Genomic DNA, 234,271 nt, shown 5'->3' on the forward strand with positions numbered 1-234,271 from the left:
TTACTGGAATCATACAAGTTACAGTATACAGTATACAGCATACAGTAATAGAAAATCTGAACAGACCAATAACAAATAAGGAAATGGAATCAGTAATTGAAAATCTCTCAATGATAAAAGCCCAGATGGCTTCACTGGTGAATTCTACCAAATATGTAAAGAAGAATTAATATCAATCCTTCTCAAATTCTCCTCATAACCAGCACTACCCTGACACCAATCTAGACAAGGACACCATAAGACAAAAAAATGATAAGTCAACATCCCTGATTAACAAAGATGTAAAAATCCTCAAAGAAATGTTAGCAAACCAAATTAAAGAGCACACTGAAAGGATTATACACCATGATCAAGTGCGATTTATCCTTGGGATGTAAGGATGGTTTAACATATAGAAATCAATCAGTGTTAATCTATTAACAAAACGAAGGCTAAAAATCACATGATCATCTCAATAGAAGCAGAAAAAGCAATTTGACAAAATTCAACATTCTTTCATGATACAAACTCTCAACAAATTAGGTATAGAAGGAATGTATTTCAACATAATAAAGGTCATTTATCACAAACCCACAGCTAACATCATGCTCAATGGTAAAAAGTTAAAAACCTTTCCTCTAAAATCAGAGATAAAACATCGAAAACATTATTGTCAAGTCAATAAAGTACTGGAAGTCTTAGCCACAGCAATTAGTAAAGAGAAAAAAATAAAGACATCCAAATCAGAAAAGAAATAAAATTACCTGTTTGTAGATGACATAATCTAATATATAGAAAATCACAACACACACAAGTCACTTGCATTTCTATACACTAATAATAAACTCTCTGAAAAAAAAATTAAGAAAGCAATTCCATTTAAAATAGCATCAAAAAATAACAGAATACTTAGGAATAAATTCAAACATGGAGGTGAAAGACCTATATGCTAGAAACTATAAGACACTGATGAAAGCAAATGAAGAAGTCACAAATTAATGGAACAATCTTGTGTTCATGGGTTAGAAGAAATAATGGTGTTAAAATGTCCATTTACCCAAATTATTCTATAAAATCAATGCAATCTGTGTCAAAATTCCAATGGCACTTTTCACAGAAATAGAAATGATTCTAAAATTTGTACAAAACCACAAAAAACTGAAACACTAAAGCAACTTTGAGAAAGAGAAACAAAGCTATAGGCATCACACATATTGATTTCAAACTATATTACAAAGATACAGTAATCAAAACAATATGATACAGATATTTTTTAAAAAGCACATATAACAGTGGAACAGAACAGGGAGCCCAGAAATAAACCCATGTGTATATGGTCAACTAATCCTTGACAAGGAGGCAAGAACACACAATAGAAAAAGGATAGTCTCTTGAATAAATGATACTGAAAAAAATAGGATAGCCACATACAAAGAAATGAAGATGGATCATATCTTATACTATTCAAAAAAATTAAATCAGAATGGATTAAAATTTTACATTTTACAATCTTACATTTTAAATGTAAGACCTGGAACTAGAATTCATGGAAGAAAAGATAGGAAAAAGCTCTTTGATACATGTCTTAGCTATGATCTTTTGGCTCTGACTCCAAAAGCATAGGTAACAAAAGCTGAACTAAATAAGTAGGACTCTACCAAATTTTTAAAACTTCTGCAAAGTAAATGAAACAGTCAATAAATTGAAAAGGGAACCTACAGAATGGGAGAAAATATTTGCAACCCAGGTATCTGTTAAGGAGGTAATATCCAATGTATATATAAACTCATACAACTAAATAGCAAAAAGCAAATAATATAATTTAAAAATAGACAAATGACCTGAATAGACATTTTTCCAAAGAGGGCATACAGATGACCACCAATAGGTACATGAAAATGTACCCAATATCACTAATCATTAGGAAATGCAAATCAAAACTGTGAGATATCACTCTATACCTGTAAGAAGAGCTATCGCATCCAAAAGACAAGAGATATAAAATGTTAGCAAGGATGAAGAAGAATAAATCCTTAAATATTGTTAGAATATAGATGGGTGTAACCACTATGGAAAACAGAATGGTGGTTTATTAGAAAGTTAAAAGTAGAACTAGCGTATGATACATTAATCCTAGTTCTGGATATAAATCCAAAGGAAATGAAATCAGTACCTCAAAGAAATATCTATACTTCCATGTTCAGGGAAGTATTATTCACAATAGCCAAGATATAAAAACAACCTAGGTATTTGTCAACATATAACAGATTAAGGAGATGTGGTGTATATATATGCAGTAGAATATTATTCAGCCATAAAATAGAGGAAAATCCTGTCGTTTTAACAATATGGATGAACCTAGAAGATCTTATGCTAAGTGAAATAAGCCAGACAAAGACAAATCCTGTATGGTATCACTTATACGTGGAATCTAAAAAGAAAAAAGAAGCCAATTTCATAGAAATAGAATAAAATGGTGGTTTCCAGGAGCTGAGGATAGAGAGAAATGGGGATATGTAGGTCAAAGTGTATGAAGTTTCAATTATAAGAAGAATAATTTCTGAGGGTCTCCATTACAGCATAATGGGTATAGCTAATAATACAGTATTGTAAATACTTGAAAGTTGCTGATAGTGGGTGTTAAGAATTCTCAATACATAATTAAAAAAAAAGACTTAACTATGTTAGATGATGGTTGTATTAATTATCTGGATCTTGGTAATTATTCCACAATATGTGTGTGTGAGTGTGTGTGTGTGTGTGTGTGTGTAAGATCATCATGTTGTATAATTTTAACATATACAATTATTTTTTCAATTATTCTTCAATATATAAAGTTAGGGAAAAGATACTATAACTAATTTCCATATATTCAAGTAGTTAGAGGAAAGATTAAGCATATAGAAACATGGAGATATAAAAGACCCAAACTGAACTTTTAAAAATGAAAACAATGGTTGTGATGGAAAATACATTTAAATAAGTTGACAGAAGAGGAGACATTGCTAAGAACAAAATTAGTAAAGCTAAAGACATAGCAATTCAAACTCTTCTAAATAAAATACACAGAGAAAAAAAAATGAACAGAAAAGATTCAGTTGTGGAACAACTTCAAGATCCCCAAAATATATATAGTTGGACTCCTAAAGGGATACAGAAAAAAAAAACCCACAAAATTTGAAGATATTATGGCCAAAAAAGTTTACAAACATGATCGAAACTATAAATCTACAGATTCAAAAAAGACCAGTGAGCCCTAAAAATTAAAAATGTGAAGAAAATCAAACCAAGACACATTGTAATTAAATTGCTTAAAGCCAGTAAAAAAGAGAAAAATCTTAAAAACATCTAGAGAAAAAGACACATAATGCAGAGTAGAACAAAGATAGTGACAGGAGATTTCTCACTGAAACAATCAACTCAAACTAAAAGGCAGTGGGCCATCATCTTTAAAGTACTGAAAGAAAAAGAAAAAAAACTATAAACACAGAATTCTTAAGTCAGCAAAAATATCTCTCAGAAATGAATGGAAAATAGACACTTTCCCAGACATACACAATCACAATCTGAAAGAGTTTATCACCAACAGATCTGCAACATAAGCAGAAGGAAATGATACCAGATGGAAACCTAGACAAAAGAATAAAGAGCACTGGAAATGGTAATTACATGGGTAAAAGATTTTTGTATCATTATTTACATTTCTTTAAAAGATAATTGAATGCTTATGGAAAAAATAACAATACTATAGGGGTCATAATATATGAAAAAGTAAATTACATAATAATAATAGCACAATGGCCAAGAGGCAAAAGTGTTGTAATGTTCTTATAACCCATGTAAAATGATATAATATCACCTGAAGGTAGGCTAAGATTAAGTTAAAGATCAATGAAGACTTGGGGCGCCTGGGTGGCTCAGTGGATTAAGCCGCTGCCTTCGGCTCAGGTCATGATCTCAGGGTCCTGGGATCGAGTCCCACATCGGGCTCTCTGCTTGGCAGGGAGCCTGCTTCCCTCTCTCTCTGCCTGCCTCTCTGCCTACTTGTGATCTCTGTCTGTCAAATAAATAAAATCTTTAAAAAAAAAAAAAAGATCAATGAAGACTTAATACTTAAACTATTAAAATAACAAAGAATTATAAGTATTAAGCCAACAAAGTAAATAAAATTGAATTATAAAACATGCTCAATCCAAAAGAAGTCATAAAAAGAAGGAAAAGGTAACAACAACAACAAATAAACAATAAAATGATGGGTCAACAATAAAAACAACAATAAATAGATGGGTCAAATAGAAAACAAGATGATAAATTTAAATCCAACCATATCAATAACTGCATTAATTTAAATAGTCTGTGGTAGGCAGAATTTCAGAAAGCCTCTAAGATTCATGACTCCTATTATGTACACTTTGTATAATTCCCTCCCCTTGAATATGGGTAGACTCTTTTAAAAGATCAGAAACTGAAAAAGAAAGACTCAAAGAGATAGCAGATGCTCTCCTCTTACACTTGAAGAAGCAAACTGCCATGTTGAGGAGAGGGCCAAATGACAAGGATCTCAGAGTGGCCTCAAGGAGCTGGGAGTGACCCCTGATCATAAGCCAGAAAAAGAGAACTTAACTGATACAGTTGCTAGGAACTGAATTATACCTACAACTTGAGGGAGTTTGGAAGCAGATCTTTCCATAATCAAGCCTCCAGGTGAATGATGCAGCCTACTGGCAACTTGACGTCAGCTTTGTGAAGCCCTGAGCATAGAGCCCAGGTAGGATGCACCAGACAAGTGATCCATGTAAACTATGAGATTATAAATTTGTTTTAAATTGCTATTTGTGGTAATTTCTCACTCAGCAAATTAACACATGTTATAAACACACCAATTAAAAGGCATAGACTGTCAGAGTGGAGGGGAAAAAAACCCTACTCAATTACATGCCACCTGTAACAAAATTACTTTAAATGAATAAACAAGGCGCGCCTGGGTGGCTCAGTGGGTTAAGCCGCTGCCTTCGGCTCAGGTCATGATCTCAGGGTCCAGGGATCGAGTCCCGCATCGGGCTCTCTGCTAAGCGGGGAGCCTGCTTCCCTCTCTCTCTCTCTGCCTGCCTCTCTGTCTACTTGTGATTTCTCTCTGTCAAATAAATAAATAAAATCTTAAAAAAATAATAAAAAAATAAATGAATAAACAAGGTTACAAGTTAAAAGAATATAAAATGATATACTATACTAGCATCAATCAAAAGAAAGCTGGAGTAACTATATTAATATATAGTAATATTTTAATATATATTATATAATATTAATACAATATTTCAAAGACTATTACCAGGGTTAAAAGGGTCATTTGAAAATGATAAAGAAGCTAATCTATGTAGAGGGCATGTAGTAACAAACCTTCAAATTATGTGAAACACTGATAGCACTTCAAAGAGAAATTTGCAAATCCATAATTGTAAACGGAAATTTCAACACTCCTCTCTCAATAGTTGATAGATAAGAACAGTTGATAGATAAGATAGATAGAAATTTACTAAAGATAGAGAAGATTTAGGCATGCCTGGGTGGTTCAGTGATTAAACATCTGCATTAAGCTCAGGTCATGGTCAGCCCAGAGTCCTGGGATTGAGCCCTGCATCAGACTCCCTGCCCTGCGAGGAGCCTGATTCTCCCTCTCCCTCTGCCTGCTGCTCCCTCTACTTGTGCTGCCTCTCTGTCAAATGAATAAATAAAATCCTTAGAAAAGGTAGAGACAAAGATTTAAACATTATCCAACATTTCCTAATTGATATTTGTAGAACATTCCATCCAAGAAAAAAAAAAAACCACATTCCTATAAAAGATTCAAGTCATACAAAGTATAATCTCTGACAAATTGGAATTAAATTACATATAAATAATAAAAAGTTATCAAGAATAACCTCAAATATTTAGAAACTAAATAACACACTCTATATAACCCCTGGGTTGCAAAAACATTTAAAGGGAAAATTAGAAAGTATTTTGAATAGAATGAAAATTAAACACAACACATAAAAATTTGGGATATGCAAGTAAAGCACTTAGAGGGAAATTTATACCACTGCATGCCTGGGAAGATAATGCCTTAGAAAAGATAATGTTCTCAAATCAATGACTTTAGCTTCCATCTTAAGAATTATAAGAACAAAATAAGCAAAGGAAAGGAAATAAAGGTTAAAAAGAAAAATCCATTAAATAAAAAAACAAGAGTAGAAAAACATCAGTGAAACTAAAAGTTAATTACTTGAGAAGACCAATAAGATCAATAATCTTCTAGCCATACTGAAAAGGAAAAAGATAAACACCTATTACTAGGATTAGAAATGAGAGAGGTGACATCACTACAGACTCTACAGGTATTAAAATCATAAGTGGCAGGGGGCTGGCTGCCTCAGTCATAAGAACATGCAATTCTTGATCTCAGGGTCATGAGTTTGAGCCCCATGTTGGATGTAGAGATTAGGTAAATAAAACTTAAAAAATTTTAACAAATGATAATAAGGGAGTATTATGAAGAAAAAAAATCAACAATTCAGATAAAACTGACAGATTCTATGAAAGACACAAACTACCAAAGGTAATGCTAATAAATAAATAAATAAATAAATAAATATATTAACTTGAATAACCCTTTATCTATTAAAGAAATTGAATTTGTAGTTAAAAACATTCCCACAAATACTATTCCAGGCTCAAGTGACTTCACTAGGGAAACTCCACAAAACTTTTAAAAAAGAAATACAACCAAATTTACAGAAATACAGAAGGTAACAGACAATGGAACATTTCTCAACTCATGTGATGAGAACTACATTACCAATTGTATACAAACTCATATTCTTCAAAAATGTGAAGAGAAGGAAGTACATCACAATACATTATATGAAGCCAAGATTATCCTGATACCAAAGCTAGACAAAGACATTACAAGGAAAAGATAGACAGTAGCCTTCATGAAATTCTTCATAAAATTTTAACAAATCAAATCAAATAATATGTAAAAGGATAAAGCATGACCAAATAGAGTTTATTCCAGGAATTCAGGTTTAATTTGTATTTAATCAATGTAATTCACTATACTAACAGACTAAACAATAAAAACAATGCACTGTGAAAAACAATAAAGAGGTTCTTCAAAAAATTAAAAATTGATATACCACATGATTCAGTAATTCCATTACTATTTACCTAAAGGAAAAGGAAAAAACACTAATTTGAAAAGATACATGCACCCCATCTTTATTGCAACATTATTTATAATAGCCAAGATATGGAAACAACCCAAGTGTCCACTGATAGATAAATGGGTAAAGAAGATATGGTATATATGTACAATGGAATACTCAGCCATTAAAAAGAAAGAGATCTTGCCATTTGCAACGTTGGTAGACTTTGAGGTTATTATGCGAAGTGACCTAAGTCAGACAGAAAAAGACAAATACCATATAACTTCACTTACATGTGGAGTATAAAAAATAAAACAAATGGCGCCTGAAAAAAGAATAAATAAAACAAATGAATAGACAGACAAACAAACAAACAAACAAACAAACAGAAAAAGACCCTTAAATACAGAGAACAAACTGATGGTTGCCAGGGAGTAGGGGGTGTGAGGCAGAATGAGTGAAGGGAAGTGGAAGATACAAGCTTCCAGTTATAGAATAAGTCACAAGAATACAATGTATAACAAAAAGATAATAATCAATGGTATCATAATAGCATTGTATGGTGACAAATAATAGCTATACTTGTGGTGAGGATAGCATACTTATAAATCACTTTGTATATCTGAAACTAATGTTGCATTGTATGTCAATAAATAAATAAATAAATGTTCGTCATGAGTCTTAGGAATATACAAATTAAAACTTAAGTGATGTGCTACCACACAATTCTTGGGATGTCTAAAATTTTTTAAATGACATATCAAGTGTTAGCAAGGATGTGTAACAACTGAAATTCTCACACACTGCTGGTGGAAATATGAAATGGTATCATTTGTCAAATAGGCAATTTCTTTTTTTTTTAATTTTTAATTTTTAATTTTTTATAAACATATATTTTTATCCCCAGGGGTACAGGTCTGTGAATCGCCAGGTTTATACACTTCACAGCACTTACCAAAGCACATACCCTCGCCAATGTCCATAACCCCACCCCCCTTCTCCCAACCCCCTTCCCCCCAGCAACTCTGGGGGGTTTGTTTTGTGAGATCAAATAGGCAATTTCTTTTTTTTTAATTTTTAATTTTTTATTTTTTATAAACATATATTTTTATCCCCAGGGGTACAGGTCTGTGAATCGCCAGGTTTACACACTTCACAGCACTCACCAAAGCACATACCCTCCCCAATGTCCATAACCCCACCCCCCTTCTCCCAACCCCCCTCCCCCCAGCAACCTTCAGTTTGTTTTGTGAGATCAAATAGGCAATTTCTTAAAAAGTTGAACATTCACCTATATGATGACCCAGCCATTATACTCTTAGCTACTTACCCAAGAGAAGTGAAAGGACATATTCCTACGAAGACTTGTATACATTCACAACATCTTTATTTGTAAAAGCCAAAAACTAGAAACAACCCTAATGTCCATCCAAAGAGGATAAAAAATAATGACATATACATACAATGGAATATTTTTTCAATAAATAGGAATAAACTATTGATACAGTAATAACGTGAATGAATCTCAAAAAATAATTATGTGAAAAAACCAGACCCAAAAGAAAAAAAAGTATGTCTCCATATGACTCTGTTTAGAGGAAATTCTAGAAAATACAATAATAAAAGACAAAGCAAATTAGTGAGTGCCTAATATGGGGAACAGGAAGGAAGAGCAGAAAAGAGAGGTTGCAAAGGAGCAAAGGAAACTTTGAGGGGGGATGAATATATTTATTATATTGATTGTGATGTTATCTTGATTGTGATAGCATATACATATGTCAAAACCCATCAAATTGTGTCCTTTAAATATACGCAGTGTTATGGTTTGAATTGTGTACCCCAAATTTCACATGCTAAAGTCCTAACCCCTAATATCTCTGAATGTGACCATATTTGGGAAACAGGAGCATTACAAATGTAATTAGATGTCATTCTGGAGTAGGGTAGTCCCCTAATCCAATATGATTGGTACCCTTATAAAAATGGGAAATCTGGACACAGACACAGGGAGAATGCCATGTGATGATCGGAATTATGCTGCCACAAGGCAAAGAACTATCAGAAACTAGGACACAGACCTGGAACAGATCCCTTCCCAGTACCTTCAGAGGGAGCCTGGCCCTACTCACATCTTTTCTCAGACTTTTAGCCTCTATGACTGTGAGACAATCAAGTTCCATTGTGTAAGCCACTCAGTTTGTGGTACTTTATTATGGCAGCCCTAGGGAAAAAATACATGCAGTTTATTGTACGTCAGCTATTCCTCAACAAACCCATTTTTTTTTTTATTTCCAGCATAACAGTATTCATTATTTTTGCACCACACCCCGTGCTCCATGCAATCCGTGCCCTCTATAATACCCACCACCAACGAACCCATTTTTAAAAATCCAGTCTGTAGGCATGCCTGGGTGGCTCAGTGGGTTAAGCCCCTGCCTTTGGCTCAGGTCATGATCCCAGGGTCCTGGGATCCAGCCCCGCATCGGGCTCTCTGCTCCGTGGAGAGCCTGCTTCCTCTTCTCACTCTGCCTGCCTCTCTGCCTACTTGTGATCTCTGTCTGTCAAATAAATAAATAAATAAATAAATAAATAAAATCTTAAAAAAAAAAATCCAGTCTGTATAAAAGGTCTGTGCCCACTTCTCTGGCTTCATGTCATACAACTCACACTCTACCCATTAACACAATGTTCCCTTGAACATTCTAAATTTGTTCTTGCAACAGGACTTTTTCATTTGCTATTGTTCCTTATGAAGAGCTTTTCCACGTTATCCAAATGGCTTCCTCATCAGGTCAGTTTAAAAACTACTTCCTCAGGGCACGTATTGCATGGAGCACTGGGTGTGGTGCATAAACAATTAATCTTGGAACACTGAAAAAATAAAATAAAACAAAATAAAATAAAATAACTACTTCCTCAGAAAAGCCTTCCTTCACCAACTCTACTATAGTACCTTGGACTTGTCATTTATTTTTTTAAAGATTTTATTTATTTATTTATTTATTTATTTATTTTTAAAAGAAGAAGGCATGAGCAGAGGGAGGTGGAGGGGCAGAGGGAGCAGGACAAAGAGATTCCCTGCTGAGCAGGGAGCCTGACACCAGGCTCAATCCCAGGACCCTGAGATCATGACCTGAGCTGAATTCAGATGATCAACCAACTGAGCCACCCTGAGTGCCAACCCTGTCATTTTTTAATTCATTATCTCACACTTTCTTTATAGAACTTAAAACTTTGATGTTTTGTTATTTGTTTACAGGTTTATTTTCTATTTCTCCCCTTCCAAATAGGATGCTAGCACCCTACATGGAGGGGATTATCTGTCCTGGTCATCACTGTATCCTTAGATTTCAAACTAGCCTATTATATATACTAGATGTTCAATTAATATTTATTGAATGCATAAATAAATGGAAATAGATAGCTTTCCCAGAGTTTATAATTAGAAACATAGAGATGTTATTAATTACTCGAATGTTCTGGATTTTTTTTTTTTGCATTTTTTTTCTTTTAAGTAGTCTCTGCCCAACATGGGTCTTTAACTCACCACCCTGAGATCAAGAGTCACATGCTTTACCAACTGAGCCAGCCAGGCACCCCAACTTCTCTGATGTTCTATAGATAGTTACAGGCAAAGGCAAGCTAAAAAGTTTCCTGATGTCCTTATATTGCATTCAAATTTTAACTCATTTTCAAAGAAAAAAAAAAAAAGCCACCCACAATCTTCAATTAGCTAAAGAGAGGAGCGACATTGGAATATGAATCAGACTTACTGATTTTCTAGTTTGCTCTACTTCCATAAAGTTCTAAAAATCCTGTGCAACAGTTTTTTAAAAATCAGTTTATCTATCTGAATTCTGAGTTATCAGTAAGAGTCATGTTAGAATAGTCTGCCATTTGAAGCAAAACCTGTTTATTAAACTCTTTCTAATGCTTTCTTTTAAAACAATACAGATAAATGATAGCAAGTAGAGCTGGACCTAATGTGCATGTTGATCATTTCATTATCATGAAACTCCCAAGTAGAGAGACAAAATTGATTTAATATGTATAAAAACTATATCAATTTGCTTCTCTTTTCTGGGAACATATTAAAGCCCCTAAAATGTCAGATTTATATGAATTTACATAAGCTTCTTCCATCCATTTGAAAGCATTTTTGAAATTAAGGTTATATATAAATGTTAATAGGAATTGCTAGCATCTTCAGTAATAATATTCATAGTGTTATAAAGTCAGATCAGTATCAAGTTTTCTTTCCTGTAAATAAAAACTTATCCGTTGATCCCTTAGTATAATATCATTCACTCTATTTTTGTTACTTTATATAAACTCTTGGTAATTAGATATTATTTCTCTGGCTGAATAATATGAGCAGTATTAACTGTACTCATAATAACATGTGCAGCCATTTCCTAGCAGCTAATCAACAATATTAATCAACAATGTTAACACTAATTTTGGGTTATTAACATTGCCAAAAATTATTTCAACTTTCCTCATCTTTGTTTAGTACACCTTTTATTTTAAAAGAAGTTCATGATATTTTATATGCAAAAATCAATAAGATTCTATTAGCAAATTAATCTACAGTAGCCAAGAAATAATAAATAGTGCAGTTAACTTTCTTCACTACATGTGTGTATAAAACAACTGAAGTGAGAGAAGCTAGACACAAAAGATCACATATGGTGCAACTCCATTTATCTAAAATATACAAAATAGGTAAGTCCATAAAGACAGGGCACTCTGGCAGTTACCAAGAGCTTTAGGGAGTGGGAATGGGGAATAACAGCAAGTGGGTATAGCAAATGGATATTCTTTTGGGGTTATGAAAATAATTTGGAACTAGATAAAGGTAGTGATTGCACAACATTTTTTACAGAACAAAAACAAGCAGTCCTAAAATTTGTATGGAACCACAAAAGACCCTGAATAACTAAAGCATTCTTGAAAAAGAAAAGCAGACCTGGAGGCATCATAATTCTGAACTTCGTTATATTAAAAAAGCTATAGTGACTGGAAGACAGTATGGAGGTTCCTCAAAAAGTTGAAAATGGAGCTACCCTATGACCCAGCAACTGCACACTGGGTGTTTTCCCTAAAGATACAAATGTAGTGATCTGAAGGGGCATGTGTACCCAAATGTTTATAGCAGCAATGTCCACAATACTCAAACTATGGAAAGAACCTAGATGACTATCAACAGATGAATGGATAAAGATTATACACACACACACACACACACACACACACACAAACACACACACAAATACTAGGCAGCCATCAATAAGCCCCAAATCCTGCCATTTGGAATGACGTGGATGGAACTAGAGGGTATTATGCTGAGTGAAATAAGTCAATCAGAGAAAGACAATTATCATATGATCTCTCTGATATGAGGAATTTGAGAGGCAGGGCAGGGGCTCATGGGGAGTAGGGAGGGGAAAAAATGAAACAAGATAGGATCTGGAGGGAGACAAACCATAAGAGACTCTAAATCTCATGAAACAAACAGGGTTGCTGGGGGATAGGGGTAGGGATGGGGTGGCTGGGTTATGGACATTGGGGATGGTATGTGCTATGGAGTGCTGTGAAATGTGTAAGCCTGATAATTGAAGACCTGTACCCCTGGGACAAATAATATATTGTATGTTAATTTTTTAAAAAGCCATAGTGATCAAAACAATATGGTACTATCCAAAAAAATAGACACATAGATCATGAAACAGAATAGAAAACCCAAAATAAATCTAAAACTATATGGTCAATTAAACCTCAACACAGCAGGAAATATCCAGTGGGGAAAAGACAGTCTCTTCAACATGTGGTACTGAGAAAACTGGACAGAAACATGCAAAAGAATGAAACTGGACCATTTTCTTAAACCATACACAAAAATAAATTCAAAATAGACTAAAAGCCTAAATGTGAGACCTATAATCCTAGAAGAGAGCACCAGGCAACTTTGACATTGGCCCTTGCAACTTTTTTCTAAATAGTTTTCCTGAGGCAAGGGAAACAAAAGCAAAAATAAACTATTGGGATTTAATCAAAATAAAAATCTTCTGCACAGTGAAGGAAACAGTCAATAAAATTAAAATGTAGCCCAAAGAATGGGAGAAGATATTTGCAAATGACATATTTGATAAAGCATTAATATTCAAAATATATGAAGAACTTATAAGACTCAACACCCAAAAAATAAATAATGCAGTGAAAAAATGGGCAGAAGACATGAACAGACATTCCTCCAAAGAAGAACATACAGGTGGGTAACAGACACATGAAAAGACACTCAACATCACTCATCATCAGGGAAATGCAAATCAAAACTACAATGATATTACCTCACACCTCACATCTTGTCAGAATGGCTAAAATCAACAACACAAGAAACAAGAAATATTGGCAAAAATGTGGAAATTTTTTGTCATCTCATGGTGATAGATGGTTATCACAGTGATCACTTTGCAATGCGTATAAATATTGAATCTCTATTTTGTATACCTCAAACTAATATTATATGTCAACAACACTTTGATTTAAAAATACACTTAAGTGGTTATCATGGATTGAGGGAAGGGAGGAATGAATGGGCAGAGCACAGAGAATTTTTAGGACGGTGAAAATATTTTGTATGATACAAAATGGTGGGTACCTGTCATTACACACTTGTGAAGACCCATAAAATATACATCAAGAGTTAATCTGAATGTAAACTATGGACTTCAGGTAATAATATTGTATTGATATAGGTTGATCAGTTATAACAAATGTATTACTTTGAATAGGATATTGATAGAGAGAATGACTATGCTTGCACAGGGAAATGTGTATATGGGAAAATTCTGTACTTTCCACCAATTTTGCTGTGCACTTAAAATTACTTTAAAAAATAAAACCTATTAATTTATGCAGAGGATTGGAAATTCCAAGAAAGAACTAAAAAGAAATGCAAGAGATCAAAAATACCATAACAAAAATAAAGAATGCCTTTGATGGGCTCATTAAAAATTTTTTTTGAATAAACTAATTTGTAAATTTGATTATTTTTTCTAGCCTTGAAACTTGAATTCTATAAAAGCTTTCCTCAAAGCCCTCATTGAGTATCTGGCTGCCCTCCTCTCTGAAGCAAGCCCTCAAAGCCCTCATTTTAATGCTTTGCTAATTTTAAATATTTGGAAGTGACTTCAGCACCGTGGACTTAAATTCAACTGAAGTACTTAGATGTTTTTCTTCATGAAGTGACTGCAACAGAAGAAAGGATGAAAAATTGCGGTTCACCTGGCTTCAATCTTTTATCCTTTTCCTTACATTTGACAGGCATTCTCTTCCTATAATCTCTGTGAAAATTAGGAATGATCAGATTCAGAATGATTTAGAGGTTCCAAAAATAGTACTGTATCTCTTGGTTAATATGAAGTTAACTTCTAATGAGAGACTACTTACAGGTTTTTATGTAAACAGTGTTTCCTGAGTTATTGAAAATAAAGGACCAAAAATATTTTTCTTCAAAAAAAAAAAAAAGTCAATGATGAAGATAAAATGAAATCATGACAATACTGGGGCGCCTGGGTGGCTCAGTCTGTGAAGCATCTGCCATCAGCTCAGGTCATGATCCTGGGGTCCTGGGATCAAACCCCACATCAGGTTCCCTGCACAGTGGGGAGTCTGCTTCTCCCTCTCCCTCTGCCTGCTGCTACCTCTTCTTGTGTTCTCTCTGTTAAATAATTAAATAAAATCTTTTTAAAAATGACAATACTAATATAAACCAATTGAAAATTGAAGCAAGGGGAAAAGAATAATGAATAAAACAAATAGAAAACAAATGACAATATGATAAACTTAAACCCAATCTCAGTAATTACATTAAATGTAAATGGTTTAAACATTCAAAATTACAAAGCAAAGATGCTCAGATTAGATGGAAAAAAATCAAGACTGACTCTATTCCATCTACAACACAGTTTACCTGTAGAGATACACATAGGTTGGAAACAGAAACCAGAGAAGGAGACAAACCATAAGAGGCTCTTAATCATAGGAAACAAACTGTGGGTTGCTGGAGGGGAAGGGGTTAGGGAGATGGGTAATTGGGGATGGACACTGGGGAGGATAATGTGTTGTAACGAGCACTGGGTATTAAATAAGACTGACGAATCACAGACCTGTAACAAATAAAACAATATATGTTAATTAATTGAATTTAAATTTTTAAAAAAGGATAGAAAAAAGAAACACTATGCAGACATTAATTAAAAGTTAAATGCTACATGAATCTCAAAGTAAACTGCAGAACAAAGAACATGCCATATAATCAATATAATAAAGGGCCAAATTCATCAAGAACAGAAAAGCAATCCTAAATGTGTATGTAACTAAAAACAATCTTCAAAATATATGAAATAAAAACAGATAGAATTGAAAAGGACAAATAATCTACAATTATAGTTGAAAATTTCAACAGTTTACTCTCAAGAATTGAAATAAGTACACAAAATATCAGAAAGGATATAGAAAATTTGAACAATCCTATAAACCAACTTGTCCTAATTGATATAAACAGAACATTCCATTCATCAAGAGCAGTACATTCTTTATGCACCTGAGTGTATACAGGACATTCACGAAGAGAGACTATATCCTGGGCCACAAAACAAGTATCAAAAATTTTTTAAAAACTATAATGATACTGAGTATATATTCTGACCAAAGTGAAATTAAACTAAATATCAACAAAATATATCTGGAAAATTCCCACATATTTGGAAATTAAACAACATACTTCCAATATTCAATGGTTCAAAGCAAAAAAATCACAAAGTACATTAGAAAATAGTTAAAACTGAATTGAAATAAAAACACAACATATCAAAATCTGTAGGATGCAGCTAATATAGTGCTTAGAGAAAAACTTAAGTGTACATATTAAAAGAAGACTGGTCAAAAATCAAGTATTTAAGCTTCCACCTTGGAAGTAAAGCAAAGCAAGCCCAAAGTAAGCAAAATAAAGGAGAAAAAATTAAGATGAGAATGAAATCAAAGAAATAGAAACAGATAAAAATCAATAGAAAAACCAATAAAACCAATTTTTTTTTCTGAAAAGATCAATAAGATCCATAAACATCTACGTAGACCGGTCAAGAGAAAAAAAAATAAGACACAAGTCACAAAATCAGATAAAAAAGATTTAAAAAGAGCTTACAAATCTTATAGACATAAGATGATAATGGGAGAATATTATGAACAACTCTATTGCCAACACATTCAACCACTTAGGAAAAAAAAAAAAGATGCATTTGATGAAAGATAGAAATTACCAAAATTGCCTCAGGAAGAAATAGTAACTCTAAAAAGATACATACTTGTCAAATAAAATTTTAAATTAAATATATTACTTCAAGGAAATTTCCATTTCCAGATTTTTTCACTGGTGAATTCTATCAAACATTTAAGAAGAAATAATACTGATTTGATATAGACTCTTTCCAAAATTTACAATGAGGGAATGCTTCTCAACTCATGTTATAAGACCAACTTACCTTGATAGCAAATCAGACAAAAATGTTACAAAAAAAGAACACTAGTCACCATTTTTCAGAAAAAATTTAGCAAACTGAATTCAAGAATACATAAAAAGAATAATAAGTCATGACCAAGGGAGGTTTATTTCAGAAAGTCAGAATTGGTTTAACATTCAGAAATCAGTGTAATTCAAATATTAACAAACTAAAAATAATATACCATATGATCACGTCAAAATGTACAGAAAAAGTGGTGCTTGGGTGGCTCAGTTTGTTAAGCATCTGCCTTTAGCTCAGGTCATGATCTCGAGATCCTGAGATCAAGCCTCACATTGGGCTCCCTGCTCAGTGCAGAGTCTGCTTCTCCCTCTCCCTATGCTCCTCCTCCCTGCTCATGCTTGCACTTGCTCTCTCTCAAATAAATAATCTTTTTTAAAATACACAGAAAAAGCCCAAGAAAATCCAACATTCATTCATGACACAATTTTCGACAGATTAGCAGTAGAATGAATTCCTTCAATCTGATAAAATATATCTAACATCATACTTAATATTCAATAATTGGGGGAAAGGCAAGGATGTCCACTCTCATCATATCTGTACAACATTGTACTGGAGGTACTAGCTGGTGCAGTAAGGCAATAAAAAGAAAAAGAATATAGATAGGAAGAAGTAAAAATGTCTTTAGCTACAGATCTACATAGAAAATCCTAGGGAATCTATAAAAATGCTAATGGAACAAATAAGTGAGTCTATCAAGGTTTGGGATACAAGTTCATTAGGCAAAAATCTCCATCATCATCTTCCCCCTGCCACACCATATATGGAGGGGCTGACCATACCACACTCACACCTTCTTTTTGGATCCTAGGCACTATAGATGGGTACTGCTAGGGGGCCATCCTTAGGCCCATCTACCTGCTGTCCTGCTAGGTAACCTGCCTTAGCTCCCATGCACCAAACACCATCTCCTCAGTCCTCTAAAGCAGATGCAGACCTCAGCAAAGCAGACTTCCTCAGTCAGTAGAGCTAACAACAGCAGACCAGTGCTCCATGCCAATCTGGCCTTTCATAGACAGTGGCCACTATTACTGGACAAAGCTGCCTGGGGTTAGCCTCTCATGTGTCCATTTTGTGGGAACTGTAACTGCCGAGTTAACTGTAAGTTTTCAAAAAACCTAGGAGAAGCAGGTGTGTGATAATAAGGGCTACTGCAGGCACCAGTCTAGCAATATGAGTTCTACTGATATTTCAGGTACTCCCAATACAGGAAAGAGCCTCCAATTTGGAGCTAGGGAACTTCTAGAGTACAGGTCCTCCTTTCCCAGTGTCCCTCTTGAATTTTCACCTTTATATGGTGAGTCAAATCCTTTAAAACCCACTGAAAGTCCTCTTATCTTGGGCATACATAAGACTTGTCTGATTACTGAAAATGAGAGCTAACCATGATTAACACTTGCTTTATGCTAGACACCTTTCAAAATGTCTATTAACTCATTTTCTCTAGTTTTAAGTATCATCATTTTATAGAGCTAAAGAAGTTCAGCCACACAAAGGTTATTATTCAGACCATGAACTGAGCAGCAATGCTGGGATTCCAAATTCAGTCGGCCCAAAAAGCAAAAATAAAAACACATACTTTAAACTGATACATACAACATGGCAATCTGGCCTGAAGAATTAGTTTTGACTTCAGTAAACATGATAATCTAATAAACTGTATTTGTAATTTAGCTGATAAACAGAATACGCAAAAGTCTCAGATATTATAAGGACTAGAAATTTTTTAATGTAATAGTTGTTAATGTTGGTGAAAAGAGAGATTCTCTACTTACTGAGACTAGGTCATTTAATGACTATAAATTTACTTGGAAAGTCATTGGGGAAAACATACATTTGATGAATCGTAAATCAGGGAGAGGCTTCTTTTAATAGCCACATCAAGGGATGCCTGGGTGGCTCAGTTGGTTAAGCGGCTGCCTCAGCTTGGGTCATGGTCCTGGCATCCTGGGATTGAGTCCCACATCAGGCTCCTTGCTCGGCAGGGAGCCTGCTTCTCCCTCTGCCTCTGCCTGCCTGTGTTCTCTCTCTCTCTGACAAATAAATAAATAAAATCTAAAAAAAAAAAAAGGCCACATCAAGCAAGTAACACAGCAATACTTTTTATAAATTAAAAAACAAAGGCACCTGGGTGATTCAGTCAGTTAAGTGTCTGTCTTCAGCTCAGGTCATGATCCCAGGGTCATGGGATCGAGCCCCATATCAGGCTCCCTGCTCAGCAAAGAGCCTTCTTCTCCCTCTCCCTCTGCTGCTCCCCTGCTTGTGCTCTCTGTTTCTTTGTCAAATAAATAAATTTAAAAATTAATTAATTAAAATTAAAAATAATTTGGAAACTATTAGAATTAAACAATTTGTATTACAGCTTATATCTCTTGGCTAGCACTAGAGAATAATGTTTACTTTGTAGAATACATTTTTGTCATAGACTGTATTTTCAACTTTTAATTATATAATGATTTATACATTTAATATATATTTCCACATGGGTGACTACATAGCATTACTACAATTCCTAGACAACATCAATTAAAATTTTTAATATACATAGCTATAGGCCCATCAATTCCAAAATTAATAATTTACAGAAATAAAGTTAGTAACATTAGCATTGTTCATAGTGCAGAAAACTGGAAACAAGGAGAATTCACATACCAGTTAAGATAGAGTAGGTTATGCCAACAATCATAGACAACCCCAAACTCTTAGGGGCTTAACACTACAAAGTCTTATTTCTTATACATACTACCTGACCATGATGGGGCAATTTTATTCTATGTAATTTTCATTCACAGACATAGAACGACGGGAGTTTCATGATCTGTAACATCACAAATTGCTGCAGCAGGACAAAGAGTGTGATAGAAGGTCTCACACTACTAATCAAATACTCTAGCACAAGAGTAATTAATGCACAACAGTTCTCCCTAAACTTATTGGGGGGTACTTACCATACAGGCTCACCATGATGGAAATGGAAATCTAATCTTTTCACATGCCCAGAAGAAGAGAAGAAAACAACTAGGTATATGTGATCATAAAAGTCTCTACTACATTTTAATAAGTTGCTAAATTATGATATATCCATGAAATATTACTACAGCCACTTAAAATAATGAATTGGAAGCATACCATATGTCATAGATTTTCATGAGATACTAAGTAAATTCTAAAGACTCTGAAAAGTATATACATCATCCCATTTTCATAAACTATGACCAAAGAACCCTGTGTGATATATGCATATGTAAAAAATACCTAATTAAATACATTATTATCTACATCCATCATTAAGAAAAATAGGAAAACTTTTTTCCACCCCAGGAGGAGGAGATTTGGCAGAAGGGTCCCTAATGTGTGTAGAAAGGGGAAGAAAGAGAGTGAGAATAAACAAAAGAAGGATAAAAAGAGGGCATTGAGATTTTATATGATTATATTTATGTACTGATGTAAATTATGTACATGCATTAGAAATCAAGTCATTTTTCAAAAACATCTTTTCCTTTTAATTTTGATTACTTTCATAGGCCTCAAATTACTGATCTGTTGAAATTAAATCTTTTCATTTCCCTCCAGCTCTAAACTCTACGATCTCATAACTTAAATAATGTTAAGTCTTATCTGTCTCCTGTTTGTTATTTCCTATTTCTAACTCAGAGCTGACCTTCCACTGATTAAAGTTCTGGATGTACTTCTCTAGCCTGCAGACTATTAATTATACTGAATTCAGGTTGCCTGAGTTATAAATAATTTATTTCTAACCTTTATATCAACCACAGCAAGTTGCTCTTTGACATCATAAATTTACATTTACATGAGTGGGAGATATTTTATTACTGTTAAAGTGACAAAATCATAGATATTTTTCTTAGGTTAGGTATAAAACAATCTAAAAGTCTGGAACTTAAATTTTTAGTCTAAGAAATCTTCCCATCTCCTACTTGGACTATTTCAATAGGTACAATATCTTTATCTTGTTCCAATTTACCTTTATTGAGCTTTCTAAAGACTTCTATTTATTCTGGCTTAATTTTCTCTTGTCCTTCTAATATACCTATAACATCTTTATTTATTTATTTATTTATTTTTAAGATAGTGAGCATGTGAGTGGGGTGGGGAAGGGTAGAAGGAGAGAGAAAATCTTAAGCAGGCTCCACTCAGGACAGAGACTGAGGCAGGGCTCACTCTCACAACCCTGAGATCATGACCTGAGCAGAAATCAAGAGTCAGTTGCCCAACTGACTGAACCCACCCAGGCACCTCTATAGTATTCTTATTTATGTCCAAAACTCACCTCTTCTAGAAGACCTTCTCAGAAGCCAAGACATGAAATTATCTTTCACTTCTCTGTATCTTATATTTACATACTGTTGAATTACTTACATTATAAGTGATTCATTTGTTTACACACTTATATTTCTTTTATCATGTTGTTAGCCACCATATAAACATCATTAGTTTTTGATGTAGTATTCAACGATTCATTAGTTGTATAGAACACCTAGTGCTTATCACAACACATGCCCTCCTTAATACCCCTCACCCAGCTATCCCATTCCCCCATACTTCTCCCCTCTGAAACCTCAGTTTGTTTCCCAGAGTCTATAGTCTCTCATGATTCGTCTCTATCAGTGATTCCCCCCTTCAGTTTTCCCTCCCTTCCCCTATCATCTTCTGTGCAATTCCTTATGTTCCACATATGAATGAAACCATATGATAATGGTCTTTCTCTGCTTGACTTATTTCACTTAGCATAACCCCTTCCAGTTTCATCTATGTCAATGCAAATGGTGGATATTCATCCTTTCTGATCACTGAGTAATATTCCCTTGTATATATGTGCCACATCTTCTTTATCCATTCATCTGTTGAAGGGCATCTCGGCTCCTTCCACAGTTTGGCTATGGTGGACATTGCTGCAAAGGGGTCTCTTTAAAAAATGGTGCTGGAAAATTGACAGCTACATACAGAAGAATGAAACTAGACCATTCTCTTACACCATACACAAAGATAAACTCAAAATGGATGAAAGACCTCAATGTCAAACAGGAATCCATCAAAAACCTAGAAGAGGGGTGCCTGGGCGGCTCAGGGAGTTAAGCCTCTGCCTTTGGCTCAGGTCATGATCTCAGGGTACTGGGATTGAGCCCCGCATCGGGATCTCCACTCATCAGGGAGCTTGCTTGCCCCCTTCTCTCTCTCTCTGCCTGCCTTTCTGCCTACTTGTGATCTTTGTTAAATAAATAATTAAAAAAAAAAACCTTAAAAAAAAAACCAAAACCTAGAGGAGAACATAGACAATAACCTCTTCAACACTGGCCCCAGCAACTTCTTTTTTTTTTTTTTTAAGATTTTATTTATTTATTTGACAGGCAGAGATCACAAGTAGGCAGAGAGGCAGGCAGAGAGAGAGGAGGAAGCAGGCTCCCTGCTGAGCAGAGAGCCTGATGTGGGGCTCGATCCCAGGACCCTGAGATCATGACCTGAGCCGAAGGCAGAGGCTTTAACCCACTGAGCCACCCAGGCACCCCCCCAGCAACTTCTTTAAAGACACACCTCCAAAGGCAAAGGAAACAAAAGCAAAATGAACTTTTGGGACATCATCAAGATAAAAAGCTTCTGCACAGCCAAGGAAACAGTCAACAAAACTAAGAGACAATCCACAGAGTGGGAAAAGATATTTGCAAGAGACAGTACAGATAAAGGGCTGGTATCCAAGATCTACAAAGAACTTCTCAAACCCAGCCCCCGAAAAAGAAATAATCCAGTCAAAAAATGGGCAGAAGACATGAACATGAACATGAACATGAACATGAACATGAACAGACACTTCTCCAAAGAAGACATACAAATGGTTAACAGGCACATGAAAAGATGTTCAACATCACTAGCCGTCAGGGAAATTCAAATTAAAACCACAATGAGATACCACATTACACAGTTAGAATGGCAAAAATTAAGAAGGCAGAACACAACAATGTTGGCAAGGATGTGGAGAGAGGGAAACCTCTTACACTGTTGGTGGGAATGCAAGCTGGTAGAGCCACTTTGGAAAACAGTTAAAAGATTCCTCAAAAAGTTAAAAATAAAACTACACTATGATTCAGCAATCATACTACTAGGTATTTACACAAAAGATACAGATGTAGTGAAAAGAAGGGGCACATTCACATTTATATTTGCTACTGGGCATCAAGTCATTGAAAGCAGAGATTGTATATCATACAGATAATCCCAAATCCAATGATTTATGCTTTCAGGTATTGACACCCAGAAGGATTTGACACAGGGGAATACTCCCTTCTTGAATCTGTAATTACACTTCACTTACCTGTCCTTAATCTTTGCAGCAACTCCTCTATTGCTTGACTTTTAAATGTTCCAGTATCCCAAGGCTCAATTTTTTTTTCTATTAACTATACATTCACTGTCATAAAGAGAGTGCATTCAGTCCCATGCTTTAAGTGACATGTATATGTCAATGACTAGTAAATAATGATCCTTCTGGAGAACTCCAGATTCATTTGTTCAATGACCTACCAACTGCTCCACTTAGATATCTAAGATATCTCAGCTATTATACAGCACCTCCCCCACAAAAAAAATTACATAGCTCAAAACAGAGCTTCAAGACCCAAATTTGCTCCTTGTCTTTCCTTCACCTCATCCTTATTTCAAGAAATATGTCAGCAAATCTTTTTGGTGCTTCCCCTTTTGCAGCAACCTTGGAAGCCAGTTGTTGAGCGAGGCAGAACTAAAAGCTGGAAGGAGCCAGGTTTCCTGAATCACTGCCTGGAGGAATGCTGCTTACTAAATAGGAACATTTATGTTGGACTTTAGAGAATTGAGAAGTTGATGAATGATTAGCCAGAGAAGCTAGCATTACCTCAACTAATACACTAGTCTTGTTTTATTTTAAAATGTTTGAAAATATATAGCTTTAAATATGAAATATCACATTATCCAGTCTAATAATACTCTAAAAAATACTTGCTCAGGAGACTCATCATAAATTTTCAATTAAGATATCAGAAGCCGGAAGTCCCCAAACCATATCCAGGTTCATTTATTTATTGTCTATTTCCCTCACTAAAATGTAAGCTCTAGAAGAACAAAGGGTTTATTTCTCTGTTCTGTTCATTGTCATATCTCCAGTATCTAGAACTGTATTTGACTCATAGAAGGCACTCAATAAATACTTGTTTAAATTAATGAGTGTTGAATAAATAATGTTAGGAAGCCATACTGGTATAGCCTTCTTTTCCTACAACTGAAGGGCACTTGTCAATTTTATAAACAGATAAAACTGCTTCAGAACTGTGAAACTTCACCATAATGACCTTAAGATTTAAAAAATATCAACATTATGATCAGCTGTCCAGATGACTTCACAGAAGCAATGAAAAGCATTTATTTGCATCCAAATATTTTAATAATAAAGAATAAAGAGTACATCTCAATGTGTTCCTAGCATTCAATAGATAACTTCACAAATTTGAAAAATTAAAACAATTTTTATGAATACAAGAAAGACGAAAACAAAATATAATCATCTTATCTGAATAGAATTACAAGGTTTCAGGTAATGTGGTAATTTAGGCCAAAACATAAAAATCATAAAAAACAAATTATGTAAATACAAAAAAGTCTCAATGTCAGAAAATGTTTGGCTCTTCAGAAAATAAAACATCTTTAAATTAACTATAAATCTCATGTTATTAGGCTCCTTAATCACACTGATTTTCTGAGATTAAACAAATAACTTCTCTGCATCCTTTAGTTTTTTTTTCCTATCCATTTTAGCAATTACAGCCCAACGATCTTCCCGCATTTTCCTCGTAGCTCCAAACTTCAGCGTAGATCCAGGGGTGGTTAGAGATGATGGGGTCTGAATACAAAATCAAATTAAATCAAATCAAAATATGTTTAATTTAAAAAGATAAAGTTCACCTTTTGAAATTTGATTTCTGAAGGAAAAATTCAAAACTACCTTAAAAAAAACACACTACCTTTTTTGGTGTTCTGACACAAAGATGAGAAGTTGTTGGATTATTATTCTTGTATAATTTCTTCAATGTCTCCTCCTCTGAAACCATGCTCTTAAAGAAAAATACAAAAAATATAATCTGGGGTCTGTTATCACTAATACTAAAATTTTGTCCATATATGACAGAGAGGAGGAGAAACACAAAGAAGGGAAGTGGGGGAAGGGAGAAAGAAAGGAGGTGAAAGAAGAGAGAGAAGAGAAAGAGGAGAGAAAAGAAGAAAAACTGAAGGCAATGACAAAAATACTCAATTTTCCAAACAAGGATAGAGATTTAGATTCTATTAACAATACTGCATTATATGAAATACTAATAACTATGTTGTAGTATATGAAATACAACATGTATATTAATAGTACTTTTATACTGATTTCTACTTCAGTTTCAGTTTCTACTTTTCCTTCCACTCCACTTCCCCCAGCCTACTTACTCAAACTCACTTTGGCCTTATAATAGCATGTATAATCCTATAAAAATTATTATGTTATCAACTATCAACTTATGAGTATTGTAATTCCCCCAAATAATAATAGCTAACACTAATTTAGTAATTTATGTTAGGAGCTGTTTTAAGCACTTTGCCTATTTTAATTAATTTTAATCCTCACAATAATTTTATAAAGTAGGTATACTATTATCATCCCCATTTTAATGGTGAAGAACTGAGACACAGAAATGTTAAGTACTTTGCCTAACATTATACAACTAGTTAAGAGGTGGAGCTGGGATTCAAATCCAGACAGGCTGGCTCTAGAAATCCACTCTCTTACTGAATATACTATACAGATTTCTTAGTCTGGTGAGCAATCAGTTCACAGTATCTTGTCCTGTTCACTAACGTCACATTTACAGAGGCTTCATGAATAAAAATATTCAGACAGATTTACATAGAGTTATATCTGCAACATTCATCTTTTCAGGTGCTTGTTGGCCATTTGTATATCCTCTTTGGAGAAATGTGTATTCAAGTCCTTTGCCCATTTTTTATCAGGTTATATGGTTTTTATTGTTATGGGAGTTCTTTATGTATTCCATTTATCCCTTTTCAGATATATGATTTAGAAATATTTTCTGCCATTCTTGAGCTTGTCTTTTCACTTTCTTAGTAGTGTCCTTTAAAGCACAAAAATTCTTAATTTTGAAGTCAAATTCATCAGTTTTCTCTTTTCTTGCCTGTACTTTTGGTGTCTTACTCATGAGGCCCTTGCTAAATTCGAAGTCATGAAAATTTCCCCAATATTTTCTTCTGTTTCATATCTCTAGCCCTTAAGTTTTGATTTTTGATCCATTTTCAGTCAATTTTTATATGTGGTATAAAAAGTCCAACTTCATTCTTTTGCATGTGGATTTCCAATATCCAGTTCTAACACCATTAGCTGGGGGGCGGGGGGAGTCCTTTCCCCCACGGAGTGGTCTTGGCACTCTTGCCAAAAATTAACTGGCTATATTTGTGAGAATTTATTTCTGGGCTCCTTTATTCCATTGATCTATAGATCTGCCCTTATACTAGTACTAATCTGTTTAAATTACTAGCTTTGTAGAAAGTTTCAAGGCTGAGAACTGTGAGTCCTCCAGCATTATTCTTCTTTTTCAAAATTATTTTAGCTATTTACCCTTGTAATTCTATATGAATTTGAGTATTAGATTTTCCAATTCTGCCAAAAAGCTGCTGGAATTTTGATTGAGATTGCACTGAATTTGTGGACTGCTTTCAGTAGTACTGACATTTTTTTGTTCAAATAGCCAGCGTTTAGGACATCTTCACAGGTTTAAGGCTTCACACCCATAAACACAATTTTTTTTTTCTAATTCTTTAGGTCTTCTTTAATTTCCTTCAGCAATGTTTTATAGTTTTCATTGTATTTCAGTATTTCACTTTCTTGGTTATGTTTGTTCCTAAATCTTCAATTTGTTTAGATGATAATGGATATGGATAATTTTCTTAATTTTCTTTAATTCTCTTTTGGATTAATCATTGTTGGTATATAAAAATATAACCGATGTCATGTGTTTTTATACCCTTCCACATTGCTGAATTCATTTCTTAGCTCTAGTAGCCTTCTTGTGGAGTCTTTGTGATTTTCAATGGATAAGATTATGGCATAAGCAAATAGTTTTACCTCATTCTCATTTGTATGCCTGCTTTTTCTCTCCCTCCATCTCCCTTTGTTTTTTGTCTAATAGCCTAATAGTTCTGGCTAGAACTTCCAGTACAATGTTAACTAGCAGTGGTGAAAGTGGACATCCTTGTCTCATATTTGCTTTTTTTTTTTAAGATTTTATTTATTTTTCAGAGAGAGACAAAGCAAGACCTGAGCTGAACACAGACACTTAATGACTGAGCCACCCAGGTGCCCCCCACCGCCCGTCTCGTTCTTAATTTAAGGGATAAGCTTTCAACTGAGTAGAATGTTAGCTCCAAGTTTTCATAAGTATTTTTTTTATCATGCTGAGGAATTATTCCTCTATTCCTACCTTTATAAGAGTTTCTATCATGAAAAAAATGGATTTTGTCCAATGCCTTTTCTGTACTAATTGAGATGATCATATGGGATTTTCCCTCCTTCATTCTATTAATGGTGATATACTACACTGATTTTCTTATATTGAACCATTCTGGCATTTCTTGGATAAATCCCACTTGGTCATGGTGAATACAACATTTTTTTTTAAGATTTTATTTATTTATTTGACAGACAGAGGTCACAAGCAGGCAGAGAGGCAGGCAAAAACAGAGAGGGGGAAGCTGTCTCCCTGCTGAGCAGAGAGCCCCATGAGATGTGGGCCTCGATCCCAGGACCCTGGGATCATGACCTGAGCCGAAGGCAGAGGCTTTAACCCACTAAGCCACCCAGGCACCTGGTGAATACAACTTTTAATATGATGTGAAATTTGACTTGCTAATATTTTGAGGATTTTTACACAGACATTCATAAAGGATAATGGCCTTCAACTTTCTTTTCTAGTAATGTCTTTAACTTACTTTAATATCAAGGTATTGCTGGCCTCATATAATGAGTTATCAAGAGTGCCTCCATCAGAAAAGATAAATACCCAACTTTGTATCAACATGTACCGGACTGAAGGAGATTATGCAGAGTGAAATAAGTCAAGCATAGAGTCAGTTATCATATGGCTTCACTTACTTGTAGAGCATAAGGAATAACATGGAAGACATTAGGAGGAGGAAAGGAAAAGTGAATTGGGGGAAATCTGAGGGAGAGACAAACCATGAGAGACTGTGGACTCTGAGAAACAGAGGGTTTTGAAGGGGAGAAGGATGGGGGGATGGGTGAGTCTGGTGGTGGGGACTGAGGAGGACACGTATTGCATGGAGCATTGAGTGTGGTACATAAACAGTGAATCTTGGAACATTGAAAAATAAAATTTTAAAAAAGAGTTCTCAAAAAAAAAAAAGTTCTCTCCAATTTTCTTAAGTCTGAGAAGGTTAAATCCCCAAATGTTTGATACAATCTATCAAGGAAGTCATCTGGTCCAGGACTTTTCTTTGTTGAGAGGTTTTTGATTACTAAGTCAAATTCTTTACTGACTAATAGATAGGCCTGTTGAGGTTTTCTATTTCTTCTTGGATCAGTTTAATTTGTGCATTTCAGCTGTTTTACCCATTTGTTCATTTCTTATAAGTTATAGAATTTGTTAGCATATATTCACAGTATTTTTTTATCTCTAATTAGTAATAATAAACCCACTTTCCTTTTCTGATTCTATTTATATCTTGTTAGTCTAGCTAAAGATTTGTCAACTTTTTTAATCTGAAAAGATTTGTATTTGAAAAATGTATTTGAAAAAATACATAAATTTTGGTTTTCTTTATTTTCTTTATTGTTTTCTATTCTCTAATTTGCTTATCTCCCCTTGAATCTTCATTTTTTCCTTCCTCCTGCTAGTTTTGGGTTTGGTTTGCTCTTCTTTTTCTAGTTCCATAAAGTGTAAAGTTATTGATTTGAGATCTTTCTTTTTTAATATAGGAATTTGGAGCTATACATTTCCCTCTGAATTTTTGCTGTAACACATAAGTTTTGGTATACTGTGTTTTCATTTTTATTCATATCTAAGTCTTAACTTCCCTTGTGATTTCTTCTTTGATCCACTGGCTGATTAAAAAGTGTGTTAATTTCAGGGCACCTCGGTGGTTCAGTCAGTTAGGCATCTGACTCTTGATTTTGATTCAGGTCATGATCTCAGAGCCCTGGGATGGAGCCCCACATCAGGCTCCGTGCTCAGCGGGGAGTCTGTTTCTCCCTCTTCCTCTGCCTCCTCCCTACACCCCCCCACCCATTCTCTCCTCCCCCCTCTCTATAATAAATAAAATTTTAAAAAAAGAAACTTAAATGTGTGAATCTTATAACTGAATATGTCTGCAAATCAGATTCTTCCCTTTCCCCAAGGTTTGCTATAGTGAGTTACTTTTGTCTTGCTTTATGCTGTACAAGTTTCTGTGCCAGGGATTAGCCTGGGTAAAAATTTGGGATCTTTTCACATATTTTTTTTTTTGAGCCTGTCTTTCCATGGGCATGTGCAGTGGTTTTAAATACCCCAGAAATGTGACTGCTCTTGATGTCCTAATTTTTTTAAATGTCTGATCCTCCAAAGAATAAAAGTGAAAAAAATAAGAAAAAGAAAACCAATTACAGTTCATTTAAATCCTCCAGCCAAGGGGAATTGAATGGCAGCCAGTTTCTGTGCCTGCACAGTGATGAGAAGCAGCAATGATAATCCAGAACACTGAATCTTGATATTCAGAGAAAAAGTCCTTATTGCTCACCTTGGCTACAGCAAGATATGAGCATTGTTGTCTGCCATAGGACAATGGATTGGATGATAGGTAGCCACTACCATTCTTAAGGATGAAACTGACCAAAATAAACTATAACTTACCAAGTTTCAACCCTGGAAGTTGCAAGCATTCAAATAGTCTACAGAGTTCCAAAATAGTTACTTCAGACAGTTTCTGCAAGTACAATTGCTGTCTAGGTAGAGAAATTTGTGGTATTTCCTACTTCACCACCTTCTGTAAGGTCACTCCAGACAATCCATTTTTAAATCTAACTTTTTATAATTATTTGAGTGTTCACCAAAATTTAAATGCAACAATAAGAAAATTGCAAAACAGTAATTTCGAGTGATAATTATAATCAAATAAACTGGACTATGAAATGTATTTTTAGGCAAGTATAAATAACTGTGCGTACTTCTAGAATACTGTAGTATGCCTATTGTGTTACAAAGCTGTGATGCTCCTTTTAAAAATGAAATCATGAATCATTCTGAATCTCAGTTAAGAAACTAGCTTAAATTCACACAGCTAGAAAAACAGTATGGGTTCCAATCCTGATTGTCTAATTCCAGATCTCATAATCTTTCTACTAATTCTCCTTACATTTTTATGTATCTGGACTTCAGTTTGCGTTGGCAGTTATTATGTATAACAACTTACATAGGCTATGGAGCTAAACTGTCTGTGTTCATATTTTGGCTACATGCCTTACTAGCTATGTAATCTTGGGCAAGGTACCTATATGATTCAGTTTTCTCATCTGTAAAATGAAAACAGCACTGTATATACTTCTAATATGGGATTATTCTAAGAAATACCTATATAATCTTTGGAATGGTGCTTGGTTCACAGTTTTTATCATTAAAATGTTAATCATCATCTATAAAACAAAGAGGCACTTAAGGATTCTATAAGTTAACTTCAATAATTAGGGTTTTAAGACTTCAAGTACTCATTATTCCAGAACAAATGAAGATAGAGGGTTCCAAAGCAGCTTCAAAAGCTTGAAGGATCTCAAAAGTTAAAAGTGGCAATAATGAAACAAACTAGCACCTTTCTTTTTTTTTTTTTTTTTTTTTTTCAAACTAGCACCTTTAACTGGAATTTTGTAATTAAGAATCTTTGGTATATTGCTTCATTTTGTGTGATGAGGTTTCTTTTTAAATTAAGTGATCTAAATTCATTCTCAATAAATATTATGACAAGAAAATACTGGTAAGTGTGGATACACTCACGGGAGGGAATAACTAGTAATACAAACTGCTACGGGTAATATCTTCTTTAAACAACTCATCTTTAATACATTAACTCTTTAAGAATGATAAAAATGCTATACTGGTCAACTAATACCTTTATACAGATTTCAACAAGTAAGTGGTATAAAATTAGGAAGAGGTATAATATGCAAAATCAAGAGGGGCCCTAAAATTTGGCCATCGCAAGATTTACCTAACCTTTCTTAAAAAAAAAAAAAAGAAAGAAAGAAAGAAGGAAAGAAAAAAGAAAAAGAAAGAAAGAAAAAAGAAAAGAGTATGTGGTAAAAAAGTCCTTTATAACAATCTGCTGGAAAACAAAATGGTTTAATTATCTCATGTGCCAACTACGTTACATGAAGTATTTGAAAATGCCATGGTTTCTGAAGTTAGATTATTTAAACCCTGTTTCTCCAAAATGCTGCAAAAGCATAGGGTTCTGTGTTATAGAGTTCTATATTTTAGTATTGCAATAGTAGATACTATGTGTATATATTATACATATACATCAAAAATGTGTAAAAATGATAATGTAAACAATAAATACTGATTTGTAGTATTTTTACCAAGAGATCAGTCGTTTCTGAGCTATCCGAATTCATATCAAACTCAAAGAACATTTTTCTCTTTTTATTACTTTCTTCCGTGGGTACATTCTTGTTTTCTCTTTGCTGAATTTTTAGTTTCGTTGGCGTCTTCACAGTATATGCCTATCCAAAAAGGAAAACAATGTATTATCTTATCAAAAAACCCTATACTGTTGGTAACTCAAGTTGAATCTTTAGTAATCAATAACTCTCCATTATCAGTGGGATGTACATAGAAATTTTTTATAAGAATTTCATTCAGATATTTTTGATACTAAAACTTCTAATTTCTTCAAACAATTTATTTTTTTAAAGATTTTATTTATTTATTTGACAGATAGAGATCGCAAGTAGGCAGAGAGGCGGGCAGAGAGAGAGGAGGAAGCAGGCTCCCTGCTGAGCAGAGAGCCTGATCCCAGGACCCTGAGATCATGACCTGAGCCGAAGGCAGAGACTTAACCCACTGAGCCACCCAGGTGCCCCTCTTCAAACAATTTATAACAGTAGACTTTTTTTTTCCCCCTTCCCTTCAACTTACTGAAGAAAATAATGGCAGGAGAGAGTGGGGAGAGAGATACTCTTTAGCATCAGCAGTCAACAATCTTAAGGAAAGAGGGACTTTAATTTTTCTACCAATAAACAAGATCAAAGAACTGAATGAGCTTTGCTCTTTCTAAAGAAATACTTACTGATTTATGAGAAAATAGGTATGCTTATATTTTGTTCATAAAGTAATTCACATTAGTCAATGTTTAGTATTCCATATTACCCCGTAAGCTTTATAATTTTTTAAAGTATCTTTAAAAAGTTAAGTCAGTAACATCCGCAAAAATGGCAAAGCAAGGTATTCCAAAAATCTGCTCTTCCATGAAGCAATAAAAATACTGTAAAATGGTCAAAGTCAGCTTTTTGAGAACTCCAGAAATTAACCAAAAGCTTGCCATAAACTGTAGTGCTTATCTTTTTTTAATGGCTGAACGTCTGTAACAATAGCAAGCTTTGTGGTTTTTAAACTTTTCTTCATCCCAGCCCCTGCCCTCTATGTTACCCTTAAAAAAATAATATCCCACACTCTTTATCTAGTCTGAGAGCCATTAGATAGCACAGAACAGAACTGAGAGCTCTTCCAAAGCTTTATTCCCCAAAAGCTGTCATTTTAACTTGTCTAGTGGTTCTCTGAAAGACCTCACTTACAAGGCTGATTGTATTTAACCTGACTTAGAGTTTATTATTACAAAAACTTTCTCCTTCTTATGAAGTACAGCATAGCATTTGTCAAAACAATCATAAGCAAGAATTTTAACTTTGCAGCTCCATGAGGCAATGGAGCTGGGCAAATGACAGGGCAAATGACAGACTAATGAAACAAGATGAGATCGGGAGGGAGAAAAACCGTAAGAGACTCTAAATCTCACAAAACAAACTGAGGGTTGCTGGGGGGAGGGGTTTGTGTGGAGAGGGTGGTTGGGTTATGGACATTGAGGAGGGTATGTGCTATGGTGAGTGCTATGAAGTGTGTAAGCCTGACAATTCACAAACCTGTATCCCTGAGGCAAATAATACATTATATGTTAATAAAAATAATTAATTTTTAAAAAAGAACTTCAAACAAACATGTAGGAAATGAGACATCCATAAGGGCTTTGAAAAGCTGACATTAATGGCAAAATAAAATAAAATCTAAAGTTAACAGTAATGTACCAATGTATGTTTCCTAGTTTTGACAAATGTACATGGTAATGTAAGATGTTAACAATGTAGAAAACGGGTGATAGACGTAAATGAATTCTATGTACTAACTTTGCGACTTTTCTATAAATCTAAAATTATGGTAAAAAAGAAGTTCTTTCTAAAAAAGTAAGGTCACCACACCTATGAGAATGGCTAAAATCAAAAAGATATAAAATACCATGTAATGGCAAGGATGTGGAGCAACTAGACTTCTCATTCACTGCCAGCTAGGATATAAATTTATGTAATGATTTTTTTGAAAAACATGATTGGCAGTGTGATACAATAAGAAATATATATTTAGTCTTTGTCCCTAGTTCCTGACACAGAACTTTTAAAACCCATGTAATTTCCTGAGTGACTGGGGTGATCAGAGCATCTTTTAGTACAATATTCAGTCTTTGTCCCCAGTAATGTGATAGGAGTCTTTCATTATTCAAAATAAGCTCCTTTCAACTGGACCAAAGTTAACACTAATGAAATAACTGACAGGAAGGGGCTCCTAGATAACTTGAGGATGGTGGCTAGTAACCAGAAAAACCAAGGCTTGATTAGAAGTTTGTAAATCAGCTACACCAGGATCCTGGGAGAGGAGAGGGGATGGAGAGTGAGTTAAACATCAATGACCAATGATGTAATCAGTCATGCTAGGTAATGAAACCTCCATAAAAACCCCTAACTGATGGGGTTCTGAGAGTTTCCATGTTGGCAAACACACAGAGGTACTGGAAGTGTGGCACTCTTGAAGAAGACATGGAAGTTCTGTACCCCTTCCCTCACACTTTGTCCTATTCATCTTTTGGCTGTTCTTGAGTTGTACCCTTTATAATAAACTGGTAATAGTAAGCAAAAGAATCTTCTAAGTTCTAAGAATCATTCTAGCAAATTAGCAAACATGAGGAGGGAGGTTATGAGGACCCCCAATTTAGAGCCAGTTGTTCAGTAGTACAAGGGGCAAACCAGGATTGTAACTAGTGTCTGCAGTGAAAGCAGTCTTGTGGGAGTGAGCCCTTAACCTGTGGGGTCTACATTAACTCCAGGTAGTGTCAGAATTTAATCAAGCCATAGGACAACTAACTGGCGTCTGAAGAATCAGAGAACGGGTATGGTGGGGGGAACCCCACATGTTTTGTATCACAGTAAAAAAAAAAAAAATACAAACTCAGTCAGTATCTATTAAGATGGAACATAGTATACATAACCCTGTAACCCAGCAATTTCATTCCCAAAGACATACCCAACCAAAATGCATACAGGTCAAATACCAGAATTTTTATAGCAAGACTATGCATGAAAGCATAGTCTGGAAACCACCCAAAAGTCAACTAATAATACAATAGATAAATAAACTGTGGTATATCACACAATGGAATACCATATAGAAATATAAACCGAAAATCTAAAACTTCAAGCAACAATATGGATGAGTCCCACAAACATAATATTAAGTAGGAAAAGTCAAAATAAAAATAATGATTCTATTTATAAAAAATGCGAGAACGGGGAAAAGAGAAAATACAAAAACAGGTACAGCTAATATTAGAGTTGGGACAATATATGGCCTTGGAGAAGAAGCCAGTGACTAAAAAGGGGGCAGGAAAATCTTCAGAGGTGATAGTAAGATTCTGTGCTTTAATCTGAGTGCTGGTTATAAAGTTATGTTTAGTGTGTAAAGAATCATCAAGTTGCATAATTAATATCTGTGCATTTTTCTTGCATATATTTCAATATAAAGTTTTTTTAATTAGGTTCATTCTATATGAAGATCACTTCACACTCTGAATAATACAAATACAACAAAATAATTTTATGTAAAAACCTCTCTAAGCTATGTAGTTTACTAATTTTCATAACTTCCATGGTGTGGATGATATTGCATATGTAGCAGGATGTGAGAGAGACTCTTCCTTTTGCTCTGGAATTGTCAACTGGGGCACAAAGCTGCAGAAAAAAAATGCTAGTAGCCCATATTCTAAAGAAAGCAACCTATGATTAAAGCCAGATCCTTCTCTAGGGCTTATTAAAAAGTGGTTAAACTGGCCCTACAATCACCAAACACCTCCTTTCTTCCCAGTTATTTTAAGGAAACTGGAAGGGGAAGGTATAAAATTTCAGCATAGAGAGAGGTCGAAATATTTTTTCTTTCAATTTCTAAGGCAGGTGAGCAGACAACTCAACAGTAGTCTAACAAAAAATAGGGGTGCCTTCAAGAAGGATTGGCATCTCATTCCCTTGCTAGATATAAACTTAGGAAGAGATTTCGTCTTTGTGTCTGACTGGAGAGTTTAGAGTAAAAAGAAATTAGAGAGAGATAGATGGTAGGATGTGGGGTCAGAAATGTAGCATTCTATACTGCTATTTAGCATGGAAAGGTTGAATGAATTCCCCATGGATTAAGTGAACATGTGAAAGATAGTAACTGAGCTATCTTGCTGTTGGCACCTGACACACTGAGGGCCGACTGCTAAGTAAAAGACCGGCAACAAGATGATGTAAAAGTATACAGCAAAAGGAAATAACTGGGGTGATACTGAAAAATGTTAAGTCAGAATCACATCACCCACATCAGGGAATGCCATCTGGTGAATGACAGAAAATTATGGAATCTGCCCCAAATATCATTAAGGTGTGGATAATGATATTTTTAAAAAACAACTATTTCATGCTGGTATCACAAAAATTGAATTTATTTTTTATTTCAATGTGTGATACCAGATATATATGATACCAGAAACTTCTTTTTTAACTAAAAAAATTATGACTGAGAAATTTTAGCAACCAACCTTTGGTAATGGTGTAGATAAAGTACTTTTGGCAGGTGTCCACAAACAGTCTCTTTTATCTTTGGATTTGCTATAGTCAGCTGATGTGAAGTTTCGAGATATATTTTGTGAAGGAGCAGTTTTAGAATCAAATTTCCAATAATGAATTTCAGGTGTTTCCAGTAAAGGTGTCTGTATTTTCTATATTGAACAACAAAAGGGAATAAAATCATCACTACATGTCATTTTAAAGTGCAGCAATTAGTAGAAATAACACTGGAATAAACTAGAATTTATCCTCAAATTTACTATTAATTGGATAACTTTGAATAAATTATCCTTATTTTGTCACTTTATTTTCCCATTGAAGATGAAAATGCTATCTGCCTGTCTTCAGAGAGCTGCTATGAAAAGAAATGAAATGTCTCAACTCTTTAAATGACCCAAAGTTGAGGATTTGCTGAAGAAAAAAAACTCTATTCCTGGTGGCAAAGAGCCTTTCTTTGTGGTTCATTACAATAGCCTAAAAGCCACAGGGCAGTTTATTCTCATTTCTATCCATTCTCTTTTTTGCTTTCATATTTCATCTCTTTCATCTATAAAAATATCAGCCTTTCCTATCCATGAGCCTTATTCCCCACAAAAAAAAAAAGAAAAGAAAGAAAGAAAAGAAAAGAAAGAAAGGAATATAGGGAAGAAAAATCACAAAAGTAGAGAACCAGAAAAAATTTCCAGGAGGAAAAAAATAACTATTTTCTTCAATTCTGAAGATAAATTACAAATTTACTCTAAATACTTAGAAGTTATTTCAACTTAATTTCTTCCATTTTCTTTCTCTCTACCTTAATATGTATCTTCCCTTTAGCACCTGACCTATCTTTCTAGTGAAAGTTCATAATAACTGCTTTAGTGGAATTGTATTAGGTGCTTTCTAATTTTATCACTTTCTTTGATCACCACCATCTTCATGAATACAATCACGCAATTACAAGAAAAAAATGGAGTGTGTACATGCACACACGCACACACACACACACAACAGAGCTATTCTCAAAAGTTCAGTGGTTAAATCTGCAGTAAATTTAAGTTAGGAGCATATAGGATGTGGTATTAAGATATGAGCACATGCGCTATAAAAACACTGGACTGATGGGTGAATAGATAAAGGTAGATGTGGTATACACACATACGGAAGAATATTACACAACTATAAAAAAGGCTGAGATTGTGCCATAACCATGGATGGACCTAGAAGGTATTATACTAAGTGAAATAAATTAGACTGAGAAAGACAAATACCATATGATTTCACTCACATGGAATAAAAAAATGATAAGTGAATAAACAAAAAAGCAGAATCAGACCTATAAATGCACAGAACTGATGGTTGTCAGATATGTGGAGGATGGGCAAAACAGATAAAGGCAAGTGGGAGATACAGTCAGGGAATGAATAAATCATGGGAATAAAAGGCAAGCATAAGGAAAACAGTCAATGATATTGTAATAGCAGTGTAACAGGACAGATGGTAGCTGTATTTGTGACGAACACAGCATAATGTACAAAATTGGTGAATCACTATGTTGCACACATGAACTTATGTAACATTGTGTGTTAAATACATATATATGTATATGTGTGTTAAATATATATGTATATATATATATTTATATATATAAATATATATCCATTGGACCAGGGGTCAAGTAATATGCTCTTTTCTCCTGAATCTTAAACTATCTTGGCTGGGAGACATTAAGTAATCTCTAAGTACCTCTAGGCTCAAATTTATCCATCTATATAATCAAGGGACTAAATGAGATATTTGTAGGTTTCTGCCCAGTTCTAGTGATCTCACTTCATAATCCTCTTTCCAGCAGACAGAAATTTTGGTAGCATTTTTTCACACAGTGGTATTTCTGTATCCTCATTCCTATATATTTCTGTCATAGGTGATAACACAGTTTTGATTAAAACAATTTTTTTCTCTCTCTCTCTGAATTCATCAGTCATTCTCAGAATCTCCAAAATGTAACTGTTTTCATGGAAAAATTTTTCCCTCCTGAAAGAACTCAGAATGACAACTATACCACCTTGTGGCCAAATCTGGGAATTTAACACTTCACTGATAGAATAGCAGCTTGAAAGAAAATGCACCCCCATTCTAGAATGCTGAAATAAACCTCTTCATGATAAGTCATGGAAATGTATGTACTTTCCTACCAGTCACATTCTTTCTGAATGTTACATTTCCAGTGATGCATATACAAGCAGATCTCATTTCATTGCACTTCACTTTGTTGCACTTCATAGATGCTGTGCTTTTGGTGTTTTTATTTTGTTTTTTTTTTTTTTGCAAAATGGAAGGTCTGTGGCAACTCTGACCCAGGCAAGTCTATCAGCACCATTTTTCCAACAGCATATGCTCACTTAGTGTCACTTGTGTCACTCTGTATCACATCTTGGTAATTCTAAATATTTCAGATTTCTTCATTATCATTATTTGTTACAGAAATCTGGGATTTGGTGATCTTCAATGTTACTATTATAATTGTTTGGGAACACCATGAACCACATCCATATAAGATGGAAAACTTAACTTAAAAGCTGTGTGTGCTGACTGCTCCACTGGCCTACTATTCCCCATCTCTCTCCCTGTCCTTGAGCCTCCCTATTCCCTGAAACAAAACAAAACTGAAATTAGGCTAGTCAAAAACTACAACGGCTTCTATGTGTCCAAGTGAAAAAGAGAGTCACCCATCTCTCACTTTAAATCAAAAGCTAGAAATGACTGAGGTTAGAGAAAGGAAGTCATATTGAAAGCCGAGATAGACCGAAAGTTAAGCCTCTTGCACCAACCACTTAGCCAAATTCTGAATGCAAAGGAAAAGTTCCTGAAGGATACTAAAAGTGATACTTCCAGTGAGCACACAAATGATAAGAAAGTGAAACAGCCTTTATGTATATGGAGAAAGTTTTAGTGGTCTGGATAAAAGCTCAAACCAGTCAAAATACTACCTTAAGCCAAAACCTAATCCAGAGCAAGGCCCTAACTCATCAATTCTATGAAGGTGAAGAGAGGTGAGGAAGCTACAGAAGAAAAGTCTGAAACTAGCAGAGGTTCATTCATGAGATTTAAGGAAAGAAGCCATCTCCATAACAAAAAAGTGCAAGATAAGGGGTACCTGGGTGTTAGTCATTATCCCACGATCCTAGGATCCAGCCCCTAGTCAGGCACCCTGCTCAGAAAGGAGTCTCCCCCTCCCCTACGACTCATGCTCTCTCACTCACTCACTCTCTCTCTCTCTCAAATATATAAAGTCTTCAAAAAAAAAAAAACAAAAAACAAAAACAAAAACACAAAGCAGGGGCGCCTGGGTGGCTCAGTGGGTTAAGCCTCTGCTTTCAGCTCAGTTCATGATCTCAGGGTCCTGGGATCGAGCCCCACATCGGGCTCTTTGCTCAGCAGGGAGCCTGCTTCCCCTTCTCTCTCTGCCTGCCTCTCTGCCTACTTGTGATCTCTCTGTCAAATAAATAAATAAAAATCTTTAAAAAAAAAAAAAAGGTACAAGTTAAAAGCAGCAAGTGTTAATGTAGAAGATACTGAAGTTATCCAGAAGATTTAGCTAATTAAGTACTGAAGGTGTCTACACTAAACAAGAGAGTTTCAAGCTAGGGAAAATAGCCATATATTGGAAGATGATGCCATCTAGGACCTTCGTATGTACAGAGAAGTCAATGCTTGCCTAAAATGTTTCAAAGGACAGGCTCACTCCCTTATTAGGGATTAATGCAGTTGGTGACTTAAGTTGAAGCCAATGCTCATTAATGATTGTGAAATTCCTAGGGCCCTTTAAGAATTATGCTAAATCTACTTGCCTATGCTCTATAAATAGAAAAACAAAACCTGGATGATAGTATATCTGATTACAGTATGGTTTAACTAAATATTTTAAGCCTACCATTAAGACCTACTGCTCAGACAAGATTCCTTTCAAGATATTGCTCATCTGGTTACCAATAGTTCTGATGGAGACATACAGGTTTAACGTTTTGATACCTGCTAACACAACATCATTCTGCACCCCATGGATCAAGGAATCATTCTGACTTTCAAGTCTTATTATTTAAGAAATACATTTTATAAGACTATAGATGCCATAGATAGTGATTCTATTGATGGATATGGGAAAAGTAAATTGAAAACCTTCTGGAATAGAGTTACCAATCTAGATGCCATTAAGAATATTTGTGATTCAGGCACCTGGGGGGCTCAGTTGTTAAGCATCTGCCTTCGGCTGGTCATGATCCCAGGGTCCTGGGATCAAGCCCCACATCGGGCTCCTGCTTGGCAGGGAGCCTACTTCTCCCTCTCCCACTCTCCCTGCTTGTGTTCCCTCTCACTGTGTCTCTCTCTAAAAAAATAAATAAAATCTTTAAAAAAAAAAGAATATTTGTGATTCATAGGAAGAGGTTAAATATCAATACTAACAGGAATTTGGCAGAAGCTGATTTCAGCCCTCATAGATGACTATATATAAGGGGTTCAAGAATTCCTGACAGAAATAACTGCAGATGTGGTGGGAACAGCAAGAAAACTGGAATTAAAAGTGGAGCCTGAAGATGTGACTTAATGGCTGCAATCTCATGATAAAATAAGTGAGGAGTTGCTTCCTAGGGATCAGCAAAAAGAAGTGGTTTCTTGAAATGAAACCTACTCCTGGTAAAGATGCTGTGAAGATTGCTGAAATGGCAGCAGAGGATTTAGAATATTATATAAATTTAATTGATCAATCAACAGCAGCATTTGAGAGGATTTACTCTGATTTTGAAAGAAGTTCTACTGTAGGTAAAATGCTATCAAACAGCAACCCCTGCTACAGAGGAATCTTTCTTGAAAGGAACAGTCAATGAAGCAAACTTCATGTTGTCTTATTTTACAAAATTGTCAAGGTCATCCCAACTTTCAGTAACCATCACCCTTGATCAGTCAATAGCTATTAATACGAAGGCAAGATGTTCCACCAACAAAAAGATTTCAACTTATAGAAAGCTCACATTATGGTCAGCATTTTTAAGTAATACAGTATTTTTATTTTAAGATTTTATTTCTTTTTCCATTTTTTTACTATGTTCAGTTTAGCCAGCATGATACTTTATATGGAAAACCAAGACTCCACCTCTAAACTACTAGAACTCACACAGCAATTCAGTAATGTGGCAGGATACAAAAATCAGTATACAGATATCAGTTGCTTTCTTATACACTAACAATGAAAATACAGAAAGGGAAATTAGAGAATCGATTCCATTTACTAGAGCACCAAGAACCGTAAGATACCTGGGAATGAACTTTACCAAAGAGGTAAAGGATCCATACTCAAGGAACTACAGAAAACTCATGAAAAATACTGAAGAAGACACAAAAAGAAGGAAAAGCATTCCATGCTCATGGATCGGAAGAATAAAGATTGTTAAAATGTTTATACTGCCTAGAGCAATCTATACTTTCAATGCCATCCCAATCAAAATTCTACCGGCATTTTTCAAAGTGCTGGAACAAACAATCCTAAAGTTTGCATGGAACCAGAAGAGACCCCGAATTGCTAAGGAAATGCTGAAAAAGAAAAACAAAACTGGGGGCATAATGTTGCCTGATTTTAAGCTTTACTACAAAGCTGTGATCACCAAAACAGCATGGTACTGGCACAAAAACAGACTACATAGACCAATGGAACAGAATAGAGAGCCCAGATATGGGCCCACAACTCTATGGTCAACTAATCTTTGACAAAGCAGGAAAAAATATACCATGGAAAAGAGACAGTCTCTTTAATAAATGGTGCTGGGAAAATTGGACAGCTATGTATAGAAGAATGAAACTCTACCATTCTCTTACACCATACACAAAGATAAACTCGAAATGAATAAAAGATCTCACCGTGAGGCAGGAATCTATCAAAAGCCTAGAGGAGAACATAGGCAATAACCTCCAACATCGGCCACAGCAACTTCTTTCAAGACATGTCTCCAAAGGCAAAGGAAACAAAAGTGAAAACGAACTTTGGGGACTTCATCAAGATCAAAAGCTTCTGCACAGCAAAGGAAACAGTCAACAAAACAAAGAGGCAACCCACGGAATGGGATAAGATATTTTCAAACAACAGTACAGACAAAGAGCTCATATCCAAGATCTATAAAGAACTCCTCAAACTCAACAATCAAAAAACAGAAAATCACATCCAAAAAATGGGCAGAAGACATGAACAGACACTTCTCCAGAAGACATACAAATGGCTAGCAGACACATGAAAAAATGTTCATCATCATTAGCCATCAGAGAAATTCAAATCAAAACCACATTAAGGTACCACCTTACATGAGTCAGAACAGCAAAAACTGACAAGACAGCAAACAACAAATGTTGGAGAGGTTGTGGAGAAAGGGGAACCCTCTTACACTATTGGTGGGAATGCAAGTTGATGCAGCCACTTTGGAAAACAGTGTGGAGATTCCTCAAAAAATTAAAAATAGAGCTACCCTATGACCCTGCAATTTCACTACTGTGCATTTACACCAAAGAGCAAGCATAGTGAAAAGAAGGGCCATCTGTACCCCAATGTTCACAACAGCAATGGCCACAGTCGCCAAACTGTGGAAAGAACCAAGATGCCCTTCAACAGAAGGATGGCAAAGAAGATATGGTGTATACTATGGAGTATTATGCCTCCATCAGAAAGGATGAGTACCCAACTTTTGCGTCAACATGGATGGGACTGGAAGAGATTATGCTGGGTGAAATAAATCAAGCAGAGAGAGTCAATTATCATATGGTTTCACTTACTTGTGGAGCATAAGGAATAACACAGAGGACATTGGGTGAAGGAGAGGAGAAGTGAGTTGGGGGAAATTGGAGGAGGAGACAAACCATGAGAGACTGTGGACTCTGAGAAATAAACTGAAGGTTTTGGAGGGGAGTGGGATGGGTGGGTTGGGAAAGCCTGGTGGTGGGTATTAAGGAGGGCATGGAGAACTGGGTGTGGTGCATAAAAAATGAATCTTGGAACACTGAAAAAATAAAAATTTTTTAAAAATATAGTATTTTTAAATTAAGGTATGAACATTATTTTTTAGACATAATGCTATTGCACACTCAACAACTACAATACAGTATACATATAACTTTTATATGCACTGGGAAACCAAAAATTAATTTGGCTTGCTTTATTGTGATATTCACTTTGCTGCATTGATCTGAAACTGAACCCACAATATCAAGGTAAGACTGTATACATAATATTCATGATTTTCTGTTGTACTTTTATTTTTTTAATTGAGGTAAAGTTGACATATAGTATTATATTTGTTTCAGGTGTACAATATAATGATTCAATAATTCTATACATTATTTAGTGCACATCATTGTATTGTTTAAAAAGTTATATGGCATTTCCTATGTGCCAAGCACTATTTATATATAAATGCCTTACAAATATTAGTTCATTTAATCCTTTTAACAACTATAAAAAACAGATACTATTCATTACCCCTTTACAGATGAGCAAGCTAAGGCATAAAGAAGTAACTTGCCCAGGCACCTAGGTGGCTCAGTGGGTTAAGCCTCTGCCTTCAGCTCAGGTTATGATCCCAGGTCCTGGGATCGAGTCTCACACATCAGGCTCTCTGCTCAGTGGGAGCTTGCTTCCCCACCCCCACCCCGCCCTCTGTCTGTCTGCCTACTTGTGATCTCTCTGTCAAATAAATAAATAAATCTTAAAAAAAATAAAGAAGTAAATTGCCCAAATCAGAAACATTTGATAAACCTAATAATTATGACATATAAGGCTTATGGTATTATTTCAATACTGTTGGAATAAAGTATAGAAAATAGAAGCCTATTTAAATTTATTATTTCTTTTATTGTTCCCTCATTAATTTATATATCCATAACCTCAGATAAAATATGTCATTTACTAATCTACTTGAAAACAAATAAATAATGGGCATATTTTGTTGGAATTATACATGACTCAAAACAACTCCATAAGAATATGGGATATCTATTTTCATAATATGAACACATTCTATATTTGGAAATGAATATCAGATGCTCCTTACTTATTTATGAACCAAAAAATTTTCCAGGTAGATGTCAGAAAACAAGTTTGGTTATAAAGAAAAACCAGGAGAATTATATAAATCTCTTACCTTATCTTTTTTTTCAGGAGTAACAATGTTTTCTTTTGCCTCTCTTTTGAGTTTTTCCTATTAAAAATGAATACACACAATGTAGTTACTATTATCAAAAATTAATGCTATTATCAAAATACTTCTAAGAAGTATTAACAAAGAATACTAAACTCTAAATCTTATAAAATAATGAAAAGAAAAAAAAGAAAAACAAATTAGTTTCTTTCTACAGAGCTTGTTATTTAGTTTTGATTATCTTTTTTAAAAATTTTGATCCGGGGGCACCTGGGTAGCTCAGGGGGTTAAGGCCTCTGCCTTTGGCTCGGGTCATGATCTTAGGGTCCTGGGATGGAACCCCACATTGGGTTTCTGCTCAGCGGGGAGCCTTCTTCCTCCTCTCTTTCTCTGCCTGCCTCTCTGCCTGCTTGTGATCTCTGTTGAATAAATAAATAAAATCTTAAAGAAAAATAAAATAAAATGCTGATCTGGCCAGTATATATCTGTGGAATCTTGGGTAAGTCTTTTAAAACTCTGAATCAACTTTCTCATTTGTAAAATGAAGTAGATGGATCAGATTATAAACTAAGGAATACACACAAGTAATTAACTGTGAAGAACCATAAAGAGATCCAGAATATTATGGGCTTTTAGAGGCAGATATTAATTTTTCTGTGCATTGAGAAAAGGTACATTTCAGTTGGACTTTGAATAATGAACTTTTAACATGAAATAAATAAGGATGGGGGAAAGAAAGTACAATAAGTACAAAATACTTAGGAAAGAAAACATCACTTTTGCTGGAGATGAGGGCATATATATCTTTAGTAGAGAAAAAAGAAAAATTAACTCTGGCCTGTAGAAAAGAATATGTACTTTGCCTTTAATATGAGAGTCACCTAGAGAACAGAATTGTTAGGGCCCCTAGAAGCCTTAAAGGACTCAGAGAAGGGGAAGTTCCAATACACAGAACTTTAAGCAGACTTGCCTTTCCTGTCTATGATGCCTATGCCAATATCAATCTTCCTGAATGCTTTGTGTACACCATGCTATCTGTCCCAGTGTTGCTCCTAACCAGACAACTCCCTTCACCATGAAGTTTATATAGTAAGCTAATGTAACAGTAGTCACTATTCTTATTCTGTATCTTATCAAAGACTAATAGTCTTGGATATTGGGGTCTACAATAAAGGGCTAGAAAGCTCTCTTCTAGGATAAATTATATCCTCAATACTAGCAAAACTGCACTGCCTCTCAGAGGACTTCTAGAAGCTTTCAGAAGGCAGAAGGGAGAAAGCACCTCCCATGACTGCACTGTCTTTATAAAATTCTGGAAACTTGCTGGTCTGGAGATCTTACTTACAGTCTGTTCTAGTACAACATGTGTTTCCAACATGTAAATTATATTAGCTCATGCACAAACATGCATCTTTGGTAATGTTTAATTAATTGTGAGTTCCCTAAGACCAAAGAGATAGGCAGTCCACTTATGGACCCTATTTAAATTGAATAACTCAAATATGTCTATAATATGGTCTCACAGACAACTGATTTCAGCCACAAGAATAGAGAATGATGGCCCTGTACCCAAATTTCATTCTTGAATAAATTTATAAACCTAGAAACATCCAAATTAAAAGAAATCCTGGTATGTTGTAGAAGGATTTTTCAATAATATCACAAATACATAAGGTATCCTTTCTACTATCACATCTCACACCTAGGCAGAGATTTAGGCCCATCAAACCATGAAAGATGTAGAGAAGGTGATTTATCACAGTCCCACAAAGCCAACTTAATTGGAAAATTAAATTGACTGTTATCCAGTTTTGTCATACCAATGGGCAAGTAACATAATAGGTCAAAATAGGGACTGTGTATTGACAATGATCAAAATTGAGAACTAAGAAAAAAGTTTCATATAAAAGATATATATGTATAAAATATATGTTAAATATAAAATTCAAATTAAACAAATACCAGAATTATGGTTAGAGAACTAAATAAATATCAAAATTGTATATGTGGAGGAAGAGGCAGTATGAGAAAGCATTAGATACATTGTTTAAAAACATAAAGGTAACCAGTAAAATAATTCAAAGTACTACATACACCTTTTAAATCAACCAGACATACATATACACTTAAGAGAAAAATACAATAAATATTACTATATAACATAAAGATAACAAAAACATGATTCAATTACATGTCATATCAATAAGGGGCTAATACCCATAAGGAATTCCTATAAGTCAGCAACAGGAACAACAACTAAAAAATGGGAAAAAGATTTGAATAGACAATTCTCCTAACAAGATATACAAATGGCCAACAAGGGAAGGAAGTAACTAAGAACTTCAAAAACAATTCAACAACAAAAACTTATAATCTTATGCCATAATTTGTGATTCTAGTAAGGCTCAGCATGAGAGCCACAGAGTGTACTTGTGCTGATTTGACTCTAGTCAATATAGTTCTTAACTATAATCACCACTTGCACAATATTGGTGAAAGTAGACACTTAAAACAATGAGAATAACTGTCAATAATATACCTGAAATGATAAAAAGTATCTGAGGGGTAAGTGGGCAGTCTATTAAAAAAAGAGGCCTAGAAAATGGATACAGAGTGAAAGTTTCAGAAAAAATGACTAAATTTTTTCATTTTGGTCTCTCTAGTCTGGACAAAGAAAGCATACAGTGAGGCCCATAAAGAACTAATTATCCTTGCCAATATATAGAACATATTAACAACAAAGTCAAAAACGAGTTTCAAAAAACAAACAAACAAATAAAGAAAAAAAAAAAACAAGAAAGAAAAGATTCCCCTGAAGGAGCAGAAAACACAAAAAGATTCACTGAAAACAACAACAACAAAAACCACACATATGAATTTTGTCCTTTTCCTTTGTACCCTCTTATCACCCTGTAATTAGGATATACCAAATCATAATAGTTTTATCTTTTCCCTCATAAAATTGGGTAAGGAAATATAGCTTGAAGAGATATTGGTAAAATGGCAAAAAGCAAGTAACAGCACACATATATACATATACAAACACACACACATGCACTACGATATTACTCAGCCATGAAAAAGAGATCTTGCCATTTGCAACACCATGAAGAGACCTAGAGAATATTATCCTAAATGAAATAACTCAGAAAGAGAAAGACACATGCCATATGATTTCACTTATCTGTGGAATCTAAAAAAACAAATGAACAAACAAAGCAGAAACAGACCCATAAATACAGAGAACAAATTGATGGTTACCCGAGGGGAGATAGGTGGGGGGCTGGCAAAATTGGTGATGGAAAATAGGAGATACAGACTTCCAGTTATGGAATGAATAAGTCACAGGGTGAAAGGTAAAGAATAGAAAATATAGTCAGTAATACTATAATAGCATTTTATGATGACAGATGGTAACTACACTTAGGGTAAGCATAACATAAACAGTTGTCTGAATTTCTATGCTATACACCTGAAACTAATGTAACATTGCATGTCAACTATACTTCAATTTTAAGAATAACCCAACTTATCCTCTCAGATAAATATATGGGTTTAAGGCTTCACATTGAATTGGTGAAAAGACCCAAAGCCTGAGGATAAATATATCACAAGAAAACTACAGACCAATATCTCTATGAATACAGATGCAAAAAAAGCCTCAAAAAATACTAGCAAACTGAATCTAGCAAAATATAATTATTATATATCATAACCAGGTAAGATTTTTCCCAAGAATGTAAGATTGGTTTAACATCTGAAAATCATCTATTATTGTAATATTGTGTATTAATACAAAAAAAAACACACACAATCACCTCAATATACACAGAAAAAGCATTTTGCAAATTCCAACACCCTTTTATAATAAAAACACTCAACAAATTAGGAATTGAGAAGAACTTTCCCAACTTGATAGAGGGGATCTAGGTAAACTGAGTTTCATCAAGATTAAAAAGTCTCTGCTACAAATAATACCATCAAGAAATAAAAAGACAGGGGCGCCTGGGTGGCTCAGTGGGTTAAGCCGCTGCCTTCGGCTCAGGTCATGATCTCAGGGTCCTGGGATCGAGTCCCGCATCGGGCTCTCTGCTCAGCAGGGAGCCTGCTTCCTCCTCTCTCTCTCTCTGCCTGCCTCTCTGCCTACTTGTGATCTCTCTCTGTCAAATAAATAAATAAAATCTTTAAAAAAAAAAAAAAAAAAAAAGAAATAAAAAGACAATCCATAGAATGAAAGAAAACATTTGCAAATCTTAGATAAGGGACTTATCAAGAATATATAAAGAATTCTTAAAACTCAAAAAAAACCAACCTAATTTTTAAATGGGCAAAAAACATCTGGATATACATTTCTCCAAAACAGATATACAAGTGGGCAATACCACATGAAAAGATAATCAACAATCATTAGGCATTAAAGAAATACAAATCAAAATAATGATATACCATGTCACACTGACTAGAATGACTATAATTCAAAAAAGTGTTTCTGAGGATGTGGAAGTTGGGACTTTCATGCATTGATAGTAGGAACCCAAAATGGTAAAATTGGCTTGAAAAACAGTCCGGTAGCACCTTAAAATGTTAAGCACAGAAATATTATATTATCCAGCAATTCTATTTCTATATATATAACCAAGAGAAATGAAAACATACCCACACAAAATTTGTACACAAATATTCACAATAGTCAAATTGGAAACAATCCAAATTTCCATTAACTGATCAATGGATAAATAAAACCTAGTATATCGATTTCAGGCTGAAGGATGGGTCATGGGATCAAGACTAAGCTCTGAGTCAGTTTCTGTGTCTATGAAATTGAGAGGATAACGGTCCCTTCTCACAGGCCCTGGCTGTCATGGGATTAAAGGAGTCAAGACATGGGAAATACTAAGCAGGGTGCTTGGCACACACAGAGAAAGTGCTGGATAAACTTTGGCAGTTAACTTCTGTCTTCATTGGGTTTCCTCAGAAGCAGACTCAGAATTTTTTTTTTAAAGATTTTATTTATTTATTTGATGGAGAGAGAGAGAGAGAGAGAGAGAGAGAGAAAGAAAAAACATAAGTAGGGGGAGTGGGAGAGGGAGAAGCAGGCTTTCCAGCAGAGCAGGGAGCCCAATATAGGGCTCGATCCCAGGATCCTGGGATCATGACCTGAGTGGAAGACAGGCACTTTACTGAGCCACCCAGGCGCCCTACAGACTCAGAATTCAAATATGCAAGATATTCTTTCAAGAAATGACCCTGGGAAGGACGGGAGGGTGAGGGGGTGGTTGTAGTGAGACAAGTAAGAAAGGAAGCCTCTGGAGGGTATGTTAATGAGCAGGCCGTCCCTGCAAGCACTGAAGGGTTAGGGGCTAGGGGATGGGCCCTCGGTATTGGGGGGGGCAAGGCTGCTCAGCCGTGGCCTTCTGGCCTACCCTGTGTGCAGGTAGAATGTGGGATTGTTGGGACTAAATGTAGTCATGACTTCATTCATGGTAAGCACTCACCCTGTTACCAGGTGACTGGGGATCGACTGGGCAACAGAACTGGCTCAGGCTAAAGGGGTGCAGGTGGGCCCCGGTGTAGTACAGACATCACACAAGGTAAAAAAAAAAAAAAAAAAAGAAAGAAAAGAAAAAACAAAAAACCCTAGTATATCCATACAATCCATACAATAGTATACTATTTAGCAATAAAAAGGAATAAAGTATTGATCTATGCTAGGATGTGAATGGACCTTGAAAACATAATGTCACGTGAAAGAAGCCAGTCACAAGACCATATATTATATGATTCCATTTAAGTGAAATATCCAGAATAGGTGAATCAATAGAGACAAAAATAGATTAGTGGTAGCCTGGAGCTGTTGAATCTGGTGATGGAAAAAAAAAGGGAAGGGATAACTGCTGACACATATGGGACTTCTTTGAGCAGGTAACACATGTATTCTAAATTACACAGCCTTGATGGTTTGCACAACTATATTAGAAACTGTTAAATTGTACACTTCAAATGGGTGATTGAAAAGTATATAAATTATGTCAGTGAAACGTGTTTTTAAATGACAGAGTTGAGGAGTGCCTGGGTGGTTCAGCAGGTTAAGCAAATGACTCTTGATTTTGCCTCAGGTCATGATCTCAGGGTAGTGAGATTAAGCCCTGCATGGGACTCTGTACTGGGCATGGAGCCTGCTTAAGATTCTCTCTCTCCCTCTGCCCCCATCCCTCTCTAAAAAAAGAAAATGAAAGAGCTGAGCAGGGACATGGACAAAGTTGGGGACATTAACACCTCCATTTCAATAAGTGAAATACTCTCTCACCAGAAAAATCAGCAGAAAGTATATATAATCTAAACAATACAACCAACTAAGTGGTTGTAACTGACATTTATAGAACACTCCAACAAATACTATTCTATCTATAGTAGAATATAAAATTGTTCCAAGCACTCATGGATCATCCACCAAGACAGATAATATGCTAGGCCATAAAGCAAATCTCAACAAATTTAAAAGAATGGACCGACCGTTTCTGTTCCCCCAAAATTCATACACTGGAGCCTTAATTCCTATTATGATATGGTGTTTGGAGATGGCGTCTTTAGGAAGTAACTGGTTTTGAATGAGGTCAGGGAGGTGGAGTCTCCACAATGGGATTAGTGTCCCTGTGAGGAGAGGAAGAAACTAGAGCTCTCTCTCTCTCAGCCATGTGAGGTCACAGCCAAAAGGCAGCTGTCTAGAAGTCAGGAAATGAACTCTGACCAGAACATGACCATGATGGCATTCTGATCTCAGATTTCCAGCCTCCAGAAGTGTGAGAAATAAATATTTGTTTAACCTATTGAATCTATAGTACTTTTGTTATAGTAACCCAAGCAGACTAATACAAAAATCATACACATTGTGTTCTCTGATCATAATGGAATCAAACTAAAAATCAGTAACAAAAAGACTACAGGAAAATCTTAGAATATGTGAAAATTTAAAAACATATTTCTAAATAATCTATGGGTCAAAGAAGTCACAAAGAAATTTAAAATTTTAGAGAACTGAATGAAAACATATCAAAACATGTGGGATGTAGCTAAAGCAGTACTGAGAGAAAATTTTATAGTACTAAATGCTTTCATTAGGAAAAGGGGAAAAGTGATGTCAGCAAAATGGAAGGAGTTTTCTACCATCCTCCCTACCAAGAAAACAGATTTTGACCATCATCCTCAAATGAGAATACCTTTATGGAAGTTCTAGCACACCACTGGAACAAAAAAATCATAGATTGAACACACTGTAGAGGATAACAGGAACTGTTTCACTTTACCCTTGTTACCCCCTCTCCTAAGTTCGGTGCCAAGAAAGATCTCTCAGCTAGCAATTTTTCCTTTGGGAAAAAGTGAGAGCAAAAGAGAGATCCCCAGCTTCCCCAGTTGTGCAGGATGCTGCCAAAGAGGCCCATTTCTTTCCCACTCCATCCAGAATACTAGAGTGAATTACATGACTGAGAGGTGAGAAGGGGTTGGAAATACAGTAACAAAAGCTCAGAATGTATTTAAGGTACACATATCCTCATCACTTCATGGACTCCATGGGAAGACTGCCCAAGAGCTTCTGGGGATACCTTGCCTGAAGATCAACTGGCCCAAGGGCACTCCCTCAATGCTTCAAACAGCTCACCCACACACGTAATACCCCATTGCCAACCTGCACATGCCCTTAAGGTGGCAAGCATAAGCCTTTGAAGATGGTTAGTGAACATGTGAAGAAAGCTGGCCCAATGCTTCAGAACTGATATGAAGTATACAAACCTGATCATTCAACAAAGACCAAGGGAGAACAAAGAGGAGGCTGCCAGCACCACCTGCAGCATCAAGAGAAAGCATACGGTCTTAAGAATTCCTCTTAAAGAGCAAACAAATGTAGAGCAGGCAGACAGAGATACAGAAATAGACATAGACATAAATAAATATAGATAGATATAGAAAAGATCCAAGAAAACCTCAGAATCCCTAGCAGAGTTGACAGAAGATACTTCTTCTCCTGAAGGTAACCAATTAAAAACTGGAAGAGATTACCATCCTTCAAATGTGAAGACAGTGATGCCAGACATGAAAAATCAAAGCAACATGACACCATAGAGAAATACAATAATTTTCAGTAACCAACTCCAAAGAAATGGAAATCTGCAATTTGCCTGATAAAGAATTCAAAATAGTTGTTTTAAGAAAGTTCAATGAGCTATAATAAAACACAGAAAGACAGTCTATGTAATGTACAGCTGGTGAGCGTGAGGACCAGCCCGGCCTCGTGATGGGCGGGAGTTAGCCTGGGGCTTGGGAATGGAGGGGGTGCCTAGCGGAGGAAGGCAGAACCCAGAGGAATGGGCTTTTTGAACTTCTCCTGTCAAACAGAGCACAGGGAACTGGTACAGGTGACCCAGGTAGAGGAGGACAAGGTGATGGTGTTGATGGATGGGTCTCTGAAGTTGGTGACCCCAGTCCGGGGGCTTCGAACTCCAGAGATCCCCATGACTGAGGCAGTGGAAGCCGTGGCTATGGTCGGGGGTCACCTCCAGGCCTTTTGGAAGCATGGAGTGCAGGTGTAGGCTCCAGGCTCAGACCAGCTGTTGTAGGAGCTGAGAGACCCCACTCTCACCTTCCATCTACTTGGCTCCCCGAGGCCTGTGGTGGTGGAGACACGCCCAGCAGATGACCCCACTACCCCCAGAAACCTCTATATCCAGGAATGAGTCCCTGGGGGGGGGGTACTGGGAACCACGCCCTGTGCCCCCATCCACAATGGACATACTTAGTGGTTGTGACACCCACTTGTCTCCCAATAAACATGACTCCAGCCAAAAAAAAACAAAAAACAAACAAAAAAAAAAACCAAAACAAAGAAAAAACACAGAAAGACAATTTAATAAAATCAAGACAACATAAATGAACAAAAGAACGTTAACAGAGACAAAAATCATTAAAAAGAACTAGACAAATTCTAGAGATGAAAAGTAGAATGAATAATGAAAAAATGCAATGGAGAGCATTAAAATGAGACTTTATCAAGCTGAAAAATGAAATGACTTATTGTCAAGTTCATAGAAATTATCTAATTGGGACAACAAAGATAAAAGAATGAAAAATGGTGAGGGAAGACTACATAAATTATGAGATACCACTGAATGAAACAATTTACACACTTTAGAACCCCAGAGGAACTAAGATGGAAGAGGGGGGCAAAAAAGTAATCTAAAGAAATGATGGCTAAGAACTTCCCAAATCTGAAGAAAAAGATAAAGAAAATGGAGCATAAAGTTCATTTCAGTAAATCATAACTGAAAACTTCCCTAATCTGGGGAAGGAAACAAACATCAAAATCCAAGAAGCACAGAGAGGTCCCATTAATTTCAAACAAAAGTGGGCCATCACCAAGACATATTACAGTCAACTTCACAGAATAAACAGAAAAGGAAAGCAGCAAGGGGAAAAAAGTCCTTAACTCACAAGGGAAGACATATCAGGTTTACAGATCTGTCCACAGAAACCTAGCAGGTCAGAAGAGAATGGCATGATATAGTCAATCTGCTCAATGGGAAAAATATGCAGCCAAAAGTACTCTATCTAGCAAGGCTGTCATTGAGAATAGAAGGAGACATAGTTTCCCACCCAAAACCTATAGAGTTCATGACCCCTAAACCAGCCCTGCAAGAAATATTAAAGGGGACTCCTGAGTGGGAAAGAAAGACTAAAAGTAACAAAGACTAGAAAGGAACAGAGAAGGAATGCCTAGGTGGCTCAGTCAGTTGACTGTCTGATAAGATTTTGATTTCGGCTTAGATCTCATGGTTGTGGGATCAAACCCTGCATCATGGTCCATAATTAGCATGAAGTCTGCTTGAGATGGTCTCTCTCCCTCTCTCTCTGTCCCCTCACCGGACAATCTCTCCCTCTCTCTCTCTCAAAATAAATACAATCTTAAAAAATATGGAATAAAGAAAATCTCCAGAAACAATGACTTAACAAGTAATACAATGGCACTAAATTCATATCTATCAATAATCACCCTGAATGTAAAGGGACTAAAGGCTCCAATCAAAAGACACAGGATATCAGAATGGATTTTAAAAACAGAATGGATTTTAAAAACAACAACAAAAAAGTTCATCTACATGCTGCCTACAAGAGACTCATTTTAGACCTAAAGACACTGCTAAATGGAAAGCAAGCAGATAGAGAACCATTTATCATGTTAATAAAGGTCAAAAGAAAGCCAAAATAGTTATACTTGTACCAGACAAAGTAGATTTTTTTTTTTTTAGATTTTAAACCAAAGACTGTAACAAAAGATGAAGAGTGCCACTATATCATAAAAAAGGGACAATCCAACAAAAAATTTAATAGTATTTTAAAATATTTTTATTTTGGTTTTCTTAAAGAGTTTATTTATTTATTTGACAGAGAGAGAGAGATCACAAATAGGCAGAGAGGGAAGCAGAGAGAGAGGAGGAAGCAGGCTCCCCACTGAGCAGAAAGCCTGATGTGAGGCTTGATCCTAGGACCCCAAGATCATGACCTGAGCCAAAGGCAGAGGCTTAACCCAGCCATGTGCCCCAAAATTTAACAACTGTAAATATTTATGTCCCCAAATTGGGAGCACCCAAATATATAAATCAATTAATAACAAACAAACATTGATAATAACGCAATAATAGTAGGAGACTTTAACCTATAGCAATGGACAGATCATTTAAGCAGAAAATCAACAAGGAAACAATGGTTTTGAATGACATATTGAATCAGATGGACTAAACCGATATTTAAAGAGAGGATTTGATCCTAAAGTGGCAGAATACACATTCTTTTTGAGTGCACATGGGATATTCTCCAGAAGAGATCACATACCGGTCACAAATCAGCCCTAAACAAGAAAGAAAGACTGAGGTCACCCTATGCATATTTTCTGATTACAACTCTATGAAACTTGAAGTCAACCACAAGAAAAAGTTTGGAATGGGGCGCCTGGGTGGCTCAGTGGGTTAAAGCCTCTGCCTTTGGCTCAGATCATGATCCCAGAGTCCTGGGATCGAGTCCCACATCGGGGTCTCTGCTCGGCAGGGAGCCTGCTTCCTCCTCTCTCTGCCTGCCTCTCTGTCTGCCTCTGATCTCTGTCTGTCAAATAAATAAATAAAATCTTTAAAAAAAAAAATGTTTGGAAAGACCACAAATACATGGAGGTTGAAAAACAACCTACTAAAGAAGGAATGGGTTAACCAAGAAATTAAGAAAAAAATTTAAAAAAATACATGGAAACAAATGAAAATGAAAACACAATAGTCCAAATCCTTTGGGATGCAGCAGAGTCGTCTTAAGATAGAAGTATATAGCAATACAGTCTCACCTCAAGAAGCAAGAAAATCTCAAAACAGCCTAACCTTACACCTCAAGGAGCTAAAAAAAAAAAAAAGACAACAAATGAACAAATGAAGCCCACAACCAGCAGAAGAAGAGAAATAATAAAGATCAGAGCTGAAATAAATGATACAGAAACAACAACAACAAAAACCCAGTAGAACAGATAATGAAACTAGGTGCTCGCTGCATGAAAGAATTCATAAAATTAATAAACCCTTACCCAGATCTAGCAAAAAGAAAAGAGAAAGGACCCAAATAAATAAAATCACCAATGAAAGAGGGGAGATCAAAACCAGCACCACAGAAATACAATTATAAGAGAATATTTTGAAAAACTGTATGCCAACAGATTGAGCAATCTGGAAAAAAGTGGATAAATTCCTAGAAATATATAAACTACCAAACCTGAAATAGGAATAACTAGAAAATTTGAACAAACTGATAACTAGCCAAGAAACTGAATCAGTAATCAAAAATCTCCCCAAACACGAAACATCCAAGGCTAGATGGCTTCCTAGGGAAATTCTACCAAACATTTAAAGAAAAGTTAATACCTAGTCTTCTCAATTTTTTAATTCTCAAAAAATTAAAAAGGAAGGAAAACTGTGGGGAGCCATGCAGCAGGAGCTGGGAGTCACGTAGATGGATATGCCTGAGGAGGAGGGGCTGTGAATGTTTAACCCAAAGATAATGGGTGCGCTCATGGACGACGCACGTTCAATGCCTGGAGTCACAAGGAGGGTATAGGATTAACTTGTAGTTTTGGGAAGGGCACAAGATCTGTAGAACAATAGAAACCTATGGAGTCACGTAGGTGCTCACGAGCATCTCACATGCTCATGGATAAGGTCACTAGTAATCCTTCTGATTGGTGTTTAGGTGAATCGCGTGATATGGTGATTGGGCATTTGTAACTACTGATACTATAATAAGGGGCTTAATTTGAGGAGCGGGGTTCCCGGATCAAGATATGTAGAAGAGTGACAATAAAGAAGTTTGCCACTCAACCTCGTCTGCGGGTCGTTCTTGCGGGTCGAGAACGACATCTGGTGCCGAAGCCCGGGAACCCGACTCTGGACGTGGACCGAGGATTGGGGTAAGAGCAACGAGAAAGTTTGCCCTAAGGGCCCTAGGGCAACGAGCAAAAGTGCGCGCCTATTTCCTGTCTTTAGACGGGGGTGAATTCTCTGAGGACGAGTTTAAAGTTCCCCAGAAGGGAGAAAAGTCTCCGGGGACGAGCGTAAAAGTTAAAGTTCCCCAGAAGGGAGGAAAGTCTCCGGGGACGAGTTTAAAAGGGCTAAAATAAAGTTCCTCAGAGGGGAGAAAGCTTTCCGGTATGGGAAACGAGCTAGCCCGGTATAAAATGGAAGGTCCATTGAGAGACCTTTTGAAAGCCCATGGCACTCCATTAAAGACTAAAACTGCTCGCGCCTTCTTAAAAGAGGCCGGCGAAATTGCCCCTTGGTTCATAGAGGAAGGGCTCTTAAGTGTACCGCAATGGGAACATCTTGGAGAAGAGTTACGGCGCAGTACTACTGTTACTCCCGGAACTCTTGCGGTATGGTCTTTGGTAAAAGTGTGCTTACAATCGTCACGAGAACGTTTAAAGCAGGTGGTACAGCAAGGGGGGCAAATTTTGGAAAAATTAAAGGAAGAATCCCTTAGAGGCTCCTCGAGAACCTCTGGTGCAGAAAGCGGCAGTTCTACGGACTCCTCCGATAGTTCACCTCCAGGCACAAAACAAACTGAAAAACCTAAGGAGAGGGTGGTCTTGAAGCCTCCTAGCGGAAAAAAGCCTAATACTGCCCACTTATCAAAGAAGGCCACTGGCCCAACAGCCCCACCGAGTGAGTGGCCGCCGCCTTATCGGCCTGGCTGCGCGAAGGTGTGCCATTGCTCTGATTGTGTGATAGCTAATTGGAGGGAAGTCCTCGGCCCAGAAAAGGGTTTTTTCCCGGTGCTGGAGGACCAACAACGGCAAAGATATCATCAGCCTTTAGATTTTAAGTTGGTAAAGCAGCTTAAGGAAGCAGTTAGTGCATATGGGCCCCAAGCGGCTTTTACAGTGTCCATTGTGGAGTCGCTAGGAGCCCTATTTCTGGTTCCCGAAGATTGGGCTAACCTAGCTAAGGCAGTTTTGAGTGGGGGACAATATCTAGAATGGAAGATCCAAAATCAAGATAACTGCCAGGATACTGCACGCAGAAATGCTGCCGCTGGGTGCCTCAGTGGCCGCTAACAAAAGAAAAGTTACAGGCGGCTAAGAACTTGGTTATGGAACAATTAAAGGCAGGTCACATTCAAGAATCTACTTCGCCTTGGAATACTCCCATATTTGTTATTAAGAAGAAATCAGGTAAATGGCGATTGTTACATGATCTCCGTCAAATTAATGAGCAAATGCAAATTATGGGCCCTATTCAGTTAGGGCTGCCAATTGTTACTGCATTACCTAAGAATTGGCCTTCTATTGCTATTGATATTCAAGATTGTTTCTTTTCTATTCCACTACATCCTGCGGATACTAAACGGTTTGCTTTCACTCTGCCAGCAATTAATCATAGCGAACCTGATCAAAGGTTTGAATGGAAGGTGTTACCTCAGGGAATGGCCAATAGCCCCACTTTATGTCAGCTGTATGTAAGTAAAGCTTTAGAGCCGTTTCGAAAAGAATTTCCAGATCTCCTTTGCTATCATTATATGGATGATATCTTGATTTGTGGACCAAATGAGAAAGTTCTTCCTTCGGCTCTCACTTTTTTACAAACACAGTTGGCAGCATTGGGACTGTTTGTATCCCCTGAAAAAATTCAGACAAGCAACCTGCAAAAATATCTTGGTATGCAACTCTCTAAAACAACAGTAAAGCCTCAGCTGGCACAAATTCGTAGAGATTGTTTGCATACTCTAAATGATTTTCAAAAACTTCTGGGGGACATTAATTGGATTCGGCCATATATAAAAGTTACTACTACAGAATTAAAACCTTTGTTTGATATTCTGCCTGGAGACTCTAAATTAGATTCTCCACGAACTCTTACTTCAGCTGCCATTAAATCTTTGCAATTGGTAGAAAATAGATTAGCCTTAACAGCAGCAGATAGATGTGACCCTCAAAAGCCTATACAAGCCATAGTCATCCCATCCCCTGGATCTCCTACAGGAGTCTTATGGCAGGGGGGACCTTTATTTTGGACTTATTTGCCCCATACCCTTACTCGAGTTATCACTCCTTATCCTATAGCGGTGGCTATGGTAGCAAGTAAAGTCCTTAAATCCAGTGTACAAGTCCTTGGTAGATTGCCAGATGTCTGCATAGTTCCATATGATAAAGCCCAGATACTCACATTAACAAATGAAAATGATAGTTGGGCTGTCTTAGTGACCGCCTACCCTGTTACCTTTGATAATCATTACCCTTCTCATCCTCTGATTGGATTTCATAAAACTACAGCTCTTATTTGGCCTAAATTTTGTCGATTAGAGCCATTGCCCAATGCCCAAACAATCTTTACGGATGGCAGTAAATCAGGAACTGGTGCCTACGTAATGGGAAATGAAGTGGTTCCAGTTGTAGTGCCATCCACTTCAGCACAGCGAACAGAGCTCTTAGTTATCATGTGTGTCTTACAAAGATTCCAAAATCAACCTATTAACATCATTTCAGATAGTATCTATGCAGTAGCAGCTACCAGAGCTGTTGAAACTGCTATTATTTCAGTCAGCCAATCAGAGATTTCTTCCCTGCTAACTGACCTAAAGGATCTTATACTCTCCCGTGGAGCTCCCTTTTATATTGGACATCTGAGGGCACATTCTGATCTCCCTGGACCCTTGGTGAAAGGGAATCGCTTAGCTGATGCTGCTGCACAGTTCCATATTTACTCTGTTTTAGAGGATGCTAAACAGTACCATAAAAAATGGCATGTGAATGCTCAGACATTAAAAATGCGCTTCAATATTTCCCGAGCTGATGCGCGAGACATAGTAAAATCTTGTAACAGTTGTGTGACATATTTACCATCCTCATCTCATGGAGTAAATCCCAAAGGCCTGTTGCCTAACCATCTTTGGCAAATGGATGTAACACATATTCCTTCTTTTGGACAGCAAAAATATGTCCACTTGAGTGTGGACACCTGCTCGGGGGTTATTAGTGCCACCCCCTTGCGGGGGGAAAATGCTAAAAATGTCATATCCCATTGCCTGCGCAGTTTTGCTTGTTGGGGTGTACCTAAACAATTGAAAACAGATAATGCCCCTGCTTATACTTCAGTCAGTTTTGCTAACTTTTTAGCATGCTATAATATTCAACATGTTACCGGTATTCCTTATAATCCTCAAGGCCAAGGCGTTGTGGAACGCGCTCATCTAACCTTTAAAATCACTCTACAAAAAATACAAAAAGGGGGAATTGGAGAGGAGTATCGTACTCCCACTGACCTTACCAATTTGGTCACTTTTATTTTAAATTTTCTCACGGTAGACAAGCATGGTGTCTCGGCTGCGGAGCGCCATTGGGGCCCTCAGAGGACACAACAGATGATGGTGAAATGGAAAGATGTGCTTACAGGGTTATGGAAGGGCCCTGACCCGGTGCTGCGATGGCACCGAGGTTCTCTTTGTGTTTTTCCGCAGGACGCGCCTGCTCCAATCTGGGTACCGGAACGCCTCACCAGGCTGGTCGCGGTAGAACCTGTGGAAGATGCTGCTGCTGACGGTGAGAATAATGATGACTGTCCTGCTGCCTGTCCTCCGGAAGATGGAGCCAATTCCACTGAGGCCGGAACAAGAGATGAATCTTCAAGGATCAAAGAGCCGCTGCCTTCGGCATAGATTAGCGTCTTTCTTAATAGTCTTAGTTATGTTTATAGTCCCCGGAGAAGCGGCTCCCTATTGGGCTTATCTGCCTGACCCTCCGGTAGTACAGCCAGTCACCTGGAATGATCCTACGCCTAGGGTATTCACCAATCTTGCTGATTTGCTTGGGGGATTGGCGGATAACGGGGTAGGGTCTACTTTTTCCAAAACCTTTTCGTGGGAAGCTACGTCGTCTATGCCTCCTATATGTTTTCAGTTCTTCACTAATGATTTCCCTCAATATGGTTGTGTTTATACTAATTGGTTTTATAGATATCTTTCCACTTATGCGGGTACTGATGGATATCGGCCCCCTGTGACTGATGTTCATCCTTGGGGTCTCCTGGAAGTATTTCCTTCGCCTTCGTCTTCTATTAATAGCTCTGCCATTGGAATGCGACCACCAGGACGCCTACCCTGTGCAGAGATAATCGTCAGAAAAGCGGAGGGTCCTTTGTGGACTGAATGTTATTTGCCAAGACCATTGGTCATCTCCCCGACGGGTATTGATTTTCCTATCACGGACTGGTCTAAGAATGATACACGAAGTTCTTACCATTATCAATATATTCCAGGAAGTATACTTACTACACAACAAGAAATGTTTCATCCTGACCTGTGGAAAGTGGTAGCCGCTATGGGACCTATTAATAATTCTAGAGCTATATCGGAATCGGGAAGTCTTACTTTTCGTACTTGTGTACCTAAACCATTTTTGCTTGTAATAGGGAGGGGGCAAGTGGTTAAGGATTATAGTCTCTATCACATAAGTTGTATTAATTGTAAGCTTTCTAATTGTGTGCCCGTTGATACGTATAATCCCAATGTACCTATTCATGTGTTTTTAGTTATGCAACCACCTTTTTTCTTGTTACCTGTTGAGGTGGAGGGACCGTGGTATGCTAATTATGGTTATCAATTTGCCTTAGAACTAGAAAATGCGCTGTCTAGAAAAAGGCGATTTATTGGAATGCTAATAACTGGAATAGGCGCTCTTATTACTTTAATAGCTAGTGCTACGGTATCCTCTTTCGCATTGGCACAGACCATACATACTGCTGATCATGTTAACGCGTTATCTCAAAATATTTCATTAGCATTACATATACAACAAGATGTTGATCAGAAATTGTTAGCACGCCTTGATGGAATAGAAGAGGCTGTAGAATATCTAGGCACACAACTCTCTGCTCTAAAAGCGCAAATGTCTTTCATGTGCCATGGTGCCTATCAACATATTTGTGTGACGCCCTTGTCAGCCAATAATATTTCTTGGGAAAAAGTACACAACCATTTGCGGGGAATTTGGCATGATACTAATGTTAGTCTAGATCTTTTACAGTTACAACGAGAAATCACTACCATTGGGCATGCGCGATTAGATATATCTGATCCAGCAAAAATGGCTGGTCGTATTTTGACTACTTTAAAAGATGCTTTACAGGGATTTAACCCAGGAAATATTTTACATTATACCTTCTGGATTCTAGTAGGAATTTTGGGAATCATCTTATGTCTATTGCTTATAGGAGGAGGATTTCTAAAGGTCTGGTCCAACTTCAAAAAGAAAACTTGTGCTCAGTTACATATGATACAATCAAAGCATAAGAAGAAAAATAATATAAAAGGTGCAGCATGAAGTAAAAATTATTAGAAGTATTGGAATAACCATGCTGCGATCTGTGCCTTACCTTCTTTGATCATTAGTATATTAATATTGCTCTATTGCCCTCTGACTCCTGTTCCCTCCTCAGGCTATATGTCTACCACACGCGTGACAATTTTAACTCACGTATGTATGTGGGCTCTGGAGCTGGTACCTCCCCCCAAATATGGCTTAGTATGCTGGATCGGTAGCCAAAGACGGGTAAGACTGATCCCTCACCATAGCAACCTAAGACAGGGGCTCCTCGGCCAGGGGGAGTACCCGATGACGGGTAAGCATGCGTGTTGAGGATTGGCAACCTAAGACAGGCACGATCCCTGCCATATAAATAATAAAAAAGGGGGAGATGTGGGGAGCCATGCAGCAGGAGCTGGGAGTCACGTAGATGGATATGCCTGAGGAGGAGGGGCTGTGAATGTTTAACCCAAAGATAATGGGTGCGCTCATGGACGACGCACGTTCAATGCCTGGAGTCACAAGGAGGGTATAGGATTAACTTGTAGTTTTGGGAAGGGCACAAGATCTGTAGAACAATAGAAACCTATGGAGTCACGTAGGTGCTCACGAGCATCTCACATGCTCATGGATAAGGTCACTAGTAATCCTTCTGATTGGTGTTTAGGTGAATCGCGTGATATGGTGATTGGGCATTTGTAACTACTGATACTATAATAAGGGGCTTAATTTGAGGAGCGGGGTTCCCGGATCAAGATATGTAGAAGACTGACAATAAAGAAGTTTTCCACTCAACCTCGTCTGCGGGTCGTTCTTGCGGGTCGAGAACGACAGAAAACTTCCAAACTCATTCTATGAGGTCAGCATTACCTTGATTCCAAAACCAGACAAAAACTCCACTAAAAAATTACATGCCAATATGGACGAACATGGATGCAAAAATTCTCAACAAGATAGTATCAAATCAAATCCAACAGTATATTAAGAGAATCATTCACCATGATGAAATGGGATTTACTTCTGGGCTGCAAGGGTGGTTCCATATTTGCAAATCAATATGATACACCACATTAATAAAAGAAAGGGTAAGAATCATAGGATCCTCTCAATAGATGTAGAAAAAGCATTTGACAAAGTACAGCATCCATTCTTGATTTTAAAAACCCTCAAAAAAGTAGGAGTAGAGGGAATATACCTCAACATCATAAAGGCTATATATGAAAAAACTACAGCTAATATAATCCTCAACGGGGGAAAACATAGAGCACTTCCTCTACAGTCAGGAACAAGAAAGGAAGTCTACTCTCACCACTGTTATTTAACATGGTACTAGAACGCCACAGTAATGAGACAACAAAATGAAATAAAAGGCATCCAAATTGGAAGTCAAACTTACACTATTCACAGAGGACGTGATATTCTGTGTAGAAAACCCAAAAGACTCCACCAAAAAATTGCTGGAATTGATACATGAATTCAGTAAAATCAAAGGATACAAAATCAATGTACAGAAATATGTTGAATTTCTACATGCCAATAATAAAGCAGCAAAAAGAGAACTCAAGGAATTGATCCCATTTACAACTGCACCAAAACAAGAAGATACCTAGGAATAAACCCAACCAGAGAGGTAAAAGATCTATACTCTCAAAAATATAGAACACTTATGAAAGGACCTGAAGATGACACAAAGTAATGGAAATACATTCTCTGTTCATGAATTGGAAGAAAAAATACTGTTAAAATACCTATACTATCCAGAGCAATCTATACATTTAATGCAATCTCTAGAAAACACCATTAGCATTTGTCACAGAGCTAGAATTATGCTGAGTGAAATAAGTCAAGCAAAGACAGTTAATTATCATATGGTTTCACTGACTTGTGGAACATAAGGAATAACATGAAGGTCATTAGGAGATGGGAAGGAAAAGTGAAGGGGAGGAAATGGAAGGGGAGATGAACCTTGAGAAACTGTGGACTCCAAGAAACAAACTGAGGGTTTTAGAGGGGAGGTGAACGGGGGATGGGTAAGCCTGGTGGTGGACATCAAGGAGGGCATGGATTGCATGGAGCACTGACTGTTATATGTAAACAATGAATCTTGGAACACTACATCGAAAACTAATGACACATTGCATGGTGACTAACATAACACAATTTAAAAAAAAATAAAAAAACTGAAAAAAAAAGAATAAACAATCCTAAAATTTGTATGGAACCATAAGACCCCAATGGCGAAAGCAATCTTGAAAAAGAAAGGCAAAGCTGGACGCATCACAATTTCAGACTTCTAGTTATATTAAAAAGCTGTAGTCATCAAAACAGTATGGTACTGGCACAAAAACAGATACATAGATCAATGGAACAGAATAGAAAACCCAGAATTGGACCCACAACCATATCATCAACTAATCTTTGACAAAGCCGTTAAGAATATCCAATGGAAAAAAGGACAATCTCTTCAACAAATGGTGTTGGGAAAGCTGGACAGCAATATGCAGTAGAATCAAATTGGACCATTTTATTACACTCTACACATAAATAAATTCAAAATGAATGAAAGACCTAAATTTGAGACAGGAAACTATCGGACTCTTAGAGAAGAATACAGGCAGCAACCTCTTTGACCTCAGTCATAGCAAGTTCTTACTAGACATGTTGCTGGAGGCAAGAGAAACAAAAATGAATCTAAATTACTGGGATTTCAGATATAAAGCTTCTGCACAGTGAAGGAAACAATTAACAAAACTAAAAGGCAGCCTGTGGAATGGAAGAAGATATTTGCAATTGACATATCCAATAAAGGGTTAGTATCCACTATCTATAAAGAACTTAACAAATTCAACACCCCAAAAACAAATAATCCAGTTTAAAAAAGGGCAGAAGACATGAATAAACATTTTTCCAAAGACATCCAGATGTTTAACAGACACATGAAAAGATGCTCAACGTCACTCATCATTAAGGAAAGGCAAATCAAAACTACAATAAGATATCACCTCACACCTTTCAGGATAGCTAAAATTAACACAGGAAACCTCAGATGATGGTGAGGATGCAGAGAAAAGGGAACCCTCTTACACTGTTGATAGGAATGCAAACTGGTATAGCCACTCAGGAAAACAGTATGGAGGGTCCCTCAAAAATTTAAAAATAGAACTATCCTATAATCCAGCAATTGCACTACTATATATTTGCCCAAAGGAAACAAAAATACAGATTTGAAGAGACACATGCACCCTGATGTTTATATTAATGTTATCAACAATAGTCAAATTATGAAAACAGTCCTAGTGTCCATCAACTGATGAATGGATAAAGATGTGGTGTATATAAACAATGGAATATTACTCAGCCATCAAAAAGATTGAAATCTTGCCATTTGCAATGACGTAGATGGAGCTAGAGTGTATTGTGCTAAGCAAAATAAGTCACTCAGAGAAAGACAAATACCGTATGATTTCACTCATATGTAGAATTTAGGAAATAAAACAGATTAACATTTGGGGAAAAAGAGAGAGCATAAAACAGACTTTTAACTACAGAAAACAAAATGGCAGTTGCTGGAGGGGAGGTGGGTTGGGGATGGGCTAAATGAATGATATGTATTAAGAAGGGCACTTGTTGTGATGAGCCCTGGGTGTAATACGTAAGTGATGAATCCCTAAATTCTACTCCTGAAACCCATATTATACTATGTGTTGACTAGAATATAAAAACTTTAAAAAAAAAAAAGAAATGGAAAAAGAAAAAGAAAAAAGAAGCCTCCTGTGCACTGTTGGTGGGATTATAAACAGGTATAGCCACTATAAACTGTAAGAAATTCTTCAAAGAATTAATGAAACTACCATATGATTCAGTAATTCCACTTCTGGGTATATATCCAAAACAAACAAAAACATCGTGCTGAAGAGATATCTGCACCCACATGTTCACTGCAGCATTATTTCTAGTATCCAAGATATAGAAACAACCTAAGTGATACCAACAGATTAATGGATAAGGTAAGTACGATACGCACACACACACAGAAATATTATTTAGCCATAAAGAAAGGAAATCCTGCCATTTGCAATAACATGAATGGATCTGGAGAGCATTTTGCTAAATGATTTAAGTCCAACAGAGAAAGCAATATTTGTATGTTATTTATATGTTGTCTAAAATTAAAGAACTCATAGAAAAAGAGATCAGATTTGTGGTTACCAGGGGCAGAGATGTTGGGGTTCAGAAATTAGATAAAGGTGGTCAAAGGTTTGTACCTTTGTATGAGTTAAAAGATAAATAAGTACTAAGGATGTAGTTTATAACACAATGATTATAGTTAACACTGCTATATGGTATATTTGAGAGTTAAGGGAGTAAATGCTGAGCATTCTCATCATGAGGAAAAGAACATTTTTTTTCCTTTTTTTGCATCTATATGAAATGATGGATAGTAACTAAATGTATTGTGGTAATCATTTCACAATATATACAGATCAAATCATGCTGCGTAACTTAAATTTGTACAGGACTGTATGTTATGTGTATCTCAATACATATGGAAAACATTTGGGAAAAAAGAACATTAAGAGTAGTTAAAGTGAAGGAGTCCTCTTCTTCCACTGCAACAGTAGGATAAAGTTAAGTATATTACTAGTATAGGTGAAGAGAGAGACATTTAGTCATTCCTTTGACAACATTCATTAAAAACAGAAAATTTTCAAAGAACTGTTCTCAGGTAAAGGGAAAACAAAAATAAATAAGATAGAATCCTCACCTCTGAAGAGCTTGAAATATAATGGAAATACAGACTGATATAACTACTTTGATATAAAAACAAAGTGCTATGAGAATACTTATATACAGTAAGTTCACCTTTGATGAAATAAAATTCATCAAATTTTAATATGAAAAATGTGTCAGATTTTCCATAGTGGAGAAAGGAAGAAAGGAATTAAGTATAGGAAACAAAGTGAACAGAAAGGATCTTGAAATTGAAAGTGCATGTTACTTAGGCTGTTGCTGAGTGATTAAGAGAACAGGTTTTAGAAACATGCAAGATCTAGACTGAATTCTAAGCCATTCTACTTTTTTACTATGTGATCATGAATAAATAATCTAACCTCTATAAAAATGAAGGTAATAAGTATTGCTTTTAGCACCGTTGTAAGAATTAAATAGATGTAAGTAGGATAGTGGGCATGGTATCTGTCCTATAGAAAGTAAAAGATAAATGGTATTTGTCATTTTAAAGTAAGTCAATTCATTTTGTAAACTGCAAAACACTACACTAATATAAGGCATTATTTTTTTCTGAAATGTAATGAATAGTTTAAAAACACATCTAAATATGTAAGCATTTTATAATATGAGGTATTTCCCAAGTACTAATATCTAAAAGCACTTCTACTCTTAAAGCATGCTTATATTTATATTTGTTCAATATTTAAACAAAGGAATACACTACATACTTCTGAAAAAAACTAGATGTTTTAATCATAATTACCAAAATATATTTCCTAATATTTATAAAAAGTTGCAGTTAGGGGTGCCTGGGTGGCTCAGTCAGTTAAGTGTCTGCCTTCACCTCAGGTCATGATCCCAGGGTCCTGGGATCAAGCCCCACATCAGGTTCCCTGCTCGGTGGGGAGTCTGCTTCTCCTCTCCCTTGGCCTGCTGCTCCCCCTGCTTGTGCTCCCCTCTTTCTGCCAAATAAATAAATAAAATCTTAAAAAAAAAAAGTTGCAGTTATACTTCAGTTAAAAAAATTAAACTAAGAAAACCCAGAAAGTTGCACCTAAATATTATTAGTTACTTTACCTATAATGCCACAAAACCTACCTTTTCTTCTCTTTCTATTTCAAGTTGTTTCTTAACAGACAAAAGTTCATTTTTGAGATTAGACAATTCAGACTCCTAAAGGAAAAAAAAAAACCATGAAATTTATAGTGTATCCATATATTTCTCAAAACAGTGAAAATGCTAATGTTTCATATATATTTAGTTTTACAGAGAAATAAATTCACTCATAAAATATATATACTTTTTTACTATGTTCAGTTAGCTAACATATCATACCTCATCAGTTATTTATGTAGTGTTCAAAGTTTCATTAGTTGTGCATAACACCTAGTGCTTACTTTACTGACTGATATGAAGGCTGCTAGTTGAACATGACTAAAGATTTCACTTAGACAAATTTTTATAGTTCTCTAAAGAAATATTTAACACTACGTATCTCTCCTTCTCACCTTCTCCCAATCTATCCCATTCTTCCTCTCCCCAATCTCTATCAAACTCCAAATTTATTTGTAACTGGAGTTTGCAGTTATTCATTTGAAAAGAAGAGTTTATCTTACATTTCAGAAAATAAAACTGGAAAACCATTTAACTATAACACCTGTAAGATCTTTTTTAAATCTAAGATTCTTTGATTCTACAGATCAAAAATTATGGTTTTATTTAATATTATTCTTTACCATCAGTCATGCTGATATGAAAATTGGCCTTATTGCTATTTGTTCTGTATCTCACCAAAGATGCTTTCACTGATGACTGTTCTTGTTCTTTGCTTTTATAAAGTCCTAGTTCTGAGTCTCTTTCTTCAACTATTTTATCATATTGGTGCTATATTAAACAGAGAAAATATTTTAAGTATATTAGAACACAAATAAATTATGGTTTTTTAAAAAAGATGTTTATTTATTTATTTAACAGAGATCACAAGTAGGCAGAGAGGCAGGCAGAGGGAGGGGTGGGGAAGCAGGCTCCCCGCTGAGCAGAGAGCCTGATGCGGGGCTCAATCCCAGGACCCCGGGATCATGACCTGAGCCAAAGGCAGAGGCTTTAACCCACTGAGCTACCCAGGTGCCCCATAAATTATGTTTTAATAATACTAGTATCCTTATACATTTTATATTCACAGAAAATGTCAATAAATTCCATTATTTATATATATATTTGACCTTTTCTCTAATTTTTAAGTCATTTTTATTCAAATAAACAATGAAAACATAGAAAACAGTCTTGAAAATAGTCAAACACAAGAACAACAAAAAAATTATTTTTAATTGGAAATGTTGAGTTGCATAATTTAAAAAAGGCTATAAACACCAACCTCTTAGAAGAGTAACTGATTCCAGACCCAAATCTGGGGCAGGAAATACAAGATGAGTCTTGAACATGTTGTTATAATAGAAAGCAAAAAAGCGGTCAAGTCAAAAGGACTGGCCAGCTAGTTTGAAGAGTCTCCCACTGGCCAAAAAGGGAACAATTTGGGTGTTAAGGATTAGACTGGATTGAGACCAGTCCAAATATGTTTAAATCTCTGAGTTCACAGTATTTTTATGAATTTTTAAAATACTATTAAAATATGTTTAATCCTCATTGGCTACCTCATATGTTATATCCCACCAACAATTTTAAGGATGAATAGGTAGGTATAGCCCACCTCTTATTCCAGATCTTGAAGGGAATAAAGCTGAATTCAGTAACAGAATGATTACTTTTATAACAACAACAACAAAAAAGGACAAACACAACAAACATGAAGTCTTTCATCTATTTATACCATTGATAAAAATGTGTTTAGCCTAATGTGTGTTAGACATACATAATGGATATATTTATATCCTTTACCAGATACATATTCTGGGGATGTACTTAAATAAATAAAAGGTGTAAAGTGCTATAAGAAGAGTATTAGGAAAATTCAGAAGAAAAGTGATTACTTCCATGCATAACAGATGACAAGGAGAGGGATTCTCAAGGAAGGAACACTCAAACTCAGCTTTGTGTGGTTAAGATCTAAACTTAGAGAAATGGAAAATCAAGAGTATTCTAGCTGTAATCAGTCATTATTGCAAATTTTCTGACAAATCGGACTGCTATCTTGATTTCACCATCTTTATGCATAAATATGGCTGCAATTAATAGTTCTCATTACACACACACATTACCTTATGTTTTTCCATAAGTGCTACCATTTCAGCTATTTTATGTTGACATCGTATATCAATTTCTTTCTGTAATTTTACTGCTTCATTGGCTATTACTTTTGCTTTCTCTACCTATCAAATAAAGTATTTCTTAAAATTAATGCACAGAAAACAAATTTAACTTAAATGCGAAGAACATATATACTACTTACATAAAATGCAGAAATCAAACACCAGGAAATTAGGAAAGCCAAGTAAAAGATGCATTACTGTTTGGGTTTATTTTAGGGTGTCCTATCAAGTGCGATGATAGTATAACACTATAATGACCACTTAATCTTTTCAAAATAATACATTACTTAATACACAAATACTTAGAATAACAAAGATACTTTTTAACTGTCACATATAAACTTATTAAATCTTTTAAAAATCATAACTTCAGAATTGCTTTTCTCTTAAAATGCTAATAAACAAATAGTTTTAATAAAACAAATTTTCAAACATATTTAGTTTTTCCTACCTCTTCTAAAAGATTTTCTTCTGATATCTTTTTGTCCTCAATTTTTTTTTGATAGCTGTCAGTCATTTCCTTAAATTTCTCTTTGGCACCTTCTAGTTCTAATTCTAATTTACTGACCTTTGAGTAAAGAAAATAGCATTAACATTAATAAATGTGCACTACTTGAAAATATTCTTTTTTTTTTTTACTTGAAAATATTCTATATTCACTTTGTGGTTTTGTGACTCTTAAAACATTACTTATTCATTGAAATTATGGCTGAATCATTTTCCTTACAGTTTTCATAGGGTGAGATGTGATTTTTCACAAAACCCCTAAAATACATATTTAGTCTGACAAGTAATATTTTTAAAGTAGCCATATTTTCATTTATGATCTATTATCTCAGCAATATTTAAATTATTTGTTCTGAGGTTCAGGTTTTGTTACAGTGACTATTCCATTTGGATAGAACACCCATGTGATTCAAAGTAAAAGCATGTTCTGGGCGCCTGGGTGGCTCAGTGGTTTAAGTCTCTGCCTTCGGTCAGGTCATGATTTCAGGGTCTTGGGATTGAGCCCCACATCAGGCTCTCTGCTCAGCAGGGAGCCTGCTTCCCCCTCTCTCTGTCTACTTGAGATCTCTGTCAAATAATAAAATAAAATCTTTTTTTAAAAAAAGCATAGTCTTTTTTAAAAACAGCTTTGTTGAGGTATAATGGATTTACACACAAAAAACTATGCATATTTAATGTTCACAATTTGATTAGTTTAGACATATGCATACACCATGAAACCATGACAATTAATATACATAATGTATCACCTCCAAAAGTTTCCTTCTAGCCCTTTGTTTTCTACCATAAAAACAATTTAACATAGGATCTATCCTCTTCACAAGTTTATAAGTTCACAATATAATATTGTTAACTACAGGTACTGTGCTATACAGCAGACATCTAGAACTAATTTATCTTACTTAACTGGAAACGTTATACAACGTTTCCCCTCCATTTCCCCCTGCCTTTTACCTATTTTAATCTCCATTCTAATCTCTGCTTCGTTTAATCCTTGCTCTTCTTTATAGCTCTACTGAATAATTATATATATTTTTTTAACTATTTTTATTGTTTTACGTTACTCACCATACAGTAAATCATTCGTTTTTGATATACTGTTCCATGATTGTTTGTGTACAACACCCAATGCTCCATGCAATCCATGCCCTCCTTAACACACATCACTGGGTTCAACCACGCCCCACCCTCCTCCCTTCTAAAACCCTCCATTTGTTTCCTGGAGTCTATAGTCTCTCATGGTTCATTTCCCCTTCTGATTCCCCCCCTTCATTTTTCCCTTCCTTCTTGTAATGTCCTCCATGCCATTCCTAATATTCCACAAATAAATGAAACCGTATGATAATTTAGACTTTCTGTGTTTGACTTATTTCACTCAGCATAATCTCCTCCAGTCCCATCCATGTTGTTGCAAAAGTTGGGTATTCATCCTTTCTGATGGCTGAGTAATATTCCATTGTATATATGGACCACACCTTCTTTATACATTCGTCTGTTGAAGGACATCTTGGTTCTTTCCACAGTTTGGCTATTGTGGACATTGCTGGTATGAAACTGGGGTGCATATGGCCTTTCTTTTTACTACACCTGCTTCACTACACCTGTTCACTTACCTGTATCTGGTAAATACCCAGTAGTGCAATCATAGAGTCAAAGGGTAGCTCCATTTTTAATTTTTTGAGGAATCTCCACAGTTTTCCAGAGTGGATGCACCACCTTGCATTCCCACCAACTGTGTAAGAAGGTTCCCCTTTCTTCACATCCTCACTAACATTTGTTGTTTCCTGTCTTGTCAATTTTTGCCACTTTGACTGGTGTAAGGTGGTACCTCAATGTGGTTTTGATTTGAATCTCTCTGATGGCTAATGATGATGAACATTTTTTCATGTGTCTTTTAGACATTTTTATGTCTTCTTTGGAGAAGTGTCTGTTCATGTCTTCTGCCCATTTTTGATGTGCCCATTTTTGATATTTTTTGAGTGTTGAGTTTGAGGAGTCTTTATAGATCTTGGATATGAGCCCTTGATCTGCAGTGTCATTTCCAAATATCTTCTCCCATTCCGTGGGTTGCCTCTTTGTTTTTGACTATTTCCTTTGCCATGCAGAATCTTCTGATCTTGATGAAGTCCCAAAAGTTCATTTTCGCTTTTGTTTCCTTTGCCTTTGGAGACATGTTTTGAAAGAAGTTGCTGTGGCCAATGTCAAAGAGGTTATTGCCTATGTTCTCCTCTAGGCTTTTGATGGATTCCTGCCTCACACTGAGGTTTTTCATTCATTTGAGTTTATCTTTGTGTATGGTATAAGGGAATGGTCGAGTTTCATTTTTCTCTATATAGCTGTCTAATTTCCCCAGCACCATTTATTGAAGAGACTGTCTTTTTTCCATTAGATATTTTTCCCTGCTTTGACCATAGAGTTGTAGGTCCATATCTGAGCTCTCTATTCTGTTCCATTGGTCTATGTATCTGTTTTTGTGCCAGTACCATGCTGTCTTGGTGATCACAGCTTTAGAATATAACTTGAAATCAGGCAATGTGAGGCCCCCAGCTTTGTTTTTCAACATTTCCTTGGCATTTCTAGCTAAACTCAGGGGACTGGTTGAAATGGAGTCCCCCACTTCTTCGCCATCTTGGGAATCTCTCTGATGCTTTTTTAAAGTTTCTATTTCTTCACTGAGATTCTCCATTTATTCATTATAAACATACCCTCCTTTTCATCTTTGAATATACTAATAAAAACTACATAAATGCTCTTATCTCCTAATTCCAACATCTGGTTTACCTTAGAGTGATTTCCTATTGACTTATTTTTCATACTACTAATGGTTATCTGTGTCATCTTCATTTTAGGGCTACCACAACTAATGCTGCTATGAATATTTTGTGTATTTCTCTTGATTCTACCTATAGTAGGCTGAATTACAGGATATATGTTAGTTACTTTTCTGTATGATTCCAGAAGTTTGAGAATTCTTTTCATTTTTAATGCAATGTTTATATATTTTTAATCTCAAATAGTATTAAAGGAAGGTATAAGATTTTTGTTTTCCTAGAAAATGAACATCCTTCAAATACTGGAACTACTGTTTTCCATTCAAGACTCAAAAACTATTTGAGTACTTACTTTCAGTTGCTATTCAAGGACTTAGGAATATGATAATAAACAAATTAGGGCTCTTGACATCATGAGCTGACATTCCTTAACTTTAATTTTTTTCTGTAAAATCAATGTAGCAGGATAACCATATATAGACCTTCTATAATATGTAGATTCCAAGGCTCTACTCCAAACCTACTCAATCTCAAATTTGAAAGTATGGGTAAGGAATATGAATATACACATATACCACACATATTCATATATTTAAGCTGCTTAGATTGCTCTGATACAGCTAAGTCACAGACAAGCATTCTATTAAAAAGAATGATTCCTACAATCTCAAAAAAAATTTTGAAAATAACTGCTACAATATAAGAGTATGAAATTCCTAAGTTTTCATCTACTTACTAGTATTTTAGAAACAAAAATAAATATTCCAAATACCTTTATCTCATAAATATTCAGTTGCTTGCTTTCTGCTGTGCCCCTTTTTTTTAAGGCCTTATTCTGTAAAAAATTAAAGAATTATGCTTAGTAACAACATGATTCCATTTTTGCATTGCCACTGACTTAGACTGAAATTACTAAAGGAAAAGAAAGCATTATTCTCTAAAAATGTAGTGAAAAAATTAGTTTTCTAATAGTTTAATTTGGAGAATCAGTACCTACCTCCTGCTGGAGTTCTTCAATACATTTGCTTTTATTTTCAACTTGTTTCCTTAAATTGTTACACTAAAAAATTATGAGAAATTATGATTATTTTATTCAATATTCCAGTCAAAATAAGTAACTTTAAACTAATAAAAATATTGCATAAAATAACATAAAGGTCACTTCAAAAATTATGTAGTTTAGTAATTCCATTAGTGTCTAAAATTATGGGATCAAGTAAATTTTAATAAAGATTTTTCTCAATAGAAATTTGAAATTCTCCACATTTCTTAACCTACTTAAAGAACACATGAATTCAATTACTTTAAGGAAAATGTGCCTTTTGCTCAATCCTATATAGAAGGCTTAATTGTATTATGAATTAGATTTTGAAAAGCTATAGCCAGAGGTAAGATTAACTGTAATTTGCCTTCATCTTTACTCATTATTCCTCATTTCTCATTTCTGAGTCTCTTTTACTTTTATATTTGGGGAAGGGGAATAATGTGATACTCTATCTCCTCATAACTGCATTCTAACTCCTCTTATAGAAATACCATCTAACACTTTTTTACATCACACTTTGGAAGACTATTTCACCTCAGTACACATGCATGATTGGACTAAGAGGCATTAGGCTAAGAAATAACTGGACTACCGTAAAAGCAGAACAGATTCCTAAAACAATACAGATAATGTAAGTTGTACAAATTTCCAAAGTAGAAAAAAATTCTAATGGAAAAAAAAATTTAATCTTTCAGCACAAAATACTCTATTAAATATTTTTACTGCAAAACCCATGTGTAGTCATAATCAGCTATTATTCTAAAACTGAGTAATACATGGCACAGCTGCTTAATAATCTTATTTTTAATATGCCCAACCCCTAAAGTCTATTTCAGAAAACTCAAGAAAACAAAGGAAGAAAAGCTACAGAAAAATGAGAGACATTTTGGTGATTTTCATGCCAATTTTACTGGTATAAATACATTAGTACGTGCTATTATTTGTATATACAGCTTTAACTTTTTTTAAAAAATCAAGGATTTCCAATTCTGGCCAAAATGCCACCTGTATATTCTGAACAACCTTCCTGATAAAAAATAATTTAAAAGGAAATGGCTACAAAATGAGGAACCCGCTTACTTGAAATTATAACTTTAAAGTAATAATAGCAAGTTTGGGGTAGCACCAAAGCCAGTTATGGACATCTGCTGAAACTACCTAGTGTAAGGGAGATAGAAGATAAAACTTAGAGCTCACTAAAGGTAAGGAATTCAATAAGACAACCCTGCATAAAGTCACAAACTCAAAAGACTACCTATTCAATGAAAATATTTTTAAAAAATAAATCTGACACACAGAAGGGTCACAATAAAACTTGTCTGTCTTGATGCTAGCACTGAGTGAAAGTTCTCAAAATCTTCCCTGAGAATTTGTAGCCATGAGGTAGCCTTATATGAGTTTATAGCCTAAATTCATGCTATCTCTATGATTTGGAAAAACCTAAAATGGAGAATTTAATTTAAAATGGTTCCTGGTGAACAGTGATCCCAAGACAATCTTTTTGGGAAGATACAAACTCCAACACAAGCCTCAAAGAATTCCCATAGATAAAACTCCAAAGAATTATAACAACAACAACAACAACAAAAAAAACCAAAATAACAAAGAATTGAGACTCAATGAGTAAACATCAACAGAAAGAACAAAAAGCAGAATCAGACCTGAAAGGACTTCAGACACTGGTATTCCTATAAAGCCATCTTTATAACTGGCATTACTACAATCCAAAAATAAGTGTATACCTTACTAAAATAATGATACCAAAACTATCAACTTTGAATGTAATTTGACTGCCCATCTCACTCTCCCTTCTTTAAAATAACTTGTCACACCTTTTAAATTTAAACAATCTCCAAATTTAGGGCTAATGAAGGTAAATATATTTGGTAGAATGTCCAAAATTCTTGAAAAGGATTTAAACTACCATAGTTTTGTGGTTTTTTCCCCCAATCACAGTTCATTTCTAAGTAAAACAATTCACATGCATAGAAACAAGGAATTTTACTCACAAGAATTCTAGGAAGAAGAAAATGGCATTATCAGAGGTCAGAACTTCAGAGAGTGAACTAAACTTTTCCAGAGGACTACTTACTATAGGTAAGAAGGTCAAGTTTAGGATAAATATGTGGAGACAAGAGAAGTGAATTGTGATGGACAGCCAGACAGTAAAAACACTTCACAACTTCACATAAAGGGAGCAGAAAATTTTCTGTAGCTCCTTGGATTATATGAATGAGAAATATGTCTAACAATAATCTTTAAAAGCATCTTGCCACTCTAAAGATTCTGCCAACAAATGCAGCTGCTGAGAATGTAAAATTTGGGGAAAGGAAGAGATAACTAAAGAGGAATTTCATGAAACTTTTGCTCTTTGAAGCACTGTACAAAGCTCCTAAACCCAGAGCTTCTTCAAAGAAACCTGCAGTAAAAATCCAAAATTATTCCTTAAAGTCTTCAAAGAGATTTGATATCTCTTTGTACAGGACAGTGTAAAGACTGGTCTTAAAGAACGTAGTCATACTTTTGCTACAAAGTCTCTTTTCTCAAAAATGCTTTTTGCAATTTGATAATACCTTGTTTTCTAAGATCTTCATTTGTTTTTCTTTTTTTAAAACTTCACATTCAATGTTGCGTGCCTAAAAAACATTATTTGCCATCATATTTAAAATGTTAACAGAATTTCTATTTTCTTCTGAGTATCTTTCAGAAATAGAATTATAAAACTTCGTCTTATATTTCTATTAAATATACATACTTCCAGTTTATTTCTGTATCCTTTTTTAAAAAAGAAATTGTCTTTTAATGCTTTTATGTTAATGCTTATCACTTTTAATTTTAGCCCAATATTATTTTGTGATTTTTATCAACTTTCTCAGTCTACCTTGAATTTTTTAAAGTTGTCAAATGTCTATAATCTTCTTGTCTTTAACAAACACTTGTTAATCTGAACCTCAGAACAACCCAATGATAAAGTCAGGTATTATTATCTCCATTTTAGGGATGAGAAAATAAGCTCAGAGAAAGCAAGTATGAAATAATATAAATGTCTGAACTAAGATAGTGGGTTGCAGGGGGAAAGGTATAATGAATGTCAGGTAAATTTCTGAGACTTACTTGCAAACTGGATTCTTTCTAGGAAACTGTTTCAGTAAGTAAATTGAAATCCAACCACGGAAAAAGATTAAATGTGCCAACTTGTCTTGCATTTTGAGCTTTTTTCCTAACTCATCACTAATATCTTGTACATTGGTAAAATACATTTAAATTCTTGATAAATGATTTTTACTTTAAACACCAAATTCATGTTTTTTCCCCATCACAAAATGATTGGTGTCTTGAAGCAGCCTCTGATGCAAATCTTAAAGTAGTAAATTACATAGCAAATCTTCAGGAGATTAAATTCTTTTTATAAATATGAAACTGAAAGGAAAAATACCTTTTTGATAGGAAAAAATTGTGGTATAGTTTAAAGAATGCCAGAAAGCCAGCACTACTACTTCTTAGTTATGTAGCCTTTCAAACTTTTTTACCTTTTGGAGGCCCAATTTCTTAATTCATAAAATGAGGACAAAAATAACTTGCAGTTAACTAAGAGAACATATACAAAGAACTAGAATGCTCCTGATACACTGTAAGCCCTTAAAAATACTAGCTCATCTCGTCCTTAGAATCTTAGTTGTAAGATAGTCTTACAGCTTTCTAAAAATAAATATGACACTCCTCATGTCAAAACTCTTCAATAATGTCAAATTCCTAAATATAGTTTATGGGGCCTTAAATAATATGCCCTTATATCTCCCAACGTTCATTTCTCCTATCCTTCATCTCCCTGTGCTTATCTCTACCTTCAGCTTTCCCTACTCCCTCCACTATTACTACTATTTTAAACTCCACCTTTCAGTCAAGATGAACTTTCCATGGTTTTTTAAATATGACATTCTCCAGGTACCTGGCTGGCTCAGTTGTTAAGCATCTGCCTTTGGCTCAGGTCATGGTCCCAGTGTCCTGGGATGGAGTCCCACATCGGGCTCCCTGCTTGGCGGGAAGCCTGCTTCTCCCTCTCCCACTCCTCCAGCTTGTGTTCCCTCTCTCACTGGGTCCCTCTCTGACAAATAAATAAATAAAATCTTTAAAAAATAAAAATTAAAAATGAACAAATATGACACTCTCTCATACTCTGTATGCAGTGTGTGTGTGCTTATAATTTATAATATTCCCTGATATATTTGAGTCCATCCCTCTGCCTTCCAGTAATTTCTATTAATCTTAGGTTTCAAAGTAAATGTCACTTCTTCCAGGAAGGTATCCTGACTCAACTTTTGATTAGATGCTCCTTGTATAGGCTCCAGGAGGAGCTACTTTGGTCTGGCCACCATTCTTTCCTGAGAAGACTCTGTTAGTGTAAATCCCATAGTAATCCTGTTAAATCCATGTAGTTTGATGGAAGCTGATCTGTCTCCAGGAATAGACAGGTACACAGCTCAGGCTTCACCAAATTACTCTATCTCTTAACCACAATGACTAACTTAGGAATAAGTAAGTAAAATTAAACTAGAGCAAAGTCCTCTCCAAGATGTTTTTTGGAGCTTTCAAGACACTAAAAAGCTTTCCAACTAATTCCAGTGCCTTTCACATCTTTTCCATTCCATTCTTAGAAATTAAAATGTGACTTCCCTAGTAATAATTTAAAAAAAAAAAAAAACACCTTAACTGAATCATACAGTATCCACCAGAAAAAATGAAGTCTAAACTGGGCACTGAGAACAGTGCCTGCACGGGTAGATAGCTAATAATACGTGTGAGTGAATGAAAAAACACAGTCAAGGCCTTCACAATCTAGCTTCATCTATTTTGGCAAATCTTTTCCCCCCATGTATACTATATACTATAATCATGTCACATACTTTGTACCATTTCACTTTTGTGACATTCTTTCCTAAAAACTTTCTTATCTCAACTTGTTGAAAACATATCCACCAAAGCACAACACAAACTTATCAATTTATCAGTATGTTCTTTACTACTAAAATATGAATGCTTTTAGCCTAAAAATGTATATAATCATTAAATATTAAGCATTTATGAAAGAAATTTGTAATTATGCCACCATTTCTTCTACATATAAACCATATAAGCAAAATAAACTAACGTTGCCTATTGCTTTAAGGTCAACTGCATACAATAGTCCCTATATCGATAGCATACTTTATTTTTTTTTAGACATGTGGTGTTGATTTTATGATTTGAAATTGGTATACAATTTATTAATATAACATACATTTTCTTCACTCTTGTCCAATTTACATTTAACTTCATCTCCTTTCTGTTTTAATTCTTCTCTCACAGATTCCAGTTCATTTCTTAAAGGAAATGGAAGAATGACATTATAAAAAAAAAATGTAGTATTTTTGTTTTATTGATTTTCTGGGATTTCTTAAAATGGTTGATTATTATATTTTTTGTTGGTTTAAATTATTTTGTTTAGTAATTTTTCATGTATTATTGTCAACAGGCATACTTCCCCTCCTACACTTAATTACCTTATACATTAATGTATAATTATATACATAATATAATGTATAATTACCTTATACATTATACATTTAATTTGAAACTAATTATCTAGATCCTTTAATCCATTAAAAAAGAAATACTTATTTCTTATTTAACTCAAGATTTCACTTTACTCTTTTCTTTAAGAAGTCATAAATTAGTCATCATCTAAAATGTAGTCATAATTTTATACAAATAAATTAGGGACATAAATGCAAGTGATTTTAATGAAGGACTACATGACTGAGATATTTACATAGACAAATATCCTTACATAGAGAGAGGGTATCTCTGGAAACACACACAAGAAACAGTGATACCCCTGTAAGACAAAGAGAAGGTAGTTTCCTTTCCCGTGTTCCCCCTTGTTGCTTTGAATTTTGTGCCATATGCATATATTGTCTTTTCAAAATTTTTTAAATTAAAAATCTGCCTGCTGCACATGAATGCAATGATATTTTTGTCTCAGATACTTGAAGCTATTTCTAATTATAGTCGCTCTGGCTAGCATTAATATGTTGCTGGGTTTAGGCTGTATGCACAGAATACTATTCAATCATATGGAATAATTGGCTTTGTAAAAACTGAATCCACGATATTTACCCTTTAACTGAGTATTAAATTTTTAATTGACATATTCTTACTTTTCCTATATATTTATATTTAGAGTTCTATAAGTCTATATACAAAAAGATATAATCAAAATAATCTGAATTCTCTTAAATAAAAAGCAGCTTTTCCCCAAATTAAGTCTTCACTTTTTATCCTCAAAATGTACAGTGCCTTAGTCACTGAGATCCAACCTAAAAACAACTTCTCAGCTACTTCTCAATGAGAAAATTGAGCAAAAACAACTAAAGAAATCAATATAGAAATACAATAAAAGATGATTTTCCAAACCTATATAGCACTTCATTCACATTATCTCAATCCTAAATGTTAACAAAATATAAAAAAACAAAACTTAATACTTCAGACTATAAGTACAAACAAGAGCCCCCAAATATTTGAAAATCATCTAAATTAGTAATGGATTAAAAGGAAACAAAATACAAAAACATGTTACTTAGAAAATAAACATGAAAACACTATATATAAAAACCCAAGTCATAGATCCATAGTTGTGTTAAGAAGTAAGCTATCTTGAAATGTTTTTATTATTTGAAAAAGAGAAAGAAAAACTGAATATCAATTTGAAAAGAACTAAAGAAAAGATTAATATTCGATTTCAAGCAAATTTCTAAGTAGAAAAGCAATAGGAAAAATTACCCTCCCCAAGAAAGACAATTAGATCTTATACAAAATGAAAAAACTCATGCACAACAAAAAATTACCCAAAGTGAAAGGAAAACAAGTTGGGGGAAATATGTACTGTAAATAAAGCAAGGTAAGGGATTACTATGATTACTATATTTTTTAAAGCTTAAGTAAATCAGTAAGAAAACAATTTAGACCTCAAAATATTAATGGGGAACAGATATAAGCAATGTTAGAAAAAAGAAATTTGAGCAAGTAAGCATAAAAAATTCCAAAGCTTAGCCAAAAAATAAAAATTACAAATCATAAGAACAATGAGTTGTTTTTATCTGTTATATTATCAAATAAATTAATGCTAATTCCCAAAACAATTAAAAGATTTTGGAACCATCATTTTCACACAATAGTGGTTGTACTATATGGTTTACAACCAGTATAACCTATTAAAAACCATTCGGATATCAAAAGTCATTGAAACAATTATTCCAGTAACTCAGTAAATTCTATTCCTTGAAACATATCCTATCAAATTCAAAATAAGAAAAAAATCTGTATGCACCAGGTTGTTAACTATAGTATTGTCGATGATAGTGAAAAATAAGAAAATATAAGTATCTAAAAACAAAAAGGATTAAAATAAATACGGTTATATCCACTTGACTTGAAGTGGATATATTGAAGTGGATATTTAAAAGATGATTTAAAACATGGACAATGCTTAAAAATATTAATTTTTTAAAAATTTCTCTTCTACGAGACCTGGTGATTCACAGACCTGTACCCCTGGGGATAAAAACATATGTGTATAAAAAATAAAAAATTAAAAAAAAAATTTCTCTTCTAGGCTCCATAGCTCTGGGGTTACAGCACTAGTCTTATAAAAATTTCTCTTCTAAATTTTCTTGTATACAATTACTTTCTTAAATATTAAATATAAGAAAGTTCAGGATGCTTTAAAATTAATCTCAAAGTCCAATCTTACTATTTCAACACAAAGAACAAAAGACATTACAATTTAATTTTAAGCAGAACGCTAACATAGTAATTCTAATTTTTTACTTTATACCATACTTAACATTAAGTATTATCTAAATTGACTCTAACAAATTAACAGAAAAGAAGTACTAAAATCTTTTGCCAAAAAAGTCAATTCATTAGTCTTGCCTTAACTGTGTTTCCGTTTCCTCCAGTTTTTCTATTTGTTTCAACATCCTTTCTTCTTGCTTTTTGCTATTCTAAGGAAATAATCAATGTTGTTTATATTATTTTGTTTCAACAAAAATAAAATTAAAACTATTATTTAAAAACCTTTAACCATCAGCATAAAATTTAGTTGTATGTAAAACAAGACAATGGGCTATTTACCTTGCATAGTTTCATACTATTTTTCCAGCCTTATTTTAATTATTACCCTAACAATCTCTACATAGCAGCTAAAAAATAAAACAACAACAACAAAAAAACCTACAAGTTTTACTTGCTGTTTCCCAGTGATAATTTAAGCCTTTTATCCTCTATTCATATTGTTGTGGCTTAAAGGAATGTTTTTCCATTCACTGATATCTACTGATCTCACAGCTGCTCATCTTTTAAGGCCAAAATCAACACTAGACTCCCTCTGAAGCCTGCTCTTTCACGAAGGCAGAAGAGCAATTCTGTCAATTCCAGTAACACTTGGTCCCCAAACAACACATATAATGTAGTATTTTGTTTAAGTTACTTGAGTATTTTTCTATTGAGCCATAAGAACTTAAAGAGGAAGATAGTCTATTCACCATTGTATCCTTCACATTTTTACATGATTACTTAATAAATACTTGTTGAATAAATACTTCATAAAAATCTTGATGCTTAAAATTAGATTAACTATATCAACAGATATAGTCTCTAATATTCTGTTCCCCATTATTCACCACCAAAATCAATATGCATCTTTTTCTTTTGAAACAAAGTATCAGCTCTAACATAATCAGATTTGTGAAGGTGAAAGAATCTTGAAAGGTTATCTATTCTAATACCCTAATTGTACAGGTTAGAAAACTAAGTCACTGGTACTTTATCAACTCACATCAATATCTTCTTGCTGTTTCTTGATTTCTAGGACCATATCACTTGTTTCTTGTGCTAGTTCTTTGTTCTCCAGTGAAAGCCTGTTGCAGCTTGCATTTAGTTCAGTAGTCTTAAGCCTATTTTTTAAAAACATGTCAGACCTAAATATTTACCTATTAAATTATATGATGTGGAATTTAATTCAAGATAATCTTAGGGTAAAGAGAGAAAGGGCTGGGAGTATAATAAGATTGGCCATTAGTTAATTTTTGAAGCTGAGTGATAAGTACATGCTGCTTCATTACATTTTTTCCTCCACTTTGTACATGTTTAAAATTTTCTCTGTTTTATGAGATGTCATATTTTCTTTTACAAGATGTCATATTTTCTTGAATATTCCCTATATAACCCATACTCTATATTTTTCCACAAATTTTGAAGTATATATTATTTTCTTCATATAATTTTTTTCTCTATAGTATACTGTCTCTTAGAAACTGTTCCAAACTTCTGGTGATTTGATTAAAGTAGTCATGAGGCATGAACTATCTTTAATAAAATATTTTCATTAAAATAAATAAAACTTGGTTTAACTTCTGTACACAACACTTGAACTGCTCTTTCAAGGTCCCAAATATTCTATACTGGAAGAGAAATTACTGCTATTACTGGTGGCAGTCAGGATCAATTTTAAATGAAAGAAGGGGACTGTGTGGCTCTATGAAATGATTTCAGCAGCATCTATTATTTTCTCCTAATTACCAGTACTGGAAATTCATCAAAGAGTAGATTCAAAAATGAAAGTGTGAAAAAGCAAACATATCAAAGATTATATAAATTTATACTAAGTATAAATAACTAACCAGTCCATTTATTAAAAGGAATTTTGGTTAATACATGAATTTTACCCATAATTCAATGACCTGTATTTTAGTCACTTCAACAAAACAATCTATGAAATAATTTAACAAAACAAGCAAAATAACTAGGTAGAACTGCAAATGATTATTTTTATCAGGAACTATCTCCAAGAAAAGTAATATAGTGATCTTCTAAATAAGTTTTCCACTTTGTGATGTACTTTTTATGTTTATGATATATACATATCACTGCTAATTTAATTAGCAATGAAATTAATAAATTATTTTTATCTCTAATTAGGAATAAAACACAAATTTAACTCCAAATAAATAGTGAATATAACTTACTAATTTATTATTAACTATCAGAAAGCTAAGAAATTTAATACATAACTTATTTATAGAGAAAAAACTTACTTCTCAATTTCAAGCTCAGTTTTCAGCTCTTTAACCTGTTTGGAATAATGCTGTTCACTTGTCACAATGGCAGTTAACCGTATTTCCAAATCATGTACTTTTTCCTGGAAAATGTGTAAAATCACAGCAAACAGTTTTTTTTTTTTTTTACAATTTTCTTGTTTAAAATGTGGCCACTTGTAATCAAGTCAAATATTTGACAATATTTTGGTTTAAAATGTCAACTTTTAAAATATAATAGATTTAATGCCAAAACCATTCTAATTATAGAAAAAAAAGCAATGACAAATGTAATTTAAGTGAATTCCATCTTGATATTTTAATGCTCAACCAGTAAGATTATATTTATATATTATAAAATACTTTCATCAGTTTTACTCTAGCAGGTAATTAATCTCAATTAAAATGTTCTATTAAGTAAAAGTATATTAGTTAATAATATCAGGTAAAATCTTAAAAACTAATCTGTTCTGGGGGCACCTGGCTGACCCAGTCAGCTAAGTGACTTCACCTCAGGTCATGATCTCGGGGTCATGATCGAGCCCCACATGCAGCTCCATGCTCAGCAGGGAGTCTGCTTGTCCCTCTCCCTGCTTATGCTCCCTGCTTATTTCTCTCTCAAATAAATAAAATCTTAAAAAAACCTATATTGTTGTTATTATTATAAAAATATAATTACAATGTAATGCTATTACGTACTGAAAAAATACCTTTTTAAAATAAAAATATATTCTAAAATTATAGTATGAGAACTGTAAAAATTATAAACAAAGAACTTAATAAAAGTAAAATATTCAATCTATAAATACTAAAGACATCAAAAATGCGATTGTTATAAACTACAGCATTATGTATACTATTGATATCATAATGTCAATCTTTATCTCCATTATAATATGAAGATTCTCTAGATTTGTTTCAAACCAATCACTAGTATATTAAATGTAGAAGGAACGCTTCCTTCGAAGGAATTGTGAGAAGAAATCCTACACAAAGCAAATCCTTCACAATACCACAATCTATTCTGTAAATCTGTATTCTCTAACAAAATGTTGGAAAGAAAATATCTTTTTTAAACAAACCTCTCTGGTTTGGAGAAGACCAGTTAGTTCTTGTTCTGCTCCTTTTAATTCTTCAGCTATCTTCTCAAATTGTTTCTTTTCATCTAAAAGCTTTTGGTTTTCTGCCTATTTAAGAACATTAACAAATCATGACAGCCAAAGCACATATATATGTAAAATAATAAAAATGCCTAACTAGAGCAAAGACAATTATGGCTAAATAAAAAATTAAAAAGAGAGAGAGAGAGAGAAAACAAGTCATAATTAAGTAAATTCCAAAACTATATATGATGACAGAAGATTCAATGGACAAAGTCCTGAAGTTTTCATTGAAAAAAAAAATCATGCTGGTCACTGAATTCAAAATTCATCTAATACATAAATCATTCCAATTTATTAGCATTTATTAGACACTCACTAGTCCATCAATCCTGTTTCCTTACATTGTACTAAAATGTGTTTCCGTATAACTTTCATGCAATGGTCATTGTTCTGCTTTCCTTAGTCATATAGAAATCTAGTTAGCAAAACAAATATTTGAAGAAAGTTATCAACATTCCCTAACTTTTCTCTTATTATCATTCTTCTGATGAAATGGTTTTGCTTTATTCTCTCAGGATATACTCATTTTGTCAATACATAGTTTTAAATAAGGTAGCAAGAATTAAATTCAATGTTCTAGACAAACAAGGTGAACAACTTACAGTCCACAGGCAAAATCCAGCCACTGCTTGTTTTTAATAAGGGTTTACTATAACACAGCTAATATGTTTATGTATTATATATTCCCATTTGCCTTATAACAAAGTTGAATAGTCACAACAGGGATTAATATGGCCCACAAAGCCTAAAACTTTGCTACTGGATGTATAGATAAAAATTTTGTCAACCTCCACTTTAGATGAGTCTTATAAAATTAGACTTTCTGGCAAAATAGGAACATATGGTAGTAACTAAGCACTTCAAATGTGGCTATTGGAGCTGAGGTACTGACTTTTAAATCTGGTCTACTTTAATTTAAATTTGCAAGACAGGAAATAATGTGTGTTGGAGAGGATGTGGAGAAAGGGGAACCCTCTCACACTGCTGGTGGGAATGCAAGTTGGTGCAGCCACTTTGGAGAACAGAGTGGATATTCCTTAAGAAATTAAAAATAGAGCTTCCCAATGACCCTGCAATTGCACTACTGGGTATATACCCCAAAGATACAGATGTAGTGAAAAGAAGGGCCATCTGTACCCCAATGTTTATAGCAGCAATGGCCACGGTCACCAAACTGTGGAAAGAACCAAGATGCCCTTCAACGGATGAATGGATAAGGAAGATGTGGTCCATATACACTATGGAGTATCGTGCCTCCATCAGAAAGGATGAATACCCAACTTTTGTAGCAACATGGACGGGACTGGAAGAGATTATGCTGAGTGAAATAAGTCAAGCAGAGAGAGTCAATTATCATATGGTTTCACTTATTTGTGGAGCATAGCAAATAACATGGAGGACATAGGGAGATGGAGAGGAGAAGGGAGTTGAGGGAAATTGTAAGGGGAGATGAACCATGAGACACTATGGACTCTGAAAAACAATCTGAGGGTTTTGAAGGGGTGGGGGGTGGGAGGTTGGGTGAGCCTGGTGGTACGTATTATGGAGGGCAAGTATGGCATGGAGCACTGGGTGTGGTGCATAAACAATGAATTCTGTTACGCTGAAAAGAAATTAATAAAAAAAAAAAAGACAAGACCCATTCATATGCTGTCTACAAGAGATTCATTTTGAACCTAAAGATACGTCCAGCCTGGAAGGAAGGGATGGAGGACGATATTTCATGCCAAGAGTCTTTAAAAGAAAGCTGGGGTAATGATTCTCATAACGGACAAATTAGATTTTAAGTGAGAAACAGAGATACAGAAGGACACTACATCATTCTGAAAGGGTCTATCCAACAAGAAAACCTAACAATTGTAAATATCGATTCCCCCAACATGAGAGCAGCCAACTACATAAGCCAACTGTTAAGCAAAATAAAGAGACATATTGATAAGAACGGTTAATTGTAGGGGATCCTACATTCTACTCTCAGCAACAGATAGATCATCTAAGCAGAAAGTCAACAAAGAAACAATAGCTTTCAAGGACACATTGGACCAGATAGACCTCATCATGATATACAGAACATTCCACTCTAAAACACCAGAATACTCATTCTCTTTGACTGCACATGGAATTTTCTCTAGAATAGACCACATACTGAGTCACAAATCAGGTCTCAACCAATATCAAAAGACTAAGATTATTTCTTGCATGTTCTTGGACCACAATGCTTTGAAACTGGAACTCAATCACAAGAAAGAGTTTAAAAGAAATTCAAACACTTGGAAGCTAAAGACCATCCTGCTCAGACATGTTTGGGTCAACCAAGAAATCAAAGTAGAACTTAATCAATTCATGGAAAGCAATGAGAACAAAGACATATTGGTTCAATACCCATGGGATATGGCAAAGGTGATCCTAAAGGGGAAAAAATGTAAATTTAAATGTCACATTTGTTTAATAGTTATCATACTGGGTATCATAGCTCTAGAAACTAAGCAAGACCAAGTATAAAACTACCATTATTTCTTTAGTTATGGGTACTTAATTACTATCAATTCCTCCTATTATTGAACAGCGTATGTATGTGTGCGTGTGTGTGTGTGTGTGTGTGTGTGTGTGAACTCAGTTTTTATGTTCTTTATTCAAGCATAAGATCACAACAATTTCATTAAAGGTATGACAATAAATGTCCTACATTAATAAAAACTAATAACTGACACCAAACCCTGCCTCCCTATGCACTGGAGGTGCACTTCCACTAGGGCAAGTCTACCAGAGAATCAGCACAACAGGCCCCTCCCCTGGAAGACCAGCACCAACAACTCACACCAAGTTTACAGATTATAGAGGGCTGCAAAGCTTCAGCTCTTGGGGAAAACAGTACATAGCACTCTTTGTACTATCCTTCAACCCAGCAATTACACTACTAGGTATTTATCCAAAGGACATAAATATAGTGATTCAAAGGGGTACATGCACACCAATGTTTAGAGCAGCAATGTCCAAAATAGCCCACATGTACATCTACAGATGAGTAGATAAAGAAGATGGGGTGCATATGCAATGGAATATTACTCAGCCATCAAGAAGAATGAAATCTTGCCATCTGCAATGATGTGAATGGAACTAGAGGTTATTATGCTAAGCAAAATAAGTCAGTCAGAGAAAGACAAATACTATATGCTTTCACTCATATGTGGAATTTAAGAAACAAAACTGATAAACATGGGGAAGAGAAGGAAAAATACAAGAGGATAAAAACAGAGAGAGAGGGGGCACCTGGGTGGCTCAGTGGGTTAAAGCCTCTGCCTTCGGCTCAGGTCATGATCCCAGGGTCCTGGGATCGAGTCCCACATCAGGCTCTCTGCTCAGCAGGGAGCCTTCTTCCTCCTCTCTCTCTGCCTGCCTCTCTGCCTACTTGTGAGCTTTGTCTGTCAAATAAATAATAAATAAAATCTTAAAAAAAAAACAGAGAGAGAGGCAAACCATAAAAGACTCTTAAGTCTAGGAAAGAAACTGAGGGTTGCTGGAGAGGAGGTGGGTAAGGGGAATAGGGTAATTGGGTGACAGGCATCAAGGAGGGCACTGGGTATTATATGCAACTAACGAATCACTAAACTCTACCCTTGTAACTATTAATAATACACTATATGTTAACTAAACTGAATATAAAACTTTCTTTAAAGACCTACTTATTGTACTTAAAGAGTCTGAATTTTATCAATAGGAAATGTGGAGATATTTAAAATTTTGATACAGCATACAACATGATCATATTTGTGATCTAAAAGACCAACTCTAGCAATAGTGCATAGGCAGACTCATTTATATATAGGCTAAATATATCCATATATATAAGTATTTACAAATATAAAGACTAATACAGGTTGAAAGATACATCATGAAAATCAAACATTCATCAAGAAAAAAGGATACTACCAGAGACAAACAAAGATATTTAATAATGACCAAAGATCAATATGCCAGGAAGATCTAATAGTTATGTATGAATGTGAGGTTTATAACAGAAATTCAAAATATGTGAAGCAAGCACTGACATAATTAGAAAGAAACAATTACTAAATCAAAATAGGAGCTCTTAATACCTCTCTCTCAGTAAATAATAGAACAGGACAAAAAAAAAAATCAACAACACAGAAGATTTTCAAACACCATCAATCAACTGAATCTGTTATTTACAGGACAATATACCTAACAACAGCAGTGTACGTATTCTTTACAAGTACAGATGGAACATTTACTAAGATATTAAATTCTTAACAAATTTAAAGAAGAAAGTATATTCGCTGACCATATGGAATTAAACTAGAAATGAATAACAGAAATAAAACAGGAAAATCTCCAAACACAGGAAAATTAAATAACAGACTTCTAAATAACCCCAGGGTCAAAGAGGAAATCAAGAGAAATTAGAAAATATTTTAACCTAAATGAAAATGAATATACAATGTAACAAAATTTGTAGAATGCAGCTAAGAAGATGATTAAAGGAAATTTATAGCACTAAATGCTTATATTGGAAAAGCAAGTTCTCAAAACAGCAATCTGTTTCCATCTAATGAATCTAGAAAAAGATCAAAATAATCCCAAAGCAAGAAGAAGGAAGGAAATAATAAAGAGAAGAAATCAATGAAACTGGAAATAGAAAAACAGGAAACAATCAATAAAACAGAAATCCGGTTATTTGAAAAAAAATCAGTAAAATTAATAAACTTTGTATTGGAGCACTGGGTGTGGTGCATAAACAATGAATTCTGGAACACTGGAAAGAAATTTAAAAACGAAATAAAAATTTAAAAATTAAATTTAAAAAATTTTTAAAATTAATAAACCTCTATCAAGACAGTAAAGAAGAAAGAAGACACAAATCACCAATATTAGTAATGGAAGTAAAGGCAAACACTGTAAACTCCATAGACATAAAAAAAAATCCAAGTAATGCTACATATAACTCCATGCACAGAAAGTTGACAACTTTAATGAAATGGACTGATTGCTTAAAAATCACAAACTACCAAAATCATCTAAGATAAAATAGATAAACTGAATAGTTCCACAATAATGAAAGACATTAGAGTCATCATTTAAAATCTTGCCAAGGGGCACATGGGTGACTCAGTCAGTTAAGTGTCCGCCTTCAGCTCAAGTCATGATGCTGAAGTCCCGGGATCCAGCCCTGCATTGGGCTCCCTGCTCAGCACGGAGTCTGCTTCTCCCTCTACCCCTGCTGGTGTTCTCTCTCTCTCACTTTCTCTCTCTCAAATAAATAAATAAAATCTTTAATAAATAAATAAACAAATAAATAAATAAATAAATACAATCTGGCCAAAAAAGAGTCTCTAAGTTCAGATGATTTCACCCAGAAAATTCTACTAAATGTTTAAGGAAGAAATAATACTAACTCTACACAATCTCTTCCAGAACACAGGAATGAAAGAAATGTTTCCCAACTCATTTTCTGAGTTTAAGAATAGCCTAATTCTAAAACCAGACAAAGACAACTGAAGAAAACTATAGACTTCCCATGAACCTGAAATTAAAAATCAACAAAATATTAACAAAACAAATTCAACAATAAAGAAAAAGAAAAATATACCACACCAACTGGGATTTATCCCAAGAATGCAAGGCTAGTTCAATATTCGAAAATCAATGTACTACACCATATTAATATTCTAAAAAAGAAAACTACATGATCGTATCAGTAGACATAGAAAAAGCATTTGACAAAATTCAACAGATTCATAATCAAAAAAACGGTCAAACTAGGAATTCAAGGGCACTTCTACAAAAGAAACCCCTATAATTAACATACTTAATGGTGAAACACTGAATTTTTTTCCTTAAGATCAAAACAAAGATGTACATGTTCACTACTTCTATTCAAGAACATCATATTAGAAGTCTGATCCAGTTCAGTTAGACAAAAATAAAAGAACTACAATTGTCCTTATTCGCAGACAAAATGACTCTCTACATAGAAAATGATAAGAAATGTGCAAAAAACTCCTAAAACTAATAAATGATTTTAGTGAGACTGCAGGATACAAGGTCAGTGCATAAAGCAATCATATTCCTATCTACAGCAATAAACAACTGGAAAAAATACTTTTAAGTACATTTAAAACACCTTCAAGAAAGGAAATATTTAGGTACAAATATAACATGTACAGATCTATACACTGAAACCTACAAAATGCTAATTAAAGATTCAAGGAAGATCTATACATATGGACAAATTGATACCATGTTCATGTGTTAGAAGACTCAACATAAGTAATTACAGCAATTCAACTTAACTTGATCTATAGATTTCTCACAATTATATCTTAATTCTGGCAGGGTTTTCTCAGATACAGACAAGCTGAAATTCTAGATGATAAAGGAACTAGAATAGCTAAAAAACTGTTTAATAATAAAGCTGGAGGAATCAAACTACCCAAATCTAAGATCAATCATAAAGCTATAGTAATTAAGATGCTGATACATTGGTGAATTGATAACAAATAGATCAAGAAAACAAAAATAGTCCAGAAACAGATCCACACAAATATGACCAACTGATTTTTATAAATGTGCAAAAGCAACTCAATGGAAAAAGGAATCTTTTCAACAAATGGTAATATCCTCCTAGATCAATCCAAAGAATTTAAATCTTTAAATCTTAAGTATTTCTCAAAACCATCCATTTTTTTCTCACCACCACCTCCCAGCCTAAGCTATAATCATCTCTTCTTTGTCTGTATACTTAACTGTTCAATTAAGTACCTTAATATACTGTTCTCAATATTCCAAGCCAAATGAGCTTTTCAAAATGCAAACCAAGTCACTCCCTACTGAAATTCTTTAGAACTTCCCATTCCTCTTAAAATAAATATAAAATTATCTTTTTTTAAAAAAGATTTTATTTATCTGACAAAGAGAGAGAGCACAAGCAGAGGTAACAGCAGGCAGAGGGAGAGGGAGAAGCAGGCTCTGCCCTCACCAGGAAGTCCGATGTGGGACTCAATTCCAGGACTCTGGGATCATGACCTGAGCCAAAGGTAGCTGCTTAATCAACTGAGCCATTCAGGGATCCCTAAAATCATCTTGATAGGATTCAAAAGGCCATGAATTACCATGCTCCTACTACCTTAACTCTCTAGCCTCATTTTGTACCACTCTCCTTTCACTCCACATTACACACACCATACGCCTTCCTGTCAAAGGAACTTTTCACATATGTCCTCTACCTGATAAACTCTTCCTCCTTCCTAATCCGGATTTCAGTTCAAGCTTTACTTTAAAAAAAAAAAAAAAAAGGCTCTTCTGACCTAACCAACTAGTTCAAGTCCCTTTAAGGCCTCATACCTCATACCACTGCCTTTATTAGCACTTTCCTTTATTGCCTTTGTCACCACTCAGTATTACCTTTGAATGACTGCTTATATTTAAGTGTGATATTTCATGACATAGATACATGAAAGCAGCATATGCAACCATTCGCTCCCTACTGTACCCTCAGGGTACAGAACAGAAACTCAAAATATGTTTGTTAAATGGGAAAATATATTGTTTTATTTATTTCTTACAACTACCCCATTACATATATATAATTATTTTCCCTATTTCATAGATGGAAAACTAAGGCATAGAGAGTTTAGTTAATTTGCTCTCAGTCATATAGCTAAGAAGTAAAGAGTTGGATAGCAATTGAAACATGACAATTTTAAAGACCAAGATAATTGTGGGGTTTTTTTTTTTTATTTTTTTTTAACTTTATTTATTTGACAGAGATCACAAGTAGGCAGAGAGGTGGGCAGAGAGAGGGAGGGGGAAGCAGGCTCCCTGCTGAGCAGAGAGCCTGACACGGGGCTCAATCCCAGGACCCTGAGATCACAACCCGAGCAGAAGACAGGGGCTTAACTCACTGAGCCACGCAGGCACCCCGATAATTGTGTTCTATTGCTATCCAAATATAACAAAACCCTAAACCAATCCTTATCTGCATAGGAGTGAATCTTTTTAGTAAAAATAATGCTTAGTATTCATTCATTCAACAAATATTTATAAAGTGTCAGTCACTGTGCTAAGCAGGTACTAAAGTTACAAGGAAAACAGGACATGGGTTCTTAGCCCTTATGGGAGCATACCTTCATTCCACTATTTACTGAGGACCTACTATATACCACCTACTGTACTAAGTAAGGGGAATACAGAAAGGTGAATAAAGTTTTAAACAATTATACAAAAAAAAAATTAATTCCACTTGTGTTAAGTGCTATAAAGGAAAAGTTCAGGTGGCTATAGGAACAAGCCATACAGAGACCTAAACTAGATAAGAGAGGTTTATAGATAATATCTAAAGAGGTTACCTAAATTGATATTCAAGTTGAGACTTAAACTATAACAACAACAATGACAACAAATAAGTATGCATTATCAAATCTGAAAGCAGTGTAAACATTATTATTCACAAGAGTTGAAGCAAAGCAATTCAATGGAGAAAGAATTTGGAAATAATGATTCCCAAGAGATGGAAGAATTAGGAGTTGCAAAACCAGGCAGAGATACAATAGGTTAAACCCCAAATCAAATATCTGTAATTATAAACAAACTACAGCCTGCTAGGTAAAATCAACCTACAGTCTCTTTTTGGAGGCCCTTGATCTAAGAATAATTTTTATATTTTTGACATTTTTACAAGGTTGCTAAAAATAAATATAAGCAGAGGACAAGAAGGGGGAGGGAAGGTGTGGAAATAGGAGGAGGAGAAGAGAATTAACATTCTGTATATAGGCTACAAAGACTAAAATATTTACTCTCCAGTCCTTTAAAAAAGTTTGTTGTCCATGCTCCACATGTTGTAAACAATTAAAACATAATTAAGCCTATCCTAGGGACGCCTGGGTAGCTCAGTCGGTTAAGCGTTTGCCTTCTGCTCAGATCATTATCCCAGGGTCCTGGGATCAAGTCCTGCATCAGGCTCCTTGCTCAGCAGGGAGCCTGCTTCCCTCTTTGTTTGCCTTTCCCTGTACTTGTATTCTCTGTCTCTCTCTGACAAATACATAAATAAAATCTTAAAAAAATTAAAAAACTTATCCTAACAAATTCATTAAACATGATTCTATCTGAACACTAAACATAGTTACTGAATATATAACATATAAATCTTCCCCCAAACTGTAGCTTTTTGGCTCAAAGTTTTCACAAGCATACCAAATTTACTATCAATAAGTCAATAACATCACATACATACTTGATCTTACTTAAATGTACTGCCAACACACAAATAATAGAAACACCTTCATCAAGAAAATTTTCAAAATATATTAAATTTGGTATGATAAGAATGTGGTTTACTAAAACACAAATGTATTTTTTTATATTTTAGCTGAAAACACTAATATAAAACATTTATAGTGTGAGAGTCTAAGTCTGTGGATTCAATATTATTTTGAAAAGTGCTCTATACTAACAAAAGAAATTATGTACTTACCAAGATTTTTTTCAATTCTTCAAGTTCTAGTTCTTGGTTATTTTTAAGCTTAGTCATCTCTTCTAAAATAAACAAAAGAATAAAAAGGTATTAAAAATCAGATTAAAAGAATAGGAAAGAAGAGACAAGAAATAAGAATACCATCATTTTAAAGGGAAAAAACCAGAGATGGTTTAATGAAACTAAACCACCATAAAGCATAGAGGATGTCTAAATGGGACTATGCAAAAATGATAAATATTAATAGTAATGTTTGTAGAAAGTGGAATTCCACAACCAAAAGAACTCAAGTTCATTAACCAAAATAAGCAATGGAGCTATATAAAATATATTCGAAATGAGGTTACATAGCACGTGGCTTCACCTTTACTGCATCATTGTCTAAGTATCTCACTTTTTCATCTTTGCTCCAAACTAAAAAGGAGAAGTGATCCACTTTTCTCAAGCTAATTCTGACCATTGTACTCTGGACCTCAATATTCCTACCTCCTCTGAGATTTTAGTTGCTATGTTACCGATATACATGGACTCTCTTACAGGAAACTTTAATTCCCTTATAAACATCTATTTGAATACAAAACAATATCTGATTGACCTGTCTGTCCTTTCATACTACCGTCAAATTTCTTACTTTGCTTTGCAGACAAACTTGTGTTTGTTATGTATACATTTCTTTTGTAGCTCCACGCAAAACTAATGCCTATCTCATTACATTAATTACACCTCTTGTTACATCAACCAAACTATGATCTCAAAGATCACCAATAACCATTTTGTGGTAAAATTCTCAGTCTTCTTTATTCTGGAGCTTTCTGGCATTTGATGCTATTCAACTACTTTTCTCCCTTTGATTTTCAAGACTTTGCATTATTTGCATTTCCTGTCCTAACTCTTGTTCCTATTTTCATTGCTGACACCCTTCTTTTTTTCTATCCTAAATAACACTCTACAATGCTTTTCTTTTTATCTTCTATTAATTCAGTATTAGGCTAATTAATTTTAGAACATTTCCAATTCAAACCTCCTGTTTTTTTCTCCTTTCTTAGATTTTTTTTTTAACTGCCTACAAAATTCCCAAATGATGTCTAGCTGTCACCTAAAATTTTATTCTACCTGAAACACTGTCCTTCCTTACTGTTAAGGGTCTTTAATAATTGGAGATATAAGAGATTTGCTGAAAGTTTCCCAGACTCTGTACATTAAAAATAAACACAAAGTTTATAATAATTGCCCATAGTTTTTAAGAAAAAAAACAAGATATAAAATCCCACCACATACTCTCAAAGAAAAACCTGTCACAAGCAAAGCTTTAACCACAACATTTCATTTTAGGTAAAAAGAGTTTATTTTTTCAATCTCAAGGACTGATTAAAGACAGTAGACTGAGGGTGTCTCCACATTCTTTTACCCCCAATCCCTTTATAAAAGACAAAATATATATATATTTACAACATTAGTAAAACCAGGCTACCATGAACAAACCAAAAAGTCAAAGAATTTTGGCAGGGAGAGAGAGGGGAGACCAAAATTAATTCAAAGAAAGCTATGTGAAACACCTAGACCATACCTCCCACCACATAGTGCACCTCAATTTTAATCAAAGATTTAGGAATTGGAGGCAAAGTGATGCAGCAATGCCCCCAAATAGCTCATGATCTCTAAGCAAGATAGACATTTCCTAAACCCAAAAGATTAGCTACCAAGCCCACCTTTCTTTATAATACATTTTATCTCCCCCCACCCCACCCTATATAATCAGAAAAATCAGATTATAACATATGTGGGTGAAAAAATATTTTCAAATACTTCGATAAGTAAATAATCAAGAATCAACAATTACTGAAGAAAAGCAAAACCATAAGAGAGGCACCAAATTCAACTAAGAGAACTAAAATAAATCCAAGAAGGAATTAATAAAGCAAACAGAAGTAGGTATTTTGCTAAGTATAGTATCCAACAGAGTAAATATCCATGAAATAAATCACCTAGAGCGCTTAGAAATTCAAAATTTGACAACTAAAACTTTAAAAATAACAAAATAAAGCTGAATTAGCAGGGGGAAAAAAAATTGTTCCCCAAACCCCCCCAGAAGAATTAAAAGAGAAAAAAATTTTTTTGAGAAATTTTAAAATACAAAAGATAGAGCCAAAATTTCTAAAATCCACCTATCAGCACTTACAGAGAGAATAATGACACTAGAAAAGAAAAAATAAGAGGAGAAAAATTTTCAGAGCTGAAGACAGACAAAATGTCCTTAGATTCATGAGCTCACCAAATGTACTAGCATAAGTGTGATATGATTCCACTTTTAAAAGATATTCTCTCAAGCCTGTACCACTCAATAGCTTCCAATCTAATTTCTCCAATTCTACCTTTTTCCTCACTATAAGCAATCCTCACCCACCATCAAATTTATCTGCCATACAGAAGTGCAGTGATCCTTTAAAAACATAAACCAGAACATGTCATCTCAATAGCTTAAATTTTTTAATGGTTTTCCTTCAAGGTTAGCATAAAATCAAAATTCCTTTCCTTACTCCTACCTGATTTTGTCCTTACCAGCTCATACTTATTACCCTTTTCATATCACTTCTTACATTCAGTCACATAGGCTTTCATTCAGTCAGTTGAATTAACCAAGCTCCTTCACAACTCAGAGCATTTCTACATGTGTTTCCTTCTGACTGAAAAGCTCTCTCCAACTCATATCCTTTACCTCACCAAATCTCACTTATTTATGAGGTCAGCTAAAAGTCATGCCTTATCACCAAATCTACATTAGGCTCTATTATTTTCTTACATGGTTTTATTTTCATTGTCTTCATAACACTTATCCTCATTCTTAATTAAATATTTGTTATTTTATATGTCTTCCTAAATAAAGCACAGATCTCATCATCAGCACAAAGACCATGTCATTAATGTTCCTACTTAAATATCCAAAGCTAAACATCTAAGTCTAAATCTAATAATCAAATAAGAAGCAATACAAAACACTAGAGAGAGAATCTGTTATATAACAAAGTAAAAGCAAACATGGGTACAGATACAGAAAAATGACCACAGGAGTAAAACCTGTTTAGAGCAACATTAGATTAAACTGAAGAGAGGAGACATATGAAAAAGCAAAGCAAACTATACCAAGTCAAAAACTGAGAATAAATTGACAAAGACTTTGTGTTTACAGTTGATTTTAATTTGCTTTGCATGCACTACTTTACTCTTTAAATGAGCAATAAAACAACAGGTGATATTTAAAGAGTTCGAACTCAAGTGATAAGATGACTCTTAAATTTAGAACACAGAATAATCAGATTTGTATTTTTAAAGGAACACACTAGCATCAGTGCAGAGAATCAAAAAGAGACCAAACTAGAAACAAAAATACTGATTGTCAAACTAATACAATTAGTATTGGTCAGAGGTGTGTGGTTCAGACCTAATACCAAGATATAAGAGGTAGAACAGGCTTTTATCTGTGGAGGGAAAAAAGTGGTCTTAGTATGAGTCAATGACTGAGACTGCTGAGGGAATGATGGAGGCTGATGGAGGGCTATTCTAACCAAGATGTAAGCCTAAGAATGTGCCATCGAGGAAGAATGCAAAGTGTAGTAGGGAAATAAAACAATAAGTATAAGAACTATTGCAGTAAGAAAAAAGTTTATGAAAATAAGGCAAAGCTTCTGTTTGGATCCTACTAAATACAACAAGGGATGAACAAAGATGAAGACAAATGAGGGTGATCTGAAAGCATGGTTTGATGATTAATCTGCCAAATACAATTTGCGTTCCATTACATTACTCACGTGCATCCTTCTGGTAGACTAAGAGAATGTGCTGGAATCTTAAAACCAAAAAGGAGAAATAAGGGCTAAAACTGTTCTAGGTCTGTGGAGATGAAGAAAAAGGGAATGATTCAAAAGATAAAGTTACATTAGTTAGATTTTATGAGCTAGATATTAAAAGTTAGAAACAGCAGCACTGGATAACCAATTAGAAATGAAAGATAAGGAAGGAAAAAAGAGAAAAGAATATCAACCAAGATTCTAATTTTGAGAACTATACTTTCAACCAAGCTAATGCTGAGCACTTATGTCACTGTTATGCTGCTCTCCTACACATAATGCTTTCCACGTTCCACCACCATTCTCTACAACTACCCAAAGCCTCTTTATACCTTAAAGACTACTTTTAAAATCTACCTCTTCTATAAAGTCTTTTCCAGTTTTGCAGACCACACTGATACCTTTGGCTTCCTCTTGTCATCAGCATTAACACATCTCCAGCAGTAACAAATCTGTGAGCATTCACCCCAAATACACAAATATGTATGAAACACAAATATATTATTCATAAATCATATAAATTTTAAAATATAAATATGTCTTATGATATTCATTATAAAACATATGAAAAGCATAAAATTTAAAAAGTTACAATATTTCCTTCCCTTATCCTAATACAAGTCTTGCTCATCTCCACATTTTGGAAACACTGTTCTGGTGATTTTATGTGTTCAACATTTCTTCCACAATAACAAGAGATTTCTCAAGAGCATGATATTTTATATCTTGTATATGTTCCCACAACACCCTATGATAATGCTAAGAAACACACACAGAACTTCTTCACAGTTCTAGAAGAATTCCTTATCCAAACATCTCTTAATATATATTGCTCTGTTTTGAGAAAAATCACCTTATGCATCTGTTTATCTGATAATAAGAGCCATTTAATTTCAATATCAGGATGAATTATTATAAATAAATAATCCATTAAAGATATTTTAAGTTATTCCTTAATATACAACATTCAATTGAAGGAAGATTTAAAAGTTAGATGAAAAATACATTTATAATCTTCTAATATAAAATAATATCAAAGAAATTATTTATCATTGAATAGTACAATTGTGGATGCTCAAAGATTGGCCTCATCTATAGTAGGAAACTAGGCATTGCCAAAGGAAAAGCATAAATAAGTTTCAAAATTTCAGCCAAACATCCTACCAATACAAAATTTCTTGCAATTATTTTAATTACACAAGTATCCAAAGCTAATAATAAAGCTGACAGAAAGTTGTGTAGATAGTTTAGAAAAACACCTGCTAATTCATGAGTTATTTTAATTTATAAAGGTAATTCTTTTTGGGGTACCTAGGTGGCTCAGCCAGTTAAGCATCTAACTCTTGAGCTCAGCTCAGGTTATGATCTCAAGGTCATGGAATTAAGGCCCATGTCAGGCTCCATGTTCAGGGGCAGTCTGCTGAAGATTACCTACCTCTCCCTTTGCCTCCCACCCCCTCTTTTGCACATGCTCACTCACTCCCTCTCTCTAAAAATAAAATATAATAAATCTTCTAAAAATGATTTTCACCAAAATTAGAAAATAAAAAAAGAAAAATGTTTTTCTATCTTTATAATTCTCCACATCCGTACATATCTATAAATATAAAACATAGGAGTTATTAGGATTAGCTAATTAAAGTGTCATAAATTCACAAAATAACTACAGAGCTTCTCTTTTGGCCATGAAATCTGTTAAATATTAACAATACCGTATGACAAAATGGGATAGCATTTTCCTATAAATAGTTCATAATCCAACATGACAAATCAATAAAATTTCAAAATTCAATTAAAATAGAAGACATTTTCCACTAAGAATTATTAAGGCCTCTAAATCCTAAAATAAGAAATACAGACTACAAATATCTTTTAGCCTCCTTACACTAATAGGTATCTATGAACTGCATAATGGAACTTAAGTCTTTCTTAAGGTTTAAATTCTCTGTCTTTGAAAACTCAAATTAAAAATTACAAAATAATCATTACTGATAGATGACAGAGGAGAAACTATATTTTATTCTGAAATAGTTAATGTTTTTATAATTGGCTAATATTATCATGTACACATGTTATTCTCTAAATCTTACCCAGTTCACTGGATTTCTTCTGAAGCTCCACAGTAAGTATTCTCAATTGATCATCACTTTTTTCCAATCTTGTAAAATATATTAGTTTACAATGTAAAACATTCTTTTAATCAGAATTCATCTAGTAACTAAAATTTGTGCAGTTTAAAAATATATCTTGCATATTCACTCATTCAATTATGAAACTTTTTTTTGAGTACCTACCATGCCATATAGCATAACATTCAAAATTAGGTATTACTAATACACAACTGTATATTAATTACATCTGCACAAAAGTCTTAAAGCTTTGGTGACAATTTATCACTTAGCTATTGATGATAATCAAATGAATGTGTCTTAGAACTTTGAAAGAGATTGAATATGTAACTACTATTACATCAAATTCTGCCTTAGGAACAATATAAATGTGAGAATTGTGCAATTCACTTAATTCCTCTGGCTTTCTGCTTCCTTATCTATAAAACTAAGGTAATTGGAACAGATGATATTTAAGATCACTTACAGTTTCAAAATTTAAAAGTTGTTTGGATAAAGCAACCAAGAATATATAAGATGAGCTGAGCTTTTTAGAAGATCTAGCTTTTCTTCCTCCACCATACATAAGCAGTAAAGAAAAAATACTGGTCATGACTTCACAGAAAAGCTTCTTCCTCTCTTTCATCCTACCAGACTTAAATGACCCTAGTGCTAATGGGACTTAGGCCTCACTTAGGCCTCTTAACACAGCTTTATAAATACAAATATAAAAAAGTGATTACAGAAAACAAACTCAGTAAAACAAACTCACACCCTATGAAGTTATTTCTACGAAGCTAATAATAATCCACAGTTTAATTAAATATGTCCTATCACTGCATCAGCACTTAATGAGCTTGCCTACTTGAGTCTGTGACAAAGTATGCATGGAAACTATCCTAGAGAATACATGCTGTCTCTTCCCAGAATACCTGCTTACCTAATACAAACTTTTAAAATGTATTCCCACTTTTTACATTAAAAAAAAAAAAGACATGGGGGTTGCCTGGAGGGCTCAATGGGTTAGCATTTGCCTTTAGCTCAGGTCACAGGATGGAGCCCCACTTCAGGCACTCTGCTCTGCAGGGAGTCTGCTTCTCCCTCTCCCTCTGCCCCTTTCCCAACTCATGCTCTCTCTATCTCAAATAAATATATAAAATCTTTTTTAAAAGAGAGAGACTTGGTTACAGATGCTATAGCAAGTCAGTTGACAATGAAAATAAATGAATATTGCAAATAAGTTGTTTTTATTCAGCTAAATAAAAAAAATTTTTACCTTTGCTGTTCTGTTGTCAATAATTCTTTCAAGTTGCAGATAGAAGTTTTAAGTTCAGTAACCACAAATGAATGACCAGCTTTAGCTTTATTAAATTCTTCCATTTGAGCTTCTTTTTCAGCAGTGAGCTGATATATTTTTTTTGTTGCTACCTGTAAATCTTCCTCTAAAGCCTTTTGAGTACTCTAAATAAAACAAAAGTACAAAATAGATGCTATAATCCAAGGGCCTTCAGGAAAAAAAAAAAAACTGAAGTCATCTGCTTCTATGATTTTCTGCCTCTCCCTCCCTCCTTATTCAATTAACTCCCTCCACTACCCCACACTGGCCAATCTGAAATGCCCATTCAATACTCCTATTTCAATACACCATTCTTCCAAAGCCAATCTATAGTCCCAACCTCCCAATGGAGTCTTCCTTGCCTGCAGTGTTCTTTTAATTTTTAGAACTACTATAGCAATTTTTGCCTGAATCACCATTGACATCTAGCACGATCTTGTATTTTAATTATACTTCTGATGTGTTTTTATTCAATGTTTTCAATTAAACTATAAGCAGATTGTAAGCTGGGATTTTATCTTCTCTATTTGAAGTTCTGGGTCCTTGTCCATAGCATTAGCATTCAATAAATATCTGTTGATTCATACTGTGAGGCTTGTCACACACTAATCGGTTTTTATATCATACCACACTTCTTTGCAAAGACATTTTAATATCTTCTAGTTCTGATGTCAAATGATCCTGCTTCTCATTTGATTCTTTTAAGTTTTCATTCTGTAATTCTAAAAAAGAGAGTTGTGTATTGGTAGTACTTAGTAAAAAATATATAACAAGAAAGCAAATTATTTGTTATAATTTTCTTCCTCCATGAGATACTCTAAAATGAAGTATAATTATGCAAATATAAGTGCACTGATATTGGTCATCATCTATTTTTATGATTTTTCAAGATTATTATATCCCAAGCACTCAATGGTGAATATATGAGGATTTTTGGTCCTACATTTTTTAATAATAAACATTGGAAATAATCTAAATATTCAACAGGAGATAAAATTAAATTATGATGGTACATAAACATAATGGTATACCATGTAGCCACTAGTAATGATGACAGACTTTATTAATCACTAATTTGGATGTATATTCACAAAACATTACATAATAAAAAGGGCATGTTTAAGTAGTATCTATATAAATAGTGCATATGAAAGGAAACAATACACACAAAAATATTATAAGTAATTTATCTCCTACCGGTGAAATTATTCCATTATTTTATTTTCATCATTGCCCATCTTGAGTTTCAGATTTTTCTAAAATATTACACTCAGGGGCGCCTGGGTGGTACAGTTGGTTAGGCATCCGACTCTTGATTTCGGCTCAGGTTTGTGAGATGAAGCCCGGCACAGCTCCATGCTCAGCATAGAGTCTGCTTGAGATTCTTTCTTCTTCTCTGCCTCTCCTGCTCATTTTTTCTCTCTCTCTATCCCTCTTTCTCTCAAACAAATAAATCTTTTTTAAAAAAATAATTTATAGTTTGGCTATTGTGGACATTGCTGCTATAAACATTCGGCTGCACTGGGGAGGGTATGTGCTTTGGTGAGTGCTGTGAAGTGTGTAAACCTGGTGATTCACAGACCTGTACCCCTGGGGATAAAAACATATGTTTATAAAAAATAAAAAATTTTAAAAAAAAAATTTAAAAAAATAATTTAAATAAAATATTATATTCATATGCTGAAATATTATTTTAAAAAGCTTTTGAAGCTATAGCTAGTGTTTATTAAATACTAAGTGTTAGGTACTAGTCTATGTGCTTTATCTGTATATGTGCATTCACTTTTAAACATCATAAAAACAGCAGGACAAAAAAAGAAGTTCATGTTCTCTTCCCTGGGTTCAAATTATTCTATGTCCTCTTACTAGCTACCTAACCGTGGGTATGATACCTAACGAGTCTGTCTCCACTTTTCTCAACTGAAAAAAGAGAATAATGATAATTATTCATATCTTGAAAGGTTGCTATTAGGATTAAACAAAATAATGCAACCTAAAATGTTTAACAACAGTGTTTAGTATATAGTCAATAATTGTTATAGATTATTGTGACAATGGTAATGATGGTGTATACTAGAAACTGGACCTTAAAATTCATGGTATTTACAATGTAACTGGGCAAGCAGACAAATAATCAATGATATGTGCAGATGGGCACTCACTCAGAAATTCTGGAAATTAATATAGAGAGGGGGTACCCAAGCCAGAAGACAGAGGTAAGGGGAAACTGACATAGAGAAGGTAAGTTCAAGGAAGGCTTCCACACAGTGTCAGCACAGTTCAAACATTTTGAAAGCCAGTAAGATTTAACAAGAGTAAGTGGGAGCTGGGAGAGAAAAAGTATCACAGGTGAAAGAGCATGTACAAAGACAAAATTATGGAGACAAGATGACGCTTTCTGGGGTCTAAAGGAAATTTATTTCAATAGCATGAAATTTAAAGTATGAGGGAGGAATCAAAGCAGACATGATTGGAAAGATAATAAAGACAAGATCATAACAGGATTTACAGGACTTGTTCAAAGGCATATGGCTCCTAAGTCATAAAGACCATAAAAAATTATGAAGGATGTTAAGCAACAAAATGATGTTTTAGGTTTATATTTTTAAAAGTTCCATTCTGGGGGCGCCTGGGTGGCTCAGTGTGTTAAAGCCTTTGCCTTCAGCTCAGGTCATGATCCTGGGGTCCTGGTATCAAGCCCCACATCAGGCTCTCTGCTCAGCAGGGAGCCTGCCTCCTCCTCTCTCTCTCTCTCTCTGCCTGCCTTTCTGCCTACTTGTGATCTCTATCTGTCAAATAAATAAATAAAATCTTAAAAAAAAAAATAAAAGTTCTATTCTGAAAATCTGTGTAGAACTCAAAGTGTTAGTGGTCCACCTCTGCCGTCAAATGCTCTACCACTGAGCTATAGCCCCGGTGGTCCACCTCTGAAAACAAAATGGGAAAAGGAGATCTGGAGGGAAGAAAATGATAATCAAATCTGTGATGTCCACTATGTCCACTATGATACAGTTCTTATAGTCTGGTAATCAATGTCTCCTCTGAGAAATCGTAATTACAAACTAGACCATAGGCATGAACTAGAGCTGAATGTATGCTGTTTCAGTGTTTTAAAAAGCTCCAAACCAAAACTTAATTTGAAGTGCCCCTACATTTACCCAGGATCCCAGAGCTGCTAATGTAAATTTTCTCTGTAAAAATGTACTTCCAATCCAAGTCTTAAAGAATTTCCACAGATGAAGTTACATGACCTCACAATCACAAGAGGAAAGAAAGCATCACGAGCAGAATCAGGAGAATAACTGAAAGGCAGACTTGGATCTGCAAAGATTTCAGATATTACAATTACTGGCTATGGATTTAAAAACTGTATTATATCATTCTTTAAAAACTAAAAAATGAAGATATCCATAAACTAAATAAAACTCCTAGAAATGACATATATAAAACTAAAACTGAAAACTTCATTGGTGTAATGGGTAATGTACGTCATTCAAACATTCCTCTAAAAGGAATAAAAATCCAGGATCAAATATTAAGAATATTAACATCATTAAGCTCCTGACAGAATAAGAATTTCTTATTCTGTCAGGCCAAAAGGGAAAGGGAAAATGTAAATGGGGAGAAGATAAGTACAGAATCAGCTTTTGCCCTGAGGGCATTTGCAGATCCTGGCAAAGCTAAACTTTTGATTTGAAACAGTAAAAAGTTAAGAAAAATAAACATGAAAACCCAAAGACTATGTAAGACAGAGGGCCAAAGAATTAAACCTTTGTACAATAAACTGAAACACTCTATATGTAAGGGGGAAGCAAAAACAAACCAATCCTCAAGCATATATGCAACCTAGGTTCACATGATCTGAGGGGTCCAAGGAGCCCCAGGCCTTGAAACTGATTTAAGATTGTATCAGATACGTAGAGGCACCATGCACATGGGAAAAGTAAATGGGAATCCTTCCAGGAGGAAGATATGTTATGCATGTACTAGGCAGGTTTTAAATTATTTCTACAAATAATTTTTTCAAAAAAAAATATTAAGCATGGAGTCAAAGACAACAAGGCACCCAATAAAACAGGGCACTCTGACTAAAAACTATAGGACACAAAAAAGACAGAATGAGGCTCACAGACATTTAAGATAAAGATGATCAAAAACAAACTGTAACTTTAAAAATAATTTTAGGGGCGCCTGGGTGGCTCAGTGGGTTAAGCCGCTGTCTTCGGCTCAGGTCATGATCTCAGGGTCCTGGGATCGAGTCCCGCATCAGGCTCTCTGCTCAGCAGGGAGCCTGCTTCCCTTCCTCTCTCTCTGCCTGCCTCTCTGCCTACTTGTGATCTCTCTCTGTCAAATAAATAAATAAAATCTTTAAAAATAAATAAATAAATAAATAAATAAATAAAAATAATTTTAAAAACTACATAAAGTAGAATAGCAGATTTGAAACACAAGAATAACATCTTAATATAAACATCTTAGTTACTAAAAATAAAATGTAAAGGATGATAGTGGGTGAGAAACAAATGAAAAGAGAATTAGTGAACAACAAAACAGGTTAAAAGAAATCATCCAAGGTAAAGCATAGAGGGGCACCTGGGGGGCTCAGTCATTAAGCATCTGCCTCCAGCTCAGTTCATGATCCCAGTGTCCTGGGATTGAGTTCCACACTGGGCTCCCTGCTCAGTGGAGAGCCTGCTTCCCCCTCTCCCACCCCCCCCTGCTTATGTTCCCTCTCTCACTGCCTCTCTCTCGCTCTCTGTCGAAAAAAAAATTTTTTTTAATTAAATTAAAAAATAAAAACACAAAGCATAGAAAGGCAAAACTCTGAAAACATGGAAAATAGATTAAAGGCCACAGAAGACAGTTAGAAAATTAACATTTTTTACTCAAATTTCCAGAAAGAGAGAAAACAGAGAATAGGGCAAATACGTTTGAAGAAAAGCAATAATAAAGGAGACTAATTTGCAGAATTAAACTGCAAAATAAAACCCATGTTATATCATACTGAAAATGCTAAAAATCAAAGAAAAAAATCTAAAAAGGCACATAAGGGGGAAAAGACACCTTATCTTCATAGATTCAAAGTTACAGAAGAAGACAAGCAACTATTCTTAAAATCAAAAAAAAAAAAAAGAATGCAGGACGATCCCCTCAGTGTGCTAAAAGAAATTCCTAGAAATAACAATGTGCAACCAAGAAATATGTGTTATGCAAAAGTAGTCTTTGCAGATGAGAATAAACAAATGTTCAAACAAATAAAATGGAATACAAATTATTATAAGAATATCCACAGTAAAGGACATTATTCAAAACATGCCTTTTTAAGGCAGAAATAATATGATCCAAGTGAAAGATCTGACACATAAGAATTTAAGAGCATGGAGGACATGGGGACTTAGAGTGGAGAAGGGAGTTGGGGGAAATTGGAAGGGGAGGTGAACCATGAGAGACTATGGACTCTGAAAAACAATCTGAGGGTTTTGAAGGGACGGGGGGTGGGAGGTTGGGGTACCTGGTGGTGGGTATTATAGAGGGCACGGATTGCATGGAGCACGGGGTGTGGTGCAAAAATAATGAATACTGTTATGCTGGAAATAAAAAAAAAAAAAAAGAAAAAAAGAAAAAAAAAAAGAATTTAAGAGCAAAGAAAAACATATAGGTAAAACCAAATAAATACAGTCTACATAAAACAATAATAATGTCTCATTATAGAATTTAAACATACAACAAAAATAGAAGGGGCTAGAACCAAATGGAGTTAATGTTCTAAATTCCTTGAACAACCCAGAAAGAAGGTAAATACATTAACTTTACATTTAAAAATAATACATGTTGTAATTTCTCCAGTAACCAGCAAATAAAAAAATGGGAACAGATCCATAACTTTCAAAGTAGTCTAGGGGAAAACCTAGAACAATAACAAATAATGAAACTAGGGTTTCCACTTCCAGGAAGATGGAGTAGATACATTTTTCGTATTCCTTCCAAAACCCTTAACTTTATATGTAAAATAAACATGAGAGACTTTGAATGATGTACAAAATAAAGTAGACCAGTCACAAACCTCTAGATCTGAGAAACAACATAATAGTAAGACCCTGGGACAAAGTGGGTGTCATCTGGATGGTTTTTTTTTTTTTTTTGGTTTGGAATTTTGTTTTGCTTTGTGTTTGTTTGCCTTATATATCATAGTCTTAAAGCTGAAGAAGCCTAGAAACACCAATTGGCCCACATGAAAAAGCTCTGAAAAGTCTGCTCTCTTTAGCAAAAGGACGAGAGAGGGACACCCTAATAAGACTCAATACCAGACTGGGGTGCCTGGGTGGCTCAGTGGGTTAAGCCTCTGCCTTCGGCTCAGGTCATGATCCCAGGGTCCTGGGACCAAGCCCCGCATCGGGCTCTCTGCTCAGCAGGGAGCCTGCTTCCCCCTCTCTCTGCCTGCCTCTCTGCCTACTTGCGATCTATCTCTCTCTCTCTGTCAAATTAAAAAAAAAAAAAAATAGACTCAATACCAGACAAGCATGACAGAAAAAAACTGTGACCTCCACCCCACCTTTGGCCCCAGTAAAGGCCAAAAGGTGAGCCTAGACCTCCAACGTTAGTAAGGCTATGGTTAGGCACTAAAATACTCCCATTAAAGTGGTTCCAGATAAGATCTGTGGTGGTAGAAATTATATGGGGAACCTGGATGTCTACTGCCATCCAGTAATAAAAAAGCTTCTCCCACTCCCTGCTAAGGTGGTATCACAGGAGGCCCAGTAAAGAGCAACAAATTCCACCAAACCCACGAGGTAATGAGGCCATTACCACATGGTGTCACTGGGACCACAGAGGGAACCAGTACTCCCAAAACAAATAGTGCTAACAAGAACACCACCACCATTCAGGTGTCAACAAAGGCAAATTAAGAAACCTGGCTTTGACCTCCACTTAGCAAGAACAAGGCAGCAACCACACTTCCTGAGACAAAAAAGTGTAAAAGGAAGCTAGCTGATCTAGAATCTCATTAAATTTTACAAAACTATCCAGATTTCAATAACAATACCTTGTCATAAGAACCAGAACAATCTCAAACTGAATAAAAAGACCATCAATAGATGCCCACACCAAGAGAGAGAAATTATCTGACAAAGACCTTAAAGCAGCCATCACAGAAATGCTTCAATGAAAAACTGTAAACACACTTGAAACAAAAGAAAAATCAGAAGGCCTCAGCAACGAAATAGAAAGTCTAATTCAAGATATAAAGGAGAACCAAATGGAAATTTTAGAATTGAAAAAATAATAATAATCAAAATGAGAACCTCAGCATCTGGGCTCAGTGACAAAAGAGAGGGACCAGAGGAAAGAATAACTGAACTAAAAGATAGAAAAACAGAAATTAGCCAAGTGAACAACAGAGACAAAACAAATTGAAAAGTTAACAGATTTATGGTTTCTAGTTTCACATTTAAGGAGCTGGGAAGTGCCACTCACCTTAAGAACAAGTAAAAAGCTGAACAAACTTCAAAATCAACAACTCTTCTTAGATCCACAAAAGAAGCAAGATCACAGGGCAAACCACCACCCTCAAAATTGGAGACACTGACAGGAGAATACAGAGAAACAGAACTTACCTTGGAAAAATACTATAAGCTGACAACTCCTTGGGAACCAGTGCTACAGTAGACAAAACCAAACTCTAATAGATAAATTGCTGGAGTTAAAATCACCACAGGGACACAGTTATAGCAGGGACCTCCATTTTTATGAGTTTTACCACTACAGGCTTAACCAGTTCTCATAATAAACACTGTAGAAAATCCCCTCATGATTTCAGCAGGGTAATAGAAGGAATTATTTTGAAATACAGCAGAGCACTATATTCTTAAGATCTGCCCTCAGGAGAAACGATTTTACAAGAACCAAAACTACTGGGGTTTTATCAGAGTCTAACTGACCTGGAGGAACTCCAGGAATGTCTAGTCTCCATCTAAAAGAAGAGAATACTCACTCCAGAGTACTCAAGCCATCCTGTCCCACCAAAGGAGGGTGGAGACGCAGGCAAATAACTAAGAAATAATTGCAAAATTCGTGGGTCTGAGGCAAAGACTCACTAAGAGACTGAGACCTAATCAAAGGACTAGAGAACATTCCCTCTCCTTCAATGCATTACTAAAGGTTTATTTAGAGCCTTTCATTTTACCCACTACATCATGTCCAGCTATCAAAAAATTACAAAGACAAACAAAAGAGCAAAAACACAGTTTGAAGAAACAGAGCAAGAATCAAAACTACAGGGACATCTGGGTGGCTCAGTCAGTTGGGCGTCTGCCTCTAGCTCAGGTCATTATCCTGGGGTCTTGGGATCAAGCCCAGATCAGACTCCCTGCTCGATGGGGGGCCCGCTTCTCCCTCTCCCTCTGCTCCACTGCCAGCTTGTGCTTGCTCTCTCTCACAAATAAATAAAAAATATTTTTTTCAAATATTTTATTTGACAGAGATCACAAGTAGGCAGAGAGGCAGGCAGAGAGAGAGAGGAGGAAGCAGGCTCTCCGCTGAGCAGAGAGCCTGATGCAGGGCTCGATCCCAGAACCCTGGGATCACGACCTGAGCCGAAGGCAGAGGCTTAAACCACTGAGCCACCCAGGTGCCCCAAAAATATTTTTAAAAAAGAATCAAAACTACACATGACAGGTATATTGGAAATATTAGACATGGAATTTAAAACAATGGTGATTAATATGCTCCGGGCTCTAATGGATAAAGAAGATGGCAGTGCAATAGGAGGACTCTCATCTGGGCTCATCTCATGCCACAAACACGACTAGATAACTATCACATCATCCTAAATACTGCAGAAATTGACCAAAAGAGTGACAGAACAAACTTCACTACTAAAAGGAGAGAAGAGGCCACATCGAAGAAGGTAGGAAGTTTGGAAATGTGGTTTAGTGGAAAAAAGGATTATAGGAGCTGAGGAGGGGAAGGAGGCTGAAGAAGCAGCAGAATGAATTAATGACACAAGAAAAAAAAAATGGAAAATAATTCAGCTGAACAAAAGACAAAAAGAAGAATTACACAGCCCAAGAACAGGAGCACCTGGGTGGCGCAGTTGGTTAAACAACTGACTCTTGGTTTCAGTGCAGGTCATGATCTCATAGTCATGGGAGCAGAGCCCCACATCAGGCTCTGCACTCAGCAGGGAGTCTGCTTGAGATCCCCCCTTCCCATCCCCTGCTCTCCCCTCACTTATGCTCTAAGATAAAATCTTTTTTAAAAGATAAAAAAATTAAAAAACAAGACTTATCAATATGCTCCCTACAAGAAACTAACTTCAGACCTGAAGACACATACAGACTAAAAGTAAAAGGATGGAAGAATGTGCCATGCAAATGGAAGTGTCAGGGGTCAGGGGAGGCCTGGGTACCAATACATATATCAGCCAAAATAGACTTCAAAACAAAGACTATGGCAAAAAACAAAAAACAAAGAAGGACACTTGTGATGAGCACTGGGTATTGTATGTAAGTGATGAGTTACTAAATTCTACACCTGAAACTATTATTACGCTTTATGTTTACTAACTTAAATTTAAATAAAAATTTGGAGAATTCAAAACAAAAGGACAATACATAATAAAGGGATCAATCTAACATGATGATATAACAACTGAAAGTACCTACCCACCCAACAGAGAAGAACCTAAATACAAAAAAACAAATATTAACAGACATAAAGATAGAGATTGATAGTAATATAATATTAAGGGCTTTAACACTCCACTTAACATCAGTGGGGAGATCATCCAGACAGAAAAAAAATCAATGAGGAAACAGTGGTTTTGAATGAATATTCAAATGAATAGGTCAGATGTACCTAAAAGACATACACAGAATATTCCACCCAAAAACAGCAGAGTTCACATTTTTTTCAAGTGCACCTGGAACATTCTCCAGGACAGATCATACGGTAGGCCACAAAACAATTTTTAATAAATTTGAGAAGAGCAAAATCATATCAATCATCTTTTCTGATCACAATGCTATGAAACTAGCAATCAATTACAAGGAAAAACATCTGGAAAGAACACAAAAACAGTGAAACTAAACTACATGTTACCAAACAACAAATTGATTAATAAAGAAATCAAAGGAGTAAAAGTATTAAAAAAAATAAAGAAATCAAGAGCGAATTGAAAAAATACTTGAAGACAAATAAAAATGAAAACAACAGTCCAGGAAGTTGAGGGAAAATGCTGGAAGAGTAGGGGACCCTTGTTTCATCTAGTCCCTTGAGTTCAGCTGCATATCGATCAACTCATTCTGAACACCTATGAATTCAATCTAAGATCTAAGAAAAGAATCACTGCAATTTTACAAATAAAAAAGCAACCACTTTTTGCAAGGTAAGAGGTGCGGATAAGTGAATTTGAAGGGATATATTGGAAGATAAACCATGGGGATTAGAAGTCTTCATAATCTGACTACCAAAAAGTAATACAGCAGCTGGGCACAAAATCAGAACTTTCAGAATTCTGCTCCAGTAAGGGACATCCCTGTCTAAGTGTTCAGGTGCCAAAGCAGGGCAGAATCCCAGGTGGGACAGTGTGGTCTCAGGATCCACGGGGTCACAAAAAGAACAGAGATGACTGAGTGTAGTGAGTTCCCAAGCACTGGAGCAGAGAAGCCAGCTACAATCAGGGAGTCCAGGAGTGGGCCTCACCTCCATGCTGCCATAAACCACAAACCCCAGCACAATTGGGCAACTACTCTCCAAGCAGGGAGACCCAACAAGTGGCAGAACCACGGGAAGAATCTCCTCCTTCCCCCAGAAAGGAGCCATGTGGGTGCACATTGCAGGAGTCTGCAGAGTTTGGCCCCACACAAGAATGACTGACTGCTTTTCCCTGAGGGTGCACCTGAAGAGTTGGGGGGGGTCATAATTTTTCAGCTCTGGAGCTGGAAATCAGGACACCACCATTTTTACTTTCATCCTCTAAAGTGGCATGGGAAGCCTTCAGGGAACAAAACCACATATAGCAACCTGAAGCAGCTTACCCTGAGCTCAACTCCCTGTCAAGGTCAGTGCAACTCCTCCTAGGCAGACACACCTGAGAATCAGTGCAACAGACCCCTTCCCCAGAAACCAGCAGGAATATCAGGCTAATACCAAGTTTACAGATCACACAGAACTGAAAAACTTCAGCATAAGGTGAAAATAGTATAGCATTCAAGGTTTTTTCTCTTGATTCTTTAGTCTTTCAGTTTAGAATTATTTTTTCTTTTTTCCTTTCAACTAGTTTACTGTATGAACTTTTTAAAGTCTTTTTTAAATTTTAATTTTTACATTTATAAGTATATTCATTTTTGGCTTCTTTCACTGTATTCAATTTTATTTTTGTGTACTTATGTATGTATGTATGTATATATATATATATATATATATATATATATATATATATATACACACATAGAAACACACACACATAGAAGGTTTTCTTTCTTTACAGTTTTGGGATCTAGTGTCTTCTAACAGACCAAAATGCACCTGTAAGGATGCTGAGGAAAAGAGACAAAAACAATGACTGGATCATGAGGGAAGGCTTCTAGAAATCAGTGATACCATAAAGCAAAATGGTATTAGAATAATTGGAGTCCCAGAGGAAGAGGAAAGAGAAAGAGGGACAGAAGATACATGTAAGCAAATCATAGCTGAGAACTTCCCTAATGCAGAGAAGGAAACACACATTCAAGTCCAGGAGGCACAGAGAATCCCCATCAAAATCAATAAAAACAGATCAACACACAGAGTTATAATAGTGAAGCTTGCAAATTTCAGAACTTGAGAGAAAATCCTGAAACCAGCTAGAGACAGGAGGCCCTTAACCAGAGGTCCAACATTACACTGACAGGAGACCTAGTCACAGAGACCTGGTAAGCTGGAAAGGACTGGCATGATATATTCAAGGTACTAAATGAGAAAAACGTGTAGCCAAGAATGCTTTATCCAGCAAGACTGTCATTCAGAATGGAAGGAGAGAAAAAAGAGCTTCCAGGACAAACAAAAACTAAAAGAATTTGTGATCACTAAACCAGCCCCATGAGAATATATTTTTTTAAGATTTTATTTATTTATTTGACAGACAGAGATCACAGGTAGGCAGAGAAGCAGGCAGAGAGAGAGGAGAAAGCAGGCTCCCCGCTGAGCAGAGAGCCCAATGCGGGGCTCGATCCCAGGACCCTGAGATCATGACCTGAGCCGAAGGCAGAGGCTTTAACCCACTGAGCCACCCAGGCACCCCAGCCCTATAAGCATATTAAACAGAATTCTGTAAGCAAAGAGAGAGCCCAAAAGTAACATAGACCAGAAAGGAACAGAAATCATGAGAGACTCTGGACTCCAGGAAACAAACTGAGGATTACAGAAGGCGGTGGGAATGGGGTATGGGATAGCCAGGCCATGGGTATTAATTAAGGAGGGGATGTGTTGTGATGAGCACTGGGTATTATACACAACTAATAAATTCATTCTCACAATTCTTGTTCTTTTATTTTTTTTTAAATACTAACCAGCAGTTTAACTAGATGTTTAATACAACATATTCCAAAATAACTTTATAAGTTGAAATTTTTCATACTTACACCTTTATTTTTTTTTTAATTTGTTTTTAAGATTTTATTTTTTCATTTGACAGAGATCACAAGTAGGCAGAGAGACAGACAGACAGACAGAGAGGGAGAAGCAGGCTCCCTGCCAACTAGAGAGCCCGATGTGGGGCTCGATCCCAGGACCTCAGGATCATGATCTGAGCCGAAGGCAGAGGCTTGACCCACTGAGCCATCCAGGGGCCCCTACCTTTGTTTATTTTTTTTAATAGATAGATAGATAGATAGATAGATGATTCAAGTTAGTCCTTTTTTCCCATTCGATACTATATATATGTGTGTGTGTGTGTGTGTATATATATATATATATATATATATATATATGAACTTAGAACTGATATATATATATATATATCAGTTCTAATTTCTCTGTACCTCTAAAAAGTTGAGTCCTTTAACAAAGATAACAAGATACACCCAGGAAGACTGGAAATAATCTTCCTCACCCACATCGAGGGTTTTTAACCACCTTCCTGTCTTATTCTTTGTCAGTGTTTCTGTGTGTTTTTGTTTTTGTACTTTATAAATCTTATTCTTTTTGGCTGGGTTTTTCTTTTATCTCTCTCTCTCTCTTTTTCTCTTTTTTCTATTTTCTTTCTTTTTGATGGTGACATCCGATTCCTCCAAAAATATCCACGGTGCAGCTTGCCTGTATCATGGTTGATATTTTCAGCTATACATCCTTTCAACCACCTCTCACCAAAATGACTAGGAGAAGGAACACCCAACAGAGGAAAAATTCAGAGACTGTGACCTCTGCCACAGAACTATTGGATATGGACATAACAATATGTTGGAAATTGAATTCAGTGTAACAATTATCCAGACAGTGGCTAGGTTGGAGAAGACCATTAGTGGCAACATAGAATCTCTAAAGGCAGAAGTGAGAGTTGATCTGGCAGAACTTAAAAATGCTATCAATGAGATCCAATCTAATCTAAATACTCTTAACAACTAGAGTAAATGAAGTAGAAGATTGAATTAGTGATCTAGAAGACAAACAGATAGAAAAGAAGGATCAGGAGGAGGCCTGGAACAAATAGTTGACAAGCCATGAAAACAGAATTAGGGGTATAATTGATGCCATGAAACATTCCAGTGTCAGAATTATAGAGAATCCCTAAGGGGGTGGAGAGAGAGAGAGAGAATGAATGAACTAGAAAATATAGGTGAACAAATCTGGATGAAAATTTACCTAATCTGGGGAATGGAACAAGTGTTAGTGTCCTAGAGGCAGAGGACATCCCCCAAGATCAATGAGGGTAGAAAAACCTCCAGGCATGTGATTATGAAATTCATGAATTATAAATTCAGAGGAGATGTCTTAAGGGCAACTAGGGGGAAGAGATTCCTTTGTGTACAGGGTGAGGACCACCAGAATAAAGTCAGACTTGTCCACAGAAACCCAGCAAGCCAGAAAGGGCTAGCACGACATATTCAGGGCACTAAATGAGAAGAACTCATAGCCAAGAACACTTAATCCATAAAGGCTGACATTCAGAATGGATGGAGAGATAAACAGCTTCCAAGATCGGCAAAGTTTAAAAGATTATGTGACCACCAAACTGGCACTACAAAGGGGGGTGTATAAAAGCAGAAAGAACCCAAGAGTGACATAAACAGAAATTTACAGAGACAATCTACAGAAACAAGGACTTCACAGGCAACATGATGATAATAAAAACTTATCTTTCAAAAATCATTCTCAACATGAATGGCCTAAATGCTCCCATAAAATGGCACAGGATTGCAGACTGGATAAAACAACAGGACCCACCCATATGTTGTCTACAAGAGACACATTTTGAACCTAAAGATACATCCAGACTGAAAGTGAAGGGATGGAGAACCATATTTTGTGCCAACAGACCTCAAAAGAAAGCTAGCGTAGTGATTCTCATATCAGATAAATTAAATTTTAAGCTAAGACTATAGTCAAAGATACAGAAGGATACTACATCATTCATAAAAGGTTTATCCACCAAGAAGATCTAACAATTTTAAATATTTATGCCCTCAACATGGGAGCATAAGCCAACTGTTAATCAAAATAAAAAATCATATTGGTAAGAATACATTAGTTGTAGGGGATCTTAACACGCCACTCTCAGCAACGGACAGATCACCTAAGCAGAAAATCAACAACGAAACAAGAGCTTTGAATGTAACTTTGGACCAGATGGACCCTATAGATATATACAGAACAGTCCATCCTAAAATAACACAATATTCATTTTTCTTGAGCACACATGAAACTTTCTCCAGAATAGCCTACATACTGGGTCACAAATTGGGTCCAAACCAATACCAAAAGATTGAGATTTTTTTCCCTGCATATTCTCAGACCATAATGTTTTGAAACTGGAACTCAATCACAAGAAAAAGTTTGGACAGAATTCAAACACTTGGAAGACAAAGATCATCCTGCTCAAAAATGTTTGGATCAACCAGGAAATCGAAGAACTTAAGCAATTCATGGAAACCAATGAGAATCAAGACACATCAGTCCCAAACCTATGGGATACAACAAAGGCAGATCTAAGGGGGAAATACATACCCATCCAAGCCTCACTCAAAAAAGCTGAAAAACCCTGAATACACAAACTCTCTTTACACCTTAAAGAACTGGAGAATTAACAACAAATTAAACCAACCCCACACACAAGAAGGGAAATAATTAAGATCAGAGAAGAGATCAAGGAATTAGAAAAGAGATCCAATAAAACACATCAACAAAACTGATTCTTTGAAAGAATTAATAAGATCAATAAATCACTGGCCAAACTAATCCAAAAGAAAAGAGAAAGGACTCAAATTAATAAAATTATGAATGAAAGGGAAGAGGTCACAACTAATACCAAGGAAATAGAAACAATCATTAGAAATTATTATCAACAGTTATATGCCATTAAGCTAAACAACCTAGAAGGACTGGATGCATTCCTAGAAATATAAACTTCCAAGACTGAAACAGGAAGAAACTGACAAACTGAACAAACTGAACAGACCAATATCTAGTAACAACATTGAAGCATTGAACCTCCCCAAAACCAAGGCTCCAGGACATGATGGATTCCCTGAGGACTTCCACCGAACATTTAAAGAAGATAATACCTATTCTCCTGAAGTTGTTTCAAACAGTAGAAACATAAGGAAAACTTCCAGACTTTTTCTATGAAGCCAGCATTACCTTGATCCCCAAACAAGGCAAAGACCCCACCAAAAAAGAGAATTTCAGACCAATATCCGAGATGAATATGGATGCCAAGACTCTCAACAAAATCCTAGCTAATTGGATCCAATAGTACATTAAAAAGATTATCTACCATGACCAGGTGGGATTTATCCCTGGGACACATGGGTGGTTAAACATTCACAAATCAATCAATGGGATGTAACAAATCAGTAAGAGAAGAGAAAAGAACCACACGGTCCTCTCAATTGATGCAGAAAAAACATCTGACAAAATACAAAATCCTTTCCTGATTAAAACTCTTCAAAGTATAGGGATAGAGGGAACATTCCTCAACTTCATAAAATCCATCTATGAAAAACCCACAAAGAACATCATTCTCAATGGGGAAAAGCTGAGAGTCTTCCCATTGAGATCAGGAATACAACAAGATTGCCTACTCTCACTGTTGTTCAACATAGTAGTAGAAGTCCTAGCAACAGCAATCAGACAACAAATAGAAATAAAAGGTATTCAAATTAGCAAAGAAGTCAAACTCTCTCTCTCTTTGCAGATGACATGATACTTTATATGGAAAACCCAAAAGACTCCATCCCTGAATTACTAGAGCTCATACAACAATTCAGTAATGTGGCAGGATACAAAACAATGCACAGAAATTAATAGCTTTTTTACACACTAACAATGAAACTATAGAAAGGGAAATTAGAAAATCAATTCCATTTACTATAGCACCAAAAACCATAAGATACCTTGGAATAACCTAACCAAAGAGGTGAAGAATCTATACTCGAGGACCTACAGAACACTCATGGAAAAACTTGAAGACACAAAAAGATGGGAAAACATTCCATGTTCATGGATCAGAAGAATAAAAATGGTTAAAATGTCTCTACTGCCCAGAGCAATCTATACTTTCAAATGCCATCCCAATCAAAATGCTACCAGCATTTTTCAAAGTGCTAGTACAGACAATCCTTAGATTTGTATGGAACCACAAAAGTATCTGAATCACTAAGGAAATGCTGAAAAAGAAAAACAAAGCTGAGGACTCACACTGCCTGATTTCAAGCTATATTACAAAGCTGTGATCACCAAGACAGCATAGTACTGGCACAAAAACAGATGCATTGACAAATGGGACAGGATAGAGAGCCAAGATATGGACCCGCAACTCTATGGTCAAATAATCTTCAAAAAAGCAGGAAAAAAATAGCCAGTGGAAAAAAGTCTTTTCAATAAATGGTGCTGGGTAAGTTGGACAGCTATGTATAGAAGAATGAAACTTGACCATTCTCTTACACCATATGCAAAGATAAACTCAAAATGGATTAGGAGACTTCAATGTGAGACAGGAATCCATCAAAATCCTAGAGGGGAACATAGGCAATAAACTCTTCAACATCGGCCACAGCAACTTCTTTAAAGACATGTCTCCAAAGGCAAAGGAAACAAGAGCAAAAATGAACTTTTAGGACTTCATCAAGATCAAAAGCTTCTACACAGCAAAGGAAACAGTCAAGAAAACAAAGAGGCAACCCACGGAATGGGAGATGATATTTGCAAATGACACTACAGACAAAGGGTTCATATCCAAGATCTATAAAGAACTCCTCAAACTCAACATACACAAAACAGATAATCACATCAAAAAATGGGCAGAAGACATGAATAAAGACTTCTCCAGTGAAGACAAACAAATGGCTAGCAGACACATGAAAAAATATTCATCATCATTAGTCGAGAGATTCAAATCAAAATCACATTGAGATACGACCTTACACCAGACAGAAAGGCAAAAATTGACAAGACAGGGAACAACAAATGTTGGAGAGGTTGTGGAGAAAGGGGAACCCTTCCACACTGTTGGTAGGAATGCAAGTTGGTGCATCCACTTTGGAAAATAGTGTGGAGATTCCTCAAAAAATTAAAAATAGAGCTACCCTATGACCCTGCGATTGCACTACAGGGTATTTACTCCAAAGATACAGATGTAGTGAAAAGAAGGGCCATAGGTACCCCAATGGTCATAGCAGCAATGTCCACAATAGTCAAACTGTGGAAAATCCAAGACTTTAACAGATGAATGGATAAATAAGATGTGGTCCATACATACAATAAAATATTACTCAATCATCAGAAAGGATGAATACCCAACTTTTGTATCAACATGGACAGGACTGGAGGAAATTATGCTGAGTGAAATAAGAGAAAGTCAACTATCATACGGTTTCACTTACTTGGGGAACAAAAGAAATAACATGGCGGACATTAGGAGAAGGAAAGGAAAAGTAAATTGGGGGAAATCAGAGGGGGAGACGAACCATGAGAGACTATGAGAAATAAACTGAGGATTTCTGTGGGGGATGGGTGAGTCTGGTGGTGGGTATTAAGGAGGGCACATATTGCACAGAGCACTGGGTGTTGTACATAAACAGTGAACCTTGGAACACTGCATCAAAAACTAATGATGTATTTTATGGTGATAAAATACTAATGATGTATTTTATGGTGACTAACAACACAATTTAAAAAAGGGAAACAATCAAGAAACCTAAAAGGCAACCTACGTATGGGAGAAAATATTTTCAAATGACATATCCTATAAAGGGCTAGTAGCTAAGATCTACAAAGAACTTATCAAACTCAACACCCCCAAAAAACAAATAATCCAATAAAGAAATAGACAGAAGATAGAACAGATATTTATCCAAAGAAGACATACAAATGGCCAACAAACACATGAAAAAACACTCTATATCACTTGGAATCAGGGAAATACAAATTAAAACCACAATGAGATACCACTTCACAACATTCAGAACGACTAAAATTAACAAGTCAGGAAACAACAAATGTTTGCAAGTATGTGGAGAAAGGGAAACCCTCTTACAACTGTTGGTAGAAATACAAACTGGTACCACCATTCCAGAAAACAGTATGGAGGTTCCTCAAGAAGCTAAAAATAGAGCTACCTTACGACCCACAAATTGCACTAGTGGTATTTACCCCAAAGACACAAACGTAGTGATCTGAAGGAGCACCTGCACCCCAATGTTTATAGCAGCAATGGTGGAGAGAGCCAAGATGTCTGTGGATGGATCAATGTGCAAAGAAGATGTGGTATATACACACAATGGAATATTAGTAAGTCATCAGAAAGGATGAAATACTACCATTTACAGTGACATGGATGGAACTAAAGGGTATTATGCTACACGAAAAATATCAGAGAAAAACAATTATCATATGATTTCACTCATATGAAGAATATAAGAAAGAGCGCAGAGGATCATAAGGGAAGAATGGGAAAAATGGAATGGAAAGAAATCAGAGAAGGAGACAAACCATGAGACACTCATAACTAGGAGGAAGAATCTGAGGATTGCTGGAGGGGTGGTGGGTGGGAGGACGGGCTAACTGGGTGATGGGAATTAAGGAAGGCCTATGATGTGATGAGCACTGGCTGTTCTGTACAACTGATGAATTACTGAACTCCACATCTGAAATTAATGATGTACTATACTTTGATTAATTTGAGATAAATTAAAAAAAACACAACAGTCCAAAATCTTTGGGACAAAAGCAGTTCTATGAGGTAAGTTTATAGGTATAACTGGCCTACCTCAAGAAACAAACAAAAGAGAGTCCAAATCTTGGTTTCAGCTCAAGTCATGATCTCAGGGTCTGAGCCCAATGTTGGGGTCTACTCCTAGCATAGAGTCTGCTTGAGATTCTCTCTTTCCCTCTCCTCTGCCCTGCCCCCACTTGCATTCCCTCCTTCTAAAATAAATAAATTTTTTAAAAAATAAATCTCAAGTAAACAACCTAGGCTTAACACCTAAAGAAGTTGGAAAGAAAGTACAAAGCCAGTAGAAGGATATAATAAAAACTAAAGCAGAAATAATGAAACAGAATCTTAAAAAATATATATCCTGAAATGTCAATGGAACCAAAGCTAGTTATTTTAAAAAAGAAATGAGATTGACAAACTTTAGCCAGACTCCAAGAAAAAAAAAATAGAGGACTCAAATAAATAAAACCAGGAATAAAAGAATAGAAATAACAACGAACACCAGGAACTACAATAGATTGTAAGAGAATATTATGAAAAATTATATGCCAACAAATTGGACAACCTAAAAGATGCTGATAAATTATTTTTTTTAAATATTCACAAACTTAATCAGGAAGAAATAGAAATTTTGAACATACTGAATATTAGCGATGAAACTGAATCAGTAATCAAAAAACTCCCAACAAACAAAAGTCCAGGCTTCACAGGTTAATCTGCCAAATATTTAAAGATCAATAAATACCCATTCTCAAACCATTCCAAAAAAATAGAAAAGGAAAATTTCCAAATCTTTTCTATGAGATTAGCATTACCCTGATAATAAAACCTAATAAAGACACCACACACACAAAAAAGATAATTGCAGGCCAGTATCTCTGATGAACATAGATGTAAAAATCCTCAACAAAATATTAGCAAACCAAATCCAACAATACATTTAAAAAATCATTCACATTGATCAAGTGGGATTTATTCTTGGTATGCAGGGGTGGTTCAATATTTGCAAATCAATCAACGTGATCACACCACATCAACAAGAGAAAGCATAAAAACTGTATCACCACTTCTGTAGATGCAGAAAAAGCATTTGACAAAGTACACAAAGCCATTTGTGATAAAAACCCTCAACAAAGTAGGCTTAGAGGGAACATTATCTCAACATCATAAAGGCCATATATGAAAAATCCACAGCAAACATCATACTCAAAGGTGAAAACCTGAAAACTTTTCCTCTAAAATCAGAAACAAGACAAGTATGTCCACTCACTACTTTTATTCAACGTAGTCCTAGAAGCCCTAGCCACAGCAAGCAGACAATAAAAAGAAATACGAAGCATCCAAATTGGTTGGAAAGAAGTGAAACTTTCACTATTTGCAGATGACGTGATACCATAGACAGAAAATCCTGAAGACTTCACCAAAAAACTACTAGAATGGATATATTAATTCAGTAAGGACAGAGGATAAAAAATATACAGAAATCTGCTGCATTTCCATACACTAATAATAAAAATAGCAGAAAGAGAATTAAGAAAGCAAACCTATTTATAATTGCACCAAAAAGAATAAAATACAAAAGAATAACCAAGGAGAAGGAGGTGAAAGACCTGTACCCAAAAACTCTAAGACATTGATGAAAGAAACTGAAGAGGATACAACAAAAGACATTCCATGCTCCTGGACTAAAATAATTAATATTATTAAAACATCCATGCTACCCCAAGCTATCTATATATTCAAAGTAATCCCTATCAAAATACCAATAATATTTTTAACAGAACCAGAACAAGCAATTCTAAAATTTGAATGAAACTACAAAAGACCCTGAAGAGTCAAAGCAATCTTGAAAAAGAACAACAAAGCTGGAGGTATCACAATCCCAGATCTCAAGATACACTACAAAACTGTAGTAATCAAAATAGTATGGTACTGGCATAAAAACAGACACATAGATCAATGGGACATAATAGCCCAGAAATAAACCCACACACATATAATCAACCTACACCAAAGGAGATAAGAATATAATAATGGGAAAGTCTCTTCAATAAATGGTGCTGGGAAAACTGAACAGCAACATTTAAAAGAATGAAATTAGACAACTTTCTTACACCATACACAGAAATAGACTCAAATGGATTAAATACCTAAATGTGAGACTTGAAACCATAAACTTCCTAAGTGAAAACACAGGCAGTAACCTCTTGGACATTGTCCTCAGCAACAGTTTTTTTTTTTTACTTAGTTTCAAAGGTAAAATTTAGTGATCCATCAGTTGCATATAACACCCAGTGCTCAATACATCAAGTGATCTCCTTAATGCCCATGCCTTCCCCCATCCCACCCCTTCCCTCCAGGATCCCTCAGTTTGTTTCCTAGAGTTCAGCATCTTATGGTTTGCTTCCCTCTCAATTTTCATCTTATTTTTCCTTCCCTTCCCCTATGTTCATCTGTTTTATTTCTTAAATTCCATGTATGCATGAAATCATACGGTACTTGTCTTTCTCTGACTGACTTATTTCACTTGGCATAATACCCTCTAGTTCTATCCACATCATCTCAGCAACATATTTATGTATATATCTCCTTAGGCAAGGGAAGCAAAAGCAAAAATAAACTATTGGAACTACACCCAAATAAAAAGGTTTTGTACAACAAAGGAAACAATCAATAAAACAAAAAGGCAACCTATTGAATGGGAGATGATATCTGCCAATGACATGTCCAGTAAGGAGTTAATATCTAAAATATAAAAGAACTTACACAGCTCAACATGGAAAAAAATAATCCAATTAAATAATGAGTAGAGGATCTGGGGCACCTGGGTGGCTCAGTCAATGAAGCATCTGACTATTAGTTTCAGCTCAGGTCATGATCTCAGGATCCTGAGATTGAGATCCAAGTTGGGTTTACTTCTCAGTGTGGAGTCTCCTTGAGATTCTTTCCCTCTCCTCCTCCCTCCCCATCTGTTCCTCCTCCCCCTACTCATTCTCTCATATAAATAAAATCTTTTTTAAAAATGAGCACAAGACCTAAAAACACATTTTTCTGAAAAAGACATACAGATGACCAACAGACACTTGAAAAGATGCTCAACATCACTAATCATCAGGGAAATGCAAATCAAAACCACAACAAGGTTTCACCTCACACCTGTCAGAGAATGGCTAAAATCAAAAAGACAACAAATAACAAGTGTTGGCAAGGATGTGGAGAAAAGGGAACTCTCAAGCACTGTTGCCAAGAATGTAAATTGGTGCAACCACTGTGGAAAACAGTATAGATATTCCAACATAAATTAAAGATAGCATTACCATAAAATCCAGCAATTCCACTTCTGGATATATACTCAAAGAAAACAAAAAGACTAATTCAAAAAGATATATGTACCCCTATGTTTGTTGCAGCATTGTTTACAATAACCAAGATATGGAATGGGAGATATATATATGTATATATATATATACACACACATATACATACATATACATACATACATATACATATACATACATACATATATAATGGAATATTACTCAGCCATATAAAAAAGAATGAGATCTTGCCATATTTGACAACATGGATGAAACTAGAGGGTAGTATACTAAATGAAATAGAGTGAGACACAGAAAGACAAATACCATATGATTTCACATAAATCCAAAAAGCAAAACAAACAAAAAACAGACTGTTAAATACAGATAACAAACTCAATGGCTGCTAGAGAGAAGGTGGGTGAAGGGAGGTGGGTAAAAAAAAGGCGATTAAGAAGTACAAACTTCCATTTATAAAATAAGTAAATCATGGAGATAAAAATAATAGCAAAGAAAATATAGTCAATTATATTGTAGTAACGTTGTTTGGGGACCACACTTTGTTTGGGGACTACACTCATGGTGCACACTGAATACTGTATAGAATTATTGAATCATTACATTGTACATCTGAAATATAATACTGTATATTAATTATACTTTGATAAAAAAATAAAAATAGAAACATACAGTATGTACAGCAAGACAGACTTTAACCGGAGAACTGGAATTTGGAATAATAAAAAAATGGATATTTTAGAAGGAAAAAAATATGATTAATCCAAAATAAAAAACTCTGTAGGTAGGTTTAAAAGCAAATTAAACAAAGAAGATGTGGTACATATATACAAGGGAATATTATTCAGCTATCAGAAACAATGAACATCCACCATTTACATCAACATGGATGGAACAGGAGGGGATTATGTTAAGTGAGTTAAATCAAGTAGAGAAAGACAATTATCATGTGGTTTCACTCATATATGGAACATAAGCAGTAGCACAAGGGACCAAAGAGGAAGGGAGGGAAATCCAAATGAGGAGAAATCAGAGAGGGAGATGAACTATGAGAGACTATGGGACCCCAGAAAACAATCTGAGGGTTTCACTGGTTGGGGGAGGTGGGTAACAGGGTGATAGGTACTGAGAAGGGCACATGTTGTGACGAGCACTGGGTGTTTTACTTAACTAATGAATCACTGAACACAACATCAAAAACTAATTATGTACTATACAGTGGCTAACTGAACATAATACAAAAAACTAAATAAATAAAAGCAAATTAGACACAGAAGAAGGCAGGATTGTGAAACAGGTTGATAGATCTCCAAAATGAAACAGAAAAAAAGAGTAAGAGATACATATAGGACATAATAAATGAATACAACTTAAATGTTACATAAATGTAACTTAAATGAATACATTTCAGTGCTTATGAGTCTGCAGAATCTCACAGAATTGGTTACTTACTGCCAGTAAATTACTTCCAGTTTTATATGATAAGATTAAATATCCATTCATCCTAATATCTATTTGACTACTAGGTACATAGCAATATGCTAGACACTGAGTTACATAGATATTTAATGGACACAGTCCCTACCTGCAAGACACCCTTAGTCACAGATGACTAATGGTTAAGCCATTCTTAAGAATAAGAAGCTCATTGGAATTCAGGCAAAATATTTGGATTCGAAGTAAGAGGCTCCTCCTTCTGCGTAGAGGAAGTAGTGAAAGTATGATGGGGACATAGAAAGAATGGAAAATGTAGGGGAAGTTCATTTTGTGATGTCTAGAGCATAGGTTATATTAATAATTGTAAGATCAAATGAGCAGGCATAGTTTCACAGGAACTAGATAATTATTTGTCATATGCAAAAGAGGATTTTTTAAGAGAAAAGTTACAAATATCACAAAATCTGTATGATGCTCCGAAAGGTGCACAGTGTTTCATAAGTGTATTATGTCTTCCAAGTGCCTTAAACAAGTTTAAAAAATCTTCAGTAAGATAGTCCTAATTGACATTCAAGATTCTTCATAATTTGATCCATTCTTTTCCGGTCTCACCTACTGAGTTCTCTAACAAAGACATACCAACCAGTGTTTCAAATAGAAACTTTGACAGTTCTAGGGCTTGCACAAGGCATTTCTTCTGCCTACATTCTCCCTTCCAATTCACTGTCTAGTAAAGCTTTAATCAAAGATTTAGTTCAAAAGCAATTTTCTCTAATGCCTTTCCAAATGTCTTGCTCCAGGAACACTCACTTACTCTATAATGTTCCAGTGTATTCAGTCATTCATGAAACAGTTGAGTGTCCTGTGTGCCATGTACTGTTCTAGGCACCTGGAATGCATCAGTAAACAAAAAGAAAAACAAATCCTTGTTTTCTTGGAGTATTTTGTTGTAATTCTAAAGAAGTGGGGAATATGGAAAAGTGAAAAGAAGAGCACATGTACAATGAAAAAGTTCCCTAAGTGACTCTATTACACCCCTTCTCCAACTGATCCAAACCAGGTTGAGAATTACAGCACTGGAAAACTTTACAACAAAACTACAATGAAAGCCAAAATTTTAAATATAATAAGGGTAATACATAAGACACATTATTGTATTTTCTTATGTAAATTCTTACTTGTCTTTTCCTCTAATTGATTAACTTTATCTCTGGATTCCTCTAGCAGAAATATTAAATCTTTCATTTTATTTTCTTTCTCAGTATTTTGGAGCAATAGCAGTGATACCTAAAATGAAATATATAAGTAATATATTAGAGATATGAAAAATTACACATGACACCTTAGCAATTACCACCACCTATGATTATTTTATGTACTTGTTTCTGTGCTTTTTAGCTAATTGTGCAAGGGCATTTAGTATATGCTTGCACAATGTTCATTCAAAAAATGTTTAAACTAATATGATCTACCCAATATTATAAGGTTCATTTTAAGTTAGAACTTAGAAGATATATAATAAAATGTATTTTTTCATTTATTCCATAAATATTATGGAGCACCTCCTCTGTTCCACAAACCAAAGTATTGAATATACAGAGATGAGGGAACTTAAAGAAAAACAGAGCCTAGGGAATGTTCCAGAACATTAGGTGGGAAGCGGAGGAGCAGCAGCTGCCTGAGCTCTGCCCACCAATGCACTCCTTCCCACTCCTCCACACTGACCTCAACATGCTCACTAGCTTTAGAAAATGGTGACAGAAACAACTTACTATGATGCTTTGGGGGTCAAACCCAATGCCAACCAAGAACTAAAAAAGGCTTACAGGAAACTGGTCTTGAAGTACTACCATCCCGAGAAGAATCTAAAGGAAGGGGAAAAGTTTAAACAGATTTCTCAAGCTTATGAAGAACTCTCTGATGCAAAGAAAAGGGAAGTATATGACAAAGGAGGAGAGCATACAGTTAAAGAAGGTGGAGCTGGTGGTGGTTTTGGCTTCCCCATGGACATCTTTGATATGATTTTTGGAGGAAGAGGAAGACTGCAGAGAGAAAGAAGAGGTAAAAATGTTGTACATCTGCTCTCAGTAATCTTAGATTTACATAATGGTGCAACAAGAAAACTAGCTCTGCAAAAGAATGTGATTTGTAACAAATGTGAAGACTGAGGTGGTAAGAAAAGAGTAGAACGTTGTCCCAATTGTGGAGGTACTGGAAAGCAAATAATAATAACAATTTATCACATAGGACCTGGAATGGTTCAGCAAATTCAATCTGTATGCATGGAGTGCAAGGGCCATGGGTAACAGATCAGTCCTAAAGACAGATGTGAAAGCTGCAATGGAAGGAAGGTAGTTTGAGAAAGATTCTAGAAGTTCATACTGACAAATATTTGAAAGATGGCAAGATAACATTCCATGGTGAAGGACACCAAGAACCAGGACTGCAACAAGGAGAAACTATTATTCTTTAAGGTCAGAAGGACCACATCGCCTTTACTCAGCAAGAAGACCTTTTCATGTGCACAGACATATAGCTGATTGAAGCACCCTGTGGCTTTCCAAAGCCAGTATCTATTTTTGACAACCAAACCATCATCATCACCTCTCATCCAGGTCAGATTGTCAGGTATGGAGCTATCAAGTGTGTGCTAAATGAAGGCATGCCAATTTATCATAGACCATATGAGAAGAGTTGCCTAATCATCAAATTTAAGGTAAACTTTCCTGAGAATGCCTCTCTCTCTTTGCTGGAAAAACTCCTACTTGAGAAGAAGGAAGTAGAAGAGACTGATGAAACGGACTAGGTAGAACTGCTGCACTTAGATCCAAATCAGGAGAGACAGTGCCATTACAATGGGGATGCATAGGAGGATGGTGAACATCATCATAGGGGTGGTGTTCAGTATCAGACCTCTTAATGGGGCCAGTGAATAACACTGCTGGCATTTTACATGCTGTAGTGAATGAGTGATGGAGTATAATCATAGCTCACTACTTGCTATTGCTTTTGTTTTAATATTCAACCATAGTAGTGTTTTAAAAGTTAAATGAAGAATAAATTCAAATATAAAAGTTCTGACTTTGCCCTGTATATGAGGACTTCAATGTGCAAGAAAATTTAATACTTGTAAAAACTATTTTTTAAAAAATTCTCATTAACATTTGTTAGGCCATACCTTGTAACAGATTTCAGCTCTATCTATATTGAAACAGCTCAAACTGAAATGTTAGGTGTGTGTATTGACTTCAGTATATGACCCTTAATTGCTGAGCTATGAAGTTAAAATTTGTATTTAATTGACAATCAAAGAACATAATTTGTAGAGAAGTGTTGGTCTGTAGTTAAGTGGGATTCATCATGATGCCTCTGCATTTATTCTATGGTCTCAACTGTTACTTGAAGATGGTCTGCACTTGTACAACTGCATTCCCTTCTTCTGAGCCATCTTTTTTTTTAATACATAAATCAGTCCTGATTACACTTTTTTCCTTCTCTTTGGACTATGATAAGCTTCAGAGAAGTGACTTTAGGAGAAGGGTAACTTAGAGTGGAGAGACATTAATGTGGAGAAGTTAATTTGCATGTATGAGACAGGAAAGTGTTTTTTAAGTTATATTACAGGCTTACTTTAAACCATTTAACTTATGCTCTTAAGTAACTAATTTAATGTTATAGTATAGCAAATTATGATGAATAGCTTTAATTTTATTTTTAAAAGTCATGTTCATAAGCTTAAATAAAACAACAACAATAACAGCAAGCCCTCAGAACCTAGACCAGGGACAAACAACTATACTTGAATATTATTAGTTATAGGACAAAAATATATGAATCAGGAAAACAATTACCTCGGTCTTAGGGGATGTAATAAAAAATTAATCCTTCTCAGAGTACTGAATTGAGTCTTGATAGTCCAGTAGAAATTAATCAAGCAAACCCAGAAAAATGAATATTCTAACTTGTGTAAGACAAAAAAATCAAGAGATCATGCCGCATTTAGAGAAGCGAAAATATTCAGATGATTAGAATATACAGTCCAAGGGCACCTGGGTGGCTCAATTGTTAAGCATCTTCCTTCAGCTCAGGGCATGATACCGGGGTCCTAGGACAGAGCCCCGCCCCGCATCAGGCTCCCTGTTCAGCACGAAGCCATCTCCCTCTCCCACTCCCCCTGCTTGTGTTCCCTCTCTGTGTCTCCCTCTGTCAAATAAATAAATAAAATCTTTTTAAAAATAATAAGAATATAGAATCCATGTGAAGAAAAAAGTAAAAGACAAAAAGACAAGCTGAAGACTTCCAGATTCAAGATGACAGAAAAACCTCACTGCCCTATTTTCATCTGCCCATGCATCCAGAACCCAAAAAGTTTAGCACTTCCCTCTACTTATGTGTTCTTTATAATACACACAATTTTAACTTTTAAATACACCTTCTTTCAGAAACTAGTTTAAAATTTCAGCTAAAATAGAGAAAACTGTTAACTCATTCAAAAGATCCAAACGTAACATATAAATTTAACCAAACTTGAAGAAAACTCTATCTTCTCTGTACTTTGAGTTAACTTTTTAAGTAGACAATCTTGTTATCTATCATTACAAAGTATCCTGTGCCAAATCAAAGAAGAAAAACTCTGAAAAAATAGGGAGGAAATAGAAGAGGATTCCTTTCTATGAATCATTTTCCATTGGAAAGCACCGCACTTCAAACTGATAAATTTGTCACAGTAATAACCTGGTATTCTTGTGAATAACAAAGAACATAGTCTCGTTATTTTCCAATTTTCCACTATATGACAAATAGAAGTGAAAGAACATTTTAGTTCCCCATCAATGGTGTCATGAATAGTAAGTGCATTTCAAAATAGACTGCAAAGTGTGGATTAAGTGGTCAATGATCATCATCTTTACATTTTATAAGGTTTTTATTTGAACAAAAGTTAATTATTTTCGCAACAATGACCTATTTAAATACTGTAGAAAATTCATTGATTTTTTTTAAATGCTGGTATTCAGGGCATGTCTGTTTGAATCAGTGGAAATTAATTCTGCTAGGCAAAAGGCTGTATGCTTGATATGTAGAATACTAAAATTCTCTTATAGAAATTTATCATGCAGTCAGCAAGTAGACTTCTTTTGAAATTTTAAGTATTTTATGAGTTAGTAAATATAAAAAATACAAAGCTGATTTTTAAAAAATACCTGCTTTTCCTTGTCATTTACTTCCTTCTTGTATTCCTCTTCAAGGTGCTGGATTTTTTCATAATCTTCTTTCACTTTAAAAATAAAGCAGCTATACTTTAATAATTTAATATAATTAGATAACAACAAAATTTAAAGCTTCTGGTATTTTATTTCACCTCTTTATTTATCTAGATACTAAGCCTCAAAGGTTTCTAACAAGCTTAACTGCTATTTTCTTGCTACTAACTTTGAGTAAAGTAGTGAATTTTTAAAACATCAAAGTAGAATAAAATTCTATTCTTTTTACAATAGTACATATATAAGAGTTTATTCTTTATAACACGCTAATCTGAAACAACGCATTTTAAATGTATATATATAGTTGGCCCTTAAACATTAGGGGTGCTGACCCCTACCATAGCTGAAAATTCACATGCAACTTTTGACTCCCCAAAAACTAAACTAATAGCCTACTGTTAACCAGAAGTCTTACCTGTAACATAAAGTTGCTTAACACACATTTTGAACATCATACATATTATAAGCTATAATCTTACAATAAAGTTAGAAAAAAGGAAGTTTTTTGTAAGATTTTTATTTATTTATTTGACAGACAGAGATCACAGGTAGGCAGAGAGGCAGGCAGAGAGAGAGGAAGGGAAGCAGGCTCCCTGCCAAGCAGAGAGCCTGATGTGGGGCTTGATCCCAGGATCCTGGGATCATGACCTGAGCCGAAGTTAGAGGCTTTAACCCACTGAGTCACCCAGGAGCCCCAGAAAAAAAAAAAAGTATTAAGAAAATCATAAAGAAAACACATTTACAGTACTGTGATTTATTGAAAAAAATCCAAATATAAGTGGGCCTGCACTGTTCAAACCCATGTCGTTCAAGTGTCAACTTAAGACATGAAACTTCACAAAAAAAAAAAAGTAAAAATAAGACCAAATCACACTTCTAAAAAATAAAGTACAAATCATAGTAAGTTTAGTTTCAGGGAAAATGTAGCTTTGAAGCCAAAAGGCTATTTTCAATATGTATCAATTACTTTCCACATTCCACAAGATTTTGAGGGGCTTACAAAACCACAAAGAATACAAAATTTGAAAGAGTTGGGGCATCAAACTGAAGCTGTGAAAACATTAAAAGAATCTAATATGCCTCCATCAGAAAGGATGAATACCCAACTTTTGTAGCAACATGGACGGGACTGGAAGAGATTATGCTGAGTGAAATAAGTCAAGCAGAGAGAGTCAATTATCATATGGTTTCACTTATTTGTGGAGCATAACAAATAGCATGGAGGACATGGGGACTTAGAGTGGAGAAGGGAGTTGGGGGAAATTGGAAGGGGAGGTGAACCATGAGAGACTATGGACTCTGAAAAACAATCTGAGGGTTTTGAAGGGACGGGGGGGGGTGGGAGGTTGGGGTACCAGGTGGTGGGTATTGTAGAGGGCACGGATTGCATGGAGCACGGGGTGTGGTGCAAAAATAATGAATACTGTTATGCTGGAAATAAAAAAAAAATAAAAATAAAAAAAATAAAAAAATAAAAAAATAAAAAATAAATAAATGGGTAAACTATATAGAATATGAATAAATCTATTTTAAAAAGACAAAGAAAAAAAAAGAATCTAATAAATCTCCATCAACAGATGAATGGATAAAGATGTGGCATACATACACACACACACACACACACACACACACACACAGTGGAATACTATGCAGCCATCAAAAAACCAATCTTGTCATTTGTGATGACATGGATGGAACTAGAGGGTATTATGCTAAGTGAAATAAGTCAATCAGAGAAAGTTAATTATGATCTCACTGATATGAGGACTGAGAAATAAGACAAAGGATCACAGGGGAAGGGAGGGAAAAACAAAACAAGATGAAATCAGAGAGGGAGACAAATCACAAGAAACTCTTAATCTCAGGAAACAAACTGAGGGTTGCTGGAGGGAAGGGGGATTGGAGGAATGGGATGGATGGGTGATGGACATTGGGCAAGGTCTTTGGTATGGTGAGTGCTGTGAAATGAGTAAGACTGTTGAAATCACAGACCTGTGCCCCTGAAACAAATAATACATTATATGCTAATTAAAAAAATAAAAGATAATATAAATTTTTTAAAAGAATCTAATTAAATATAAACATAAGTAGAGTAATATGAAAATTAAATAAGATCCATACATTTAAAATGCATTTCCAGTCTGGAATTCTCAGCTTGCACACGAAGTTCCTCAAAAGCTATTATCATTTTCTGAAACATAAAGTTTAACTTTTAAGAATCATACTTATATTTTTTAAATAGGTTCTTCCAACTATGAAAATATTAATAAATTTGTCTCATTATCATTAAATTTAAAACGATTCAACTTTGAATAATGAAATCCCTATAACTTGTAATAATTAAATATTTACTAAAAACCCACTGACTGCCTATTATATTTGCTTCCCAGAAGCTTAAATTATATAATACCAAACAACAGCAAAATGATTGTTGGTATTCTAGTTATTTACTTAATAGCTCTTAACAGAATCTGTAATTTTATTTTTTTTGCTTACTTATTTAATTTCTGTCTTCCTCCACTAAAGTGTAACCTCTCTAAGGTCCCTCCCCAGTAGAGTTCAAATTACACTTTCATCATCTGGCAGCATGAGTTCATTCAGTATTCAACAAATCTTGATTTGCAAAATTTTATGAATTCATTTATTTGTACAATAGTTACTGCTTATCTATTATGTGCCAACCACTGATTTAGACACTTGAGATTAAGACAAAGTCCTTACCCTACTGGAACTAACTAACATTCCAGGGTAAGAAAGAATACTTATACATATACATGTATATCAAATAAATGTCATGTAGTTTCAAGTGCTCTTCAGAAAAACTAAATGAGGTGAGGAGACAGAAAATAATTGAATGGAAAGGTATTTTAGATAAAGTAGTAAAGGAGATTTTTTAAAAAGAATTTGCTTTAAACCTTGACACAAAAGTGCTAAACGGAACAAAATCAAAGAACCAAGATCAGAAAGAGCCTAGAAAGTTTCAGAAACATAAAAAAGAACAACTATAGCAGAGAAGCAAAATGGAAAACAAAGATGATGGAATAAGAGAGGTAAGAAGGAACCAGGTATTTTCTATGTTTCAAATTAATGTGTATGTGTCAAAATATGCTAGTCTCTGACAAAGAGTTAATACTTGATAAATTGGTGTCACTAACATGTAAATTCAAAAGCTACTAAATAACAAAACATTAACATTCCTAGTATAGAACCTTAAGAATCTTACTGGATATAATCATATGTCAACAAATAAATAATAATCCCTTTATCAAGAAGAGTTATCATTCTACTCTGCTTAGAAATGACTCTATTATACACAACCAATGGATTGTTAAACACTGCTTGTGAAACTAATGATGTACTATATGTTGGCTAATTGCATTCAAATTTTAAAAAAGAAATGCCTCTGTTTAAAATATTTAACTTTTTACTAACACTTACCTCAATATTATTATTTAGATCCACATACACTTGCCTAGTTTCTTCTCGTTCATTTTCATCTATTATTAATAAAAAATATTTCAGATTTAAATTTTAAAGTGATTATAATGCCATCAAGATAATACTCAAAATGCCTCAGGAAAACATTAAAATACTTAAAATTCTGTGTTAATGAAGTGTATTAGTATATCCTGAGTCTCTTAAAGTAGCATCAAATGTATAGAATTGTTGCTATACATCTGAAACTAATATACCACTACATGTCAACTATACTTCAACAATAAATTTTTAAAATAAGCTGCTTCATAGTAGTTTCACAGTAAGACACAGTGAGACATGATTGTACTTCAACCTCAAAAGCTCTAATGTTTTATAGAACTACTATCTATGAATTTATTCAAACTTTGTAAAATAGATTTACAGTTTTAGCCTTTACATTGAGTGGGGATTTAACAATTATTTGCCCAAGTGTATTTTCCTTTGTATATTTATGACTCATAGGGTACACATGAAAAGCAAAGCCTACTCTTCTGATCTCTTGCTCTACCTCTGAGGAAGCAGAAAGGAAGATAAACTTCAAGACCCAAAGAACAAGGTTAAGAATAGGTGTGACCCAAAGAGAAATCCTCTATAAATCCTTTACAACATTTTAATTTTTCTGGTTTTTAACCTGAGCAATGATTCCCTCTAGCTATAATCTATACAATAAATTCCCTCTATTCTATCCTAGAATTAAAGCACATGACAGTAACAGACAATGTGGTTGTTCCTATATTATTTCTCCAAATGAAGCCAGCATCACATAATTCAGGTTAAATTTACTTTTTTTTTTTTAAAGTAGGCTCTGTGCCTAATGCAGAGCCTAAGAGATCAAGACCTGAGCTGAAATCAAGAGTTGGATGCTCAACTGACTGAGCCACCCAGGCCCCCCAAAGCACATTAAATTTAAAGAGGGTACTAGTCCCACATTCTCAATAACAAGCCATAAAGAAGAACAGAGCAGTTATGATAGATTCAACTGTAAATGAGAAGCCAGATAACCAAAAAGAGGGTACATGAGCTAACTTTAGAAGAATATAGGTATCTAAACCTCTCAAAAATAATGGAGAGCACTCTGAACTTATAGCATATGAAACAGGAACTGAACCATTTTTATCTGAATATTAAAGGGCTAGAAATTTAAGAAAATAAATGCAGAACATATCAGCATTTGAACAAAAAGATAGTTCATACTTCTCCCTCTATTTTGTTTCATTCATTACCTAACACATTTTGCAACACATCTCTATTCCTCAGAAACTATTTGTGCCAAAGAACTGCATTCTATTGCCAACATCTCCCATCTTCCCATTGCTAATAGCATCAGTACTTTTAAAATACCCTCCAGCCATTTTTCTAATAGGAAAGTCCTGGAAATTGGATAAGTAGAACTACAGAAAAGAAAATAAATGGGTATAGACATACTTTACAGTTGTCAGAAGCAAGGTCCTACGGGTAGCACAAAGGGCCTCCAATAGCTGAGTGTTTCAGTGTGGTGATGTGTAGTACTGTAAAAATATAACCCTACATTTTTCATTTTTCTTCTTGATATTTATCTATCCATTGATCTATTTACCTATCTCCCTACCCCCTACCTCACTACCTTCTCCCTACTACCTTCTTTCCCTCTCCTCCTTGCCTCCAGACTTCCCCCTCCCCATTTATTTTATTTGTTTTGCCCCGTCCAGGCAACTAGATCTTTCAGCACTTGCTGCCTTAAAGAAGAGATGATTTTACCAAAAACAAAGAAAAAAAAAAATCTTTGTGTTTCAAAAGAACAATGTTGGGGGTTAGGGGAAGGATTCAGAACATAAACTATAGATTTTTTTAAATATATGAGTCAGAATGAATGTTCTTAATGTCTACACCAAAGAAATATTTACTAATTTGTGGGAAGAGGCCTTTAAAAGGGGAAGCTAAGGTGCCTGGGTAGTGCTGCAGCTGGTTAAGCATCTGACTTTTGGTTTCAGCTCAGGTCACAAGCTCAGGGTACTGGAATCAAGCCCCAAGTCGGCCTCCAAACTTAGAGTCCGCTTGAGATTCTCTCTTCCTCTGCCCCTCCTACTCATGCGCACTCTCATTCTCTCTAATAAATAAATAAATCTTTTTTAAAAATAAAAAAATAAGAGAGCTTATCAGGTTCTGGGAGACACTTAAAAAGAGGTTCTAGAGCCCTCTACACTCATCAGACTAAGCCTCAGGGTTGAGGACCATGAAAACCCCAGACAGTTTGGGCAAACCAAGGGCAGAATGAGACTGTGCTGTTTTTTGCTGTTGTTGTTGTTGTTCATTTGTTTTTGTTTTTTTGTCTTCAGCAGGGCTCTAGGAAGAGGAAAAAACCTGAGAATAAATGACTGTAAAATATATCTAGACAGATAGGGCCTTGGATCATTTCAATTTCCCTTGTCCCAATACTCTGTGTGGCTGAGCATAGTGTGATAAAGAACTGAGAATCAGCAGACCTGAATGGGCCCCCAAGAACAGAAATGAGGGAAAACTCAGAAACAACCTAAGTGCACCAGTTACTGAATACTAATTGAAACAATGAAAACCTCAATGGAAGATGAGTGAAAAACAAATGTCCTTCTCTACTACATGGTATTATATAGGAACCCACAAATTTAGATACAATTCCAGGAGAAGGGGAAAAATTCTCAAATTTATTAAGTTTCTTCTAAAGAGAAAGGACCCAAATTTTAAAAATCATGAATGAAAGATAAGAGATCACAACCAACACCAAAGAAATACAAACACTTTCAAGAACATATTATGAGCAACTGTATGCCAGAAAATTTAACAATCTGGAAGAAATGGATGCATTCCTAGAGACCTATAAACTACCAAAACTGAACCAGAAAGATATAGAAAACCTGAACAGACCCATAACCAGTAAAGAGATTGAAAGAGTCATCAAAAATCTCCCAACAAGAACCCAGGACCACATGGCTTCCCAAGGGAATTCTACAAAACATTTAAAGAAGAATACATACTTATTCTCCTGAAACTGTTCCAAAAAATAGAAATGGAAGGAAAACTTCCAAACTCATTTTATGTGGCCAGCATCATGTTGATTCCAAAATCAAAGACCCACCAAAAAGTAGAATTACAAACCAATATCCTTGATGAACACAGAGGCAAAAATTCTCACCAAGATACTAGTCAATAGGATCCAACAGTCCATTAAAAGGATTATTCTCCACAACAAGTGGGATTTAGTCCTGGGATGCAAGTTTGGTTCAACATCCTCAAATCAATCAATGTGATACAATACTTTGATTTAAAAAAAAAAAAGAACAAGAACAATATGATGCTCTCAATAGATGCTGAAAAAGTATTTGACAAAATATAGCATCCTTTCTTGATCAAAACTCATCAAAATGTAGGGATAGAGGGTCCATACGTCAATATCATCAAAGCCATCTATGAAAAACCCACAGGAAATATCATTCTCAATGGGGAAAAAATGAGAGCTTTTCCCCTAAGGTCAGGAACACCACAGGATGTCCATTAGCACCACTGCTATTCAACATAGTACTAGAAGTCCTAGCCTCATCAATCAGACAACAAAAAGACATAAAAGGCATCTGAATTGGCAATCTCACTTTTGCAGATGATATGATACTTCATGTGGAAAACCCAAAAGACTCCACTCCAAAACTGCTAGAACTCAATACAGGAATTCAGTACAGTGTCAGGATACAAAAATCAATGCACAGAAACCAGTTGCATTTCTATACACCAACATCAAGACAGAAGAAAGAGAAATTAAGGAGTTGATCCCATTTACAATTCCTTCCCAAACCATAAGATCCCTAGGAATAAACCTAACCAAAGACACAAAGAATCTTTACCCAGAAAACTATAAAGTACTTAGTAAAGAAACTGAGGAAGACACAAAGAAATAGAAAAACGTTCCATGCTCACAGATTGGAAGAACAAGTACTGTGAAACTGTCTATGCTACCTAAAGCAATCTATATATTTAATGCAATCCTTATCAAAATACCATCAATTTTTTCAAATAAATGGAACAAATAATCCTAAAATTTATATGGAACCAGAAAAGACCCTGAATAGCCAGAGGAATGTTGAAAAAGAAACCCAAAGTTGGCGGCATCACAATTCAAGACTTCAAGCTCTATTACAAAGCTGTAACCATCAAGACCATATGGTACTGGAACAAAAACAGACACCTAGATTGATGGAACAGAATAGAGAGCCCAGAAATAGACTCTAAACTCTATGGTCAACTAATCTTTGACAAAACAGGAAAGACTGTCCAGTGAAAAAAAGATGGTCTCTTCAACAAATTGTGCTGGGAAAATTGGACAGCCACATGCAGAAGAATGAAATGGACCATTTCCTTACACCACACACAAAAATAGACTCAAAATGGATGAAAGACCTCAATGTGAGACAGGAATCCCATCAAAATCCTTAAGAAGAACACAGGTAGCAATCTCTTCAATCTCAGCCGCAGCAACTTCTTCCTCAAAACATAGCCAAAGGCAAGGGAAGCAAGGGCAAAAGTGAACTATTGGGATTTCATCAAGATCAAAAGCTTTTGCACAGCAAAGGAAACAGTCAACAAAACCAAGACAGCTGACAGAACGGGAGAAGATATTTGCAAATGACATACCAGATAAAGGGCTAGTATCCAAAGTCTATAACGAACTTATCAAACTCAACACACAAACAACAAAATAAACCAATCACGAAATGGGCAGAAGACATGAAACATTTCTGAAAAGAAGACCTCCAAATGGCTAATAGACACATGAAAAAGTTCTCCACATCACTCAGCATCAGGGAAATACAAATCAAAACCACAATGAGATACCACCTCATGCCAGTCAGTACGGCTAAAATTAATGAGTCAGGAAACACAGATGCTGGCGAGGATGCAGAGAAAGGGGAACCCTCCTACACTGTGGGTGGGAATGCATGCTGGTGTAACCACTCTGGAAAATAGCATGGAGATTCCTCAGAAAGTTGAAAATAGAGCTACCCTATGACCCAGCAGTTGCCCTACTGGGTATTTACCTTAAAAATATAAATGTAGTGATGCGAAGGGGCATGTGCACCTGAATGTTTATAGCAGCAATGTCCACTATAGCCAAACTATGGAAAGAACCTAGATGTCCATCAACAGATGAATTGATAAAGAAGAGGTGGTGTATATATATATATATATATATATATACACACACACACACACACACACACACATACATATAATGGAATACTATGCAGCCATCAAAAGAAACGAAATCTTGCCATTTCCAATGACACAGATGGAACTAGAGGGTATTAGGATGAGCAAAATAAGTCAATCAGAGAAAGACAATTATCATATGATCTCTCCGATATGAGGAATTCATACAGATCTGGACTCCATAACAAAGATGTTCAACAGATCAGCAAAAATAACAAAAGTACTGAAGAATCTTGAAATGTCTAGGTTAAAGAAGACAAGATTCAAAACGGACAAGAAGCCAGCTTTAAAAATCTAAAGAGATAGCACGTAAAAAAGTGGCCTAGATTTTCCATATGGTCTATGGAGAATTACAATAAAATAGGAGAAACTCTGTAGAGACTTCAGCTCAATATAAAAATAAGAACTATCCTTAAATGACAATCTTGAGGTTAGTGAGATTCCATCACTGAATATATTCAAACATAAAGAAGACTACCTCTTGGTCAGACATGCTACAAAAGAAAGTAAATCAATAGAAATGTAAGTAGATTACAAAAGCTTTTAAGTCCTTCCCAACACCAACTAATTTAGGTTACAAAGTCTACAAAAAAAGTTTATACAGTACTTCAAATGGCAGGCTGAAGAATTAAAAATAATTTTATATTGTGTACAGGATAGCACTCAAAGGATTTTTTTAAACAATCACCAAAAAATACACTAAAACAAAAGCGTTTTTATAGGTACCTCTAAGAACAGATTTATTCATTAACTCATTAATTTATTGCCTACTATCATAAAAGACATTGTCTAAAATGTTGACTATCCTGAATCAAGATATTATCCTTTGCACTTAAGCTGCAGGAGATGTCTAGCATGCACTAGGCACTCCATAAATATTTGCTGAAGGAATTCATAAATACATGGTAAAGGTACACTAAGGGTACTAAGTAAAAGAAGAAGCATTTAAATCAGACTGCAAAATTAGGGAATACTTCTCAAGTAGCAATATTTATTCTGAATTTTTTTAAAAGATTTTATTTATTTATTTATTGACAGAGAGAAATCACAAGTAGACGGAGAGGCAGGCAGAGAGAGAGAGAGAGAGAGGGAAGCAGGCTCTCTGCTGAGCAGAGAGCCCGATGCGGGACTCGATCCCAGGACCCTGAGATCATGACCTGAGCCAAAGGCAGCGGATTAACCCACTGAGCCACCCAGGCGCCCCTTTATTCTGAATTTTAAAGGACAAATAAAGGTAATGAGATGAATAAAGAAGATCAGCCAATAAAAAAATATGCAAAATCTCAGAAGCATAATCTGTTTAGGGAGTAACAAGCAGTTCTCCATGTGCCTGTGTATGTGGGGCATGTGGTGGAACATTTGGAAAGGTGGAGGGAAGTAGCAAATACCATGCTATCCATAAAATTATAGAAAGCCATTAAAAGAATTAGACAGTGACATGATTTGATCTATATTTTAGAAAAGCATCAAGGACTCTATTTTCTGGTAATGGCTAAGTAATTCAGACCAACCATCCTGCTGAAGACAAAAATCTGGACAATCTTTTTTATTTTTAAAAAGAATCAAAGATCTAAAAAGATAATGATGAATCATCAGGCCAAGAATAGATTGAGGATTATAATTCAAAAACACTAAGCCAAATTCCAGTGAGAGTCAAGACAAAGTAATCCCACTATAGCATTTCTCTCCCACTACTTACAACTAAAAACTCTGAATGAAATACATAAAACAACTACTTCAGGACTCTGAAAAGAAAGCAAAGGCAGGTAGATTAAGGGAAAAAAAGTAAAATCTTGAAGTGACTCATGCGAAGGTAAGTTTCCTGGTTAGTATTTTTCCATCTCCCCTCCTAGTATTAGCTAAAGTATAAGGCCCAAACAAAACTGTAACAGGAAACGTGAGCAGTAAAAGGAAATCCTGATTTTTTTTTTTATTCCTCTCATAGCCCTGTCCAGAATGGCCCTTGTAGTGGAGCTGCGGCAGGGACAAAACAAAAACCGCAAGAGAAACTCCATATTTCTAGCAAAAGGACAGGGGAAGTGAGACCCTGTAAGGTTGAACATGAGGGGGCAATCTTAGAGACAGCTCCAAAAGAGGATTACCTAATTATGTGCATGAATTGGCCCAAGTCCCATGGGATAAAGGGAGAATATACATATACAAGACAGATCCAAAACAAATACAGTAAGTCTTTGAAAACTGAACTCTAACATAAATTATTATTCATATCCCAGACTTAATCTTGAGTGGCGCATACAAGAAACAGAGCCAGAGCAACATAGCAAAGACTTTGAAAACTGAACTGATATTAGAACCCAGCACACAAAAGGCAAGATAAAATTTATGGTCTGAAAAAAAAATTTTGTGGTCTGAACCTGAGATGACTGCTAAAAAATAAACATTCTCCTGGGGATTTTAAAAGGACCCAGAATCTTACAACATAATAATTTCAAAGTCTCCAAGATAAAATCCACAATTGTTCAACATAAAAAGAACTAGGAAAATGTGACATCATTCTAGGTCTCAAGCAAATAACCAAAGGTAATGAAGTACACAAACCTCTAGAATCCATAGAACCAATCAGAAATAGACCTCTTAAATAAACCTTATTAAAATCTTAATAAAACATTAACTGGGTTCATGGAGATAAAAAGATGAACTTAAAAATTTCAGCAAGGAACACTAATGGTGAGCATAGCATTATATATAGACCTATCAAATCACTGTGTTATATACCTGAAACTAACATAACATTTGTCTATCAACTATATGTTGATTTTTTAAATTTCAGCAACAAACTGGAAAGTCTACGAAGTGACATTACAGGGGCACCTGGGTGGCCCAGTTTGTTAAGTATCTGCCTTCAGCTCAGGTCATGATCCCAGAGTCCTAGGACTGAATCCCATGTTGGGCTCCCTTTTCAGTGGGGAGTCTGCTTCTCCCTCTCCTCTGCTGCTGCCCCAACTGGTGCTTGCACTCTCTCCCTCTCTCAAATAAATAAATAAAATCTTTAAAAATATAATTAAATTTAAAAATTAAAAAAGTGACATTGCAGATATTTTAAAAACCAGCTAGTATTTACAGAACCAGAAAAATGCATTATCAGAAAATAAGACCTCAACTGACAAATTCAAAAATAGACTAGAAAAAAAGAGAGAGAGAGAGAAACAGACTAGAAATAGCTAAATAGAGAAATGATGTACTAGAAGACAGATTAAAAGACATTTTCCTGAATGGTGCACAAGAAAAAAGATTAAGAAATAAACACAATGCAGAAATATCAAAAGGTACAGCACAGTAGCCTCACTGACTTGAAAAGCTCAAACAGGCTTTCATCTAAGAGACTTTGCACTTACTATTTCCCAAAATAGCTACATGGCTCACTCCCTCACTTATTAGGGTGACTAAAATACTTCCTCATCCCAAAATACTTCCCTATCCCAAAATACTCTCTCTTTAAGCAGTTAATCATCACCATACATGTATTTTATTTATGTATGGTCTCTGTGCCTCCACGAGGATGCATACTCATTTAGAGCAGAAATTATTCACTACTATTTTCTTCAGCATTCAGAACATTTCATGACGCAAAGTAGGCACTTTAAAAACTGGTGAATGAGTGGCGCCTGGGTGGCTCAGTTGGTTAAGCATCTGCCTTTGGCTCAGGTCATGGTCTCAGGGTCCTAAGATCAAGCCCCACCTCAGGTTCCAGGCTCAGCGGAGAGTCTGCTTCTCCCTCTGCCTCTGCCTCTGCCTCAGCCCCTCTCCTAGCTCACACCCACACAAGTATGCTCTCCCTCTCTCTCTCTCTTGCACAAATAAATAAAATATTAGAAAATAAAGAAATAAAAATAAAAACTGGTGGGATGCCTGAGTGGCTCAGTAGCTCAAGTGTCTGCCTTCGGCTTGGGTCATGATCCCAGGATTCTGCGATCCAATCCAGCATTGGGTTCCCAGCTTAGTGGGGGGCCTCCTTCTCCCTCTGCCTCCTGCTCCCCCAGCTTGTGCACACACTCTCTCTCTCTCTCTCTCTCTCTGACAAATAAATAAAATCTTTATAAATAAAAAAAATAAAAACTGGTGAATGAGGGGTAATTGGGTGGCTCAGTCAGCTAAGCAAACTTCACCTCAGGTAGTGATCAAATGGATCACAGGATGAAGCCCCATGTTGGGCTCTGTGTTCAGCAAGGAATACACTTTAGGATCCTCTCTCTCTGCACTTCTCTCCCTCTTTCTCCCCTCCCCCAATAAATAAATAAATCTTTTTAAAAACTGATGAATAAATAAGACAGAAATCACAAGAGCAAAAGGAAAGACTTAAGGCAAGAATCTAGATGGAGTTTACATTAATAACTATAAAGACTTTTTTTGTTGAGAGAAAGAAGGGCAGGGGAGAGAAACTTAACTATGCTCCACACCCTGCACAAAGTCCAACATGGGGCTTGATCTCACAACCCTGAGATCATGACCTGAGCCAAAATCAAGAGTCAGATGTATAACTGACTAAGGCACCCAGGCACCCCTAAAGGCTTTAAGAAAAACTAACTATATTTCTCATGAAGTTATGGTCATTGGTTCATTTAAGAGAGTACCTAAAAATTATGTTAAGGTTCTTCAAATCTCTCCCACCATCTGATCTGACTTAGCATAAAACAGAGGAAAAAAACGAATAGCCTCGTCTCCATGGACTAGTTCATTTTCTGCAAAGTAGTCAATACATGATCCCTCCCATCCCGTCTGTATACTTTTTACGACTTTTTATACCTAGATGGGAAAAGCTAATATTGAAAGCTGAGTAAACAGGATGACTTAATGGAGGAGCTGGTAGTGGTACACTACATTCTGGTAAGTCTTTATAGTTCCAAAAATAAAGTACCATAAGCAGGGACCAAGAATAAAAAATGCTAGCAATTGTGCATACTAGAAATAATAATAAGAAGAAGAATAGTTAACATTGAGCACTTTGTACTGCTCTAGGCCATTTATATTAATTCTCAAAACAACACTAAGTCACTTCATTAATCAATAAACAGTAGATCAAAGAGATTATAAAACCTATTCAAGGTCAAGTAGATAGCAACTGAAAGTTTGAATTTGAGCATAAGCTGTCTACTCTTAAGCCCATGCATGCATGCAGTAAGCTATGTGATATTAAACTTGTAGCTAAGAAAAATACGAGCTATCCTGGAAAAGCAGGTAGACAGTATTTCTTAAAAGATTCTTGGCAGAAACAATGCAGAGCTAGTGTCAAATTAATGACAAAGATAAAACAGTTATTTTTAAAATAAGATTTTTAAGTTTTTCATCAAAATGAAAAAAATTCATACATCTAAAATAAAAATATGCCTAAAATGAAAATGTATACTTTCACACACACATACATACATACCACAACCTTTGTAAAATACTTTAAAAGCATATTTCTTTCTTTAGGAGAAAGTTGAGAATTCTATTTAGACTGGAAATAAATATTGTTTATTCTTAAGTACTATGCCTTCAGCATAGTCCTCTACCAGTATTTTTTTTCTACCAGTATTTTCTATTATAAACATAGCTATATATCGATTCAATTTGCTAGTTATTCCAGGAAGAAGAGAAAGTTAGTCTCAAGATCATGTTTTAACTGAAGTAAGAACTACAAATGTCATGTCTAGGTATATATCTTTTGAAATATATTATCTTTCAGAACACTGAGCTTTCAAAACTCAAAGAACTGAGAATCAAATTATTACTTATGCAAAGAAAACATATGAAGCACATATAACTTGTTCTAATCAAAATTGGTTCTAAAAAGTGAAAAAGCAATTTCTTCCCTTCTCCACCCCCACCATTACAAGAATAAATTGATTTTTTAAAAAATAACATAAAACAGTAAGTATATTTACATTTCTTTGTCTTTTCTGCAGATCTGGCACAGGTTTCCTTGAGCAAATTACACAAATGCCTTGTAGCATTATTCCTGAAAGAAAGCAAAAAGTCTTCCTAAGTGTAATCTGATTTCAAAGCAAATTCATATGTAAAGGTTATGAAACACTGTTTCAATTTTTAAGGAAATTCTTGTATTTTTATATATATATACACACACACATATATATATCACATCCCTCATAAATGATTATATGAAAAAAATGGGTTGACTATACTATAAGCAAAGATGATTTAGTAACTTCCTCCCTTCAAAAGTAAAAAGGCTAATTCCTTAAGAACTTTCTACCCAAGTAACTAACAATAACATTTCAGTAAATATTTCCAGATTTTGCCTAAGGGGAAATAAAGTAAGAATAAAAGGGTTGAGCTTTTCATTTATTAAATGCTTCAGAAATAATTTGTCTTGGGATGCCTGGGTGGCTCAGTGGGTGAATCCTCTGCCTTCGGCTCAGGTCATGATCTCAGGGTCTTGGGATTGAGCCCCACATCGGGCTCTCTGCTCAGCTGGGAGCCTGTTTCTCTCTCTCATTTTTCAATGCTGCTTTGCCTACTTGTGGTCTCTCTTGCTCTCTGTCAAAAAAATAAATAAAATTGGGGTGCCTGGGTGGCTCAGTGGGTTAAGCCGCTGCCTTCGGCTCAAGTCATGATCTCAGCGTCCTGGGATCGAGCCCCACATCGGGCTCTCTGCTCCGCAGGGAGCCTGCTTCCCTTTCTCTCTCTCTCTGCCTGCCTCTCTGCCTACTTGTGATCTCTGTCTGTCGAATAAATAAATAAAATCTTAAAAAAAAAATACATCTTTAAAAAAATAAAATAAAATAAAAAATAAATAAATAAAATCTTTAAAGAAAAAAAAAAGAAAGAAATAATCTGTCTTACCCTTAAAACATTAAACAGTAATTTTCTTTCTTTTTTATTTAATTTTCTTTTTTTTTTAGTTTATTTGACAGAGAGAAATCACAAGTAGACAAAAAGGCAGGCAGAGAGAGAGAGCGGGAAGCAGGCTCCCTGCTGAGCAGAGAGCCTGATGCGGGACTCGATCCCAGGACCCTGAGAGCATGACCTGAGCCGAAGGCAGCGGCTTAACCCACTGAGCCACCCAGGAGCCCCTAAACAGGTAATTTTCTGACTAGCCTTTCATTACATGAATAATAAGACCTCTGATCATCTCAATAGAGGCTGATAAAGCAATTAATAAAATTCAATATCCATTTATGATAAAAACTCTCAACAAAGTAGGTATAAAAGGAATGTACCTCAACATAATAAAGGCCCTATATGACAAGCCCACAGCTAACCTCATAATCAACAGTAAAAAATAAAAAGCTAGGGACGCCTGGGTGGCTCAGTGGGTTAAGCCGCTGCCTTCGGCTCAGGTCATGATTCCAGGGTCCTGGGATCGAGTCCCGCATCGGGCTCTCTGCTCAGCAGGGGGCCTGCTTCCCTTCCTCTCTCTCTGCCTGCCTCTCTGCCTACTTGTGATTTCTCTCTGTCAAATAAATAAATAAAATCTAAAAAAAAAAAATAAAAAAATAAAAAAAAAATAAAAAGCTAAAAGTTTTTCCTCTAAGATCAGGAACAAGATAAGAATGCCTATTTCTCACCACTTTTATTCAACATTGTGTTGAAAGGCTTAGTCAGAGCAATTAGGCAAGAAAATAAAGTAATCCAAATTGGAAAGGAAGAAGTGAAACTCACTATCTGCAGATGACATATCATATATGTAAAAACCTCAAGACTCCACAAAAAAACTATCAGAATAAAACAAATTCAGTAAAGTTTGCAGGATAAGAAATCAATACACAAAAATCAATTGCATTTCTGCACACTAATAATGAACCAGCTGAAGGAGAAATTAAGAAAACATACCCATTTACAATTGCACCAAAAAGAATCAAATACCTAGGATTAAATTTAACCAAAGAGGTGAAAGCCCTGTACATTAAAGCTGTAAGACATTAATGAAAGAAACTGAAGACATGAATAAATGGAAAGATATTCCATGCTCATGGATTAGAAGAATTCATTAAAATGTCCACACTACCTAAACAGGTCCTGATACCAATTTCATTGTGGGAAGGGAGGTTTCCTACACCAACAAGCAATTCTTGGGACACCAGCTGGATGTCCCATAATTCAATGCAATTATGATACTATCTACCTGGAGATAGTCTCAGATTCTACAGGTTAAGGGTTCAGTCCTACATAACTGCTGTACTCCTAAGATACCAGTTGCAAGCCCAGGTTTTACCTATATTTCTGTCCAACTAGCTATAATTCAAAAGATCCCATGACTCACTCCTTAGTTTTCAGACACAGGTACAAGTTCAGATTGTTACCTGAATCTCTGACAGACTATCTAGAAATCTAAGGTTCCTTAAATTTGATTAATTTGCTGGAGCAGTTCACTGAACTCAAACGATTTACTTGCTAGATTACTAGTTTATTATAAAAGAATATAACTCAGGAATAACCAGATAGAAGAGATGCATAGAGCAAAGCATGGGGAAAGGGTGTGGAGCTCCATGCTCTCTCAGCTCACCACTCTCCCCAAATCTCTTCACCAAGCTGGAAGTTTTCCAAACCTGGTCCTCTTGTGTTCTTACGGGAGGCTTAGTTACATAATTGTGACTGATTAAATCATTGGTCATTGATGACTGATTCAAACTCCAGACCCTCTCCTCTCCATAAGGGGGATGAAAATTCCGACCATCTAATATGAAGAAAGAGGATTACTCCTACACTATGGAAATTCAGATTGGTGCAGCCACTGTGGAATACAGTATGGAAGTTGCTCAAAAAATTAAAAGTAGAACTACCCTATGATCTGGTAATCACACTATTGGCTATTCACCCAAAGAATATGAAAGCACTAATTTGAAAGGATATATACACTCCTATTGCAGGATTATATACAATAGCCAAATTGTACATACAATAGCCAAAATGTAAGCAGCCCAAGTGCCCATTGATAGATGAATGAATAAAAAAGATGTTGTGTGTGATACACACACAAACACAATGGAATATTACTTGGCCACAAAAAAGAATGAAATTTTGCAATTTGCAACAACATGGATGGATCTAGAGGATATAATGTTAAGTGAAATAAGCCAGTCATAGAAAGGGTGGTTTGGTTTGGTTTTCAAAGCCTAGACTATTCTCCAGTACAGAGTAGTAGTTCCCAAAGTATGATCCTTGAACCAGCAACATCCATATCACTTGTTAAAAGCTCAAATTCTGAAGCCCTACTCCACTGAATCAGAAATTCTGGTAGGGGAGCAGAGGACAATAGCATATATTTTAATAAGCTTTGCAGTTAATTCTGATGTTTGCTAAAATTTAAGAACCACTGGTCTAGAGATGAACTCTTTTTTGGTAATTTTATTTTTTCTTCAGTGTTCCAAGATGCATTGTTTATGCACCACACTCAGTGCTCCATGCAATACATGCTCTCCTTAATACCTACCACCAGGCTCACCCAACCCCCCACACCCCTTCCTTCCAAAACCCTCAATTTAGAGAGGGACTTTTTTGTTATTGGTTTTGTAAAAATGAAAACAAGTGACCATAAATCTAATTCTTCAATTACAATTTGAAAAAAATTTCAGTCTTTTCCTGTTAATTTATGGTGAGGGGTAGAGTTACAAAAAGTACCTTTACCAAAAGTACCTTGTACCAAAAGGTACAAAAGTACCTTTACCAATATGTTCCCTAGACCACAAAGACTATTTGAACAGCACGGCCTGACAAAAAAACAGCCATATACTCCATAAACAAGCAATCATCCAATCAAAAAAGTATTTATTCAAGTCTACTATGTTCCTACAGTGTCTCAATTTTAGAATTCTTAAAACTCTTCACTGGCTTCCAAATGGCTATTTGCAGCAATTTTCAAACTTTTTTTTCCCCTAGAACTAAAATCCTTTTACTGGATACACAAGATTTTAAATGATACATAATGCTGTTCTTGTTGAAGGGAGCCATAACTATAACCACTTAGCCTTTCTTCAGCCGACCCTCTGCAAACCTTATCTTCCATCTCCACTCCAACATAAAAATCAAAACTCCTGGGCACCTGGGTGGCTCAGTGGGTTAAGCCGCTGCCTTCGGCTCAGGTCATGATCTCAGGGTCCTGGGATCGAGTCCCGCATCGGGCTCTCTGCTCAGCAGGGAGCCTGCTTCCCTCTCTCTCTGCCTGCCTCTCCATCTACTTGTGATTTCTCTCTGTCAAATAAATAAATAAAATCTTTAAAAAAAATAAAAATAAATAAATAAATTAAAAAAAAAAATCAAAACTCCTTACCATGTCATGAAATGCTAAAGTAGAAACCTCTAATTCTCCTCCTGGCTAACTCCTATTCATCCTTCTAACCTCCTCATCTTTAGAAAGCCTTCTCTGATGACAACCACCATCATATGCATGCAACAGGGCTTGACAGGTTTAATTCATCAAATTATTTAAACAAATCCTAGGTAGGAGTCCAACAAAAATCAAATGTTGCTTTTTTAAAGATTTTATTTATTTATTTGACAGAGATCACAAGTAGGCAGAAAGGCAGGCAGAGAGAGGAGGAAGGAGGCTCCCTACTGGGCAGAGAGCCCGATGTGGGGTTTGATCCCAGGACCCTGAAATCCTGACCTGAGCCGAAGGCAGAGACTTTAACCCACTGAGCCACCCAGGTGCCCCCAAATGTTGCTTTTTAAGTTTATTTCTGAAAATATGTAATTGTAGATGCTTCAGGTTTCACTAATGAATGAAATTTGAAAATTGAGACTATTACTACATCTAATGGTGGAAATCAGATCACATATAAGGTCCTGCTCCATTCCAAAAAAAGCCTCCAAAAATATCTAAATTATCTCAAAACTCTTTTCCTGCTCAAAAATGTCAATAAATCAAAGTGTTCATTCCCTCTCAAACTTCTATTACAGGCCAAGCATATGGTTTTGAAATACCAAATTCTCTTTCAAATCTACATCCCTTTTAGAAAATCCTCATCAGTGAAGGAGCTGGTCCTGAGCAACTTTATATTAAATCTGTCATTCAATAATCAAGTCGCTCTACCTTAAATGCAACTTTGTTTCTCACCTATATTTTGACAAAGCTCTTACTTAAATGTTAGTTTCCTTCAGATGACAATTGACAATTCAGTATTTGAGGTCTAAGTGGATATACAACTGAAACTGCTTAGAATAGAAGGAAATCATGCCCTCTCACCTCAAAAAAATGGCATAAATTCTATATTATGTCACATTACACTACCTTACACTATACTATGTAACTTAACAGTCACGGTATTAGCAAAAATTCAACTGTTCATCAATGGAGGCAGTAGCAATCTTAAGAAAGCTCATCAACTACCAAACACTGGTATTAGAGCTACGGTGGGCTTTAGATGTCCTATAAGATACTACGGAACTCAATCACATACCTATACGGAAGTGAGCATAAGTACCAAATATACAATAGGCATACAATGTTAGAAACTTTCTCTTCTCTCTCCCTTTTTCCTAATAACCAAACCTCAATTAGGCAGGAAAAAAATTAAGGTTTAGCATTTAATCTTTTATCTGGGAAATCATAGGTTGTCTTTTTTTAATTAAGTAATCTCTAACCCCAATATTGGGCTCAAACTCACCACCCCAAGATCTAGTCACAAGCTCTTCCAACTAAGCTAGCCAGGAAACCCCATAGGTTGTCTTTCAATTGGACTAAAACAATCTGTTTTAAGAGCCTTTCCGCTTTATCAGCAACTTCACTGACAAAGTGATAGGTCTTCTAAAGCCATGATGTTTAACTTAAAACATGTAGGAATAAATAAATTTTGTACTCTTCAGGGACCCACACATCACATTCTAACCAATATTTACTTGACAGATGAATAAAAACTATAGTTTTCTATTAAATTCTATATAATACAAAATGAAAGAGACAGTAAGTGTATAAAATAAGGCTTAGCTATTGCCTAGAACAAAGGAAAAGAAAAGCTAAAGTAGACACTAAGATTTTAAGCTGACATTAATGGAAGAATCATTAGATCACTGACAAAAACAGGAATTTGAGAGTAAGAATTAGCTTATAATGAAATTGAGCACTATTTTACAAATACTGCATCTAAAGTGTTGCAACAATCAGAAAGGTAGAAAATATACATAGGCAGTTGCAGATACAGTTATCACATAACTTTTGATAATAAATAATGGTTTCTCCTGATACTTTAATAAGTGAGAAATTGTCAGTGATCACTGTTTGCCAAATACAAAAATGTAAAATAAGTAGGTCTTCCTTCTTCCATTGTACCCAGGTAGAATTCTACAGATAAGTTAATATTACATAACAGAATATTAAGTTCAATAAATTTCTGGAAATCATTTTCATAAATCTGGAATAAATTTAGAAAGAAAAATTAAATTATTACTTACTCTTTTATTAAATCTTTATTTTCTTGAATTCCTTCTTCTAATTTCAAACTTACTTTTTCATTTTCAAACTAATTTATAAAACAAAAGAACAGTTCATCACATTTTGCTTATTTTTAGCAAAATAAACACGAGTACAATCATTAAGCAGCATTTCTTTGCTAACAACTAAGAACTTTAAGAATTCTTTGCAAACAAAAAGCTTTGTGTCACAGCTTATAGATTTTCCTATAAGAATATGTATCTCACTTTCACAGATCTAAAATTAAGTTTGCTGAATCATCTCCAAAAAGTATCCAACAATATTTTAATGCAATATTGTCTTCCCTAAACATTTTTAAATGTTTTATCTTTGTCCTAACCCAATGTTGCATTTTCAACATTCTTCTTTCACTGGACCACAAAGCTGAAGCTAAATAGTTCCAAATATAAAATCCACAAATGTCATTGTTGGGTCCCCCCAAAATTGGGTACCCCAATAATGGGTGCATGATTAAAGGAGCGAGACTCATACAAAGTGAAGGTCAAGCAAAGCTTTATTTCACGCCTAGCATCAGGAATCATACCGACGGTCAAACAGACCCGTCCCGGCCGCCTCTCCAGAGAGGGTGATCCCTCCCTGCTTTCCAGACTAACTTTTATAGAGTAAAGGCCATGTGACTGGGTCTGGCCACACACAGGTGGCCAATGAGATTGTAACACACACAGGAAACTCCACAGTGATGCTAGGTGACCAACTGAGTTACAGTTTACCCTAGTAGACATTTGAACCAGCCTATCACACCTTGGTTAGGATTGGCGCCAAAAGGCTCCCAAAGGGTGGGGGCCCATACTCCTTGGTAGCTAGGAGACAGTATGTGCCCCCACTGATTGAATACCTCCACCTGGCCTGACCCACCCTTGTACTTGGACTTTGTTACGTGGGACTGGTTTCCCGGACTTGGTTTTAAATAAATTGGGGGGGGGGGGCAAGGTCAATTTAAGCTTTCCAGCAAAATGGCAGTTCAACCGGGGTGGGGCTGCTCTGGCTGAATAGGCCCTTACAATCATATTCCAATAAAAGACATTCATATCAAACAAATCATCACTAGTAATAGGGTTAAAATTAAAAATTTATAATTAGAATCATTAAAGCAATCTTTATCTAAAATAATTTATTATTTCCCTAATCATTTGCATTAAGCTTTGTGCAACTGTAAGGACCTATGTTATATTTTATTTTAGCTAGAGGCTTCCATTGAGGTTAAACAATAACTTTGTTGTTTAACCCTTAATGTCCCTGCTCCCCTCAGGGATTTTATATTTTAAGTCCCCCAGGGGACTTAAAAACAAGTCCCAGCTCCAAGTGTGAAGGCCAAGAAAAACAAGGCTGTACCCACCTTGAGTCTAGCCCTGACAGAAGTACAGCCATCTTGGCAAAGCAAAAGCTGGCACCTTGCACTGTAAGAGTGGGTTAGCATAAGAATGGCCATCCTGAAGGCCAGGAAGCCATTTTACTGAGCGTCCCTAACAAACCCACACTGTGCACTTGAGATAAGAGAAAGTAGCTAAAACCTAAGAAACAACTTAATCATGTACTACCACGGCGGTTAGGCGTTGGCGCCACAGGGACCAGATGTTAAAGAAAAACAAATAGTTAACTTGCAGAGATCACAATCCTGCTAGACCAGAGTCTCCCTTGGTTTGCAAATGTGCTAGTGATTTACAACAAAAAGGCCATCTTTTCAATGGCTCAGTACCATGAGGCCAAAGGTCGCCCTCCCCACCATAAAACTGTAGGAGGCTTAAGCAGAAGGAAATGTAATTAAGGTGAAAATTCTTCTAAACCTAAATCTCACGTAACTGCCAGGGTGACACCGGGGCGGCAAAAAGTTAAACAAAGTTAAGCTGTCAAAGTGGGGCGTAAGAGATGTATGTAGCTATGAAAAAGTGCCTTGAAAATGCTATATAAACCCTTGGCTTTGAGTGCTCAGGGTCCTCTTTGAAACTCTAATTGAGGGGTGGTCGACTCCATACCCTAACACAACTTGTCCTCTGTGCTCATACTAAAGCTGAAACACAGCATCCGTTAAAATTCAAAAAACACTGTCCTTAAAATCCACATCACAGAAATACTCTATTTTAAAGTATTACAGAATTATTATAGAAGTATTATAAAATCTACTACACTACATTTTCAATTCCAAATCTCATTATACCTGTAGTTCCTGAATGGCTTTCCGCTGTGCTTCAATTATCTTTCTATTTTCTTGCAACTTATTTTCTTTTTGCTTCAATTCAGATTCTACATTCACTTTCCACTTCTTGATCTTTTCAGCCTCCTTATACAGTTTTGAATATAGTCTGCTCATTGGCTCTGAATTCTGATAAATAGATTTTCAGAGTGGTTACACTAAATTTTGAACAATTAACAAATTACTGCTGCCTATTGCAAATATCCGTGAGTAATATAATATCTTAATAGTTGAGAACAATTCTCTCTTCAATTTATGCCCTACTAGCATCTTGAAAACTACATTAACTCTTTAAAAGTTATTAGCTATATTAGCTATTTCACTAAAGTTACCGGTCACTTGACTAAGTTATACGCTACTGAATAAAATCCAATACCTCCAAAATATACTTAAGCCAGATATTGGAAATATTTTAGTCAATGAGAGAATCTGGCTGGTTAAAAGCTAAAATAAGTCATTCTACATGAGATCTATAAATTTTTACAATGGTCTTAAAACATTTTGGTTATATGGTTTGGAGATTACCTAGAGGACATGAATTTTCAAATACAATGACAAAAACATATTTAACACAAGAGCTAGCTTTCATTTATTCTAAGGTCTTATTTAGCTTATATCTGGATTTCCTGCATTACCCATTTCAACATTATAAGGTAAATGCCAGTTCATTTTTTTTTAAATCACAGATTTCTGCTTGCTGATCCCTCTTTGTTATCAAAATACATGAATAATTTCCATATTTTTAAATTCTGTGATACTATGATCCAGCAACAGACACACAGTACTTTATCAGGCCATGGAATTTCCTTAAGTAGACTCTATGCTCGAAATGGGGCTTGAACTCAAGTATCTTGTGTTCTATCAACTGAACCAGCCCAGGTGCCCCAGAATTTCTCTGTTTTCCTTTTTTTGGGGGGGAGAGGGTGGGGGGAGAGAGAGAGAACAAGCAAGTATAAGGCAGAGGAGGGGCAGAGGGAAAAACAGACTCACCACTGAGCAGGGAGCCTGATGCCATGCAAGTCTCCATCCCAGGACCCTGAGATCATGACCTGAGCCAAAGGCAGACCCTTAACTGACTGAGCCACCCAGACATTCCTCATAGACATCTATGTGGCATAAGTAAGAATATTTTTTATAACCAAAAAAAAAAAAAAAAAAAAAAAAGAGTACCGCACGTTCTATAAATTCCTTAGACAACAAAGGAGCCAAACAATCATACTCATTAAAGGATTCTTTGTAAAATAGTGGTTTGAGTCTTGGCCTTTTCACATATTGTAGCCATAGACCCTCTTCTATTCTTGCTCTTTGTGGTTCAAAGTTAAATTTCCCTGAAAGAGTGGATGCTTGCATAACCCAGGAAAATGCAGAAAACTAGTGTTTCAGCAACTTTAAAAGAAAAACAAAGCGGGGGTAATGGTATTAAAGAATAGAACTTGGGTGCCTGGGTGGCTCAGTCATTAAGTGATCCCAGGTCCTGGGATGGAGCCCTGATTTGGGTTCCCTACTCAGCAGGAAGTCTGCTTCTCCCTTCTCCCACTGCCTCCTGCTCCCCCTGCTGTGCTTTCTCTGTCAAATAATAAAAAAAAATAAATAAACTTAAAAAAATAAAATAAAATAAAAAAATAAAAGATAGAACTTAAAACATTAGCCAAATTTTAATCCTTTAGAAGCTTCAAAAAGAAAGGCATATACAAATAACAATAAATGATACTACAATTACAAGAAATTTAATATAGATAGGAAGAAATCTTCTGACCTCAAAATCAGAGTCTTTCAGGCCTTCCTGGTAGTGACAACTGTCAGAATTATCAACCTAAAAAAATGAGTAAGTGTTTCCTGTAAGAAAATTTTTTTTAATTTATTTTCAGTGTAACAGAATTCATTGTTTTTGCACCACACCCAGTGCTCCATGCAATATAAGAAAATATTTCAGATGAGAGTTTCAAAATAGTAGCAATTAAGTACCGACAACTAATTATCCAACAGCTAAAGAATTTTTTTCCTTTTTCAAATAAGCAAGTCAATACCTAAACAGATTATATCTATGTACCTTATATCTAACTTACCTGTTCAAGCATGGGCAAAAACTTAACTTTTTGTAAAGCTGGATCTGCAAGATAAAAAACAACTGGTATTAAATTCGCTAACCTCTTATTTTTTATATTATTATATCTAACTTTAATGTCAAGGCTCTCAAAATAATACTTATATTTTCAATATCTAGCAATGTGTATGTAAAAAATACTTTTAAATACAGTGATATATTGCTTTTCCAGTCTCTTACCTGAATCAATGTTTTCCCCATTTTTGGAGAGATTAGTCATTGGAAATGGAAAACTAAAATCATCTTCAATATATTTGCTGAAACTCTAGAAATACAAAGAAGTTCTTAAATATAGTGTTCCAAAACCACTGTGATAACTAGCAGTGTAATATGCAATTATATATGTAATATACATCTGCTTAAAGACGTGATTTCAACTGTAAATCCTTTAAGGTATATATAATATTTAAAATATCAAGTGGTTTTGCTATGTAAAAAAAATTCATCCTTTGTAAGTATTCAAGAAAAATAATATTAATTCTAATTAGTAGCTTAATATATTAGTTTTCTTCAATTTCACTATGATCTTTCCCTTGATAAAACTGAGAGTTGTCTTCACTGAATAGCATCTTAGTACTACACTATTAGCTATAGAGACCATAGGAATTTTCCTACAGCATATAAAATTGAAATATTGCTTCATTCCATCCCCAATATAAAGCTCCACAGAAAATTTTAAAAATAATTATGAGTAAAAGCTGTTTAACCTGAGAAATTTGGTATAATTCCTTCTTTCTGATAAGAACTCTATTATATAAGTGAATTTCTCTTTTTATCCTCACAACCAGGTGACTCAAAGCCAAATTTTAAGCTTAGTCAGACACTAATTTTTACCAGTATTTTGACATATTTGTCCAAATTTTCTTATTTTTTTCCCCGACCCTAATATTCTCTTAACATGTTTCTGTATCTTGCTATTTCATTGTATATGTCTTACAAATTGCCTCAAGTCATTTAAGGACAGAGGGAAGATTCAAAAAAAGCAGGATTTGTTATGTATCCAGAGTTCCAAAGACCCAGTGATTCTTTTTTTAAATGAAAGATGCTTACAAATATTACGTATGCTTATCATTCATTCCAGGCAATATTACTGAAAATTCTTGGGTAATAAAAATCCTGGAAGATAGCACAAGCAGTAATTTCTCTGACATTGGCCATAATCATATTTTTCTAGATAGGTCTCCTGAGTCAGGGAATCTTGAGTCAAGTCAGAAACAAAAATGAACCATTGGGACTTCAAGATAAAAATCTTCTGCGTAGTGAAGGAAACAATCAACAAAATTAAAAAACAACCTACTGAATGAGAACAGATACTTGCAAACAACATATCCAATAAAGGATTAGTATCCAAAATATATAAAGAATTTATAAAATTCAACACCCAAAAATAATTTAATTGAAAAATGGGCAGAAGACTTGAATAGATATTTCTCCAAAGAAGACATATATACAGATAGTCAACACACACACGAAAAGAGGCTTAACATCATTCATCACCACAGAAATGCAAATTAAAACCACAATGAGATATCACCTCACACCTTTCAGAATGGCTAAAATGAAAAAACACAAACAACAAGTATTGACAAGGTTGTGGAGAAAAAGGATCCCTCATGCACTGCTGGTAGGAATGCAAAGGGGTGCAGCCACTCTGGAAAACAGTATGGAGGTTCCTAAAAAAAATTTTTTTTTAAATAAAGAAAATTCAAAATACAACTCCCCTATGATCCAGCAACTCCCTTACTGGGTATTTACCCAAAGATTATGAAAACACTAATTTGAAAAGATGTATGACCCCTGTGTTTATTGTAGCATTACTTATAATAGCCAACCTATGGAAGAAGCTCAAGTGTCCACTGACTGATGAATGGTTATAGATGGAATATTACTCACCCATAAAAAAGAATGAAATCTTCCCATTTGCAATGACATGGAAGGAGCTAAAGTGTATTATCCTAAGTAAAATAAGTCAGGCAGAGAAAGAAAAATACCATGTGATTTCACTCATATGTGAAATCTAAGAAACAAAAAGATAATCATAGAAGGGGAAGAAAGAGACTAACCAAGAAACAGACTCTTAACTATAGACTACTAACTTATGGTAACCAAAGGGGAGGAGGGTGGGAGATGGGTAAAACAGGGCATGGGGATTAAGGAGGATCCTTCTTGTGGTAAGCACTATGTGATGTATGGAAGTGTTAAATCAGTATATTGTACACCTGTAGCTAACACGAGTAAATTGGATTTAACATTTTAAATAAATTTGTTTAAAATTCGTGGGTAAATCAGGCCACATTTTCTAGGAAAAAGAATTATAAAGTAACACCCGTAAGAAAGTACATGGTGTCTCCTTACCTGAAGTTAATAGTCAAATCAAGATTCATATGCAAATTTACCTTGAAGAAATTAGACTCTCCTCCCAAACTCTGAGGTTTCACTGCAGATACTTGACTGCTACTTAATCTTGGTGGTACAAACAATTTAAAAGGCTTTTGCTTTTCCATTTTCTCTCTTCCAGTTGTAATTATCTATTGCCCCAGAAGGCAGGGGGGGAAAAAGTGTTTTTACATTGTTTAATACACTCTTTATGCTTTATTTTTAAAAGCAAGGTCTGTACAACAAATGCCATGTAAAGGAGCGGGTGTAACCTTTGCTACACTGAGTCTGCGGCGTCACATCACTGGGCGAGTCAAAGTAAAAACACCCCACAGCTGTTCCTACCATCTACCACCACCAACGGCCAAGCTGGCGACCTAGATAAGCCAGAAAGTCCGAGGTACCATCACTGTGACAGCCCGAAAACAAAGCTCTACCTCCGCCAGCCCTGGTAAATTGCATCACTCCACCGCGAGAACTACGGTAGATTCTTAAGAGGGCTACCGGACACCCAGGAGGTGCTGGAGGGGCTGGGGGAGGGGAGCCCTCGCAGGCGGAGGGCCGCAGGAGCCGCAGGTGCCCACGGAATCAGATTATCGCCCAGCTCCTGGTTCCGTCGTCAAAAAAAGGAACTCCGGACCCCTGCCCTTACCTTTCAAGATTCAGGGGGAAACCGTGGACTCGGTGCCCACGCGAACTGCTACCTGCTGTCTATTAGCACAGCAAAAAGAATCAACGAGAGCTTCTGCCTTCGAACCTCAGAAAAGGCGGGAAATCGCTCCCCTTCGGCGGCCAGCCAGGAAAGGGCGCGGTACACGACTGTTTAACGGCTAAATAACGGTCAGCTGCGAGAGTTCGCCCGGCTCCCAATTCTCGCGAGATTTTCCTTTACCTTGGTAACGATTCTTCGCGGGATTCTATTTTTCCTTCGAGTAGACGTTCTTTAAGATTCTGCTATTGTCAGAGAATGCAAGGAAAACTAGCAAGGACTGTGATAGATTGGAGCAGAGAGTGAAAAATGCATTGCTGTCCTCCAAGAGTTGAGTCTTCGGGAAGAAACAGATGGGCAGATAATTACAGCCAGGTGTAATCATTTAAAGGTGGTAATTTAGAAAGGGTGGTTAAAACACAGAGAAAGCGGCACTTGGGGGGGCCTGGGGAGTCAGGAGAGGCTGCACGGAGGTGTTGGGCTGCTCTTACAGCCTCGCTCAAGAATAGGAGAGTGATTAGAGAGAGAGTGGGCCGACAGTTAATGGGGAAAGAGGACTCCTGACCGAGAGAACACAGGCGGAGGCCCTGTGGTTGTGAGCGAGATTAGTACAAGAGAGACTCCAAGAAGTTTCGCGTAGGTGTGTGAGGCCAGGTGGGAAAACGGCAAGAGATGAGGCTGCAGATTTGGCAGATAGGAGGCCTTCCAAAGGCTTTTGGATTTTAGCCTTCCTGGATGGGGATCTTGAAGAGTTCTGAGTAGAAAGGGAGGCAAGATCAAGGTCAGAAGAAAATGTGTCGTTATGAAAAATGGCATAGGTATGTCGGACTGGAGTTTGGGAGAGAGTTTAATAGGCAGGATAAGGTGTGAGGAGCTGAGCCGTGACAGTGAAGATGAAGAAGAGGCATCAAATGTATATTTAGGAAGTAAAATTAATAGGATTTGATGACTTTTTAAAATAGTAAGCAGGGAAAGAAGTCTGACTGCTTGGCTTCAAGCTGTGGCGAGGAAATACAATAAATATTGTGGTACTAAATACCTAGGTTTGAGCAATACAAGAATGAATTCCATTTTGAATACATTTGACTTTGTTTTCTAACTTCTTCCGGTACTATACTTGATGTTTTCCCAAAGGGCTTAAGTAATATTTTTAAATATCCAACTTTGTATAAATTTAATCTATGAGACATCATAGTTTCTGCTAAAATTTAAAAATTTTTGATCCAGGTTAAGTACTTTATTTTACATTTTAAGGAAACAGTCTAGATACCCTAAAAAAGACAAAATAGTCCCTCCAAGAGATGATTCCAGGTTTATGCCCAAGATGCCCTGTGGAGGCAATAATTAATAAATTTAAATAAGACGTTCTTAAAGTTGAGGATATAAATTCAATCCAGTTTTTTTAAGTTTTATAGCTTAAAAAAATTGGACTATGGTCTTTTTTTCTGTCTTGAAAAACCAAAATGTTACTATGCCTTGGATTAAATTAACTTAAATTCACAGTATTTTATTTACTTACAGTCTTTCAAAACAATACAGCCAGCATAGAATTTCTCAGTTTCATATACTTCACATAGAATTTATTTTTACTAAATAGCCTTTCTATCCATACAAGGATTAAAATATCTGTGGAAAGTTTTCAGTTTTTAAGAACTTCATTTTTTCTACAAAAGGTATTGGCAAAAATGTCAAAATATTGCCTACCAGAATGAGTAGTAATTTGTGCTAAATTTCCTAATATATGTTAAAACATTTTGATGATTTGTCATTTTAACTTTTTTTAATATCTTACCATTACCAATTTTTTAAATGTGGCCTTAAAAAGATTTTTTTTAAGCTAAGAAAAAGTAATAAGAGTTGAACAGTTTTGTTCCCCTTTAATAATTCATAAAATGCTATAACAGGAATAAGTTTAGAAAGTTAGTTCTTAATCCATCAATCTGGCCTAATTAATGAGTTTCACAAACTACCTTTATTCTGATTACAACTGTTTCCACTAGATAGCCTTTCTCATATCCATAATCTACATATTTTCGTTCAGTTTTTCTACTAAAAGAAAAAAGTAAAGTTTCTTCAGGTAAGAACTCTATTTAGCATTATTCCCTTTTGAAGGAACCATACGGCAACAAAATAGTCATTGCTTCTTTTGAGTAAAATCTTGAAAAGAGTCCTAGATGTCCCTCTAGTGGTTCGTCCTATATTCCACAAAATTTGATGAGCACTGATGACATCCATTTTATGGTGATATATTGGTTACCTAGCAAACCTATTTGTTTTTCAAATCAGTCATCCTATGATGATAGAGTCAAAAAATCTAGATTTAGAAAGTTTTAAGACAAACCACAACAACATTCTAAATTTCAACAATGTGAATACAAATTCCATTTCTCCAAGAGTGAACTAGCCAATTTGGGGTCATTTGCTTTCCAGGTGCTAAGTATTTCTGAGTAATTGTGATTCAGTGTTCTCAGTTCAGTGAGCCTCCCTATGAGACGAGCAAAATGCTGTAGGTCTTCTGGATGATAAATTTTTGAATATTTGTACAAAATTTGTAAAATGGGTTCTTGTATATTTTCCACATGCTTCTTATCTTTAAGGTATGGACGATCTGAAAAACATCATCGTATATATCTTAATGAATACTGGAAAGTTGTAGAAGATAATTAATTCAAAACAATACAGTTTGTAAATAATAAAAATAACAAATATTTAACAAACCCTAAATGTATGCAAGATATTATGCAAGTAACTTACTTCGTATAGTATCTTATTTTAATCTTCATAGTACACTATGAGGTAGAGAAATAAAGTCAAATAGGAAGAGAAGGGTCATCAGTAAGTGGTTGTAAGAGTACAAGAAAAATTTTAAGCTTACTTGAAATTTAAAAAGATTAATTTCCTCAAGATGAACAGTAAGCAAAAGGCAAGCTTCTTAAGTACCTAGTTATAAAATATAAGAACCAACCAAGAATTTCTGAATGGGTAGGCAACAATTATTCATCCAGTCATTGTGGTGGAGACACCATTTCCTGCCCTCTTTAAGCTTATATCCTGAGTTTGGGAGGAGTGGGCAAGAAAAGAGATATATACACATTTTAAATTTAAATTTAAAAAAAGGGGGGGGGGTTCCCTGGGTGGCTCAGTGGGTTAAAGCCTCTGCCTCTGGCTCAGGTCACGATCCCAGGGTCCTAGGATTGAGCCCCACATCAGGCTCTCTGTTCAGCAGGGAGCCTGCTTCCCCCTCTCTCTCTGCCTGCCTCTCTGCCTACTTCTAATCTCTCTCTGTCTAATAAATAAATAAAATCTTTTTTAAAATAAATAAATAATATGACAATGATAAGTGTTATAGAGAAAAATAAACAGGAGAAAGAATAAGAATTTAGGGTGGAAGGTCAGTTGCTATTTTTAAAAGGATAATCCGGAGGTAAGATGACATTTAACAGAGATCAGAGATAAAGGAAGAATGTAATTATCTGGGGAAAGAGATTTCCAAGCATATTTGTTAGATACAACACAACCTGTGGCAGGAGTCTGCTTGACATTTTCAAGTAACATGTGTATCAAAATTAATGTGGCTGTGGTGGTGTGAAAAAAAGGGATAGTAGTAGGCAATAATAGAAAGAACTTGGCTTTTACCTGTATAGAACAGGAAATCATGAAAGAGTTAGGAGCAGATGTGTAAACCTGGCAATTCACAGACCTGTACCCCTGGGGCTAATAATACATTATATGTTTATAAAATTTTTTTTAATTAAAAAAAAGTTATGAGCAGAGAAATGAAATGATCTAGCTTATGTTTTAAAAGAATAACTCTGGCTACTATATAGAGAATAGACTCTAGGGAGGCAAGGGCAGAAACAGGAAAGCAAGAGAAGATACTAGTTCGCATTAGGGTGGCCGGAACAGAGACAGTAAAAAGTGGTTGAGTTCTGGATATATTTTGAGGCTAAAGCCAAGAAGAGGTGTTGCATATTTGACAGGGTATAAAAGAAAGAAAGTACTGAAAGATGAATTCACAAATTTTGTCTTGTGTAACTTGAAGGATGGAGATGAACATTTAGTAAAGATTGGGGAAGGATCAGTGAAAAGATCAGGAGTTCACCTTGGGAGATGTTAAATTTGATATGTCTACTACAAGTTGAAATCTTGAGTAGACTATTTAGTGGGAGCTTAGGGGAGCAGTCCAAGTTGGTATATAACTTTGGGACTTAACATGTAGATGGTGTTTAAAGCTATGACATAGGATGAAATTTCAAAGGAAGTAAGTGTAGAAGAAAAGAGAACTGAGCTCTAGGACACTCAACATTTATTAGTGTGGGAGATAAGGAGAAATCAACAAAGGAGATGGGAAAATCAGCCACTGAGGAGGAAAATCAAGAGAGTATGATGTCCTGGAATTTAAGTGGAGGGAAAAATGTCTAGAAGGAAGGAATGATCAACAGAAGCCAAGTGATAAAAGTTTTCCAAGAGAGAAGGAGTGATCTGCTCTGCCAGATGAAGCGGATGGGTCAAATACAATGAGGACTAAGAATTGAAAACTGGAATCAGCAGTGCCAGATTACTGACAGTCTTTGACAAATTATGGTAGTATGGAGAGAAGGGGACAAAAATCTGACTGCAGTGGGTTCCAGAGTAAATGAGATAAGATGAATGAAGGCAGGAGTACACAGAAAAAAAATGTTTTTCTGTAGAGTAGAGCAGAGAAATGGGAAAATTGCTGAAAGCGATTAGAGGTCAAGAAGGCTTTTTTCTAAGATGCAAGAATTTATAGCATGTTCATAAGCTGAAGTGAATTCTCTCAAAGAGAAAATTTTGATGAAATAAAGTTAACATTTGGCATCAGTGAATAATAACCACAGACATCATGTTTTGATTGCCAAACTTAATCCAAATACATATTTCTGAATGGTTTTTACCTGAAAAAAACACAGTTGTTGCTGCAAGCAGAGCATATTCAGTATTAGTAATATTAAGTTCACTCATTCTTCTGTAGAAGCAAAATAATGTGGTAATAAATTCTTCAGCAATGCCTAAAAAGATTAATATCAAATATATTTTCTTCAGACAATAGTGCATAATCAAACATATTGCCATTACCATCTTTTCTCAAAGCAGAATAATAAAATGAAACATTGTATCTGATCAATTTTTCCCATCCAATATAATATTTTGTATTGTATGTAATATTACCAGTCAGTGTAGCAGGTGGACAGTCTTCATTGCAAAATGTTTCCATAGAATAAATAACACTTCTATTATCACTCTGACTGGGAAAACTCAATGAATGATCTGAATGATCTGATATTCTCATAGGACCTAGTAACAGGGAAAAATATAAAGTCTGATTTTTAAAAAGTCTTTATACAGATAATAAATCCAATCTCTCTAATCTGTTAGGAAATATTCCCAACAAATGGTAGTTTTATAATTTTTATTTCTGAAACATGAACTGAGATAAATAGTTCAGATTTTATACAAATTTCACATAGAAAACCCTGCAAAAATGTTTTCCATGATGACATATAATTGGGAAAAAAAAGGTTTTCTTTCAAAGAAAAGCAAAGGCTAGATCAATGAATTGGAAAAGCTATCATGAAGTACTTATACCAACTAGTCAAATTATAATATAATATTTATTATAAAAATATAATAAAAATGATGTTATGTAATTTCTTGCTGTGTTTAATAGTAACCGTTAACATTAAGATTGAGTTGATTGACATTTTTTACTTTCAGAAGCTGATGAAAGACATTCTTTCTGACTGTAAAGTTGGGCCCCATGAAGGAACATCACTTCAGTTTTTGATCCTTTGCATAATGCAGTCTGGTCCTCAGCTGTCAAATTTTCAAATCCTTGAAGAAAAGATCACATAATTGTTTGAAATGAGTAATGAAGAGGTAATTTTCAGGCATAAGATTTAATGTTTTTAATTATTAATTTAGTTATAATGTCAATCCTAAGTGTTTCCTTAGAATAATCAAGATCTGTAATTTCAAATATGAACAAAATTTTTGATTCTACATGGTAATATTTTGGAGCACTTTCACCAGAAATAGAGAATAATACTTTCTCATATGGCAAAAGCAAATTAAACATAGTCAGTTTAGCCTCAAAGAATTTATTTTTACAGTGAGTTATCTGTGCATATAATTTTTAGCCAACTGTAGCTTGATTTTTTTCATATTATACAATTTTATTTGATTTATTTTTATATTCAGAAACAACAATTTATTTCAAAACATTAAAAGACACAATCAATCATGTGTCTTGCACTAAGTCTTTGGAGTCATTTGAATGTTTTTAAATATGAATATTTTAATCATCTGATTGTTTTTTGTTTTATTTTGTTTTTAGAGAGAGAGAGAGAGAGCACACGAGAGGTCCAGAGGGGCAGAGGGAGAGAGAGAATATTAAGCAGTCTCCATGCTCAGCATAGAGCACAATGTGGGGCTAAAATTCATGACCCGGAGATTATGACTTGAGCAAAAATCAAGAGTGGGATGCTTAATCAACCACACCTGATTGTTTAAAGCATACAAAATGAACAGCTTTGGTGGAAAAACAGATGTTTTATTTTCCTAAAATGTCCCCTTCCTTTAAAACAGGTAACTTTTAAAAAATTAAGTATGAAACTGATTTTTTCACAAAGGTCATAAAGTGATTACCTGGGAGTCCCTTGGTAAAATCCATTAACCCCTGTAGGTGTAGGACCACTGTCTCCGAGAGTCTCAAAAAGCTCAGTTCAGGATTTACATACTTCTGCAGCTAGCCAACAAAAAGAAATAAGAGTAATGGATTTTATTTCTTTCAACTAACTTTAGATTTTTAACTTTTATGTTTATGCCCTTATTTTCTAATATAATTAGTTATAAATTATTTCTCCCCATTAATGAACACATACAAATTTCTTTGTTTCCTCTAAAGGAATTGTATATTTTTGATGAGCAGCCACAATGTTATTAATGAGCTGATGTTCCTCTTGAGTTAGTTCCATGCTCTCCTTAATCTATAAGAAAACATAGGGGGAAAACTATAATGAATTTGTATTAAGCAACACAAGTCATCATTAAAGAAACAAGAAATTTTATAAGAGTCTTACCATTTTTCCAGCTCTAGTGGTGGATGATACAAGCTTGTTGTCTAGTCCTTCCTCTTCCACTTTGATGCTAGAGTAAAAACTATTCTTCTGTTTAAAGTTCTTTCGAAGTCTCTTTGATTTGCATTGGATTTCTGTGAGCAAACCTGTGATATTATGAAATTCAAATAAGATGTTTTAGGTTTAGCAAATAACATCATAGGATTTAATGAAAATGTTCTTACACTGTACACATATATTATCATAGACTTGTCTTTTCACAAAGAACTTTCCTTTTTTTGGCAAGCATGTACACAGCAATTAAATTTACTACATTAATTTCCTCTTTTCCTTCCATAACTACCTCTACTTACAAGTACATAGTCATCCTACACATAGATTAAAAATCAATTTTGCATCTCCAAACCATAAATTTAGACCTTTTTTAATTTATTTGACAGAGAGAGCAAGAGATAACACGTAGAGAGAGAGGCAGGCAGAGAGAGAGGGGGAAGCAGGCTCCCTGCAGAAAGTCCGATGGAGGGCTCGATCTCAGGTCCCTGAGATCATGACCTGAGCCAAAGGCAGAGGCTTAACCCATTGAGCCACCCAGGCGCCCCTAGACCTTTTATGTTAGAGAAATTTCTACATTATATCATGGAAACAACATAGAATACCAATTTATAAAGAAGTTCAACTACTTTATCTATGAGCTTTTTTCTTTGATTTTTTTTTATATAAAGTCAAGGAAATATTTTGTGATTTTGTTAAATGAGCTAAGTCACTTTTTTTCTTAATAAAACAGGACAATAGTATTTTGTTATGGCAGTCTGAGCAGTCTCAGACAGAGATAAAGTAAAGGATTCGGCTGGTTGGACAAGACGACCTTAAGATCGACTCCAACCTGAATTTTTTTTTTTAAAGATTTTTAAGTAATCTCTATCCCCAACATGGGGCTCAACCTCACAACCCTGAGATCAGGAGTTACATGTTCTATCAACTAATCCAGCCATCCAGGTGCCCCCACCCCTGGAATTTTAAATAATAGGAATCCTTTTGGTCAAGCTATGAAGAGTTAAGATTTTATTAAAATAAGCAATGCAATATAAACAGATCATTGCATTGGTGTTTAGTGAACAGGAGTGTAATTTAATAAAAATTGGAGAATATTATCATAGCAGTTAAAGGAAAATAAAAAGAGATAATGAAGAAACAGCCATAAAATTAATATAATAGAAAGATTGCAAGATAAGAGTTTGAGCAAGGCTAGATTAAGCATGAAAACACTAATACTTTATTAAGAAAATGAACTTTGAAATCACAATGACATTTTGAGCCCTAGAAAATAGGAGGAGTTGTGAAAATAAGGCCAAAATCTTAGTACTACCCTGAAGATTACATGATATCATGTAATTTATAAGCTAAAAACACTGTGAACATAGAAGGAACTCAAACAGCCTAAGTACTCTTCCGCCTGTTCGAGTTGGTTTTTGACACCTATGAGCTATTAGTAGGCTCTACATACCTACTTGTCATGTAGGCTTCTAAAGATACAAGCCCAAAGAAGGGGAACTACTAATTTAAAATTCTGCTCTTTGTAGATAAATTATATAACCTTAGGTTAAGTCATATGAAAATACAAGGATTTCCAATGAAGAAGAACATATGATTATTGCCAAAATTAGACCAATATAGTGTAGAACAGGGTTTATGGAAATAATTACCTAGATTGGTTACTAGTCATCCCAATCTATCAGTTGTTAGAGAAATAGCTTAAATCTAGACTAGTATGTTAATGTTCCAAATGATAATTTGAGTAATGCATTATGTTGTCAATAAGATAAGAAAAACTAAAATCACCCTCAAAAAAGAATCCCCAAAGTCCATAATAACACTTACATTCTGCCAGCATTCCTACTGCCTTACACTTTTTCAGTCTGCACTCTTGACATTTCCTACGCATGTACATGTCCATTTCACAGTGGCCACCATTCTTGCAGTGATATACTGCATTTTTGGTGATACTACGTCGGAAAAAACCTAATAACAAAAAAAGTACTTTTAAAATTTCACTATTAATGGGGCACCTGGGTGGCTCAGAGGGTTAAGCCTCTGCCTTCGGCTCAGGTCATGGTCCCAGGGTCCTGGGATTGAGCCCCGCATCAGGCTCTCTGCTCGGTGGGGAGTCTGCTTCCTCCTCTCTCTCTCTCTCTCTCTCTCTCTCCCTGCCTCTCCACCTACTTGAGATAAATAAATAAATAAAATTTCACTATTAAGTATTTTTAGGGTTTTGTTTGTTTAAGATTTTACTTATTTGACACAGAGAGAGCAAGAGAGCACAAGCAGGCAGGCAGAGGGAGAGGGAGAAGCAGACTCCCCACAGAGCAGGGAGCCTGATGTGGGGCTTGATATGGGATTCAATGTGAGGTTTGCTTTTGGGATCCTGAGATCATGACCTGAGCCAAAGACAGATGCTTAAATGACTAAACCACCCAGGAGACCCATTTTTTAAATATATATCTTCCTAGTAGAGCTAAGTAATCAAAATAACTAAATTATTTCAATAAAATGCTTTTTTCCATCAGTAAGATTCAATTTAATATATGTTTATATTCCCTCATGATTGATATCTTCTATTCCAAGGTTGTTTCTTTCAATAATCACAACTAGAAATTAAACAAAATAGTTCCATCAATTAAGATAACTTTCTATTTTAATACGGCTATAATATATCATCTAAAAGCATTTTTACAACTATGTTGTACAGAATATCAGGATTCCATGAAGCGTCTCTCAAGGTGCCCTTGAAAAAATATACGCTCCTCAAAATAAGTCAATCAGAGAAAGACAACTATCATATGATCTCCCTGATATGAGGAAGTGGAGATGCAATGCGGGGGGCTTGAGGGGTAGGAAAAGAATAAATGGAACAAGATGGGATCGGGAGGGAGACAAACCATAAGAGACTCTTAATGTCACAAAACAAACTGAGGGTTGCCGGTGGGGGGTGGGGAGGGCCTAGGGAGAGGGTGGTTGGGTTATGGACATTGGGGAGGGTATGTGCTATGGTGAGTACTGTGAAGTGTGTAAACCTGGCGATTCACAGACCTGTACCCTGGGGCTAATAATATATGTTTATTAAAAAATTTATAAATTATTTTTTAAAAATCACAGAGCTAAAGAGAAAAAAAAAGAATATATGCTCCTGTAAAACTATAAGGAAAATCTCTTTTCTTTTCTCCTCATATTACCACCTCAACCATACAAATAGGAAAAGTTATTCTTTGAAACTTACTTCTCTATCCTTCTTCCTTTTTTAGCACTCACCCAGGTTAGAAAACATTTTTAGGTTATTTGGTCTGAGACATTGAATAGGCTGTGGTTTGTGTGTGTATATGTGTGTATGTGTGTGTGTGTGTGTGTGTGTGTGTGTGTGTTTTGGTGGAGGTGTCCATATTATCCTTTTCACTTCCTAAATCCATGCATAGCAGCCCCCCTTCCCATTTCCTCTTTCATTCCCCATTCCTACGCAGTAACCTCTGCTATCTTCCTCTTAATCCATTCCAAGCAGTAAAGTTGACAATCTTTGTCAATGCCCCTCTTAGAGACCTGCCATACCCTTTTTTTCTGTAGACCACACTTGAGAGTTTTATTATTTAAATTCAGCAAAGGAAGTAGAAATATCAGCTTAAGTTCTAGAACCATGCCTCATCTTCCATCTAGCTTTTTTTTTTAAGATTTATTTATTTATTTAAAAGAGAGAGAAAGAGCAGTAGAGAGAGAGGACAAACATGAGTGAGGGTCAGGAGAGGGAGAAGCAGGTTCACCACTGAGCAGAGAGCTCAATGTGATGTGGGGGCTGGATCCCAGGATGCGGGGATCATGACCTGAGGTGAAGGCAGGCGCTTAACCCAGGGGCCCCTTCTTCCATCTAGTTTGAACAGCAAGGCCCTGCCTTTTAAGAATAAGCAAATACTTGCCCAGCTATTCTATTCATAAAGCTGGTACCTAATTTCCCACAGTCTTCATTTGGCTATTCTTTGTGAGGGATGAGTTGTGAGATTCTGACAGCAAATCTTCACCCTGATCTTCTAAACAGACATGCTTAACAAGATGCATTGCCTAATCATTTCCAGGTTCTGTCACAACATTGCAATTGTAAATAAAAACATTGCAGGAGTGTTTCAAAAACTTCATCAAGGACTCAAAACTTCATCAAGGACTATTTTCACTCTTTGAAAATTCCATTGTCAATTATGATCTTCACTTGCAAGCCTCCCGTTTGTTTTCAGAAAAGCATTCAAAGAAATTAAAATAGCATCATAGAAATCATTTAATTCAAATTCCCTTCTAATGCATGAATTATATCAACCACATGAGAAGATGGAGAAGTTAACATTCAGATATTTTTAAAAATCCTTTTTTTCTTACAGATTTAATTAATTAATTAATTAATTAATTTGACAAAGATAGAACGCGTATGTGCTGGAGCAAGAGGAGGGGTGAAGGGAAGGGGCAGAGAGGGGAAGGGAGAGGGACAAGCAGACTCTGAGCCAAGCGCAGAGCCTTGCACTCCAGCCTTGATCCCACCATCAGAGATCACAACCTGAGCCAAAACCAAGAGCCAGTCGCCCAGCCAATGGAGCCACCCAGGAGCCCCTAAAAATCATTTTCTATTCCAATATCCGATTCATCTAAAACCACAGAAACCTCCTGCAGCATAAATACTGAATTTTCTATTTAAATGTAAAAGTTTTCATCAAAAATGAAAACTAAATCAAAGCTATTCCATTTTCACGTCTTCTAGGCACGGATTGACCACTTTTAAATGTATCATTGGCTCTCTCTGGTTTTATTTTTCACACTCTGAAAAATAAGAGTATTCTTACATGCCTAAACTTCCATGACTCTTCAGTAAACACTAGGACTTTCAGTTTGATTTTAACTTTTTCCTTACCCTTGCAACCTTCGCAAGTAAGTGCATTATAATGATATCCTGATGCTTTATCACCACAAACTACACAGAGTTCTTCCTGTCGCTTAATCCGAATAGAAGAGTGAGTTAGTCTGGACCTTTTTATTCCAGAATAGCCATCTTCAGCATCATGGTCAACCACATAAGTGGGTTTATTTAGTTCATAGGAACCAAATACACACTCTCCACCACCAAACTGTGGATCCAAGCTGTAAGTGTTGAAATGACTTTGTAAAGATTGGGGCTGCAGAGCTGTTGGAAACTGGACCGTAGAATACTGGCAATAAGCTGATTCTTGAAAATCAGTGTCGTGCAGCTGATAGTTGATTTGCTCTGGCAGAATATCTAGTTGTTTTAATATAAAAAAAAAGAACAAACGGTAAAAAGTCAAAATTCCATAATTATTTTTAAATGTCAAAGAGCTGTATGCTCAACAATGAGTTCAACATGTCCACTGCGTCGCAAGGACTTGCTGGCCAGCACCAGGAGCGAGGAGCGGGCAGTAAACTGATTTATCCTGCTTCATAAGTGCTGCCATTCCAGGGGTAGGCGGAGGTTGCTCTGGGGATGGGAAAAAGGCCAGTCTGTTGCTAATGGCTTACATATCAATCCAGTCTCCCTTCTTAACTAGAAATGTGTATTTCCCCTTGTCTGGAAGGAAAGAAGGCTTTCCCAATCCTTTGCATTTCCCTTGTGTGGATAAAATGGTTTGCAGTACAGTCAGGTCAGTAAAGACATGAATTAATAAATTATCCCACCCCCCCAAAAAAAATCAAACTAAAATACAATTTTACTTGGTTATTTCAAGCAAATATATATATGTGTGTGTGTGTATATATATATATATATATATATATATATGTTTTTGTTTGAACTCCCATTAAATATACCTTAACACTGTCCTTTGCCATTTGTACACCTGATTTAAATTACTAGTTTCTTTTGCATTTTGTTGACTAACAATTCTAACTATCAATTATCTGGGGATAAATTTGCCTGCTTTACCAGGTTACTATAAGGATGAAACAAAATATGGTATGCAAAAGCATATATAAAATATAAACTAATGCTTAATGAATATCATTATTATAATTACCAGAAGCTTCCAAACACCAACTTACTTTCTTTTTTAAGATTTATCTATTTATTTCAGAGAGAGTGCGCACATGCGCGAGCTTGGGGAGGGGCAAAGGGAGAAGGAGAGAGAATCCTTGGGCAAACTCCCCACTTGATTCCTGGCCCCTGATGATGTGGGAAACAGGCAGAAGAAAAAATTATTAAATTTCCTTACCCACTGACAAGCCCTCGAAACAGGCAGAGTGACATTTCTCTAGGGACTCAACTACTCCACCTTAATGCTTTGCTAAGGGCAAAGGGCAATCCTAGCCTGAGGACCCCAACCCTCAACCAGGATCCTGAAGTCTACTTTAACAATTCCTTTGAAAACTTCCTTTATCTCAAAACTCTCCAAGCATATGACCACTGATACACACTAAAGGTTCTCACCAACAAAGGCTTTATTACTGGTTGAATAACCTTTTTCCCCAACAATATCTAGCCCCTCAATGTCCTGGAAACCTTGCTTACAAAATTCCTTGGAGACTTACGCCATCCCCGACCCCCTCCCAACTTGTAAGTCATATAATGGGCCGCTCCTCACAACCCCAGGTAGCAGCTCTTTCTGCCCATCGGTCCTGTCCCTCTGCTTTAATAAACCACCATTCTGAACCATAGATGTCTCAAGAATTCTTTCTTGGTCATTGGCTCTGGACCTGACCCCACTAAACCTCCCTTATATTCTAAAACTTCATCACTGAGATCATGGTCTGCACCAAAATCAAGAGCCAGCCTCCTAACCAAACTGAGCCACCCAGGTGCCAGGGATGGCGTAAGTCTCCAAGGAATTTTGTAAGCAAAATTCTGCTTTCAGGAAAATTTCTAAGTCTAAATCCAGAAAATTGGCTCCAAAAGGACCCAGGAATACTGAATATCTATATCTGTAACTAGTAATATTTGTACTTTTCCTGATGCTGAGTCAGGTGATTAAACTTACTTTTAACCTCAAAATTATACCACCAAGATTGGTAAACAGTATAATTTTTATTAACACACATAATTCACTTGCAATCTCATAGCATTCACTCTAATGCTAAGTGTTGAATAAATACTAATAATAACCTAATATAAAAAGAAAGGTTATCAGTAAAAACAATGTAACTTTTTTTATTAAAGAGGGCCTTTCTTGAATTAGTGTCAAAAGACTGCATAATACTAGCTGATATTCCATTAGCATGGAAATTAGAATTGAAGCCCTAACCTTTACCTTAACCCTAAAAGAAAACGGCATTTAAATTTATATAATGGGCATTAAGGAGGGCATGTGATGTAATGAGCACTGAGTATAAGACTGATGAATCATTGACCTCTACCTCTGAAACCAATAATACATTATATGTTAATTAATTAAATTTAAATTTTCAAAAACTTAATAAATAATATTGTAAGGGCCTATTTAGCCAGAACGATTCCATCTCAGTTAAACAGTGGTTTTGTTGTTTCTGCAGTAAAACTTAAACTGACCCTACCCCCCACCCCACCCCGATGCCAGGGGAACTTACTTAAAAGCAAGTCCAGGAAACAAGTAAAATATGGTCGACCAGTCCCTGATAACAGAGCCCAAATACAAGGGCGGGTCAGGCCAGGTGGAGACATCCTTAATCACTATCTCCCTAAAAAAATGTGGGCCCGGGCTGCCTGGGTCGTTCAGTGGGTTAAGCCTCTGCCTTCGGCTCAGGTCATGATCTCAGGGTCCTGGAATCGAGTCCTGCATCGGGCTCTCTGCTAGGCAGGGAGCCTGCTTCCTCCTCTCTCTCTCTATCTCTCTCTCTCTCTCTACTTGTGATCTCTCTCTGTCAAATAAATAAAATCTTAAAATAAAATAATGTGGGCCCCACCTTTTGGGCACCTTTTGGGTGCCAATTCTGACCAAGGTGATAGGCTAGTTCAAATAGCTGCTATAGGGTGAATTTAATTCAATTGGCCACCTGCGGGTGACCTAGCAAGACTATGCAACTTTCACTGTGTGTTACAATCTCATTGGCCACCTGTGTGTGGCCAGGCTCAACCACATGGCCATTGCCCTTTAAAAGTTAGTCTGTGAGGCTGGGAGGGGTTGCTCTCTCTGTAAGAGGCGGCCCCGATCGGTGGGCTTGATTCTCTGTGCTGGCGAAAAATAAAGCTTAGCTTGACCTTCGCTTTGTATCAGTCTCGCTCCTTTGATCATGGACCCTAACAATATAAATAATAATTAATAAATAATTTTTAAACCCACAAAAAACAAAAGATTAAAGATTAAAAAATTAAGTTTATCTTATAGCCTTAGTCTTTTTGGAGAAAATTCCTTTTGTATCCTGCATTGTTTCTATTTCTTTCCCTTTGATAAAAATCTTATATTAAGATGAAAATTTCAAGTATATGAAATAACTACTCTGAGCCACATTTACTGAATTGCATGTGAACTATCTTCAGCTAAACCCTAAAAATAAATTCTAATTTGCATGTTAATTCAAATTTTAAAAATCAAATACAATTTAGACTATCAGGCTTTTCTCTCTTTACATTTGATTCTTGCTTACAACATTTTAGAGTTACTGATTTTTTTGAAATTAATTACATTCCTTTGTAAGAGAATGATTTTTTTAAGTTTTTATTTTAATTTTTCTTGTAGGGAAAAACTTAAACTCTTTGGTTTGCTTGTTAATTTCTTTAAGAAAAAAAAAAAAACCTCTGCAATTAACCATAATGTCACACAAGAAGTGTTTTATCAACCATTATACCATAGCTTTTTGTTACATACCATAGTACTGCACTGGTTCAGCAAAACAGTAACCATCAGATGTAGTGACATAAGAATTTGCCATTCTCTGCTCCAAGTCTCACTTATTCATCAGTGAATGCTGAAATAGAACTGAAGGAAACAAAACTTTTGCAGACTCTTTGAAAGTATGCTCATCAAGTCAGCATGATTTTATAAAAGTACAATACTATTTTTGAAAAATAAAGAGTTTAGTAGAATTTTTACACTAGACATTTCTATTTACCCATTAACTGGAAGAATATTGAGTTCTCATATCTCTACACACCAAATTATTAATTCTGCCAATTTTTTATTGCTTGGCTTTTTACAAATAATTCAATAAATCTTGGTAATAATGAAAGTGGCTTTTGAAAGTTTACCAAGCTTTGATGTTAGGCTTCATATACTGCTTTTGCTACTTATTTATGGGTCATTCATTAAATCTCCTTAAACCTTAGTTTCCTCATTTGTAAAAGAAAAGTCATAAAACCTTCCTAGCAAAGTTGTTGGCGGAGTTGAATTAATGTATGTAAAATCTAGCACAGTTCTTAATAACTCATTCTTATCATCGCTATTCTAATATTTCCAAGACCTCAGTGTTCTAACTTTAGATGAATTGGGAAGAAAAATTAGACTTTTTCATGAAAGAAATTAAAGAATAGGAAAAAATGGCTTTCATAGCATTTGTTTTTATCTTCTAAATCTGCTCTATTTTCTTAGCCCTGTGATATGCTAAACATTAAAATAGTAATTTTGGTTCGCTTGACTAATTAAAATTTTCTCTTCCAAAAAAAATTTATGGATTACTGGAAAAAGTGTTATACTTTTTAATGGTAAAGTCTAAAACTAAAATGAACAACTCAGGAAACAACAGATGTTGGCAAGGATACAGAGAAAGGGGAACGCTCTTACACTGTTGGTGGGAATGCAAAGTGGACAGAGCCACTCTGGAAAATAGTATGAAGGTTCCTCAAAAAGCTAAAAATAGAGCTACCCTACAACCCAGCATTTGCACTACTAGATATTTATCCAAAGGGTACAAACATAGTGATTCTTGAAAGGCCACATGCACCTCAATGTTTATAGCAGCAATGTCCACAATAACCCACATGCCCATCAACAGATGAATGGATAAAGAAGATGTGGTATATGTATACACATACAATGGAATATTACTCAGGCACCCAAAAGAATGAAATCCTGCCATTTCCAATGACATGGGTGGAACTAGAGGGTATTACGCTAAGGGAAATAAGTCAGAGAAAGACAAATATATGATTTCACTCATATGTGGAATTTAAGAAACAAAACTGATGAACATAGGGGAAGGGAATAAAAAATAAGATGAAAACAGAGGGAGGCAAACCACAAGAGACTCTTTTAACTTTAGGAAACAAACTAAGGGTTACTGGAGGAGAAGTAGGTGGGAGGATGGGGTAAATGGGTGATGGGCATTAAGGGCCCTTGATGTAATAAGCACTGGGTGTTATATGAAACTGATGAATCATTAAGTTCTACCTGTAAAACTAATAATATCAAATATGTTAACTAAATGGAATTTTAAAAAATTTTAAATAGTAAAGTCTAAAAATCATAAGCTTTTATAAGAAAAATTATTCACAGGGGCGCCTGGGTGGCTCAGTCATTGGTGTCTGCCTTCAGCTTGGGTCATGATCCTGGGGACCTGGGATCCAGCCCCGCATCCAGCAAAAAAGGGATGAAGCCTGCTTCTCCTTCTCCCACTCCCCTTGCTTGTGTTCCTGCTCGCACTGTCTCTCTCTCTCTCAAATAAAATCTTTTTTAAAAAATTATTCACAATCTAAGATGAACCCTTAACAGGAAAAACTGTTTGTTTTTGTTATTACCTAGAAAGGAACTCCATTTCAATAAACTTCAACAGGAAATCACAGCTTAAGAAATTGAAAATTATTTGAAGAAAATAAAGGTCACTCTAAAGTCCATAGTCTTTTATAGCTTTATCCTCTCTATTAAAGATAAAGACAGTTTTCACCTTTAAAAAGAACAAAAAAAAAAAGAGAGAAAGGAAAAGAAAATGGGTTTTAAATCGTGCCAAAAAATTTATGTGACAAATTTCTTAGCCTCTGAGATTATATTGAAAAGTCTTTTCCTTTGATTTATTATTCATGTGTGAACTTCATGGCTAAGGTTTCTATATCCATGAAGATGAAGATGATTTAAATAGTAATATCTTTGAAATGTGTCCCCTTTATCATCTAATAGAATATATGTTCTTCTAAAAGCACTTGAAACTCCCAGTCTTCTGACAGCACAGCAGTAGTCCTTTAGAATAAGCACTGGATGAAAGGGATGAAGCAAAAACAGTGCCCCCAGGCCAAAAAAAAGTGAAATTTTAATACAAAGTTTCCCTTGAAAAGTCAGGACTAAAATCAGTAAGATCAGTCAGTCAACACTTCTGTGTTTCCATATTGCAACAAGTCAATTAGCTCGCCATATAAAAACAATTCTGAATGTTATCCATTTAATATGTGTGATACTTTGTAGCAATGGTTCTGTTCAGTTCTTTCCAAGCTTCTCTTTTGAGCCTCAGTTAACATTTAGAAAATTAAAAATGAATCTGAAAACTTGAAGTTGTTACTCACTCTTCTTTAAAAATTGCTGCACTTACTATTAGGCTTCATATAATATTGGACATCTGAAGAAGATTGAAAATTAAAATTGGTACTACTTAGATGCAGACTTCACTGAATGAGAGTTTGAGAAATAATATAGAATGAACCAGAGGTAGCTCGTTAAAACAAAACTGGTGCTATCCTAACAAAGACACACAAAAGTACTTTACAGTGATCCCACTATCAGGGTTCAAATTGTAAATAATAGTGTTCTGAAACCAAATCCTTCCAATACTGTAGATAAACACTCAAAAATATTATCTAAAGTAGACCTGTTTGGTTTTTAAATTTTTTTTTAAGATTTTATTTCTTCATTTGACAGAGATCACAAGTAGGCAGAAAGGCAGGCAGAGAGAGAGAGGGGGGGAGAGAGAGAGAGAGGAGGAAGCAGGCTCCCTGCTGAGCAGAGAGCCTAATGTGGGGCTCTATCCCAGGACCCCAAGATCATGACCTGAGCAGAAGGCAGAGGCTTTAACCGATTGAGCCACCCAGGCACCCCTGTTTGGTTTTTGTTTTGTTTTGTTTTGTTTTGCTCTTTTCTGTTAGACTTCTTTTAAAGTTTATTTATTTATTTAAGTAATCTCCACATCGAAAGTGGGATTTGAACCCATGACCCCAAGATCAAGGGTGACATGGCTCTTGCCTAAGCCAACTAGGCATCCCAATGCAGACCTATTTTTATTTACTAGTTATATTCAGGGCATTTATGGGACATATACATAAAAAGACTTTGATTAAAAATATGCCTTTTAAAATATAAAATATTTATGTTTTATATGCTCATAGTAATATTGATTATTTTCTACAGAAAATTTTTCACTATGTGTTCTTCAGCCTTTTAGATGTTTAATAGAAGTATTATAATATGTATGCATAATAAATACATTCAGAAATAAAGTATTCATAAAATTAGTTTAAGAACATTTAAGTAGATTATTAATAGCATAGAGGGAAGTATGTAATCAAAAACTTCCAATCTTATTAAAAAGAAAAGTTACAGTAATCCTGGAGTGATTCTGTTTTGTTATCTTTCCTAGTAAATATTTATTTAAAAACAAAATAACTCAGTTAAGAGAGGAGCTTTTATCAAGAGGATCAATTTAGCATGGGCCAAAGTCTATATTTTTTTTCATTAACAAATACTTTAAAAAGCTGTATTTTTCATAGATTATAATAGCTATTTTACTGAAAAGATACTTAATTGCAGAAATGAATTTGCATTTCCTCTGCCTTAACTAGGTATTGTGCTAAGTAAATCTTCATATGGCTAGAACTTTACCAGGAAAAACATATTGACTCCAGAGAACTATATCCTCCACATGTTAAAGAACTTTACAGTTTTTATATTTTTACTCTTGCAATATATGTCATCTGAATCATGAATAATACATTGAATAAAATTAATATAACTGAAAAGTAGATGGCTTCATAAGAAAAACTGAAAATTTCAGTTTTCACAGTAGTCTCTACCAAAAAAAATGAATGATAGTGCTCTACGATACATAATTATAAAAAATTTTTTACAGCAGAGCCTCTTTGAGCCAAAGTTCTCTGAACTTATTGGAACCAAGAAAAATGAAAATGAAATGGATATATTTGAATAACAGCACAAATGAAGGCTTCTTGATTTTTTTTTATAAGAATCTGTCCTTTAACCTTAGAATACTGGGAAGATTTTACATGCTGAAGTTTTCACATAGTTTTATTATAGAGCTTCACTGAGATGTAATTTACATAATATAAAATTCACTCTTTTAAATTGTACAATTCTTCGTTTTTAGAATATTCACAGAGTGTGTAACTATCACTACCATTTAATTCCAGAGCATTCTTATTACTGCAAAGTAAAATTCCCTACCCATAAGCGATCACTTCCCATTCTTTCCTCCCCCAATCCCTAGCACAGTTCCTATGTATTTGCCTATTCTAGACATTTCATATAAATGGAATCATGCAATTCCATATACATTTTTAAATGAAAACAGTATTTAATTAATATTATGTCAAGTAATTTTCACAGCTTAAGAGAGAAATCAGACTATACATTTAGAAAATTTGTGACTATGAAATAAATATATACTTCAGAGATCTAGAAATATATTTTGTGTCCATAAAAATTTTTATACTTTGTATAACCGTAGCATTTTGAGTAGAAGTTTAATTCCCAGAATACACCTTTATCAATATATTTCAATATATTACATATATTGAATATATATAAAATATATAACTTGATATATTTCAAGTTGCCTTGAGTTCACATATAACCTGTTGTTTCAAAAAATAAAATGTATTTTAAGAAGTTCTTGATTAAAAACAAGTTTCATTTTAAAATGTAAGAGTAAATATCACCGTGAACCAACTTACATTATTACATCAAATGTCACCTGGAGTCCAACCACAGTCCAAAATTGCCTTGTCATTCTTCAGGAGAAGACCAATCACTGTATAATCTACTTAAATTTCTCATCTTCAAGGAGCAAATGCTTTTTATAGTTTGACTATCATAGTAACAACAATTGGCTTATTCATTTCGCAAAAGCTAAATGAATGATGGTAGAAACGAAATAGAGTTCCAAAAATACCCTCAACCGCTTACAGTTTAACAATAGTTTCAATTGCCCACAAAATTAACATTCATATTTAATTGAGACAGCATAAAACTATAAAATTTGGGATTTTGAGGGCAGACAAAATACTCACAGTTAAACAATATGACTAGAGATTGTCCTTTTCCTCGCAGAACAAGTATAAATGGATTTAACAACAACTTCAACTTTCCAGCTGGAGCAAACTGGACCTTTTCCCTATTTATCAAGAAGCCAAGAGGGGGGGCACTCTGCATACACTTAGGCTCCAGACACTCTGCAGAGCAAAGCTTCAGCTCTATCTCAGAGACAAACTTCCCACACAATCCTCTCTTAGGTCAAAACAAGGGCAGTTATTATTTGACATAAATCAAATAATAACCAGATCATCAGGGATAGAGGTCTTTGGGACCTTCAGGTCACACTCTCCCAGAGTTCTTTATTGTTTACTTAATAAATATTTTGTTTTCTTGATTAAATTTGACATTCTCCCATTTTGGTTACAAAACACTGGGTCTCTAGAAACAACTAAGCAATATGCACAGGAAAGGAAAACCCCTCATTAATTCAAACTCCACTAATACAGGTGTTACAACAATTCAACTTGAAGTTGATCTCTGCATTCCCTACCCAAAAAAAGGTGTTAGCCCAATTATAAATGTGAATAATAATTAAGATGGGTACAAGTCATCTAATCCAACCCTCTCCAATTTTTGGCTTAGAAAAACTGCCACACAGATAGATACTACTCTTTTTTCAGGGGCTCATCGCTAGTTAGTGGCAGAGGTTAAACTCAGTGCAAATGCAAACAGTTGAACAAGATATATAGGTAAATTCACCATGATTTTTTAATGTCATCTACATGAACAAAGCTTGTTGGATACCAGGTTCATGGTCTCACCTCTGCAAGGCATTTCTAAATATATTCCACAGCTACACTACCATTCTCCTGGTCCCCTCTCTGCTGACTCATTTATTTTATAGGACTGTAGGCTGTAGTCTCTGTCCTCCCTGGTTCTAGTGTCACATTCATGTGGCCTGGGATACAATGTTCTATCTTTCTTGGCACTTGATCTCAGTCCACATTCAGTTTCTGACTTCACAACTACTAAGTTGATGCTGACTTCTTCAAGGGCCCTTATCTATTACTGGGAAGAATTCATAATAAAATCTCCAAGTCATGTCACATGAGTTTTGTTTCTCTTTTAAAATAATAGGCCCTGGATCTATAAATTTTAATCAGTGAATCAAAGAATAATAGTCTCAGCATTATAATTCATTTATTTGATTCTAGAATATTCCAAAAACAGGCTCCAAATTATGTCTTAAAAGAAGTGAAACTCTACTAAAAACCTTACAATGAAAGACAGCAAAACAAACAGACAGTACTTGATGTGTTTTAAAAGCAATGCTTAACTTCTAAATATTTATCAGGGACATTTGTTTCTTAAAAAAACATATTTTTAAAAGAACTTTAGCCCTTTTCATTATTGTATACAAGTATCAGGGATAATTTATAAATTCTTTTATCATTGTTTTTTATTTTTTAATTGAGTATAATTGATATACAACAGTATATTAGTTTCATATTTAAAACAAAATTATTCAATATTTGTATATATGTGAAAATACCAACATAATTAAGTCTGATAAACCTCTGTTACCATACATAGTTAAAACATTTTTTCTTGTGATGAGGATTTTTAAGATCTGCTCTCTTAGCAATTAGCAAGTATGCAGTATAGTATTATTAAGTATAGTCCAATATCTTCTACATTACATCCCCATGACTGATTTATTTTACAGCTGGAAATTTGTGCCTTTGATCCCTTCACCCATTTTGCCCACCTCCACCCTCCAAACCCCAGCAACCGCCAATCTGTTTTCTGTATCCATGAGGCTGATTGTTGTATTTTGCATTTTAATATTTGCCCTTATCTGACTTACTCATTTGGCATAATGCCCTTGAGGTCCATCCATGTTATTGTAAATGTAAACTGTATATATATGGTATATGTATGTATTATATTGGTGTCTATAGAGTATAGATAGTATATTTTCTTTATCCATTCATCCATCAATGGACACTTACATTGTTGCCATATGTTAGCTATTGCAAATAATGCTGTAATGAACATGTGGGGCAGACACCTTCTTTAGTTAGTGTTTTCATTATTTTCAGGTAAATACCTAGAAGTGTTATTTCTGGATCATATAATAGTTCTATTTTTTTTTTAAGATTTTACTTATTTATTTGACAGACAGAGATCACAAGTAAGCAGAGAGGCAGGAGGAGGAAGCAGGAGCCCAGCTAGGCAGAGAGCCTGATGTGGGGCTCAATTCCAGGACCCTGGGATCATGACCTGAGCTGAAGGGAGGGGCTTTAACCCACTGAACCACCCAAGTGCCCCTAGTAGTCTATTTTAATTTTTTAAAAGATTGTGGAGTTGTTGTTGTTTTTTTAAGATTTTATTTATTTATTTGATAGACAGAGATCACAAGTAGGCAGAGAGGCAGGCAGAGAGAGAGAGAGGAGGAAGAAGACTCTCACTGAGCAGAGAGCCCAATGCAGGGCTTGATCCCAGGACCCTGAGATCATGACCTGCGCTGAAAGCAGAGGCTTAACCCTCTGAGCCACCCAGGCACCCCCCAATTGTTGGAGTTTTTTAAAAGATTTATTTATTCATTTGAGAGAGAGAGAGAGAGAGAGCACACATGACAAGGGGAGGGGCAGAGGCAGAGGAAGAGAGAAAGAATCCCCAAGCAGACTCCCTGCTGAGTGGGAGCCCACACAGGGCTCCATCCCAGGAGCCTGAAATCACAACCTGAAGTGAAATCAAGAGTCAGCCACTTAACCAACTGAGCCACCCAGGCACCCCTTTTAAAAGATCCATTTTTAACTCTTTGAGGAACCCCCATACTGTCTTCTGCAGTGGCTGCACCAATTTACATTCCCACCAACAGTACACAAGCATTCCCTTTTCTCCACATCCTAGGCAACACCTGTTATTTCTCTTTTATTTTGTATTATTATAGTCATTCTAACAGGTGTGAGATGATATCTCATCATGGTTTTGACATGCATTTCCCTAATAATTAGTGATGTTGAGCACCTTTTCATGTACCTGTTGGCCATTTCTAGATCTTCTTTTAAAAAACGTCTATACATACACTCTGCTCACTTTTTTTAAAGACTTTATTTTCAAGTAATGTCTACTCCCAACATGGGCCTTGAACCCACAACTCTGAGACCAAGAGCCACACACTCGACACATTAAGCCAGCCAGGTGCCCCTCCTCTGCCCACAACAGATTGGTTGTGGCTTTTTGCTATTGAGTTATGACTCTATATATTTTGGGTATTAAACCCCTTATCAGATATATGATTTCCAAATGTTTTTTTCCCATTCAGTAGATTGCCTTTTCATTTTGTTGATTTTGATGATTTCCTTTGTTGTGTAGAAGCTTTGATGTAGTTTGATGTAGTTCCACTTATTTATTTTTGCTATTGTTGCCTTTGTTTTTGGTGTCAGAGCCAAAAAATCATCACTAAGACCAATGTAATGAGTTTACAGTCTGTGTTTTCTTCTAAGAGTTTTATAAATAACTTTTATTATTTGGATAATTACCAGTTTTAACCTCTAACTTATAACTATAATTATTAGCTTCTATATACAAATGATATATCTCAAATGTTCAAAGATTCAAACTCTTCATTAATTCATAGCACTTACACCCTCAATCCACCTTTATCATATGTGATATTACAATTCATTGGCAACAATCTTCCTTATTTAGTTTTGCAAAGAATAATTCATTCAGGACTTTACTGTTTAAAATTTTACATGTACTTCCATGGTTTTTAATAATACCCTATACTTACTGTGATGTTAACATAGTACTTATTCCAAAGTACTTGAAAATATATGCAAATATATGTTAATATTTTTAGATAGGGAGTGCAGAACATATTTTTAATTTTATACAGGCTACTGTCACCTACACACTCTATTTATAACTATATAAGTTATATAACTATATAAGTCACTTAATAAGCATAAATGGGGAAGTCTCCTAAAGTTTATTCTTTTTTTACAGTCACTTAATAGGCAGCTAGCCCAGATAGATAGATACATGCCATTTAAAATAAATATTAACATAGTTACTTTATCAGTAACAAACAATCTAAAGGATTATAAATCTAACCAAGTAGTTTGCTATAAAGTTGCTAGTGTCATTAGGGAAGGTTCTTGAGTGGATGACATCCACGCCAAGACCTAAAGCCATAAGAAGAGCAGAGAGAAATGAGTGTCTTAGTGGGAACAAGACACTGTTGTCTGCTGGCTTGTGTAACGTCTAAAGAAGTCCAGTGTGGTGAGTGAGGAGAGAAGACAAAATTAGCATAAGAGAATACTGGAGAGAAAATATAAACCAAATTTTTCCCCTATTTTTCTTTTTCCTTTTTTTTTTTGAGTTTTTATTTAAATTCCAGTTAGCTAACATAAAAACCTTAGAGGGAAGACTGAATTTTATTCCAGGTATAATATGAAATCATTGAAGGATTCTATGCAGAAAAGGCACATAATCTTAAGTATATGCTTTGTTTTGTTTACCTTTTTCTTTAAGCTTTTTATTTTTAAGTAATCTCTACACCCAATATGGGGTGCCTTAGAATTTTCTATGTAGATAATCATGTTATCTACAAATAGAAATAGTTTTATTTCTTCTTTGCCATTCTGTATGCCTTTTCTTTCATTTTAAAAAAGATTTATTTATTTATGTGTCATAGAGAGAGAGAGAGAACACAAGCAGGGTGAGCAGCAGGAAGAAGGAGAAGCAGACATCCCACTGAGCAAGGAGACTGCCTCAGAACTCATCCCCAGGAACCCAGGATCATGACCTGAGCTGAAGGCAGACGCTTACTGGACTGAGTCACCCAGACATCCCTGCCTTTTGTTTCTTTTCTTGGCTTTTTCTAAGGGTAGAACTTCAAGTATATGCTCAGTAACAGTGGTGAAAACAGACATCCTTACCTGTTCTCAATCTTAGGGAGAAAGCATTTAGATTTTCAGCATTAAGAGTGATGTTAATCGTAACATTTTTTTAAAAAGACTATTTATTTGAGAGAAAGAGAACATGAACTGGATTAGGGACAGAGGGAGAAGCAGATTCCCTGCTATGCAGGGAGCCTGATGCAGGGCTCTATTCCAGGTCTCCAGGATCATGACCTGATCTGAAGGCAAACCCTCAACCAACTGAGCCCCCAGGAGCCCCAATTGTAATATTGTTTTTTAAAGATATATTTATTTTAAAGAAAGAGAGTGAGTGGTGGGGAGGAGCAAATGGAGAGGGAGAGACAGTCTCAAGCAGACTCTGTGCTGAGCACAGAGCCCCATACAGGGCTCTATCTCAAAACCCCAAGATCATGACCTGAGCCAAAACCAAGAGTCTGATGCTTAACTGACTGTACCACACAGGAACCCCTAACTGTAATATTTTTATACTCTCAAGTTGAGGTAATTCCCCTATATTCCTCATTCCCTGAGTGAATATTGTTTTTAAATAACTTTGGATGCTATATGAGGAATACATTGGAGAAAAGTAAAAGAAGTAGTAAGGTAAACGGTTGGGTGACTATCACACTGTAGCAGGTGAAAGATGATAGGAGCCTAGACTTAGATAATGGCAGTGATCTGACCCAGCAGATAGGTGAGTAGATTCAAGATACATTTTTCTGTAGACCTTGTAGGATTTGTGGATGGACAGAGTGTTACAGTTAGAAATGGTGTTTGGATTTAATTAATAGACTGTCTACTACAAGGATTTTAAGGGCTAAGTAGAGGGTTTTTCTCCTCCATATAATAAGTCTGAATGTAACAAGTCTTAACAGTTTAATAGTGGTTCTATTGATGTCATCAATGTCTCGAGATACTTCTATTCCTTGCTTTTTCATCACTAGCATGTGGCTTTGAACCATATGGTCACAAGAATGATGCTGTATCTCCAGGTACCACAAATGAGTTCCAGTAAGGAAGACAGAGGGAGATTTGCAAAGAGTTTATTTCAGTAAAACTTTATTTAGAAAGTTAAGTACTTCCTAAAAGATCTATCCCGAGTTCCTTGATCAAGATGATGTCACTGGTCACTCAGCTGCAACAGAGGCTAAGAAATGCGTATTTCATTTTCCAATCTTTAAAGCAGAGGAAAGCAGGGAGAAGTTTATTGCAGTGGGTGTGAGGTGAGCCAGCCCACAGTATCTGCCATATTAAGGGTGATGGAGAGTAAAGAATCATGGTTGGCTTCCAGGTTTCTGATTGATGGATTATATTACAGTTTACTAAGGTACATAAGAGTAGAAGATGAATACATTTTTACTAGAAAAGCAATAGTTCAACTTTGACATGTTGAGACTAAAATGTTCATGAAACATCTGGAATGTCAAGCAGAGAATTAGACAGTATGAAGCTGGAATTTAGAGAAGCCAGTGCTGGAGGTGATATAATCTGGAAGCTTTCAGGATATTGATTTAAAGCTGTAAAATACATATGATCTCCAAGGAAGAAAAAAGTAGTAGGACACAGCCTTGAGGGACTTCAATACTTAATAGTGGTTTGAGAAGAGTGAACTTCTAAAAGAGAGTGAGTAGCTAAAAAGGTAAAAGAAGGGGTGTCTGGGTGGCTCAATCATTAAGCATCTGCTTTCAGCTCAAGTCAGGATCCCAAGCTCCTGGGATTGAGACCGGCATCGGGCTCCCTGTGCAGCTAAAAGCCTGCTTCTTCCTCTCCCACTCCCCCTGCTTGTATTCCCTCTCTCACTGTCTCTCTCTCTCTCTCTCTCTCAAGTAAATAAATAAAATCTCTTAAAAAATAAAAGAAAAAGAGAAAATTAAGAAAGAGGCACCAAAGAAATTTAAAAGACATGTTTCATGGAGAAAGTGCTCAACAGTGTGGAATGCTACTGGGACTCTAAATAGATGAGGAAAGAAAAGTTTCTATTGAATTTAGCAGTATGAAAGTTGGTGGTGACTATATTAATAAGAACTAATTTCAGAATCAAGAAACAACAAGAGATTAAGTTAAACCCAAATAAGATCCTTGCTCCCCTCCCCACACACACACAACAAAAAGCCTGGAGATGAGCAGCTCCAGACCCTAACTGGCATCTATCTGTGTATTGGAGCTGCTGTGATTCCCCTGAATTTGCCCTGATGGTTGCATGATGGGTGTCATTACTCTGGACTCGTGTACGAGGCAGGGTGGAAAAGCAAGTGTGTGGAGCCCATGGAATGTGTCCCTTTGTTAAGAACAGAAAAGCTTGGGGCACCTGGGTGGCTCAGTTTATTGAGCATCTGCCTTTGGCTAGGGTCACGATCCTCACCTCTGCTCAAAATGGACCCTAACTGATCCTTGCCTCCCCAGGAGCTCCTGCACCTGAACCGGCTCCTGCAAAAGCAAAGAGAGCAAATGCACCTTCTGAAGAAGAGCTGCTGCTCCTGCTGCCCCATGGGCGGTGCCAAGTGTGCCCAGGGCTACATCTGCAAGGAGGCATGGGACAAGTGCTGCTGCTGTGCCTGTTCCAGATGTAAATAGAGCAACACATACAAACCTGCAGTTTTATTTTGTTGTTCTTTAGTTTTTGTTTCATAATCATAAACTTAACTCTGCAATCCAGCTAGACTTGGAGGAGAGTAAGGAAAATATGGAACCCACAAAACTGCAGTCAGAGCACAAAGATTATGGGATATTTCCAGCAGATGCGGATGAAGGGGTGCTCTCCTGAGTTACACAAGGAATGGTCTGGTAGTTAAGATAAAACACAAGTCAAATGTAATAGAGTGGTCCACAGTCAACAGTGGTGATCTTCTGGTTGGCCTTCCCATTCTTGGACCCAAAGTGTTCCATGGCTTCCACATGCCCTCTTTCACCTTGCCAAAGACCACACACTTGCCATCCAAGCACTCAGCTTTGACAGTGCAGATGAGGAACTGGGAACCATTTGTGTTGGGTCCTGCATTTGCCATGGACAAGATGCCAGAACCCATGCACTTTAGGATGACATTCTCATCATGGAATTTCTCCCCATAGACAGACTTGTTGTCAGTGCCATTTTGGCTGTGAAGTCACCTCCCTGACACATAAATCCTGCACTAATCTGAAGAAAGCAGGAAACTTTATAATCAAATCCTTTCTTCCCAGTGCTCAGAGAACAAAAGTTCTCAACTGTCTTTGGAACTTTGCTTGCAAGCAGCTCAAAGGAGATTCAGCCCAAAGGCTCAGAGTCTTCCTCAATGCAGAAGAACACAGTGGGGTTGACCATGGCTAGGCCATGGAGGCGGGTAATGGGGCAAGTGGAGGGCCACAGTGTCAAGTTTAAAACTTGATGTTCTTTTTTTTTTTTTAAGATTTTATTTATTTATTTGACAGAAAGAGAGATCACAAGTAGGCAGAGAGTCAGACGGGGGCGGGGGGGAGCAGGCTCCCTGCTGAGCAGAGAGCCCGATGCGGGGCTCGATCCCACGACACAGATCATGACCTGAGCCGAAGGCAGCGGCTTAATCCACTGAGCCACCCAGGCGCCCCTAAAACTTTAAATTTTAAAACATTTTTTTTTATATTACCCTGGCCTGTTTGATACATTCCTGTTTCTATAAAATATATCATTTACAATAAAAGGTATTGACTTTTTAAAAAAGTGAATTGGAGGCAAGTTAGCAAAACACAACAGATAGAAACATTCTCTGTTCATTCGGCTAGAAGTTTAGCTGCATGGAGGAGCAAAAAAGTGGAATGGACTCTAGACTGGGATTTAAGGTCCAGATTTAAGGTTGCTTTTAACATGAAGCAGACTATGTTTGTAAGATGGCAGGTAGTGAAGAGGGGAGAGACTAACGATGCAGGGAGCCAAAGGAATGATGAAGACAACTCCAAACAGCTCATTCCATGGGTTCCAACCTACTTGTGGTCTTTTCTCTGTGACTTTCTATCTACCTATGGTCTTTGGACTTATTCAGCCACCCTCCACAACAGTGTCAGCTAATTCCTTGCAATAAAACCCTTCAAATCCCTGGTTCTCCTTCTTTGGTTAAACCCTGACATTGAATTTGATCCTTAAAAAGTCATTGAAGAGGCAATAAAATTATGCACTGGTTTCTATGAAAGCAGAGAGGAGTCACGTACTTCCAAAGTGAGATTTCACTGAAACTGTATTTTAAAGAATTATGAAAAATCGGGGCACCTGGGTGCCTCAGTGGGTTAAAGTCTCTGCCTTCGACCCAAGCCATGATTCCAGGGTCCTGGGATTGTGCCCCACATCAGGCTCTCTGCTCAGTGGGGAGCCTGCTTCCCACCCCGTGCCTGACTCTCTGTCTACTTGTGATCTTTGTCAAGTAAATAAATAAAATCTTTAAAAAAGAATTATTAAAAATTAATAAGATAGGAGTGGGAGCAGTGGTAAGCTCAAGAGCAAGCTCACTGGAAAAAACAAACTTGATTTATAGTGTCTAATTATTTCCCAGGTATACATACTCCCACCACAGCCGATAGCAAGCTACCAACATGATGTTACAGAGTACAGAATTAGAAAGAAATGGACACAGTTGGCTTTTGTGAGTCCACACCACTAAGTGAAAGGTGGAGGGAAAACAGAATATACAATGGAAAAGTAAACACCAAACTTCTTTCTTCTACACCGCACTATCATGGAGAAAAGATCCAGTGGACATGCTTTCCCACAGAGTTGTCATTGCAGTAAAAGAACAAAATTCAGAAACATGACTGCAGGGTTTGGCAGCTTACCAATAATAAACACCATAATAATAGATTCAACTGAGAAACTTCTAGAGATTGTCCTAAAGAAGCAGATATTATTTGCCTAAGATCAATGAAGGCTGAATGCAGAGATGTGATTCAAACCCTAGGCAGTGTACAGAGAATGTTCTTTCCACTATAAAATGCTTCCTCACTACCGTATCCTATTGTAAGAACTAAACCAAGAGACCAGAATGTTTAACACCAGGAAAATCTTTATACACTCCCATTAGTACAGGATCAAATTTTTCAGAATTTTTGTAGTAAGATAAAAATATCCATTTGGTTTTGCAGTAATTTAAAAGCCAGTCCCTGACCTATCTATGTATGGATAATTGATTTGTTACAAAGATGCCAATACCATTCAATGGGAAAAGAATAGACCTTTCAACAAAGGGTGCTGGGACAACTGGATGTCCACAATCAAAAGTATGAAATTGGACCCCTGCTTCATATCATATAAAAAATTAACTCAAAGTGAGTTAATGACCAAATATAAGAGCAAAAACCATAAAACTCTTACAAGAAAACCAAGTATAAACTGACAAGATCCTGGATTCAGGAATGGTTTCTCAGATTTGGCATCAAAACCTTGAATAACAAAAGAAAATATAGATAAATTGGACTTTATCAAAATCAAATACTTCTATGCATCAAAGAACAGTCTCAAAAAAGTGAAAAGAATTAAAACCACATTGAGATATATCACCTTACACCAGTTAGAATGGCTAAAATTGGCAAGACAGGAAACAACATGTGTTGGAGGGGATGTGGAGAAAGGGGAACCCTCTTACACTGTTGGTGGGAATGCAAGTTGGTGCAGCCTCTTTGGAGAACAGTGTGGAGATTCCTCAAGAAATTAAAAATAGAGCTTCCCTATGACCCTGAAATTGCACTACTGGGTATTTACCTCAAAGATACAGATGTAATGAAAAGAAGGGCCATCTGTATCCCCAATGTTTATAGCAGCAATGGTCGCCAAACTGTGGAAAGAACCAAGATGCCCTTCAATGGATGAATGGATAAGGAAGATGTGGTCCATATACACTATGGAGTATTATGCCTCCATCAGAAAGGATGAATACCCAACTTTTGTAGCAACATGGACAGGACTGGAAGAGATTATGCTAAGTGAAATAAGTCAAGCAGAGAGAGTCAATTATCATATGGCTTCACTTATTTGTGGAGCATAACAAATAGCATGGAGGACAAGTGGAGATGGAGAGGAGAAGGGAGTTGAGGGAAATTGGAAGGGGAGGTGAACCATGAGAGACTATGGACTCTGAAAAACAATCTGAGGGGTTTGAAGCAGCGGGAGGTGGGAGGTTGCGGGAACCAGGTGGTGGGTATTACAGAGGGCACAGATTGCATGGAGCACTGGATGTGGTGCAAAAATAATGAATACTGTTATGCTGAAAATAAATTTTTTAAAAAGTGAAAAGAAAATCTACAGAATGGGAGAAAATATTTGCAAGTCATATATGTATCTAGACTATCAAGAATTTTCACAACTCAAGAGACAAAAAAATTTTGATTTTAAAAAATGCACAAAGGCCAATCAAGAAAATGGGCAGAGGACATGAACAGACATTTCTGCAAAGAAGACACCCAGATGGCCAACAGACACATGAAAAAGTGCCCCACATCACTTGGGATCAGGGAAATATATATCAAATCCACAATGAGATACCACCTCATGCCAGTCAGAATGGCTAAAATTAATGAGTCAGGAAATGCAGATGCTGGCGAGGATGTGGAGAAAGGGAACCCTCCCACACTGTTGATGGGAATGCAAGCTGGTGCAGCCACTCTGGAAAAGAGCATAGAGGTTCCTCAAAAGTTGAAAATAGAGCTACCCTATGACCCAGCAGTTGCCCTACTGGGTATTTACCTTAAAAATATAAATGTAGTGATCCGAAGGGGCACGTGCACCTGAATGTTTATAGCAGCAATGTCCACAATAGCCAAACTATGGAAAGAACCTAGATGTCCATCAACAGATGAATGGGTAAAGAAGATGTGAGACACACACACACACACACACACACACACACACACACACACACACAGGAATACTATGCAGCCATCAAAAGAAATGAAATCTTGCCATTTGCAACAACATGGATGGAACTAGAGGGTATTATGCTGAGTGAAATAAGTAAAGAGAAAGACAATTATCATATGATCTCTCTGATATGAGGAATTTGAGAGGCAACCGTGGGGGGGTTGGGGGGGTAGAGAAGGAAAAAAGGAAACAAGATGGGATCGGGAGGGAGATAGACCATAAGAGACTCTTAATCTCACAAAACCAACTGAGGGTTTTGGGGGTAGAGGGGAGGGGAGAGGGTGTTGGGTTATGGACATAGGGGAGGGTATGTACTATGGTGAGTGCTGTGGAGTGTGTAAACCTGGAGATTCACAGACCTGTACCCCTGGGCTAGTAATACATTATATGTTAATGAAAAATAAAAAAAATTTAAATACAATAAAGGACTTGACTTACACATTTCTCTAGAGAAGATACACAGATAACCAACAAAAACATGAAAAAATCAACATCATTAACCACTAGGTAAATGCAAATCAAAACCATAATAAAGTACCACTTCAGAGGCCCTAGGATATAGATGTAATTTTTTAAATAGTAACTAAGGGAAGCCTGGGTGGATTCAGTCATTAAGTGTCTGCCTTCAGCTCAGGTCATGATCCCAGGGTCATAGGATCAAGCCCCATGTCGGGCTCCCTGCTCAGTGGGGCATCTGCTTCTCCCTGTCCCTCTGCTGCTCCCCCTGCTTGTGCTTTCTCAGTCACTCTCTCTCTCTCTCTCATGAATAAAAGCTTTTAAAGTTGTTTTTAAGTAGTTACTAAGTGTTGGTGAATGTGTGGAGAAACTGGAACTTTAGTACATTGCTTTAGTACGTTGCTGATGGGAATGTAAAATAGTTCAGTATTATGGAAAATAGTTTAGTGATTCCTCAAAAATTTAGACATAGAATTGCCATACGACCAAGCAATTCTACTCCTAAATACATACCCAAAAGAATTGAAAACAGATACTCAAATACATGTTCACATCAGCACTATTCACTTTAGCCAAAAGATGGAAACAGTACAAATGCCCATCAATAAATGACTAGATGAGCAAAGGGTAGTATAAACAAACAATAAAATAGTAATCAAGCCATAAAAAGAAATGAGTACTGGGCACCTGGGTGGCTCAGCTGGTTGGGCGTCTGCCTTCAGTTCAGGTCATGATCCTGGGGTCCTGGGATCAAGTCCAGTGTTGGGTTCCCTGCTCCACAGGGAATCCGCTTCTCCCTCTGCCCCTCCTCCCACTCACTCTCTCAATCTCTCTTTCTTCTCAAATAATAAATAAATAAAATATTAAAAATTTTTTAAAAAAAGAAATGAGTACAACCTATGGTGGCATGTAGGTGAACCTCAAAAACACTATTAAGTAGGAGAAGGTAGATGCAAAAGGTCATATATTGTATGATTCCACTTATATGAAATATCCAGAATAGGTAAATCCATAAAGACAGGATGCACATTGGTGGTTGCCAGGAGCTGGACTGGGCTAAACTGGGAGTAATAGCTTAATGAGTATGGGTCTTTCCTTTTGAGGCGATGAGTATGTTTTGAAACTAGATAGAGGTGGTAAGTGCAGGACACTGTGAATGTCCTAAATACCATTGAAATGTTCTCTTTTTAAGTGGTTAATTTTAACTTTCATCAATTAAACAAGAAAAGCTAGGTCCCAAATTTGGTTCTATTAGTTGTAGTTCATATTAAGCAATCAAAAAGAATGTCTTCTTAAGTTTGTACTGATTTTCATTTTATGTTAAGATTTTCATTTTAAGTGTTCTGCTGAATTTGAAAAACTAAACTAAACGTGCTTTCACTTCTAAACAAAACAATAAAAAAATAAAGTTACAAGATAGGTGGTTTGGTTGGGGTTTTTTTCCTCAAGGATTTTAAAATATTTCTGATATTTTAATAGTAAAAGGAAATCATATTTAGTACAGCTGGATCATTTCTACATAATTGGCTTTTCATTCTTGATCTGGTGTTTGAACTGTTTACTCCACTTTAGTAATTAACCATTATCAGCTTCATTAATGAAACAGAAACCACCTCCTATAATCATTTATAAAATACTTGTCAAACAAAATTTAAACAAAGAATAGGATCTGGGCAAAGTAACAGCTCTTTCAAATCTACTGCAACTAATTATAAAATATTCTAGTTATTTTGTTGTTGTTTTCCATTTATTATGAAAGAATCCTTCAGGACCCACAGCATTTCTCTTAGCCTAGTTATCTGTGTTCTGTGTTCTTTTATTACACAAGTGATTATTTTAACAATACTTTTATCCACTGATGTTGAAAGCTGTGTTTTCAGCTGCTTATTTATATCTATAAATTATAAAAATTGAAACTATTTAATCATGCTACCTTTAGAGACATTATTTTTCTATTCTACTTAATTTTTAGTTGACTGAGTAAAAAAGATCATAGGAGATAGTTTAAGACATATTTCTTAGTTTAAGATATATTTATGAGATTGCACAAGCAAAATTACAGCTTGTATATACAAAAACAAAATTAGATTTAAGTATTCTAAAAGATTGCTCTACTGGCATTTACTAAGAATACCACAAAGTTTTAAATGATTTATCGGAAAACATGCTCTATTTTGTAATCCTTTTCCCCCCAAGACTTCATATTTTATAGATTTTAGAATATTATTAATTTAGAAAAATAGAGCAAAAAATTAAAATGTTAACTCAGAATATAAGGGATAATGATGAAATGCAAACATCGTATATATAAATGATGCTAGTGGCAGATCTTCAGTTGAGCATGTTCTTCGAGCTTCTTTTCTAGTTCACAATTGCATTTTGCTAGCTAAAAGTCAACAGTAACAATGGAGCAGGAAGGTTCAATAGGTGATTTAATCTGTGATCTCTTTTTCATTACTATTCCATTAGAATCTTGGTCTGTGGCTTTCTGTGTTCCCAATGCCCATCACAGGACCTGGCTCATAATGGGGTGTTCAATAAGTATTTCTTGTATGAATGAATAAATGAATAAATGAATGAAGGATGAATGACTGCTACGCTAACCAGCTTAGCTAACCATCCAGAAACTAAAAGTGAAGATGTAATAAAGTAATGCCTCTAGCATTCAAGAAAGTCAAATACTCAATTAAGGAGCTCATTATCTTACACCTTTTGAATTCAAGAGTTCTTTATTCTCATTTTGTAGAAGGAAAACTGAGCACTAGTAGTTGACACTTTGTTTATGCATCTGTTAGTGCTTTATCTTCCTGGCCTTTAGTTGTTTTCATTCATTATTTATCCAACCAATTAATCATGGATGCTTTATAAGCAAAAACCCTGTTCAGTTGTATTTCCCTGGTGCTTAATACAGTGATTTTGCATGTAAGAGATACTAATAAATGCTTGCTGAACCCAAAGTTTATACTTTTTCTAAAATATTTTCTTCTTCATTTTTATGTCATTTCTATAGCATTAATATAGTACAGACCTTTCAGAATACAGAAATATGTAGATAATGACATGGGCATTTCTACTTATTTATGACAATATATTTTCAAAATCTTATTGATTATCTCTGGTTTATGAGGAAATGGTTCCAAATATTTATGTCTTCTAGGCCTCCTAATTAGTGTTAAATAACTTTATGAAGTTTCTTCATTTGGCTTTTGCAGAATATTATTTATTTTAAAAATCATATTAATACAACAACCAATAAAGAAATTAAATTTTATAACAACCCCAATTTCAAAAGCAGAAAATTTCTCTAATGTTCCAGTTACAATTCTCCTACTTGGGAATTTGGAAGATAAAACTACCCAGTATTTTTTCCATAATACCAGTGAAAATCTATATGAAAAAATATTATTTCCTCTCCAAAGTGACAAAGGTAAACAAGCACCCTGTTAAGGGTCCTAATTCTGAGACCAAAAAAAAAAAAAAAAAATACACACACACACACACACACACACACACACACACACACCCCATCTGATTTAAATAGGCAGGTGAATCTCCTTTGTACAAATTAAAGAATTAAATGATATCAGGAAGAATTTCAGTCACCATTTATGACACTAGCACTTTTTACCTGGAAAATTTCCCCCATGGCTTTAGACTGTCAGATATTTTATAGAAATACACATTAAAATACAGAATTAATACCCTAAATGTTTCTATTTTATTTCCTCTTTTCTTTAATCAATATTACGTTTGGCATAATATTATAGAAAATGCACATGATTTGCACAGACTTTTTTTGGCATTGCCAGTCTGTTTTTGTGTGATGTGCCATTGACAGATCAGCTCCAGGCTCTAATTGTAAGGGCAAAAAGTATTCACATTTTTAATGTAGTGTTTATGATTACTTGGCACTTCTTGTTACATTAATGCCAGAGTTAGAAGGGGTCTTTTTTTTTAATTATGGAGGAGGATCATTGCGCTTTCTTGTTACTTAACTAAATCAAGTAATTCTTTGTTAACGGCTCTTCTGAGTCCTTCCAGAATGAACTTGTCTCATTTTGACAAGATGCAGAAGGGCACTAATAGTTATTAAAAGCATTAAAACATTAACCTTTAGCAACCTCATTTTTCTCTTGTACCCACATTTCAGTATTTTATCAAACTGAAGTTAAACACTAAAAATTAGGAAGAAACTGATCTTTTCTCTTCAACCTGAAAGAACAAATGTGATAGAAATAAAGGCACTAGAAGGGACAGTAGAAAATAGTTGTTTTAGTGTTAACATAATTCTAGTCCTTATCACTGTGGAATTAGTGTCAGAGAGGGGATTATTCTAGAAACATCCACTACAATTATCTTCAGAATTTCAAGATTATAGAACTAATAGTATCAGGACTTGATTTGTTAAACATTATACAAGACATTCCAGATTGAAAAATTTTGAGATCAGGTTATTTTAGATAGTAGCCCCTGAAATCAGAAATTTAATTCAGTTCAATTTTCAGTCATTCACAGCACACCTCAATAGTAGACTCACAACAAATACTACTGCTACCCCAAATCTCTTGCCACCTGACATAACCAAAGCACGTTCCTTGGCTACTAGAGAATGCCAAGATAAATGCAACATAATTCCTTTCTAGTGGGGCACTAGGACATGGATAGAAGTAACACTACACAGAGTAGAATGTCATAAGTCCTATGCAAACAAAGAATTATGAGGATATAGCAAAGGAAGAAACAAATAATCAGCACAGGCCACAATAAGCATCTGTAGTTGACATTTATCACTCTTTCTAGCCACCTGGTATCTGAAATTTTTCATTAATATAAAATTCCTCTCCTTATGATTCTCAGTAAGGCAGAGCCCAACTTCACTACGGAACTAAAAATGTGACTTTTCTATCTTCCCTTGCACCTAGAATATGGGCCTATGCCTTAGGCTCGACTGATCAGACATTGTCCCCCACTAATTATGCCGATAGCAACAACAGAACAGAATTCCCTGTGGTAGTCACTGCAATTGTAAATGAAGTTCTTGGAGCAGCTGCAGCAAAAGATATTCAAAACTGTATGTAGAACAAGTCCAGCCACCTACTGATGAGGACCATGGTTTTAATGTCTCCACTAGACAAGTTCTGCAACATGATCTGGAACATTGTTACTGGTTGCACAACTGTGAACCTGATTTTCCAGTCTTCCTAGTGTTTCCACAGGCAACACAATATCCTGAAAATAAACGATCCTCCATTCATACTAACCAGAATTTCTTCCTATAGTTCATAGCTAATAACCTTGGTGGACACAGAAGTTAGAAAAAATGGTAGCTGGCTTTTGTTTAGTCATTGTAAGGGCCCATTTAGCCAGAGCAATTCCATCTCAGTTAAACAGTGATTTTGTTGTTTATGCAGTAAAACTTAAACTGACCCTGCTGCCCCCCACAAGGGAACTTACTTAAAAGCAAGTCCAGGAAACCAGTAAAATATGGCCAACCAGTCCCTGATAACAGAGCCCAGGATACAAGGACAAGTCAGGCCAGGTGGAGACATCCAATCATTAAAGCTCACATACTATTTCCCTAACTACCAAAGAATGTGGGTCCCACCTTTTGGGTGCCTTTTGGGCACCAATTCTGACCAAGGGGATAGGCTAGCTCAAATAGCTACTATGGGTGAATTGTAATTCGATTGGCCACTCGTGTGTGACCTAGCATGACTATGCAACTTTCTCTGTGTGTTATAATCTCATTGGCCACCTGTGTGTGGCCAGCCTCGACCACATGGCCTTTGCTCTATAAAAGTTAGTCTGTGGGACGCCTGGGTGGCTCAGTTGGTTAAGCAGCTGCCTTCGGCTCAGGTCATGATCCCAGCATCCTGGGATCGAGTCCCACATCAGGCTCCTTGCTCGGCAGGGAGCCTGCTTCTCCCACTGCTTCTGCCTGCCATTCTGTCTGTGCTCGCTCTCTCTCCCTCTCTCTCTCTGACAAATAAATAAAATCTTTAAAAAAAAATTAGTCTGTGAGGCTGGGAGGGGTTGCTCTCTCTTTAAGAGGCAGCCTGACCGGTAGGTTTGATTCTCTGTGCTGGCTCGAAATAAAGCTTTGCTTGACCTTTGCTTTGTATCAGTCTCGCTCCCTTGATCACGGACCCTAACAGTCATATTTTTACCTGCTGACCAAGCCCAGGATATAAAGCCAACCCTCTGTCACATATAATATAGAGCAACAGTCCCTAAGTCTAGCTAATTATCAGACTCAAAATGAGGAGCTTTTGAATTCAAGCAATGGAATTTGATCAGGAGAACCAAAGGGCATCATTCATCTATTCCCCAATATTTATCCAGTAGTTACTATTTTTTCAGGCACTCTGCAGTTGCTAGGGATCAATAGGGGCAAAGCAAACATTCTCTCTATTCATAGAGGTGACTGTCTTGTGAGGAAATAGAAAGTAATCTCATAATCATCCTGATGAATACATCATTATAAATGAAATAAATGCTCCGAGATGTAATAAAGGAATCTAACCAAAACTAAGATTTTAAAAGGTTTCCTGATGCAAGATGTTTGAGCTGAGATCTAAAAGATGAAAAACGTTTCTCTTGGGCCTTGAAGGATCTCAAGCAGAGATGAAAGTGTCAGGTGAGTACAAAAACATTAATTAAGGGGCACCTGGGTGGCTCAGTGGGTTAAGCCTCTGCCTTTGGCTTAGGTCATGATCTCTGGGTCCTGTGATCAAACCCTGCATCGAGCTCTCTGCTCTGCAGGGAGCCTGCTTCCCCCTTTTTCTCTGCCTACCTCTCTGCCTTCTTGTGCTCTCTCTCTCTTTCTGTAAAATAAATAAATAAAATCTTTTTAAAACATTAATCCAAAAAGATACATGCACACCTCTATGTTTATTACAACATTATTTATAATAGCCGAGATATGGAAGCAACCTATGTGTCCATCAGTAGACAAATGGACAAGGAAGATGTGAGACACACACACAATGTGATATTGAACAGCAATGAAGAAGGATGAGACTATGCTATTTCAGACAACATGGATGGATCTGGAGGGTGTTATGCTAAGTGAAATAAGATAAATTGAGAAAGACAAATACCATATAATTCCATTTATAAGGTGAATCTAGGGGTGTCTGGCTGACTCAGTCGGGAGAGTATGCAACTTTTGATCTTGGGGTCATGAGTTTGAACCCCACACTGGGTGTAGAGATTACAAAGAAAAATGAACTTTGAAAAAATAAACTAGCATAAAACATTTTAAAAACATTTTAAAAAACAAGACAAAGGTAATTAAAATTTTAAAGACAAATGAATAAACAAAGAAAAATCAGAATCAGACCTATAAACACAGAGAACAAACTAATACCAGGGTGAAGGGGAATTGGGGGTTGGGCAAAATGGGTGAAGCAGGTTGGGAGATACAGGCTTCCTGTTATGGAATTAATAAATAATGGAATGAAAGGCACAGCATGATATTGCAATACTCTTGTAAGTGACAGATGGTAGCTAACATGTGATAAACATAGCGTAATGTATAAACTTGTCAAATCACTATGTTATACACCTGAAACTAATGTAACATTGTGTATCAACTACACTCAAGTTTATTGAATACATCACAAGGGAGCAGCAGGCACAATGGCTGAGGAGAGCTGTCTGCCCCGAGGTAGTTTGTGGGAGTGGTTTTTAAAGGGGGAAGTTGAAGAGGCCTTATGACATATGGAATTCTCCCTTTTTCAGTAACTGTGCCTGATTGCAAGTAGCCCATTGGTCCCTGTGGGGCTATGGATAGGTTGAGATGGGGCCCCTGACAGGCTGTTCTGTATCCAGCTAGGGGCTCTTTGTAGACCCTTTGTAGACCCACACTCTATTGCTCAAGTCTGTTTGCCAAAAAGAGGACTCCATACTTTCCAGGATGTTTTTAAGAAGTCAATTTCTTTATAAGAAGAAGAAGAAGGAGGAGGAGGAGGAAGAGGAGGAGGAGGAGGAGGAGGATGAGGAGGAGGAGGAGAAGAAGAAGTCAATTTCTAGATCCTCAAGAAGCCTTTTTTAAAATAATTGATATGTCTTAGAATGAGCATATGTTCATAATAATAATTCTACTCTACAAAAGAAATACATAACACTCATCCAACCCAAAACTTACCATGGTATTCTCCTTGGGTTATACTTCCAGAGCAGCAAACAAAAGCATAAGTGAAAATGCTAGTTTGGGGAAAATCTTCCTTAACAATGAATCAAAGCACATTAACCCATAGGGACTCTTATCTTTCTTAGTATGGGCTGGCGTTAGAGATTGGGTATTTTGGACCACATTGGGGTATTCTGAATTTGGAACAAATGAAACAGTATAAAAGTAAGTGTTATTCTTTTAAATATAAATTGAATGTATATTTAATATCTATTTTACATATACTTATATATAATATAGAGAGAATATTAGTGGTACACACAAGGTTTTTTTTAGATACACTGGCTAAACCTAGGGATAAATACTGTATTTTATTCAATTAACTATTAAAGCCAAATTTATCAAATCATATGATTAAATATTTATTCCAGTCAATTCTTATCTTATAAAATGTTTACTATTTCCTACCTGACTTTCTGAAAAAATAAAAGTATTTATGTTTTTGGTGAAAAATCATAGAAGACAACTTGAAAATGATTAAGTAGGTCAACATTTTTTCAACTATTTTATAGAGAGCTCACAAACACAAATGTGTAAGAAAAGAGTTGCGTTCATCTTTGGGTGTGAACAGTGACCATAGTTTTATTTGGCAAGCACTGTATTTTTTCAATGTTCTAACCTGAATGCCTTTAGGAGGTAGGGCTGGGGGAAGGAGGCAGACTACCTTGAATTCACCTTTACCATAGGACCCTCCACTCCCTATTATTGGCACCCAGCTCAATTAACTCATTCACAGTTCCTGTCTGGTCCCTCTTGGTCTTTAAGTTTACAACTCCTAAAATAGTATGTATTTGAAATAATACATAGAATTATTCCAAGTTGTTGAGAGACAATTCCCCAGGGATGGCTTACACATCCACACATCTTGTAATCGATACACTTACTCGCTTTGTTCATACTATCTTTTCTAAGACGTTTGAATGGCAAACAGCCTTCAAAGAGAAGATAGCGCCTCCCTCCAGGCCAAAAGGGGGGCATACTTACTACTCACTTGCTTGCTACTCATTATAAAAGATACATTTCCCTAAACTCCAGATTCTGCTCATATGACCTCTCTCTAGAGGTGCAGGTGTCTTCTAGTCCTCTATGTCATCTTGGGAATTGAGGATTGGGGAAAAGCACAAAAGTGTTGATATTCTGGATACTGTGACTGCAGAGTGTGAAAAACAGCCCTTCATCTCTGACCCACGAGTTTCCAGCACAGTTCCCTCTAATCTTTTAGGTGGTTATTTCTCAAGCCTCAGGCAATTTCCTCACAGTCTGTGCTGATCAGAACTCGGCTGAAGAATCTAAGGGGATATTTTGCAGGATCTAGGGACAGGACTAGAGTAAGGCAAGCAAGGTGCGCAGGACCAAAAATCTGAGAAGGTCCTAACTCTCAGGTTCAAACAGGAAGCTAGGAATGAGTACCTACCTCCTTGAAGTCTGTGGTCTGGGCATCTCTCTCGCCTCACCCTAGTCCTGCCTCACCCTAGTCCCAGCTCTGTCCCCAGATCCAGAGTGCTCTCATTGCTCTTGTGTCCCTCTCTCTCTCTTCCTCCCTCATCTCTCTCCCCCCTCCTCCCTCCCTCAATTACCTACCCTCTCCTTCTTCCTCTGTCTCAGTTTCTCTGTCTCTTGAAAGTTTCTCCTCTCCCATACTCAGCCCATTTAACTCTGGGATAACTTGACCTCCCTAGACTCCCTGCACTTTCTCTTCAGCTCAGGGTGCCTGGGTAGCTTCTGCAATCTCTCTGCAGATGGTTAAGTGGGGCAATCATAAGGCTCTCCTTGCTGATTTCCTTTCGCTCAGGATCACTCTATGTTGGCTGATATCAAATGTCTTGAAAATCATTGTTGCATATATTTCATGCAATTTTTTAGTTGATTCAAAACAGGCAGGAGGGTGAATCTGGTCCTCATTACTACATCTCAGCTGAAGGCCAAAGTCTTGGGTTCTGTTTTGATTGCTTGGCCTTTTACTGTCCATGCTGTGCAACAAAACATGTTCAGTGGATTTTGGTACTTGGGCTGTCCGAAGCATCAGACACCAGCAGTCTTCAACTGATGAGCTGTCTTAAAGAGGCAGAATTGCTATGTGGCCCCTTTGGAAAGGAATTTTCCCAGGAATCTGGATAGATAACTGTTCAGGGTAAGCTGATATCTGCAGTAATGATTGAAGAGTATCATGGCAGGACGTATGTTTCCAGCCCTATGGTCAGTTTTTCTACTTCTGCCTCATCTTAGAACTGTTTTCTTTGTGAGTCATTTCTCAATAAGCTGACTAGTTCTACAGCTCAATTTCTTGTGCTGTTGAACCCAGAAATTATCCCAGACGGGCACAGTCTACTTATGGGCCAGGCACTATACTTGGTTCTTTGCATATATCGTCTCTTGAATTTCCACAACCATCATGTTACATAGGTACTAATGTAATATTGATTTTACAGATGAGGGACATAAGGTTCAGAAAATTTAAATGACTTACTTTCTCAGGATTACACAGCTGATAGGTGTTTATCCAAATAAAATTTTGGTATATTCAACTCCAAGGCCCATATAGTAGTTCAGGAAGGAATAGGTTAACACAGTAGATAAACTGGACTATCCTCCTCAAAACACTGATCACAGTAGGGTGCCTGGCTGGCTCAGTCAGTGGAGCATGCCACTCTTGCTCTCCAGGTTGTGAGTTCAAACCCCATGTTAGATGTAGAGATTACTTAAAAATAAAAGCTTAAAATGCAAAAACAAAACAAAAAGCACTGATCACAGCATAGCATAGCATAGAGATGTTTAATCACTGTGTTGTGCACCAGAAACTAATGTAACATTGTGTGTCAACTATACTCAAATCTTTAATTAAAAAAAAGGGGGGCACCTGGGTGGCTTAGTCATTAAGTGGCTGCCTTTGGCTCCAGTCATGATCCCAGGGTCCTGGAATTGAGCCCCCGCATTGGACTCCCTGCTCAGTAGGAAGCCTGCTTCTACCTCTGTCACTCCCCCTGCTTGTATTTCCTCTCTCTGTCAAAATAAATAAATAGATAAATAATCTTTAAAAAAAGAAAAAAACACTGACCACCATACGTATAGCCTTATGACCACAGAGAAGACAGAGGCCTGAAATAAAAACCATAAACCTCACTTCCTAGGAGCAACCTGTTAGAACTTCTTGGCTTATTCTTGAACATGGCCTGTCTCATACAAGACCAACAAAAGAATAGACAGACTAAGCTGAGTGGTCCACCTGGGGAGTGTTAAGGCATAAATGTAAGACTACTGTTTAGTTCTCATCTACAGGGACATACAACCATCCGTCAGGGAGAAAATCATGGAAATGGGCAAAAGGGAGTAGCTAGAAATAGAAGTCCATGGGTATCTCGCAAACCCCAAATGGCCAAGGACACAGCCCTCTAATTTTTAGCTAGAGCAATAAAGTCAAATACAATAAAGGCATTTAAGACTATGGAGAGAATCACAGGGAGTTGAATCTAAAATGAATTCTTGTTCTATGAGATGATAGAGCTTCAGAGGAGACTCAATTATCCAAGATACATGGCAGGAATGTTTCTTCAATAACTGAAACATAGGATAATAAAATACCTTCAGGATAATCTTTAAATGAGAGATTAGACTGAAGTCTCAGAAGGAAACTAACATAAGTATTTTAAGTGTTTACAGGCTCAATCATTTACTGGCAACCTCAATACACACTGCATTCTCTTTTTCTTAGATGATTAAGAATAACTGTTAAATAAGATTTGGAAAATTGAACTTCCCCTATGCTTCAATGGATAATATTTTATATTACTTCTTAAACCAATGTAAAATGCCTAAGAAAATAAGGGCACCTGGGTGATTCTGTCAGGTAAACATCAGACACTTGGTTTTGACTTAAGTCATGATCGTGAGATTGAGCTCTGTCTGCATGGGGCTCGGCACTCAGAGGGGAGTCTGCTTGAAATTCTTTTCCTCTCCCTCCCCTCCCCCACCCTACTCCTCCCCACCCTCTTGTCCTACATGCACTCTCTCTCTCACTAAAATAAAATAAATAAAATCTTTAAAACATAAAATAAAGTAAAATGCCTCAGAAAAATCCACTTAAATATTTTCCTATTTAGCTCCCTGCCAGCCAAACAGTCACAAACCAGAATCAACCCAGCCTGACCCAGACCACAAGCACTACCCTGCGGACTCAAGGACAAAAGAAATAGTTACCATTTTAAGCCATTGAGTTTGGGGGTAGTTTATTACGTAGAAATCGATAAACGATACACCTGGTTCACTTCAGTATTTGATCCCAACCATTCAATGACCACCCCCACTACCATTCTCAGGAACTAAATTTACCTCCTTTTTTGAATGAGAAAAACAGACATACTTAACTCCCCACCCTGAACAAATACCATGCTATAGCTATAGCGTAGTGGTGAAGACTACTGATACTGAAGCCAGACTTCTAATTCTTATCTTGGCTCTGGCACAGATAAGCTGTAAGGTTGAGAGAAAATTACATGTTCTTTCTCTGTAAAAGTAAGGACGGTGATAATACCTACCTCATATAGTTGTGGTGAGAATTATGTACAGACCATTTAGTTACCCATAGTCAGTACTATGGGCAAGCTCCTATTATTTTTATTGTGCACTGGCCAGTAATCCAGACCTTGATTTTTTAACAGCCTTATTCACATACCCTATTTATTACTCATATACCATGAAATACACACATTTGAAGTGTACATGTCAGTGGTTTTTAGTATGTTCACAGAGTTGGCCACCCAACACCACAATCTAATTTTAGAGCATTTTCATCACTCCAAAACAAAGCTGGATTCTGAGACTCAAAATACTGAAGTGGCTGTCAGCCACATCCTTGAGGAAAGGCCAAAAGTCCAACAGGGAATACCAAATACTGATGCCAGTCTAATGAGCAGGAGCAGAACTGTAAACAAGAACTGAAGCCAGGAATTAGAGTCAGATGGTGACAGAATTGGAGAGGAAATGAAGTTTAATACATAGCCACAAACAGTACCAGCCTGTCTACAGCTAACATTTTCACATTTGCCAGACAGGTTTAAAGGTGTAGCACCTGGGGAAGCTTCTCACTTCCCACGTTCAGACCTACCCTGCCAAGGCTTTGAAACCCAAGGCTTGCCCCAGACCCCTGACCTTTAAAAGGTTCTAACATATCCTGATATGCCTTAGTCAAGGTTCTTTGGGTTATAAATACAACATTCATCTATCCTCCAAATTTCACAGAACTGAGCGGATCACCTTTCTCTTTTATGTCTAGCTAACATAGCCTAAGCCTCCATTCTATGTTACTTCAGAGCATTTTGTCCACTCCCCAAGTATTTCTAAGATTTCTTAGGAAACACTTAACGTGTTCCTACAAATGTATCGTTAACATTTCTTGCCATCTCTTCCTCCAGCCTACTACTCTGTTTCTCACAAGATCTCTTCCTACTATCTCAAAATCTTTTCTCCATCCTTTCCAGGCTATCCACTTAACACTTTGCACCAAGTGTAGACATACACACTTCCCTAAAATTCCAAAGCACAGCTAGCCTATGTTTTTAAAGTTCATCAGTGTGACTGCTGACTGAAAGATAAAAGAAATTACAACACAGGAAAAGGTGATTCTTTAAAGAAAATTTTAGTCATCATTGACCTAGTATCTCCTGGAAATACTTTACCACAGAGTTTCCCTGCCAGTGATCTCCAGTTAGCCAAAGTGTTGTAGAATGATAGCTCTCCTCCCAAAGTTAGGATTCCTTTCAACAGTTTTTATCTTTTCCTTCCCAGACCGTGGGGTTTTCCTTTCTTCCCCAAACCAGCCAGAGAAAAAGTCTGGCCTTCTGTACTTAAGGTCCACATTTCCTCCCTGAGGATGACTGAAGGTGGGAACAAGCATGATATTCAGGAATGATCTCCTGTTTCCCACCATTCAAAATACGATATGGACCCTGGCTGCAGGAAGCTAATCTATAATAGTTGACAGTAGAATTTCCAAAGTCTGACTTATCCAACCTTAACTAGGGTCACATGTGGCTCACTGACTGTCCCACTCAGATGCCCCCATGTCAGATCCAGCCCAGTGCTTTTTCACACACTTTTCTCCAAGTTACAATGAAAAGTTTCAAATCCTCATGTTCCTATTATGGTCTGCTTTCCCAATTTCTTATAAACAAACATTTATATGACAGACACAGTTCTCCAAAAAAATAATAATTATATTCTGTCATAAAGCAGCCCAATTCTGGAATTATAAAGAAAACAATAGCAAGCAGCCAGTTCTATAAAAAAAATTTACACAATGTAGAAGATGCACATAATTCATACTACTAAACCAAACATTTATTATCTCAAAATTAAACATATTAATTTGTTTTGTTTCACTGGGTCAGGACCCTCCCTAACACAGTAAGTAGAATTACTCATTACTCAATATCTCCAAGATTGAAAGGGATCACTAAAATGCTTTCAGAATAATTCCAAGCTTCATCACACAATACAGAGACTGGCTATTGTCCTAAAAATGACATTCTTTCCAGCTCAGGTGATTTGTCTTTGTCTAGTATGATCACCTCGGTCAGGGGGCAAGATCATTAGAGCCTCCATACCTTAAGTATTCTTCCCAAATCCATAAATCTCTGAAATATGAAAGCTTGTTTTCATAACTCATTTGGCAGCAAACCTGGCTACCTCCCATAATATACAAATATTAACTCAAAATGGACAAAAGACTTATATGTAAGAACTTAAAATAAAATATAAAATATGTAAGAACTTAAAAAACAAAAGCCTTACCAAAAAAGTAAAATTTTCACAACTTTGGATTATGCAATAGTTTCTTTTTTAAAAGATTTTATTTATTTATTTATTTATTTATTTGTCTGTTTGTTTGTTTGACACACAGATAGAGCAAGCATAAGGGGCATGGGGGAGAGTGGCAGGCAGACGGAGAGGTAGAAGCAGACTCCCTGCTGAGCAGGGAGGCCAGTCTGGGACTTGATCAGAACCCTGGGATCATGACTGGAGTTGAAGGCAACCACTTAACCGACTGAGCCACCCAGGCGCCCCTATGCAATAGTTTCTTAGATATTACATCTACAACATAAGAAATAAAATTAAACATAGCTAATTTGGACTTCATCAAAATTGAAAACATTTGTGCTTCAAAATACCATAAAGAAAGTAAAAAGACAAACATAAAATAGAGGAAAATATTTCCAAATCATATATTTGATAAGGGACTTGAATCCAGAATACAGAAAGAATTCTTACAACTTAGCAAAAAGATAAATAATCCAATTTAAAAACGATCAATATATTTGTACAGACACTTCTCCAAAGATGATATACCATTGCCCATTAAGCATGAGAAGATGCTCAACAGCATTAGTCGTTAGGAAAAAGCAAGTGAAAAACACACTGAGATACCATTTCATATCCACTAGGATGGCTCCAACTAAAAAACAAAAACAAAAACAAAACGTAATAAGTTTTGTCAAGGATGAAAGGGAACTGGAACTCTCATCCATTGCTGTTGACAATGTAAAATGATGCAGCTGCTTTGGAAAACAGTTTGGCAGTACTTCAAAAAATTAAACGTAGAGTTTCCTCACGACCAAGCAATTCCACTCCAGGGTAGTTACCCATAAAAATCAAAAGCATGTGTTCACACAAAACATATACACAAGTGTTCATAGCAGCATTTTTCATAATAGCCAAGAAGAGGAAACAACCCAAATATCCATCAGCTGATGAAGAGATCAATAAAATGTGGTACATCCATACAATGGAATGTTATTCGGTCATAAAAAGGAAGGAGGTACTGATACAGGCTACAACTTGGATGGAACTTTGAAAACATTATGCTACGTGAAAGAAGCCAGACAGAAAAGGAACATATTCTATGATTCCATTTATATGAAATATTCAGAATAGACACATCATCAGGGACAGAAAGTTGATTAGAGGTTGCTAAGAACTAGGGTGAGAGAAAAATGGGGAGTGTCTGCTAATGGTTATGGAATTTCTTTTTGGGTAATGAATGTACTAGAGTTAGATAGTGGAGATCAATACACAACTTTCAAAATATACTAAAAACCACTGAATCATATGCTTTTAGGAGGTAAAATTCATTGTACTTGAATAACTCACTAAAGCTAGTATTCAAAAATAACAAAACAAAAAAACAGGACTCGAGTTTTTCTGGCAGCCTAAATTGAGTGAGGTTATATATAATTTTAATATCCATATTAAATGAATATGCATTTATTTGCTGCAGAAATCTGTGTTTAATTACAAGTACTTCCCCAGATCCTGCTGGAGGTGTTATATAATGTACAATACACAGAGCTTGGTGTCTTTCTGAAATCTTAAATTTTCTGAATCTCAGAACACGTGGTGCCCAAGGTTTTGAATAAGAAATTATGGCCTTGCAGCGCCTGGGTGGCTCAGTTAGTTAAGCCTCTGCCTTCAGCTCAAGTCATGATCTCAGGGCTCTGGGATTGAGTCCCGCATCGGGCCCCTCTGCTCAGCAGGGAGCCTGCTTCCCCCTCTCTCTCTGCCTGCCTCTCTGCCTACTTGTGATCTCTTACTGTGCGTCAGATAAATAAATAAAATCATTTTAAAAAAAGAAATTATGGTCTCGTTTAATAAAAAGCTGACAGGATATGCAGTCTATCAGAAAAGAAAAGTTTGAACTTGACAGAGAATACTAAAGTTCTCTAATGCATAAGGCATCACTTGGAGGAAATAAAAGAATCTGATACATAGGATAATCATGAGGATTAAATAAGTTAATTAATATAAAGTCCTTAGAACTGTGACTGACACATAGTAAGCACTTATTAAACATCATATTACTGTTATTCTTGTTGAAGTGGGAATTTGGTTCCAGTGACAGCTCTTCTGGATCTAATCCTTTCCAGCAAACCAGGGGTTAGAGATGTTTATGATTCCAGAAAACCAGTATTGTCTTCTACTGTAAACTTTGGCTTCCCATAACAGAGAAGGCCTCCTGAAGCACAGCACAGAATGTTAGTAAGGGAAAATATCACAGAATAGCATAAGGAAGGGTCGAATTCAATGGAGTTGGTTACTTCTGTGGTTTTGAATGGACCCAAAAAGTCATCTTCCAGATTTTGATAGGAACAGACATAGCAAGAAGAGAATTATACAGGGAATTCCACTAGATTGCCCCTCCTGTGGGCCACTGTTGGTTGTGCATACTTAGCACCTCTGCTTTGTGTAAGTAAGGTAGATGTCCTATAGGGTTATGGTTCAATGGTGTAGGAAATCGCAGCAGAGCACTCATTGCATAGAATTGTGGGTTTTAATAAAAGACATATTAAGATATTGTTTGCAAATTCTGCAGTGGTGAGGTAGGTGGGTCAGCAATGTTATCTATAGAAGATACGGTAGCGGAAATTTTCTTCAAGAATTTTGTTGCTATAATCTGTTTGGCAAATTGGTCTTTAAGTGATTGGCAATAGATGTCTGAACATACAAAAGGAATTTGACATGATTACCAGAGTCATAATAAGTCTGAGGGCCACAAGTAAGTTGTTAGGATACCTCTGGAGATAACTCTTTAAAAAACAGGGGAATTGACTACATTAATCAGGAATCTAGAATATGGATCTTTTGATAAGAACCATTTCTACTATCAAAACTCAGGGGGCAAACAAAAATAGTCTATTATATATTTCGGGTAGGGCTGAACAGCTACAGAGTTTTAAAGAAGGTACTTTCTCAAGGAACCTGTGCTGCCTTTGTCAAAGCATATAGAAAAATTTACATTTACCAATTCTGGCTACATTCATAGCATGAAAGTTGAAACTTTGATAAAATTGCCCATCGTATCTGGTACAGGCTAAGCATTCTCATTTTTTTTCTGAGTTGATCCAAACCAAGATGGCTAGACTTCATCAACTCGGATGCCAGACTCTTTCTAAGTAGTCTTGAAGGTGACTTGACTTTCTCATTCCCAACTTCACAGCTTGTCTCAACCAAGACTATCTTCCTTATGAAGGCATGAAAGCGACTTTGTAGACTTTTAACCTTCCTGAGTGATAAATCCTGAGACCTTTACAATATTTCAAATTTGAAAAGATGACTGTAGCATATACTTTTCCCCACAAAATTAATACAAAACCACACAGGCAACAATAAAATGCTGCCAGTGCAGATGTTAAGTTGTTGCTTAAGCCAACAGACTAGCTAAGCAAAGATCCTACACACTAGCTTGGAGCAGAAAAATTACCATACTTCATGAACTGTCACAATCACTTGAGAATACACAAAGGTTGTGAATGCTAAATATTCATATTCCAAGAATCTGTTGTAACATGGGTCTCCATATGATGGAAAGGGATCTGTCACTGTTGGTTATATGTTTTCATAATTTAGGGACACACTGAATCAGCTAGGATGAGGGTAAAGGTGATGAATGTTTCGAATTAGAATATGGTGCCCACCCATTTAGGTGGGCCCATGTTACAAAATGAACCATTTATAATCTTACTCAAGTTTTATTAAGTATTCTGTAGACTTTGGAGCCAGCTCTGCCACTTAACTCAAGTTGATACTCGATACTAAACAGGAATTCGGGGAGCTCCTAAACAGGAGTGGGTGGCTCAGTGGGTTAAGCCGCTGCCTTTGGCTCAGGTCATGATCTCAGGGTCTTGGGACTGAGTCCCGCATCTGGCTCGCTGCTCAGCAGGGAGTCTGCTTCCCTCTCTCTCTCTCTCTACCTGCCTCTCTGTCTGCTTGTGATCTCTGTCTGTCAAATAAATAAAATCTTTAAAGAAAAAAAAAAAAAAGGAGTTCGTAGCTCCCTTAACCCAACGTTTCTGCTGACAAATAACTCCATAACTTTATAATACACATCACATTTAGAAATATCTCCTTCTTCAATCAACTGGCCTTTCTTTCCTTTCACTTTACAGTTCCAGAAAAGAAGGAAGAGAATACTTTGGGAGTGTCCAGTCCTGAGAGGAAAAAGAGAGCTTGCTCTTTCTGAGGGGGTGCATTGTGGGAAAACTCGAGGGACTGTGGAAAGACACAGACACATACAGTCCTGGGTTAAAGTCCAAAATAAAAGAAAGTTTTGTCCTGTTTCCCACTTGAAATCCTATGCAGATGTAGACCATTCCATTCCATACCCCACTGTTATTTTTTCTAAATTTCTAAAATTTGAACTCCTCAGGTCTGCTGTCTCTCATAATGCTAACAAAGGAATTCTAGAACATAGTCTTCTAACTGCACGTTTTCTTTTTTTTTTTTCCAAGTTTTTATTTAAATTCCAGTTAGTTAACATAGAGTGTAAAATCAGTTTCAGGTGTAGAATTTTGTGATTCCTCACTTACATGGAACACCTGGTGCTCATCACAAGTACCCTCCTTAATAACCATCACCTATTTAACCATCCTCCCAACTTGGCTAGATTTCTTTTTAAACAAAGAGTTTGCTAATCTGTATCTCATTAATGAAAGAGGAAGACTGCTGGCTGCCCCTACAACAGTCACTGCTGATGCAGCCACATAAAAAGAGAAATAGTGATTACAGCATGGACTTCACCCAGAAGTTCCCACTGGCCTCCGAGGAAACAAGAGTAGTAGCTGAGAATGTGGCTAGGAAACTTACCAGAGAATTTGACTGCAAATTCAGGAGGGACCAAGGTGGTCTGTAACTCAGGACTCTAAGGATTACTGCCTCAGCCATGAACCTATTGGTAGGTATGCCTTAAGGAGATGTTAGATCTGTAAACCCCTCTCCACCACCCACTGTGGTCAGGGAGGACTACCAGGCCCTGAGTCTAGAGAGGATAGAGGAAGCTTGTGGAGGGATGGAACCAGACCAACCAACCACACCTCCGCAAGGCTGGGGTTTGGGGGTGGGGGGACACTCTTTGTCCCAACACCCCAAATGCCCATATTCCATCATGGATCAAAGTGGGGAAAGGGGGAGGAAATCTGAAAAACTGCATCACACATAAGAATCTGATTTACCTAAAGAAACTGTTCAATTACTTAGACTAAGTTTATAGACTCAACTAAAAGCTAGAGTTATTCTTTTTTTCCCATTTCGCCTAAAGGGATGGATAAGGAGTTCACAAGAAATGGCAAATTATAGAAAAGTAAGCTCGAGTTTCTGTGCACATCTGTGTAATGGAAGTAAGTTTGTACCCACTGCATACAGTTTTACATATTGATCACAACTGGTCAGCATATTTGTGAAAAAGGTGGAGCACATTAGATAATGACATTAAAGAAATATTTTAAAAAACAAATAGCCAATTCCATTAAAATAAAAGCACAGTTACCCACCCTCTGGTCCCACGCAGACTCCACCATTATTAATAGGACTTTGGGGCTGCATTGCTCAGTCCTCCCACTCTGCCAGACAAGCAGCTTCAGTAACCAGAGACTAATCCAATAAGAGGTAATCTGGGTTTCACAATGAGGACCATCCATCTTGCTCGTCCCCCGACATTCTGATAATACCCAAATGCCTGTTTTTTGAACTCCCTCATTAATTTGAATAAGAGACTTTTTGTTTACTTAAGAAAGATACCAGTCATAGTTTTCGTTTCTTTGTTTTTAATTTCCTTTGTTTTTAATTCTTCCATGCATGAAGGATAAGAGGTCAGTGCCAATGATGTTCTGATTTCATTAAAAACAAAACAACAACAAAAACGATGTGTGTGTATCAGTTTCCTAAGGCTATCCTAACAAATCACCACTGGGTGGCTTACTCAAAACAACAGAAATTTATTCTCTCACAGTTGTGGAAGCCAGAAGTCTGAAATCAAGGTGTTAACAGTGCAGATACCCTTTGGAGGCTCTGAGGGAATTCATTCTATGCCTCTCTCCTAACTTCTGGTGGCTGTAGGCAAACCTTGGCTTGTAAACACACCACTCCAATCTCTGCTTCCTTCATATGACATTCTCCCCTGTGTGACTCTGTGTGTCTTTTTCTTTTCTGTTACAGTTTTAAAAAAAGATTTTATTTTTAATCTCTAGGGGCGCCTGGGTGGCTCAGTTGGTTAAATGGCTGCCTTCAGTTCAGGTCACAATCCCAGGGTCCTCAGATCGAGCACTGCATTCGGCTCCCTGCTCAGCAGGAAGCCTGCTTCTCCCTCTCCCACTCCCACTGATTGCATTCCCTCTCCTGCTGTGTGTCTCTCTCTGTCAAAGAAATAAATAAAATCTTTAAAAAAAATGTAATCTCTACACCCAAAGTGGGGCTGGAGCTGAGATCAAGAGTCGCACACTCTACCAACTAAACCAGCCAGGCACCCCCTTTCTGTCACTTCTAAGGATAACTGTCTTTGGATTGGGGGTTCATCCTAATCCAGGATGATCTCATCTTGAGATCTTTTCCGATTACAAATGCAAAGATCCCTTTCCAAGTAAGGTTACATTCATAAGCAGAGGGAGTTAAAGCTTGGACTTATCTTTTGGGGAGACGCAATTCAACCTACTACAAAGCATTTTTAAACCTTTTAGGAAATAGGGATGTCAGTTTAAATATTAAGACCAGGACAGTAAATTATTAAGTAAAGCAGCCAATCAGAATTACAGACTTTTTAGATGTTAAAGGTTATTTTCAAAAGCCACAGCAACAATCTCTGAAGTCAGGGTGTCTCATAATTAGAATTAACATTTACGAGGAGTTTTGTGATACAAACTAGTATCTGCTTTTCTGGCTTTCTAGAAGACTAAACATCTTTCCTTATCTTATTGAGATTTCTTTTACATAATGATGAGGGTCTGTGGTTTTTCAAGACCAAGTCCTAGAAAGCCATTAGTTAGCAGCAACAGGAAAAAATTAGGTATGAGAGTTCAAAACTTACCCTATGGAGGACAAAGGAGCAAAATAAAACAGACACATTTTTCTAATCTTAAACACCAACGATTTCATTCCAAATGTCTCCTGAGAGGCATACACCATATACAGGAAACCATTTTCATGCTTCTTACTTTTGCATACTTCAGAAATTGGCATGGATACACTCACCGTGCTGTATCCATTCTTTACCAGGAAGAAGGCTTGATTGACATTGAACTGTAAGAGTCTTCTAATTATTTGGATGAGTTCATTCATATTGACGTGATCAGGTGCAAGAAACTCAGCTTTATCCTGAGTTTTATTTCTTATCTCCTATTTTATCTCCTCTCTCAGGATAGGAGACTGCTTCTCACCTTTGTATGGTTCTTCCCCACCCCCACCCCCCGCCGACCCCCAACACTTGTATGGTACTATTATACTGGGACTTTCTATAGGACTTTCTAGTCTTTCTATACGATACATTATATGGTACTGGGATTTTGGTGGGAGTTGCTTTTGGGTACTTCTGGCATCTTTTATTCTTTGTTCGAAGGTGCAGCACCACTTGAAGTTTTCTCCAAGGTCTTGGCATGGTGGGTTGAGGTGGTGTGGCAGCAGTGGTGGCTCCGACTGCTTTGCAGCAACTTCTGCAAGACTTAGTAAATAGCTACTATGTCCCTTTCTTCTCCTGGTTTTTCCTCCTTCAAATGTCCTTCTACTCTCTTTTAACTTTTCCTTTATTAGATCCTTCCCATATGAAGGCTACAAATGTACTTAAGACTCATTCATAAAAATAAAAGCAAAAAACAGAAACAAAAACCCTCCTTTGTTTCCATATCTCCTTTTAGCCACTACTAGAATCATAGGATTGGTCAAGGGTTGGAGTTTCCTGCTTGCATTTGGCTTTTTTAAAAAGTGCACCAGAGCCCCTGGGGGCACTGTTAGTTAAGTGTCCAACTCTTGATTTAGACTCCGTGGTCATGATCTCAGGGTAGTGGGATCGAACCCTCCACTCTCATTGAGCTCCAAGCTCAGCACCGAGTCGGTTTGTCTCTCTCTCGGCTACTCCCCACCCACTGCTTGATGTGCGCATGCTCTCTCTTTTTCTCTCTCTCAAGTAAATAAATAAAATCTTAAAAAAAATGTGCATTGAAATTAGGGGTACTAGAGAGACTCTGGTCCAGATTGCCTATTGTAAGAACCCTGTCTGGTCAGGGAAAGAAAATTAAATGACACAGAAATAATCTGTAGGTAGAGAGAATGTGGACATATTCAAAAATAGAAGAGCTGGATGAAGTCAAAGAGACAGTAATGGGAGAAAATGTTGCAAGAACTAGATAGATTGAAAGAAAGGTTGTAGTCAAACAATTAGATGAAAGCTTAAAACTTCTGATGATGAACAATTCTTGGTGAATGATCGAGGGTATGACCAAATGATCAAGGGATGACCAAAACAAATTCAATGTCTCTAGAAATGAGGAGGCCAAGGAAGACCATTAGCTAAATTGTCCATACAGACATGAATGCCATGGAAAGCATGAAGTAATCAAAAAGACTGTAAGTCAGTTCCTCAAATCTAGGAATAAAGAATACTCAAGGTAGAAGTCAGCAATAAGGAAAAATAGAAGATTTTTCAGCTGGATGACACAAACTCCAAATAAAGTGGAGGTTTTACATAGCAGGTATGAGTAATTACTTGGCAGTGTCATTGGGGAATTAGAACAACCAGTCTAGTTCTCAGCCCTAATGTGGGTGGGGCATAGAAGAATAACTACCACCATTGAAAGGGCAGCAGGCCTTGTGGTATCCTTGAGGAAGAGCTATTAGAGGAAAAGGCGACTTGAGGGTAGGGAGAAGACCAGTTAGGAGACCCCTGCTTCATAGGGTTGAGAAAGGATGATGGCCTAACCTATGATAGCAGTGAGAATACAAAGAAGGAACTATGGAAGGAACTATGTCCTACAGATATAAAGGACATATATTGCTTTGATAACTAATTAAATGTGAAGAATAACTAGGAAGAATAAAGCACAAATATCAGGATTCTGTTTTGGGCAAATGGGTATGAATGCACTCTTTACTGAAGCAGAGGGAGAAGCAGGTTTAAAAAAATAATAATGAGATCAGGTTTTGACCTCCTTGTCCCTCTGGAAATACCCTATAAGTAACCCAAATATATATTCTAGGCTCATGAATGAGATTAGGCTACAAAGCTGCATTTGAGAACCATCATCCCTGAAGGAAGTCAAGGACAAATAAGGGAAAGAGATCACTTAGGGAGAGTGTTTTGTTTTGTTTTGTTTTAAAGAATGAATGAATGAATGAATGAAAACTCTTTATATTTGTGGCTGTGTGTTAATCTTTTTCCTCTTGGTCAGGAGTCCTGATTCATTATTTTTGTTAAACTTGTTCCGCATATCCCTCTTACAATTACTGAATGTCTCCATTGTGCGATTTTGTATTGTGAATACAAAAGTAAAAAGCATTGCTCTTTCCCTGCTGCTTCTCTAACCTCTCACCACTGCTCTGAGGCTCTTGCCCTTTTACCAACCTCCTAATTCTTTCATTACCTTCAATTATTTATGAGTATAAACTCCTTTTCCCACTAGAATACTCCCTAAGGGCAGAGACCCTGTGTTATTCTCTGCTGTATTCTAGACACTAAACAGTACCTGAAACAGAGCAGACTCTCCAAAAATATTTACTAAGGTAATGAATGAAAAAGAACAAAGTTTAACATACAAGCTTGACAAAGTAAACTCTTATAAACCAATAAAACAACTAATACAAAAGTCATTACCATTCTGGTTAATTTATTTTTAATTTGTTAATTGAATTAATAAAGAAAAAATAGGCAAGCAGAAAATAATAGTTACTACATCTCACACCCATTAAAATGGCTATCAACAACAGCAATGACAACAAAACAGAAAACAGCAAGTGTGAGCACGGATGTGGAGAAATTGAGACCCTTATGCACTGTTGCTAAAACGTAAAATGGTGCAGCCACTGTGAAAAACAGTGTGATCCTTCCTCAAAAAAATCTAAGCTACAATTACTACCTGACCCAGCAATTCCACTTCTGGGTACATAGCTAAAAGAATTGAAAGCTGGGACTCAAACTGATAAGCAACAACCCTATTCATGGCAATATTATTCACAACAGCCAAAAGGTGGAAACAACCCAAGTGTACATAATGGATGAATGAACAAAGAAAATATAGCATATACATACAATAGGATATAATTCAGCCCTAAACTGGAAGGAAATTCTGATGTGCATGAATAAAACTGGAGGACATGTTATGTGAAATAATCTAGTCACAAAACAAATATGAATTACACTGATTCCATTCACTGTACATAAAGTATCTCAAGTATTTAAATTCCTAAAGACAGAAAGTAGAACAGTGGTTGCCAGCAGCTGGGAGGGCTGCGGTGGGATAAGGAGTTAATATTTAATGGGCACAGAGATTCCATTTTGCAAGACGAAGAGTTCTGGAGATGGATGGGGTCATAGTTACACAACAAAGGGAATGCATTAATATTACTGGAGTGTACTTTCTAATACGGTTGAGATGGTACATTTTGTTGTATTTTACCACAATTTTTAAAAAATTAATTTCAGAGAGAAATCAGTCAGAGACTAAGCGCCAAAAAAAAAAAAAAAAAAAAAAATTAAAAAGCCTATGACTGAGTAACAACCGACATCAATCAAAACGCGTATAAGGAAGGAAGAAACTCAGTCTGCCCAGCCGCAAACCATTTTGACCACCAGGCACTGGGAGCCAGACACCAAAAGCGGGGAAGTGCCAGGCCTGGGGCTCTGCGCAGGTGAAGCTCCGGGAGGCCGCTCCTTAAAGTAAGTCACCCGCGGCCTGGGCAGCCACTGCGCAGGCGCGTATGGCTGCTGCCGGGGAGCCTTTGGAACGTACCGGAAGTGACGTTTGTAACGCTGGGCCGGGTTCAGGGAAGATTCGGGTCCGTGATCAAGGCTGGGCCTGTGGTCCTGGGCCACTATGAGCTGCACCATCGAGAAGATCCTGACAGACGCCAAGACGCTGCTGGAGCGGCTGCGGGAACACGACGCGGCCGCAGAGTCGCTGGTGGATCAGTCCGCCGCGCTGCACCGGCGGGTGGCCGCTATGCGGGAGGCGGGGACGGCGCTTCCGGACCAGGTCGGGCAAAGGGTAGGGGTCCGTGCCCGCAGGATCTGTGCACCCGAGGGGTGGAGGGCGAAGCAATGTGGGAACTCGGGTTTAAGTCTATGCCTAGTCTCAGAGGGTGGCGGTGAGACCTTTTTGCGGGGTCGAGGTTGAGAATGCTGCCATGGAGCTCCGATTCCTGCTTCTTCGGTTGCATCCGCGGCTGTTTCCCTGTTAATGGCGCGCTTAGTCTGTCTCTGTTTGTTCAGTATCAGGGAGATGCATCCGATATAAAGGACATGTCCAAATTCAAACCTCACATTCTGCTGTCCCAAGAGAATACACAGATTAGAGACTTGCAGCAGGAAAACAGAGGTTAGTCAGGCCTTTTTGCGTAGTACGATTTTCTCATATCCAGTAATATTTCAAAAGTTTTTGCCTAACTATTCATCCTGTATGTATCTTAAGATTAGGACTTTTAAAAGCGTTATTCTGTGATGATCCCTAACAATAAAGTGTTACGTTACCCATTTTAAGCTCATCTGACTGATTTTGTATCTGTAGGCCGCTTTTCAAAGGGGTGCTTAGTAGAGTTGAATTATTGCATGGCTTATTTATGTATCCCCTTATGGATATTTGCACAATAAAAGTGTTAATATACTCAAGGGCTTGAACTTTTTATGTTTAAATATTAAATGAATGGGGCGCCTGGGTGGCTCAGCGGGTTAAGCTGCTGCCTTCGGCTCAGGTCATGAACTCGGAGTCCTGGGATCGAGCCCCGTATCAGGCTCTCTGCTCAGCAGGGATCCTGCTTCTTCCTCTCTCTCTGCCTGCCTCTCTGCCTGCTTGTGATCTCTCTCAATAAATCTCTCTCAAATAAATAAATAAAATCTTTTAAAAAAAAAAAAATAAATATTAAATGAAATACACACTGACGTTAAGATTGAAGAGATTTTTTTTTTTTAATGTTTTTGTGCAAGGTGGAAGAACTGAATTTTAGCTTCAGGGTGTATATTCTTAGGCTTGATGAGTACATTATTAATGATAGCAGTATGAAGTTATTTGTATATCACTTGACAGAGAACTTTCACATATATCATCCCATTATATTCTTATGTCTTCATTTTGACGTAGATAAGTCTTAGGTACTTAATATGACAGTGCAGTTAAGAAATAGGCTCAGAGAGGGTAATGATTTTCGTAAGAATAGTAGTAAGCTTGTAACTCACTGAACTGAACTGAAACCCATGTCTTCTTATTGTACATCCCATGTTGTTTCTACCAGACTGTGCTGCCTCTGCCTGGAAAGTTATTTTTATCATAGACCTTAACCGTTGAGTTTTGTGGACTTAAACACTGAGTATAACTTTGCATTCACACTATCTCATGGAGTGTCATAAAATTCCAACTGTTAAGAGTTTTGGCTTTGGGAGCTCTCTCTCAGACGTCACTGCCAAGTGATTTTATTTTTTTGATAGAGCTATGGGTTTCCTTGGAGGAACACCAGGATGCTTTGGAACTCATCATGAGCAAGTACCGGAAACAGATGTTACAATTAATGGTTGCCAAAAAGGCTGTGGATGCTGAACCAGTCCTGAAAGCTCACCAGTCTCACTCTGCAGTAAGAAACTTTGATGAATAACTTCTGAATGAATGGGATTAAAATCTTGAATTGTTTTAAATTGCTTGTTTTTGAAGGAAAGTAAGCTTGTTTATCACATTCACTGTTGATTTTGCAGCAGCTTTGGAAGGATATGAATAGAAAGAAGGGAGTAATGGGCAGCTCAGAAGCTTTTTTCTTTTAGTGGGACTAAGGTTCCTTACTCCTGTCTGCCCCAAGATCTCTTCTCACAAGATGAATGGATGCTTATGCAAACATAAGGCAAGGTAGTGCTGATGGTGCTCAGTAAATACTTGGTTGGTTACAACTGTACTTCCACTAAACTATAAGCTCCTTGATTAAGGAGCATGGATTCTTCTCTTATCCCTAGCACAGTACCTGGCACATAGCAGGCGGTCAGTAAACCTTTATTAAAGTAAACTACATAGCATCACACTATGTTGTTAGAGAGAAATTATATTTAATATTTAAACAACAAAATATTAAAATAATAAAATAATATATAAAATACATAATATAAAATATAATGTATATAATATATGAAATAATAAATAATAAAAATATTAAATATTAAATAATATTTAAATTATATTTTTAAAAATACATGGCATAGTTTCTGTACTTCGGTTGCTTACGTTGTAATTTGGGAGACCCAATAATTGTGCTTATGTTTGTAGAGTGTTCAATAGGTATCATTGTACATTCATATATATTATATCATTGAAACCAGGGTTGATAGATTGGCACCTCACTATTTGTTCTATGGAATTTATGAAAGATAAGTTTCATCTTAGACTCCTTTGAAGGCATTTTGTGGACTTAACAAAAGTCTTGGTGAGCAGGAATATTTTAAATATGTGACTAGCTCTCAAAGTAAATAAATAAATAAATAGCTCTCATCTGGAAGAGAAAAATAAACTATTTTCCGTAATGTGGAGAAAAGAACTTAAAAGATACAGTTTAGCTCACATGAGAAAGTTGGGAAGAGATATAACCAAGGATAAAGTAAGGTACCTTGGGATGTGGTAGGCTTCCTGCCAATTAAACTATTCAGTAGGTGGTTAGACTAGAATCAGTCTTTAAAACAAAGTGTGAATACCACAAGATAACTTTGTTATGGCTTTGCCTCTAAGGACTCAGATTATAGTGAAACTTCTACATAACTTCTATAGCATAGATTAAATGAACTTCTAACATTGTAATGCATGTATCCTCATGAACTTCATATCTGCAGAAAAAATAACTTTTTCACTTTTTTTTTCTTAATATCTTCACAGGAAATTGAGAGTCAGATTGACAGAATCTGTGAAATGGGAGAAGTGATGAGGAAAGCAGTTCAGATGGATGATGACCAATTTTGTAAGATTCAGGAAAAACTGGCCCAATTAGAGGTAAGATTGTTGCTATTATAGGTTCGCAATACTTAGGACGTTTTCTCAGAGTCTGGAAGGTAGGCCATCACTATCCTAGGCAGTGTATTGATGTTTTCTTTGTGTTCATGATTTAAAATGAAAACTTCTTCCAGGAGTATCCAGGTGTCTCAGTTGCTTGAGTGTCTGACTCTTGAGTTCAGCTCAGGTCATGATCCCAGGGTTGTGAAATGATCCCCGTGTTGGGCTCACTCAACTTCTTTCTGCTTGAGATCCTCTCCCTCTTCCTCTGCCCCTGCTGCTCCCCATTCTCTCTTTTTCTAAAAAATAAAATCTTAAAAGAAAATAAATCTTAAAAGAAAACAACTCCTTCTCCATAACCTTTTCAGGAACATAAATATAATCAGCAGCAAACAATGAAAATGCCTACTATGTCTTGGCTAGAAATTGAAATAATTGTCATATTAAGAGGGTAGAGACAGTGGAAGAAACAAATTACATGTGAGCTAAAATCCCTCCAGGGAACGCCTGGGTGGTTCAGTTAAGCGTCTGCCTCCAGTTCAGATCATGATCCCAGGGTCCTGGGAGCAGGTACTGCGTCGGGCTCCTTGCTCAGCAGGGAACCTAGTGCTCCCCCTGCTTGTGCACGCTCACTCTCTCCCCCTGTCTGACAAATTAATCTTCAAAAAATTAAAATACAAAAAAATTTTTAAAAATTAAAAATAAATCCCTCCTGTCGTAAAAGGAAGTCGAAATTGATGATCAAAAAATAGCAATACAGCCATATTAATAATTATTGATCATTCCTCTATGAATCATAGAAGTACCAAAAGAAAGAGATAAAAATATTAAAAGTGGTTACCTTTGGGGAACAAGGCCTGCCACTTATTTTATAAACCTTATGGTCTTGATTTTTTAAAAGTTATTTTCATGTAATTTTTTTCATTATCATAGCAGTATTTTACAAAAAAAAAAAAAAAAGCATGGGGGTATTAGTATGCTCATAAAATTATTAAGAAAACACATTAAAATAGGTGGTTTGAATGTTGCTTAATTACCAGGTACTATCATGGACCCTTTGAGAAATACCAGAGGAAAAAAGATAGGATATCCCTGAGTATTGTGAAAGGAATAAGACTGAAATGATATGAAATGCTTCATACATGCTAGGGGAGATGCACAGTACTAAGGAAAGCACTTTATATGGTAGGTGATTTAATGACCATGGGCCCAGACTCTTGGTGAAACGTGAAGATGCTGTGGTTTATCAGAATTTCCTACAGAGAGAATAAAGATGAAAAGTGCATGTTGCCCTACCTGGAAATCAAAGGGAGTGACAAAGGTCTCAAATAGGAATTAAGAGTTAGTTAAAATGATAGGATGACTTTATCTGCACTATCCCTGATTTACTCAGATATAGAAACAGCCCTGAGGAAATATGGGACAAATTTTATTAAATATTTTAAGTGGAAAGGACACAAGCATCAGATTGAAACCCCAGGAATACCACATCCAAGTTGTCTGAGTTTGGACAAGTTTTTGGACTTTTGTGGGCCACAGTGTCCTCATCTTAAAGAGAACATGGATGTGAGCAATGGTACCTGCCCTATGGGTTGTTCTGAGGTGTACATATGTACATCTTACATATGTAAGACACCCAGTGGTACCTGATCTCCCCAGTGAGTAGTTTCTTTCCCCTTTCTTTCCTTTCTCCAAAACATCCAGGAGAGAAGACTGAGCAGAGTCAAGATATTTTTAGGAATTTAAAAGGCACAGGGCATATTCAATTACTCAGGAAATGTATGTTAAATGATGAATAATTAGTGTTTTAGGAAATTCTCAATTACTTTCTTTCCATAAAACGTTTAAAATTAAAACACTTTCTGTTCCTGGTCTAAAACAGTGTATTCTGATGTAGTTTGACAGTCAAAATACTTGATATAAACAAACCTTTTTTTTTTTCCAGCTTGAAAATAAAGAACTTCGAGAATTATTGTCCATCAGCAGTGAGTCTCTTCAGGTCAGGAAGGAAAACTCAGTGGACACTGCTTCCCAAGCCATCAAATAACTCAACTTCTGAATGACAGCTGGAGATTGTTTATCAAGGAAGGAAATTATCTTTCTATTTGAGTATTGTCCATTTAGTGTCTTGCCTCAGACTTGATTTAATGTTTATTAAAGGTATCAGGTGGCAGTTTAGAATTCGCAGTCAAATTGGCTGTCCACAAAATGGTTTTTGGGTGTGTTCGTGAAATACACACTGAGTTTCACCATTCCTTTCTCTAAGAGACGTACTTTTACTTTTCAGTTCTGGGACCTCAATTTATTATCGGTTCCTTTTTGTTTCTTCACATCTGTCAGACTTGGAGCCTTTTATTATAAGCCAGCAATCTTTATTTTATATAGGATTATAAATTACACTTCTAAAAAAATTTTAAGAGATTAGCTTTTTAAATTATTTGGCCCAAATCTAGATTTTTTTTCCCCATTTGTGAAAAGTAATACAATTCCACACAACTAGATTGGCAGATTGTCTGATTTGTGATGTCATTCACCTCCTATGAAGTTTTAAGTCTCTCTGGTGCTAAGAGTTGGCACTTTATGACCTGGTGTCTTTACTCTTAATTTGAGAGAACCTACTGCTAGTTCCCAAGAAGCATACTTGAAAATAGGTAACTGGAGAGTCATCATATTGTTCAAAGAACCCTGGGAAATTTGTCCTTTGTGTGACATACACATGTACTCTTCGTTCAGATGCTGAAGGAGCTGTTATTTATTCTGTTAGATATTAATAGTCAACTTTTCAATATTGTCCTCCTAGGTAATCTTCAACTTGGATGGTTTACTCAGTTGAAGAGCATAAAATGGGTCTTCTCACATTGTAGTTTTTAGGTACTACATTCTATTTAATTTATATATAACTTTTGTTTCATAGTTAAAAACCATCACTCACTTAGATGTCTTTCATTACTAGTATCCATTTATCATGAGGAAGCAAAATTTTATCACTCAATGAGAGTTACTACATTTGTTGTGCTGTGAGGACAACAAAGCAGTGTTGAGATTCAACTGCTGAGCGGTCAGCCAGACTTATTCATCAACTCACTCGCCTATCTCAGTTTAGTTACATGCCAAATTTACAAATTGCTTCATGTTACACTATCAACTCGGGTTTGCCCAAAAATAATTGAAATAATGAATCCCAAACCTGTCCATATTTTCCAGTAGCACTGAGCACCATACTGACAGGAGACACAGTATTTAAGAGTTTTTTGTTAGTACTTTGCGTGATGTAAAATTTCTTTTGTACTTCCATAAAGACTTAACTCCAGTTAAAACAATAAAACATCACGAAGATACCCTAAAAGCATCTGACCCCACTAACTTGGCCTATTGTGGTCTTTAATGATAGGGTGTATGTCATTTAGAAACTCAAATTTCTATTCAAAGTCCTTCATAGAATTTGAAAAATACTTTCACCCTCAATGTAGGCATTTTAATCTTATTTCCCAACAGGAAGTAAAACTTTAGTCCAGTCATTTGGCTTGAAGTATATGCCCTAAGTGCCACTTTGTGTCCCATGGTTCCACTCAGGAAGCAGGTACCCCTACGTGATATATCAGCTGCCATGGCCAATTTTCAGTAAAAATGATAAAGTCATCAAATGGCCCATTAAAGTATGAGATGGTGTCTCTTTATCTGCCTTATGTTCCTTTAAAGTTGTTTACATCTTGGATATCAGGATAAATCTATGTTAACTTTTCCCCCTGCCAAATCAAAAGCTTGAAGTTTGAGTGAAAGAGCTCTCAGTGCCCTACAAAATGTATATTTTGGCTGGTATTAATACAAATACAGCATTTCTAATAAAAATATTTTAAGAATAATAGTTAAATTTTACTCAGTAATGAGTCTAATTATTAGGAAATACAAAGGTTTCTTTTTTACATATATAGCAACCTGTTAAATAAACAGGGCTTTTCATAAGTATTTTGTAATTAGCATAATGTAGTCGGCAGTATAACTCTACAAATAGCTGTTTCTAAAATGGTTTTAGAGATTTCTTCATGATTAAAAATCCAAAATTATACAATTAGAAATCATATAAAGTTAAAACAGAGTTTGGAAGTACCTTGAAAAATGCTTAAGTAGTACCCATTTTTACCTTAATAATACCGTATTTCGGTGTTCCTCAAAATGGTTGGCTGACTACTGGAACAGAAATCTGGGAATGGGATCCAGAAATTTGTGCTTTAATAATTGTCCCTGATAACTTCTAAGGATACTATTTTGAAAATCTAGTCTACTATGTACCAGACACTTCATTTGGAGTTATGAATGGAAAAAAGGTAGGGGAAAAACCTTGACACTTTCAGAAGAAAAATTCGGTAGAAAAGACCTATAATTACAGTGCAGTGATACATCTAATATGAGGGTGTACAGGACACGGAGGAGAAAGCTTGGTGCTTTCTAGTTATCATATAATCTCCATTTCAACTGTACCTCGTTTTACACATACTCAGGCACAAGGAGGTTATGCTACATATCTAAAGATTCCAACCCGCAGAGACTGTAAAACATAATTTAACCACTAAGTTAAGATTCTTAACCACTAAGTTAAATGCCAAATACTGGTGGGAATTCAAGTGGTTCTTGATTAGTAAAAACTACTTTTAGTAATAGTGCAAAGGAAACACCACAGCCCATATATTAGGAAATAGGAATTCAATAAATGGAGTCATAATGAGCCATATTTGTCATCTCTTTTCTAGAATGAGGTAGCTGAAAGCTTGTATGCGTGCAACTGACACAATGTTTCATCAGTGGTCTTACCTATGTATGGAAAAGTGCAGTTCTGTCTTTGAAATCTGCTTCCTTAGCATGTATGGCTTTTCATCTTTCATGTTCTTGTGGTTGCAAGAGGTTGGTGCTGTGCCAGGTGTCTTGGCCATATTGAAGGCAGAAAGAAAGAGAGAAATGGCCTATGTCAATGTGTGTATCCTCTTTTATGAAGAAACGCAAATCTTTCCCAGAAATTCCAGACAGATTTACCTGTCTCACTTGCCTGCCTCTTTAAATGGTTACTTCTGTCTGCAAGGACTGGGTACATAGTTGCCTCAAATAAAATCAGTATTCTACTATCTAGGAGGAAAGAGTATTGAGAAAGCAATTAACGATGTCTGACAAGTCCTTTTACATTGAATAGTTTTAACAAGTGAAAACATTAGCTGAAGGTGTTGGTGTTAGGTAGCCAAGAGAATGAGCTGGAATGGCAGAAAACTGTCATTTCTTTTTTGGCTGCCCAGTATCCTTATTCCTATCCTTTTAGGGAATCCCTCACCTAATGAGGCAAAGCCTTCCTCCCTCCTAAGAAATTTGAAAGTGTCAGATAAAGGTTTTCCCAGTCTCTTTTGCAGCTAAGGAAGATGCATCTGTCTTAAAACTCTAAAGTTAGGCAAAAAAGCAGGAAACTATAGAATTTGAGTAAAGGCCTACAACACTGGTTACCATATGCAGTTCCCCAGAGGAGCTGCAAAAGTGGCTTGAATAACAGTAACCAGTGTCAGCAAAGTCAGGGGTGTAAGCTGCCGTGTCCCTGCCACACAGTGGGATCTTCACTGAAGCAATTATCTGAAGTGATTAGAGGCTCTGTAGCCTCTAATTCTAGTTTTTCTGGCTGTCTTAGTGATCCTGAAGATTGCTTATTAGCGTTTCAGTAAAATCACTTTTTGTTAAAGTTAACCTGAATTGCCTATAATTAAGAATGCTAATTGATAAAATAAGCAGTTTTAAAAATAACCATGCCAGGGGCACCTGGGTGGCTCAGTTAAGTGCCCAACTCTTGATCTCAGCTCCTGTCTTGATTTCAGGGTTATGAGTTAATCCCTGTGTTTGGTTCCAGACTGGGTGGGGAGACTACTTAAAAACAAATAAACAAAAAAAAAAACATGCAAATACAAATTTTGCAACACTGTATACATAGTGTTGTACTTACATTTTAATGTTTGACACATAAAAGGATGTGTAACATGCAATAGATTTTCAAACATAATCACTTGTTACCTCAGAATTAGAACATTACCCACAATTTGCATTTATCTATTTGAGCTCCTCTCCTGTCTCTCCCCACCCCACTACTCCCTCTTCTTGATAGTTCTCTCACATGGGAAACGACCTAAAATACGTATGTATCCCTAAAGTGCCATTTTTTAGTTTTGTTCCTTTTTGAGCTTCACAACAATGGTATATTTTACAAAGACTATGGAGATCTGGCTTTTCTCACTCAACATTGTTTCTAAGATCCTTTTGTACATAGCTGTCATTTATTTGCACTGATGTACAATATTTCATTGTGTAACTATGTAATAGATTGTGAAAATACATATATAATAGTGTAGTTATGCATTTTTAAATCCTAGTATCTGACTTCCTTATTTCTAATTCTCCATCTACCTCATTTAGCTTAAATATATTTCACAATAAGCGGTCATATTGCACATTTTTCAGTTGTTTCACTTGCAATTGTCTCAGCAACCTTCAGAGGGAATTAAGGACTATTATCTGCTAATATGATGGAAAGCAGATCATGTTTTTTCTTTTGTTACAAAGAATCCTAAAGAGGCAGAACCTTCAGAGCTTCTGAATGAACTACAATTCACTCAAAATTTGATCTAGCCTCCTAAAAATACACAAAAAATTGATGGAAGTGGTCTTCTGTATGTTATTGATCCTAAGATTCATTTTTATTTCCTATTTTAACATCTCTAAAATTGGGATAGGTCTAATACATGTAGGGGTTTGTAGTGTAGTTGATTCTAAGCATAAACAAAATTAGCCATGTTCCTGATGGCATGGACTGGCCAAAGGTAAGTTCTTGGTATTCTGATCAAGAAACCATTTTAAGGGGTGCCTGGGTGGCTCAGTTGGTTAAGTGTCTGCCTTTGACTCAAGTCATGATCCCAGGGTCTGGAATGGAGCCCCACATCAGGCTCCTTGCTCAGCAGGGAGCCTGCTTCTCTTTTTCCCTCTGCTGCTCCCCTTGCTTGTACTCTTTCCTCTCAATCTCTGTCAAATAAGTAAATAAAATCTTTTAAAAACTTTTTTTAAGCACTATTCAAAAAGGGAATAGGGGTTTAGCTGTTGTTTATGAACTTTGCATTCATGTGAACCTTTCTGTAGGATCAGGAGAGTGCCAGCACAAGAACTTGGAGTATGGCTGTATTAATTCTCTATTATAGCCATATAACAGATGACCGCAAATTTACTACTTTAAAGCAATGCTCATTTATTCTCTTACGATTCTGTAGGTTAGAATTCCATGCAGGGTTTAACAAGGTTCCCATCTAATGATCTCACAAGGCTGAAATCAAGCTGTCAGCATAGGCTAGCATCTCATTTGAGGCTCTGGGCCCTCTCCCAAGTTCACATGGTTGTTGGCAAAATTCCTTTCTGTGCAGGTGTACAACTCCTAGGACTTCAAGGCCAATAGAAGTTCTGACTCCCTTTATAGATTCCACTTATAAATGCTCACCTGAGGAGTGCCTGGGTGGCTCAGTCCATTAAGCAACTGACTCAATTTTGGGTCAGGTCATGATCTCAGGGTCCTGAGATTGAACCCTGTGTTGGGTTCCACGCTCAGCTCGGGCTGTTTGAAGGTCCCTCCCCTTCTGTCCCTCCCCTCACACCCTCTCACTCCTCTAAGAATAAATAAATAAAAATCTTGAAAATAAAAAAATAAAAGCTCACCAGGCCTAACCAAAAGAATCTTCAGCTTGATTAGCCCAACTAATTAGAGAGCTTAATTACAACTGCAGTAATCTCTTCTCCACAAAGGAGATATGACTATCTTATAATATCCACAGGTTCAGCCCATGCTCAAGGGCAGGTGATTATACACAGCATGTACACAGGTGGTGGTATTCTTGGCAGCCATCTTAGAATTCCGCTGACCACAAGGCTTTTAGCAGCTTGGAATAAAATCCTAGACAACAACGACACACTCTTATGAAATTCTGCATTACCAGTATTCTTGATGACCCAAGAATGATTCTGTGAGGAAAACCTGCACATCTATGAGCCAAAAAGAGATTTAGCAAGATCTATCAATGTATGTCAAAATCAGTGAACCAAAGTTTAGCAGAAAAAGGTATTTTCCTAGTCCTTGTTAGTTTCCTAGAGTTACCATAATAGATTAATACAAATGGATGGCTTAAAACAATAGAAATTTATTCTCACAGTTCTGATGGCTAAAAGTCTGAAATTAAGGTGTTAACAAGGTTGGTTCCTTCAGTTTCTGCCAATCCTTGGCATTCCTTGGCTTCTAGATATAGTACGGCAATTTCTGCTTCAGTCTTTCTGTGGTATTCTCCCTGTATGTTTGTGTCTGTGTCCAAATTCCCCTCTTTGAAGAATACCAGTCATTGGATTAGTGTTTACTGTAATTCATTATGACTTTATCTTAATTTGATTATATCTGCAAAGACCCTATTCCCAAAAAGGCCACATTCTGAGCTTCTGAATAGACTTCAATTTTGAGAGGAAAAATTAAGTATAGTCCCAAAGCATCTTCTCCCGCTCCCCCACAAAAAAACATTTAGTAATTATAAAGGAAAAATTAAAATTTTACTATGAATAATCCTGGCCGACTCCACTTTAACTGACTGATTAAGGTAAACATCACTAATAATACATTTCAACATTTTATGCCCCCTGGTATGATGCAGTGAGAAGGGTACATAATCTAAACAATGTTTCAAGGAAAACATCCGATAAAAACAAGTAGAACGATGTTTACAAAATAACTGATCAATGTTCTAAAGTATCCAGGTCATGAAAGATAAGAAACTTTCATAGAATGGAAGAGAGTAAGGAGACATAACGGCTAAATGCAGGGTGGGATTCTGGATTTGATTCTGGAAATGAAAATGGATATTAGGGGAAAAACTGACAAAACCTGAATAAATTTTGTAGTTTAGTTAATATTGTGTCAAGGTTAATTTCCTAGTTCAGAAAATTGTTCTATGGTTAGGTAACCTTAACATAATGGGAAACTGGATGAAGGGTTTGTGAGAACTTTCTACATAATTTTTCTAATTCTTTTGTAAGTCTACAGTTAACTCAACCGAGACATCTGGGTGGCTCAGTTTGTTAAGTGTCAATTCCGTTCAGGTCATGATCTCAAGGTCCTGGGATTGAGCCATAGGTTGGGCTCCCTGCTCAGCAGGGAGCCTCCTTCAGCCTCTGCCTACTGCTCCCCCTGCTTGTGCTTGCTTACTCTCTCTCTCTGCCAAATAAATAAAATCTTTAGAGAATAAAATGAAATAATCTCAAAAAATTCATATTCCCCTGATTACTAATGAGGCTAAGCATAATTTCAAATGCTTATTTGCCTACACATTTTTTAAATTTTTTAAAATTTTACTTTTTTAAAATTAAAAATTTTTTTTTTATTTATTTGAGAGAGAGAGCATGAGGAGGGGATGGGGCGTAAGGAGAGGGAGAAGTAAGCTCCCTACTGAGCAGGGAGCCCAATACAGGGCTCAATCCCAGGGCCCCAGGACCGTGACCTAAGCTGAAGGCAAACGCTTAACAGTAAGCCACCCAGGCACTGCTATATAGTTTTTTTTTAATGAGGACATTCAAGTGATTCCCCCATTTCTTTTCCTTGACTTTTTCTTATTTATATGTATTAATATATACTCATGATACTAATACATGGTCAGTTTTACATGTTGCAAACATATATTCTCCTAATTTGTTGATTTTAAATTTTTTAAAAATTCTAAATTTTTTTAAATTTAAAAAATTTAAATTTGTTGATCAATGACTATATAATCAAATTTATTACTACAAAGAAAGAGACTCAAAAGAGTTAGGCTTTGTGAAGAAGTTTTAGGAATACCTTCACCAATTTACTTTGCTTATTTTTTTACTTTATATACACATAAGAGTGATACATGATAAAAATATTTTTAAACTTTGATTAGACTTAAAGTACATCTAAATAAGTTTTAAACAGATCCAAAAATAAATATAAAAATTCTAAGTAATAACAATGTTATGTCAGGGTGAAAATAGCAACATATTTTCTTCTTGCTGGTGTACAAATAATGATGTATCATACAATCAATACTGTCTTAGATTTAATGAAATATATAACTCATTCATTCGATGACTATTTACTTAAATATTAAGTACTTACTGTTATATTAGTCCCTGTCCTAGGGTTAGGGGATGCAATGATGAACCAGAGAACTGACGCTTGGACTATTGTTGAGGAAGAAGAGGAATAAACAAATTCATAAATGTGCTAATTTTGGATAACAACACATTATGAAAACAATAAAACAAGTTAATGTTATAGAGAGTGATGGCAATAGTGCATATTTTTACTTTAGAGAAGATCTTTGTAAGGCCATAACATTTTGAGCTAAAATCTGAATGATGAGAAACTGTCAAAAAGTGATGGTTGGGGTTGGTGGTGGGGCACCTGGTTGGTTCGGTTGGTTGAACATTAATCAGGCTCTTGGTTTCTGCTCAGGTCATGATCTCGGGGCCTGGAATTGAGCTCCATGTTGGCCTCCATGCTCAGCAGGGCATCTGCTTCAGGATTATCTCCCCCTTCCTCTGCCCCTCCCACCCTGAGTGTGCACATGTGTGCGTGCGCTCTCTCGCTCTCTCTCTCTCTCAAATGAATAAAATAAATCTTTAAAAAGCGTGATGATTTGGGGAAAGAGAATTCCAGATGGAGGCAACAGTAAATGCAAGAGTTCTGAGTAGGAACAAATCTACAATGTTGGAAGAACCAAAACAGCAATGGAATTGAATCGCGGTGAACTAGATGTTAGAGATTTAGTGGGAACTAGGTCATTTAGGGCTCTGTAGGCCATGGTAAAATAGTTTGGATTTTAGTTTAAGTGCAGTTGGTTTTCATTTGGCTCTAATTTAAGTTTGGTTAACAATATGCTTTTGCTCCACCTTTCCCTTTGGTTAACTGATTCCCAAAGCTAAAGTGTTATGGTGACTACCTTTATAATGCAGCAGCTTAGTGAGTCCACATAATTCTTGCCTTCAGTGCAACATTGACACTTTAAAGGAAAGCATAGAGTTTTTGCACTATTCTTATTTAGATTCTAACATTTTATTACATATTTCTTATTTTTATTTACATAATGCATTTGAACTGTTGGGGGCTTGTTAATGAATAAAAAATTTTGGAATGCAGGATTCTAGGATTAAATCTTAATTGTTTCTTAATAATAAGAAATGATGAGGGGTGCCTGGGTGATTCAGCCATTAAGTGTCTGCCTTTGGCTAGGATCCTGATCCCAGGACCCTGGGATAG

The 234,271-nt window shown here is 35.9% G+C and overlaps 3 protein-coding genes and 2 pseudogenes across 10 annotated transcripts; 2 read left to right on the forward strand and 3 right to left on the reverse strand.

The window, feature by feature from the left end:
* Nucleotides 1-24,169: 24,169 nt before the first annotated feature.
* Nucleotides 24,170-161,805, reverse strand: SYCP1 (synaptonemal complex protein 1). The gene is made up of 32 exons (XM_032301571.1): nt 160,254-161,805; nt 159,622-159,753; nt 157,406-157,490; nt 157,188-157,231; nt 156,878-156,934; nt 155,086-155,250; nt 152,891-152,958; nt 146,425-146,498; nt 135,287-135,345; nt 133,970-134,039; nt 131,789-131,862; nt 127,766-127,874; nt 103,029-103,123; nt 102,342-102,526; nt 101,048-101,115; nt 95,113-95,174; nt 85,542-85,646; nt 84,460-84,563; nt 83,202-83,319; nt 82,298-82,368; nt 79,602-79,683; nt 74,276-74,338; nt 74,051-74,113; nt 70,452-70,568; nt 69,950-70,060; nt 68,526-68,618; nt 67,833-67,907; nt 44,135-44,191; nt 35,948-36,127; nt 31,413-31,556; nt 24,760-24,849; nt 24,170-24,638 (listed from the first exon to the last, which is right to left on the reverse strand). The coding sequence occupies exons 2-32, from the start codon at nt 159,727-159,729 to the stop codon at nt 24,501-24,503; spliced, it is 2,934 nt and encodes a 977-aa protein (XP_032157462.1). The 5' UTR covers nt 159,730-159,753; nt 160,254-161,805; the 3' UTR covers nt 24,170-24,500.
* LOC116566908 lies at nt 128,339-129,507 on the forward strand (annotated as a pseudogene).
* Nucleotides 161,806-162,148: 343 nt separating the features above from the next.
* Nucleotides 162,149-219,797, reverse strand: LOC116566907 (bile acid receptor-like). Of its 7 annotated transcripts, XM_032301561.1 has the most exons (12): nt 181,572-181,757; nt 181,236-181,338; nt 176,218-176,328; nt 172,344-172,706; nt 169,286-169,426; nt 167,411-167,553; nt 167,213-167,317; nt 166,977-167,076; nt 166,041-166,163; nt 165,501-165,626; nt 165,227-165,340; nt 162,149-162,918 (listed from the first exon to the last, which is right to left on the reverse strand). In XM_032301561.1, exons 3-12 carry the CDS (start codon nt 176,279-176,281, stop codon nt 162,671-162,673), a joined length of 1,527 nt encoding a protein of 508 aa, XP_032157452.1. In that variant the 5' UTR covers nt 176,282-176,328; nt 181,236-181,338; nt 181,572-181,757; the 3' UTR covers nt 162,149-162,670. The 7 variants fall into 7 exon arrangements, with proteins under 7 accessions (XP_032157452.1, XP_032157455.1, XP_032157457.1 ...); XM_032301564.1 differs by lacking the exons at nt 181,236-181,338; nt 181,572-181,757 and adding an exon at nt 219,730-219,797; XM_032301566.1 differs by lacking the exon at nt 181,236-181,338 and having other exon boundaries at nt 166,977-167,070.
* LOC116566910 lies at nt 189,183-189,771 on the reverse strand (annotated as a pseudogene).
* On the forward strand, nt 219,730-228,669 carry SIKE1 (suppressor of IKBKE 1). Of its 2 annotated transcripts, none has more exons than XM_032301568.1 (5): nt 219,730-219,984; nt 220,209-220,314; nt 221,418-221,560; nt 222,838-222,951; nt 224,897-228,669. In XM_032301568.1, the coding sequence occupies exons 1-5, from the start codon at nt 219,814-219,816 to the stop codon at nt 224,996-224,998; spliced, it is 636 nt and encodes a 211-aa protein (XP_032157459.1). In that variant the 5' UTR covers nt 219,730-219,813; the 3' UTR covers nt 224,999-228,669. The 2 variants fall into 2 exon arrangements, with proteins under 2 accessions (XP_032157459.1, XP_032157460.1); XM_032301569.1 differs by having other exon boundaries at nt 219,730-219,972.
* Nucleotides 228,670-234,271: the final 5,602 nt, after the last annotated feature.

Source organism: Mustela erminea, chromosome 10, assembly GCF_009829155.1.
Source record: "Mustela erminea isolate mMusErm1 chromosome 10, mMusErm1.Pri, whole genome shotgun sequence".
Lineage (NCBI taxonomy): Eukaryota > Metazoa > Chordata > Mammalia > Carnivora > Mustelidae > Mustela > Mustela erminea.

What these genes read in the sequence shown, in the direction of transcription:
- SYCP1 (XM_032301571.1), bottom strand. Translation starts at nt 159,729, where the DNA reads ATGGAAAAGCAAAAGCCTTTTAAATTGTTTGTACCACCAAGATTAAGT. An exon ending in TGTCTTTGCAAAGAAGTGTG is followed by an intron (nt 102,527 to 103,028) that starts GTATGATATAAA and finishes TGTTTTATTTAG; the next exon opens with AGTACTCAAAAGGCTTTAGA. An exon ending in TTGAAGAACTCCAGCAGGAG is followed by an intron (nt 74,114 to 74,275) that starts GTAGGTACTGAT and finishes AATTTTTTACAG; the next exon opens with AATAAGGCCTTAAAAAAAAG.
- LOC116566907 (XM_032301564.1), bottom strand. Translation starts at nt 176,281, where the DNA reads ATGGCAAATTCTTATGTCACTACATCTGATGGTTACTGTTTTGCTGAA. An exon ending in AGTAGGAATGCTGGCAGAAT is followed by an intron (nt 167,554 to 169,285) that starts GTAAGTGTTATT and finishes ATAATATCACAG; the next exon opens with GTTTGCTCACAGAAATCCAA. An exon ending in TCTTTCATCAGCTTCTGAAA is followed by an intron (nt 165,627 to 166,040) that starts GTAAAAAATGTC and finishes CCCTGTTACTAG; the next exon opens with GTCCTATGAGAATATCAGAT.
- SIKE1 (XM_032301568.1), top strand. Translation starts at nt 219,814, where the DNA reads ATGAGCTGCACCATCGAGAAGATCCTGACAGACGCCAAGACGCTGCTG. An exon ending in CGGACCAGGTCGGGCAAAGG is followed by an intron (nt 219,985 to 220,208) that starts GTAGGGGTCCGT and finishes CTGTTTGTTCAG; the next exon opens with TATCAGGGAGATGCATCCGA. An exon ending in CTTGCAGCAGGAAAACAGAG is followed by an intron (nt 220,315 to 221,417) that starts GTTAGTCAGGCC and finishes TTTTTTTGATAG; the next exon opens with AGCTATGGGTTTCCTTGGAG.